The sequence below is a fragment of the Acomys minous genome (assembly GCF_964271855.1).
Source record: "Acomys minous genome assembly, chromosome: 4".
Taxonomy (NCBI): domain Eukaryota; kingdom Metazoa; phylum Chordata; class Mammalia; order Rodentia; family Muridae; genus Acomys; species Acomys minous.
The window spans coordinates 131867958-132086042 of NC_140486.1; the positions used below are offsets into that span (position 1 = coordinate 131867958).

The window sequence follows — 218085 nt, forward strand, 5'->3', positions numbered from 1 at the left end:
GAGTGACATGTATAGAGGTGGGTGGGCACAGTGCTCCACATGAAGGGAGTGACGTGTATAGAGGTGGGTGGGCACAGTGCTCCACATGAAGGGAGTGACGTGTATAGAGGTGGGTGGGCACAGTGCTCCACATGAAGGGAGTGACGTGTATAGAGCTGGGTGGGCACAGTGCTCCACATGAAGGGAGTGTCGTGTATAGAGCTGGGTGGGCACAGGTGCTCCACATGAAGGGAGTGACGTGTATAGAACTGGGTGGGCACAGTGCTCCACATGAAGGGAGTGACGTGTATAGAGGTGGGTGGGCACGGGTGCTCCACATGAAGGGAGTGTCGTGTATAGAGGTGGGTGGGCACAGTGCTCCACATGAAGGGAGTGACGTGTATAGAGGTGGGTGGGCACAGGTGCTCCACATGAAGGGAGTGTCGTGTATAGAGGTGGGTGGGCACAGTGCTCCACATGAAGGGAGTGTCGTGTATAGAGCTGGGTGGGCACAGGTGCTCCACATGAAGGGAGTGACGTGTATAGAGGTGGGTGGGCACAGTGCTCCACATGAAGGGAGTGACGTGTATAGAGCTGGGTGGGCACAGTGCTCCACATGAAGGGAGTGACGTGTATAGAGGTGGGTGGGCACAGTGCTCCACATGAAGGGAGTGACGTGTATAGAGGTGGGTGGGCACAGTGCTCCACATGAAGGGAGTGACGTGTATAGAGGTGGGTGGGCACAGTGCTCCACGTGAAGGGAGTGACATGTATAGAGGTGGGTGGGCACAGTGCTCCACGTGAAGGGAGTGACATGTATAGAGGTGGGTGGGCACAGTGCTCCACATGAAGGGAGTGTCGTGTATAGAGCTGGGTGGGCACAGTGCTCCACATGAAGGGAGTGACGTGTATAGAGCTGGGTGGGCACAGTGCTCCACATGAAGGGAGTGACGTGTATAGAGGTGGGTGGGCACAGTGCTCCACGTGAAGGGAGTGACATGTATAGAGGTGGGTGGGCACAGTGCTCCACGTGAAGGGAGTGACATGTATAGAGGTGGGTGGGCACAGTGCTCCACGTGAAGGGAGTGACATGTATAGAGGTGGGTGGGCACAGTGCTCCACGTGAAGGGAGTGACATGTATAGAGGTGGGTGGGCACAGTGCTCCACGTGAAGGGAGTGACATGTATAGAGGTGGGTGGGCACAGTGCTCCACATGAAGGGAGTGACATGTATAGAGGTGGGTGGGCACAGTGCTCCACGTGAAGGGAGTGACATGTATAGAGGTGGGTGGGCACAGTGCTCCACGTGAAGGGAGTGACATGTATAGAGGTGGGTGGGCACAGTGCTCCACGTGAAGGGAGTGACATGTATAGAGGTGGGTGGGCACAGTGCTCCACATGAAGGGAGTGACATGTATAGAGGTGGGTGGGCACAGTGCTCCACATGAAGGGAGTGTCGTGTATAGAGCTGGGTGGGCACAGTGCTCCACATGAAGGGAGTGACGTGTATAGAGCTGGGTGGGCACAGTGCTCCACATGAAGGGAGTGACGTGTATAGAGCTGGGTGGGCACAGTGCTCCACATGAAGGGAGTGACATGTATAGAGGTGGGTGGGCACAGTGCTCCACATGAAGGGAGTGACGTGTATAGAGGTGGGTGGGCACAGTGCTCCACATGAAGGGAGTGACGTGTATAGAGCTGGGTGGGCACAGTGCTCCACATGAAGGGAGTGACGTGTATAGAGGTGGGTGGGCACAGTGCTCCACGTGAAGGGAGTGACATGTATAGAGGTGGGTGGGCACAGTGCTCCACGTGAAGGGAGTGACATGTATAGAGGTGGGTGGGCACAGTGCTCCACGTGAAGGGAGTGACATGTATAGAGGTGGGTGGGCACAGTGCTCCACGTGAAGGGAGTGACATGTATAGAGGTGGGTGGGCACAGTGCTCCACGTGAAGGGAGTGACATGTATAGAGGTGGGTGGGCACAGTGCTCCACATGAAGGGAGTGACGTGTATAGAGGTGGGTGGGCACAGTGCTCCACATGAAGGGAGTGACGTGTATAGAGCTGGGTGGGCACAGTGCTCCACATGAAGGGAGTGACGTGTATAGAGGTGGGTGGGCACAGTGCTCCACGTGAAGGGAGTGACATGTATAGAGGTTGGTGGGCACAGTGCTCCACGTGAAGGGAGTGACATGTATAGAGGTGGGTGGGCTCAGTGCTCCACATGAAGGGAGTGACGTGTATAGAGGTGGGTGGGCACAGTGCTCCACGTGAAGGGAGTGACATGTATAGAGGTGGGTGGGCACAGTGCTCCACGTGAAGGGAGTGACATGTATAGAGGTGGGTGGGCACAGTGCTCCACGTGAAGGGAGTGACATGTATAGAGGTGGGTGGGCACAGTGCTCCACATGAAGGGAGTGACGTGTATAGAGCTGGGTGGGCACAGTGCTCCACGTGAAGGGAGTGACATGTATAGAGGTGGGTGGGCACAGTGCTCCACATGAAGGGAGTGACGTGTATAGAGCTGGGTGGGCACAGTGCTCCACGTGAAGGGAGTGACATGTATAGAGCTGGGTGGGCACAGTGCTCCACGTGAAGGGAGTGACATGTATAGAGGTGGGTGGGCACAGTGCTCCACGTGAAGGGAGTGACGTGTATAGAGGTGGGTGGGCACAGTGCTCCACATGAAGGGAGTGTCGTGTATAGAGCTGGGTGGGCACAGTGCTCCACATGAAGGGAGTGACGTGTATAGAGGTGGGTGGGCACAGTGCTCCACGTGAAGGGAGTGACGTGTATAGAGGTGGGTGGGCACAGTGCTCCACATGAAGGGAGTGACGTGTATAGAGCTGGGTGGGCACAGGTGCTCCACATGAAGGGAGTGACGTGTATAGAGCTGGGTGGGCACAGTGCTCCACATGAAGGGAGTGACATGTATAGGGGATCAGAAAAGGAGTGGCATACCCACAGACCATGTGCAGTATCATTTCTAAGAAAAGGATTTTGTTTTGAAGGACAAAAATGGCCTTCAAAGACCTCGGGCCAGACGACCTGGGCACCTACTCTTGTGATGTAACAGACACTGACGGGATAGCATCGAGCTATCTGATAGATGAGGAAGGTGAGTCTAAATCAGGCCACCCCAAGTCTGATGGTGCTTTAGTCCCAGTCACTGTCACGTGACATTTGCTTTGGTGGGTAAAGGTTTGCCCTCTGCTTTTTCCATACAGAAATGAAGCGTCTGCTTGCCCTCAGCCAGGAGCACAAGTTCCCGAGTAAGTACCCTGCGCAGTCACAGATGTTAGCGGTTCTACCAGAGTTCGGCTTCTGCAACAGAACAACGACACCATTAAGAAGAGAAGTTTAAAGCCTTACCCCATGGCACAGTCCTTGTACTCTTAGTTACTTTGGAGGCAGAGACAGGAGAAAGGCCGGTTCACATCCTGCATGGGCTACAGAGTTCACGGCCAGACTAGAAAACTTAAGACTCCATCTTGACCTAAGAGTTTTTTAAAAAAAAAGAGCTGGAGATAGAGCAGGAGAGTCCCAAGTTCACGGTCTGGTCTGGGCTACATGGTGAAACCTGCCAAAGGGAGGAAAGGAGGGAGGGAGGAGGCATGGGAGGAGGGAGGGAGGAAAGGAGGGAGGGAGGAAAGGAGGGAGGAGGCATGGGAGGAGGGAGGGAGGAAAGGAGGGAGGGAGGAGGCATGGGAGGAGGGAGGGAGGAAAGGAGGGAGGGAGGAGGCGGGAGGAAAGGAGGGAGGGAGAGGCATGGGAGGAGGAGGGAGGAAAGGAGGGAGGGAGGAGGCATGGGAGGAGGGAGGGAGGAAAGGAGGGAGGGAGGAGGCGGGAGGAAAGGAGGGAGGGAGAGGCATGGGAGGAGGAGGGAGGAAAGGAGGGAGGGAGGAGGCATGGGAGGAGGAGGGAGGAAAGGAGGGAGGAGGCATGGGAGGAGGAGGGAGGACAGGAGGGAGGGAGGAGGCATGGGAGGAGGGAGGGAGGAAAGGAGGGAGGGAGGAGGCATGGGAGGAGGAGGGAGGAAAGGAGGGAGGGAGGAGGCATGGGAGGAGGAGGGAGGAAAGGAGGGAGGGAGGAGGCATGGGAGGAGGGAGGGAGGAAAGGAGGGAGGGAGGAGGCATGGGAGGAGGGAGGGAGGAAAGGAGGGAGGGAGGAGGCATGAGAGGAGGAGGGAGGAAAGGAGGGAGGGAGGAGGCATGGGAGGAGGGAGGGAGGAAAGGAGGGAGGGAGGAGGCATGGGAGGAGGGAGGGAGGAAAGGAGGGAGGGAGGAGGCATGGGAGGAGGGAGGGAGGAAAGGAGGGAGGGAGGAGGCATGGGAGGAGGGAGGGAGGAAAGGAGGGAGGGAGGAGGCATGGGAGGAGGGAGGGAGGAAAGGAGGGAGGGAGGAGGCATGGGAGGAGGAGGGAGGGAAGAGATGGAGGAGGCTTTGGCTATACACCACAAGCCAGGAGCCACAGAAGCACTGTCTGGAGATGACACTCCTCTTTGTCATTTTTCTCTAGAAGTGCCAAGATACTAACAGAAAACTATCCTCCAGGGGGCTGTAGTTGTAGTATGCATTTAAAGCAGGCACAGATCCCTGGATTAGATCCACAGCGCCACATAAAACCAGACATGATGGCACACACCTGTTAACCAAGCACTTAGTGCCAGAATTCAAGGTTATCCTGGGCTATATAGCAAAATAGGAAGTTAGAGGCCAGCCTGGGCTACCTGGGACCGTGTCTAAAGAGAAAGCAAACAAACAAGAAAAAGCGAAGGGGGCAGGAGGAAAGAGAAACGTTCTGGGATCAGGTTTGTATCTTCTGAACATGATCGTTTATATGTTTTAGGCAAAGCTGTAATGTTGGCACGTAATGGAAGACTCAGAGCACTAACAAAGACAACCTAAAGACAAGGTTTTATATTCTCACACTCTTGGAAAATGGGGTAAAAGGCCTCAGTTGGAAGAAGAGCCCTTTTGAACTATTTACAAGCCCTTAGACAAAGCACCTTCCGTATAAAAGATTAAGCTCCACTGCCAACACCCAGGAGAGAGACAAGCCTGAAATAACATGCCAAAGGCTCCGCAGGCCTGGGAGGCTCTCTTACCTGTCGGCCACAGCAGGGGCACCTCCAGGGGACACACTGTAGTGCTTGAGAAGGCGTATTGGAAAGTAGTAAATACACTCTCTCTTTTAAATTAAGATTCCTCAATGCTTTTATGTATTTTTCCTCTGTGACTATGGAGTTTCAGGAGCTCCCAGCCCACGGTGCTAATTTCAGCTGTGTGCTTATGCACCATAAAATTGAGAACATTATTGTTCATGATAAAGTTAATTTTGAAAGCTATATGGAAGATTGAAGGCCTCCCCGGGGCGCCCTTCGCTCTGTGGCTCTGAGTGAATCATTCCCCTTCTCCTGGGCTCTGGTTTCTTTTTCTAGGATTGGCAATTGTGGCAATTCTTAGTCCCGATAAGAGGCTGTCTCTAAGGTACCTGTTTACATCCTCTACTCAAGCCTGGTAGAAGTGGAAAAGAAGTGCCAAGCTAGTTAGTAAACACTGCTCACGTATCCAGGCAGCAGCTTCTCCACCAATATTTACATTTAGGTTAAGAGATTTCGGTGAGAGAAGCCAAGGCCGCTGCTAAGTTCGCATCACCTGGGCCTCCCCCAGTTTGCTGGCCATATGGCCTTGGAGACAGTACAGTGAAGGGAGTCGACATCTACACTGAGATGTTTCATCTCGCTTAAGCCTAAGGGCTGTAATGGTTACACCAGCTCTGACAGTGTGGTTGGCACAAAGGTGGAGCCCGAGGACGCGTTTTAAACTCCGAGTGTGAATATCGTATCCCCAACACAGGGATGTTTTACTTAGACCCTTGAAACAGCATTTTACATAGGACAGTTCACTAAAGGAACATTTCAGAGAGCTGCCAACAGGGTCAAAGTAGTGTGTCTAATTTCTCAACTCACATCCACTTCCTTTTGGTCAAAAAACACGTTAAGTCATCTTCTTGAGATTTATAAGGTTTTAAATGTCATCTTCATTGAATGTAAATTTTTAAAATGCCACTCCTTTGTTTTTTAACACAGTAAATTCTCCTCTGTAATTTTCAAAATTATTTTGAAAGCCAGTAAGCATATGCCTTCAATCTACAAATAATATGTTTGCTAGAACAAATGAACTGCCAGAGAAGGCAATTTGGAGCTGAGAAAAGGAAAAGACTAAAAGGAAAATTATAGATGTGAAAACTGAAGATAATATGGCCTGCTTTGCCATTATTAGCACTACATTGCGGGGTGGCACGTCGGCTTGTCCAAGTATAGAAGGTGTAGAGTGGCCAGCACCCTGCGTCAGGGCCCTCATTTGTAGGCATTTGCTGTTTTCCTACCCACACAAATAACACACACACAAGCCTACATCCTCAAATACAGACACACGTCTATGTGCTTCTAGCTTTCAACACTTTATATGTTGTAATTACAGGGTATTGTTAAAGCAACTGCAGGAAAAAACAGATTCCAAAACGTTAATAGCCGACACTTACAGCGCACTTACCACTCCAGGCCTTCCCCAGGGCATTTAGCTGGAGTGTGTCATTTGAGCATACATGATCCAGAAAGGGCCTGCACTGTGGTGGTTTGATTGCAGATGTCAAGACCACGAGGCCAGGGGAGCTAGTTATCAGAGCAGTTGCCCGTAGCTGGTGGAGCCCACGGGCTGCCCCTAGTGCTGTTCACGGTGGTCTGTGCTCCTCTAGACAGTGCCTTGTGACTTGGGGCAGATAGAGGACATCAAAGGCCAGTCTCTCCCTCCCTTCGAGGACCTCTGCATTGTCACTCCAAGTCACGGCACCGTGTATTAGGACCGCCACGAAGGGATCCCAAGACTTCATTAGAAGATGCTTTTTCTATTCTCAAGACTTAATTATAGTGAGGGCTAGCCTGCAGCAAGGGTTAGCCTCTGGCCTTGGCAACTGGAACAAAGAGCAGCACCGAGTCGCTGTGGGCTTAGCTCTGATGGCATGACTCTTAGCGCTCAACTTTCTCATCAGTAAACTTGGTGGGGGAGGAGAACTTACCTTCCAGTGCTGACCACTGTCCAGTGCTGACCACTGTCCACAGGATGCTAACGTGTCCCGTTGAGCTGTAGTTAATTGTCTGATAGCCGAGTGAGGCGGCACACAACATCCATGTTGACAGGTGAGGACCGTGCGGTGTAAGCAGGGGAACAACTGATCAAGGTCATGTTCAACTCCAGAGCCCATCTTCTCTCCCCCAGAACATCCTCTCGGTGCAGAACAGCCAAGAGTCCCTTCCATTCTGAGGCAGAACAAGTCTGCAAACAATTTTACGGAGCGGGTAGGGGGGGAAGGCAAAGAAAGGCATCCCTGACGCTTGGCTAAAATAGTTTTAAACTAGCAGATTTTGGGGCTAGACAGTGCCCATCCTGGGCCATCTGAGAACTTTTCTCAGTTTCCCTTGTGATTTCCCTTGAATATCCTTGACTAAAGCTGCAGTAGAGTCACAGAGGTTAACCCGAAGAGCCCTGTAGATAACTCCATCTTCCTTATGTTGACAGTTGAGACAGCTATGATTCAAAGGGGATGACAGCCTCTCTGTCCCTTAGTCTGAGGTCCACCGATAACATGCCCATTGCCTCTGGGTCATGTAGAAAAGCACGGGCCTACATGGCTCTTGGTATTGACTCTTGTTTTTGCTTGTTAGAATGTCTGTATCAATAGTGTTGTTAACCAGTATGATGACTTACTATGTCTATTTTTTCCCCCTAGCTGTCCCAACCAAGTCAGAGTTGGCAGTTGAAATTCTGGAGAAAGGTCAGGTCCGGTTTTGGATGCAGGCTGAGAAATTGTCTGGTAACGCCAAAGTCAACTACATATTTAATGAGAAGGAAATTTTTGAAGGGCCGGTAGGTTTTACATTTGTTGTTGTAGTTGTTTTCAATTAAAATATTTATTTTTAACATTTAATACTTAGTTTTAATCCATGGCATGATATGTACCCCATTTCTATCCCTCCCTCCCCCTCAATTCCTCCCATGCCCTCCTGCTCCCTTGCAAATTCATGACCTCGTATCACCACCTGCTGAGTGCATTTAGTGTGGCTCGTATGGATGTGTGTGTAGGCATGGCCACCTGGGATTGGATAACCGCCCAGGGTGCTCATCCTAGGAAAAGACTGAAGCCCCCGCTCTTGGCAACATTAAATGCCTGCAGCGCTCGCTTAGGAATGAGGCGCTGTGAGATCTCTCCCATTGCATTGGTCTGTGAAGACCGTGTTCAGGTGACCATATTGTTGAGATTCCAGACTTTTCATAATCAGCTCTTGTGTAAGTCATACATGCTGTACTCCTCCTTCCAGGAACAGGATCTTTAAACAACATGCTTAGTTGTCTAGAGATATTAAAATTCTGATTCTTTGGGGTTTTGTTTTTGTTTTGAGACAGGAGTTCTCTGTGTAGCCCTGGCTGTCCCGGACTCACAGCGATCCACCTGCCTCTGCCTCCCGAGTGCTGGGATTAAAGGTGTACGCCACCACGCCCGGCTTGGGGTTTGTTTTTATTACATCACAGATACTGTCTTAAAAGCGAAATGTTCTCTTCGCTGATTCCTCTGTCTTTATCTTTTCACGTTGAAGAAATACAAGATGCACATCGACCGAAACACCGGCGTGATGGAGATGTTCATGGAGAAGCTGCAGGACGAGGACGAGGGGACCTACACATTCCAGATTCAAGACGGAAGAGCCACTGGCCACTCTACTCTGGTCCTCATCGGAGACGGTGAGAAACTGAGGCACAGTCAGCGGGACGCTGGCCACTTACTTCAGAATTGCCCCTGCCTTCCAGGCATGGCTGGACTTAAGTACTTTCAAACATAAACAAGTCCGTATTACTAAGTTCTCCAACCTGGGAAGTTTCCGGGCAGCCGGGGTGGTATATATGTCTCGGTAACAAACCATGGCACTGTTTTAACGGTATGTGGTCATTACTCTAAATTACTCTAACTTTGGAAAGAAAGAAAAAACAAACGTACTATATGTGTGCCCGGCCTGTTAGTCATATGTTGTAACTCGACTGTAGATGTCAGCTGTAATAAGTGTCTATGGAAACCATTATGGTTTAAAACATAGCACTTTGCAAGCTTTGAAAAGACTAGCAGGTGTCCACGTGGCAGCCAGTATGGCTTCACCATTCCCTAGCTTTATGACCTTGGAAAAGTTACATAGTCAATAAAGTGCCAGCAGTGCAAACAGTCAGACCTGAGTTCAGATCGACAGTATCCACACACAAAGCTCACAGCAGCGCATACAGACCCCAGTGCTGGGAACACAGAGACAAGAGCCCTGGGGGCTTGCTGGCCAGCCAGTATAGACAAATCAGAGCTCTAGGCTTAGTTAAAAATCCTATTTTTTTTTTTTTTAAAGATTGGTATGTGCAGAAGTGGGCTGGAGCTGCAGCCGCAGATGGTTGTCACATGCCCAGGATGGGTGCTGGAGCCTGAACTCAGGTCCTATGCAAAAGCAGCCATGCTCTTAGCACTGAGCTAAGCTCTGTCTTTAAAACTAGGGTTAATCCCAGGGCTTGAGAAGCAGAGGCAGGCAGATCTCTGAGTTCAAGGCCAGCCTGAGCTACACCTAAGTTCCAGCACAGCCAGGGCTACATGGTGAGACCCTGTCTGGGGAAGGGGGCAGGTGGAGAACTGTTAGCAAAGATACCCGACGTCTACTTCTGGTCTATACACACATACCCACACGTACATACTCATACACACACACACACACACCACACACACACTCACACACACACACACACACACATACATACTCATATACACTCACATACTCACACATACATACACACACACACACATACATACTCATATACACTCACATACTCACACATACATACACATACATTCACACACACATACTCACACACACACACACGTACATACTCATATATAGTCACACACACACGTACACACGTACAGTACACACACACGTACATACTCATATACACACACACATACATACACACATACTCACACATACATACATATACATTCACACACACACACACGTACATACTCATATACACACACACTCACATACACATACACACACATTTTACATACGTGCATTCTCTCACTCTCTCACATAGTAACACACACATACACACAGATAAACGTGCACACACTCACACACATTCACACAGATACACACTCCCACTTTCACATATACACTCACATATATACAAAGACACTGTTACTTAGTTTCAAAGGTTATCTCTTTACCTATTAAAATCAGAACAACTTGGGTCATCACAAATAACAAGTATCATAATAATAAAAGTAGGTCACTTAGTAGAGTGGCTGTCATGTGCATTTGTGCTGCTCAACTCAATCTCACTCTTCCTTGTTTTTCAATTTCTAGTTTATAAGAAGCTACAGAAAGAAGCTGAATTCCAGCGACAAGAATGGATCAGGAAACAAGGTAAAAAATAGGCATTTTTTTGTATAAAATATTCCAAAGTTACTTCCATAGCAAATTTAAATAAACAGCATTTCGTATTTTGTAAAAAAAAATTTTAAATAGTTATTATTAAATATGTAGGCATTGAAATATTTTAAAACTAAATCCCTAACTTTAAGAAAATCTGACCTGAAACATAAATCGCCCCAGGACTTAAGGGCGAGCTATGATCTTGCATTTGCCAGTAATTAAAAGACTGCTCATGTCGTTACAACCTCACAGGCCCACACTTTGCTGAGTATTTGAGCTGGGAAGTGACTGGCGAATGTAACGTGCTACTGAAATGCAAGGTAAGAGGTGGACGCACTTCAGTATTTTATCCAGGAGAAACAAAGATAAAACTGAATGCGGAAACAAGGATCAACTTTCCCACTTCCTCTGTTTAATCCAAACTGATAAGCAACAGACACGGCCTTTCTGTTGAATGTTATGCAACTTCAGTCAGTAAGAAACAGAGTGAGGGCTGGAGAGGTGGCTCAGTGGTTAAGAGCGCCGCCTGATCTTCCAGAGGTCCTGAGTTCAATTCCCAGCAACCACATGGTGGCTCACAACCATCAATAATGTAATCTGATACCCTCTTCTGCAGATAAAGCACTCATATGCAATAAATAAAATAAATAAATCTTAAAAAAAAAAAAAGAAGAAGAAACAGAGTGAAACAACGTGACAATAAGAGGAAAGGTTGCTCCTGTGGTCACCGCTGAGGTCCAGGACAGCAGCGCTTCAAGCTGCAGCTAAAAGGTCCCTTCTCCAAAATGACTGGATCTGAAGTGCTGGGGCACAGGGTGGATTTTGTTTTGAATAATTACGCCTGTATAGTGAGATATCTGAGAGAACCCAAATCCACATGTAAAATTCATTTATGTCTCACGAATACTTTACAGACATAGCCTGAAGGCATTTTATGCACTGTTTTGAATAATTTTGCACACTCAGCAAGGTTTGTGTGTGGAACATTCCTCTTGCAGTGCCATGGTGATGCTCAGAAAGCTGCGGGTTGTGGCGCACTGAGCCCGGACTTTGCTCTAGGGATGCCAACTTCTGTCAATCTCAGAACGGCACACACTGCTTCTGTGTTGGGCTAAGTCTGCATCTTAAGCGGATAGCTATTCCTGACTCACCCTGGCCACTGTCCTGTCAGGTGAACGTCTCTGAACCACGAGACTTTCATGGAAACACGGCTGTGACCGGCCCGGGCAAGCCTTGTATCATAGCTCTTTACTGCTGTGCGATGTATTCCATGGGGCACGTGAGCTGAGTGTTCACATTCACAAGACTCCTGTGAGCTGCTTGGCTCACTCCCAAGGATTGAGGATGGGCCCCGGCGTGCCCACAGAACACCACTGGACACTGTCCTTCTGCAGGAGTCCCACATGGACAGGCATTCCCTCTGCCACCCCTGGATGACAGCCCAGGAGACAAGGCCCAGCTAGGGCAGGAGCTGAAGGCGCTCTGGCTTCAAGAAACCTCAAAGAGACGAGGCTGCACACATGGGCCAGTGGATAAGTGCACTGACTGAGGTGGGCATGGTGGTCCACGCCTTTGTCCTAGCGCTCAGAGACAGAGGGGTCTGTAGGAGTTCTAGGCCAGGTAAGGCTATATAGTGAGGCCCTGATTTTTTTTTAAAGGAGCTGCTGTTACAAATTTTTTAAAAAGTCCCAACTGATTGATTTTACCAATAAAGACTCAGGAGCTAGACATTGGGATAAAAAACCTAATAGTTCAGAGAGGAAGAGAAAGACCTGGCTGACCTTCCTACTCAGCTCAGGTCCCAGAAGGAAAAGCCAAAAGTTCCTCCTTCTCCTCCTCCATGCAGTCTTAAACATCCTCTCTTAGCATCCCTCCTTTCTATTTAATCACCGTCAGCTGGTTTCCTGCTCCACCTCTTGATTTACGGTTAACTTAATTTAATCCTGTTAACAGAAAACTTTTGGATTAAAGGTGTGTGCTAGGGCTGAGCCACCCTACAACTAGAAACAGGTTTTTACAGTTCACAGTCTCGGGCTTCACAGTGGGATCAAATATCCTGCAGCAGCAAGGAGCAGCGGCTGCTCCCCTATAGGACCTGGGTTCAGCTCCTAGCACCCCTGTGCAGCTCACAACTGTCCGTAACTCAGGGACAGGGGACCCAACATCCTCTCCTGGGCTCTGTGAACACCAGGCACACATGTGATACACATGTATGCTCTCAACACAGACACACACACACACACACACAAATCATTTTCACGAGGCTGCAATCCCAGAGCACTTCCAGTCCAGGTGCAACCTTCTATTTTATCAATGTCACCTAGTAGCACAATAGATATCTATGGTTCAGAAACCTTCAATACACTTTTCTTTACTGACCTCACTATTATTAACAGTATTGCCTCTTATGTTCACTTGCTAAATGAACTTTTTTGGTGTGCATATGCGTGTGCGTGTGTATGTGTGTCTGTGAGTTTTGCAGGGCCTTGCACTCTACCACTGAGCTATATCATCAACCCAGCTGAAATTCAACATAGTAAAACATGAATACCTTTGTTTATAATGAGCACACCAGTTACTTTTCTGTAGCTGTGGTAAAACACCATGGCCAAGGCAATTTATAGAAGGAAGTATTTAATTGAGCTGATGGTTCCGTGGCGTTAGAGTCCACAGTGGAAGAGCAAAGGCATGGAGACAGGAACAGCTGGCATGGCATGAGCTCAAAGCCCGCCCCCTCCCCATGACACACCTCCTCCAACATGGCCACACCTCCTAATCTTTTCCAAACAACTCCACCAACTGGGGACCAAGTATTCAAATACATGAGCTTCTGGAGGCCGTCCTGTTCAAACCACCAGAGGAAACGTGTGTCCATGTTTGTCTTACAGTCATAGATCCTCTTGCCAGATGCTCAGTGGGGTCTGCAGGGGTGTTGATTTGCTTTCTTGATGTGTATGAAGCCTTTATTCTTTCATACAATTTTAACTATCAAGGAATATGTGGATATATTCCTTTTGTGAAAAATAGTTCAAATGTCATAGAAAAAGCTGAGGATCCCTTTAAGTATATGTGGTGGATTTATCCATCTGAGATTTATATATATGGTGTAAGGGTTGGGCTCTAAGTGCATCTTCTCAATTATTAAACATTACTTCCTTTATACATATATTTGTAATCTTTGTCTCTTTTATTGAATTTTTAGGTGTAGATTGGAGTTTACTTATCCTAGTCACTCTGATGGAAGACGATTTTGATGCAGTAGGAATTACCTTTATTTGGTTTTGATATCTTTATTTAAGCATTTGTGTTAGTATATATGAAATCTTTTCTTTCCATGTCTACACAAGAACTTTGGAATGGAGACAGGGCCTCACATGATAACCAGGCTGCATTCAAACTCCTGGGCTCAAGCTACTCTCTGATCTCAGTGGGAGTATTGAACTGTGCCGCCCTGATCCAGTGGTTTTTTTTAAGTTGGAAAGTCTTTATTTGATATGCCTTGATTTAATGGGCACACAGTACTTTTCCTTGGCACTAATTTTAAGCTGGTTTTGAAATAATTTAGTATTTCACAAGCTGGCCTGATTACTGATCTCTCTGTTCCTTTGGGAGTGAGGCTGGCAATAGGACAATTTCCTCTCTGTTTCAGTTGGTACAGTACAATCCATGCGGAAAGCAGTTCCTCTACCCAGTGCGACATTTCTGTGTTTGTCATGGAAATCAGACGTTAAGAAACAGAGATGCAATTGGTTTGGGTTTATTCACTAGTGTTCAGCTTATTGTAACCCTTTCTCTAGCAAAATAGTTTGGGACTGATTTACTCATGTCGGTGTCTTCTGACTCCAAAGTCAATGTTTTTTCTTTCATTAAGAACCGCTTACATTCACAAAAAAAATAACATCTGTTTCTTTATTTCAAGGAAGGTAATTATGATTCTTCCCCCAGGTGGCAAATATTAAAAAAGAAACTCACATTGTGTGGTACAAAGACGAGCGGGAGATATCAGTGGATGAGAAACATGACTTCAAGGACGGCATTTGTACCCTGCTCATCACAGAGGTGGGTGGCTACAGACATGACATGACTTCAAGGGTGGCATTTGTACCCTGCTCATCACAGAGGTGGGTGGCTACAGGCATGAAAGCTGCTGCCTCTGTGTTGCAATCTCTCAGTAGAGACTAGATTGATTAGTCATTCCATGCCCAAAGGAGTCACAAGAGCTAACCTCTAACTGCTATAGGAACACACTTTGAATCACAACAATGGGACAGAGAGACAAGTGGATCCCTGGGGCTCTGTGGCCAGCTAGTCTGGGGCCTAGTAAGAGACTCTGCCTTAAAACACAAGGCTGGGGCTGGAGAGATGGCTTAGTGGTTAAGAGAGAGGACCAGAGTTTCCAGCACTCACATAGTGGCTCACGACTGTCCATAGCTCCAGTCCTAGGGGACCCAGTGTCCTGTCCTGTTCTCAACTATGATAGTTTGGGACTGATTTCTTTAGAAATCTGTGTCACTGTCCGCAGTTACTGCATGCGTATGGTGTAGAGACATATGTGCAGCCAGAACACTCAAACACATAAAATAAAAGTAAAAAGTTAAAACAAGGTAGATAGCCAAGGTTGATCTCTGGCCTCCACATACATGGTACATGCATGTTCATGTATACCCACACAATATACACTCATACACACATGCATGCACAAACACACAGAGACACAACACACGCACAAATGCAACAACCAGATTTGAGCTATGATAAACTGTGACATCATTGTCTCCTCAGTTCTCCAAGAAAGATGCTGGGTTCTATGAAGTTATCCTGAAAGACGACCGAGGAAAAGATAAGAGCAGATTGAAACTTGTGGACGAAGGTGAACCTGCTAACTTCTGCAGTCTCTCTCAGGGGCTCTGCAGCTGCCAGGGTTGATGCCCCAGGCTGGGTTGTGTCCACCGACTTTGTTTAACTGAAATCCCAGCAGATCAAACTACTGTTCTTTTTCAAAAACATTTTCCCTTTTGACTTCCTAGAAATCAAAAGTATATTTTTGATCCTTGGAGAATTTATAGCCCACAGGCCACTAGAGGTCTGTTTCCAATTTAGGTTATTTTTGTTTCAATTCTACAAAAATGTTCTAGGACCAAAACCTTCTGTAAGGAGCATGCTAAAAAAAAAAAAAAGGCCCATTGTTAAGAGTGGCAAGAAAGATTTATGTATGAAGTTTGAAGCTCTGCCGGTTTTAGCAGAGCAAAGCAGCCATTTCCATTTTTTTTTTCAGAGACTCACTCAGGATAAATATATCATGGTAACCCAAAGCTTCTTATAGCCCTGCCCCCAAACCCCCAGTTTTCCTCCTCAACACAGCAGGACTGCAGCCAGCCAGCCAACAGAAGCTGGAAGGATTGCCTTCTGGCTCTCAGTAGAGGTGGGGCTAACAGAGACTGGTAATCCATTATGCACAGAGGGCACCGATAAGAAAGCTCCCGAATTCCAAAGTAAGGCTTCCTGGGACTTAAGAAGGAAGAACATTTTAAAGCCTCCTGCAAAAGTCACTGCATCCTTTTCTAGCATGTATGCACAATATTAATTACAAACCATTTGAGAAAAACGTAGATCAAAACGAGAAATCTTTTAAAAACCTTATGAAAATCGAGTTATCTCACCAGCACCCCCACCCCCAAGAAAACCCCACTAATTATCAGTGGGGCAACAACTTTACCTTCTGTCGAATGGCTGTCACCAGCTTGACATTTGACATTATATGGAATACACTCATGCTAAAATTTTGGCTCTGGCCCTCTGTCTACAGCCTTCCAAGAATTGATGACTGAAGTTTGCAGGAAGATAGGTAAGTGGCCGTTTCCTCACCACAGCGAGTGTTTCAGTGTGCTCCTTCCAGGATGAACTTACAGGTGCGTGAGCTGTGCTGTCTTTTTCCTCAGCACTGTCCGCTACAGACCTGAAAATCCAGAGCACAGCAGAGGGCATCCGGCTCTACTCCTTTGTCACTTACTACCTGGATGATTTGAAAGTTAACTGGTCCCACAAGTAAGTAGATGCAAACCGACTTGCTAGGTAGACATTTCCCCAGTGGGGTTAGACGAAAATCCCACCCCCTTCAAGTAAGCGTCCTCTCATTCTCAGGGGGGAGCACAGACCGAACACTGAGGCTCCTCCCTTACATCGCGTTAGCTCTTCCCCTCAACACTAGTAATGGCTACAGTGCAGCTTTGCTTGTGATGGAGCTGTCATTCACAGACACCTTTATAATGCAGCCTCCACATGAGATGGCCATATACGGGCCACCTGTGTTCTGCCAAGCATCCAGAGCAGAGCCGGCAGCCCTCAAGCTCTGGGAGGTGACTCAGGTGTGGGCCGGTCAGTCTGGCTCCAGAGCTCAGATCTCATTGTAACACACCTTTGTGTGCACACCCCCCCAACATATGTACATACACACCCAACACACACACACACACCTAGCACACATATACACACTTAACACACACATACCTCCAAACTGCACGGAAAGCTTAGAATGAGTGGAAAGAGGCTAATCATAGGTACTAAAGTACAAAATATAGCAAGATGCCCGTGCTATTGTGCAGTCTAGTGACTGTGACTAGTGATAATACATTGTATGTATTTCAAAATGCTATAGAAAAGGATTTTGAAAGTTTTTAACATAAAAAAGTTATAAGCAGGCCATGTATAGTGGTCCTCACCTTTAACCCCAGCACTTGGAAGGCAGACAGATCTGTGAGTGTGAGGCCAGCCTGGTCTACAGAGTTAGTTCTCGGCCAGTCATGACTACATAAAAAAGAAACAAACAAACAAACAAAGAAACAAAGAAGGGAAAGAACTGCCTATTGATATAAACAAACACTAAGGATTGTCATGCAAATACTATTAATGCACACATATATATGTATGAAAATGTTATGATTGAATAAAAAAATGAGAACATGCCTGCTCCTGGGTTTAGCAGAAGAGAAAGTGTATTGTAGATATGAGGGGGAAACCAGCCAGAGGCATCTTGAAGTGTCTGTACTGAACCAGGCCATGAGAGGAGAGGGACGTGGGGACAGCCAGAGAGGATGAGAGAGGAAGCAGGAGCCAAGAGATGAGACCAAGGGACCACGAAGCCAAACGGCTGGATTATGTAAGGGTCAGAGGCTGGGGAGGGGAAGCCAGCCCTGGGCTGCAGAGTTCAGGGTAGTGCTGAGAGGAGCCAGGACCCTGGAACGGGTATTAGTGATGCTGAGAGAGACTGGTGGCCAGTGTCACTTGGAGGCCTAACAATGACAACATCTGGCATGGTGGCGCAGAGCTGTAATAACCATGTTTGCAAAGTTGAGACAAAAGAATTGTGAGTTCAAGGCCAGTATGGGATACATAGGAAGCTTCCAGCCAGCTGCCCAGCATAGCAAGATCTTGCCTAAAAGAAAAAAGAAAAAAGAAAAAAAAAAGTCACACACTGCTGAGGATAGTGGATTACAGGTGCATCCCTGTAATCCCAGTACTAAGGAGGCAGGAAGATTGAAAGTTTGAGGGACAGAGCACAACCTGCCTCAAAACAGCAAACAAGACCCAGCAGCAGACCCAGCACTACCCCATTAGAACATGTATCAGTATAGCTCCGTGGTAGAGCACCTGCCTAGCATACACAAGGCCCTGGGTTCAAACCTCAGCACCACAAAGAAAAAAAGGAAAAAAAAAATAAGTTGAACAGTAACCAGATCTGGGTGCACAAAGCATTCCTTAGTGTTTGCTCACGTCAGGCTGGCATGTGACAGGGCTGTTGGTGCTTCGAGTTCTAAAAGTAAGAAGTAGCAAAGTACCCACGTGGAAGGCTTTGATCCCTTTTTTCCCAGAAATGTTACAGAGAAGTAATTACAATTTAAAGTTGGCCAAATCCTAGGAAATTCCTCTGTGACACCTAGGACATTCCAGTGTATCAGTCTGAAAAATGAAGGGAGCAAAATTAGCTGGGCCATCAATCAAAGCATTGTTTCTTACAGACAAGGAGACGGCTTAGTGGGTAAAGGTACTTGGATATGAGTTCTGTCCCCAGGATGCAGGGGGAAAGAGAGAAGGACTAACAAATTGTTCTCTGAGCTCTACACATGCATTGTGGCACAACACACACACACACACTCACGTGCGCGCGCGCGTCCACACACACACAGGCATACATTTTATAATAACTAAATAGATAATTGTAGTATTTTTAAGTTATGTCCCTTGTAAAAGAATTATTTATTCAAGGGGTAGAGAGATGGCTCAGTGGTTAGGAGCACACACTGACCTTCCAGAGGACCCAAGTTCAGTTCCCAGCAACCATGTCACGTGGCTCACAGCCATTTGTAACTCCAGCTACAGAGGATCTGACACCTCTGGCTTCTGTGCGCCCCTGCGCTCCTGTGTATATAGCGCCCCAGCATAATACACATAATTAAAGTAAGTCCATGAAAACATAATTATTTTTTGCAATGAAAGCGTTGAAAACATATTTTAAGGAACTTGCTGTTGGAGTAGCAAGGTGTGCACTTGCTACAGTGCTGGCCTCTTTACAGGAGTCTCTCATGTATTTTTCTGCTGCACAAAGCTCTGAGAAGAAAACACATCTTAGCGTGGGTGTTAGCCTCTGCTTTGTCTTTATCTCCTGGGGCAAAGCCACTTAGTTCCATGAATCTCATTTTCTCATAAAAGATCAGAGCAATGCGATCCGTTCTGTCAGAAGTACCTAACATACAGAAGGCATCATTGTGCGAGCCAGCCAGAGACTAAATAAACCAAGCGAAGCAGAGATCTGCTTCCTGCCCCACTCTCTAAGAAACAGCCGCCATTTGGACTAACATCTGCAGAGTACAGATGTGTTTCTTTACCCCTGTTCTATAATTTGAATTGCTAATATATTTAAGGATATATCAACAAATACCCTTATAACATGTAGTGTTATAAGAAAACTACTAAATATTATTCATTGAAAGCTAATTTTTTTTGGTGTAAACTTTTTTTTAAGTTAATTTTAAACTTCTATTTAAGCTATAAATGTTGTACATGCTTTTTTGGAAAATACATTTGTAGATATTATAAAATGGAAAAGGTTTGTTTGTTCGTTCGTTCATTTGTTTAGTTGCTCTGGTTTTTTTCCAGACAGGGTTTCTCTGTGTAGCCTCGGCTGTCCTGTACTCACTTTGTAGAGCAGGCTGGCCTGCTTCTGCCTCCCAAGTGCTCGGATTACAGGCGTGTACCAGCTAAAATGGAAAAGTTTTGTTGTTGTTGTTTTGGTTTTTTCAAGACAGGGTTTCTCTGTGTAGCCCAGCTGTACTAGATCTCACTCTGTAAGCCAAGCTGGTCTCAGACTCAAAGATCTCTGCCTCTGCCTCCTGAGTGCTGGGATTAAAGGCATGTGCCACCCTGGCCCAGCTAGAAAGATTTAAAATATGATATTCATCAAAAGTTTTGTTAGCCCCTTTATGCACATTTAAAGTATTTTCTTCTAATTTTCTTCATATGTTATTGTTACTTTAATATATGTACATATACGGTAATTTTTATACTGCTTTTTAAATTTTTTGTTACATTTCTTTTGTCATGTGAACTTTGGGGACTCACTCTGGTTCCCAGGCTTGGCGGCCAGCACCTTCACCCCTGCACTGGGCGGCCGGCACCTTCACCCCTGCACTTTATCACTGGCCTTATACTGCATTTGAAAGCCTTCCTCACAGTCTTACAAAATCGTCATGAAGTGTGGTCGCCGTCGCCCTTGTCTGCTCTGTAACAGTCGTGTTTTTACAGCACAGGTCACACAGGCAAGGGCTGTTTCCTTCTCTTCCCCCACAGGGCCATAGCGCGTGCCTCACTGGCCTTCACAGACACTCTGCTTTTTGCTCACTTTTGACTCTACCACCAACTGCTTTGTTTACGTATGTTTTAAGTAGCTTTGGAGCAACATTACGTCTGTAGCTGTTACGCTTTTTTACTTATCCAGTTTGGCCACAGAGCATTTGTGTTAAATATGCAGCAAAATAGTATGTAGCTTGGCCCTTCGCCTTCACACATTCCCTTAATCCTAGAAATAAATGCAGGCAAAACCAAGGATGGTTAGTGCCACCGAGACGTACTGGTCTTGACATCCACACTGGGCCCCAGGCCACCGTGGTGAGGTAGTGGATAGATATTCAGGCTATTGGTTCCAGTCCCTGGAGTCCACGGTCACGCCTAGGCAGGTCTCATGCTCCCTGAAGCCCACGAAGGTCCGCGGCCTGTCACCGCGGCAGAGGCAGAGGAAAGATAGGCACGCATGGAAGGCAACGGTGATGACACGTTCTTCTCTTAACAGCGGGACTGGAATTAAGTACACAGACAGAGTCAAGAGTGGGGTCACTGTGGAGCAGATATGGCTGCAGATCAATGAACCCACCCCAAACGACAAAGGGAAATACGTAATGGAGCTCTTTGATGGCAAGACTGGACACCAGAAGACCGTGGATCTCTCTGGGCAAGGTAAACACATTCATTCAAATTCATTGCAGACAGGGCCAGAGTGAAATGAGGTTGTTACACTGTCATGTGAGGAAGCTGGTTTTGTGATGCTTGGCTGCGTGGGCCCCTTCCAGTCAGTTACTCTGAGCTCCAGTCTTTTTGGAAGGCCTGTCTTGTTGTTTTAAGTTCAGTTTGATTATATGCCATCTTATCTGAGTGACACTGTGATTCTGGTTAGATCTGGGCAGCCGAGGACCAGTGCAGGAGCTAGGCTAAATGCCTCCGATGCATTTTTATTAATAGTGACGTTGGCAAGGCAGTCTTAGTCATCAAGAATTTAGTGAGCAGACAACCCACAAAAAGCAAGATGGAGACAGCAAACGTGGAGAGAGCACGCCGTGCTGTCACAGGAAGGTTCTTAGAGGAAGTCAGTGGATTCTTGGGCACCTCCTTAAGAGCAGAGTGAGGAGCAGCTGTGCCTGGGCACCAAGAGCTGAGCATCCTCATCCAAGAAAACAGATGCTTAGACTAGGGGACTCAGTAACCTGCCGCAGCTCCAGAGAGAATTCAGGCAGTGTGAGACCAAGGGCTGATGGGAAAGGGGCTTCTCTGCCCAAAACTAGAGAGGAGCGAATGAGAAGAACCAAAGGAAATGCTGGCGGAACAGAAGGAAGCCAGAGAGCCTAAGTCTGAGGGGTCCTAGCTGTCTTAGTTATCTGCTGAAGGATTAGGGGGTTCCGGAGAAAGTGGAGAAGAAAAGAAAGTAAAAAGAGGAGCAAGTAAATGATTTGCAACAAGCAAAGATCAAAGGTGGTGCACTGAGTAAAACTTACAAAGTTAAGCAAACAAGCAAATTCCACGCGTTTCTCCCCGTCCCTGGCTATATCCGTCCCTGTCTCCTTTCTCAAAGTCACCAAAGGAGGCTAAACTCCCTCGTAGATTCACAGTTTAGACAGCAGCTTTCCAAGCATTCACTGAAGGGTGTGTGGTGTGTGGTGTGGTATGTGTGGTGTGTTTTGTGTGGTGTGTGTGTGTGTGTGTGTGTGTGTGTGTGTGTGTGTGTGTGTGTATGTGTGTTAGTATACTGTCTACATTTAAAATATGATTCTTGGCTGGGAGATGGCACCGTACGGTGAGCACTAGCTGTGGAAGTCTGATGACCGAGCTCAGTCCCCAGAGCACATACGGAAAGCTGGGTGTGGGGGTACGCACCCATAATCTCGGTACTTCTGCCCAGAGGTGAGGGTGGGAGTGGAGACAGGAGAATCATCTGGAAGCTCGAAGGCCAGCCATCCCGGAATAAGTTGATCAACAGCAGAAACAAGAGACCTCGACTCACTGAGCAGCTGGGGAGAGCAGAGCCTTAAAAGTTGTGTTCTGATCCCTCCACACAAGCAAGCCAAGGCACACTCGCAACACACACGCAGAAGTAAATCACATCTGTGTGTGTACCTGTGTGTTTCTTGAGCCACAAAGGACATGAAAGATGAGGTGGAAGGATCTCTAGCCAAAGCTGCCCTTTTTCATGAGCTCCGTCCAAGCGTCTCACCCTGAGGTCGTGGGGACAATAGCGTCTCACCCTGAGGTCGTGGGGACAATAGCGTCTCAGAACACTGTCATTCCTGTCATTCGTCTCTCTGGCTTCCACCTCTGCCCCGCTGTGCCTGGAGACACTCTGCTTCAGCGAGAGGAGCAAAAAGGAACAGAGGGGCTGGGACAGCGTGAACAAAGCCCGGTGATACATATGTATGAGATGTCATAACAAAACCCATTATTTTGTATGCTAACAAAAATGTATTTAAAAAATATGGTCTCTGGGCTCTGTTCTGCACACTGGATTTCAGGCCAGTCTTGGCATACGAAGTGATGACTGTGACACAGTGTGCTCACTTCCTGCCTGCACGGAGCAGAAAACCTAATGTGAAGGTGTTTGTACTGTCTAGCCAGGGGCTGCTCAGGGCTCATTAGTAAGAAACACTTTGTCTCCTTTTCTGTTCAGGATGTGTAGACAACACACCTATATTTGAAAGACATCCACATTGTTTCCTGAGTGGCACTAATACCGTTTTTTGTTTAAGGTTGAAGGCTCCTTGCTTAGGTGAATATTTCGTACGTCTATGTAGAAAGTCCTTAAGTAAGGACTTGTTGACAGTGCAGTGTGATACCACAGGCCATCTCATGGGAAGGTGGCCAGTGTCCTAACCGTGTGACTTTAACCAGCCCTGTGTGGCTTCAATTCTGACTGATAAAATTTTAACTTTCTTTTTTTTTTTCTCTCTTTTCTTTAAAAGCATTTGATGAAGCCTTTGCTGAATTCCAGAGGTTAAAGTAAGTTCCCGCTCCTGGCAAGAGTCACTTCTACTCAGTTACTTTCCTGGAACCCTGTGCACCACATGTCTATCTGAGTATCTGAAAGAGCCTTTTGTTTCCGCAAGCGTCGGAAAAGCCCACTTGACACTGTTAGCTGAGCTGCCAAACATCTCTGCCTGCTGTCCTCCCCTCCTTTGTGTATTAAATGCAGTCTAATTTTGTCACAGCTCTTCATGTTACTCAGAGCAGATTTATAATTAAGAGCAGCTTTCCAATCCTGCACTGAGGCCTGCCCGTGTGTGTGTCTGTGTCAGTGTATCTGTGTGTGTCTGTGTGTGTGTGTCTGTATGTCTGTGTGTGTGAGTGTGTCCGTGTGTGTCTGTGTGTGTGTGTGTGCGCCTGTGTGTGTGTGTGCGCGCCTGTGTGTGTCTGTGTCAGTGTATCTGTGTGTGTCTGTGTGTGTGTGTCTGTATGTCTGTGTGTGTGAGTGTGTCCATGTGTGTCTGTGTGTATGTGGGGCGAGGGGGTACTTGAAGTGATACTAATTCAACTTTTCTTTGTCTTTCTCAACCACAGACAAGCTGCCATTGCTGAAAAAAGTAAGTAAATGCCTTCACACTTAGCACAGAGGCAAATCAATGTCAAATGTCATTTATAGGCATATCTACTGATGATAATGGATTCCTTTCTTGCGGGGCTTGGTCACATAACCCTTAACCCAAGCACTTGGGAAGCAGAGGCAGACAGATCTCTTTGAGTTCTAGACCAGCTTGGTATATATAGGGAGCGGCAGGACATCCAAGGCTACAAAGTGAGACCCTGTCTCAAAAAAGAAAAATGGATTTTTCCCTTCTTTATTTTATAAATTGTAGATGGCCTATACATATTTTCACTTTAGTCTTATGTCTGTGGGAAGGTCCCAGTTATGACATCTGGCTCTTGCCCTCTGCAGACATCCTAAGAAATCACTTGGTTGTAAATCAAATGATCAGTGTTCATCACTTGTAGGTACAACGTTTCAGAAGAAACTTAGACACAACGAACAGAAAAGGAGTCTGAACACTGTCTTTTTGGGTTAAATTTGTAGAGACAAGGTTCAAAAGTCACACACTGAATAAAACAGGACATAGAATGTGAGCCTGGCTGGCAACCACAGTGTCTTTGCCAGAGAGGAGGCCTTGGGGTGTGTTAGAAGGGCCTGTTCATCAAGTGCTCAGTCAGTCACACCCAGAGCATGCATGCATCTCGGCCGACAGCACCGACCCTAGATTTCAGCACGTCTCTCATACCTAATACCAGCCTAATACCAGGGACCAAGAGAGGACGCTATCTAAGGAGAGCCTTGCAGGGAGCCCACGACTGCACAAGTCTTGGGAGCTCTTGGCCACAGCCCTCCTATCGTGCAGCTGGGGCTCCTCATAGGCAAACCGTGAAGAGGCCATGCCCAACTCAGAGCCTGGGCATTAAGATTTGTTCTGCTTCCTTGGGCTTCGACCTGCTGAGGTACCCATAGGCTAGAGCTGGACGTAGCCATGAAAATCATACAGCAGGCCTTTACGTGACTACGTCGTCCAAGCTGTTGCTTTACACACAGCTCTGCTGTTTTACACATAGCTCTGGGCAACTGTGCCTGTGCAATATGTAAGTAAAGAAGAATTAAAGTCAGGAGAGACTGAGTCACTTTCTCATGTTGCATGTTGAAGTCAGTGTGAGGTAACCATCATGACAGGAGGAAATAGCTTGGGAGGTCTGTGTCATGAGTGGCTTTGAGGCCATGATCATCGGCCCTCCCCACTGCAGTGATTAACCAGGAACTCCTGTGCTTGCAGATCGGGCCCGGGTATTGGGCGGTCTCCCCGATGTTGTCACCATTCAGGAAGGCAAGGTAAGTATGAGGTGCCTCCACATGGGGAGCGGGTCCCAAGGCCCCACACTGCGGCCCGACCATCTCTGTCTTATTCCTGTGTCTGCACTTGACCAGAATAGCCAGACACAAGGCACAAAGCACGGCATTCCAGTCGTGATGCCCAATCAGCCCAGCATCGGGAGAGAAGTTTGTCCTGTGATTCCGTATTTTGGCCATTATGAAAATGAACGTGGAAACATTAGCTCTTACCCTATAATAGAAGAAAGAAAGAAATGATGCCAGCACACTGGAAGGTGTCTGTGACACTGAGCATCTCATGGTTACTGGGAAATATACTGCCTCCAGGGAAAAATGTTGGGCTCCATCTCCGACGAAAACCAGCCTTTCCATTTGGTGTTGAAATGGTGTTTCCTATGCTGTGTGGTGGTGGTGCTCACCTTTAATCCCAGCACTTGGGAGGCAGAAGCAGTGGGATCTCTGTGAGTTCCAGTCCAGCCTGGTCTTACAGAGTGAGTTCCAGGACAGCCAAGCGTCACCAAGAAACCCTGTTTCAAAAAACAAAGAAAAGAAAAAAAGAAAGGATGGAAGGAAAAAAGAGAGAGAAAGAAAAGAAAGAGAGATTTCCTGGCTTTTTGTACTCCAAGAGGCAATGAGTGTGATATCTGACCTGTAAGCCAGGCAGAGTGGTACCTGCCTGCAATCTAAGAACTCAGCAGGGGATCTAGAGGTCAAGGCCACCTTTGGGCACACAGCCAGATCCCATATCATGAAAAACAACTTTAATCTAGAGAGACCTGTAGTAGAATAACACCTTTTCCTACCTGAAGGGGCAGTGACTGTCTGCAGTGGTGGGCGTGGGAGGGTGACTGTGCAGAACTTGGGTCGCAAAGCCAGGCTGTGGTCTCCATCAGCGCAGTGCTGTGTAGGTGGGAACTGCAAGGCTGTGGACTCCATCAGCGCAGTGCTGTGTAGGTGGGAACTGCAAGGCTGTGGACTCCATCAGCGCAGTGCTGTGTAGGTGGGAACTACAAGGCTGTGGACTCCATCAGCGCAGTGCTGTGTAGGTGGGAACTACAAGGCTGTGGTCTCCATCAGCGCAGTGCTGTGTAGGTGGGAACTACAAGGCTGTGGTCTCCATCAGCACAGTGCTGTGTAGGTGGGAACTACAAGGCTGTAGTCTCCATCAGCGCAGTGCTGTGTAGGTGGGAACTGCAAGGCTGTGGACTCCATCAGCGCAGTGCTGTGTAGGTGGGAACTACAAGGCTGTGGACTCCATCAGCACAGTGCTGTGTAGGTGGGAACTACAAGGCTGTGGACTCCATCAGCACAGTGCTGTGTAGGTGGGAACTACAAGGCTGTGGTCTCCATCAGCGCAGTGCTGTGTAGGTGGGAACTGCAAGGCTATAGTCTCCATCAGCGCAGTGCTGTGTAGGTGGGAACTACAAGGCTGTGGACTCCATCAGCACAGTGCTGTGTAGGTGGGAACTGCAAGGCTATAGTCTCCATCAGCGCAGTGCTGTGTAGGTGGGAACTACAAGGCTGTGGACTCCATCAGCACAGTGCTGTGTAGGTGGGAACTACAAGGCTGTGGTCTCCATCAGCGCAGTGCTGTGTAGGTGGGAACTACAAGGCTGTGGACTCCATCAGCACAGTGCTGTGTAGGTGGGAACTGCAAGGCTATAGTCTCCATCAGCGCAGTGCTGTGTAGGTGGGAACTACAAGGCTGTGGACTCCATCAGCACAGTGCTGTGTAGGTGGGAACTACAAGGCTATAGTCTCCATCAGCACAGTGCTGTGTAGGTGGGAACTACAAGGCTGTGGACTCCATCAGCGCAGTGCTGTGTAGGTGGGAACTACAAGGCTATAGTCTCCATCAGCGCAGTGCTGTGTAGGTGGGAACTGCCATCATCAACTTTAAGCTGAACCTTTGAGACCAGCGTCTGTCCTTTAACTGTCTTCTCCACTGTCCTCGCTCAGTGATGTTGGATCCCCTGGGCAGTGGTGACAATTAAGAGAGAGGTGTGTGGCAGTACTTGAATCCACAGCTGAGGTCTACAGGATGGAAGCTAGTTCTCCACAGTGCTCGCACTGTCTGGGATTTCTGTTTGACTTAGTTACATTTTATCCCAAGTAGTCTCCGATTGCCAAACTCATAAACCTGGTCTCTTCAGACACATTTAGTGACAATGATTTGACTCATTTAAAACTGTTAGATGCACGTGTTCACTTACTGGAGGACATGCTACGGCATGTATGTGGAAGTCAGCACAACCTGCAGCTATCAGTTCTTCTTCCACAGTACAGAAGGGAGGGGGCTGAACTTGGGTCGCCCAGTTTGGCAGCAAGCATCTTTACCTAGTGAGTGTGTACTTTTCTTTCTGAAGTATACGCATAGAGTAATTTACTAAAAATGCTCATTTAAACTGATATGGCAGCATATGCTTATAAGCCCAGCACTTGGGAGTCACAAGTAAGATCACAGGTCAAGCCTGAGCTACATACACATCCTGCCTCAAACCTGTGCCAAATGATGAGATGTAAGCAGGTTTTGTAATTTACCCAACTGTACTCCCACAGAGGAGGTGACAACTTAGATCTACTGGGAAGGTATTTTAAAGAACATGCCTTTCTTAGTGATGCCAGCTTAGTCCCCAGTCAGGAGTACACAGTTCAGCACCACTGGCTGTGTGTAGTGTGTAAAAGACACATTGAGTATAACACACCTACCTGAACTGCGGTGGTAAGTGACACACGACAAAAACACAGAATGGCAGATGCAGGCAAAGATGTGGGGAAACTGAGCTACTTATACATTGTTGGTGAGATGGAAGCCAAAACTATGCCAACTGTTAGCAAAAAAAAAGGCTTGGCAATTCCTAGGGAGAAAAATGATTCATATATTTATCGTGCAGCCCAGCGACTAAATCCTGGACATTTATCCCAGAGACTTGGAAAGCTTGTGTTGTGTTCACAGTAATTCTGTCCGTGAAGGCCCCACACTGAAGACAGTACATGTGGCCTTAGGGACACACACATATACTGCCGCCCTAGTCAGCAGCAAAGGGCCAAGAGGCTGGCTCAACAGCATGGGTGCGTCTGCAAGGAATTATGTGGACACAGAGAAGCAGCCTAGAACGTCCGCCTACTGTAGGTTGTGTTGATAAAACAAGCTTGAAGTGACAGTGTTCTATAAATAGAAAAACAAGTAGCAGTTGCAGGAGACCGAGAACAGAGTTGATGATTAAATGCCATGACGTGGACCCCAGTCCCAACGGCTACGGCTACGCTATGACTCCCACACATAAGGCACAGGAATCACAGCCGCAGAGGGGCGAATGACAGGAAGAGCCAGGGGATCAGGGAGTTTGCTGTGAGACTGCCTCCTATGACACCAGACGCTGCACCTATAAAATCTCACCAGCATGACCCCCAAAATGTGAGCTGAGCAAGGAGCATGCCAAAGTGGATGGAGGAAAGCCAAGAGGCCTCAGCCCTACACAGGCAGCTAAGAAATGCTGAGACCAAAAAAGAGTCTTCCCCGGGGAAGAGAAAACCAGCTGGTTGTGTAATACTAAATGATCAGCCCTGAAGAAACTCACATACAAGGAGCATTATATAGACCGAGCAGGCAGTGTTCAGGAATGTGTGTGTGTGTACACACACATATACACAACAACAACAACAGTTAATGAAGAAAGTGGCCATGAATTTGAAAGGGAACAAGGAGAAGTATACAGGAGGGTTTGGAAGGAGGAATGGGAACAGGGAAATGATGAAACTACAATTTCAAAAATAAAAGATACATTTTTAAAGAAAAACACAGGGCTGGGACGTTGGGGCGGGTCGTGCATCTTTGAAAGGACAGCACAGGGGAGCCTGTGATGATGGAAATGGCCCTGTTGCCTGTGGTGGTTAAGTATGAAACACAACACTGAGTAGAAGGATCTTAAACACAGTCGCAAGCCTCTACAGTCCCCTCTCACAGGGGCACGTGCACCTTACGTTCTTAGTGAGGCAAAGCAAAAATGGCAGCCTTTGGGCTGAGCACCTCTGTGCCAGCACAGGTTGGATGGGGTCCTGGGAGCTAAAGGAAACGAGGAAAATGGAGTGAGAAGATCAGTTAAAGCGTGTAGGGCAGCTGCCGCGCTCCACGCCTGGGCTCTGTGATGCAGATGAAACGCTTACGTGGGCAGGTGGCGCGTGTGCCATGAGGTTTCTCTGCTGACTCAGCCCTTTGAGCCGCATCGCAGCAAAGGGCTCCTGGGTGTTTGTGGAGGAGAAAGGGGAGATGGAGAAAGTCAGGGAAGCTCCTCAGTGTGCATTTTAGAGTCCCAAAGCCCGGCCCTTAAGATGCCACTCACACATGACGTCAGAGTGTGACCACAGGCACAGACACAGCTGCTTAAGACCCAGCCTGGGCTCCTCCTAATTACCTCGGCTATGAAGCTGGGTCATATTTAACTGACTTACCACCTTCCTCCCCACCTCCCCATAACCTGTCTTGCAGGCTCTTAATCTCACTTGCAATGTGTGGGGTGACCCGACCCCCGAGGTGTCCTGGCTGAAAAACGAGAAGCCACTGGCCTCGGATGACCACTGCAGCCTCAGGTTTGAGGCCGGGAAGACCGCCTTCTTCACCATCTCGGGCGTGAGCACCGCAGACTCTGGCAAGTACGGGCTGGTGGTAAAGAACAAGTATGGCTCGGAGACCAGCGACTTCACTGTCAGCGTGTTCATCCCGGAGGAGGAGGCGAGGAAGGGCACCTCGGAGCCTCCAAAGGGCAACCAGAAGTCCAAGTGAGTGGAGGCTGGGGAGCTGCGAGGAGGAGAGCCGGGGCCAGAGGGCCATGCTGCTGTTGTGAAAATGGTTGCAGATGAGGAAGTCCTCCTGGTGTCTCCTGTTTTGTGCTGGCTCAAGAGGGAGTTGTCACATCTCTTACTCATGTAGAAGAGGCACCAACGAATGACACTGCAAGGGTTTTTAATCTACAGTTTATATAGTGAAAAGCTTTTGGAAATGATTTCAAGGAAGAAGGCAGGGAATGTTGGAGGCATGTTGAGTGAGAGCAGCAGTGGGCAGAGTCTGAAGCGCATGCAGTCTTAGCTGTTAGTTCCTTAGGGACTGTGTCCACACCAGGCCTCTGTTAAGGCCATGAGTGTCATTGGCCACTGTTACTGCGATGATGGTGCGTTTCTGTTGGCAGCCTTGTGATATGGCCTCCCCCAGGGTGAATAAACAGTCTCCTACTTTCTTCTCGCCCCTCGTGTCTGTCTGACCCTCCCTATGTTGGGCCTTCCCACCTCTTCCTTGACATTACTGTAGCTTCTGGTTTACACCCTTAGGGCAAAAGTGGTACCTTCTGGAAATGCTCAGATAAGACATCTGGGGACGCCCAGGGCTCAGAGTTTGAGTCACGCTGACACTGCATATCCGAACACTTAGCTACATTCTGTCACTAAGATGGAGTAGTCATTGTTTGAAGTGTGCCAACTGTTTATGACAAGGTGCCGTAATGCTGAAGAGGTCTCCTTATTTCTCCTGCCAAAGGTGGGTATCTTAGTCCACTTAATGCTGCTGTGACAGAACACCAGAAACAGAGTAACTTATAATGAAAAGAGACTAATTCTTTGAGGTTCTAGAGGCCCCAAAGTTCAAGATCAAAAGGCTGGCATCTGCAAGGATCGGGGCCAGAATCCTGTTCAGGACTTTTTTTTTTTCTCTCTGCCCTGTGTGATTCCAGAAGGGTGAGCAAAAGAGTAACCTCTCAGAGGGGAGGTTGGGTACAAGCCTTTTGTCTGGAACCTTCTCCAGAGCCAGCTAAAGCCTTCTGCGGCACACACTAACTGCTTCTGTCCCCGCTGTTATAGTCCAGCGCCTGTTGGAGAGCCGGCTTCTCTCTCAGCACTGTCAGAGATGAGTTCTAGTTGTGAGTACTGGAGCGCTCCACTGATACCAAGAACAGAGCCGCCACTCCCCTATGCTGCAGACATGGCTCCTGTGTGAGTAGAGCCCAGACCAGGGCTGAAGTCAGCTCTCATCTGTCTATTGGTCCTTCGCCGTCCAGCTAAGTGTTGCAGTGCTGAACACAGGCAGGAGCAGGGCGCTGAGTTCCCCTGTAACCTGGAGCTTGGTTCATGAAGAGGGGTTGCCACCTGACTCTGATTCCCACTTCCACAGGGATCCCCATCATGAGGCCCTCACCAAAGCTGAGCCAGTGGGAATGCCTGATCCTTGCTGTTCCACTTCTAAACTAAATAAGCTTCGTTTCTTTGCAAAGCTGGCAGGCTTCAAGTACTTCAGGAAAGAAAAATACACACTCTAGCATAGTAAATAAATACACTGGAAACCAACTGAATCCCAAGTGGACCCCGATGAAGGTGGCTGTCCACATGTAGTCTCAGCACAAAGGCTACCCGAGGGCGCGCAGACGCAGAAGGCATGGGTCACTGAATGCATACCTGCCAGGGAGCCTGAGAGAAGAGTCCAGCAGTGGCAGCCCCTCATGCTGAGAGCTGCTCATAAGGGCTCCTGAGGCCTCCACAGAACCTGCCACAGAACCTGAGAGCCAGCAGCAAAGTCCCAGTGTTGGGGGGACAGCAGCTGTGTGGAAGCTGGGCCCAGCACCCCGCCCTGTGACCTACCCAGGCTTGAGAAGGTGTGTTGAATCACACGCGCGCATGCACGCACACTCACACACAATTGAGATAGCACCTTCAGATTTCTAAAATGGTATGAGAGCATGAAGCCAACGTGCACTCCCACCAGGAGCCCCACCGTGTGGAGAAGGACCTAACGGGACAGTGCAGCAAGGAGAGAGGATGCTTACACTCAGGGCTGTGTAAGCTGAGACCAAGAGCTGTTCCAGCCATTATGATAACCAAACCGTACTGGCCACACAGAATCCAGTATCCTTTTCTAAACAGAAAAACACAACAAAATCACAGACACATTGATATAGCGATTCTGAATCTGTGAGTCTGTGACCTGCCATAGGCGGGCTGTTGACAGAGTCATATTGGAACATAGTAAACATAGTCTCTTTTATAAAAGTAACATATAATATGGGCAAGTGACAAATTCTAAAACACTTGAAAGTGCATTCTTACATGTTTTCTTCTATTTAAAAGTTTAGTCATTGAAAAAAATTAGCTTTAGGACTACTTTTTTTGTTTTGTTTTGTTTTGTTTTTTAAAGACAGGGTTTCTCTGTGTAGCCTAGGCCTTGTGGACCAGGCTGGCCTCTAACTCACAGTGATCCACCTGCCTCTGCCTCCCGAGTGTGGGATTAAAGGCATGTGCCACCATGCCCGACTAGGACTACTTTTTAATAATATTAAAATCCTCTTTAATTTACTAAATTAAATTTATCAATATATATTTTTTTCTATTTTAATCATTGCTGTTATCTGGCTTAAACAACATTCCCAAGAAGTTAACCTTAATTGCCTACTTAAGTATGTACATACAGGACATTTGTGTTTCTTATATGGTCTCATGTTGTATATGAACATAGCTGTAAGATGAACACTCTAAGTTAGCATCAGAAATCGAAGCTGTTACTAGGATTAATGATCTAAAATAGTCCAAGTGCATAAAAATAAAATATAAAGACTGGGAAGATGGCTAAGTCAGTACCGTACTTCCCACACAAGCCTGAAGCCCAGAATTGGATCCCTAGCACCCTATAGAAAGCCAGGCACAGACAGACACGGTGGTGCATGGCTTTAATCCCAGCACTGGGGAGACAGAGGCCACACCATCCCCAGGCCTCTCTGGCTAGCCAGCCTAGACAACCCCAAAAAATGAAGTAAATGGCTCATCAGGAAGGTCACCTGAGGTTGACCAATTCCCCCCCCACACACACACACCACATATGCACATGCACACATACAATACTCACATACACACACACATGCACACACACATATACTCACCCATATGCACGCACACACATACACACACTACACAGGCTCTATAAAGCCACCGCACTAGGTTTATATAGATAGAGGCCTCACAGCAGGGACTGGGGTCAGTACTAACCCCGGAACATGAGATATGAACTCAGTTGTTCAGGGTGGGCTATGCAGAGGCAACTTAGACAAACAAAAGTGGGAGCAGTAAAAATATCACCAATGGACATGGAAGCTGTATACGCTTGCCATCTGCCTGGACACTGTTCTGAGGAATAAAAAGAAACAGTCTCTTCAAGTATAGGGTCCACATTTACAGCATGGCATGGTGTCAGAGTCCCAAGCCAAGAGCACCCATAAAAATGGAGTGATGTCTGGAGTCCAGAGAAACTAATGTAAAGCTACACCACAAGGGACTTCCGTGGCTACCCACAACGGGTTACTGTTAGGATTGCTCTCTCATGAACAGCTAAAAAACCCGGCTAAGTATAAAGCAGACACTATCGGCAGCCTGGGCTAGCACACACACAGGACTGTGGCTCCTAGGGGTTCTGAGAATGAGCTCGAGCAGCAGCTGTGACTTTGGCTGCTTGCTCGGATGCAGAGCTCAGGCTGCAGCTCAGCCTCACTGAGCCAAAGAGAGGAGGATGAGAGTTCAAAGAGGTTGCTGTGTCTAGAAGCCAGGAAGCTTCTTAGCAAGAAGAATTGCACAGAGGCCAGAGAGCAGAAGTGCAGCAGGTGGCCTGGATTAGTTCTGGAAGGAGCCAAGGGGGGGCTCAGACACACAGTTCTTGACGATCGATCACTCAGGATGAAAATAGTTCTCAGAGCCACCAGCTCAAATAAAAAGTGTGGTGCATGGCGCCTTGGGCAGGCTTCTCAGAAGTTTCTCACTTGAAGCCTGGAAGCAAATGGCCCTAGACTGCAAGACGCTGCAGGCAGACGGGGAGACGGCGCAGTGGGGACGCGCACTTGCTCTGAGAACATAAGGAAACGGCCCGGAACCCTCAGCATCCACATAAGAATGCAGCAATGGTTTAAAGTGTCGTTGATCCAGGCGAGCTCACTGGCCATCTTAGCCAAAATGGTGACCTCTGGTTCCACGAGAGGCCTGTCTCAGTGAAATAAGGTAGGGAGAGACAGCCCACATGTTTGTTTTTTTTCTGGCCTCTGTATGTGTGCATACAGGCACACACAGACATCACACACAGAGGAATATGTGTATGCACACATAACACATACACACGCCCACACAGACACACATGTAAGCAAGCCTAAAAAGGATACAATTTCTATAAGGAGTGGAACTGTATGTCATTCTGACATACAGTTGCATAACATGCAACACACTTCAAACAAACACAGTATTGAGCAGGGTAACAGTCACCATAGCAAGTATCCAATCTAAATTTAGCAGGCTTGTATTCCGGGAGTGTTGCTTCTAGGACAGCACTAGCCTCACACGGGCACTAGATTCAGTTCCCAGTAGCTAAAATAAGAAGATGATGGTAGATACATAGATAGATAGATAGATAGATAGATAGATAGATAGATAGATGATAGATAGATGATAGATAGATAGATAGATAGATAGATGATTGATAGATGATTGATAGATAGATGAGAGATAGATAAAGTGACATAAATACTATGCCTAAAAAGAAGTAGGAAGGCTATAGCTGATGACTAAAAGAAAAATAGTCCTAAAAATAAGTCCAGAAATGACACGAGTATGGAGCATAGCATGTTAAATATGTAAATAAGTAACTTAAAGCAGTCACAAAGACAGTCCGGGCTCCAGCTGGCAGCACAGGCCTGGAGTACCAGCTACGAGGGAGGCTGTGGCAGGAGACTCTTAAGTTCCAGGTCTGCCTGGGCAATCTTGTAAGACATTGTGTCAAAACGAAAAATAAGGGACCTAAGAACATAGCTCATTCATATATTACTTGTGTAGAGCACTGTAAGCTAAATTCAGTCCTCAGTACTGTAAAAAGAATAGCTTCCATGTGTACAAGGAGCCAGAGTGAAAATGTATACATTAAGAACGACATGGGAGACTACCAAAATATGGTGAATTGGCAAAGCAAAAATATGCATAAAGAAAAATCTCTAAAGTAGTCAGAAACCCACGAGTTACACCTCAGAGGAACACAAGTAGGTTGTCATGAGCCTTTGCTTGATAGGCTGTCGAAACCAGGGGGCTGGATAGAGAGCTTTAAAAATGGCTCAGTGGTGAAGGAGAGATAAACCTTCGGAATGGTCTTATGAGAGAACAGGTGAGGTTAATCCACTAGAAGACCAACTACCTTGTGCGGGAACTTGATTGTTGCCAGCTGAAAAGATCCCGTGAACAGACTCTGGGAGGAGATATATAAATGAGCCTAAAACTGGAGGCGGGGCCTTTGGAGACTTGGGATAGATTTGGCTGTTCATTGCTCCACTCCGAGATGCTCCTAGAGAGAACCACTCCAGGGAAGGCTTCGGGGCTCCGGGCTCCTGCTGAGGTTCCAGGTTCTGGTTACTCCAGGTTCCAGCAGAAGAAATTCTACTGATTACACCAGGAGAATTGTTCCTTGGAACTGATATCCTTATGGTTTTGTTATTCTTTAATCCTCTTTTCCTATTGTTTCAGTTAGTCGGGTTATAAGGGACGTACACTTGGTTAATAAGTTCATAATAAACTATATTGGTTAAGAAAACTGAGCCTACACAGTGTTTATTGTTTATACAGAAAGAGACTTTTGCACAGGTAATGGTTAACCAATTATAAAGTGTATTTGAAAATTAAACATTTCACAAGCAAAAGTTTTAGAAAGTATCTTTAAAATTTGTGGGGGGAAAAGTCTAGAAAAGACAAAGTTGTTGATAAGGAGGAACAGAGCTGAAAGATGATCAGGAAAGTCTCAGTCAAGGGTTGCCCCTAGTATCTGAGGAGAGACACAGATTATATTGTGAAAAGAACATGGAAGATTTTCAATATCACCAATGCCATAAGCATCAGTAAAATGGACTTTCTCTGACAAACCAAAGCCGAGAACATTACCACCCACAAATCTGCGCAGCAGGAAATGTTAAAGGAATATCCCAGACAGAGACAGATGACACCAGGTGGGGGTTCAGGCCCATGAAGCAGAAGTTATAAAAGTATAAGCACATGGCTCACAGGGAAACCATTTTCTCTTCCTTTGCTCCTGGTGCACCTCATCTGTCCAGCATCAAGTACCAGCGAACAACTTTACCAACCTATTGTCAGCGCCATGCTTCCCCCGCGTCCGCAACAGCCCCATCAAGGGGGTCACACGGAGGAAGGCGTGGCCTGACAGCTTCACTACCTCTCTACCTGAACCCTGGGGAAGCCAAATTCTTCCTTAGGGAGGGCAACTTCGGTGGCTGCTACAGAGCTTGATTGTGGTGACCCAGGAGAAGAGGATGATGCCCAGACTGGAAAGATAGTCTGGCTGGGGATTGCAGAGTGAGAAGAGACCGGCTCAGGAGGCCTCGCCTACCTATATGCGAGAGCAAATGGATGGATGATTTTGCAGCTGCAAAGAGGCCATTTAGAGAAGGAGGGAGTGTGTGAAATGCAACACAATAGCAAAAATATTGTTTACTAGAAGCTCAGACTAAGAAGTTATGCTTTTAGGGGCTGGAGAGATGGCTCAGTGCTTAAGGACTGGAGTTTGGCTCTCCAGGACTCACATAAATGCTGTGCGGCTACCGCTGCCTGCCTGTGATTGCATCTTCAGAAGCCAGGGCCAAGGAAGACCCAAAACAAGCTGGCTAGAGCATGTGCACATGCACCTACACACGTGTGCCTACACACATGAGAACATGCATGTACATATGAAAACGTAAAAAAGTAATTTATAGTCATGCGAAGTGAAAGCAATGGAGGACGGATGGTGTTTACATGGCAACTGAGGTTGAGGTCCAAGAACGAACAAACGAGAAAACGTGAATTAGGACACCAGGAACTCCGAACTCTAATACTGCGCATCCCTAAATCAAAGCGCCTCACCCTTGTGGTGCATGCCTGTTCATGAAATCTGCATAACAACAGCAAGTGGTTTTGCTTTGTTTCATTTGGTTTGGTTTGGCTTACAACAGTAACTGTGTTGAAAGTAAGTTCCGGGCTGGAGAGATGGCTCAGTGGTTGAGTGCTGCCTGCTCTTCCAGAGGTCCTGAGTTCAATTCCCAGCAACTACGTGGTGGCTCACAGCCATCTATAATGGGATCTGGTGCCCTTTTCTGCAGATTAAAGCACTCATATACAATAAGTAAGTAAGTGAATAAATAAATAAATCTTTGAAAAAAAAGAAAGAAACAAACAAAGAAGGAAAGTTCCCCAAACCGTGAGTCTGAAATCTTCTCTCCTGCTTTGGCGGCTGTCATAACTGCATGGCGCTTTCAGACCACACAGCACTGTTAGCAGCAGAACTGTGTGTTCTGGTCACTTTTAAGCATCCACTGTTAGGAACTGAAGAAGAGATCTTTGGCTTTCTAGTGACACTGACTCACACTCTGACTCTGGGTCTGCATTGTGACTCACAGCAAGGCTTTTAAAATCACATCAGTTCTATGGACGGCCACCCGACACACAAGGACCATCACGGCTTCAGGCACGTGCAATTTTGACTTGGAGCTCAGTGCTTCAGAGATAAAGTCACATAAGAGAAATTTTTAGTTATTGAAATCACTTCCAGTAAATCAAGATATATATATGCCCTGAAATCTCAGTCTCTAAAACGTATGTGCAAGCTTCCAAAATCACCCCTCTTATTATCATTAACACTGAAATAATTTCTAACACCTTAAAAAAAACCATAATCATAGGCTAGTGCCAGAAAGGGGTGTTCTTCATTTGCTGACACGTATGCTGTCGGTACCCAGGAATCATAGGCTCCATGGTGTGTGTGTGTGTGTGTGTGTGTGTGTGTGTGTGTGTGTGGTGCAGGCACATGTGTGAGGATCACTGGGGCTGTGCTGTCACTTCCTACCTTGTCCCTTTGAAACAGGGTCTCATTGAGGCCAGCAAGCCCCAGTGATCCTCCGGTCACTGCCTTCCCTACCCCACAACAGCCGTGCTTGGCCTTTTAACTGAGTTCCGGGGACTCAAACTCAGGGCCTTGTGGTTCTGCAGCCTTGGTTCCTACCCACTGCCCACCTCTGAGGGCAGATACTTGCATTTTGAGGAAAAGTAGAGGACTAAATTGTTAAAGGTTTGAAAAGACTCAGGGTGTCTCTGCATAGTAAAACATTGTTTTTTTCTGGTGTGTGCCAGACCCTAGATTTGGGCCCCAGCAGCACAAAAAGGAACCAGCTCTGGAGCTAAGAAGACTTGCTGTGCCTAAGCTGGAAATAAAGGTTCCATGTCACTGGGACAAACATAACTCAAGGATTTCCTCCCAGAAACCAGCTGTGTCCCTTGTATTGTTCTGTGTCCTTTATCTGATGGCTCTGGGGCTAATATTGGCTATCTAAACAGTGTTCAGGACCCGCTCACTGAAAGCCCTGTATGCCAGCTACAGGTCATGCGTGCAGCACACACATGTAGAACATGCATGTAGCACATGGGTGCAGCACATGCATGCAGCCCTTTCACGCCCCACTGCGCTCCACAGCTCCACACCAGGCCTGGAAAGCATCCGTGCTCACTGCCACCTGCTGATGCAGGCATGTGACACTCCTCTACTTCCTACCCTGTACAGCTCCGTTCACCAGAAGGTACCATGAGAAAGGTCCCTTCACACACCCCTAACAAGGACCTCAAGCCAAGAGGAGGGCTCGTTATCTTATTGTATGGTAGATAAACCTGCCTAGGGAGAAGCGGAGTGACTGCTGGGAACACGGGAAGCAGCAAAGCTGAAATCCTTCTCTTCAGAGGCTGCCAGTTTCTGAGGGATGAAAATAAAGATGAGACAGTGGAGCTCTGATCTCCTCCAAGCTGAAGAAGAAAGCAGTTACCTCGGTGCCGTGTTACCATGGTAAGGAATCACGTCTTCTTCATTTGCTCATACATTCAGGGTTTACGGAGTTCATAGTGCGGGCCAACCCCGTTCTTCACAGAGCCTCAGCATCACAGCCAGGCCTATGTCCAAGTGGAAAGTTACTAATGACTTTAACCTCTGCACATGCTGCTGAAAGTCAAGGAAGTGCCCTGGGGTAAAGAACTGTTTTTCTCCAGTGTGTCAGGACAGAGTTCCTGAGTTTCCAGCACTAGGAAGTGATGAAAGGAGTGAGAAAAGACAGAACATAGCCGTGGCCTGCTCACATAGACATCATGCCTATGGAAGAACTAGACTGCTGCACTTAAGCGTTTTTTTATATTAGAATACTTCTTAATTTCATATTTCTTGAGGCTCATTACAGTTTGCCAAGGCCACATCATGGTCACTAGCATATTTAAAAGCTTGTTGAAGCACTTTAAAAGCTATGTTTTAATAACAGTTATGCCTTTAAATATGTGTCCAAAGTCAGAGACGCTGTAAGCAAAGGCCTAATGATAAACAGCTTCGTCTGGAGGAATAGAAGCATTTTATGGTGGTGGCTCACCGTTACGAGCCCTACTGCTTTTCCAAAGGACTCAAGTTCACTTCTCAACACCCATGTCAAGAGGCTCACAGGTACCTGGAACAGGATCTGACACCCTCTCTGGCCTTTGAAGGCACCTGCACACAAATGTGCCCACCCCCATTAAAAATAAAACTAATGAAATAATTTAAAAATACGATCATGCAAAGCGTCACTTTAGCCTGTGAGGAGCATTGCTGGGCACCTGGTAGGATCTGAGTGGGCACCACGCAAGCAACATGTATGAAGGAGGAGCAGCGGCACCACGCAAGCAACATGTATGAAGGAGGAGCAGCGAGGTCACCATGCAAGCAACATGTATGAAGGAGGAGCAGCGAGGTCACCACGCAAGCAACATGTATGAAGGAGGAGCAGCGGCACCACGCAAGCAACATGTATGAAGGAGGAGCAGCGAGGTCACCACGCAAGCAACATGTATGAAGGAGGAGCAGCGGCACCACGCAAGCAACATGTATGAAGGAGGAGCAGCGGCACCACGCAAGCAACATGTATGAAGGAGGAGCAGCGGCACCACGCAAGCAACATGTATGAAGGAGGAGCAGCGGCACCACGCAAGCAACATGTATGAAGGAGGAGCAGCGGCACCACGCAAGCAACATGTATGAAGGAGGAGCAGCGAGGTCACCACGCAAGCAACATGTATGAAGGAGGAGCAGCGGCACCACGCAAGCAACATGTATGAAGGAGGAGCAGCGAGGTCACCACGCAAGCAACATGTATGAAGGAGGAGCAGCGAGGTCACCACGCAAGCAACATGTATGAAGGAGGAGCAGCGGCACCACGCAAGCAACATGTATGAAGGAGGAGCAGCGGCACCACGCAAGCAACATGTATGAAGAAGGAGCAGCGAGGTCACCACGCAAGCAACATGTATGAAGGAGGAGCAGCGGCACCACGCAAGCAACATGTATGAAGGAGGAGCAGCGAGGTCACCACGCAAGCAACATGTATGAAGGAGGAGCAGCGGCACCACGCAAGCAACATGTATGAAGGAGGAGCAGCGGCACCACGCAAGCAACATGTATGAAGAAGGAGCAGCGAGGTCACCAGGGCAGCCGGGGCACAGAGCCAGTCTACCCACTCTGCTTTGTTAAGTCAAAACCAAAAACAGAAAAGAGCATCACCCAAAGCCCGGTTACCCAGTAAATGACCAGACCACTGTTAAGAAATCATTTAAAGCAAAGTAAGACAAAGAGCTAGAAGGTAAGCAAACAAAACCCAGCCGTTAGTTAAACGGTTACCATGGTGCTGTGTTGTAGAGGCGCGACTACGCATTATTACTTCTGTATTGTTTACTCTGTAGAGCCGTGCTTTCTGTTATATAAAGATAGTATATGGATTTCATTGCATAGTGCTTCATTATAATGCTATATTTTAGCTGTCCGCTACAGAGCTATAAGTAAGTTAAATTAGGGGGTCTTGAACTTTTAACATATTGCATAACAAAACATTTGAAACGGATTCTCACGTCTGCAGTAGCCACAGCTGCAGGAATGCACTGTGTCCCTTGTCGACACAGGAACTTGGTTGTAAACACATCATTCAGAACAAGAGTCGCACTCCGGGAGCTCCCTTTAAGTGAAATGGGGATGGGGATCTGAACGCATTTGCTTCCATTGCCTTTAAGACACTTTATGTAGGAGCCAGCGAGATGGTGCAGAGGGTGAAAGTGCTTTGGTATGTGCTGCGTGACAGACTTCCTGGGGGACATGCAACACACAGACCTACTCACCCTAGATACGGAAGCCACGGCAGATCAAAGTACAGAGACCATCAAAGCACAACTTGGTGAGCCAGTGAGTTTTACTGACTACTTATAAGAGCGTGGGTGAAGGAGTCACTTACAGGAGGAGAAGTGCATCATCACCAAAGCCCACCCCAGCATGGTGACATCTCACAGAGCCAGGAACCTGGAGCCCACTGCACAGCCTGCAGGCAGCTCAACAGGTTGCAGAGTGTCCACTCCAGGTGCCTCGCCCAGGCAGCTCAGCTGGTCTCTGCTTCTTTCAGGAAGCTGCTTTGAAGTTCAGTTTGTCTGAGCTGTGGCCACTCAGCTAGTGTACAGCTTTTTAGCTGGCAGTGAATCTGATGGGTTTCAGGGACTTCCTGAGGATACTTTAAGCTGATTGCCTTTCTGTTTAAAAAGCTTCCCTGCAGAAGGGGGATGTTTTACTTTAGGAGGAAACTGGTACTCGGGAGCCCATGAACGTAACAACCTAATTTTCGTCCCCAACAATCTGACGTCCACCCCCAGAACACATGTAAAAGTGGAAGGAGAGAACTGATTCTACAAACTTGTCCTCTGACTTCCACACACCCACCTTGGTGCATACATAATAATAATAAAGTTTTAGGTAAATACTTTCTATAGGGCTGGAGAAGTAGGTAGCGATGGTTAAGAGCACTTATTCTTTTAAAGAGGGCCCACGTTTGCCTCCCAGCACCCACACGGCAGTTCACAACGGCCTATACTCTAGTTCCGGGAGATCTGATGCCCAAGAGCCCCTGCATGCAGGCAGTGCACGTAAATTCATGCAAGCAAACACACATAGCGTAAATAAATTGAGCAATAAGTACACCTTCATAAAAAAAAAAAAGCACTTTATGTAGTGATCAGTGAGTCACTGGAATCAGGCATAATCCTTACCCATTTTGCATGTGCTGTGGATGTTTGTGCACAGGCTTCAGAGTGCAGAGTGTCACTCGCTCTCTTCCTGGAGTGTCCATCTAACCTATGGAAAGGTCCAGAACCCTCACACTTCCTCGGCCCTCAGAGAGGCTTCCCAAACCTTTACCTGAAGAAGCCAGGAAAAGTCACACTTTAAATTAGTCAATTATTGGCCCGAGATTTTTGGGGAACATGTGAATACTCAAGTCTAGGGATAATGGATAAGCCACCAGTTTTGCTGTTGTGCCAGTCACTTATCCTTCAAAAATTATTGACTGAGCACAAACTATGAGGATACAAAGGCACATGGAAACTCGCCCTCAGGCGCGTATTAAGCACTCAACAACGAGCAGGCTTTGAATCGTGATTGGAACCACGTGTGGATAACGAAGACAGATGAATCTTCTCAGGGGTGGGAGGACACTGCTACTGCCTTTGGTGAGGTAAGGATGTAGGAAACGGTAGAATCCCAGGGTTGAGCAAGGGCTCTGAGGGGTGGGGGTGGGGTGGGGGGCGGGGAGTGGATGCAGTCTCACCAAGCTTTCATAGTGGGTGAAACCAAACTTTGAAACCAAAAGGATAAGTGGTACTATTAGAAACCACTCAGCACCGTGAACGTGTCCCCAGAGTGGACAGGTGTACGAGGCATGTGGCTTAATAGATACCTCCAGAAAAAGTTGTCCCACAGAAATGCCTCTCTCTTTATTGTGGGATGAATTTGTTTACTTCAAAACTCGTATGTTTAAGGCCCAACCCCTAGGACCTCAGAACATGGCAGTGTTTTGAGATTAAGTTCTTTAAAGAAATAAAGTAGAAGAGAGACCACTGGGTGGCTGGGGAGATGCCCGAGGGTTGGCTGTGGTTGGCACTATTGCAGAGGCTCGCAGGTCAGGCTGTGGCCCACAGCCACCTCAGAGTGTAGCTGTGGTGTGATGTGATGGCTCCGGCCTCCTAGGGCCCCTGCACATGCAAATCCGCGTGAGACGGATCTCTATAAAGGCCAAGGGACCACCTCATCTGTAAGGCAGAAACTAGACCATTCTGACTGGACAAACAAGCAGCTCTAAGACCGCCTGCTTCCCTGGAAGTCTGTCTACACAGCCCAAGGAATGCAGGGCAGAGAGAAAAAACAAATGCTGAGGGAAACTCAGAAACCACCCAGGAAATGATGTCTCACGAGGAAGCGTCCCAGAGGAGATTCTTGTGAAAGGTCAATCAATGGAATGATAGAAAATAATCTTAAGGCCCTTGTGTTTAAGGATGGGGAGAGCAAAGAAATGGAGCCTGTGAGCAGGAACCAGTTGCTATGGAAACAAGCAAATGGATTTGGAAGGAACATCAAAGATATATTTATTGAAATGGAAGAAAAACTTAATAGAGAGTTGACCAGAAGACCAATTAGGGAATTAGAACATAAAATTGAAGGAAATAGCCCATGAATCAGATTATATGTATAAAAAAGCAAACCAGAGATGATCATTTGAGAGACCTGGAGTCTAAAATGAGACATATCAGGAGTTTGGGAGATGGCTCAGAGGTTAACAGCACTGGCCATTCTTCCAGAGGAAGAGTAATCAGTTCCCAGCACCCACATGGCAGCTCACAGCTGTCTGTAACTCCAGTTCCAGGGGATCTGATGCCCTCTTGGGACCTTCTCAGGCGCAAGGCACACACGTTCATGCATGCAAAACACCCATATACATAAAATTTAAAAATCAATAAATCTTTAAGTGTCACATATTGGCCTGGGTGTACTGGCACATGTCTTTGATCTCAACACTCAGGAAACAGAGGCAGGTGGATTTCTATAAGTTGAAGGCCAGCCTGGTCTACACAGCAAGTTCCAGACCAGTCAAGGCCATATAGAGAGACCTTGTCTCCAAAAATTCAGTAATAATTAATAGCAATAATGAGACCTATCAACATAAACCTAACCAGAGTTTCAGAGAAGTGAGAAAGAAGCATATTATATTTTATGTTTGAATTTTTAAAAATCAGCATGTATCAGGTGCCATTATGAGTTTAATGTTTTTATATTTTCACACATGCGTAGTCTGGATTTCTGATTTCTTTATTTTTATTTTCATTATTTTATTTTATTTTTATTTTTTGGTTTTTCGAGACAGGGTTTCCCTGCATAGCCTTGGCTGTCCTGGACTTGCTTTGTAAACCAGGCTGTTTGTGTGTGTTTGTGTGTAAAGTGTCGGATTCCCTGGAGCTGGCGTTACAGACCGTACAGCTTAGCTCGTAGGTTTTTATGTTGGCTTTGTTTCCGTCAGCTCCCACTGCCTCATGGGAAGAAGGGATTTCAATTGAGAAAATGCCTACTGTGAGATTGACCTGCGCGAAAGTCTGTGGGGCGTTTTCCTAACTAATGATTGACGTGAAGAGCCCAGCCCACCGTGGGCGGCGCTGCCTCTGGGAAAGGGGTCGGGGAAGAGTAAGAAAGCAGGACCAGCAGCTGTGAACTCTCTCTGGGCAGCAGCGGTCCGCCATGGCCTCTGCTTTCAGCTTCTGCCTTCCGGTTTCCACCTTGAGTGGCAGCCTTGGCGTGACCTGTAAGTCAAATAAACCCTTTCCTCCCTGGGTTGGTCATGGTCTTTATCACAGGTGGTTGTGAGCCACCTGGCATGGGTGCTGGGAACTAAGCAGGGCCTCTGGAGAAGCGTGCAATGCTCATTCTGTCAAAATGTGTTTTCTTTGGTTCCCTCCCCGTCTGCCCAAGGCTTCTTCCTCCCTCGCGTCCTTAAGCCCTCCTGCTCCTCTTCTTCATCGTCACCTGTTACCGTCTCTTGGTCTCCTTCCTAGATTTTTAGACTCTATCTACATCACATCTGTTTATATACACACAAACATCATTATCGGGTGGGGAAGGGGTTGTCTATTCAAAAACTTGATTCCAATCAAGAGCTGAATAATGAAGGAGGAAAACATGGGTGCCGTGATTGTCGCCGTGGGGGTCGCGACCCCCTTGGAGTTGAACCGCCCTCTCACGGGAGTCACGTGTCAGTACCCTCTATGTCACATATTCACACCACAATTCACAACACTAGCAAATTCACAGCTATGAAGTAGCAGTGAAAATGATTTATGGTGGGGGTCACCACAATAATAAAGGGTCGCAGCGTCAGGAAGGCTGAGAACCACTGTATTAGCACCACGTGTGGGGATACGGTCGACGTGAGAGTACGCCAACAGCTCTTCCTCTTGGCTAATTCCTTACCAGTCACAGCGTCAGTGGGCCAAGAGAGAACACCTCTGTTCTGGGTGCTTAGTGGAGACTAATAGATTGAAAAGTAATTTAAATAAAAGAAATAAGAGAGAATTTTGCATCAAAATTCAGGTGAGAATTGATGACAATTGCTAGCAGTAGACATGGAGAAAAATAGAAAAACCTGAGATACAATTTGAGGTTAAAGATACGTTAATTCAGGGCTGAGGAGATAATTCGGTCGGGAAAGTACTAACAGTGCACACATGAGAGCCTGAGTTTGGTCCATAAAACCCACATGAAAAAATGCCAGGCATAGTAGCACGCACCGGTGATCCTCGAGCTGCGGGGGTGGATTCCGAGGCCAGCAAGCCTAAATACTTGATAAAATCCAGGCTGGCGAGGAATCAAGAAGACAGTGTAGCCAGCTCCTGAGGACCATCGCTCGAGGCTGTCCTCCGGCCTCCACGTGCTCGCTCGCACACTAGTGGGGCACACGCTCACAGACTTAGTGATGCGTTGGGTACAGGGATGAGGGGAAGTGGGAAGAGCAGCGGGAGCTTCAAGCCTTTTGCTCTGCTCACTGGTGGGAAGGTGGCTCTGCGTGAGACAGAAAGAAAAATGGAGGGGAAGCAATCTACGGGATGGAGGAACCCAAAGCGTTCTAAGTTGAGTGTGTTGAGTTCAAGGTGCTTATTAGATGTGTGGATGAGACGGGCTGTGCTTTAGGAGAGAGAGCAGAAGGCAAGGAGCTGCGCAGCCCTTGTTGACCCTGGCGTGAGATGTAATCCCAGTGCTTTGGAGGCAGAAAGAGGAGGGACACGGTTTGAGGCCAGCCGTGGTGAGACCGTGCCTCACACTGTCCTTAAAGTCGTCAAGGGCCCGATAAAGTGGCTCAGTGGGCAAGGGAGCTTGCCGACATTCCTGGCGACCTGAGTTCAGTTCTCGGAGCCCACATGGTGGAAAGAGAGAACTGACTGTCCTTCCGCCTCCGTACGTGTACTATGGTACACGCTTGCCTCCCTACGGCACACAGCTGGCTAGTTAATTAGTGTAAAAATATCACTGGAATACAGATGCTTCTGAGAGTCGCAGGCTCTTAAGAGAAGGCCATGTTTAGAGAGAAGGAAGCAAGCGGAGAGCCTTACCACACACGGCCACTCACAGTTCTAGAAGAGGAGGATGCCAAAGCTCCTGAAACAACCAGGATGAAGGAGGAAGGCCAGGAAGTGACCCCACCCTACCCCCAAACACAGTGAGAAGGAAGCTGTCCTTGAAATTGTAGTTGTTGCAGCAGCCGGGGGCGGGGGAGAGGCATGTAACTAGGGGAAAATGGTCATGAGACCAAAGCCCTGGACAGTCAGGAAACGGTGACAGTCAGAGGGCAGGTGCTTGGGCAGGGGCCCCGGCCTTCTACCTCTCTGTGGCAGAGAGGCAGGTCGTTAAGGGCAAGATAAAGAGGATGCGTCTAACTGCATTTTTTTTTCAGATAGGATTGTCTATGTAGCTCAGCCTGGCATCTAACTCAAGCAGGCTGGCCTTGAACTCCAAACCCTCCAGACCCGGCCGCCTGATTCCTGAGATTATAGGCATGTGCCACTTGGCATTTTCTTAAGGAATCACGATGCTAAGCCATCAGCCTAAGGGGACGCATCAGGAAGAGACAGGGGGCTTGCTTTTAGGCATTGAAAAGAGGCAAGGGTTCGGCATACAGAGAGTGAAGACGCAGCAAGGTTGCCAGGGCGTGCAGGGCTCATTTGCAGTTCTGTGGCCTGTGTTTCAGATGAGGCTTCTCAGCAGAGCTGGGCAGTAGTCCGCACAACTGGGGAAGCATGCAGTTGCCCAAGTGTTACCATGATGAGGATGGATGCTGGCAGGTGAGTACGTAGGGGAAGAATGGGGAGGCTGAACAAGGGGAGGACTACGAGGAAATAGTGTCGGGCCTCAGAGCCTCAGGCTGGGTGTGTTACGTGTGTCATTGCTGCAGAGTGCCTGGCAAAAGCAACGTAAGGAAAGACCTGCTCACTGTGGCTTACAGTTCTAGGGGACACAGTCCATCGTGCAGGAGGACATGGCAGCAGGAGCAGGAAGTAGCTGGCCACTGCAGCCATGGTCAGGAAGCACAGCCAGGAAGTCTGTGCTCAGCTCACTTTCTCCCTTTTATTCAGCTCGGGAAGCTAGCACACCGATCACTTACAGTGAATCTTCTCACTTCTGCCTGGTCTAGTTATACCCCACCCCACCCCACCAATCCTCGCCCTGGGTAGCATAGAGAGAAAGAAATGATGTTGGGTGAACCTGAATGTCTGATGGCATAGAAACGTTTGAATTTTTTACCTGTGGGTGTGTAGGCCAGAGGATAGCATCCTGATCATGAGAGTGTGGAATGCCTGGATTCGAAATTTCAGAGACGTACCACTCCCTAACCTCTACATACATATCTGCAGAGTAGGTGACAATCTATAGGATGACGCTGGCCATGGTGGCACACTCCTGAAATCCTAACCCTTGGGAGGCAGGAGGATCGTTGCAAGCCTGAGGCCAGCCTCATCTACATAGTGGGGTCCAGACCAGGCAGGACTGCAAAAGCACAACTCGGCCTAGAAAACAACAACAACAACAACAACAACAACAACAACAACAACAACAACAACAACCGTTTATAGGAAGAGATTCAGAAACGGCAAGAAAGGAGCCAGCAAGATGTCTCCTTGGGTACAGGTGCTTGCTGCCTAAATGTGATAACCTGAGCCCCTTCCTCAGAACCCATATCAATGTGGAAGCAGAAAAATGACTCCTGCAAGGTCCCCCCCTACAACAACAATAATAATGCCTAAAAACTTGTTTTTTAAATGATGAGAATGGGGCATCACCACACCCCAAAGATACCCCACACTTCTGCATGGTTGGCTGCAATCACATGGCCTCACCAGCTACTTCTTCTCTATTAAAATCTGTATATGAAACAATGGGTGGCAAGCCTGTGATCGCAGCACCGGAGCGCTGGAGGCAGGCAGTTCTCTGTGAGTTCAAGGCCAGCCTAGCTTACATAGTTCTAGGCCATCGAGCACTACATAGTGGGACCTTGTCTCAGAAAGAAGAAAAAGGAAAAGAAAGAAATGAAAAAATAAAAACAAAAACAAAAACAAAAAACCCAAGACTGTATGAAACACCAGTTTTAGTTTTCCAAAAGAAAAACATGATTTTGTTTGAACCAAACACATGTGGATGGCTAACGGTTGCTCACAAATTTTAACTGTTTTACTTGCTCTGCCTTTGTCTCAACTACTCTGGCACACAGCCCTTGGAATGAAGCAAATTTATCTATTCCTGTTGAACTAGGGTATTAGACTCTTCACTCCCTTAGGAAACAGATCCAAATATGTATAATTGCTCTTTAAACTAAGCCTCCTGGTAGAAGAAAACACATTTTGTAAAAGGGAATAAAAAGAAATGTGTATCAAAAAAATATTTACGGCTCTTAGACACAGAAGTTCTGCATTAAACACTTTAGCCTAATGCAGCAGAAGATGTTTTAATAAGTATATTCATCACAATTTTATTGACACCACCACTACAGAAAAGGCTATTGTGATACTAAAAAAATAGGTTAGTGGGAACACACAAACAACCCCTTAATGGCTCACTAAGGAGGTGCTACTCAGCCCTTCAATACTGACAGAGATCTTACAGATTTACTGTCTAGTTAAAGGTGACCTTGACCTGCCTGGGACATCCCGGTGCATACATTGTAGAGGCGTGCCGCCACTCCTGTCTCCTTTGCTTTGTTTTTCATTCGGAAGCACATAAATAAATGCAGAGGAAAAAAGATGAAAGGGGAGAGTGCATATGCATCTGTGATCATTGTAGAATGGAGTTATGGGAGATCTTGCTTTTTAGTTCACTGTGGCCCTTTGTGCTTTACTGTGTTGGGGTTTTGTTTTAAAATGTGGACTGTAACCCTGAGAGTCCAGAAGCATAGTCAGGAAGGCTGTGTGTTTAAGGACCACTGCCCTGAGTATGCAGAGCCATCAAGGAAAATACCCAATTTGGTTCTGTTTCCTATCTGTGCAAATGTATCAACCAGTCTCCAAATTCTACCGTAATTCTTCATGAAGCTGAGCAAGAACCAACACCCAAGTTCTGATCCCCAAGTCATGGAAAAATACAAAGAAAGGGCTCACATCTGTAACCCAGTGCTGCGGGGGACGGAGATCCTGGAGGCCTGCTGGGCATCCCGGTAGCTAAGTCAGCAAGTCCCCAGTTCAGTAAGAGATCCTGCCTCAGAAAAGGTAAGGTAGAAAACCATAGAGGAAGACAGGGACCTGGAAGTCTGCAGAGGCGTCCCCAGTGACCTGCGGGGACACAGTGCAAGCAGGAACTCCGCCTCAACCCACCCGGTCTAGAGCATACACAAGCGGGTTCTGAGTTCCCGTGAGCCACCCTGAAGCTCCCGCACAGCCCAGAGACTATGGCAAGCGGACTCCGACCACAACGACTACTTCTAGTCTCCCCCACATCTCTTCTATGAGTCTGCCTCTCCCGGCCTCTGCACACTAAAGCCTTGCTACCCTCCCAGCGCTCCAGTTCAAGGTAGCTTCATCCTATTATGGTGGGTGACAGAGTGCAGTGTCCCCCCCATCTCTGTGGACAGTGTGCTAAGACACCTCCTCCCCTCTCCCCAACAATGGAACCCTGAAGCCTCGCTAGTATAGTCTCCTGTGAGAACCATATAGACATGACTCTATGTGTTGTTTCCTGTACGTACAGACCCATGACGAGGTTGAAGTTACGGGGTAGACACACTAAGGAGTGACAACAGTAGCCACTAATAAAATAGAAAGGGGAAAAATGACAATACAGTAGGATTAAAAATCACTTAAAACTTACAAATTGTTTGTGTCTAGAATTTTCCTTCTAGTACGTTTGGAACTCAGTTGACCACCTGTTACTAAAACCTTGCAAAGTGAAATCGGGATAAAGGGGGGGACCAGTGGCATTTGATACAAAGTACCCTGACAGTGCCTGCTGGCGGGTAATAGACAGGGCAGAGCAGAGAGGTCACCTAGGCTGGGCTGTGGGGTCAGCTGAGGAGACACTGTGCAGAGACTTCCTCTTGGCCTATTTCCTGTAAGAGTGCTGTTTTTCTGTGCTTTGTTTGCTTATTTTATCAGGTTTATTTGAGCCTTCCGCTTTGCATCTGGCTTTGCATCCTGTAGAAAGCAGACTTTCGGTTCCTTAGTTGGGACCATCACGTGACTGGTAGATGTCTGGCTTTTCAGCTGTCCATGCATCAGGCAGCACCTGCATATAGAACCTGCCTTCCGCTTCCTTTTCGCTCCGTCCTCCGGCTGGGCTTCGCCGTGCAATCCGTTCTGTCATTTTCTAGTTCCCTGAGCAGCCTCCGTGCAGTAGCTGATTAGCCTCTGTTCCTCCCACCCTTGCTGGGCCTTGTAACGAACACCCTTAAAGGCATGCCAGCACCCTGCAGCCCAGGGCCACCTGGCCTGACATTTTCCTACCTGTCTGCTCAGAGACTGAACACCCTTCCAGGAGGCCTACTGTAGCCCGTTTATATCTTGACCACATTCCACAGGATAGGGTCAGACAGCAGTGAACATTTACCTTAGCCCTGCTGTGTCCAACCTCAGGCAGTCGGTGGGTGGCCCATCTGCACAGTTCACCCATTCAGCAAGCAGAAACTAGACCAGACCTGCCGCTAATCCTCAAGCCTTTGAAATCTGTTACTCTGGAATTTATTGACTCCATTTCCACAACAGAGGCCTTGTTGAGGGCCTAGTTTTGGAGCATGAGCAGCCCCTAGGCAAATCCGCTAGTGCGGCAAGGCAGCCAAGACAGATGCGTCCGCCTCAGAGCCACAGGCACACCGCAGGGCTCATCCACAAGAAAAAACAGGGACACAGTCTCCCTTCGCGCCTATGCGGGGGTTCCAGCTTGCAAATGGGGAGTTAGCACAGAACACAGTTTATAGAGTGGTTCCCCAGGCTGGACCAGAGATCCGGACCCAGATCTCCCGACTGTGACAGGATGTGACCCACGGACCTCTTGCATCAGACAGTCCTGTGTTATTGAACATTGCAGTGTATGGCTGGAGAGATGGCTCAGAGGTTAAGAGCACTGCCTGCTCTTCCAGAGGTCCTGAGTTCAATTCCCAGCAACCACATGGTGGCTCACAGCCATCTATAATGTGGTGTGATGCCCCCTTCTGCCCCGCAGGTGTATGTGCAGGCAGAGCACTGTATACATAATAATGAATAAATATTTTTTACAAACCAAAAAATCATTGCAATGTAGGCAGAAACTTACGCACATCACAGAGCTGAGCCCATCCTGTGAGTCTTGCTACACACCATCAAAAGCAACCATTTTATTACTGTGGAATCAGACGCGTTTTTAATGCTTTCTAGTGCAGACAGCATTGTTTGTGCAGTGCTGATTGAGTGTGAGTGAACAAGGACATAGGAAGCAGAGCTGATGGTCCCGAGGGAAGCTGGGGTGTCTCTGCACTCCACACAGCTGTTTCCCAGCTGTACTACGGTACCGGGCCTCCTAAAGCCTGGGGCTTTCTCTGTGGGTACAAAGGAGCAGACAAAGGCTGTAGATGTAGCTCAGTGATCGCACGCTTGCCTCAAATGCATAAGGTCCTGCGCTGGAGCATACTCATTCGTACACACAAACATCATACCCCAACCACACCACACACATATATACACACCGTACACACAAACAGCACATAATACACACATCATGTACATATACACATACCATATATATACACACACTCTACATATGCCATACAGCATATACACTATACACACAATACACATATAGACAGCATACATACCACACACACATATATACACATATGACACATATACATACACCAAACACATAGACACACCACACACACATACACATATATACACCATGCAATACACACATCACACACACACATATACACACACACACCAAACAATACATACATCATACACACATATATGCAGCATATACACCACACACACATACACATATACACACCATGCAATACATACATCACACACACATATACACCACACAGTACATACATCATACACACATACACACACATATACACCATACACACACACACTCACACACAGATGCACACCACAAGCCAGCAAGTGAGCGTGAGCACAGGGATTGGTATAAACATATGTGTGGATTACATGGAGTAGAGGGAGTGACAGCTCTCTCCAGCCTTGGGAAGCCTCGGATGCCCATGACCCTCACCCGACTTTCAGACAGTGCCATCGCCTGCTAAGAGAGAAAGCTTTGCCCCCCAAAGACACTGAAAGTGGGAGGGATGACACAGAAGACAAGACAGTCTTGTTCTTGAGCAGACTTTTCATGGTCCCATGGAGACAGATGGCTGCTATCTATAAAATATGTTTTCAAGGCCTATTTCTTTTCCTTCATTTTGACTTGTTGTGACAAGTGGAGTTAAGTTTTAGGCAAATAAATACACTGGATCATAATTTACCCTTAGTATTGGGATAATTAAAGCAGCGAATTTCTCCATTCATTTTATGTAAGAAGCATCTCTCTGACATGAGTTTTACTTGTCTTTCTGGGCTGCTTTTTAAAATTGAGACATAGTATTTGTACCTCATCTGATAACTCACTGTGTAGTTTACCCTGTATACTGTGCCGTATGCATGATATGCAGGTGTCACAGTCACAGCTTCTACTAAAGGTAAAGCCAGAGTGGGCTCCAGAGCAGTTCACAGTGCAGGGCAGTTGTTTTACTCACTTTATTTTGCAGTCTTTATTTTTATTTTGTGTTTATGTGGTGGTGTGGGGTGTATGTGGGGTGTATATGGTGTGTGTGTGTGTGTGTGTGTGTGTGTGTGTGTGTGTGTGGTGTTTGCGTGTGCACATATATGCGGGTATGTGTGGAGGCCAGGGCTTGATATCAAATGTCCTTCTCGGTCATTCTCCACACTACTTTTTTTTTTTTTAGATTTATTTATTTATTATGTATATAGCGCTCTGCCTGCTTGTACCCCTGCAGGCCAGAAGAGGGCACCAGATCTCATTATAGATGGTTGTGAGCCACCACGTGGTTGCTGGGAATTGAACTCAGGACCTCTGGAAGAGCAGTCAGTGCTCTTAACCGCTGAGCCATCTCTCCAGCCCCCACACTACATTTTTAAAAAGACATATCTCACTGATTATTTTTGAAAGAGGTCTGTCTCTCACTGGGCCTTGCAGACTATGCTGGGCTGGCCAAGTAGCAAGCTCCAAGGAGTCACCTGTCTCCCCCTGCCCAGACCTGGGGTGACAGAAGTGTGCTGCCACACCCAGCTTTGTGTACAGTGCTAAATGCAGGCACATTACCAGTTGAGCCATCTCCCCTGATCCACAAAAACACACGTTTTATTTTAGCAAAGGGTCTAATGCTGAAACCCAGAATCCCAAAGGGACCCCATCCTAGAGGAGCAGGCTACTTCAGGATTCTTGTGATGCACATCACCCAGGCAAGCAAAAAAATCAACAAAAGATTGAGAAAAAGTTGTGAAATTCAAGAGCAAGTAGCAAGAGAGGTTATGTGGAAATATGGTTGTATGTTTATATATACATCTGTATGTGTGTGTGTGACATATAGAAAATAGTGGCAGGTTTCAGACAGCGAAAGTCAGGAGCAAGAAGGGAATAAATTGACTGTTCAGAACTGTTTCTCTAGGGGTGATAAGCATATGCTGACCTGATTGGCCCCTTTGGCTTTTTTATTTACACAAAGCAGGAATCAATACTAAGCTGTGCGATCTTACTAGTTAGCTTTTGGCAGCACAAATCTAGGTTTTGTTGTTTGTTTTAATTTAAGTTTGAAAAGCAAAGAGGGTTTTGGTTGGTTGGTTTGGTTTTGGTTTTGTGTGTGTGTGTGTGTGTGTGTGTGTCTGTGTGTGTGTGTGTGTGTGTGTGTATCTTTCTCTCTTTCTTTCTTCCTTCCTTCTTTCCTTTCTTTCTTGTTTATTTATTTATTAGTTTTGTAGGCAGGGTCCTAGAACCTGTTGGCCTAGAACCTGTGCTGCCTCCTGCCTCTGCCTCCCAAGTGCTCACTTTACAAGCTTGAGCTGCCATACCCACCTAGCTTGCTTCTTACAGAAGTATATTGTGAGATGTTAAATACAGAATTCAGACCCCCAGAACCAGATAGTGCCGGGTAGATGCGGTGGTCCACCGGCAGTGTCAGAGACCAGGACCCTGGCTAGCCAGACTAGTGGAGTTGGTGGTCTCAGGGGTGAGGTCAGAGCCCCTGCCTCGATCCATGAAATGGAAATCAGTGAAGACACAGGCGTGCACACACGTGCACATGCATAGGAATTCAAGTAAACATGAACACACACCAAAACCAAGAAAGATGGATGTCTTTTGCAAGTTACTGCACATATATAAAGTTTTCCTTCACCTTCCAGTATCCGCTCAGGGTTTCAGGTCTCTTGTGTCCAGGGAAGACCTTACTCTACGCGTTCCAGAGGGGAAGCTCGCAGGACCTCGTCCCACACTTTAGCACTCTGCTGGCTACAGAGTGTGTGTTGGTGAGCCAGGTGTGTCAACAGGAAGAAGGAAGATTTCACAACTTGGAAAGCCCTTCTGCTCCATTCCCAACCGGCTCTGCGTGGTTAGCTGGGTAATTTGAACGACTCATACCACATGCTCAGTGGCCGTTGTCCGCATCGGCATGTGTCAGAAGGAAACAAACCCGGTGACTTAACTAGAGGCACGTAAAGGTTAATGAGTGAGTGAAAAATAACCAGAAATATAACCTTATTTACATCACAGACTAAAACATGAGAAATATTTATCTTACAAATAAGTATTTTTAGATTGGGTTAGTTGCATTCCTAAAAATCTCCATACTGTATATTATTATAACTATCATCTAATTTTATCCCTAGCATAATTATAAATCAAAATAAAAATTTTTTATATGTGCCCAAATTCCATTTTCAGTTTTTTTTTTAATTTAGGAAAATATTCTCAAGCATCTCTTTCATTTAATTGGGAACTTATAGAGTAATTGCCACTATTTACATTTAATTAAATTGCGTAGTTCCGGGCTCAGAGGTTAGGCGCATGTACTTCTTTTGTAGAAGTCCTGAGCTCACCAGAACCCACATCGATGGCTCACAACCCCTGACACTCAAACTCCTTGGATCCGAGGCCTCTGGCCTCCCCCAGCACTGTACTCAGCATGCGCACACCCACAGGGAGATTTACAATAATAAAGATAAATCTTTTTTAAAAACTGCATATTCTATCCTATCCTGTCACATTCTCTTTCTTCCTTTTAGGGGCTTCTATTAACTCCATTCCCATATTTTTAAAAAATGTATTAACATACAATATTGTTTTAAAATTAATCATATTATGAGTATTACCGGCTAGCAATCAATTTAGACATAGACACTTGTTATATTTTGAAATAGCCTTAGTTAACCTGGAGCAGGGCAGATATTAATCTTCTAAATTACCTCCCATAGTGGGGCAGGCATGGGGTCCCTGTCTCAATCTCACGCCATCTGCTTCCAATAACTTCTATCAAGCTACGTCCATCCATAATCCCAAGTGCTTGCTAATGTTCTTCATCTGGGCCTGATTCTCCATCCACGCCAGCCATGTGCTCCTCCATCTAACCCATGGCGGCCTCCTCTCTCCCCTTCAGGTCTCTCCTTCCTACTCATGGCGGTCTTTCTTCTTCCTCTCTCGGGACTCTCTCTGCTTCTTTCTCCTTCCTCTTCATCTTCCCAGAATCCCTCCCTCTCCCCGAAGCCAGGGACTCTTAGCCACACCTCTATCTCCTTTGCCCTGCCCAGGTGGGATGGCTCTTTATTAATTAAAAAGTGGGTCACAGTAATTAGCATCAAAATGCATCAGGCCATCCCCCAACAATACAAAGTCTTAGGTATCAATACATCATTTTCAAACATATTTTGTTTTAGTTGCTTCTTTTCCCCCTTCACTGACCCCATCTCACAGCCGCCACCTCTATCCTCCCCTCATCTTTTTCTGCTTCCATGCTGTTTGTATTCTTTTGCCGTCCTCCGCCCCAACTCCCTGCCTCTTCCTTAGCACCTCTTATTTTATTTTATTAATTTATCTTGTGTGATTTGGTGCTTTCCTGTATGTCTGTTCTCGGGAACATGCATGCCTGGCTCTCCATGAGGCTAAAGAGAGTGGAACGGAGGAGTTAGGGACGGTGGAGCTGGCGTGTGGCTGCTGGGACAGCACTACGGACCCGTGTCTCCAGCTTTCCTGTGTCCCTTTTCACCGCTTCTTGGTCTCCTTTAGTTCTTTAGGCTCCACCTACATCTGTATACGTGGAGGGATATGGGGATTTTTATCCTTCAAGTTTTGTAATTTTGTTCTTCCTTACAGACTAGTAAAACACCATTTGTAAACGGTCCACGTTTTTATTATCCATTCACCAGTCGGTGAGCATCCCAGCTGGGTGCATTCCCTGGTCACTGTGAGCGGGGAAGTGGTGGGTGCACCAGTATCTTGGTGACAGAACGCGGACCCACTGTGACAGTGCGTGCCCTGGGGGGGGGCTATGGGGGTCCCAGGGCAGCTTTCTTTCGACAGTTCCCACCTCTGTAACAGATACACTCCCCTCAAGAGATGTCCACTGGAAATTCCCCCATCACCTCTACCACAGCAATTATTCCTGTGAGTACTAACCCATCTCCTCCAGGCCTCCGGAGTGACGTAAGGCTGAGCAAGTCAGCTTTCCTTCTGCATACGTGAGCACACACCCCGGTCAGAACAGGCACAGGAGCTCCTCTCATTTGTGTCCTGTGATTGCTGTAAACAGTGACTCACAGCCACCAGCCATGGCAGACTAAAGGCCCAACATGATTGATGACATGAGGCTAGCTTAAGCGAAGGACCGCCGCTGCGTATTGATCTGCCTTGCTGTTTTATGGCTGATTTCAATGAAATGAGACAAGAAAAGCTATAATTAACAGTGCCCACAATTTAGAAAACAGTGTTGTCATTGGCAGTTGCTTTAAATTAAATACTGTATGTGTTTTAGGAAGATGCTCTTCACCTCAGGTGATACTGTTACCATGTTCCTGAACAATGTTTGAGATACAAAAGAAAAAGTTTTTTTTTTTCTTCAAGACAGGGTTTCTCTGTGTATCCTTGGCTGTCCTGGACTCTCTCTGTAGACCAGGCTGGCCTTGAACTCACAATGATCCGCCTGCCTCTGCCTCCCCGAGTGCTGGGATTAAAGGTGTGCACCACTGCCCCCGGGAAAAGAAATCTTTAAAAATGGAACCTATTTTTAAAAATCTGTCTTGAATCTTTTTTATAATACCTGAGGCCTCTGGCAACAAGCTACTGATTTATTCTGTATAACTGACATAGATGTTTAGCACAGAAGTGAAAGTACACTGAGATTTCTAGGTTTTGGGTTACTGAACTAGTAAGCGTTCACTGAGTAAATGTCAGCCAGTGCACTGGGTACTGGGGGTACAGCGGGAGAGAGAAACAAGGTCTGCTTTAAGGACTTTGGCAGCCTGGCAGGAGAAACAGACAAGTGTGCAGGAGCAGTGGCTACAGGGTGACACAAACTTGAGGATGAGATGGAGCCTTGTGAGGGCCAGGCTCCAGGCACAGGCAACCTGGACGCTGATCGTAAAGCGCCACATGCAGAATTGGGAAGGTCATTCAGATCTGAGTAAGGACCTCGGAGGGCTTCTCTTAGCCCTAGGCTTGTCAGGTACCCATAGGAAGAGGGTGGAGACTGGTGTGTGTGTGTGTGTGTGTACAACATGTGTGTATGTGTGTGTGTGTAGGTATGTGTGGTATATGGGTGTATATGTGTGTGTATATGTGTGTGTGTGGTGTGTGCATGTAGTTTATGTGTGTATGCATGTGTGGTGTATTGTGTATGTGGTATATGTGTGTAGTATGTGTGACACATGTGTGTGGGTATGTGTGGTGTATGTGGCTATGGTATATGTGTATGTGGTGTATGCATGTGTGTGTGTGTGTGTGTGTGTGTGTGTGTGTAAGTAGTTACCCTCCGTGTCTGACAACATTCTAGAAGTATAGTGGGTATTTTTGGCAGAGCCAGTGGCAGGAAGGGACAGACACTTAGAGTCACATTGTCATTATCCCTAAACTAGTAACAGAGCTGTACACAACTGAAGAACACACTTTGGTCCTTGAGAAAGTTGCAAATACGTTATGTAAAGCAGCCATGTATACAGAGAGAGAATTGAAATTGAAACGTCAGGTAGGCTCGGTAACAACTGGACGGTGCTCACAATGTGGTTCTAGAAGTTCCAGAGTATGACCCAGTAATCGAAATTGCGATTTTAGGTTTTGGTGTGCATGCCTGGCTCGTAACAAGGTCATTTATCCCAAGTGCCTTCAGGTCTCATTTGTAGCATGGAATGACACTATTTTTCATGTTTGTACTTGAGTATAACACAGAGGTGAGGTGACAAGCCACTCTGAAGCCAGCCAACAGCATCTGTCTTCTCAGGCTCTCTCTTACCTCCAAACCTAAAAGAGGAACAACATAGACTTTCCCCCAGGGGGCTAAGAATGGACACCGGAAGTGACGCTGCCCAGCGTGAGGAGCGTTTCAGGCATGTGCGCACGTGTTTGTGTGGGACCTAAGTTTAGACTCCAGTTTGAGAACAAACTGAGGGGCCCTTCCTCTGCAAAGTCCACATCCTCCTTGAGTCTCTTGTGCAACCATCCCACAGAAGAGGCTTTCTTTTGGTTTCCTCTGTTTCTGGACTGTGGATCACACAGAGCTGAGCTCCCTGGCACCAGGTCACAGAGACATTCCAGAGAGTTCTGCAAACACTGAAGACGCATGAAGTACTGGAAAGAAGGTGGTTATTGGATTAGTGATACTTTCAGCCTTGAGGAGAGGTCCTTCTCCTCTGTTCCCCAAATCTGAAGATTTTTTTTTCTTGTTTGCAGGCAGCCACCCTAAGCTTTCTTGTCCTGTCCTCCTTGCCCCGCCCTCCCCAGTTTGTACTTTTCCTTTCTAGGGGAGAACAAAGCCCGAGGATCTTGTGAGCTGTGTCTTGAAGGGGAGGGTACCCAAGGTGAGCAGGACGTGTTGTTGCCGGAGAGGAGCTGGGGACAGCTGTTCAACAAGGACATACTTGAGATGTCCCTGCCCAGCCATCCTCTTTCCTTCTTTCTACACTCTTTGAGACAAGTCTTGACTAGTTCTCTGCCTGGACGTTGATGCTAACTAAACCGGCTGATTCTCTGTTGCTAACCAACAGCGTGGGCCACCCCAGGGCTCACGAGTGGTCTCTTTTTCTCACCAAAGTCTGTGGATGGTGAACAATTAGCTAACCAGCTCAGGGCGTGCCCATAGACCCACCAACCAGTTAATGCTCACGCCGCGCTGTAAGGGGGCTGCGTATTTATCTATGAACTCTGGGGAATATTAACTTAAGACTCTCCTAGCAAGAAAGGACAAAGTCAACAGAGTAGAGGCCGTCTGCCCTCCTCTGTCTGGAGCCATCTGCCTAACATTGATAAAGCATTTAGAGAAATATAAGGCAGAGAGGAGAAACATGGGTGAGAGCCTTCCTAAGACAGAAGAGGGGAGGGCGAGATAGGAGGAAGATGAGGAGGACCACTCAGCTGCCCCGGGGGGGGGGGGGGGTGAGATAGGAGGAAGATGAGGAGGACCACTCAGCTGCCCAAGTGGAATCACTTCCCTAAAACAAGTGCCCCCCCCCCCAGCTCTGCGGAGGAAGAGAGGGGGCTCTTGGAGCTCCTTAGGACAAATTTAAGAGACCGGATGTCCATCTTCTCACAGCACATTCTTAAAAACAGTTTGCAGCAGTCCAGGCATTCCATTCAAACTAGGAACTGTTTTGCAAAGAAGTGAAGTGGTTGGCTGTTGATGCAGGCAGCCTGGAGGAGCAGGGCAGTTAAGACTCACACGTCAGAGTTTTCTAGGCCAGCCTCAGAATCATGGCCGCACTGCGGCTGGACCCTTGGCAGCCTCAACACTCACTGAGGGCAGATTCCTTCTGAGATGAGCACCATTGAAAGCTGCGGTCCCTCTTGGCTGATACAATGATCTTGCCATTCATTGTTGGATTGCGTAAGCACAAACATTTACTGTCAAGGAGCAGAAAAACTGCACAGTGCCTCTTGCGAACAAGTTTTAGTTTCTATTAACCAAGACTAAGTTGATAATTTATTTGAAAAAAAATCGGATTTCTAATTGTTTTTCCAGTGATCATTATATTCATTTCCCACCCCCTCATCTCTGGGCTTTGGACATTCTGTCAACCCTCTGCCCTGAGACACTCCAGTCCTGGGTACCTTTTTGAATGATGCTGTTGAGGGTGTTAATTGATGTGAGCAACCTATGCAGGAAACACATTTGTAATCTTTCTATATTGTCATAGTTTATTGAATAACAATAACTTCTTCTTTTTTGCCTTAATTCACTATCTTAATCCACGTTTCTATTGATGTGATATAGCACTGCGACCAAAAGTAACGTGAGGAGGAAAGGTTTTATTACAGCACTGAACTCTGAGGTCACAGTTTATCATCAGAGGAAGTCAGGACAGGAACTGAAGGCAGAAACCTGCGGGCAAGAAGGAAGCGGAGGCCGTGCAGGGACACTGCTTACTAATGTGCTTTCCATGGCTTGCTTGTCCTGCTTTCTGATAGCTGCCAAGACCACCTGCCTAGGGCATAGCATCAGCCGCATCAATCGCTAAGTAAGAAGATTCTTTCTTCTAATATATGTCCAGGTTTATGTCAAGTTGACAAAAAGCAACCAGCACATTCACCAAGAACTCCTGACTTCACTGGGCTGTTCGTAGCTATTGGCAAGCACGGGTTCTTTCGTTCAGCCGTAGTTGATAGAGGTGTATCAGGGGCACACTCACCCACACATATGGCAACAGAGCGGCCACAGATGTTTCGTTTGCATTTACATGGCACTTGGTGGGAGTGGCTTCTTTATCTCTGTTCTTCCTTGTTCCTGCCTGTTTGTACTTCTTCCTTTATCTTTTCCACTCTCAGCTAAAACAAACTCTGGGTATCACATGAGTTGCATCTTGGAGGGGGAGCGTGTGTGGGTGGAGAGGAAGAAGGGGAGGCCGGCTGGGAGGCAGGGATTGGGCCAGTCAGGAAGCCTGAAGAGCCACAGACACAGACTGCCCGGCACAAGGTTGTGAAGTCCAGGCAGCAGGCAGTGTGAAGTGGGCTAAATGTCTTGTGCGGGAGAAACTACACTGAGCTGGAGCCAGGAACTGAGGCAGAGGTCCTTAGCTGTGGCAGTCTTCCTGGGCAAGACTTACGATGAGGGACATGGGTCAGTATGCTGCCATAACCCAGCTTCATAGTCCTAGGTGGAGGAGTTACATCGGGTATCCTCCATAAACTCTCAGCCCTGGCTTCTGTGGTACGATTTTGATAGGCGTCGTCAGAAGTTTATCGGCAATAATCTCTGATGTACACACATGAGTTATCTGTCTGAGCCCAATGGTCTGTTCTGGGCAGATAGTGGCTGGTTACTTGCAGAGTCACAATGAGGTGCTGAGGCAGGATGACTCAGCATTTACACCCAAAATGGGGTCACCCAGGGCAAAGGGGGCAGCCTGAAAGACACTGTCCCATCTGTGCAGTGCCTTAGAACAAGGCCCACACTGGTTGCCACAGCTCTGATGCCCGCCCTTCTTATATGGAATTGCTAGCACATATTTTTTTTTTTCTCTAAACTGGCTAGTTGAAAACTGTGGGAGGCAGTGGGTACTCCAAATAGCTAATGGATTTTCTGAGAGATCCGAATCGGGCCTTCCATAGATAGATCTGTCCACTGGGTAGGGCGATCGTCCTTACTGCGGGTGATGGCACAGGTTGCCCCAGACACGCCCCCAAGGGATTCAGCCAGACATGACAATCTACAGGGATTTCAACCCCAGCAGTGGTTCCAACACATTGGTCTCTGAGGCCTCCAAATTTAAAAGCTGCTGGAAGATGCCAGTGAGAGTAGGAAAGCTCATGAAATAACTAGACTGGTCGATGTCCTCAGGACAAAGAATTATAGCCACAATTCCAGAAGAAAGCAGACAAGCCAAGGTCTCATCCCAGCAGTTGGCAGCTGAGGCAGGAGGATCATGAGTTCCAGGCTCCGAATATAGTGGCTTCAGGGCCAGCCTGGGACACATAGGAAACCCTACCTCAAAAATAAATAAGTAGGATGGGAGAGATGGCTCAGTGGTTAGGAGCATCTGCTGCTCTTCCGGAGGACCTGGGTTCAAGTCCCAGAATGGACACAGTGGGCTGGAATCCCCTGAACCTCCAGTTCCAGGGGATCTAACCCTCTTCTGACCTCCATGAGTGTTGGGCGCACACATGATGCACGGACATATATTGTGGCAAAACAGTCCTACATGTAAAATAAAATAATATTTAAATAAAATGAAAGAAAGCTAAGGAAGCTGAAGACACAGCGCAGAGGTGAAGCACTGGCCTGAGGTGCCTGATGCCGTGGGGTTCTAGTCTCAGAGAACGGAAAGGAAAAGCAGAGACCTACGTGGGAACGCTCTAGAGATAGGCAGCGTAAATTACGATGGCCCGCTCAAAGAGCTTCTGTGCTTCTGCTATTTCTTTTTTGGCTGTTTGGCCCATTTTACCTAATTCTTTCCTTACCATTTAGAAGGGATTCTCACAAAACAAGGTGTTTAAAACCCTGCTAAAAAGGAGCCATTCCTTACAAGGTGTTAGGGAAATTCTTAAATATACTAATTTTTTGTCTTGAAGGTGATACTTACCAAAGTTTATAAGTACACAATAACTTGAAAAAAAAAAAACAACCACAGAGATGTATTGATTCCATTAAGTTTCCTGTCTTTCAATTATCTTAAATTTTATTGTGAAATAAAGATGCAATACTACACAGTCTCAGCAAAAGCACATGACAAGTACAAAGGATACTCCACATGCCCCTCAGATTGCAACAACCTCCCTGTTTCTCAGGCAGTCTTTTCCTGAAGTTAATTAATTAACAACCGTTTCTTTGTTTTTCGAAGCAAGGTCTCAAGTAGCCCAGACTGACCTCAAATTCCCAGTTAGCTGAGGCTGGTTTTGAACTCTTCTGGATCCTCTGGGCACTATGTTGTTCATCTCCTTGTTCTTCTTTCTAGTGTTTACTGCCTTTGCTTTTATCCTTAAACAATGTATCACTGATGGAGCTGGCAGAATGAACTGTTGCTGCTCTTTGAAGCCTCTTTGCTCAAGATTGTACTCTCCAGATTCACCCATGCTGATGGAGTGCTTGGCTGTGTGGTGACACAGCAACCAGTGTCTCACTGGACCGGGTTGCTCCTTGCTCCTTGCAATTATGCCAAAGTCTTCAGTATTCCTATGTGTGTCTGTGCATGCTTGAATGCAGTAATTCCACAAGGGGAAGAATCTAGCTCTGGACTAGCTTGTGAATGTGGACTGCCATGCAGTGGGAGATTTGGTTTCTTTAAAAAACACAGTTACGTTATGTGAATATGTTTTTGTTTTAATCCCACGTGTGGGGCCCGGGCTGCTTTAGATTGTCCACAGCAGCAGACTGTTTGCCTCATGTGGGCTCTGAGAGGGGCGTGATCTTTGCCAGCTGCAGATAGTTTAGTTCTGGTGACTCTGAGAGGGAATAAATTCCAGAGAGGATTGGGGGTTCAGAAGAGAGAAGGCTGCTGCTCCCCGCTGCTGCTCCTGGTTGATGTCATCGCAGTTTGATAAGAAGAAGAAGAAGAAGAAGAAGAAGAAGAAGAAGAAGAAGAAGAAGAAGAAGAAGAAGAAGAAGAAGAAGAAGAAGAAGAAGAAGAAGTTAGAGATATCCTGAAACAAAGATTGGACTTGCCCCCAGGAGCCTAAGGACTCTAGCCAACAGGAAGTAGCTAAGAGACTTACATCCCCCTACCCATTAACCTTCTTTCTCTCCTACCTGGTGTTGGGGTGATGAAAGGGATAAGGTTGGAAAGGAGGTAGAGGTATTAAAAAACCCCGATAAAGTGGATTTAAGAAGTGCATCTACACTGCCAACTTTCTATCTATAAAATGCCAAACTGTTTTCTAAAATTATTACAATGTGACCGGGAGCCAGTGGTCTCTGGGATTTGGTTGGCCACATCATTATCTTCCCATTCGATATTTGACTTTTATCCTGCTGATGGGCATGTAGTAGTGTTTTATTACATTTTTATTTTGTTGTTTTTTTTTTTTTTCCTGATTGCTAACAATCTCAGGCATGATGGCAGAGCAAAGGCATGGCGGCAGGAACAGCTAAGAACTCACCTCTGGATCTGTAAGTGCAGGCAGAGAGCACACTGGGAGTGATGCTGGTCTTCTGCAATCAGGAATCCTACCCCTAGGGACACACTTCCTCAAACAAGGCTAACACGCACCTACGGATCCTTCCCAAGCAGCTTTACTGACTGGCAGCTGTAGGCTTTGACGTTTTAAAACCTACTTTATTTTGGTTCCTTAATGCCTCTGCCTCCCTTTCAACCCACCAACCCTAAGTAGGAGAGAAAGCAGGTTAGTAGCACAGGGGATACAGACCTTGTCGGATTCAGTTACTTGAGGGGGGGGGGTTCCACTCTTTGGTATCAGGATTCCAGCAATCCAGACAGACAGCAAACAGCAAACAAACACAATAATAATAATAACCCACCTCCTTGTGTGTTTGTGTGTAATAACCCACCTCCTTGTGTGTCTGTGTGTAATAACCCACCTCCTTGTGTGTCTGTGTGTAATAACCCACCTCATTGTGTGTCTGTGTGTAGCAACCCACCTCCTTGTGTGTCTGTGTGTAATAACCCACCTCCTGTGTGTCTGTGTGTAATAACCCACCTCCTTGTGTACCTGTGTGTAATAACCCACCTCATTGTGTGTCTGTGTGTAGCAACCCACCTCCTTGTGTGTCTGTGTGTAATAACCCACCTCCTGTGTGTCTGTGTGTAATAACCCACCTCCTTGTGTACCTGTGTGTAATAACCCACCTCATTGTGTGTCTGTGTGTAGCAACCCACCTCCTTGTGTGTCTGTGTGTAATAACCCACCTCCTTGTGTACCTGTGTGTAGCAACCCACCTCTTTGTGTGTCTGTGTGTAATAACCCATCTCTTTGTGTGTCTGTGTGTAGCAACCCACCTCCTTGTGTGTCTGTGTGTAATAACCCACTTCCTGTGTACCTGTGTGTAGCAACCCACCTCATTGTGTGTCTGTGTGTAATAACCCACCTCCTTGTGTGTCTGTGTGTAATAACCCACCTCCTTGTGTGTCTGTGTGTAATAACCCACCTCCTTGTGTACCTGTGTGTAATAACCCACCTCCTTGTGTATCTGTGTATAATAACCCACCTCCTTGTGTGTCTGTGTGTAGCAACCCACCTCCTTGTGTGTCTGTGTGTAAAAACCCACCTCCTCGTGTGTCTGTGTGTAATAACCCACCTCCTTGTGTGTCTGTGTGTAATAACCCACCTCCTTGTGTGTCTGTGTGTAGCAACCCACCTCCTTGTGTGTCTGTGTGTAATAACCCACCTCCTTGTGTGTCTGTGTGTAATAACCCACCTCCTTGTGTGTCTGTGTGTAGCAACCGACCTCCTGTATGTCTGTGTGTAATAACCCACCTCCTTGTGTGTCTGTGTGTAATAACCCACCTCCTGTGTGTCTGTGTGTAATAACCCACCACCTGTGTACCTATGTGTAGCAACCCACCTCCTTGTGTGTCTCTGTGTAATAACCCACCTCCTTGTGTGTCTGTGTATAATAACCCACCTCCTTGTGTGTCTGTGTGTAGCAACCCACCTCCTTGTGTGTCTGTGTGTAAAAACCCACCTCTTTGTTCAGCTGAGTGCAATAACCCTGCCTCCATGTTAATTGTATATAATAAACGGGCTGTGCTTCCTGGGTGCTACCATTTTTCCCACTGAGAGCTCAGATCACTCAAATGCAGATCTGTCTGTCTTTGTCTTTTCTTCATTCCCTTGATACCCCAAGAAGGTCTTCTGGCACAGGGGCCATGCAATAACCTTGTATTTTTGCTTTTCAAGGGAGAGGTTGTCTGGACACCTAGACAAAGAGAATTCTAGAAAGATAAGTCATTCCTTGGTGTTCATCTGGAGCTTATTGATTTCCTAGTATGTACCAAGGAAGAGGAATTACCTCTAGGAGGTCAGCTATGAGCCCAAGTGGGGGGAGGAGGAAGTAACTGGTTGGGGGAATGCATGAGAAGCCACTGAGAGACGGTGGTGGGACAGGTTAGGAAATGTTCTCACTCTACCTGGAAGCCCATCCTGATCTCTCCAGGCCTGCAGGCTGGGTAGACACAGGGGTTACAGAGCAGGTGAAGTGCACCTGGGAGCTGGGAGTGGGGAGGGAGGCCGCCAGGGATGGGTGGAGCTGGGTCGCAGAGGGAGCTCCCAGAAGGATGACCTCGGCTGACAGCAATTAATTACCTATCTAAAGTTGCTCATAGACAAGATTATGGATGCTCCTAAGACAAAGAAACTAAACATCTCACTGAAAAGCCAGTTTTCTTGATTTAATTACACTTCTTATAAATGTATTAAAATGTCATGGTACGTCACCTAAAAATTTACATTACTGTGAATCAATTAAAAATGAAGTATATCTTTCCAAAAAAATGCGGCTTTCAGAGTCATGGACTCCCCAGGCCAATCTTCAGCATCACTAGTTACACGCTGTGGGCGCTGACTTGAGTCACTTCTGTCTCTGTCTCTGTTGAATATAATTACGAAAAGAGCCGGGCGTACAGTGATGGCACAGGAAATCCAGGCTGTCATTTGATCTGGGGAATGCCAAAGCCAGGAAGAGCAAAGCTAAAGTTTCATTCCCCACCCTGCCCTCTAAGGGGCCAGGCAGGAGGGCCTAGGATCTTCCCCCTCTAAGTCCAGAGAAAGCTCCCTCCTTCCGGATTTCCTGAAAGATACATTGTTTTCCCTCTTGACTTGGGTTCTTGGATGATTTTAGAGTTTGGGAAACAAAAGGCAGGCAGGAAACATGGTGCAGACAACTTCTGCCCGGCAGAGTTCCCCAAGACCAGTGGCATGCCTGCCCAAGACGTCTTGTAAAGAGCAAAGTGCAAGGAGAAATATGGAAGTTAATGTTTGAAAAGTAATCACATTGCAGGACTGGCTGAAGCAGGTAGAACAGATGAACAGGAGAGAAAATCGGGACAAAAGGGAGCATTGTGGGTGTGCTCCTAGGGGAATCGACTTTTTACTGAAGGCAAAGGATGGGCAGGCCTGCCAGTCAGGTGCGCTGGCTCTTTCGCCTTGCTTGGCTTTCAGAAGGATGAGGAGATTTCCTGAAACATGGGCGGGGGCACACATGGGGCAACTGAAGAGGACATGACACGTGGCTGTTGCCATTCTCCAGAGAACTTTAGACGGTAGAAATGCCACAGGGTGGACATGTGATGGGAGTGACAGAATTGTGACTCTTAGGCTAACAAAGATGACTAAATTGGGTGGCAGTGCCCTCAGCTGGGATGTGAGATTCTGGACCAGGGTCAAGGAGGAGTGCAGAAGATGGGCTTTGCTCTGGAGACGGTGCACAAGCACACAGATCTCAGAGGCGGTTCAGCTGATGAGAGCAGGAGGGCGCTTCAAGGGAACCGTGCTCAAGAGAGTCTTATGAGAGGCAGGTCCCAAAGGGAGGCCACCATGTTTGCCAGCGAGAGGGGCCTGGGTGGAGGAGAGATAGGCTATCTGGGGCTAGCTGGGGCTGGCTGGGGCTATCTAGGGCTAGCTGGGGCTGGAAATGCAGCCTCCGCGTGAGACTCAAGCTTGAATGGGTGTTGCCTAAGCTAGAAAAAAAGCGAAATGGCTGAAAAACATCCTTAAAGATCTCACAGCTTGTTAGATCCTTCTAAGATTTACTGAGCTTAAATATGGAAAAAAAAAAAAAGACAAATTAACCTCACGTGGAAGATGGCTGACATACATTAGATATTCAATTAGAATGAAACTCACCTTTGAGGGAAGTAAACTTAAAGTCTGAGGTAGCTCTGGCACAGTGGTGTTTACACGCATTTTGAAGTTAACTCTTTGAGGTCACAAACTCACATATGGGACACAGGTAAGTTTAGGAGCACAATTAGGGTAAGGAAGAGTTCACTGGACACAGGCTTGGAGAAGAGGCCCACTTTGTTGTTGCTAACTTTGTTACTTACTGATCAGGAGCCAGGTTTTATTTGACACAAAAAACTAGCTGTTAATACTAGCTGAAATAAAAGTTCAGACTTATATTGAAAACTGTGGCCTATTAATATTCAAAACATCCATTTTCCAAGATTTAAATTGAGGGACCACTGTAAAATATCATGCAAGACATTGTCATTTTGATTTTCTTGATATACTGACTCTTTCTTTCTTTCTTTCATCACCCAACAGCAGTGAGTTCAGGTACTACTAGAAACATTCTAATAATAGCTTAGCAAAGCATGCACATCCCACTTCTTAATCGTGAAGAATGTTATTTGGGCAAATAAGAAACAGACACCAAGTAAATGGAGACAGCTTTGCCAATAAATAAGAATATGCTGATCTGTGGCTTGTGATGGGAGGCTGCCAGTAGCCAACAAGTCCTGAAAGTACACGGAGAGACATCTGTTCCTAAACAAAACATCCAAACAGCACAAAACTCAAGAGCCAAAACGTCTTGTACCCAAAAGATCCTAAGACACATCCAGACTAGAAGAGGACGAGCTGGTGGGGAGGGGTTCCTGGCCACCGAGCGGGAAGATGCTAGGGTCAGAAGGTGAGGAGCAGCCTGGCAGAGGCGCAGATGGTAGTTGGGTGTGCCCCAACTTCATAGGTATCAGGTGCAGGAAGTCAAGGGACAGTCAACAGATACTTAATTAGTTCCTACTCTGTCTCAGCGGTACTGTAAACCAGGCAGCCACCGGAGAATGAGGAAAATACTAGAAACATGAACCAACCCTTCTGAGTAAGGTGTCAAACCCCAGAGGGGGCGGTGCCAGAGGAAGGGTGGGTTGTCTAGGGCTTCCTGGATGATGTAAGGAAGGAAGCTTGAGGGTAAGTTCCCTCCCAAGGTAGGAGGTATTGAAACTAGCCCGAGAGAAACAGGAAAAGTCAAGAGGGAGAACGAAAGGATAGAAAACAAACAGCGAGTCCTACAGTCCAGGCTGTAAGCTACCGGGTCCTCTGTGGGAGTCCCGGTGCACTGACTTGGAAACCAAACCCAAGACGTGGAGGTATCTCCACAGTGGTGTTAGGATACCTCGAACATTTATGGCAAAGTTTCAATCTTAAAAAAGAAAAAAACAAAAAACAAACAAAAAAATTCTTTCACTGGTCAATCAGATGAAAAGCCTCACTGAAGGGAAAATTCCCTGTAGGCTTGGGCATCTGGCTGTCGGGTCTTAGTTACTACTGAGGCAACCGGGCTGGATTCCACACCGTGGTACTTGTCTGGGGGGAAGGAAATGGTTGCCTGTGCAGAGAACTGGTTTCCTGGGTCCCAGTGCACCTATGCTCATCACGCTGGGTCCAGGGGTGGGGGTGGGGGTGTCCATCCATCTCCGAGAGAGTTTGTATAAATGTTCAACGGCCCTGAGACTACTGCACGGATGTCCACGCTCGCTGTGCGCACGGAGAAAACAGCAGGCGTTTAGAAGTGATGCCATAGGCTTCCAACTGCTTGCAACGAAACGACCCGGCTCCAGAAAAGCAAGACAAAAATGCAGCAGACGCCACTGACATTTGCACCCCGGCAGCCTCGTTTCTCAACGTTACACCTTTAAGTCGGGGGTAAGGGGTGGTGTTCTGAGCTCTGAAGGGGAAATAAGCAAAGATTCAGGGCTCCGCAACCATCAGGGGAAGGTGTCGCGTGCGCTCTCGTTTGCACGGGCGTGACGTCTTCACATCACCGCGCAGCGGGGCCGCCCTGCGCTCCGCGGGGTTGCCATGGGGACCGGAGGGAAACTTTTTTTTCCCCAAGCGCTTTCCGGAGTCTGGTGCCTGCGGCGAGCCGCTCCCTCCCGGTGGAGCCCGGGGGGCCCGCGGCGCGCGGCCGGCCGGCGTGGGAGGAGCTCGCGCGTCACGTGGCCGAGGCGGGGCGGGGCGTGCGCGCAGCCCACCGCCAGCCTGGCCGCCGCCACCGCCGCCGCCGCGTCCCATTCATGAGGCCCCGCGGGCTCGGCTGCGGCCCGCGGCTCCGGACGGACGCGGCGGACCCGCCCCCTGCTCGCCCGCTGCTCGCCGCAGCCCGCCGAGTGAGGTCCGCGCGCGGGGAGCGCAGGTGAGCGCGCCGGAGGTTCTCGGGGATGCGTCCCGGCTCGCGGCCTCGCCTCGCGTGGGCCACGTAAGCCGCCTGATGGGGACCCCTCCACCCCACCCCCAGTCTCAGTGGCCGTCCTCGGGCCCCAGCGCGGCGCGGCCGGGGGATGGCCGCCGTGGCAGCGGCCGCGGTCGTCTCTCCTCCCTCCCCCTCTCCCCCGCTCCCCAACCCCCGGGCCTGGGGGAGGGGACGCCGAGCGGCGCGCGCGGTCGCGGCCATCCCCCGGCCGGGGCTAGCTGGCTGGCTGGAGAGGTGCTGTTATTGCCTCGGGGCCGTTGGCTTGCCCGCCGCCGCCGCCGCCGCCGCCGCCGCCGCCTCCTGCAAGGCCGTGGACCGAGTTGAGATGTGAGCAAGCCCGCTGGCTGCGGGCGACCCTCGGGGCCCTGGAAGGTCCTGGATAGTGTGGGAGCCGGAGCTCCACGGCCCAGTTTTGAACGCCGAGGATCGTCCCCAGCGTAAAGGGAATTATTTTCATTCAAATATTTAGGATGGCGTTTCCGCAGGCATAATTATGCAGGACGAGGCTAGGGGAGGTCGCCCTCGCTTTCAGAAAGTACTGGAACGCTTGGAGAGCGGGGGGGGGGGGGGATTGGTTAGTGAACAAGCGGCCACGCATATTTTTAATGCACCTTTGAGACTTAAAAAAAAAAAATTAAATTAAAAATTGAAACCGACTCCCTTGCTCCGCCGCTAAAGCTCATTTGCCAAGTGGTAACTAGTTAAGTTGATACTGAACCTTGCCTCGCTAACTTATAATATTTTGTTAATACGTGGTCAGTTTTGAAATCTATTTTAGGATTATTTGGTCTGATGTTGATTTCTTTTCACTGCCTTAAGACTGAAAAGAGGAGCAGGTGATGCTGGACTGGGTTAGCAGTACAGCTGGCCACCAGGTGTAGGAGGAGACAGGTGTATGTAAGCCCTTGCTGGGCTGCCCTGCCCAGCGTGCAAGCTCGGTTTGCCTGGGGCAGCCACCCACACCAGACCCAACAAAGAATATAAAAGAACAAAGCTACGTGAGTGTCAGGCACTGTGGGTGGCTTCTTCCTTGCAGTATAAGTGTGTCCTCGCTTATGTTTTTTTTTTTAACCGGACCCAAGGATCTTCGCCTTGGAGTAGTAAATAGTAGGGCAGAGCTGCGGAACGCTAGAAATGAAACGGCCGGTTCTCCTTCCGTGTTTGACCCAAGAGGCTCTAGAAATGGGAGCGCGTGAAAGACCCTTGAGCGCCAAGGACAGTTAAGAAGCAGGTAAAAGGGTGGCCGGGGGGGGGGGGGGGGGGGGGGGTTTGTGTGCTTGCTCTCATCTCTTGGCGTTGGGGATGTTGGCTTACTGACTGGACCATTCCCTGCGCCGGGCACAGCCTCCCTGCAGGCAAGACTCCAGTAGCTATGCGTTACCAAGCACACAGGCTGGCTTTTAGAAGAGGCTTTGGTGGGGGCTGGTTGAGTGGCTGTGGGAAGCAGGAAGCAGTTCGTCCTTGTAGGTCACTGGGAGCCAGTGGATCTTCTTAGAGCATCAAAATTTTAAGAGTATTTATTATTTACTTATTTAGCGTGGATAATCTTGGTACTACCGCAGATCAGGGGTGGTCAAAGATAGTTAGGCCAGTGAACATTTCGGTGGACATTTTATAGTGTTTAAATATTAATACTCAACTTAAGTATAGTATGGGCCACTGTGTGAGCAGTTACTCTCTCTCTGTACGGTGTGCGTAATACACTTGAGAAATGCACCACTGAGCCGCAGTCATTCTGGCCGGGAGGTGGACTGGGCCGCTGCTTAGGTGCCCAGCAGCCCGTGGGCAGGTTCTTAATCCAAGCCGAGTCTTTGCGTTTTCTCATTTAAACCCTTCAGGCCTGTCACTGTGTGTGTGTGTGTGTGTGTGTGTGTGTGTGTGTTTCGGGGGCACTGTAGGACATGTACCTGCTCTGTCAGTTGGAAGACAGTGTTGTAGGAGTTTGTTTGGAACTTTGCTTTTAGCTGTCTAAATGCCTTCATTGATAAGTGAGTTAGTACTTGGCAGCTTCGACTCAGGGTCTCAGGACCCATCAGTTGGCTTTCATGGCATAACAGCTCATAGCTTTGTAGTCAGGGCTGCAGTTGGCCGAGATCTATATAAGACATGTCTCTTTAAGAGCTTGAAGATAACAGCCTGGGGTGGTAACAGTCCGGTCATGTCTTGATAATAAGTTTTTGTTGTTGTTGTTGAGACAGTGTCATATAGATAGCTCAGGCCTTGAACTCACTATGCCTTGTGTGCCACCACAGTTGGTTTAGGAGGCTCTGGGACCTGAAGCCAGCCAGGGCTTTGTGCATACTAGTAGAGTACTTTACCAACTGGTCCCAAGCCCGTTTTAATAAAGTCTCTTAATAATTTGTCTTATTCGCTCTGCTAACAGTTAACCATTTTGGGGCTCTTCCTCCCCTACCATTGCTGTCCGTGAATGTGTGCACTTGTGTGCATGTAAACAAGGAAGGAAGTCATGCGTCCTTCTCTGGAGGCCGAGTGTTAAGTTACTTTGGTAAGCCAGCAAGTCTGACCCCATTTTTTCCGCAGTGCTAGGGAGCAGGTGTGTGAAACACCAGTGGTGCTGGGATCTGAACCCGGGTCTTCACGGTTGGCGAGTAAACATCTATAGCCACCGGGCCACCTCTCCAGCCACAGCAGCGTACTTTAATGTAAAATACTGTACAGTTTTGCTCACTCTTGAGGACCATGCGATATCAGTAGGGACCCCGAGCTGTCGCTAGCAACCTGTGTGTGGTGGCGGTGTGCCCATGCCAGCCTGCCATCCTCACCTTCACCCTGTTGTTTAGTTACGGTAGAAAGCTTGAGCTGATGCTCGCCTCCTATGAGTTTCCACAGCCTGGAAGGACATGAGAGGAAGAAACAAAGAAAAGAAAAAAGAAAAATGCAAATCCAGTCTGCATGATACATAAGCTCCAATTTGTCAGGATGTCTAGCATAAAAAGAAATGATGGGTTTCCGCAGTGTTACCGGAGGTCAGCATCTGGACCAGCTGCTTCCAGGTTCTTGGAGTCTTGTCCAAGGAATTGGAAATGACGCACAAGAGAAGTAAAGCAGCAAGAAGGTATATTAAGAGCAAAGCCACAAGACTCCCTGTGCTTTGTCCAGTGTTTGGCTGTGAAGTGGGGGAGGGATAGAAGGGCCTGGAGGTGACGGGAGCTCCGCAAGACCACCAGAGCCAGCTAACCAGGGCCCAGAGGGGCTTGTGGAGACTGAAGCACCAACCACGGACCGTGAATAGCCTGAGCCTACACCCCCTACACAGATGTGGATGATGGGCAACTCAGACTCCCTGTGGGCCCCCAGTAAGGGGAATATGGGCTGACTCTGACATGGACTCTGTTGCCTGCTTTTCAGTCACTCCCCCATGGCGGGACTGCCTTGCCAGGCCACAGGGAAGAGGATGAACTCAGCCCTGATGTGACTTAATGAGCTGGGATGGTGGGGGGAGTGGGAGGCCCCCCTCTTCTATGGAATGGGGGGAGGGGGGGGAGGTATGACTGGGAGGAGAGGAGGGAGAGGCCACTATCAAAATATAAAGTGACTAAATAAATTAATTTTTTTTAAAGAGAGAGAGAAAAAAAAAGCCTATGGCAGTTGCCCCAGTTGTAATCCCAGCACTTTGGGATCTTGAGGCAGAAGGAGTTTGCCAGTTCCAGGTCAGCCAGCCTGGGCTTCGTAGTGAGACCTCATCTCACCAGCCTTCCCAACCAAGCATGTGTTAGGAGGTGAGCTGTGCTCCACTGAGGCACATAGCATGTGATGTGACTTAGACAGCATCAACTTCCAATTGGATTCATTCATTGACTACAGTTGAGTCTTTAAAAAAACAAAACAAAACAAGTTTTTACATTTACTAATTTGTGTACCTGTGGAGCCAGTGTTGTTCTGCCACGTGGGTTCTAGGGATCCAACTCAGGTTGTCAAACTCGCTGCCTGCTGTGCCGCCTCACAGGCCTTAGAGCTTGGAGAGCCTTTGGATATTAACTTTCTGTGGTTTTTACTGGTAGAATTCTAACTCGTGTAGCTTATCAAAGCAGTTGCTTTGTCAGCTTTCCCCACCTCCATCTTACCTCCGTGCAAAGCCAAGGTAGTATTTGACTGCTGATCCCTTTAGAATTCTTTTTGGCTTATCTGGGTCACAGTTGAGAAAGGTGGTGTGCTCCAGCAACACGAGATTTTAAAGATCTATTTACAGGATGGCAGTTTTCTTACTCTTTGAGCTCAGAGTTGTGTAACTTGGCGCTGTACTTACTGTGGTGACACACACTTTCAGTGTGAACTGTCCAGTGTAGGTCCTGTATCTTTGGTGGGGGGACACTGGCTTCCAGAGGAGCGGACCTAGTGGGGTTTGGCAGCCAGTGGATTGCTTTTTTCTCCCGGCCTTTATCCAGTTTCTCAGCAAGTCCTTCATCTGTAGTTAATTTTACTAGCTGTAACTGAACACTACATTTCACCTGACTGCCTGATTCCGTGCCTTCATTGGCTTCTTGTTCCAATTCTGTTAGCTTCGTGCGTGGCTTGGTAGTAGTAGGTTTTGTCTCGGCTCCTCCCTTGTGTCACAGAAGCACAGATGAGATGCTGCGTGGTGGCTTACACATCCCGGTATCGTCAGCTCTCGCTGTCCTGTTCTGGAACATACAGTGAGTCAGCCTTCCTTTCCGTGTTCTCTGGGTTTTTGGTTTTTCCTCTGCACTGATCCCACCTCCCTGTCGACTAACTTCCCCCTCACATGTGGCGGCGTGTTACTTGGTGTTACTCTGTGCTTCTTGGGGATTTCTCTGGAGTCAGCTGTGGATTCCTTGTAGTAGTTAGTCATTGTTAGGGTGAATTACATGGACTTCTTAAACTTTTGGACATTCCATGTAGGCGAAGCCCCTTTGCCTCTGTTCTCTGTAGGTGCTGAACTAAAGGGGGAAAGTACGGATCCAGGTCCTGGGAAGCGAGTCCTCGGGGAACAGCCAAGTCCAGTGAGGAAGTAGGACCTGAGGACTGGCGGCAAGTTGGCCTGACACCTGTGCAGTAGGTGTAGCGCGAGAGGTCCTGTCAGGTGCACATACTTCTGAAAGGAGACGAGGAGACCTTAGAGGTAGATGTACACTGCAGTGTTAGCAGGGAGCAGAGGCCTGATCACTCATTGCATGGGGTATTTTTAAGGCTTGGAGTGTCTTCTCATTGTTTTTGGAGTAATAGTTGAAATTTAAGTAGCGTTTAGTGAGGCCTAAAGAGACAAGAGTTGTGAAGTTCAAGAAACATGATTAAAGACAAGTATTTCACTGAGAAGATTGTAGGTTTGTTTATCTCCATGGTTACAGCCGTTGTCTTTGTTAGAGGAGGAGGGAAAGCATCCTTCAGAAGTGCCAAGACGGTCCAGGGAGAGAGGTAGGTATGTGGCAGCGGGAGTTTAGTGTGGTTGAGCTTTTGCTTTTATATTCTGCAGTGCAATGGAACGAATAGCTGACACACGATTACTCATTTACATCACTGTCTTTAAATCTACAGTGCAGAGCTGGGCGTGGTGGCGCACACCTTTAAACCCAGGCAGAGGCAGGTGGATCGCTGTGAGTTCAAGGCCAGCCTGGTCTACAAAGCAAGTCCAGGACAGGCAAGGCTACACAGAGAAACCCTGTCTTGAAAAACCAAAAACCAAAAAACAAAACAAAACAAAAATTAAATCTACAGTGCAGTGGTTTCTTTTTTGGGAGTTACTTAATGCTGCGCAGACTGGCCTTGGACCCCTGGTCTTCCTACCTCATCTCCCAGGAGCGGCTCCCTGCCTCCTCACTAAATTAACTTTTAGTAACACGTTACCAGGTTTTAAACAAAGCTCATTGATTAGGATTGAAATGGACAGTTATCTGATTATTTGATCACATGATTTTTGAACTGTTATCCACCGTGTCAGTAGTTATATGAATTTGAAGCTTGACTTGGTTCCTTGAATTGTGCTATGATATTTTCGCCAGTGTAAAAGAATCTGTAAAGTTGTGGTCTTTATGAAAACAAGTGCTTTCTGTTAGAGGCTCTAAGTCTGGAAGGTTTACAGTGATCTGCCTGCATGTACACCTGCAGGCCAGAGAGGGCACCAGATCTTATTGTAGGTGGTTGTGAGCCACCATGTGGTTGCTGGGAATTGAACTCAGGACCTCAGGAAGAGCAGCCAGTGCTCTTAACCTCTGAGTCATCTCTCGAGCCCCTAAGAAACTGTTCTTAATGTCAGCGTTTATAAGCTGGTAATAGGGTGCACCTGCTGTGAAGCCTTGGGTTTCTATGAAGCATTTATGTGTGCAAGGCCAGTTGAGCCAGGGAGAGAAAACCAGCTGAGGAGATAATGGCACTGAAGAGGTCCCACCACACCTGCCAGGTGCCTGGAACATTCTTCAGCTAATGTTCCTAGCTGTCCTGTCACTAGACTGAGACTGGGTCAGATGACATGTTTAAAAGCTATTTTTCAAGTATGGAAGATGGTGTGTGTCCCAGTTGAAAAGGAGAAAATTGTTGTTGGCCTGTTGAGACCCACTTGCTGCCTGGAAGGATTTCCTTTGGTAATTTTGATGTTCTTGATTTAAGAGTACGCACCAGATCAGATCCCCTGTTCTGTGGGACTGTACTCTGCAGAAAGGATATTAAACTGTCAGCATTGGATGGAGTACCTGGCCCTTTCTGTGTTGAGAATCTCTGTTCCATCACAGTGGTACCCAGTGGGAACCTCAATACAACAGAGTGTATAAACCCTTTTTCAACAGGTTTGTCCTTTAACGTGCTTTCTTCTCCGTATCGTTTGACTAGCTCAGTACTGTCTGTGCAGATAAGGTCCCTGTGATGAGGGAGCTTTATGTAATAGAATAAGTGAATGACCTGAGAGTCTTCCATTAAAAAGAAATAAATTCAGAAATATGAATACACTTAAAATGTATTAGCATATATTAATTGTGCAAAATAACTGATTTCATTGTGGCATTTTCTCATGCATAATTTTGGTATGTGGTTGACTTCGTTGTCTCTCTGCAGACCTGCCTGCCTGCCTGTCTTCTGGTCTTAGATGAGGGTATGAGTTAAGCACACCTACCTAGAGGTGGTGAGGCCAGGCTGCAGGGTAAGGCCTCCAGCTGGACTTGATGCCAGGTTGAGTCACAAGGCAAAGGGAGACTCAGTGTTACTCTGTTCTGAGCAGCCTGTGTGCTGCTGGGAATGCACTAGTCATCTCAGACATCAGGGAGGGTTTTCTAGAATGGAATTGTTAGGTGATTGAAAGTGAGAGGCAAAGACATATCTTGGAGAAAGCTACTCTGTTTATATCTTTAATGTACAAATGTTTAATTGAAGGATTTTTTTATATTCTAAAGAAATCATTTTTCTGTGCTTGCATTGATTCTTCCCTTTCTAGTGCTAGCGTGAACAGTTTTGTTGCTAACAGTTGATAAAGTCACAAATTAACATTTTTGTGTAAATCTTATTCATCTTAATAAAAATTGTGAAATAATTGAAATGATCTTTTTTCTGTGTATTGAAAAATACCAGCAACCCTGTGTGACATTTAATCATCAGGGTGATACAGCCCAGGGAGCAGCATGACAGTTCAGGATTGCCTGCGGTGGCGTGGCCTGTGGGCATCTGTGGGGACTGCCCTGAAGTGGACTCCCGTTCCCTGGCTCGAGGCTGTGAACGGTGGGAAAATGGATATCTCCCTGGTGTCCACTGCTTATGTTTCCAGGACTAAACACTGTTCAGAGCTAAGCATGTGCAGCAATTCCCGTTTTTCACTGCACATCTTCTCTCTGTGGTGAGCAGTGGCATCCTGGCTTTCATTTCTGGACCCAAGTCATGAATCCAGGCTCACATGGTCGGTCAGCAGCGTCCGTCTTGTCCTGAGTGTCGCGCGGCTCTCTTCTGCGCTTTGTCTCCCCGTCCTGTTCTGTGCTCATCATTTCTCTCCACTTTTGAACTTGTGACTTTTGTTAGCTAGTTTCTAAAAGTAAGCCGTTTTGTGTTTTTCTTCTCTGCTCCTGATTCTCCTGCTCCTTTATCTTTTTTTTTTTTTTTTTTTTTTTTTTTTTTTGTTATTTGTTTTTTTGAGATAGGATTTCCCTGTGTAGCCTTGGCTGCCCTGGACTCGCTTTGTAGACCAGGGTGTCCTCGAACTCAGAGAGATCCACCTGCCTCTGTCTCCCAAGTTGCTGAGATTACAGGCGTGCGCCACCATGCCTGGTTTACTTTATCTCTTTTTAAAAAGTGTTTCCTAACTTTATCTCTTCTTTTTTAAGTGCTTTGGTTTATGATTTGTGTCTGTGTGCTCAGACTAGACATGGCTAGGAACAAACTGGAACACTGGCAAGTACCCGCCTCATCGCAGCCCTGGTTGTTCCTCCCAGCTGATTAGGGAGCAGATATGTTACCAGAGCCTGCAGGCCAGAGGACATGGCAGAGAATCCAGGTGCCTGTTGCGCTCTTAGGCTTCTCCCTGCGCGGAGAACCACCCGTGCCCTTGCCCGTGGGAAGCTGAAGGCGTGGCTGGTGGGCGCTGGGTTCTCCCTGCTTGATAGTCCTGTCTGTGTGGGTTCCTGAGCTTTGGCATTTTTTCTATTTTGATTGCCCATGGTCTAAGATGACCATGGTCTAAGATGAGCTAAGATGAAGGCTGCGTGCAAGGGTTTGTGTTGTGCTGTATTATCTTTCTTTTTTGTGTGTATCCATTCCAAATTTCTTGTTTACGAGGATCCCTTTTATATTGGAGTAGGGCCCCTTTGGGGAGGGAGCTGATCTCTATGTAGGTAGCCCTTGCTGTCCTGAAACCCCGAGATCTGCCTGCCTCCGCCTGCCCAGCACCGAGATGACTGCTTTGGAGGCCACACTCCAACCCCTGATAGCGCCGGGGAGGCTAGGTAAGTCCTTGTGTGGGTGTAGCAGGGTGTCTAGTTATAGGCATTTTAAAGGTGTCTTTAGATGCTGTCTTCACAGAATAACAGAAAGAAAGCTCTTAGGAAATAATTTTGAGATAATAATGATAATTCTAGAGAGTTTTGTTCAGTCTTGTGTAACTGGTAACATTTCTGCTAATTCTTGGGTGTTTAATAGTTTGGCATGCTTCACTCTTGCTTTCTAAAGTAATTCAAGGTTGGCAAAAATGAACATAGCAGTGAGGCCTGGTGAAACAGCTGGTCTTGTCTCTTTTACAGGATAGTCATGTGACCATAGTCAGCCCATACCAGTGCCTCCCTGGGGCCTTGATACTGCATTTCCAGATAGCCGCTGTCCTGGAGCCCTTCTTAAAGTTTTCTTACTCTGGTCTTTCCAGTACCTATACCTACAGCAGCTGCTGGCCCCTCCCCCACTTCCCTTTTCTGTCTATCCTAATCTAAGATCTGATTTGCTTCCCTTCTATTAGCATAAAAGCACAGTGATTACAGCTGGCTGGTCAGCCAGGCTCTCTGGGCTCACTGCTTGCTCTACTCCACAGAGGAGAAGCCTCAAGTCTCCACATCCTGCTGCTTCACTGACTGGTACTCTTGGACCTGCTGCTCCCTTGTTGAAATCACTTTGACAACTCCCTCTGCAGTTCCATCTGGAGTGAGGGGTAGCGGACTCTCTCTTGGAAGCGGAGGGTGGGGGTGGGGGGTGGGGAGTGTATGTTCTGAGAACTAAAGGCAGAAGAAAGTGGAGGTATTTAGAAAAAGAAATGAATAAGTATAAAAGGTTTGCTTCTGTGCTATCAAACAGGCAAACTGGTGATGTTATCTGTGCCTTTAAAAAAGTTACTGTGCTTCTACCAGTCATGGGAGATAGTCTCCTACCTGTAGGAGTCACTAAGTGATGACCGATGCTGTGTATGAAGCCATCTTTTAACTTAGAGCGACACACATCTAGATTTTATCACGGCTCATTTTGAGGTGACTGGCAAGTGACCGTGCCTTACGATGCTGTCTCAAAGGGACGGCTGTAGCTTTGACCTCAATAGTGTTCCTTTGCATTTGAGTTAGGGTTAAAGAAATACAAGCCTCCAAAAGTGAAGTGTACATATTTATGAAGTGTTGCTGCTGACACCTGCTATGCAAAGGTTTGCAGTTAGCTTTGGAGTTTAGAGCAGGCACAGAGATTGGTGGCTGAGGGAAGGTCTTTGGAGGACCACGTCAGACTTGAGGGCGCTGTTCTGTCTGAGATATAGATGTAAATATGTATATGGGGAGAGTATACTGCCCTAGCGTGCGGGAAAATGCCAGTTTTTTCTGCATTTTCTCTGTAAACCTCAGCTGTACACCAAATTACTTCAGGTTCTTAGTGTTGCCCTTCATTGTATGTGTAGTGTAAGGAAACTGTTGGTACCACTAATGTGAATGTAGCTGTGAAGGACAGAGATTAAGAACACAACCAAAGGTACAAGGACTGCTGTGGAGTGTGTGTGTGTGTGTGTGTGTGTGTGTGTGTGTGTGTGTGTGTCTATATGTCTCTGTATGTGTGTGTGTCTCTGTCTGTCTCTGTCTGTATGTCTGTGTGTCTGTGTGTGTGTGTGTCTCTGTCTGTCTCTGTATGTCTCTGTGTGTGTGTGTGTCTGTCTGTCTATATGTCTCTGTATGTCTGTGTGTGTGTCTCTGTCTGTCTCTGTATGTCTGTGTGTGTGTGTGTGTCTCTGTCTGTCTCTGTCTGTATGTCTCTGTGTGTCTGTGTGTGTGTCTCTGTCTGTCTCTGTCTGTATGTTTGTGTGTCTCTGTGTGTGTCTCTGTGTGTGTGTCTGTGTGTATCTGTGTCTGTATGTCTCTGTATGTGTATGTATGTGTGTGTGTGTGTGTGTCTGTCTATATGTCTCTGTATGTCTGTGTGTGTGTCTCTGTCTGTCTCTGTATGTGTGTGTGTTTGTGTGTCTCTGTGTGTGTGTCTGTATGTCTGTGTGTGTGTGTGTGTGTGTATGTGTGAAGCCTAGTGCCTTGGGCATGCTAGGTAAACACTCAGCTCCTTCTTTTCCCATGTTATCAGCAATATTTACATTTAAATTATATTGTTACACTGCAGAACACCTCTCCCACTAAATTATTCTCTTAATGTTGGTGGTGGAGTATTTTCTATCCTTCAAGGTAGATTAAGATTTTAGAAATTGCTAAAAAGTTATTCACTGCAATATCTGCTAAATCATACATGGAAGAGAAAGGAATTAATCTTTTGGTTTATAAATTTGGTGACTATATAAGTATTGACACCAGTTTTTATCCTGTGTAGCACCTAAATTAAGTTGAAAGAGCACTTTTAGGCGTGAGCTGGCTCAGGGGGTTAGCGTGTTCACTGCGGTTAGGTTCACAAGCACTTGTAGCTCTAGAGCAAGGGGTTTAGCGTATTCAGTGCTGTTAGGTTCACAAGCACTTGTAGCTCTAGAGCAAGGGGTTAGCGTGTTCACTGCGGTTAGGTTCACAAGCACTTGTAGCTCTAGAGCAAGGGGTTTAGCGTGTTCAGTGCTGTTAGGTTCACAAGCACTTGTAGCTCTAGAGCAAGGGGTTAGCGTGTTCAGTGCTGTTAGGTTCACAAGCACTTGTAGCTCTAGAGCAAGGGGTTTAGCGTGTTCACAGTGCTGTTAGGTTCACAGGCACTTGTAGCTCTAGAGCAAGGGGTTAGCGTGTTCACTGCGGTTAGGTTCACAAGCACTTGTAGCTCTAGAGCAAGGGGTTTAGCGTGTTCAGTGCTGTTAGGTTCACAGGCACTTGTAGCTCTAGAGCAAGGGGTTTAGCATGTTCAGTGCGGTTAGGTTCACAGGCACTTGTAGCTCTAGAGCAAGGGGTTTAGCGTGTTCACTGTGGTTAGGTTCACAGGCACTTGTAGCTCTAGAGCAAGGGGTTAGCGTGTTCACTGCGTTCACAAGCACTTGTAGCTCTAGAGCAAGGGGTTAGCGTGTTCACTGCGGTTAGGTTCACAGGCACTTGTAGCTCTAGAGCAAGGGGTTTAGCGTGTTCACTGCGGTTAGGTTCACAGGCACTTGTAGCTCTAGAGCAAGGGGTTTAGCGTGTTCACTGCGGTTAGGTTCACAGGCACTTGTAGCTCTAGAGCAAGGGGTTTAGTGTGTTCACTGCGGTTAGGTTCACAAGCACTTGTAGCTCTAGAGCAAGGGGTTTAGCGTGTTCACTGTGGTTAGGTTCACAAGCACTTGTAGCTCTAGAGCAAGGGGTTAGCGTGTTCACTGCGTTCACAAGCACTTGTAGCTCTAGAGCAAGGGGTTAGCGTGTTCACTGCGGTTAGGTTCACAGGCACTTGTAGCTCTAGAGCAAGGGGTTTAGCGTGTTCACTGCGGTTAGGTTCACAAGCACTTGTAGCTCTAGAGCAAGGGGTTAGCGTGTTCACTGCGTTCACAAGCACTTGTAGCTCTAGAGCAGTCCGTGCCTGTGGCCTGCACAGCACCGTCCTCACGTACACACCCCACATACACATGCTTTAAAAATAATCAAAAGAATATTTTAGAACTAAAGAATTCCTTCAGTAGAAAAGAGCAGATAATGTGCCGGTTGGTGATGGTTAGTTATCACAGCCTGCATGACTCACACGGCTGAGTGTGATCACAGGGTGTTGTGTGACAAGGCAGAAAGGAGCACCTGGGCGGGTGCCTCGCCTGTGGGAGCGCAGGCCTGGAGAGCTCCGGCTGCAGTCTCGTGTAGTTGTAGGGCTCTTTTCAGCCACTTCAGTCCCTCTCTGTCTATTTGTGGCTGAAATGTGACCTGTCCTGTTGTACAGTGAAGAGTGGGGTTCAGTGGGTTGAGCCCTTTGCAGTGGGAAGATGATTTGTAAAGCAGTGACAATTAGCGTTTGTTGTTTGTGTGCCTCCTGTGTCCCTCTGAGTGGTGAGCCCCCTCTGCAGGGGTCCTGAGCGCTGACTGTGCGAGGGTTGGTATGGGTTGGCCTTTGTCCTTCTCACAGCTTCTAGGTACAGCGCATGGAATCCTGAGCACAGTCCTGCCTGACAGGTGTGTCTGCCCATGCCTCTACAGAGGAGCCGTAATGAAGCTCAGGTCAAGCTGAGACTGAGAAAGGTGCATGGCAAGTGGGAGAGCTGTGACATAAAGTTGTCTACATGCCTGCTGGCCCACGGCCAGCATTTCTGCGGGCCTCGTCAGACAAATGTCATTTGCCTAGTTGTGTTCCTGGGTCGGGCATGATGGCAGGCAGCTGTGAACCCAGCCCTGGGAACACAGGCAGGCACAGCATGAGCTTGAGGCCAGCCTCGGCTGCTAGTGACTTCTGCCCGGGGCTGATGATGAGAGCCCGGCTCAAAGCTGACCAACCAACAAAACAGAACTAAATGAAAGGGGCGGGGAGATTCCCGTCCAGGGCAGTTCTGCTCCTAGAGACTTTCAAAAGCCACCAGGATTTTTTTGTTGGTGTCACACTTTAGGAGAGGGTGCTGCTGACATCTAGTGGTTGGAGGCCAGGGATACTGAATGTCCTTTTATTCCCTAAAGAATTATCTGACCCCAAAAGTTGCTATGGCTGGAAAACCCAGACTTAAACTATTAAAAGCTATAAGCCAATCAACACTTTTTTGGGCTGCTGACCCTGCCCCTACCCCATGGTGTCCTGTCCTTCGTCAGCTGTCCCAGGGTTAGGGTTAGGACAGTGTGACCTGACTGATGCTAACCACCAATTCTCTTGGATAAATTGATTATGTGTTTAAACACTTTTGTAGATGTCTGAGAAGATGCAAACAGTGTTTCAGATGTCGTGATGAAGGAAGACTAATTAATAAAACAACAGTTTTCTTTAACTCCACTAGGTTCCAGAATGGTAGACACAGAGAGACTAGGGTTTATTACTAAGCTGTAGATGCTATGCTGGGCAGATTCTACGCTACTCTAATCTTACTGCCCTTAAAACCCAATAAAAGCCAATCACTTGCCAATCTGATGACTCCCAGGTGGCTCCTGCTCCATCAGTCTGTCCTCCTGCCGTGTGCTCTCGCCTGCTCTCATCCTCATGCTGCCTTCAGCCCCAAGCCCGGGAACCTAACATACCGCCTCCCTCTCCTGCCCAGTCACAGGCTTCCGCATTTTGTTAGCCAGTCTGGGATAACTGGAGACCATTTCTTTCATGGGCGCAGGAGATGGTTCAAGTTTCCTAACAGTGCCCATGGCAGGGCAGCAACCAGATCTCAGGGCACTGAGACCAGCATCTAAAAACATTCCCTCCTCCAACATTCTGATTTTTTTAGCACCTTCTAGGGACCTGGGGTTAGAGGCAATAGCGTGGTGCGTGACCTGCATGGGAAATGGTTGATTAGTAAATGTGTTTCCATATCCATATCTTTGAGAGAGAGGTTTGCATGTGTGCACATCTTGTGCTACTTTTAAGAACTGTTGTCATATATGCAAATCATATATTCCATTTATAGAGACTCTTAATAAGATATAACAGGTCTTGAAGAAATAGAATGAAGTGTGACACTTGTTCTGTTTCAGTGCAGTGCTTCCTTAGAAGAGGCACATTATTTTAAAGTCGGAGCTTGTAGATGTCTTTTGCTTGCGTGATCCTTTTTGCCCACATTGATGTGGTAACTTTACATCTTACCTGCCTTTCACCTTGGAGAATTGCAAAGCTACCTAAGTGCGTTGTGTGGGGCTCTGCCTTCAGGAAAATACGTAATTATCCATGCTGTCTGGATTTTATTCGCCTTCATATGTATAATTATTGTCTGTTGTATGTAAAATTGAATATTAAAGCAAAGCAATGGCTCCTCAAGGCAGGGAAATTCAAGGTTTCAGGGTAGCCTGGGGCTGTACTGGTAATACCTTGTATTAAGGGGAAAAATATGAGTACTGATGCTACAATTTTTTTCTCTTATACATCTTACTGATTTTTGGTGGGTTCCCCCCCCCCCAAGTGTTGCAAAGCCTTCTGTATCTCAGACAAGTACTCTACTGTACTTTAAGACAAACTTTCAATTGAAACAGATTCACCTTCTGAAAAAAATAGTTTCAGAATTCTGATTGTTTTCTTTTAATTGAAGTGTCAGTGATTATACAAATTATTACATGGTATCAGACTTAACATAGTGTTACAGTTTTCAAACACGCTGGGCATGGCAGTGCACACCCATAGCACCAGTATGTCGAGGTGGAGGCAGGAGGATCAGAAGGCTTGGAACCCTTTCTCAGCAAACCAAAAACAGAACACTATACAAGTAAATATCTTTCTGCCACGTCTTCTGCTAGTCATTTCCTTGACTGCATGGGAAAAGATGAAATGGGAGGCAGTGATAATGACAGACACTTGGAGGGCGAGCGCCCTGGAAGCTTAAAAAAGAAAGTAACCAAAAAATTAGGGTTGCCAGGTAGGTCCTCTTGGCCCATTTCAGGTGACTGTGTTGCCGTGAAGGAGCAGTGTCTCCTGCAGCACACGTCTCTGTGGGTCCAGGGCAGAGCAGCTGCTGGTTGAAGGCAGCAGCTTTCAGCCAAGCTTTCTATCCTAGGCCTCGACGGCAGCGGTAGGCAGCCTCCTCACTGATAGTGCACGTCACGTTTATCAGTTGTGTCCTTGACACATTTGTCTTTTGCGTTCTTAGTGTGTTTATTGTTTAAATGAACTTTATATCTGAAAGAATTATTACACTTTCCCCCCCCCAAAAAAAAAACCCCACAAACCTGAAAGATAATAAGGGAATTTCCAGTTTCTGAGTTCTTAGTCAACACTACAGCTGCGACCCGTTTCCATAGGCGGAAGAAGGCGGCAGGAAGGAGAGCACCTGCTACCCGCTAGTGAGGAGTCACAGGAACAAAATAGTCAGTTACCGGGTTTCTAGGAAGTCTAGAGAATCTCGAGGTGCAGATGCCGTGGGGAACCATTCAGAGAAGGGCCAAGTCCTCTCAGGAGTCCACGGGTGACGAGCTGCCTGACACCTCCATGAGCTGCCACAGATTTTCTTTTTTTTCCTGTTTTTGGTCATAGGGGAGTAAACTGTGTCTCCTCCTGCTGTGGCCTCAGCTGTTGTTTCTAGAAAATGAGTTATCTCTGAAGATGGCAAAGTCAGCACATTTTTAAATCTTGACAGAGAGACTTGTATCTTAACATTTTTTCTGTTCTTTAGCCAGATCTGACTGTGGTCCAGGCGGCCTGTAACTGTAGGTGCCTCAGTCTCCCGAATGCCGCCGTCTCCCCTGCTCCTGCGACACTTTTGTCTGTGAAATAGGGTGACACAGCCCACTTAGTATGTCATTCCTGTCTGTGCAAACTGGGGGGGGGGAGTAAAGGACATTGAAACAGAAAGTTTTATATAGTTAAATAAGCCGTGTATCTCAGAAAGAGCCAAGGACACCCCCACATACCCTGCACCCTCACATACACCCACCCCATACATACCCCACAACTACCCGTACCCCCACGTATACCCCACCCCCATGCATACACACAACTCCCCACACCCATACACACCTACCCACAACTCCCCACACCGCCATGTACACACCTCACACCCACAACCCCCATGTACACCCCACCCCACATATACCCCTCATCTGTTCCTTGACCCACATATACCCCCCCACACCCATACACACACCCACAATTCCCCAAACCCCCACATACACCCCACACCCATGCACACACCCACAACTCCCCACCCCCCACACCTCACACCCACACTCACAACTCCCACACCCCACATACACCCCCCACACCTCACACCCACACTCACAACTCCCACACCCCACATATACCCCCCACCTCACCCCCACACCCCCACATACACCCTGCCCCACATACACCCCCCACACCTCACACCCCCACCCACACTCACAACTCCCACACCCCACATACACCCCCCACACCTCACACCCACACCCACAACTCCTACACCCCACATATACCCCCCCACCTCACCCCCACACCCCCACATACACCCTGCCCCACATACACCCCCCACCCCATACATACATACCCACAACTCCCCATATACACCTCACCTCCATACACACATCCACAGCTCCCCACACTCCCCCACGTATATCTCGACCCACATACACCCCCCACGCGCACACCCACACTCACACCTTACGCACACACCCCACCATACAGCCCGCTCCCCTCCCTTTTGCTTGGGCTGGGCCAGGGTTTTTCTCACTTCTTTTGGCTTCATTTTATAGTAGTGTTGGCCAGAAACCATAGCAGAGACCATCGTTCCGACCCTTGGTTGGGCGCCCAGCTCTCCCCTCCTGAAAGGCAGGCGTGCTGGCTTCTGTGGCCGGGCAGGGGCAGGGGAAGTGGGCGTGTTTCAGAGGGATGCTTGCTTCAGGATTTTAAACTGAGGTGTGGTCATCCAGTTTTCTTAGGATAGTCCAAACCACAGAAGGAATATAGTCCATTAATACTTCAATTTGATAGAGTAAAAATATTGAGCAATCACTTTTTTAAAAGCAGTATACATCAAAGCCAAATGCAAATGTGCTTTGTTTTGGTTTTGCCAGACTGAGGATTAAACCCAGGGCCTCATCATGCCTACAGCTGAGCTACTGCCTCAACCGAGTGTGTGACTTTTATATATAGAGGAGGAGTCTTGAAAGAAGTTGTTTTTCTTTGGGAAAGTCACCATAATAGTCCTCCAGGTATGTAGTTGCTTGGGCATGAATCTACTACCTTCTCATATGAAATTTACCTTGAAACTATAGAGTTATTAGAGTGAAGAGACAGTGTGTCACTTTGTAATTCACGCTGGTCTTAAGTTTGCAACATTCCTTCCTCAGCCATGCGTTTGGCTTTACATTGTCAAATTCTTCGTAATTGCCACTTAAAAATATTTCGTAATTTTTTTTTAACTAGTCAAAATGCAATAGTCTCAATTTCCTTGCTAATACAAAAGAAATTTGTTGTTGTTCCTCATTGAGAACACTGAAGGGAGTTCATTTATTTTTGTGTTATTGAATTGAAAAGAAGAATAGCTTGTAGCCTGAAATAACATCTCTTGAGTCAACGTGACACAGTTTTTACCTGATATTTGATCATTTGAAGTTTTAAATAAATCTTTATTGTTGCTTAAGCGCTCCACAGAGCAGGTGTGCCGTGTGTCTTTAATACCAGCACTGGGGAGGCAAGCAACTTGAGGGTCTCTGAGAGGTCAAGGCTAGCCTGATCTACACAGAGAGTTCCAGGACAGCCAGAGCTACACAGTGAGAGCCAGTCTTTAAGAAAAGAAAAGAGGGGTAGCCACGGAAGAGACCTGTCACCCTTGAAGAGTGGCAGAGGCAGTCTTCCGGGCACCAAAGAGGAAAAGAGGAGTGCGTGAGAGTTACAAGTTGCCGCTGCTGACCTCCCTTCCGTTAGGGTTATGGTCACAGGAAGGAATTCCAAGTACTCGAAGCTGAAGTGATTAGTAATACTGAGGTGGCTGAGGACAGGGAAAGGTTGCTTTGGAAAAGTCATTCTGTCAAGAAGCCATCTGCACAGGAGCGGCCTGGCCATGGCACACTCCATCTACCACGCAAGCTGTCCTGTCAGCACTGAGGGCTCAGAGAGGAGGAGCTGTGTGATGTCCGGGAGGAGGACGTGGCCCCAGATGAAAAGTTTCTGCAGAGAGAGAGATGGGTGTGCAGCAGAAACCCGTTCAGAATCTTTGAATATCTGCACCTTGGTCTAGGAGAGCGTTCTTCCTGGTTGTGCTCTGGAATGTTTTAAGCGCTTACTTTGAGAAGGAGCCTTTAACGGTAGTGACGCTCTGGCAAGCCTTCACGCCAGCCCACCCTCAGGACTGCCTGCGTGGTCTCCCATTACTTCCAAAAGCTGAGGCCCTCCATTTTACCATGCAAGCTGTCCTGTCATCACTGAGGGCTTCCTCTACAGGGTTTCCAGCTGGAAGTCACTGGCCACCTTGAGCAGAGTCTCAGGGAACACCTCTAAGGAGCTGATACGGTATTATTAGATTGAGCCCTCTACCATGGCTGACAAAGACATGGAGACCCCAGAATGCATGAATAGGGAGGACTCAAGGTGAGGCGGTGAGTCTCAGCTCAGAGTCCACAGCTCACCAGCAGCTGAGGCATCGCTCTGCCCCAAGGAGCATTGGCACATTAGGGATCATAGGATCATGTTCTGTAGCTTTAGATGGAAAATCTACTTCTGTAGCTTAGCTCGTCCAAGGACTTCAGTCAATAAACCCACATGATTGAAAATCCATTGATAGTCTGGAAGCCTTGAAATACAGAGTGACTGATGCATTCTCAGTGAACTTATTGTTTGGCAGGTTTGTGTGCTGAGCACAAAATTATAAAGTATTAGCTATCAAAAATGCATCCTAGAGAGACCCACTTGCCACTGTGGAGCGCTGGCAGGCTGAAGACACCCAGAGCCCCCCTCCCCCCGGGGCCTGTCCACTACGGGCGCCACTACAGTGGACTAAGAGATGGGAGAGAAAGAAGCGGAGCGTTAGGAAGACAGGTGGAACTGGAGACTCCATGGTGGTGAGGAACAGCCTGATGTGAGCAGCCTGCGCTGCCAGCGAAGGCCACGGTGAGGTCCAGCCTGCGCTGCCGCTGAGAGCCGTGGCTGAGTCTGTGTCTTGTTTCTTGAAGTTAGATGAAATTGAAAAGTCTTGGAGAGAGACTTTATTTCTGACACTCTTTCCATCACTGAGACAGCTTTCTTGAGGGTTCACCTCCCTCCTGAACCAGCTCCTGCCTGTTGTGGTTGCAGGCGTGCATGCACTACCACATCCTGCCTCCCCACGCCCCTGAAGAGCCAACATAACACCATTTTCCTATGGTCTCAGCACTCAGGAGGCTGAGATGGTAGGATTGCTTGATCCCAGCATGGGTAAAATAGGGAGACCTGCTCCCAGGGGTGGTTAAAACAGCAGCAGCAGCATCAAAAAATCTAGTAAAAGTGCTATGCAAAAGTAAAAAAGTTTCTCAGGATTCAACTATTTGTATTCAAAACAAGAAAACAAAACACCCCAATTCATTTACCCCAAGCTGCCCTCGAGAGCTCCCTCAGCGCACCTGAGGGTGACAGGGGCCTCCTGGTCCCCTCGCTGACTCCCTCAGCACACCTGAGGTTGACAGGGGCCTCCTGGTCCCCTTGCTAGCTCCCTCAGCACACCCGAGGGTGACAGGGGCCTCCTGGTCCCCTTGCTAGCTCCCTCAGCGCACCCGAGGGTGACAGGGGCCTCCTGGTCCCCTTCCCTTCACCTTCTGGGTGTTGAGACTATGGCATGCACCGTTGCCCCTGCTTTATTTGACTGCTTGTTAGGGTGCGAACCCAGGGCTTCCGGAAGGTTAGGTAAGCACTCCTACTAAACTCTGCTGCTTTCACAGCCCATGGGACTGCTCACCTGAACAGAAAAGGTTGATGCTTTTCTTTGAAAACTACGGGGCAGATTCAGAATCGCTGGCTGTGGTTTTACTGTGAATCGGACATGATGGGAGGTGTCACTGGGTCAGCTGTCGGAGGAAGGTGCAGGTGTGTGCCCTGTGGTGACAGCGCAGGTGTGTGCCCTGTGGTGACTATGCAGGTGTGTGCCCTGTGGTGACAGCGCAGGTGTGTGCCCTGTGGTGACTACGCAGGTGTGTGCCCTGTGGTGACGGCGCAGGTGTGTGCCCTGTGGTAACAGCGCAGGTGTGTGCCCTGTGGTGACTACACAGGCGTGTGCCCTGTGGTAACAGCGCAGGCGTGTGCCCTGTGGTGACGGCGCAGGTGTTCATATGAGATCATCTCTGATGGGTCCAGGGTACGTGCGCCTTTGCAAGCAGGTACTTTTGTGAGTTATTCATCACAACAGTGACATAGTCCAAGGATAGGCAGGAAACCCATGGCTGGTCTGTTATGTAAGAGGCCTTTTGAGGTGACCCTTGTCCACAGTTGGTTAAACTCTAACTGTCCTGCTGAGTCGCTACGCTTTCGTTGTTGTGCCTTCAGCTCTGGGTCTTGTCGGCTGCTTTCTCGCTGCCCCAGCACATTCTCTGGGTCTCAGCTTGGCAAAAGGAAAACACGAAACCAAAGAGCAGGAGAAACTGAGCGGGGAGTCCTGGTCTGTGCCCAGTGCCGACCTCTCTCTGGGCCTTGGTTCCTCACAGTAAATAGATGTTTTCTGTTCTCTACCTCCCGCCTAGGTACAGCCTCCCCCGCCTGTCTTCTTGCCTCTGACTTTCCGTCCTCTCAGGTAATTTCTGCTTAGTCCCGGTTCTGTTTTCTCCCATTCTTTTCTCTTGGCCTCTGATGTCTTCCTCACCTGAGTGAAGGTGTAATCCCCTTCTGATGCCAGGGGCTCAGAGCTGTGCAGGTCATGGAGGAAGAGCCTGGAATTTAAACTCTTCCATTCTCTTGTGAAGGGAGGAAGTTGTGTGTGGGATGTGTAATTAAATGGCAACTGTGTGGGTGCTTTGTTCATCTGCCCCCTGACAGCAACTGCGAATGACCTGAATATGACGGGTTTTCCCATTCAGTGTTTGTGAGGTTGGTTTTTTACATTGTCTTTTAGGGGTAGATGCCACATTCACGTGGCAAGGCCAAGGGACAGTCTACAGCAGTCACTTCTCCACTTGACCGTGTGTGTTCTGGGCATGGTGAGTGCCTGTACCCGCTGAGGCGCCTCCATCGCTCAGCAGTTCTCACACGAGTCTTTTGTAGTTAGCATTTCCGTCCCCTCTTGGTCAAAGTATTTGTCTCTGTGAAGTGTCGAGGTAAAAGGAAAGGTTTAATAATGTGAAGCTTATTAAATGTAAGATGATCTGCCAGTTGACAGCATGAACACTTGCGTAGAGTGATTAAGATCCTGTTATCTTCAGTTCTCATTAGGAAGAGACTTTGCCTCTCAAGATTATCTTTTGGCCCTGAAAACAGTGGCGTGCGGCAGCAGGGGTTGAGTGTGCGATGTGCGTGCAATTTCCCCTGTCAGTCATGTCATAAAGTAGAGGGCTGGAGAGACAGCTGAGTCAGAGGGCGCCTGCTGGTCTGTCTGAGGTGCTAGCACTGTGGAGGCCTGAAGCTACAGCATCCCTGGGGCTGGCAGACCAGTTCTAAGTGTAGTGAGAGACCCTGACTCAAGGAAATAAGAGCAGCATAGTGAAACAGGACACATGACTTAGTCTGCGTTTGCATGTGTGCACAGGTGTACACATCCAAGCATGTGTACCTGTACCATACTTTAATATACACAAGATGTAGGGGAAAAAAATCCCCCAGATCAGCCTGTATTTAATTCAGAATATAGACTATCATTTCAACATCCACATCACAGCTTCTTTACCTTTTTTCATACCAAGTCTTCCAAACCCAGTGGCCGTCTTCACTCACGGCTTACAGCCTGTAGTACTAACCTGCTTGCACGTGCAGTAGGCACATGGTGGCTGGAGGCTGTGGAGCCTTACAAAGTGGCTCTAATACGTGTTTTAACTTATAAATCAAGTATAGTTTACATGTGTCTCGCCCGTGTGTGTGATGTGTCTCAGGGCTTTAGAAGAGTCTGAGGCCGCTCTGTAATGCTGTCCTGGGAGCTGGCAAGGAAACAGTAGGCGTTGCGTGTTGCTTTGTCACACTCTTCAAGTCTAGTTTTGGTCTTTGTAGAGCTCTGAGCCAGGGCGTGGCCCAGATTTTTGAGAAAGACTGGGTCATGCCAGTTTAATGAAGTGAAAATACTTCGTAGTTGGACTGTGGCAGCAGTGATGCCATGTAAGCGTGTATCAGTCATGTCCTTTACTTGTGACATGAGTTTCCCTCCCGTGCGTAGCTGCTGTTATGTCTGCAAATGAAGATGTGACGGCTTAAGGACTCGTTAACTCAGTCCCTGTTGCGTGTGCTCGGAGCTGTGCTTGGCCGTCTTGTGATTGGGCAGGACTCAGTACCTATCAGTGTAAACATATGGCAGCCTGCCCATGCCCTGGCTTATCTTCTTTGGAGAGACGGGGCTGAGGCGTTGGGAGCAAATCTCATTGGTAAAGTTGTGTGTGCATTGCTTTTTTTTTTTTTAAAGACCTGTTTGCTTTCAGTTTTCACTATGTCCCTGTCTGTGGCAGTCAGCTCTTGGTTGTCCGCAGAATAACTTTCTGTTCGTTGGTGCCTTCACCTCTGTAGAGTCATGCTTAATAAGCTTCTTCAGTTTTAAGATGTTTTACCTAGAAGATAACAGTGAGGATGAGGAGAAGGTTGAGGGAAGCTCACTGAGCAACCCTGCAGGTGTTTACCGTGGCAAGGCCCCTCCTGGCATTCTGGTGAGTTCTCTTCATCCACGCCTCCCTCTCCTTGCTTGAGGAGCAGTCTGCGTGGCTGAGAAGGAACGGCACCCACTAAGTAACAGTGGTGAGCGCCCCTTGTTTGGAAAGGTATTGTTGTGGCACCTTTCTAATTGCAGAGTGTTATGTAGAACAAAATGTTCTTTCTTTACTTACGATGCCTGCACTTGTCCTTGCCTTTCTGCTGTCTACCTGTTGGTTACTTAATAACCAATAAATGTCTTCCTTTAAGCCGAGAGCTTGTCTAGGACTAGATTTCAGAGTAATGTGTTGAGTTCTGTTCTTGCATCTTAGCGTGGTTGTTGAGGGGTTGGAAGTCACTTAAGTTTTATGGTTTTTATTGTCCTGACCAAATCTTCTGAAAGGCTAAGCTAATATTTTGAAACTGGTATTTTGTTTGGGTATGTTATACAAAAAAAATGACTGTAGGCTTTCCCTTTTAGGACTATAAACAAACAAAAATATGCTTGAAATGTCGGGGGTGGGCTGTCTGAATTTTTAAAATTTAGTTTTTTCTTGCTAGAAAGTACAAAGTAGAACATAGCTTCTTCTAAGTTTGAGTTCTAAAATTCTGCTTTAAAAAAGCAGTCAGGTGACATAATAATAATATCATTTGACTCTGCTTGGGGAACCTTAGAAAAATAATGTGTTTAAATACTACTTTAATTATTTGTCTTTGTCTTTGTTTGTTTTGGGTCTTGGTATGTTGCTCACGCTGGTTGTTCTGTAGGCCGGCCTTGAACTTACAGCCCTCCTGTTCCGTAGGCCGCCCTTGAACTTATAACCCTCCTGTTCCGTAGGCCGCCCTTGAACTTATAACCCTCCTGTTCCATAGGCCGCCCTTGAACTTACACCCCTCCCGTTGCAGCGCTCCTGAGTGTTGGGATAACAGCCTTACACTAAGCCCGGCTTAAATGCTTATTTTAAAGTGAGGTAGAAGCTAAATAATTTTACATTCAGATATTCTGGAGTTCCACATGAAAGTGCTGATGTTGTGTCTTCTCACTGAATTTAAATTACATTGGTTACTTTTTTTTTTTTTAAAGCAAAGTAAGGTTGAATATTTTATGAAAGTCAGCATGAAGTCAGCAACAACCAAAAACAAACAAACAAACAAACAAAACAAAACAAAAAAACCCAGAATGTTATTTCTGAAACCTGTTAACCTAGTTGATTTTAGTTTTAAAGGTATAAGAATACTTATGTTGCCTTGAAAGTTTTGCCATATATGGTGTGATACTTGTTCCTGGGTCAGGGGTCACTGTGTCCATATGCAGACTTTTCAGTTACTAGGAACAGTGGTGCTTGAATAGGAATATAAGTCAGGTGCTTCTGTGGGAGGCGATTTTATTTTGAAGTCTCTGTTGTAATATAAAGGGTATGTGCGTGTGCATTTGTGCATGTTTGTCTTAAAGGTCAGAGGAGATATTTCTGAACCACTTAGCAGCAGCACATGCAGACTAGACCACCTCTTTCCGTTCTTTGAGGTCTTGCTGCTGGTGTTTTCAAAGGGAAGGCAAAGATGTTTGCTGAGACTGCGCTTTCTTAACGGCTCCTCTGCGTCACTGGTGGTCCCTGAGTCATGACCTCACCCAGCAGAGTGTTCTGAGTGCCCAGTGGCTGGCATGCCAGATGTGAGATCTGCTTCATAAGCTCTAATGATTATCTAGGAGTTTGACTTTTGAACGAACATGGGTGTGTGCATGAAAGAACCCTGGGTGTTACACTAACCAGAGCCTTAGGTGCTGAGTCAGACAGAAGGATAGTAAGGCAAGAAGAGGCCTCGCTTTTCCTGGCTACTAAATTTGCTAAATGGGTTTGGAGTTGCATTTTTAAAGTGAGGTCTTCGCTCCACTCTCTGCAGCTGGTGCCACGGTGAGCTGAGGCTCCGTGGCTTTTCTCCTCCACTTTGGTCCCTTGTGTTTGAGGAGGAGTGCTGGGTGTTGGCTTGCATCTGAGAGAGGGCTCTAGAATACCTACACAAAGTATGCTTTGATAGGACCTCAGGCTGCTGGGTTGGTCTTGAAGGAATTGGACACAGCTCTTTAAAGGGTCTAAAGTTAAATTTTCACCCTGCATTTGTTTTATACCATTTGTGTATTCTAACCCAGTTTTACTGCATTACAAAAGCCACCCAGTTCTGGAAAAGAAAACTATAGAGTTGCCTTCTAGATGTTGCTTTTACCTAATTGAAACGGCAAGTTTTGTTATTTTTCATTGTTTCATATCTTATTGTAGAACTTTTTTTTCTTCCTCGAACCCTATTTTGTATTGCAGAGAGGCTATCTAAATTTCTTACGTAAGCCATAGTCCTGCCAATGTTGGCTCTGTGATGACATCACCCTTGTCCTTGTCGCTGCTGGTTGGCCATCTTAGCTCACCCAGCAGTCTGTTTGGTGTGAGCATCTCCAAGTACGATGGCTCCTAGGCTAAAGAGAGAGAAGTGGAAGGGTAGGGAGTTCGAGGCCAGCCTGGGCTAAAGGTAAAACGGTCTCAAAATGAAAAACAGAGAGAAAGAAAAAAACAATCCCCCTAAAGTGAACCTGGTGAGCCCGAAGAGAGGGTTGTGTAATCACAAGCACAAAGTGACCTGCAAACAAGCGGCTCTCATCAAAGGCGTGAGGGCTGGGATTGCAGAGGTCACCTGGCGTCCTGTATTCTTACGTGCTAACAGCACAGTGCCGTAGCTGTTACAGACCAGACCAATTCTCAGGCATGATTGAAATTATATTGGAAAAAATGCCTTCAAGGCCAATGATACAGAAAAAAAGCATCAAGTGTCACCTTCGACTTTGGGACTTGATGATAGCTTGCCTCTGGTCATCAACTTGAAATAAACTGACATTTGGTATACTGGTCCTGGACACTCTTGGGGGGGGGGGTCTCTGGTGTGCAGCCAAGGCCAGAACACAGAACATGGATCCCTGATAAGCCCTGCTGCACTTTCCTCCCATATAGGGACTTACCAAACAGATGGAAGCAGTAGGGTTTTAGTGTGCATCTTACACACACACACACACACTTTTTCTATTTCAGAATTCTTCTCTCTGGTTGCCATGTGTCCTCAGTTAATCTCTTTCACCTAAACAAATGACAAACTTAGAATGTCACTAAAACCAAATTTATTTTAATTGAAAGTGTGGTTTTCCTTCTGAAGCAGATTCTGTTCTATCAGACTTACTGACAAGGAAGTCCTTGGCCTCGAGCTGTTGAGACTGTCACTGTACTTGGGGCCTGCAGTGTGAATAGCTGTTTTCCTTGTAGAAGTGCCGTGATGCCCTTTAGGCCCAGTGTAATCGGTGTGGCTAATGCCACCTGAGCTTTACCCAGTTACCATCAGATGCACGGAAAGACCTTCAGCCCAGAGAACTGACTCAGTGGTACCGTTTCTCAGTGTCACCTTCACTTAGCTGTAGTATTTGACTAAGGCTCTTTTTAAGGGGATGGGATAAGGCAGGAAAACAGAAGGAAGGAAGATGAATGAGGCTTAACATACCTTTCCCTGGCCCCACAATCTACATGAGTGTTAGCCTCATTTATAGTCAGAGTACGGCCTGGTACAGTCTAATATTCATATAGGTTGTTGGTCCAGGAGACTGTTGACTCTGAATGAGTCCTATTAATTCTTGAGTTAGAGGTTAGTGCATAAATAGAAAGAACGTCCAGTAGAGAGGGGTGTATCCAAGGAAATTGCATATTGTGCCACCAGAGTATTTGCAAACCATCCTGAGGTAGATGGTATGATTTCCATAACAAGTTACTAAAATTGGGTACTTTATGTGGAAGCCAAAAGATCAGACTTCTGTGTTTATTTTAGAGATCTTATAGTTATTAATGGTCACCACCAAATGTGAGTTAGTTGTACAATTATCATGATGCAGTTGACTGTTTAAAATTGGGACGAGGGGGTGAGAACTTGCCCCTTACAGCATATATTTCTGACCATAACATTATTTCAAAGTCTACTGGTAATAAAAGCTTGTCTTATGCTAGCATGCGGAGAATCATCATGGCCTTGGGGCTTTTTGTTTTTTTAGGGTTTTTTTGTTTTTGTTTTTGTTTGTTTGTTTTTGTGTGTGTGGTGTAGGGGATAGTTCAAGACAGGGTTTCTCTGTATAGCCCTGACTGTCCTGGAACTCACTTGATGTAGACCAGGCTGGCCTTGAACTCAAAGAGATCCTCCTGCTTCTGCCTCCCTAGTTCTGGAACTGAAGGTGTGCACCACCACAGCCCATTCCTGGCCTTCTAAAGCCTTTTGAAATTTCTTCATGTACATATATCTCTGAAAGTTCCTAGATAAAGTAAGAAGACAATGGCGTGCCAGGAGATTGAGTGGGCCACTTCTGAGTAGCCTCTTGATTTGAGGAAGGAGGCCTGTCCTCTCCGGGCCCTGGTTGTCATACCTGACACAGACCATAGCGTGTGCCCTGTCTGATGCTGAGGGCTAAATACTCATTTGGAAAGGTGAAGTTAAAGTCCCTTGGGTCACATGTGGAGTCAGGGCTATCTGTGAGTAAATAAAGTAGATCTGTGCTTTGACCATCAGTGCACATCTCACTGTAAAACAGGAGATTTCTTTTAACAATAACTCCCCTGAGCACATTGAGGAAGTCTTAAAAATAATAGCTGCAAAAACAGATTTTCACAACTACATCTAAGCAGTACAATTCCCATTCCTATGTGTTTAACCAAATAAAATATTATACACAAATATTTGTGTTAGCTTTGCCTTGTAATTGTTCAGAATGAAGAACCCCAGGGTGAAAGGATAAATTAGAATACATTTGTACCACAGAATAGTACAAACTCCCAGCTGAGCGTGGTGCTGCTCACCTTTAATCCCAGCACTCACGACACAGAGGCAGGGGGATCTCGGTTGTGAGTTCTAGGCCCACCTGGTCTACATAGTAACCCTGACTACATAGTGAGATCCTGTCTCTAAAAACAAACCAATGAAACAAAATCCCATAACAACAACAAAAACGAAAACAAAACAAACCACTACTAATACATATCACACTCTTAGAGAAAAATCTTAGATTCATTGTGATGAATGAAGGAAGTCACTGTATATTACATGATTCTGTTTGTACACTCAGGAGAAGACAACACTATGGACAGAAAACACGTGAGGGAGCTGGAGGCGCAGCACACAGGGCAGTGGAGGACTTGGAGGAGGGGCAGTCCGATTGTTCTGTGCCTTGATTGCTATGCTGATACACGTGCTTACTTAAAATGCACACACCCAAGCACCCATATAATACCTGACGCCTCTCCTGGCCTCCATGCAGACACACATACACAAATACATACAGACATCTTTTCTTAAAGCACAGAGAACTATACACTGTGAAAGAATGAATGTTAACGTATGTAAAGTCTATTTTGAATAGTCCAAAGTACAGCTATTTGAAATCTTAAAATTGTCTTTCAGAACAAAATCAATATAAACATTTAGCTGAAGATTTTTCCTATGCAGATAATCACTCCATAGGTTGACTTAATAATAGTTTGATAGCTTTTGAAATCTTAAAACATTACATTTCCTGGTAATTTACATCTTACTTACATTTCCTCCTGTTTATCTGTCACCTGTTAGGTCTCCTTTGCACACCTCATGCAGTGAGCATGACGGCTGGGCATTCTGAACTACATTGTTGGGGCTTCATTATCAGACATTGTTCTACAGATGGAAATGAGAAAAATGGGTGACAACATAGGGACAGAGTTTAATTGTATGGTGCTATGACGGCATAAACAGGTCTGGTCATGTCCGTGTTGTGGGGGGGGGGTTGATAACCCCTCTCCTATACTGCTTGCCATGTCCGTGTTGTGGGGTGATAACCCTCCCGTATGTTGCTTGCCATGTCCGTGTTGTGGGGTGATAACCCTCTCCTATGCTGCTTGCCATGCTAGAATCTGCTCATTATTTTGAAATCTAAAGATATGTTCAAGAATAAGCATGTAGTTTCTTTCTGCTCTATTCCAAATTTGGTTACTAAAGAAACTACTCTGGTACACTGATGAGTGTTAAAACTGTAGCCCTTAGCATTTTTGAAGCTGTACTCTATGGATTTAAAGTAAGTAAAAATAGGGCTGGCTCCCCGAATTACAGTGATTTCATCACTCATAAAACACTCCCTGAAGTTGGCCTTTTATTTCTAATTCAGCCATTGCATTGTGTTCTTTTAAACTCTTATTTCTTTTTCTGGGGAGATGGCTCAGTGTGTAAAACACTTGTCTTGCAAGTATGAGGACCCAGGTTTGGACTTTACTCAACCTACATAAACCGACATAAGCACACATGTTTGTAATCCGAGGACTCTTAGGGCGAGATGAGAGGCAGAAACAGAAGTGCATGGACCTGCCAGCCTGACATGAACAGCAGCAGTGGGAAACTGCCTTAAATTAGGTAGAAGATAAGGAGTGAGACCTCTGGCCACTAGGTATGTGCACTCCTGTACTCACAAACACACGAGTTTCATTTGTCATAAAATGTTGAGGTCAGCCCCACTGAGGTTTCAGTGGGACACTGAACTCCAGAGTAAGCCTCAGAGGGCAGGACTGCAGCTGTCACAAGCACAGTCAGGAGTTTCTGAGCCTGATGTTGGTCAGAACCGTAACTGACCTTCGAGGCCCACTGCAGCTCAGTAGGGGCCTGATCAGGAGCGCGTAACTCTCAGCTGCTCAGGCTTGATTCTTCTGCAGATGGTCCAACAACCACCCTGAGAAACAGACCCAGGGAAAAAAGTCCTTGCTTCCTTCCCTAGGGTGGAGCTAGGAGGAGTTGATGTCTTCAGGGCTCCCCGCAGCTCATCTCTTCCTGGGAGGAGCATTTGGTGTCTCAGACACCAGATCAAAGATTTTAAAGGTCCCCTGTGATAAAGGCACAGAACAGCTGAACGTGTCATTAGAGTTAGTTTTTTGACAGATTAGTTGCAGGTGTAGCAGAGGCCCTTAGCTTTCACGTGAGACTGTAATTCCGTAATGGGCTTATCTTCATAACTAGTTAATAAGACCTTTTGTAATTGAAACAAACTTCCATTTTAGAAAATGGTAAATGTTTTGATCATGTATAGTAATAATGTTCTTTAAACCAAACCGTAACAGGAAGTTCCTTGCCACATCTGCTCTTTCCTGTTCATCATTCAGCGATGCTCACTGCATCCAGCCCTGTGGAGGTCACTGAGCGATGCTCACTGCATCCAGCCCTGTGGAGGTCCCTGAGCGATGCTCACTGCGTCCAGCCCTGTTGAGGTCACTGAGCGATGCTCACTGCATCCAGCCCTGTGGAGGTCCCTGAGCGATGCTCACTGCATCCAGCCCTGTGGAGGTCCCTGAGCGATGCTCACTGCGTCCAGCCCTGTGGAGGTCCCTGAGCGATGCTCACTGCGTCCAGCCCTGTGGAGGTCCCTGAGCGATGCTCACTGCATCCAGCCCTGTGGAGGTCCCTGAGCGATGCTCACTGCGTCCAGCCCTGTGGAGGTCCCTAAGCGATGCTCACTGCATCCAGCCCTGTGGAGGTCCCTGAGCGATGCTCACTGCATCCAGCCCTGTGGGGGTGCTGCTTCTTTGCTTAGTGTCTGCCCCAGCCAGCCTCAGCTCTGACAGGCTGCAGTTCCCGCCACCTTAGAGCTAGTCCATCTTCTGACTTTGTGTTAAGGCAGGGCCTCATGCTGTGTCTCCCAGGAATGACCTGGAATTCCTATCTTACTGCTGCTCCCTCCAGAATTCTGAGGTTGTAGGTGTGTGCCTGGCTCCTGGCTCCTGGCTCCTGCTTCTCTCCCCTGGAACATCCTCTCTGTGTGATCTGCTGGCATCATCCAGGTAACATCTTGCACCCATGGGATGCACTTGCCCTGGAGCTGAGGTTGTGTCAGCTCATGTGTGCCCTTCAGTCTTCCATTGCTTGACCACATACTGCGCTGTTGTGTCTGCCCAGAATTACCTGCCAGGGTCCCTGCCCCCCATGTGACCCCTCAGACTTATTTCCACACCTAGAGCAAGTATTTTTTGCATCCTGAACCTTTCTTGACTCTCCCAAATAGATATTTTTTTCTCTTCTGTGGTCTTCTTAAAAGTCAGTAAAGGGCCGGGTAGTGGTGGTGCGTGCCTTTAGTCCCAGTATTTGGGAGGCAGACGTAAGTGGGTCTCTGAGTTCAAGAACTGCAGAGTGAGTTCCAGCACAGCCAGGGCTACACAGGGGAACCCTGTCTAGAAAAACCAAAACAACAACAACAACAAAACCTAAAACAAAGTCAGTAAAGGGACTGGCAGTGTGGCTCAGTGGCAGAGCACTTAAACATTGAATGCTTGATTGCTAGGGTTTTTTGTTTGTTTGGTTTGGGTTTTTGTTTTTGTTTGTCTTCTGAGTTTTTTTGTTTTGTTTCGAGACAGTTTCTCTATGTAGCCCTGGCTGTCCTGGGATTCACTCTATAGGCCAGGCCGGCCTGGAACACACAAAGATCGGCCTGTCTCTGCTTTCCTGAGTGCTGGGATTAAAGGCTTGAGGCTCCACTGCCCAGAGGTTGCTAGGTTTGAACCCACCACCATTAAAGGGAAATATGACCATTACAATAGCATTATCCCAGTACGCACTGTAAGCGGAGATGGCATTTGTCTTGTTCTCTTGGTGGATCAAGGCCGTTTGTGTGTGTGTGTGTATCTGTGCGCTCGTGAGTGCGGGGCGTCTCTTTGAATCTCAAGGACTTGGTAAGAAGGAGGCTCTCAGGTTTTAACTGTGAAAAGTTAGCATTCGCCAGCAACAGGCAGGTAGAGCCGATATTTGTTTACTGACTACAAATCTCATTATGTGTGTCTTAAAGGAATTGCAGTTGCTACACATGGGTGTTTCAGAGTTAAACATGCAGGGTTTACTAGAAGCACTTGTCCTGGGTAAGGCTTCTACAAACTTCCTTTTCATTGTGGCAGAAATGTTTGTCTTGAACTTTTTGTTCAGGAAGTTGCTGGAAGACACTGGGTTTAACTTACAGATGCTGTGCACAGTGAGTAAGTGTTTCCTGTAGCAAAAGAGAGGCGCACTCAGTCACACTGTGCTGCACAGCAGAAGGAGAGGGCCTGGGAGCTCGTGAGGGTCAGGAGCGCTGGCTTCTACATATGCAGCCAAGTGTGTGTGTTGTGCAATCTTGATTCCAGGAGAGTAAATGACTTGGACATCTGTTCTGTGGTAGCCCGTGGGGTACGTGGGGTGGGGGTGGGGTGGGCTTGGATCGTCCTTGTGCTGTTCCTGTTTCTTGTTTTATAAAATAACCAACATTGGAAAAACAAACTGGCACTTGTTGTGAGGGAGAAATGACTTGGAGGCAGCTCCTCCCAGGAAGCCAGGCTCGCTCTTTCTGTCTGTCTGTCCTCTGTGGGGCTGCACTCCTTTCTATCCAGCTTGTCACTTCCTCCTCCTCTGCTGTCCTCACCACAGTGGCTGGGACACTAGACATTTTATGAAGCACTTTCACTCAGTCAGTCCACACAAGCTGTAGGAAGGTCCTCGGCTGACTCCGGCCAGTCCTGGAGAGGCCACATTGGAGCTGCAGCAGTTGTTGCTCTGGGCACCGCTGCCTCTTGCTCCCTTTCACCCTCATTGTTCATAAAGTATTCGTATCTCTATTGTCCTGGGATTGTTGGAGAAGAATGTCAGGATTTAGCACATAGTAAGTTTAGCCCTTAGGAACAGCGCACTCGGGACCCTGGGTTGAGGTAGAATTCACAGTTGTGAAATGCAGACAATGTGTGTTTGTCTCATAAAATAAATGAGTGATGCTGGCTTTGCAGCCCTGTGTTGTGTTTCTTACACTTAGAGCTGTGAGCCTAGCCTTTAAGGGCTGAGCCATCTCTCTAGCCCCGTGTTGTATTTCTGAAGGCCATGTGAGGTGTGCTGATGAAGTTGTTTAAAAAGTACACTCTCGAGGAGTCCTGAAAGTGTAAGGTCGGGAGTGCAGACAGAAGCTCGGTATGTCCCTAGGCAAGGGTCCTGGTGTCCGTGTCCTGGAGTAGCTAGAAGACCTCTTCACTCTGAGCATGTTTGTCACATCTGTGAGCAGAAGGTTAAGACAGAATAAAGCAATCTCTCCCTGTCCCTGCTGACCATGGTGATGCTCTCAGGCAGTTCCCTCACCGGGGGCTGTTTCCAGCGGGAGTATCGGTAGCCACGGCAGCCTGGGACCAACTGGCAGCACTCAGAGTAGGGATGGCAGCTTTGGGCGAATTATAATCTCATGTTTTTGTGGCCAAGTAAAATGAAATAAAACGTTACAGTTAAATTGCTGAAAACAGATCATCCACACTGAGAAATCTGGGAATTTGAGTACAGCTTGTATTGTGTTCCTCCGGCCAATGTGAAGCTTAGAGATGCTTCCAGGAACACGGGCTCTGACTTAGACTTGCCTGACTGTCCTCCTTGCCACTTGTGCTGTTGGCCTTGGCTGCTTCCGAGCCTCTGTTCTCTTATCTAAATAGGAATAATATAGCCCTGATCGCGCATATTCGTGAGAGAGGTGAGGTAAGACCAGTGACGACCGAGCTCCTGAGGTGAAGATGCATGACAGCCACGCTGTGCCGGTGGGAGGGATGCAGCTGGCCACTGTCAGTGGCGTGCAGAGGCAGCTCCCAACTCAGGATACACTTGGAGCATTTCAGAAGGCATGCATTTTTGTACTAAGCTTGTTTCATTGGCTAGATCCTGTCTTGGGTAACTCTGTTCTTTATTTAAGGATAATGGAACATACCTCAAGACAAATTTGATAGCTTCTGTAGAATGCGCACCTGAGCTTTCTTATAGTATGTTGCTTATAAACACCTGTTTTGTTTCATGGATGCTAAGCCATCTTTAAGTTATATTGAACTTAACAAGTACAATTTATTCTCCGTATCAGTTACTTTCCTGCTGTGGTGGTAAGACACCATGACCAAGGCAGCTGCAAGAACGGAGAGTTTATTTGGGCTCCCAGTTCCGGGCCCATCGCTGCTGGGAGATGCCAACACACAAGCACAAAGCAGAGAGCGTAAACCACAGCGAGTAAGCGAGGCGGTGAGCTCGCAGAGCTCTGTCCACACGAGCTGCTCACACACCGCCACCACAGGAGGCTCTGGGAGGCCGTGCCCGTCCAGCTCCCCACACTCTGTTCACTAGGATTTGCACTCCTCTATTTAAAATATTTGATTAAAAGATCTGGCGGTGACCACTCTTGTATTTCCTGCGTGAAGAACTGTTGAACCCGTTGGGTTCTGTGTTGAAGGGCCATTTGCACTCTAGTCTTAAAGTCACTGACAGAGCGCTGATTGCTTCCCTTTCTAGGTTAGTAGTCAGTATCTCACTTTCATGGGAGCACCTCAGATTTAATCCGGCCCCGAGGCGGGAATCTAGACCCAAGCAGAAGCAGGAAGGTGTGTAGTGTGTGTAGTGTAACTGTCTCTGCGCTGTCCGTTTTGTCGTAAAAGTAAAAACAGACCTAAGTTGGTCTTGACATGAGTAAGGGTCACACCCCAGAGTAATAATGAGAGGTGGTTGTCACTGCATAGAAAGCTCCCTGAGGTGCAGTTGTGTCATTGGAGGATGGTGGTATTTAGTGTGACTTCGTGTGTGCCATAAAAAATAGAGTTGTTTGGAGAAGTAGTCTCTGTAGCTCTTAATTTTAGAGCTGAAGAGCTGTGTGACATATTTAAGAAGACATTTAGGATGGCTACAATTTAAAAAATCATGGATGGTATCTGACCTAAATGAATGTGGATTAATCAAAAGACATTTATTTCTAACAACTCTGGTGGCTTGAAGTCTGAGGCAGTGAGAGGGAGAGAGAGAAGGGAGGAGAAAGTGTGAGTCTTGCTGTGTCCTCACATGGCAGGGTAAAGAGAATTCTGCTTCTTGTCTTTACATGTAAGGACACCAGTGAGAGTGGGACATTCTGTTCACTCTCATGACCTCAATAACCCTGATTACCTCCAAATCTCCATCTCCAGATACCTTCCCTGTAGAGGTTAGGGCTTCCGTGTACACATAAGCATCCACGAGGTAAGTCGCCCAGTACATGTGAAGGTTCAGTTTCTCGATCTTAAAGTCCTGGAAGGCCAGGCAGGGTGGTACGCACCTTCGATCCCAGCACTCTGGAGGCAGAGGCAGGTTGGTGACTGTGAGTTTAAGGTGGTGTAGTGTGCATAGTGAGTCCCACCTAGGACAGCCCAGACCATGCTGTGAAATACTGTCTCAAAATGAAGTCTAAGTTGGGTGAGTGAGCTCTGTGAAAGTCACAGCTGCTAGAGTCGCTGTGTAGGCAGCAAGCTGTTCCTGGCCATTTCTGGGGTTTAGTACATGTTAAAGTCTGGGCCTCCATATATTTCTGTTTTCATAGCCTACAAAATATAAACCCAGTGGCTTCATATCTGCCAAGAGAAAGCAAATGTCTTGACAGCCTGTATTTTTCTACATTTAGCAACTAGCTTTTACACAATAGACTTTCGTGTATAGTAGCGTTCTCTTAACCACAGTAATTAAAATCATCCTGAATAGATGTTGTTAGACTTAATTATGGATTGCAAGCTCTAGTTGATGTAAGCTTGTTGTTCATGGCTGAATGTAGATGTTTAAAAGTGGCCATGCTCAGTTTCTTTCTTAAAGGTCTACACTGTTAGGGTCTTGTACAACCTGAAACACCCTTTCGGCGTCAGACCAAGCAGCGTGCTGTGACCGTGTGCGACTAGAGGGCAGAGAGCATGCAGAGCATGCTGGGGTGGAGAAACGTTTCCTGGCAAAAGGTGGTGCACAGAGCTACCTCCAAGTGAAAGTGACCTCAGTTCTAGCTTTGGGGACAATCGTAACGTAAAACTGTTGTAAGCCGTGACTTCAGACGTGGAAACAAAGGCCTGCATTTCCTTCCCTCTGACTGAGACCAGGACTGTTCGATGCCGAAGTCAGACCCTCGCGGGGCAGAGCAGTACATGAAAAGATGTTGAGCATTGCTAGCTACTAAAGAGATGCAAATCTTTGTATATTGCCATAGCTAAAGTAAATAGTAACGCCATATTGTGTGACGATGCCAGAGAATGTCACCTTGTGCGCAGGCTGGCCGGAGCGTAGCATGGGAGAGCAGTTATGGGCGCTGTGTGACTCCTGTAAGCAGCTGCGCCTACAGTTTGTTTGCATTCCGTGTACTTCTAATACGTGAAAATCCACGTTCACACATCCTGTATGTGGCTTTATCTGACTAGAGACTGCAGTTACTTGTCCTTTAACAAGTACAGAGGTTGTTTGTTTATTTTTTGATGTAAGTCGATACCATGAAGTACTATGCAACAATAAAATAGAATGCATTATTGATACGGCCATCTGGTTAAGTCTCCAGGAAAATATGAGGGCAAGAAGGTGGCCCCGAAGGCCACATGCTTTACTGCGCTGTTTCTGTGACTTCCTTCCTGAAATGGCAGTCACTTCAGAAACAGCCTACTAACGGTTGCCCAGGACTGGGCAGGAGAGTGCAAGAGAGATCTGTGTGTGGCTTTGTGGGGCAGCAGGGTCCTTGTGCTGACGGCCCACCCCATCCTAGGCCAGGTCTCTCTGTAGCCCTGGCTATCCTGAACTCACTCTGTAGAGCAGGCTGGCTTCAAACTCAGAGCCTCCTGAGTGGTGGAATTAAGGGCGTGCACCACCACTGCCTGGCGTGCTCTGGCTCTTACCTGAGCTGCTGTTGACATCCTGGTTGTGGTGTTTTTGCTGGTGCATCCCAAGTCCAGGACACTGAGGCAAGAGGACAGCCAGCCATGTTTTTCCTTAGAGCTCTGCAGATCTACACTGATCTCACAGTAGAAAATTGGTTTGTTAATTAATTTGTTATTTTGTGTCTTGGAGGTAAGATTTCATGTATTCTGGGCTGTTCTTGGACTCCTGATCCAGAAGTACTAATTTTAAAAATACAATGAGTGGGCTGGAGAGATGGCTCAGTGGTTAAGAGCGCCACCTGCCCTTCAAGGGGTCCTGAGTTCAATTCCCAGCAGCCACATGGTGGCTCACAAACCATCTATAATGTGATCTGATGCCCTCTTCTGCAGTTAAAGCACTCATATACAATAAATGAATAAATATTTTTTAAAAATACAATGAGCCACGCCTGGTGACAGAGGCAAGTGGATCTCTGTGAGTCATCCTCATAGTGACAAATTCCAGGCCAACCAGGACTAATAGTGAGACCATCTAAGAGAGAAAGAAAGGAAGGGGGTGGGGGTGGGAGAGAGAGTGCGAGCACGCTCGTGCCCGAGGTATGAGGTGGTTCCTGAGCACTCTCGGGGAGCTGTCCTCCTGGCTAGACACAGCGTGACGCCTCTTAGCTTGTTTATGCATCTAGCTTGCTGAGTGATAGTTCATTTGATCGTTTATTCAGTCATTCAATAAATAATTATTGTCAGAGATAGTGTCACACACTTGTAATACCGGCATTTGAGAGGCTAATAGTGGATGGTCTGAGTTCTAGGCCAGCCAGGCCTACAAAGTGAGTCCTTGGAGAGAGAGATCAGCTAGGTGTGGTTGCACAGCCTGGATTCCCGCCGTTCATAAGGCAGGGATGAGCAGCCTAGTCTACCTCTTGAATTTCAGGCAACCAGGACTTACACAGTGAGACCCTGTTTCAAAAAAATAAACATTTCAAAGTTTAGGGATTTGATATGTGCTTGATATTTGATATGGCCTTGCTGTCAAAGCCAAATCAACTATCCTAAAACCAAAGCTACCCATTTATAATTGTTTCATAATTATAAAGGACCCCTCATTAGGAGAGCATAGTAAATTTGGTTACTGGTGTACATTGCTCAAAGACAGCCCTTTGGTATGTGTAGTTTGAAACCTTGGTTACCTAAATACCCAGAGGTATGACCAGAGGTACGTGCCTGAGGCTGCTCAGCAGCTAGGCCCTGGTTACAGTCGTTTCTTCGTCTCTGCGTAGACTGTTGAGTAGATTCTGTGCTGCCCTAGGCACTGCCATCTCTGGAGGGTAGGCTGGCTTATGTACAGATGGAAACTGGCAGGGCCCCTCTATTCTCTCAGAGGCTCAGCACTTTGTCTCTGTTCCACCTAGGACTCACCTGACAACACAGAATGTCTCTCTAGAACTTGGCAGAGATGGAACTTTGAGTTTAGGGCAACCAAGGGTTGTTTAGAGATGCCACTGTGCGCACAGTGAATAATATGCGTTACTCCTCAAGTCCGGTAAACGCTGACTTCTGGACTAGCCTGGAACTGGAGGGATTCTCTGATCCAGCATCAAGGGGAAGCACTGTCCATGGATTTTGCTTTGACATAACCATAAGGTGTCTGCTAAGTGATGGTGTGTTCCACTGCTGCAGCGGGGGCTGGCAGCTACGGGACTCGGGTTTGTTTTGGTGTGGTTTGGGTTTTTCAGTGGAAGAATGGGGGTAGGAGGAAAAGCCAGATTGGGGTGCACCTCCCCGCCTTTGAATTGCGGAGTTCTGGTGATCCTGACTTGAGGAGTGAGCTGAAGTTGTGGAACAAAACCCCCCTTTATGCTCTGGGCATTGTGGGGCACAGGCATGTGTCCTCCTGGATTGTATTGAGGTGCTGAAGTGGTTTCCCTGGAACCTAATATGAACACGTGCTAGGCCGGGAGCAGCTCACCAGTTTGTTAGACGCAGCATGTGTCTGAACTTTTAACATTTCAACTGTCAGTTGTACCCCTTTCTTTGAGAAGGTGAACCTCTAGTTTCTCCTGGTGGTGATCCGCTGGACCTTTGCTGCTTGGCTGCCATGGTCGGAGCGGACGCAGTGGGTTCCAGGCCACCTTGGCAGCGGTGTAGCTGTGGGGATCAGGCTTCTGTAGTTGACACCCTGAGCTTTGGTGGAGGGAGATGGAGTCAGTGCAGGCTGTGACGACAGTCGGCCCCGCCCTGGGGTGTGAGAGGAAGTGGGACGTGCGCAGCCTCCCAGCCTGAGACGCTGTCCTTGTGCAGAGCCGTGTGAGCATAGCGGCAGCAGCAGGAGGGAATGGGCGCCCGGGAGAGTATGTTCAGGCAAAACTCTTTGTTTTTTTGTCATTGTTATTAGTTGTCAAATTCAGTGCTGACATCACATTTTTTTTCTTACAGTCTCAAACCATGAATTATGTGGGGCAGCTGGCCGGGCAGGTGCTTGTCACCGTAAAGGAGCTCTACAAGGGCATTAACCAGGCCACCTTGTCCGGGTGCATCGACGTTGTCGTGGTGCGGCAGCAGGATGGCACCTATCAGTGCTCACCTTTCCACGTGCGCTTTGGGAAGCTCGGAGTCCTGAGATCCAAGGAGAAAGTGGTAAGTATGTTGTACAGCCTGTGTTCACATGGAAACGGGGATTGACGCCCCTGCCGCTCCACCTGCCCACTGTTACTCTGTTCTTCTGTCTTAACTTGCATGCTACTGAAGACAGTGGTAAGAAGCCAGATTTTAGGTACTGCTTTGGAAGTGGCTTCTAAACTTAAAGACATTACAGGAAGCTTCTCAACGAAAACGAAAATGAAATTATGAAGATAACCCTACATTGTTGAACCCCAAAACAAAACTGAAGATAATTTATAAACGAGGAAGTTGGTCTTATTTCGAAAAATAAATGTTTCCTTTACTTAATACAGAACTTTAAAAGAGTGTAGGGCCAGCAAGATGGATCGGTGAGTAAGGCTGTCGCCATCAACCCTGATGACCCAAGCTTAAGGCCTGAGACCCACATGTGCCACAGGAGAACACATTCAGAAGTTACCCGCTGACCTCCACATGTGCCCTGTGGCTCATGTGCGTGCTTGGAAAACTTAACAAACAGGCTGTCTAGAAATAAAACAATACAGCTGGAGGTGCTTGCCTAGCCTGCACAAGGCCTGCCTAAGCACTGGGGCAGCAGAGGCGGCAGGCCCAGGAGATCGGGGCCATCCTCGGCCACAGCTTGAGACCTACGAGAACCTTTAGGCTTAGAGTTTTCTAAACCTACTTTACTTAGGGTTCTTAAATGTTTCTGCCTCCCTTCTACCCACTGGCCAGAGACAGAGGAGGAAGGAGGCTGGTAGGAGAAGGGCCGGTGACCTGTTTAGAGTAGCTCCATGGCCAGTTCCACCTGCGTTGTCAGGATACTCACAGTGCAGTAGCAAACACCACACAGCCACGTGAACCAGTCATAGTGGCACAGTATAGCAGAAATAGCAAGGCTCTTCCCAGTTGGCAGGCATCAGTGGAAGCAGCCAGAATTAGCCGGAATACCACAAGAGTTCTCTGGTGCATCTCTCTCTGTGAAGTGAAGACCAGTGAAGCACTGCACACGGCAATGCAAAAGTGTCGTCTCACTGTCTGTGGGGTTCTGTTAATAATCCTTTTAAACATCATGCACGCTCTCATGTGTTTGCCTTCAGCAGAACATCATGTGCCCTCTCACAGGTCTGTTTTCCACTAACAAAGGTCGTGAGACTTTCTTCAGTGGTGGAAAAACACTCCCCAGCCCATATTTGGGACCAAAAAAACCCCAAAACTTTTACTACAAGAACCTGTTATAGATAGATAGATAGATACATACATACATACATACATACATTCATACATACATAGGTAACTGTTATACTGATTATGAATAAGTAGACTAAGCTCATGTAATCAAGTGTAGATTATATTTGTTTAAAAGAAATTAATTCCCCAATTGAATATTTATATTTTTCCTCTTTTGCTTTTACTGGCAGGGGAGTATTATTTGGGTTTTTTTTTTTTTAAACTATCTTTTCCCTCAAGTATTGGGCAACAGGAAAGTTTTTGAAGTGTGTGTGTGGTGAGTTTTAAAATGTATTTGGCAAATTTTCGCTCCCCTTCTTGCTGGCCCAGGTGGAGGTGTGTGTGTGAAGCACTGACAGGTGTTATTGCTGGCCCAGGTGGAGGTGTGTGTGTGTAGCACTAATAGGTGTTATTGCTGGCCCAGGTGGAGGTGTGTGTGTGTAGCACTAACAGGTGTTATTGCTGGCCCAGGTGGAGGTGTGTGTGTGTGAAGCACTAACAGGTGTTATTGCTGGCCCAGGTGGAGGTGTGTGTGTGTAGCACTAACAGGTGTTATTGCTGGTCCAGGTGGAAGTGTGTGTGTGTGTAGCACTAACAGGTGTTACTGCTGGCCCAGGTGGAGGTGTGTGTGAAGCACTAACAGGTGTTATTGCTGGCCCAGGTGGAGGTGTGTGTGTGTAGCACTGACAGGTGTTATTGCTGGCCCAGGTGGAGGTGTGTGTGTGTAGCACTAACAGGTATTATTGCTGGCCCAGGTGGAGGTGTGTGTGTGTAGCACTAACAAGTGTTATTGCTGGCCCAGGTGGAGGTGTGTGTGTGTAGCACTAACAAATATTATTGCTGGCCCAGGTGGAGGTGTGTGTGTGAAGCACTAACAGGTGTTATTGCTGGCCCAGGTGGAGGTGTGTGTGTGTAGCACTAACAGGTGTTACTGCTGGCCCAGGTGGAGGTGTGTGTGTGAAGCACTAACAGGTGTTACTGCTGGCCCAGGTGGAGGTGTGTGTGTGAAGCACTAACAGGTATTATTGCTGGCCCAGGTGGAGGTGTGTGTGTGAAGCACTGACAGGTGTTACTGCTGGCCCAGGTGGAGGTGTGTGTGTGAAGCACTAACAAGTGTTATTGCTGGCCCAGGTGGAGGTGTGTGTGTGTAGCACTGACAGGTGTTACTGCTGGCCCAGGTGGAGGTGTGTGTGTGTAGCACTAACAGGTGTTATTGCTGGCCCAGGTGGAGGTGTGTGTGTGTAGCACTAACAGGTGTTATTGCTGGCCCAGGTGGAGGTGTGTGTGTGTAGCACTGACAGGTGTTACTGCTGGCCCAGGTGGAGGTGTGTGTGTGTAGCACTGACAAGTGTTATTGCTGGCCCAGGTGGAGGTGTGTGTGTGTAGCACTGACAGGTGTTACTGCTGGCCCAGGTGGAGGTGTGTGTGTGTAGCACTAACAGGTGTTATTGCTGGCCCAGGTGGAGGTGTGTGTGTGTAGCACTGACAGGTGTTACTGCTGGCCCAGGTGGAGGTGTGTGTGTGTAGCACTAACAGGTGTTATTGCTGGCCCAGGTGGAGGTGTGTGTGTGTAGCACTAACAGGTGTTATTGCTGGCCCAGGTGGAGGTGTGTGTGTGTAGCACTGACAGGTGTTACTGCTGGCCCAGGTGGAGGTGTGTGTGTGTGTGAAGCACTGACAGGTGTTATTGCTGGCCCAGGTGGAGGTGTGTGTGTGTGTGTAGCACTAACAGGTGTTATTGCTGGCCCAGGTGGAGGTGTGTGTGTGTAGCACTGACAGGTGTTACTGCTGGCCCAGGTGGAGGTGTGTGTGTGTAGCACTGACAGGTGTTATTGCTGGCCCAGGTGGAGGTGTGTGTGTGTGTGTGTAGCACTGACAGGTGTTATTGCTGGCCCAGGTGGAGGTGTGTGTGTGTGTGAAGCACTGACAGGTGTTACTGCTGGCCCAGGTGGAGGTGTGTGTGTGTAGCACTAACAGGTGTTATTGCTGGCCCAGGTGGAGGTGTGTGTGTGTAGCACTGACAGGTGTTACTGCTGGCCCAGGTGGAGGTGTGTGTGTGTAGCACTGACAGGTGTTACTGCTGGCCCAGGTGGAGGTGTGTGTGTGTAGCACTGACAGGTGTTACTGCTGGCCCAGGTGGAGGTGTGTGTGTGTAGCACTGACAGGTGTTACTGCTGGCCCAGGTGGAGGTGTGTGTGTGTAGCACTGACAGGTGTTATTGAAGGGTGAGGCGTCTGCTGATGGTTGTCGGATACTCATTTCCCTCTGCTTAAGTGCAGGGTTTTTTGAAAGTGAAAGAAAATGGTTTTCTCAAAACTGGACTTTTTTTTTTCTGTCTGAAAAAACACCTTTTTGGGGTGTTACAAAAATCATTTTCCAAAGTTGCCTTTGCTTGACCACCCTTCAGAAAGCAAAGCAACTACAGTCAGCTTCCACTCTAGGGCAGTGTGGTCCAAGCATGGTTAGTGCCTTTGATGCTAGTATCCTTTCTATTTATTGTAGTGACACCGTTAATGTTTTCAGAATGGAGTGGTTTCGAGGGGATTCAAGCCATGTGTACCCTGAAGTTTCTGTCTGTAAAATTTCTTTGGGGTTCTTCCCAGCAGGTTCTCCCACCCCATCACACCCCACTGTTCCCTGGAGCCAGGTTTCTGATTGGCAGGTTGGCTCTGCCTTTGGCCTTTCAGATGGAGCTGCAGTAGGTGCATGCAAGCAGGAGTCCTCCCTCAGTGGGGAGGGCCCTGCCTGTCCGTTCTCTGCAGGCTTTGTAATCGGGGATTTGATTTCCTTACCGGGTTACACAACCCTTAAATACCCAGTCAAAGTTAAATAAAGCCTTGTGAAAATCCTAGTACTTTTAGGAGCATAATACGCAGGGCACAAGAAAAGAAAAAAAATTCTTCTTTCCTGTTTCCTTCCCTCATATCCTAGAATCTCAGGAGGTATATTTGGGGAGAAATTTGTCCTATGAGTCACCAAAACACAGCTTTCTTATGACAGTAGCACTTAAGCCATGTCCACCTGAAAATACACTGGTAGTTTACATTAACTTCTTGTCTCAAGTCTTTTTGGATTAGGGTGAGCTATTCATCAGTTTTTAAACTGACTAAATTTCCAGATGTGGTGACACCTGAGAAACAGACCTGAAATCCTAACTCCCTTAAAGCTACTGCTTAGAGAGACAGACAGCTGTGCATGATGAACAACAGTGTGTGACACAGAACCCTGGTCCCCAGGAGCTCAGGAGGAACAGTGTGACACAGAACCCTGGTCCCCAGGAGCTCAGGAGGAACAGTGTGTGACACAGAACCCTGGTCCCCAGGAGCTCAGGATGAACAGTGTGTGACACAGAACCCTGGTCCCCAGGAGCTCAGGATGAACAGTGTGTGTCACAGAACCCTGGTCCCCAGGAGCTCAGGAGGAACAGTGTGTGACACAGAACCCTGGTCCCCAAGAGCTCAGGATGAACAGTGTGTGTCACAGAACCCTGGTCCTCAGGACCTCAGGATGTCCTCAGTATGGGTGATGAAAGCGGACAAGCTCATGAAGCCCAGGTCTGGGACACCCACTTCAGCCAGTGCTGGCTGAGGAAAGTTTCTCGATGCTGCCAGGGTGTAGGTTTCCCACCTTAGAGCTCTGCCTCTGGTGAACAATTCAGCGTCTTGCTCGTGCCAGGCAGCGGAGTGGACCTGAGTGTCGTTCCCAGAACCCATGTGTGTGGTGTGCATGGCAGCATGTCCTTGCTGTGTCAACTCTGGGGAGACAGACAAACAACACTCCCTGGGGCTTTCTGCCCAGACAGCTACCCTAATGAGGCAATCCCCAGTCCCAGTGAGAGACCTAGTCTCAGAAAGGTGAACAGTGTCCAAGGACTTAAAACATGAGGTTGATTTCTGACTTCCATGCACACACGTGTACATACGCACCCTCACATATACAAAGATGTACATATATATACATACATGCACATGCACAAGTTAGATGTGTTTATGGCTGTATGCCCACCAGGCTTCATTCTATGGCCAGGCACCTGCAGAGTTGGCGGAATGCCAGTGACTGACAGCATCTGCTCTTGCACAGTGACCTGGGTTAGAAACACTAGCAGGGATTGTGCCCACAGCCCACACAGGGCTAATGAAACATTTGAATGTCTGAGCTCCACAGGACAGCCCCAGCTTACAGAGTACAGAGATGTTCCTCCCATTTCACAGTATTTGGCAGGTTAGGCTGGGCATGGTTTTCAGCCCATAACCACCACACTTGATAAATCAAGAGCAGCGTAGGCTACATAGCAGGACCTTGCCCGAGGTTCTCCCTTTTGTGTGGGGGGGTGTGGGGGGGGTGTGTGGGTGTGTGTGGGGTGTGTGTGTGTGTGTGTGTGTGTGTGTGTGTCTGTGGGGATAATAACAGTGTTTCTCTGGGGCTATAGCTCTAGAAACCTAGTGCCCAGTTTGGACTGAACCCAGGGTTAGGTGTAGGTCAGCCTAATGAACCGCTTCCTTTTGCTAAGCCGTGCTTGTCTTCTCAGATTGATATAGAAATCAACGGCAGCGCAGTGGATCTTCACATGAAGCTGGGCGATAATGGAGAAGCCTTCTTTGTGGAGGAGACTGAAGAGGATTATGTAAGTCCCCAGAGTCCTGTGCGCGTTGTGTCGCGCTGCCAGGGCATGTGCAGCTGGCCTGCTCTGTCCACGACTGTGTCAGTGACTCCTGCTGGTAAACCAGCTTTCACCATATGTTAAACTTTACTTCCCCAAAATAGCTCCCACAGCTCTCAGGGTGCAGAGAACACCCAGGGAGCCCTTGTAGGACCGAGGGGCGCCCCTGCGTCCTGTCCATTACAGCTTATGGCTTGACCTGAATTTCGTCATTCTGCCTTGAGGCATGTCTCTTTAGACTACAAGTGAGTGTGTACATATGTGACCTTTACATTTAGAAGACATGTTTACAGGGCCAGAGAGTAGCTCATTGGGTGAAGGCACATTCCGCATAGGCCTGGCTAACCCCAGTTGGGTACCTAGAGCCACATAAAAATGGAAGGAGAGAATTGTACAAAGTTGTCTGCTGATGCCAAACTGATGCCATGACACCAAACCCCCTACACACAGACACACACACACACACACACACACACACACACACACACACACACACACACACACACACACACACCAACAATAATAAAGTTTTAAAGAATGACTCCTTTGTTGGTTAGGAGTATTATACCCATGACCTTAAGAGCTATTAAATTGTGATGTCAAGAGATTTAAATGAATTAGCCTCTGTATTTTTATGTGTTAGTGTACATAATCTGCACAAGTCCCTGGTCCTTGTGCTCAGGCACGTGTGACCTACTTGGAACAAGAACAAACAGTTATTTATACAGCCAGTGTGGCTCTTAAAATCTGTAGAAGCATTATTACATCTTTTTCGATGTGAAGTTAAGTCTGAAGCACAAACAAGAAGCCTCACATTATCGGGACACAGGGCCTTTAGCTTTGAAGGTGAGCTGCTAATTTGATGCTGTGATTTCAACAAGAAAACAGTGGCACCAAGAATGACCATTTTTTGCTTGGAGAAGAGCGCTATGCAGCTGCTGCTCTGTGACCCCTCGCCCCACTCTTGTTCTCCTGAGCAGACACCATGCTGGGGTGTCCCAGCCTCATCTGCATTTGTATGGCCTGCACAAAATTGCTCCTCCCCAGAAACACAGGCAAAGAGCAGAGTGAAGCATAGTTAATGTTAGCTGGCACAAGCATAAACTATTTTTGATGTGTTTCTGACAATCAAGCAAAGCCCCTGTCACTGACTGTCATCATACAGCCCTGTCACTGACTGTCATCATACAGCCCTGTCACTGACTGTCATCATACAGCCCTGTCACTGACTGTGATCATACAACCCTGTCACTGATGTCATCATACAGCCCTGTCACTGACTGTCAGCATATAGCCCTGTCACTGACTGTCATCATACAGCCCTGTCACTGACTGTCAGCATACAGCCCTGTCACTGACTGTGATCATACAGCCCTGTCACTGACTGTCAGCATACAGCCCTGTCACTGACTGTCATCATACAGCCCTGTCACTGACTGTCATCATACAGCCCTGTCACTGACTGTCATCATACAGCCCTGTCACTGACTGTCAGCATACAGCCCTGTCACTGACTGTCATCATACAGCCCTGTCACTGACTGTCATCATACAGCCCTGTCACTGACTGTCAGCATATAGCCCCTGTCACTGACTGTCAGCATACAGCCCCGTCACTGACTGTCATCATACAGCCCTGTCACTGATATCAGCATACAGCCCTGTCACTGACTGTCAGCATACAGCCCTGTCACTGACTGTCAGCATACAGCCCTGTCACTGACTGTCAGCATACAGCCCTGTCACTGACTGTCAGCATACAGCCCTGTCACTGACTGTCATCATACAGCCCTGTCACTGACTGTCAGCATATAGCCCTGTCACTGACTGTCATCATACAGCCCTGTCACTGACTGTCATCATACAGCCCTGTCACTGATGTCAGCATACAGCCCTGTCACTGACTGTCATCATACAGCCCTGTCACTGACTGTCAGCATATAGCCCCTGTCACTGACTGTCATCATACAGCCCTGTCACTGACTGTCAGCATATAGCCCTGTCACTGACTGTCATCATACAGCCCTGTCACTGACTGTCATCATACAGCCCTGTCACTGGTCGTCGTCATATGAACCAGCCGACCTGGGTTATTGACCATCCTTGGCCTGGTTGCAGATATCGCCCCCATTTCTTAATAGCTTTAGCAAGGGAGACAATTTTGTAACACTTTTTCTGTTTCTTAGATGACTAAAGTGACCAGATTTCTCTGCACTATCATAATTTCTCAGACAACCAGAGCTACATGGTGGGCTCCTGTTTCAAAAAAGCACTACCAACAGTAGAACAATAAAATTTAAACATGTCCTAAACCGTCCAACAAACATTAGAATTACTATTCTATGACACTACTATGAATAAAATAATAGTAAAATAAAGACCTGCTTTGAAAGGGGATTAAAAGTGAACAAATCCCCATTAGAGATACTATTTATTGAGTTTTTGTATCTTTGACTTTTTCTCACATTCTGTCAACAACATTCCTTCTCAGTCAGAAATTCTTAAACAACCCCTTTTTAACAGTTGCCATGGTGTGGATTTGCTGGTTTACCTCACCATAGTTGTATTGGTAGGTGTCTTAACTAGGCTTTTAATGCTGTCATCAACACCATGAATTTATCTCACCTTACAGCTTACTTCATGAAGGCACGGCAGGGTAGGAACCTGGGGCAGAAACTTAAGCAGAGGCCATGGAGGTCGCTGCTTACTAGCTTGCTCCTCACGGCTTGCTTTCCTAGACCACCCAAGACCACCTGGCCTCAGTGGGCTGGGCCCCCCCCCCGTCATTGTTAAGGAAAGAAATCCCCCAAAGGGCCATGTGACCCCTCAGCTCGATTTCCTTCACCCGAGATACTGCAGTCTAACAACCCAGCCAGTGTAGACCTGCAGGTCCTTCCCGCCTCATACAAACACTCCTGGTAAAACTAGAAGATGCTGCCAAAGACCCAGGCAACTTGATTATAAAAGAACCCGTTAGAAGGAACCCTGCAAGTCAGGAGGTCAGCCTCATCTGGGTGAAGGAACCCCTGCAAGTCAGGAGGTCAGCCTCATCTGGGTGAAGGAACCCTACAAGTCAGGAGGTCAGCCTCATGTGGGTGAAGGAACCCTGCAAGTCAGGAGGTCAGCCTCATCTGGGTGCCTTAGGAGGGGCATTCAGACGATGGGAAATAAAACCTGCATCTTCAGGGGGCTTACCAAATCCAAGTTCAAAAATTTAGTGGGTTCGAGTTATAGAAACTCACATGTTTTTTTAAACTATTTTCTAAGAAGATGACTATTTTAAGTTAGGGAGATAATTTATGCATATCATGCCTGCCTTTCCTTTCTTCTGATTATACAAAAGATTGAAATTGAAACAAATGGCCGAGAAGGTCACTAGATGTAATTTATTCAGTATTAAGTGGAAACTTTAATTATTTGAAATATTGGACCTCCTTTTCTTTTTTCGAATTCCTGGAAGGATGTTTGGAATGACATTGAGTGACCTCGTTCATTGTAGGGCGTCACGTCTATAACTGTTGCTTTCCTCACCCTCCATGTGCTTGGCCACTTAGCGCTAAGGCCTCCTGGTTCCTCCTCCACTCAGCTGTCCGCTGCCCTTGTTGGATGTGGCCTTAGCATCGGTCTACACAGGGTTCGTCAGCCCTTGTCGCACTCAGCGTGCTGCTGCCTTTGAGCGTGTCTGCGTGGGGGGCTGCGCTGAGTTGCCGAGCAACTGCAAATGTGCTCCCTTACACACTGAAGTGAGCCCACACTTAGCTATAGGGACTGTGCCTTCCCACCCCTGTGACAAGTTGTGCACTGAGGAGCTAATTATTGCTTTGACAACTGTCCAGTTTGTAATGGACAACTTTTCTTCTGTTCTTTAAGGAAAAACTACCTGCCTATCTTGCCACCTCACCAATTCCTACTGAAGACCAGTTCTTTCAAGATCTCGACACCCCTTTGGTGAAGTCAAGTGGAGATGAAAGGCTGTCTCAGAATTCAGACATTTCGCACACTTTGGAAACAGAGACCGTTTTCACTCCAAGCTCTGTGAAAAAGAAGAAGCGAAGGAGAAAGAAGTACAAACAGGACAGTAGGAAGGAGGAGCACGCAGCTTCTCCTGTGGCAGAAGATATATTCGGTGTGGGTGTGAGCTCCGATGATGAGAAGGGAGCCCAGACAGCAAGGTAAGGCTCTTTCTGCAGGTGCCAGCTAGCCATGCCCTGAGCTGAGTGCGCAGGAGAGCGCAGGGCTGCTCGGGGCTGCTGCTGTTCCTGAGGGTAGCCAGGGGAGTCTGACCCCCCCCCAACCCCCACTGTTGACTGTGGGACTGACTGGGGGAAGCATCACACCTCCCCTTCCTCTTAGACCTTTGGGTATGCTACTGAAATGTTCGTTGGAGCAGGCTGGTGGTCTGCGTCTTTTCATTGTCAGCTCAGATTTGCTTGAGGTGAACAGATTCAAGTGAGAACATCATATTCTGGTTGTGTAGCTTTCCAGCCTTTGCCTCTTCCCTCCCACCTCCTCCTCCCTTCCCACCTTCCCTGTCCTCCCACCTTCCCTGTCCTTCCCACCTTCCCTGTCTCTCCCACCTTCCCTGTCCTCCCACCTTCCCTGTCCCTCCCACCTTCCCTGTCCCTCCCACCTTCCCTGTCCCTCCCACCTTCCCTGTCCCTCCCACCTTCCCTGTCCTCCCACCTTCCCTGTCCTCCCACCTTCCCTGTCCCTCCCACCTTCCCTGTCCTCCCACCTTCCCTGTCCTCCCACCTTCCCTGTCCTTCCCACCTTCCCTGTCCTCCCACCTTCCCTGTCCCTCCCACCTTCCCTGTCCCTCCCACCTTCCCTGTCCCTCCCACCTTCCCTGTCCCTCCCACCTTCCCTGTCCCTCCCACCTCCTCCTGCCTTCCCACCTTCCCTGTCCCTCCCACCTTCCCTGTCCTCCCACCTTCCCTGTCCCTCCCACCTTCCCTGTCCTCCCACCTTCCCTGTCCCTCCCACCTTCCCTGTCCCTCCCACCTTCCCTGTCCTCCCACCTTCCCTGTCCTTCCCACCTTCCCTGTCCTCCCACCTTCCCTGTCCTCCCACCTTCCCTGTCCCTCCCACCTTCCCTGTCCTCCCACCTTCCCTGTCCTTCCCACCTTCCCTGTCCTCCCACCTTCCCTGTCCTTCCCACCTTCCCTGTCCCTCCCACCTTCCCTGTCCTCCCACCTTCCCTGTCCTCCCACCTTCCCTGTCCTCCCACCTTCCCTGTCCCTCCCACCTTCCCTGTCCTCCCACCTTCCCTGTCCCTCCCACCTTCCCTGTCCCTCCCACCTTCCCTGTCCCTCCCACCTTCCCTGTCCCTCCCACCTTCCCTGTCCCTCCCACCTCCTCCTGCCTTCCCACCTTCCCTGTCTCTCCCACCTTCCCTGTCCCTCCCACCTTCCCTGTCCTCCCACCTTCCCTGTCCTTCCCACCTTCCCTGTCCCTCCCACCTCCTCCTGCCTTCCCACCTCCTCCTGCCTTCCCACCTTCCCTGTCCCTCCCACCTTCCCTGTCCCTCCCACCTTCCCTGTCCCTCCCACCTTCCCTGTCCCTCCCACCTTCCCTGTCCCTCCCACCTTCCCTGTCCCTCCCACCTTCCCTGTCCCTCCCACCTTCCCTGTCCCTCCCACCTCCTCCTGCCTTCCCACCTTCCCTGTCCCTCCCACCTTCCCTGTCCTCCCACCTTCCCTGTCCCTCCCACCTTCCCTGTCCTCCCACCTTCCCTGTCCCTCCCACCTTCCCTGTCCCTCCCACCTTCCCTGTCCTCCCACCTTCCCTGTCCTTCCCACCTTCCCTGTCCTCCCACCTTCCCTGTCCTCCCACCTTCCCTGTCCCTCCCACCTTCCCTGTCCTCCCACCTTCCCTGTCCTTCCCACCTTCCCTGTCCTCCCACCTTCCCTGTCCTTCCCACCTTCCCTGTCCCTCCCACCTTCCCTGTCCTCCCACCTTCCCTGTCCTCCCACCTTCCCTGTCCTCCCACCTTCCCTGTCCCTCCCACCTTCCCTGTCCTCCCACCTTCCCTGTCCCTCCCACCTTCCCTGTCCCTCCCACCTTCCCTGTCCCTCCCACCTTCCCTGTCCCTCCCACCTTCCCTGTCCCTCCCACCTCCTCCTGCCTTCCCACCTTCCCTGTCTCTCCCACCTTCCCTGTCCCTCCCACCTTCCCTGTCCTCCCACCTTCCCTGTCCTTCCCACCTTCCCTGTCCCTCCCACCTCCTCCTGCCTTCCCACCTCCTCCTGCCTTCCCACCTTCCCTGTCCCTCCCACCTTCCCTGTCCCTCCCACCTTCCCTGTCCCTCCCACCTTCCCTGTCCCTCCCACCTTCCCTGTCCCTCCCACCTTCCCTGTCCCTCCCACCTCCTCCTGCCTTCCCACCTTCCCTGTCTCTCCCACCTTCCCTGTCCCTCCCACCTTCCCTGTCCTCCCACCTTCCCTGTCCTTCCCACCTTCCCTGTCCCTCCCACCTCCTCCTGCCTTCCCACCTCCTCCTGCCTTCCCACCTTCCCTGTCCTCCCACCTTCCCTGTCCCTCCCACCTTCCCTGTCCTCCCACCTTCCCTGTCCTCCCACCTTCCCTGTCCCTCCCACCTTCCCTGTCCTCCCACCTTCCCTGTCCTCCCACCTTCCCTGTCCTCCCACCTTCCCTGTCCCTCCCACCTTCCCTGTCCTTCCCACCTTCCCTGTCCCTCCCACCTTCCCTGTCCCTCCCACCTTCCCTGTCCTCCCACCTTCCCTGTCCTCCCACCTTCCCTGTCCCTCCCACCTTCCCTGTCCTTCCCACCTTCCCTGTCCTCCCACCTTCCCTGTCCCTCCCACCTTCCCTGTCCTTCCCACCTTCCCTGTCCCTCCCACCTTCCCTGTCCTCCCACCTTCCCTGTCCCTCCCACCTTCCCTGTCTCTCCCACCTTCCCTGTCCTCCCACCTTCCCTGTCTCTCCCACCTTCCCTGTCCCTCCCACCTTCCCTGTCCTTCCCACCTTCCCTGTCCCTCCCACCTTCCCTGTCCTCCCACCTTCCCTGTCCCTCCCACCTTCCCTGTCCTCCCACCTTCCCTGTCCTCCCACCTTCCCTGTCCCTCCCACCTTCCCTGTCCCTCCCACCTTCCCTGTCCCTCCCACCTTCCCTGTCCTCCCACCTTCCCTGTCCTCCCACCTTCCCTGTCCCTCCCACCTTCCCTGTCCCTCCCACCTTCCCTGTCCCTCCCACCTTCCCTGTCCTCCCACCTTCCCTGTCCCTCCCACCTTCCCTGTCCTCCCACCTTCCCTGTCCCTCCCACCTTCCCTGTCCCTCCCACCTTCCCTGTCCCTCCCACCTTCCCTGTCCCTCCCACCTTCCCTGTCCCTCCCACCTTCCCTGTCCTCCCACCTTCCCTGTCCCTCCCACCTTCCCTGTCCTCCCACCTTCCCTGTCCCTCCCACCTTCCCTGTCCCTCCCACCTTCCCTGTCCCTCCCACCTTCCCTGTCCCTCCCACCTTCCCTGTCCCTCCCACCTTCCCTGTCCCTCCCACCTTCCCTGTCCCTCCCACCTTCCCTGTCCCTCCCACCTTCCCTGTCCCTCCCACCTTCCCTGTCCCTCCCACCTTCCCTGTCCCTCCCACCTTCCCTGTCCCTCCCACCTTCCCTGTCCCTCCCACCTTCCCTGTCCTCCCACCTTCCCTGTCCCTCCCACCTTCCCTGTCCCTCCCACCTTCCCTGTCCCTCCCACCTTCCCTGTCCCTCCCACCTTCCCTGTCCCTCCCACCTTCCCTGTCCCTCCCACCTTCCCTGTCCCTCCCACCTTCCCTGTCCCTCCCACCTTCCCTGTCCCTCCCACCTTCCCTGTCCCTCCCACCTTCCCTGTCCCTCCCACCTTCCCTGTCCCTCCCACCTTCCCTGTCCCTCCCACCTTCCCTGTCCCTCCCACCTTCCCTGTCCCTCCCACCTTCCCTGTCCCTCCCACCTTCCCTGTCCCTCCCACCTTCCCTGTCCCTCCCACCTTCCCTGTCCCTCCCACCTTCCCTGTCCCTCCCACCTTCCCTGTCCCTCCCACCTCCTCCTCCCTTCCCACCTTCCCTGTCCCTCCCACCTTCCCTGTCCCTCCCACCTTCCCTGTCCCTCCCACCTCCTCCTCCCTTCCCACCTTCCCTGTCCTCCCACCTTCCCTGTCCTCCCACCTTCCCTGTCCTCCCACCTTCCCTGTCCTCCCACCTTCCCTGTCCTCCCACCTTCCCTGTCCCTCCCACCTGTTTTCTTTCTCTTCTTTCCTTTGCTGCTCTCTCTTCCTTCCAGAGTCTCTTTGCAGAGCACAGGTTAGCCTCAAATCCTCCCGCTTCCAGCTCCTGAGTCCTGCATTGTGCGGATCAGTATGCCTGAAAACCATGCTTAGAGTCTTGGATTTGGTATCGGACCTTTTCCTGAGGACCTGGGAGTTTTGTTTTGAGCTTATGAGCAAAATACCCTATTAAGTTAAAGACTTTCATTTTTTTAAGTGGAAGTTTTTGATTACCCCTTATATACCAGTTAATAAAAATACCAAACCTATGCCACTTCTCAAGTCAACACTGTCCAAAATGTCAAGGTAGCAGTTTAAGGCAGAGTGTATAGTTTTTCTCACTTACGACAGAATCTTCTTCCAGCTGTTTGACGCCGTGGTCATCCACAACACTGAAAGGGTATCAGCAAGTGTGTCAGGTTCTCTCGCTCCTAGTTCTTAGACAGAGGCTGCTGCCTGCAGGTGGCCCGCAGGTGGCCCGCAGGTCTTTACTGAGTGGGGAAGGAATGGGAGCAGTGCTGGCCCCTGTGGGTATTTCAGCTCAGCGGCTGGAAGGACAGGACACGCGGTGTCTGGAGAAGTTGTGAAGTATTTCTGCCCATCCAAGAAGGGAGATTTTCTAGCTACAGAAACTATGCAGGATAAACTGTGGCTTTGATGTAACTTATTTATTAAGGCAAATTAAATGGTATGGTTCTGATTTGCATTCAGTACATTACTGGAACTTGAGTGTTGTATAAGAAGCTCCTAACCCTGCAGTACAGCTGGACCTGGTGACACACATCTGCAGTCCCAGCACTTGGGGAGGCAGAGGCAGATGGATCGCTGTGAGTTCAAGGCCAGCCTGGTCTACAAAGTGAGTCCAGGACAGCCAAGGCTACACAAGAGAAACCCTGACTCTAACAAAAACAAACAAACAGACAAACAAAAACCAAAAACCAAACCAAAGTGACAACAAAAGTGTACAGTGTGGTGCTTTGTGCTTTTCAGAGGTTTTCAGCAATTTCCATATGCTTTGCCTTATAAGCCTCATTGACTGAGTAGTAGACAGGACACATGATAAATTCTCTAAACATAAAAACCTAGGCCATAGGTTTCTTACTTTGGACTTTTAACACCTTCAGTTTGGAAGGAATGAGTGAGTGGCATCCAGTGAGTAACTCTGTGCTAAGCAGGTAGACAGCCATATTGGCAACGTCACCTTAGTGGGGAGGACAGGTTGAGCCCAATATTGATGGGTGCCAGGCAGCATTAGCATTCTGCTGTGAAGCCATATCCCCAGCCTATCAGGAATTCTTAATCACATCTCTTTTCTGTCCTGTTACATACCTGCTAACTACAGCAGTATATGGTGGGTGGCTTGTGTCAATAGCCCCTTGTTCGTATTAGCCTTTTAAAAAGCTCTTACTGATCATGTGGCTTTTTGTTGACTAAGAGTCTTGTCAGCTGACGTGTTTATTTCTGCCTTACTGGTCTTTGCTGTTTTCCCCTTTCCTAGAGGATCTTCAAATGCTTCCTTAAAGGAAGATGACTATAAGGAACCTCCACTGTTCCGCTCTGGGGATCACTACCCCTTGTCTGATGGAGATTGGTCCCCATTAGAATCGTGAGTATCTGTGATATTTTTGTTTTCTTAAGGGAAGGAAGAGGCACATACCAGCAGCTCTTAAGTTATTTGATAGTCATAACTCTTTCCATTTGTGTAATAGCAAGCTTTAGGTAAAATTTAACGTGAATATGAACTGTTTTCAACAACCATTTTGTTCCTAAATTTAATCTTATCCTAATGGTGTTTGCCTGTTGTAAATCTGGATAATCAGCATAGAATTTGTCCTACTCAATATTAAATTCTAGTTCTTTATTATTTAATTAGTGTCAGTTAAATGGTTCAGTGAGAGCCTGTGCTCGTACTGTTTCACTCTGTGATCCAACTTTCAGATTTTAAATGATTTTTGAGTTTACGCATTTTATGTGTAAAGATGTTGCATTTGCATGTATGTCTATGCACTGTTTGTGTGCCTGGTGCCACAGAACCAGAAGAGGGAGTCGGCTCCCCTAGGATGTTAGGGTTATAGGTAGCAGCTAGCTGTGAGCTGTCCCGCGTTACTGGGAGTTGATTCCAGGCCTCCAGTTCTTTACCACTGGCCCATCCTCCCGCCCCACAGTAACTGATTATTAGGCTACCTTCCGGTGTGTTTTCTGTCTTATAAAATTGCCTGAGAAACAAACAAACGATGTGCACCATGACGGGTCTCCGGAACGCCTGGAACGAACGTCCTTAACAACCACAGCTGGCATTTTACCTCACTAAAGAGCTCCAGGGCATCGAGTGGCGGATGCTCTGTTCAGTGGCGTGGGTCCGCCTGCAGCTGGCACAGTCAGACTTCCTGCTCTTTTCTCTGCTCTTTGAGTCTCTGCAAGACTGAAGCCTTGTTCCCTTTGCTTGCAGTGCTTACCCCCAGGCCGCGGGCCCTAAGAGTGATTCAGAGCTGGAGGTGAAGCCGGCTGAGAGCCTGCTCAGATCTGAGTCTCACATGGAGTGGACGTGGGGCGGCTTCCCGGAGTCTACCAAGGTAGTGGGGCTCTTTGGAAAGACGTTAAACACCAGCCAAGGGTCTCTCTATTAAGTGAAGGAAGCAGTTTCTTTTTGAGTTCACAGTATAATGGTGGCATTGCCCTCTTGTGGTTGAAAAAGTAAATAAAAATTAATATTTTCATAACATTCCACTGTACATTTACTTATAACTGAAGGAATGCAGTATATTTTGTGTTTCTATCTAACAAATAATGCTGATTACAAATAAATACAGAAAAGATGTAAAGATACCTAAAGGAAACTAGAGTTTCCACACTGAAATCTGGCTAGGGCCAGGCTGGGGCACAGCTCGAGTGGTAAAGACTTGCCCACCGTGCTGAAGATGCTGCGTCCCCTCCCTGCATCCCGGCAGGAGGAGGTACACAAAACTTTTCAGCTGCTCACACCGAAAGAGTAATATATTAGAAGTTGCATGCATTTCTTGAAAGGAAATCACTTAGGTCCTCTTTTGGATTCAGTCTTGTTAAAACAGAAGTGTACTTGGTTGTTTTAAGCTGCTGTAAGGCGCACTGGAGTCTTGTTGGTAGAACAGTGTTGCATGGATACTGTAAGCTCTTTCCCTCGAGATGAACATCCTCTGCCTTGGATTCTGCCTTAGCCTGTCTGTACCCTTTTCTTCAGTGTTTGACGTGGCCTGCTTGATGCGCAATACAGCTAGTGAATGCTACCATATAAATAAGATAAACCATAACAAATACATTTGACGTTAAATTTTAAACAATTCACCTTTGCAGGTCAGCAAAAGAGAAAGATATGACTATCCAAGGACAGCTACAATTACACCGTCAGAAACCACTCACTTCAGGGTGATTCCCAGTGAAGACAGCCTGCTGAGCGAGGTGGAGAAGGGTGCCGCTGTGGAAGAGACTGTCTGCACGATAGTGAAGCCCAAGCCTAGAGCCCTGTGCAAGCAGCCGAGTGGCGTAGCCGCTGCTGGGCCTTGCGACCCGCCTCTGGAGGGTCCTCAGAGTTCACCCATGTTAGATGCAGACCCTGCTCCCTGCCCATCCTCAGCAGAGGCTCCCACAGAACCCAGACCAGCTGCTAAAGTGGACTCACCAACAAAGAAGAAAGGTAACCGTTGACGTGTGTTCCATGTGGTAGCTACTGCTGTATCTGTGCTCTCCAGCCAGAAGCTGCCCCGCACCTCTCCATGTGGCTTCTCTTGCTCTCTAATCCCATCAGAACAAGACTTTAAGCTTTGTTACCATTGGTCCTTACGTCAGAAGTGAATGAGTGAGCTCAGCCAGTTGATAAGTACAGGGCCAGTGCCCTTGTCAACATGAGGGAATCGTGTGTAGTCGCCACGTGTGCCAGGTATCTGTGCTGTGCTCTTTAACTAGGGTCCTACCAGGAGTCATGTGCTGTCTTGAATTATTAAGTAAGAATGTTAGTGAATGAAATACTAAATGACCTTTTGCTTAAATAAAAGTGAAAATGGAACAGAGGAAAAAAAAGTGTTTTCTCAGACATCTGCTTAGCTGAAGCAAAGTTAAATCTTTCGTAGGTTTAAAAACAGATGTACTAGGGGCTGGAGAGACGGATCAATGGTTAAGAGCACTGACTGCTCTTCCAGAGGACCCTGGTTCAAGTCCCAGCAACCACATGGCAGCTCATAACTGTCTGGTCTATAACTCAAAGTCCAGTGGATCCAACCCTCTCCCACAGACATACCTTTGCCAAAACATCAAATATACATAAAAATAAATAAAATATAAAAAATATTTTTAAGTGTCCACTAATTATTAGTGCCCTTTTCACTAATTTTCCTCTTAAACTGGTGTGGAGAATGAGGAGTACAGCCCCTGTCGTCACCACCTTCAGATCAGGCTTGGTGCTAACTGACAAACAGTTACCCAGTGAGAGCCAGAAACTTCACACTCTGAACTCTGGATCGGAGCCGCTGTCAGAGGAAGTAAAACCTTCCCGAAAGCTTAGTACTTGCTACACTTTGAAGTAGGGGGAAAGGACCACCAAACATCCTACATCACAAACTGATACAACCGATAAGTTCTGTAAGATAAGAGTGTGGCTGTCGACGGTGTTGGGCCAAATCTGCCATCTTGCTGATGGTGGCTCTCCGCAGGGTCTGTTCTCGGGACTGCGAGTGGCCTGGCCAGCTCTGGCACGGTACGTGCTGTGCTTCTGATGTGGGACGCTGCAGGATGTGTAGGAGCTGGTTCACGATGGCTTTATTCTTGCCACCCCAAAACTTCATGATGAAAGTTTTATACATACTGTGGTACATCACTTCATAGCAAGGATATTGTCTGAGAAGGATATTATTAGCAATTTACTAATGAGTGAGCATCATAGTGTATGTTTTTATACAGTTTAAATCAACTGGCCTGGCCTCCCGTTTGCAATCAGGAGATTCGGGGAACAGGAAATGCCATTGCCAGTATGGGATGGCACACTGACAGATTTCAGTAGGTAGATGGGAGTATGCCCTAAAATGATGATAGATAATCTATAATTAAGTCGCTTTTTCAAGTATATCCTGTACATGATTGGATGTGCTGTGAGAACACAGGGCTAGCAGGACGGTAGGTGTGTTTACTCCCCATCGTTGTGAACACCCACGTTACTCGAAGATGCCACAGTAGCTACGGTTTCATGTGGTGGTAGAGAGCTGCATTATAGTGTTTGGGGACCACCACTGTATATGCATCCTCTGACGTGTCATTATGTGGTGCAGTGCACAGCCGTGTCTCCTGGCCGTCTCTTGACTCACAGACGCGAGGCATGCTGTGACATTGAGATTTCACGCTGAAGTTCCCCGGGCCATGCAGACACACAGAGAGAAAGGGACTCACGGCAGAGCGAGGACACGTACACGGGAGCAAGCATGCTAGAGCCCGGTCCTGGGCCTTGGTTTTAGGCAAACAGTGGTTCGTCCTGTTTAGAAAACTATTTTATGGCAGAATTGTAAGTAGAGAATAAATCCTTACCTCTGGTATGTTTTTCTTTTAATAACAGGTGTTCACAAAAGAAGTCAGCACCAGGGACCTGATGACATTTACCTCGATGATTTAAAGGCTCTCGAGCCTGAAGTGGCCGCTCTCTACTTCCCAAAAAGGTAGTGTGAGCTTGTGCGCTGAGGAGTGGACAGCTTGAGATAACTGCAGTTGTTCCGTCTGAGCAGGAGGAACAGAGTGGTTGTCTTCTGGCTGGCTGCTTATGCTTCTGGGTTAGAACGCTCATAGATGGCGTGTTGTTTTGACTGTAGTGTCTTGTTTATGAAAACACTTGGTACAATAAGCAGAGACTAGTGAAACCTGCATGAAAGGATTTAGAATTTCATTCCCCCCCATCCTGTGCATGCACATGTGTTTACATGCGTATGTGCATGTGTGCATGCATGCACACATGCGTGCATATGCGTGTACTGTGCCCATGCTATAGTAGTGTACACTTGTAGGGGTCAGCGGGCAGTGGAGTCCGTGCGCTCTTTCCTCTGTGGGGGACCCACGATCAGCCTCAGGCTGTCGAGCGCTCACAGCGAGCACTCTTACCGGCTGAGAAGCCGTCCTGCAGCTCTAGTTTAGTACTGCTTACAGCCCTTGACGGAATGTGCCCGAGGACATTCTTTTGGTGTTTGTTTTATTTAATTGTGTGCTTTAAAATAATACAATTCAGTTTGCAAACATTTTACAGAGAATTTCCTTCACTCCTTTGAAGAGTGTGAAGCCACTTCTGAACTTGAGCCTTGCAAGGCGCCATTCCAGGGCCCTGTGTCCTAGAGGGATTACTACCTAATACACTGGCTGTACAGCGCAATTTATTTTCTTCTCAGAAAGCATGACTTGAATCTACTGAGCCTTATACACAAATTATATTCTTTTAAATAAGTTTTTGGGGAAGCATACTTTATTTTTACTTGGAATGGAAAAATTAGGTTGACATAAATATACTTCAGTTTTTAACAGGTATTTTTGGGGAGGCTCTTAAAGTCCCTTCCTGACTCTATATACCCTACATTATCTTAAGACACCTGTGTACTTCATTGAAGTAATGGGCTTTTAAAGATGGAAAATTTGAAATTGTTCCAAGGTTTAAGGGTAGGAAAAATCAAAATATAATCTCCTAGAATTAGACTTTCTCTTGTATTTCTCAGACCTTTTGCTTTACTTTCATACTAGATTTTTTAAAAATATCCCTATTAAGAAATAGGGAGCAAAGCCTAGTGGCGCACACCTTTAATCCCAGCTCTCAGGAAGCAGAAGCAGGTGGCACTCTTGAGTCTGAGGTTAACCTGGTCTACATAGCGAGTTTCAGGATAGCCAGACAGAGCTATAAAATAGAGAAGCCTGGTCTTTAAAAGCCAAGAAGAAAGGGGGCGGGGAGGAGGAAGAGTCACTAATGCAAAGAAGCCCCACTGTCCTTGGCTGTAGGTCACTGGTTAAGATCGCTGTGTGTTAGCCACATTAGCATAAGGACTGACTACTGGGACGTGTCACAAGTGTGCTCCGTTGTGATTGCCACAGTTAATACAGCTAAACTTTCACACGTCTCATCATTCCTGTGGATTTGGCAATGTGCTGGGTCAGATGTCATTACTGGTTGAATGACACCAGCTGTTGCAACTGATAAAGCTCAGTGCCTCGCTCTTCGGGACAGCGGTCCAGAACCGGTGTGGGTGGGAGGCCCCACAGGAGCAGAGAGCGGAGAGGCAGGGCCTGGGTGGGGGTGTGCAGAATTTGTCAAGTGGCTGCAGAAGACTCCGTGTGTGCCCAGTAAAGACGATGCAGGCGCTAGAGAGCACACGAGCTCTTCTGGTCGTACCAGGTGTGGGTGTTGCCTCCTTGCCCCTCCCTGCATAGCTTTGCTGTGCTACCATGTCTCAGAGGGCTTGGCTTTCTAACCATTTTTAATGAAGAGACGATTTCTCCATCAGTTTCATGTCAGGTTTTGGAAGCGTGCAATACTATTCAGAGAAAAATTTCCCAAACCTAAAACTATGTCTGCGTGTCAATACGCTCTTGTGCCTAATACGCAACTTCTAGTTTTTTTTTCCAGACGTTTGTGTTAATTTCATCAGATGTGCCATGTTTTGTTTTGCTTTAATAAAACTTTTAAACCTCTCCCTTCAGTCAGGCGTGGTGGTGCATGCCTTTAATCCCAGCACTTGGGAGGCAGAGGCAGGCAGATCACTATGAGCTCAAGGCCAGCTGGACTACAAAGTGAGTCCAGGACAGCCAAGGCTACACAAAGACCGTGTCTCGAAAAACCAAAAAATAATAATAATTAATTAATAGTAGTAGTAGTAGTAGTAGTAATAATAAAAATAATAATTCTGCCTTCTCGCATAGGGATGTGAGTTAGTGGCTGAGTGCCTGCCTAGCACACATGAGGATCCTGAGTTCAGTCCCCAGTACTAAAAATAAATTTCCCAGCCTCTAGGAAAAATCTGAACATCTCAAATACTATACCACTACCCAAAAGTTAAAGTAGTTAACGCTTGTGACACGAAATGCAGTGTGCCATGATGTTATTTCACATTTAGGGTCCACTACAAAAGCTTTCCACATGCTCTGTGCCTCCTGTAGAAAGATAGGGTCAGTAAGGTCCAGTCCTCAGGGCTGCGGAGGCGGTCTGCGTTCTTCTCAATGGCCTCACCTCCTGAGTGCTTTTCTCTCAAGTAATTCCCGCTTTTTAGATTAGTTTAGTTTTAGAGAGTATTAAGATGAATTTAGAAAAGCCTTGGAGTTGGCAGGGCGTTGTTTTAAGAACACAGCCCTGGACCCAGTAATTTCTGCAGGCTGTGTGTGCTACGGCGTCCGTTTTCCTGGAATGCAGGATCAAAGGGCTTCCAAATGGCAGATTTTTCTTAACTATCTATTATTTCATTGTGACAATTTAAGTAAGTGCTTATAACTCCACTACTCCTTTACCCCAGCATGAAGGCCCCAGTTGATATTTTAGAATTCAGAGTCTCACGAATGTCACTTAAGATCTGGTTTTCAAAGATTACTGTAGAAAGCTGTAGGGCCAGGTCACTGGGAAGGTGCTGGGGGGTAAGAGTGCTTATAGTTAAACCATAGGAACCCAAGTTCAAGTCCCCAGCACCCACATCAAAAAAAAAAAAAAAAAAAAAAGAAGGAAGGAAAGTAAAAAGGCATGGCCGCCTCCCGTGCCTCTAACTCCAGCCTGGCCCAGGTGGCAAGCCTGCAGTTGAGGGAGGCACCTGTTGTAAGGCAGGAAGAACCCAACTGACACTCGGCTCTGGCTTTTCATATGTGTTTGCTGTCCCACACTTAGATGCGTGTGTCTGTACTCATATGCCCCAGAAGCTGGATTTGATTTTCTAGCTGTTCCTCCTAGGGGATAAGCTGTTCGATTTGAGGCCCTAGAAGACCATATACTTAGCCAAAAGTTTAAGGGTCGTGTGACAGAACACATAGTTGTTTCTGCTTTCTTCCCTCTGCTGCAGTGACACAGATCCGGGTTCCAGGCAGTGGCCTGAGACCGACACGTTCTCCGGCTCTCAGTCCCCACAGTCTGTGGGAAGCGCAGCTGCGGACAGTGGCACCGAGTGCCTCTCAGACTCAGCCATGGACTTGCCTGATGTCACGCTCTCCCTCTGTGGAGGCCTCAGTGAGAACGGAGAGATTTCTAAAGGTAAGTGCACAGCTATGCCTGCTCATCACTTGGTTTAAAATCTGTCCTTGTGCACAGACCTCTAGTCAGTAAATTACCGACATGAGGGTGGGGTGGGGTGCCCAGCTGCCGTCCTGACAAACAGTGTGAGTTGGGCCATGACGCTGTGGGACAGCGGCTGTCCACTGAGTAGACCGTGTCCTTACCGTCTGTCCCCTGTTCTCCCAGCTGTTGCCCACTCTTCCTGTAGTTAAGATTGCTGCGGAGCCTCGTGCTTCCGCCGTAAGTAGCGGACCTGCCTGAGCTGCTCCTAACCCCTCCTTACTGTAGCTTAAATGACACTGGACCAAGTTGCCTAGATCAGCCTACATAGTCCAGGCAGATCTGGGTCCCTCAGTTTTCATGCCTCTGGCAACTTTTATTCATTTAAAAATTAAACTTTTCCTCAGTTTGGCCACTGGCCTGTAATACCTTTCTAACAGGTAAGATTTCCTCCGTGACTAGCACCATCGCTTCAGCAGCGTCCTCGCGTCCTCTCCCTTCAGAGAGCAGAGATGTGAGAAAGGACTAGGAGAGCAGAGCTCCGGGACTGTCTCAGCATGGCAGCAGGGGCGCAGGGCGTTAGGAAGGACAGGTGCGGGGCGTTAGGAAGGACAGGCGCGGGGCGTTAGGAAGGACAGGCGCGGGGTGTAAGGAAGGACAGGCGCGGGGTGTAAGGAAGGACAGGCGCGGGGTGTAAGGAAGGACAGGCGCGGGGCGTTAGGAAGGACAGGCGCGGGGCGTTAGGAAGGACAGGCGCGGGGCGTTAGGAAGGACAGGCGCGGGGCGTTAGGAAGGACAGGCGCGGGGTGTAAGGAAGGACAGGCGCGGGGCGTTAGGAAGGACAGGCGCGGGGCGTTAGGAAGGACAGGCGCGGGGTGTAAGGAAGGACAGGCGCGGGGCGTTAGGAAGGACAGGCGCGGGGCGTTAGGAAGGACAGGCGCGGGGTGTAAGGAAGGACAGGCGCGGGGCGTTAGGAAGGACAGGCGCGGGGCGTTAGGAAGGACAGGCGCGGGGCGTTAGGAAGGACAGGCGCGGGGCGTTAGGAAGGACAGGTGCGGGGCGTTAGGAAGGACAGGCGCGGGGCGTTAGGAAGGACAGGCGCGGGGCGTTAGGAAGGACAGGCGCGGGGTGTTAGGAAGGACAGGCGCGGGGCGTTAGGAAGGACAGGCGCGGGGCGTTAGGAAGGACAGGCGCGGGGCGTTAGGAAGGACAGGCGCGGGGCGTTAGGAAGGACAGGCGCGGGGCGTTAGGAAGGACAGGCGCGGGGTGTAAGGAAGGACAGGCGCGGGGCGTTAGGAAGGACAGGCGCGGGGTGTAAGGAAGGACAGGCGCGGGGTGTAAGGAAGGACAGGCGCGGGGTGTAAGGAAGGACAGGCGCGGGGCGTTAGGAAGGACAGGTGCGGGGCGTTAGGAAGGACAGGCGCGGGGCGTTAGGAAGGACAGGCGCGGGGCGTTAGGAAGGACAGGCGCGGGGTGTAAGGAAGGACAGGCGCGGGGCGTTAGGAAGGACAGGTGCGGGGCGTTAGGAAGGACAGGCGCGGGGTGTTAGGAAGGACAGGCGCGGGGCGTTAGGAAGGACAGGCGCGGGGTGTAAGGAAGGACAGGCGCGGGGCGTTAGGAAGGACAGGTGCGGGGCGTTAGGAAGGACAGGCGCGGGGTGTTAGGAACGACAGGCGCGGGGCGTTAGGAACGACAGGCGCGGGGCGTTAGGAAGGACAGGCGCGGGGTGTAAGGAAGGACAGGCGCGGGGTGTTAGGAAGGACAGGCGCGGGGTGTTAGGAAGGACAGGCGCGGGGCGTTAGGAAGGACAGGCGCGGGGCGTTAGGAACGACAGGCGCGGGGTGTTAGGAAGGACAGGCGCGGGGTGTTAGGAAGGACAGGCGCGGGGTGTAAGGAAGGACAGGCGCGGGGCGTAAGGAAGGACAGGCGCGGGGCGTTAGGAAGGACAGGCGCGGGGTGTAAGGAAGGACAGGCGCGGGGCGTTAGGAAGGACAGGCGCGGGGCGTAAGGAAGGACAGGCGCGGGGCGTTAGGAAGGACAGGCGCGGGGTGTAAGGAAGGACAGGCGCGGGGCGTTAGGAAGGACAGGCGCGGGGTGTAAGGAAGGACAGGCGCGGGGCGTTAGGAAGGACAGGCGCGGGGTGTAAGGAAGGACAGGCGCGGGGCGTTAGGAAGGACAGGCGCGGGGTGTAAGGAAGGACAGGCGCGGGGTGTAAGGAAGGACAGGCGCGGGGCGTTAGGAAGGACAGGCGCGGGGTGTAAGGAAGGACAGGCGCGGGGCGTTAGGAAGGACAGGCGCGGGGTGTAAGGAAGGACAGGCGCGGGGCGTTAGGAAGGACAGGCGCGGGGTGTAAGGAAGGACAGGCGCGGGGTGTAAGGAAGGACAGGCGCGGGGCGTTAGGAAGGACAGGCGCGGGGCGTTAGGAAGGACAGGCGCGGGGCGTTAGGAAGGACAGGCGCGGGGTGTTAGGAACGACAGGCGCGGGGCGTTAGGAAGGACAGGCGCGGGGTGTTAGGAAGGACAGGCGCGGGGTGTAAGGAAGGACAGGCGCGGGGCGTTAGGAACGACAGGCGCGGGGCGTTAGGAACGACAGGCGCGGGGTGTTAGGAAGGACAGGCGCGGGGTGTAAGGAAGGACAGGCGCGGGGTGTTAGGAAGGACAGGCGCGGGGTGTTAGGAAGGACAGGCGCGGGGCGTTAGGAAGGACAGGCGCGGGGCGTTAGGAACGACAGGCGCGGGGTGTTAGGAAGGACAGGCGCGGGGTGTTAGGAAGGACAGGCGCGGGGTGTAAGGAAGGACAGGCGCGGGGCGTTAGGAAGGACAGGCGCGGGGCGTTAGGAAGGACAGGCGCGGGGTGTTAGGAACGACAGGCGCGGGGCGTTAGGAAGGACAGGCGCGGGGCGTTAGGAAGGACAGGCGCGGGGTGTAAGGAAGGACAGGCGCGGGGTGTAAGGAAGGACAGGCGCGGGGTGTAAGGAAGGACAGGCGCGGGGTGTAAGGAAGGACAGGCGCGGGGCGTTAGGAAGGACAGGCGCGGGGTGTTAGGAAGGACAGGCGCGGGGCGTTAGGAACGACAGGCGCGGGGCGTTAGGAAGGACAGGCGCGGGGCGTTAGGAAGGACAGGCGCGGGGCGTTAGGAAGGACAGGCGCGGGGCGTTAGGAAGGACAGGCGCGGGGTGTAAGGAAGGACAGGCGCGGGGCGTTAGGAAGGACAGGCGCGGGGTGTAAGGAAGGACAGGCGCGGGGTGTTAGGAAGGACAGGCGCGGGGTGTAAGGAAGGACAGGCGCGGGGCGTTAGGAAGGACAGGCGCGGGGTGTAAGGAAGGACAGGCGCGGGGTGTTAGGAAGGACAGGCGCGGGGTGTTAGGAAGGACAGGCGCGGGGTGTAAGGAAGGACAGGCGCGGGGCGTTAGGAAGGACAGGCGCGGGGTGTAAGGAAGGACAGGCGCGGGGTGTAAGGAAGGACAGGCGCGGGGCGTTAGGAAGGACAGGCGCGGGGTGTAAGGAAGGACAGGCGCGGGGTGTAAGGAAGGACAGGCGCGGGGCGTTAGGAAGGACAGGCGCGGGATGTAAGGAAGGACAGGCGCGGGGTGTAAGGAAGGACAGGCGCGGGGTGTTAGGAAGGACAGGCGCGGGGTGTAAGGAAGGACAGGCGCGGGGTGTAAGGAAGGACAGGCGCGGGGTGTAAGGAAGGACAGGCGCGGGGTGTAAGGAAGGACAGGCGCGGGGTGTAAGGAAGGACAGGCGCGGGGCGTTAGGAAGGACAGGCGCGGGGCGTTAGGAAGGACAGGCGCGGGGTGTAAGGAAGGACAGGCGCGGGGTGTAAGGAAGGACAGGTGCGGGGTGTAAGGAAGGACAGGCGCGGGGTGTAAGGAAGGACAGGCGCGGGGTGTAAGGAAGGACAGGCGCGGGGTGTAAGGAAGGACAGGCGCGGGGTGTTAGGAAGGACAGGCGCGGGGTGTAAGGAAGGACAGGCGCGGGGCGTTAGGAAGGACAGGCGCGGGGTGTAAGGAAGGACAGGCGCGGGGTGTAAGGAAGGACAGGCGCGGGGTGTAAGGAAGGACAGGCGCGGGGTGTAAGGAAGGACAGGCGCGGGGTGTAAGGAAGGACAGGCGCGGGGTGTAAGGAAGGACAGGCGCGGGGTGTTAGGAAGGACAGGCGCGGGGTGTAAGGAAGGACAGGCGCGGGGTGTTAGGAAGGACAGGCGCGGGGTGTTAGGAAGGACAGGCGCGGGGCGTTAGGAAGGACAGGCGCGGGGTGTTAGGAAGGACAGGCGCGGGGTGTTAGGAAGGACAGGCGCGGGGTGTTAGGAAGGACAGGCGCGGGGTGTTAGGAAGGACAGGCGCGGGGTGTTAGGAAGGACAGGCGCGGGGTGTAAGGAAGGACAGGCGCGGGGCGTTAGGAAGGACAGGCGCGGGGTGTTAGGAAGGACAGGCGCGGGGCGTTAGGAAGGACAGGCGCGGGGTGTAAGGAAGGACAGGCGCGGGGTGTAAGGAAGGACAGGCGCGGGGTGTAAGGAAGGACAGGCGCGGGGTGTAAGGAAGGACAGGCGCGGGGTGTAAGGAAGGACAGGCGCGGGGTGTAAGGAAGGACAGGCGCGGGGTGTAAGGAAGGACAGGCGCGGGGTGTAAGGAAGGACAGGCGCGGGGTGTTAGGAAGGACAGGCGCGGGGTGTAAGGAAGGACAGGCGCGGGGCGTTAGGAAGGACAGGCGCGGGGCGTTAGGAAGGACAGGCGCGGGGCGTAAGGAAGGACAGGCGCGGGGCGTTAGGAAGGACAGGCGCGGGGCGTTAGGAAGGACAGGCGCGGGGCGTTAGGAAGGACAGGCGCGGGGTGTTAGGAAGGACAGGCGCGGGGCGTTAGGAAGGACAGGCGCGGGGCGTTAGGAAGGACAGGCGCGGGGTGTTAGGAAGGACAGGCGCGGGGCGTTAGGAAGGACAGGCGCGGGGCGTTAGGAAGGACAGGCGCGGGGTGTTAGGAAGGACAGGCGCGGGGTGTTAGGAAGGACAGGCGCGGGGCGTTAGGAAGGACAGGCGCGGGGTGTAAGGAAGGACAGGCGCGGGGTGTAAGGAAGGACAGGCGCGGGGTGTAAGGAAGGACAGGCGCGGGGTGTAAGGAAGGACAGGCGCGGGGTGTAAGGAAGGACAGGCGCGGGGTGTAAGGAAGGACAGGCGCGGGGTGTAAGGAAGGACAGGCGCGGGGTGTAAGGAAGGACAGGCGCGGGGTGTTAGGAAGGACAGGCGCGGGGTGTAAGGAAGGACAGGCGCGGGGCGTTAGGAAGGACAGGCGCGGGGCGTTAGGAAGGACAGGCGCGGGGCGTTAGGAAGGACAGGCGCGGGGTGTTAGGAAGGACAGGCGCGGGGTGTTAGGAAGGACAGGCGCGGGGCGTTAGGAAGGACAGGCGCGGGGCGTTAGGAAGGACAGGCGCGGGGTGTAAGGAAGGACAGGCGCGGGGCGTTAGGAAGGACAGGCGCGGGGCGTTAGGAAGGACAGGCGCGGGGCGTTAGGAAGGACAGGCGCGGGGTGTAAGGAAGGACAGGCGCGGGGCGTTAGGAAGGACAGGCGCGGGGCGTTAGGAAGGACAGGCGCGGGGCGTTAGGAAGGACAGGCGCGGGGCGTTAGGAAGGACAGGCGCGGGGTGTTAGGAAGGACAGGCGCGGGGCGTTAGGAAGGACAGGCGCGGGGCGTTAGGAAGGACAGGCGCGGGGCGTTAGGAAGGACAGGCGCGGGGCGTTAGGAACGACAGGCGCGGGGCGTTAGGAAGGACAGGCGCGGGGCGTTAGGAACGACAGGCGCGGGGCGTTAGGAAGGACAGGCGCGGGGTGTAAGGAAGGACAGGCGCGGGGTGTAAGGAACGACAGGCGCGGGGCGTTAGGAAGGACAGGCGCGGGGCGTTAGGAAGGACAGGCGCGGGGTGTAAGGAAGGACAGGCGCGGGGTGTAAGGAACGACAGGCGCGGGGTGTTAGGAAGGACAGGCGCGGGGTGTAAGGAAGGACAGGCGCGGGGCGTTAGGAACGACAGGCGCGGGGCGTTAGGAAGGACAGGCGCGGGGTGTAAGGAAGGACAGGCGCGGGGCGTTAGGAAGGACAGGCGCGGGGCGTTAGGAAGGACAGGCGCGGGGCGTTAGGAAGGACAGGCGCGGGGTGTTAGGAAGGACAGGCGCGGGGCGTTAGGAAGGACAGGCGCGGGGTGTAAGGAAGGACAGGCGCGGGGTGTAAGGAAGGACAGGCGCGGGGTGTAAGGAAGGACAGGCGCGGGGTGTAAGGAAGGACAGGCGCGGGGTGTAAGGAAGGACAGGCGCGGGGTGTTAGGAAGGACAGGCGCGGGGCGTTAGGAAGGACAGGCGCGGGGTGTTAGGAAAGAAGGGGTGCAAGGGTGTTTCAAAAGGGGCGCAGGGGTCTTAAAAAAAGAAAGGGTGGTACAAAAGAAAGGGGTTGGGGTTTTAAGTTTTACTTTGGTTTGGGGTTTTGTTTGTTCAAGTCCTATAAATATTCAAGCGTCTTTTGATAAATATGGAAAGCATAGCTTTTTCAGAAGCCTTTTCTAGGCCCCCAAGCCCTTGAGCACCATGCACCGTGACCATCCTGCAGGCTCTGTGCATGCAGAGCGCACTGACCGCGCTGCCTGTCACTTGCTTTACAGAGAAGTTCCTAGAGCACATCATCACGTACCACGAGTTTGCAGAGAACCCTGGCCTTATCGACAACCCAAACCTCGTGATTCGGATCTATAACCGGTGAGCGCCCTTGGGTCCCTGCTAGGCGCTCTGCAGTGCTTACCTGTCACTGTGGTCCTCAACTGCAAAATCTGCATCCTGAAAACAGTGATCCCTGTCACTGAAGCTTCAGCTCATTTCCCCCGAGTCGCTGAAACACTGTTTTTCTGTTTCATAGATTTTTCTCAGCTTAGAGAAGTTTGGTTTAAAGCAAATCTTCAAAATTTTAGTTACTTATCTCTTCATTGGAAAGAATCAGCAATTTGATGCCTTATTTTTCCACTTTTCCTCTAGTCTTTCAACCCTCCTTCTGTCTCTGTCTTCCCTCCCAGCCCTGCTTTGCTTCTGACACCTCTGTGTAATGGTTTTGCACAATTTTTTGTTTCTCATAGTTACTACAACTGGGCTTTGGCTGCTCCCATGATCCTTAGCTTGCAAGTATTCCAGAAGAGTCTACCTAAGGTGAGCGATGTGCATTTGCAACCACCTTCAGGGTCTCTGTAACCTACAACAGTCAGAAGGCTTATGCTCTGTGCCACTTGGTGCTAGGCAAGGTTTTGAGTTTAATATTTTATATCAAGGTCCAAACTGCTGTATTCGCCTACTGCAACCTAGGTAGTTTACCTGGCCTGCCACTTTTACTCATTTTTGTCAAGTATTTATACCAATTTCTGACGTTGTGTAAAAATTTAGAGACACAAACTAAGAATGCTCAGTGATAGGACGCTTTCCTAAATGTGTGGAGTCTGAGGTCAATCCCCAGTAACACAAGAGAAAGGGAAGTGGTAGGTTACTAAATCAGTTAAAAATGGAATCAGGGAATTAAATACCTACTTCCCAGGGTGGGAAGCAGCAAGGTGTGGGTGGTGTGGTCACAGAAAGGTGACATCAGCGCAGCTGGCATGCCTGTTATATAGAACTGCCCACCAATAAGACATTTGCTTATTCAGCTTTGTGTCATAAAGGACCAAGTGTTCCAGATAAGAGATGAGCCTTACTGTCTGTCCGCTCGCAGACCCCTCAGGTCCGTGGGTCTCACAAAGCTGCTTGGAGTCTGTCATTTCAAAGGAGTGCATGCCTTTCCTTCTGAGCCACTGACAGCACTAGGCGGGTTCGGGAGGTGTGTGTAGCATCACCCATTTTACAGGAAGGCACTGTCACACAGCACAGTGGTAGTGAGGAGTGGGTGGTTTACAGCCACTCGATTATGTTGACCTGTCTGACTGTTTGTAGGCCACAGTTGAGTCCTGGGTTAAAGACAAGATGCCAAAGAAATCTGGCCGATGGTGGTTTTGGCGTAAGAGAGAAAGCATGACCAAACAGGTAATGAATCTGGCTTATTTTAAAAACAACTCTTTCTGCCACTCATACGAAGGTAGGCTGGCTGACAGCCTGGCAGTGACTGACCGCGGTCAGCAGCTCTGAGGCGTCACCACACGCAATGAACATGCTTCAGCTGCCAGGGTTTAGGAAGGCTGGGGGAAGCCTGTAAGCAGTGAGGGTGCCCTGTGGACTCCAGAGCTGTCTTCTTTTTCCCTCCTGTGCTATCTCTCAGGTGTGAGCAAATCTATATGCAAACACGTAGAACATCCCTCGGGTGTCAGCAAATCTACATGCAAACACGCAGAACATCCCTCAGGTGTGAGAAAATCTACATGCAAACAAGCAGAACATCCCTCAGGTGTGAGAAAATCTACATGCAAACACGCAGAACATCCCTCAGGTGTGAGAAAATCTATATGCAAACACGCAGAACATCCTTCAGGTGTGAGCAAATCTACATGCAAACACACAGAACATCCCTTATAGCAAAGCAGGGGAGAGCACGTTTGTCCAGAGACCCACACTCAATGAGTCTTCATTTTCAGAGCCTTCTAAAGACGAGGGTTCTGGGAGTTTTACCTGTTGTTTTTCAGATAACAGACAAGTGTGTCCTGCTTCACCAGAGTCATGATTATGTCAGTGTGGTCTCTGGCTGCCTTTCTCCCTTCTGCAGGTCCCAGCAGGAAGAGTTCAGGTGTCTCTACCAGAGACCTGGCATTGGGCTGGCTATATTTTGTGGTTTAATATACTACTCTTAAAGTTTCCTGCTAGCTCCTCAAGGGCAGAGTTTCTCTATGTAGGCCTGGCTGTCCTGGAACTTACTATATAGACCAAGCTGGCCTTGAACTCAGAGATACACCTGCCTCTGCCTCCCAGGATGCTGGGTTTAAAGGCGGTGCTGCCGCTGCCTGGCTTGACAGTAGCTTTTTATAAGCAGGGTATGATTTCCACCCTTTGGCTTCAAGTAGAAAAAGTCTGAAGTTTTCCATCATGGGTTGAAGTTTTTGTTTTCTGTTGAGGACTACAGCTGAATCTTGAGAAAACATTGTGCACTGGTGTTATCCTGCTTCTTTCTAGTTGCCAGAGACGAAGGAGGGAAAATCTGAGGTCCCCTCAACAAATGACCTGCCTTCCAGTGTTGAGGAGCCAGCCAGTGCCAGGTGGGTTTCCTGTCCTTTCTCCTCGCTCACAGCAGTTGGGCAGTTCCTGCTTGGCTGTTAGGACAGGTCTGCTGACGTTGTAGCTGGAAACACCTTTTCCCTGTAGAGAGACCTGATGTTCAGACGCTTGTCAGTGTCTCTGGGCAGAGAAGAGCTGCCTTGCCCACTTTACAGAACAAAATGCAGACATCAACTCCCCTAACTGCTGTGCCCATCACAGAGCCAGGTTGCTAGGAAAGGCAGAACTTGGGGAAGGGATCCTGGACATAGTCAGGACTGTTGTCCTGGTACCTCTGCTTTTCAGGAGGACAGAGGGGACATGGCAAAGCTTGGTGGGGGTGGGGGTGGGGTGCTGTCCTCTCCCCGTTCTCATCCATGCCCACCCAGCAGTTCCAAACTAGGAGTTTATCTTCTATCTCTTTCTCTTTTAAAAGGAGTGTAAAGTGAATTTACCCATTTTAGCCATATTCCCTGCCCTGTCCAGTGAGTGCCGTGGGGTCTGCCTGCTCCTTTTGCTAATGATATTTTACAAGGTGCAGATAAGGAAGTAACTGCCTGCCGCTTAGCAGGGGAGGAAGATGGTGGTCTCCGAAGTGTGCGATGCCCGTGCTTATGGCATAAGTAACTAGATACGTGGTGGTGGAAACAACTCTTGCCATCCTAGAAAGGGTTAATGGTGTGGTGATTTGCTTTGTTTTTTGAGACTAGGTCTTCCTATATAGCCCAGGCTTGAACAGATTATGGATGTATGGTGCTTGTTTATTTTCTTGTTCTTAATGATAAAAGCCCTCATCAGTCAAATACCCTGCCTCTTTGTAACTAGTTTGATGTTGGATAGGCCTCCAGAAGATGACACTTCCAGTGATGAGGGGTCACAGGAGCTGGAGGAAACAGTCAGGGTTGACACCGTCTCCATGGAGACCCTGAGCCACTGTAGCACAGCTTCATATAAGAAGTCTCTCCGACTCTCCTCGGACCAGATCGTGAGTAACGTGCAGCAGAGCTGTGCTTTATAGATGCCCCTCTCTAGGACAGCAGCACCCTCGGCCCTGGTGAGCAGTCAGGACTCCTCAGAGAGCCTGTGGCGGGTCTTTCCCACCGCTGCCACCTCCTCAGTGTCTGACGTGAGCCGGGGAGTGGCATCACAGAGCTAGCAGGTTGCTCTGTGAGTCCCGCTTGGCACTCAGCGCAGGACCACACGCTGCCTCCTGGGGTGAGCATTCGGCTATGGCCAGGCCAGTGACCAGTGATTTCAGGTGGAAGATAGGTTTTGTTTTGTGCAGGGCATCAGGAAATACATGGAATTGGAAAACAGTACTCAGGCAGCATGGCTTCTGTAACCATGTGACACGCTTGAGTTTGAGGTGGACGACATGCTCACACCATGAAACCACATGCCCTGAGTTTTGTTGTAAAACCTTTAACTCCGTTCCAAGGTATGTGTTCTCAGCTTCCTGTAATACTGTTCTTGTTATAAAAGGCGAAACTGAAGCTCCATGACGGCCCCAATGACGTCGTGTTCAGCATCACAACCCAGTACCAGGGGACCTGCCGCTGCGCGGGAACCATTTACCTGTGGGACTGGAACGACAAGGTCATCATCTCTGACATCGATGGAACGATAACCAAGTACGCTTGAGCCTCCCGGGGGACAGGGATGCTGTGGGCCGCAGAGGCAGGCCTCCCGGGGGGGGGGGGGGGCAGGGATGCTTGTGGGCTGGGGAGGCGGGCCTCCTGGGGGACAGGGATGCTTGTGGGCTGGGGAGGCAGGCCTCCGGGGGACAGGGATGCTTGTGGGCCGGGGAGGCGGGCCTCCTGGGGGGGCAGGGATGCTGTGGGCCGGGGAGGCGGGCGGTCCTCGTAGCAGTGAGAGCAGCCCATGGCTGAGGAGGTGGCAGAAGCACCACACCAAGGAATTTCAAAGGTAGCCTGGAAAGATTTGGCTATTTGGTCTCCAAATTCTAGTGTTCAAAGAAAACAAACTGTTAAGTTTGTAGGGGTGAGGAAACAAAAGATGTGCCATTATCTCTGAAAATAAATCATAGGCTTTCCTATAAAACCCCATTCGGAGCACCTCGGGGTATATTATTGCAGAACTGCCTTGCAGCTGCACAGAATCAGAATGAAACCAGCTTGATCACATTGTCCCAGCTTGGTTGTCACATTGTCCTCGCTTGGTCACATTGTCCCAGCTTGGTTGTCACATTGTCCCCGCTTGGTCACATTGTCCCAGCTTGGTTGTCACATTGTCCCCGCTTGGTCACATTGTCCCAGCTTGCACCCTCACTTAGTTCTCCTTGGCAGCCAGCATGGGAACTGTTTGGCTTTATGTGTTAAATTTCTGGTATCTGTATTTCTACCCTCGTCCCAGGTCCGATGCTTTGGGACAGATTCTCCCACAACTGGGCAAAGACTGGACTCACCAGGGAATAGCTAAACTCTACCATTCTATCAATGAGTAAGTTCCCTCCCATGTGCCCTTTGCCTCAGTTTTGCTTTGACCAAGAACTAGAGAAAAATAAATTGTCCATCTGTATACATTGTGTGTTTACAGCCTGGATGTTTTTCCTTCCCTGTTTTCCAAAAGGTGTGCTTGGCGTCCTACTAACACGTCTCAACTGCCTTAGCTCAGGGTTCCTTATGCAGTCAGAACTGTAGTTATTTTTAGCTAGAATTTATCAAGAGAGCTGATTTTCATACCTTGGTTTACTTACTGGGTAGATAGCATAGGCTTGCATAGAAAACAGTTCCTTAAGGGAAAACTAGCTATCCTTTTTGGCATCCTAGCACGACTGTCCCACTGATCTGGAGATGCACAGTGCCATCTTCAGCATGAGTCAACAGTATCACAATAACGAAAATCAGAATATGTCTGTTGCTTGGGTGTAATTTTACTCCCTGCCCTTCAGAATGGTGTATGTCCTACAATGTGTCCTTTAAAATAAGACCGCTTGGATAGTTACTTCACAACAAATACCATAAAGATAGTCCAGTTTTGTCCTGAACTAGGTGCAGTATGTATTCTGTCAGTGCTTTGCAGTTTAACGTAATTTATTTTTGCATATGCCTCTCTTTTTTTCCATGGTGTCTAACCCTAACTGGTTTCTTCTCAGTTAAGTAATTTGATTTTCGAAGTAAATGAGAGGAATTTGATTTAGATCTGATAAAAGAAAAAAAAGTCTTTTCTTTATCCAGCAGATGTAGCTCACCAGGTTGTATGCACATCTGTTCGTGTTTTTAGGAATGGTTACAAGTTTCTGTACTGCTCGGCTCGGGCCATTGGCATGGCCGACATGACCCGAGGATATCTTCACTGGGTCAACGACAAGGGCACGATCTTGCCCCGAGGCCCGCTGATGCTGTCTCCCAGCAGCCTGTTCTCTGCCTTCCACAGGTATCTTTCCAGTGGGTATGCTGGGTTCCTCCTGTGGGGGTGGGGCGGGGGATGAGCTCAGGGCCCAGTGGAGTGTGTGGAGAGAGCTCTGACAGGGCCCCCCAGGCTGTGGCGTGCTCAGGGTCGATGCGGTAAGTGTTGTCACTCAAATACCCTGTCATGAGACTGACTAGGAAGAAGGCTGACAATGTGCAAGCATTGAGGCTACTGTTGCCTGTGAACATGAACAGGTTTCTGAGAACAGACTCCAGTATAAGCTGCCATTTTGATTTTGATGATTTTATCTTTTCTTCTTTAGGGAAGTGATAGAAAAGAAACCAGAGAAGTTCAAAATTGAGTGTCTGAATGATATTAAGAACTTGTTTGCCCCGTCCAAGCAGCCCTTCTATGCTGCCTTCGGAAACCGTCCCAACGTAAGTGTGTCTGGAGTGTGTGCTGGATTCTGTGTGAGCGAGGTTCAAGGGGGGGTGCACTTTAGGGCAGGCACAGCCATGCCGTAGTTCTCAAGCCAGGTCCTAAGCAGAGTCAAATGGCTGTTGTGCCAGTGGGGTTACCCTGCACCCCAGAACTGGAGGGAGCCTCGAGCCTTGCACATTCAAGGCCCTGTTGTCCACCATCCAGCCTCGTCATCTCAAACCTTTGTGCCCTTTTAAAACTAGATTTTAAAACTATTTTATGTGTCTGAGTGCCTTGCCTGTGTGTGTGTGTGTGTGTGTGTGTATGTGTGTACATGTGTATACACACTACATGGTGCATGCCTGTTGTCTGGAAGCCAGAAGAAGCATCAGGTGTCCTGGAACTGCAGTTAGGCTAGACTTGAGACACCATATGGGTATTAGAAATGGAACCCAGGTCCTTCTGCAGGAGCATCACGTGCTTCTAACAATGCGCCATCTCTCCAGTCCTTTTTGAACTTTATTTGTTGAGACAAGATTTCCGTGAGCTGCCCAGGCTGCTGTTGACCTCGTTCTGCAGCACTGGGAGCCTCTGAGCTTTGACATCTTGCCTTGGCTGCCCGAGGTTCATGCTAGAGGCCAGGCTTACTCAAATTCCCTAGCACTTGGGGAAGTCCTTCAGTTCCCTGTTGGCCCCGAGGTGGTAGACAGAAGAGTGCTCCCTCCGCCCCCCAGTTTGAAGATTTGCTCTGCCTTAACTCTCACTCAGCGGCTCTCAGCTGCGACCCTTTAAATACAGTTCCTCATGTTGTGGTGACCCCAACTGTAGATTATTTTCATTGCTACTTCATAGCTGTAATTCTGATACTGTTGTGAATCACATGTCAATACCTTGATCTGCAGGGTATCGTCTTATATATGACCCCTGTGAAAGGATCGCTTGACTCCCAAAGGCGTCAGGACCCACAGCTTGAGAACCACTGTTGCCAGTGGTTCTGAGCCAGGCCCCTGAGTCCAGCATGAGCCCTCGCTCTTCCTTGCTGGTCCTCACCCTGCCTTTTGTACTGCATCCAGGGTGGGGTGTGTCTGTATCTTGGGCACACTAAAGGTGTTGCTGCCATCTCCTGACTCCCTGTGCACTCTGGTTTGTCTAAAGACTTCCACTCCTGAGTTGATGCAGTGGCTCTGGCTTACGGGGAACCAGCTAAGCTTTCGTTTCTTTTGCAGGATGTCTACGCTTACACACAAGTCGGCGTTCCGGACTGTAGGATATTCACTGTGAATCCAAAGGGTGAATTAATACAGGAAAGGACCAAAGGAAACAAGTCATCGTAAGTGCGCTCAGGATGCAGCCACATCCTGCAGCTGAGGACAAATAAGAACCAAGACACGCCCTGTTGTGGGTGGGTGGTCTGCCTTCTGGTACTCAGGAGAGGGTGGGAACCTCACAGCTCTGGGGTGGGACAGTGTCCCAAAGGTATCTGAGGCTCTGGAGCCCAGAAACCTCACGGTTCTGAGAGGAGGCTTCCTCAACAGAGGTGTTGCAGTTCTGAGGCAGGAAAGATGCCGGGTTTTCTTAGAGCAGTCGGCTGAGGCAGGAATGTCACCAAAAACAGCTCTGCTGAGGAGCCGCCATTTTGTCTGTTTCCACAGCCCCAGGGCTGGAAGGAGGACTGGCAGAGAGTCACTTAAAAAAAAAAAATAGCGGCCCAATGCTCATGGGCTAGACACATTAGCTCTTGGGGGTGGTGATACAGTGGGCCGAAGGACAAGGGTGGGGCTCCCCACAGCTTGGGGAAGGTACCCTGTCACAGGGCTGGGGGAGGGTGGCAGTGGGTAGCTGAAGCAGCAGGCTACCACAGCTGGGGGAGGGATTGCCACAGCTTTGGGGCTTTGATCTAGCGACTCTAGGGGAGTCTGGGGGAGGCTCAGCCTGGGGAGCAAAGCTAAGCCTCTTCGTGCTTTTCCCTGTGGACAGCAGCTTAAGGACTCTGTTTATGATGTGTGTGGAAGGCAGCCTGGCCCCTGTGGTGGGCAGCCCCTTTCAGACTACATGGCAGCTTAACAGCCCATGGTCTTGTGTGATGGCAGTTGTGACGTCACCGCTGTGTCTCTTCCCCAACCCCTTCCAGGTACCACAGGCTGAGTGAGCTGGTGGAGCACGTGTTCCCGCTCCTCAGCAAGGAGCAGAGCTCGGCCTTTCCCTGCCCGGAGTTCAGCTCCTTTTGCTACTGGAGAGAGCCCATCCCTGCCGTGGACCTGGACGACCTGGCGTGAACAGGGCCTGCGTGGCAGGTGGGGGCACTGTCACTCGCCTCCCCGCAGGGAGAGTCACAGGACCTCTTACAGACGAAGACCCAGGGTCTGGCAGTCAGGAACCTGCTCTCCACCACAGGCACAGGGTCCCTGAAGCTGGCACTGCCGCCCTCCTTCAGCTCCCAGGCCACCACTGAGCACCTGGACAGAGGAATAAGGGGGCTCAGCCCTAGTTAGGCACCTGTGCTCACAATGTGTGGGTCCACACGTGCTTCCTGTGGAGCTGTGAGCTGGGCGCTGCTCAACTGCATAATTTAAAAAGGAAGAAATCAGAAACTGAAAACGACTGGACCAGCACATTATTGCACAAAGTAAAGAGGCAAAATTTCCACTGGCCAGGTGAGATCGTTTCTCTCTATAACCAGGGCTTTCTCCAGAGGTCCAGTTAGCGTTGCTGGCTGTGTGTACTGTCCTCCTCGGGACACCTCCGCTCTGGGACACTGAGTAGGACAGCGGCACCAGCGTGGGCGTTTGGAGGGAATGCACCTGCATCCTCATTGCCTCGCCTGTCCCTGTGCACAGTGAGAAAGAAGCCTTTCCAATTACCGTCCTGATCGAGACGGAAGGACAGAGGCATACTTTATGTCTAGAGCAGTAGTGAGGAGCTGGCATAAAGCACAGACAAGGCGGCGCCACCCTCATAGACATTTAGAAACGCAGTTGCACTGGGTCCTGGAAGCAGCCCTGACCTCTGACAGCGGCACCTCCTGAGCTGGCACTTCGGGTAGGCATTTCAGGACAGGATTGCTGAAATTCTGGGCTTCAGCTCTGCCAAGGAAAAAGCCTTCGGCTAGTGGCGTTGAACAGCCGTTTGGATTCCAGCCATGTAATGCAGTCCAGAGGCACGGAGGGGGTCATGATGTGCCTGCCGAGGGCCAGTGTCTCCGCAGCAGCCGCAGCCCATCACTCTGACTCATGCAGCTGACAGTGCAGATGAGGCCTCGTGCAGATGCAGGTACCCCTGCACTTCCTTGGCAGCATCGTACACTGGTGTAGCTGAGCGCTCTTGTCAAGTGTTGGGACACATGACACCAGGGAGAACTGTGCCCTCACTCTCCAGAACTTGTGAGGAGCTGGGTGGACAGTCATTGCGGCACCAACATGAGGAACCTGCTGGAGGAAGGCGTGCACACACCTGCCCTGGGAAGATGGAAGCGGAGGCTTCTGAGCAGAAGGAGCTGCAGTTAGAGATGGCCTGGCTTCCATCTCGGCATGCCCCTGCGGTTGGATGACCAGCCTTACCATGTTTTAGTTTGCCTCAACCAGAATAACCCTCAGGTAGAGTTGGTTGAAAAGGGTGGTTATTTTCCAGATTGGAGAGTTGGGGGTCCCTGCCTCATTTAGTATTGCAGTTGAATGCAGAGACCATGGTAACAATTCTGAATAAAAGAAAAGGACCCTTGAAAACATCGTTCTCAGTGGCACACCTGGAGGCACAGGCTCCCAGGGCAGGGGCAGCACAGGCCACACAGTGCTGGTGTCCCATGAGGGGTTCACGCCTCCTTCAGAGCTGTTGCATTAGGCAGTAGTAGGGAAACGGAGTTGTGTTTATGTGAAGTCAGATGCTGCCAAAGCCACTGCGTGGCACCCAGTGATGCAGCGCCCTCCGCATGGGGTGAGCAAGGAGGGTTGTGTGCACTTAACCTGAGCTTAGCAGGATCTCTGTGGTACAGAAAACTTACCATGCTTCCTCCTCAGAGCACTTCTGTTGTCCTTTAGGGAGGTTTTTGCCTAGGTGGTCGGTTTCCTTTTCCTGACACTTTTCTTTGGACACGTGGGCCTGTACTGAGGGGGGCTGACCCTTCTGCCCCAGTGTCCATTAGCCCTACACTTGTCACTGCAGAGTGGTCAGTGGGTATTTAGGCTAATGAATGTAACTCTTCTTCCTTATTTAAAGGAGTCTTCTTGCTAAATGTAGATGATTACCATTACTGTAGTGCTATGAAGTATTAGGTTTGTGCTGAAAATCCATTGCCATTTGTTACAAATGACATTTGTTCTTTCTGTGAAAGAGAGATGCCCTCAAGTGTGTTTGCACACAGACCCTTAGATGGCTGGTTGCAGTATCACCCCTGCTTCAGCAACAAGGGACACTACCGGCAGAGTGGCCACTAAGTCGTTCTGCCAGTTGCCGCATCAGTGAAATACCCCCTTCTGTCTTTCCAGTTCAGTGTAATGTAGTGTTTGCTTTGATGTGGGTGGTTGAACCTTGCACTGCTGTGGAGTTGACGGCTGTGTAGGATGTACACGTGGGCCTAGCGCATGCACACGTAGTCCTGGGATCAGTACTGCATTTCCTGTGGTCTCACCCATCTGCATAGTCAGCTGGAAATAAAAATGTGCTGGAGTGACGACCCAGAACAAATGCTGCTAAGAATCGTAGACCAGAAAGGACCAGAGCCGAGCAGGAGGGAAGACCCTGAGAGCCCAGCATCCGTGAGAGAAGAAACGGTTAAGGCAACATGTTTATCCTAAGCTCTGGGAAACCTTGTTTCTGTGTCTGAAAGCATGCTGGGATTTATGTAAAACCAGGCAAAGTAAGTGCTCCTTCCAGGTGAAAACTTGTGTTTTTGACCTGAAGGAAAGTTTTCCCTGTTAACCAGTGTGGATTGTTAGCAGTGTCACCGAGCAGCTCTAAGTAACTGGAAACATGTGTGCATCCCTGCAGTGACGGGGAGACGTCTTCAGGTGAATGGCTCATACTCTGGTGCAGTGTTTGATGTTCACAACAAAATGTTACAATAATAAATTAACAAACTGCGTGCATTGGGCTCCTTCCTTCGGGGGACATTTGACTGTGGTGGTTAGTGCTGGGTATGTGTGACCTGCTGTCCAGGAGAAATGAAGCTCCATCCACAGGAACTCGAGTCTCTGCCTTGGTGGGCTCTGCCGAGAAGCGACTCACCCGTACAGCCTTTGTCTTAGAGTCTGGTTACCACACCAGCCTTTCAGAGTCTTCTGTGAAGGGCCAGGCGTGGTGGTGGCGCACACCTTTAATCCCAACACTTGGGAGGCAGAGGCAGCCGGGTCACTGTGAGTTCGAGGCCTGCCTGGTCGACAGAGTGAGTCCAGGACAGCCAAGGCTAACACAGAGACCCTGTCTCGGAAAAACAAACAAACAAACAAACAAAACCAAACCAGAGTCTTCTGTGAGTCCTTCTCAGCCTCTAATACTCCACCTGGGTTTTAAGCCCTTCCTGGGGTATGTGGCAGCTAACAGTCCTGATGTGTCCTTCAGTAGCAGAGTGGCTGTTTGAAATTAGTCCATGTAACGATAATTAGTCCACCAACCAGTCCAGCTGGTCAGTTATTGGGGGATCGAGGGGGGTCGCAACCTGTACATAAAGACATGGGCGGGAGAGAGACAGTAGCTCAAGCGAACAATTGCTTGTCAAGAGCTCGTTTATTAAAGGTAAGGGCAGGCTTTTTAAAACCTGCTTTAGGGCGGGCGGGGTACGCAAGGGAGTAGTGGAAAAGTACAAAATCTTCTGGGTTGAGCCCCGGGAACATTTGCAAGGGGAGGGGTCTTCCAGGTGAGACAAAGCAGGATGTCTCTGTGAATATCTTAGGATCAGATCGCTGTCTTCTCAGGACTAAGCCGGATGCCTTGCATACCTAATGAGTGGCCCAGCAGGATGTTTGCTGCAAATACTGAATGGGTGGGAGTCGGCCTCAGGCCTTTTGGTCCCTGGCATCTTCACCCCTTTTGTTTACTTTGGCCTGAGGGAGACCTTACAGCCCAGCGAATGACCTTTAGGAGGTCATCAGTCATTGTTACAGGATGGCGGTATATTTAAGAATCACTAATGTCCAATGTTTCAGGACAACAGTTATTCTGGACCGGCCAAATTCCCAAGGAGAGGGGGCCTCGCGATGGCCTGAGCCTGCTAGAGGATCGATGCTCAATCTTACCACGCCTATGGTCTGTCCTCCCACCAAGGACCGACCGACGTCTGATAACCGAGACTTATTCGATCGCTCCGTCTCTGACTTACCAGGCACTATCGCGGGTCAGGTCAAGGTGGGCTCAGGCCAAAAGATATAGGGGAGGGCTTGCACAGGTTTACCAAAGGCACCGAGGGCACAACCAGGCTCACCATCCAGCATTCTGCATCCTCGGGAACTGCAAAGGCCGCCCATAGGAACTGCAAAGGCCGCCCGTAGTTAACCGACTGAGGCGTAGGTGAAATCTCCTGGATGGAAATAGAAGTCTCATTTGAGTCCTCAGTCTCCAGGCTGCGGTAGTGAACCTGGATATTCTTGGTGGCAGCTTCAACCTGACTTTTAACAAACCCTGTAAGACGGTTTAAAGTCCATGGGCCAAAGGATAATAGAAGGAGAACACCAACGAGGGGCCCGAGCAGGGTGAGGAGAAGGGTAGTAAGCCAGGGGGAGGCAAGGTTAGGGTTGGGGAAATTCCCCCTTTCAGAAAATTTAAAAATGAGTCGGGGTCATGAATAGTAAAACGGGGAAGAAGAATAACAAGGACACACCAGTCTTTGGAGGAAAGGAAGGTAGGGGCATAGACGATCGAGGTTAAACCAGAGGAACAAGCAAAATGGGTGTTATTTGGCGCGAGAATGTAGGGGAGGGAGAGGTCGGGAATGACAGTCTGGGCGCGAACGTCGCTGAGGGGAAGAGGTTGGGGGAGGGAGCATATGGGGACCCAGGAGGCAAGTACCTATGCCGGAAACAGGCTGGAGGGTAATGCGATTGTCGGGAGCTAAGCCGGTGAGGGTGGGGTAACATTAGTAAAGAGCAAGGTGGAAAGAAGAGCAATACCCTCGTAAAAGGGCGGGGAGGGGGAGAAACACATCCAACATTCAGGAAATGACAAGGAGGAGTCATTCTTTTTTTTTTTTTTTTTTTTTTTTTTTTTTTTTTAAGGCCCATATGGAGGCATTTGTCAACTGGGGAATGACATCAGCCGAAATGGGGGGGGGGGCCCAGGGGGAGCTGTTATGCTTGATCCCAACCCCACATCATGTAGGTGATGTGACAAGTGTCCCAGCATCCCTCAGATCGCTGGGCAGCAGACACACACCCTGTAATGAAAACATTGTGTTTGCTGCTTTCCTCTGATGAGAGGCTGGCTGACAGAGACCTCGGGTCTTTGGTGTGTAGTCCTAGAAAGGGTCTAGTTATAGAGAAAATGGGCTTTTCCTCCAGATGGTTTTAAGTGCTGAGAGAGACGACCAGGCATCACTGTGTGAGTGCAGAGGACCCCGTTTGGCAGCCCTCACCCCTGCATGTGCACCCGCATGTGTGCGCAAGGAAAGCATAGAAGTGTGTGTGTAGAAAGTGGTGGTGTCCAGACAAAGCGGTTCTTGAGACCCATAGCATAGGCCTGGACTAGAGGTGTCCACTTCCCTGTCATGCTGCAGATAACGTGTGGGGAACAAGAACAGTCGTCCTGGGAAGGCTGGCGCGTGCTGTGGAAATGATTTAAAATACACCTAGAGCATCCCTCACGCCTCCCATGCCGCGGCCGTCGTTCACGTGGTGCCATTTGGTGGTGGTACCTATCAGCAAAATGTTTTACTAAGTACTGCCTTTTTCTCAGTAACCAACAGCTCCTTGACTTCAGAAGTTGTACCCTGAACGTGGTGGCCCTGTTCTACGTGCCAGTCACCCCTGCTTCTTGGGAGGACTGCTTGAGACCAAACAGGGTGACGTAACAAGACCCTGTGTCAAACTTTGTAAAAGTCATCAAAAACCTTTAGCCTGAGTAAGTACTTAAACTCAGTTTATCCCTCTGACTTATGGGCACATGACACGAGTGATGTGGCAACTCAGTGGGCGGGCTCCCCAGACAAACCCTGCCTCTCCAATTGAAGAAAAGGTCAGGTGCTCCCTCTAAGCCTCTAAGCCTGCCTCCTGCAGTGAGCAGCACGCTGCTATGGTGGTTGAGCCTGCTGGACAGAGAGCTGAGTGCACCTTCCCAGCACCTTCCCTAAAAGTGGGGGTGCAGTAGCCGTGCAGTGTGAGGGGCTCCCTCCAGCCACTGAGCACTAGCACTGAGTCAGGAGGTGCAGTGGCTGTGCAGTGTGAGGTGCTCCCTCAGCCGCTGAGTGCTGGCACTGAGTCAGGTCTTCCAAGAAGGCTGAGGGGAAAGGGTAGGAGCATGTGCGTGAGCCAGTTGGGTTTTCCTAAAAGAATGCTGCTTTGGGTTTTTCCGTGTCATTTCTAGGGCAGGCAAGGGTACTCTGACTTCTGTAGCAAGCTGTAGAAACAGGGTGAACTCTTAAAATGTGTGGTCCATGGCCGTCCTTCCAGATATCCAGTGATTTTTTTTTTCAGCCCTTGAATCCCAACTTATTTTTAATGCCTTAGCCTCTTCTGCCAACTATGTTAAGAGCAAAACAAGTGTATTGAAAGTGGTTTCCCTGTCTGCACCTTTCTACTAGGGACCTGTGAGAGTTGCCTACCGGGTGTGCCTGACCAGGTTTTTCCCCAAACCTCATTAGCTAAAAGCCTCCCTGAGCTAAGTGTGCCGTGTGCCTATAGCTTTGTGGGGCTGCTGGCAAAGGGTTATTGTGTGAGGCCTCGTAGACCCAAATAGGCTTGTCTTCTCAGATGATCTCAGTTTCCAGTCAGCCATCCGTTTTATATTGGGCCTCTTGTTGCTTAGGAACCAGAGTTCATAGTGCTGCTGTCTGCCAGTGAGCTACGCAGGGAGCAATGGGAAGTCAGGCTCATTAGCCTGAAACTAACCACTTCCCATAACAGCCCCTCTCCAGCTACAGGACCGTGGTAGGCCCTGGCCTTGAAGGATGTCTTTTCAAAGCCTAAACGGCCACAGCCTGGGACCTGGCACGTATGGGACTAATTTATACAGCCATAAAAAGTGCTCCAGTTTGTTTTTCCCCCCAATAACTCCGTAGATCGCTGGGTACAGAAGAGGAACAGTGATTTAGACATCTTTATTGATGCTCCCTGTCTTTGCACTTATATCGTACACGTCATTTAAGGAGCCCAAGTTTCATAAATAATGTCTGTTGCATCCCTCTCGGTAGCAGGGCCCAGGTGAGCAGAGATGAGTCCCAGACCGTAACGGCCACATCAGTGTCTAGAGCCATCTCTGTGCAGCGTAGAGAGGCACATCCACTACATGTTCTCCAGCCGCGCCGGGCTCAGCCCGTGTGGGAGCAGCAGGAGCCTCCACAGGTAGCACCAAGTAGGCCCCACCCAGGAGGCTGGAGGAGTGGCAGCAGAGGAGAAGCCAGCTTCCAGCTGAGGGGACTTAGAGTGACAGAAAAACGGGCCACATTAGCCACATGTCACTTCCGTGGCAGTCTCTACAGTGAGGTGAGGCCTTTATCCTGGGAGCAGGTGGAGTGTGCACAGCAGACTAGACCAGTGCTTCAGTTACATGAACAACACATTAAAGCTTTGGAGTTTTTACAGCCTAGAGGTGGGAAAGGAAAGGATACAAGAACATGCCACTAAAGGTGGAATACATTTCGTCAAAGTCCGTGTGAGCCAATCTGCCCCCGGTCACCACCACATTGACCCCATCTCCTGCCTTCAAGTGCACAATGAGGTGGAAGGCGCCTGGGCCCCCACAGGTGTGCACAGCCCCAGGGGGATGGTGGTACTCCAGGGACTCTCTCCTATACCCTGCTGTGTGCAGCTGGGCAACACTGGCGTTGGAAACAGACAGGACAGCTTCCACGTAGGCATCCCTCTCAGGGGTGAGGGTGGCTGTGATCAGGTAGCGCCCATCGTATGGTGCCGTAAAGAGCCCTAGGAAGAGGCAGGCAGACAGGTGAGCCGATGTGGTGCCTTTACCGCCCATGCCCTGGGCTGTAGGCGAACTTGGACCCATCCCACACAAGCCCACTTCACGGTGCCTTTAATGGCTCCTGGGTTTTAGCACCCCATGCCCTAGAGAGGTCAGGATGGTTAGAAGGCAGACTGTGCCACCTGCCCCATCTGCTTTTCCAGGGCCTGGTGCATTCTACCACTGCACATGAGCAGCCGCACTGTGGCCCCGTGCTGCAGACTCACTTCATAGCCCTAGGCTGGGCTTGGAACATCCAAAAAGTAAGAGTCCCAGCACCCTAGGACTCTCCAGCTGTTGTTGCCCAAACACACATCAGGCTAGGAAACAACCCAGCCGTGGTGGGACAGGCAGCCAGTTTGACCAACTTCCCTGTTCTGCCATGTGCATGGCGTGTGCGCCCTGCATACATGGGACAGGACCCAGCCCCGCTATGTTGAAAGCTACCTTCCTAAGTTCCAAATGTCTCTTGGGGATTTTCTCATTGAGTATACCCAAAAGATGGTTCCTGAGACAGCTGATAAAAACAAGGCCGACAATGAACTGTCCATGCTAACCCCCTCATCTAGAAGACTTGGCTCTTAGGAGTAGGTGGTAGTCACTTGGGGCCAGAAGGCCTGCTACCCTCTAACCACAGTGCCCACATGAGCTGAGAGGCAAAGAAAGTGGGTAGAGATGGACCATTCACAGCCTCCGTCGCAGGAGGGGGAAAGCATCAGGCCTTTACACCTAACCGTAAACCAGATGGCACCATGAAACTAGGGTCTAGAAACTAAAAATCTACCCATCTAAGAGTCTGGCCTTGAAGTCTGCCTGGGTCCACCCTGCCTTCGGGTATGCTTACTATTTAAATAGTACCCTGTTTCTAGTTCCTGTATTTCTTCAAGAGGTCCCTGACTGAGGACAGAGCAGACCCAGTGTTCTGGGCCAAGCTTAGCTCAAGATGCCTTGGAACTTCCTTGGTAGTACCAACCTGCTCACGAGACTAGTTCTAGGAATGAGAAAATAGTGACCGTTGGCTTATGAAGATCACCGGCCTCTGAGTAGACAAGTGGTCCCCTACAAACCAACACAGCCTGGAGGGGAGCCGTCACCTCATTCTCAACCAGAATCAACCCCCAGCTCTGGCACAAAACCTCTAAGCATAGATTGGGAGCCAAGTTTGGCGGTCTGTCTGCGATACCTGGATTCTTTCTGTAAGGTCTGCCAGGGACTTGGGTGGAACTGCCGTATCAGGACCAGTGTGACTTGGCCAGACAGTAAGCAGGCAGGAATTGTAGAAAGAGTGGCTAAAAATTACCAGGGAGGTCCTCAAGACCCTCCCCCTCCCTGTGGAGGCCATGTTCATAGCCACGTGGAGAACAGTAGCTGCTAACGGCAAGGAGAGCGGCAAGGCTGGAGCTCCACCTGCTTCCGAGGGTTGCCCCGCGGTCCAGACAGGACTGCCCTGAGTGGCCAGTGATGGGCCTAGGAGGAAGTGGATGCTTCTGCGTGGTAGGAAAGACCATGCAGCACTATCAGGTGATGGCCAAGGGACAGGTATGAGACAGTACAAGCTGGAGAAGGGGAAGCTTGCTGTCCTGTCACAGCTCGTAGCAGGTCTCCAGGGTTCCCTGGAACAGACACTCTCCGGGGTCCACTGTTTAAGTTGCCTCTGTGTGAGGCCCCACACTCCAGGCTCAGTCCCTATTGGAGGGAACACATCCCCTCACTTTTCTGGGGGGGGGGGCTTATCATAAAACAAGATTCTGAAGGGAGTCTTAGCCTCTGAGGATTCATGGGTAAAGCATGCTTGATGACAACCAGGGGCATGGCTGGAGGAGAGGTGGCTGCGGAGTGCCAGCTCATGGCCATCAAAAACAAGCCCCGTTTTAACAACCACTAAAGTTAGAGCAGCAGTGTGTGGTGCCACCTGTGCTACCCTCCTGCACATGAAGCCCAAGAGCTCTAGGCTTGGTGACAACCCCCTGCCAGCTTATGTCCTCCACAGCCTCTGAGGGCCAGCGCAGCACGGGAGCTGGACAAAGCCGAGTTGCATTTGGGGTACTCACCAGTGTTGGGGTTGTATACGTCCCCGTCATTCACCAGCACCTTATTAAAGAGGACGACGCCTCCGTCACTGGGAAAAGGCTTCTGGGTAAGACCAGCTGAAAAGGACACCGGGGCAGGCGGCGGCACCCCTAAGGCAGAGAGAGGCAAGAGTGTGGGCTGGCCTGTCTCCTGGGAGGCTAATGAACACTGGGGGAAGCCACGCCTCCTGCGTAAGGTCCAGAGACTCCTTGTCAGACCAAGGCCTTGTACAGAGCACCTGGGGGATGGATACGCATGGTGCATATGAGAGCCTCGAAGGGGTGGTGTAGAGTGTGTGCCCAGGAACGAAGCTGAGCCTGAGGAGGACTGAAAGGTGAGATGGGCTGCTGCTGGGTGCATAGAGAGATCATCTTGGGAGCCACTTGCTCATCAGGACCACACAGGGCACAGCCCACCCAGTGCTCCCCTCTCAGCCTCCCTAGCGGCTCAGTCCACAGCGGCCAGGACCACGGGGCTGCTGGGTGTGGAAGGGCTGGGCTCCAGGCACTCAACCATGCCAGCAGCCCCAGGGGAGGAGGCAGGAAGTAAACAGGAAAGACCACTAAGGAGAGCAGCTGTGAGCAAGGCTCTGAGGAGACATACCTGGGGTGGCTACAGGAGGTGATCTGGGGTAGCCTGGAAACGAGAGAATGGACGTCAAATCCTGAACGGGTATTTTCAGTACTCTTTCTCCCTTCTGCGATAGCTGTGGGTCCCTGGTTCGGTTCTGTCAGCATCACTGCTCTCATTCATCACCAGCCATATTGCTCTGATAGCTACATGAACTCTTAACACCCTCTGGAAGCTACCTTTCTGACCTTTGTCCCCTAAAGGTGGAACTCAGGACTCACATGCCCATGTGTGCATGCACACGCACATGTACACGTACCAGCAGGCACAGGCTAGGGCAGCCTGCCATTCCCGTGCTTTCTGCAGGACAGACCTACCTGGGGCACCTGCATAGCCTTCCGAGCTGGGAACGGGCCCCTGCCCTGTCTGTCCGTCCACTCCCTGGGGCAGGCCCCTTCCGGACATGCCCACTCTGCCCGGAGGCCCAGCCTCCCCAGTCTCCATGCTGACCCCACTGGAGCCAGGCAGGAAGGGGAGGCCTGGGCGGCCAGGCCAGGCAGGCAGAGGCGGTGGCTGGAGGGGCCTCTGGGGCAGCACTGGCCGCTGGCCTATCTGTGGTGGTCTGGCAGGGTCTTCTGGCAGTGGGGTCAGTCGGGGTGGCTCAGGGGAGGCCGCCTCTGAGGGTCTGCTGGACTCCAGTGGGGCCTTCCCAGATGGTGCCTGGGTTGCTTCTGAGGGCGGCTCTGCTATCAGTGAGAGAGAAAAAAACAGGGTTAAAATGTCTCTAGGCTTCCAGTGAAAGTCTTCCATGACCTTTGATCAGTGACCTCAATCGATAACCTACAAGGCTGTGCCTGTGTAGCTGAGGCACTGTCCCCAACAGGATGTAAAGAGTACCAGAGCTGCCGGGTGTGGTGGCGCACGCCTTTAATCCCAGCACTCGGGAGGCAAAGGCAGGCAGATTGCTGTGAGTTCGAGGCCAGCCTAGTCTACAAAGCAAGTCTAGGACAGCCAAGGCTACGGAGGGAAACCCTGTCTCAAAAAACAAACAAGGGGTTGGAGAGGTGGCTCAGAGGTTAAGAGCACCGACTGCTCTTCTAGAGGTCCTGAGTTCAATTCCCAGCAACCACATGGTGGCTCACAACCATCTATAATGAGATCTGGTGCCCTCTTCTGGTGTGCAGGTGTACATGTAGGCAGAATACTGTATACATAATAAATAAATCTTTAAAAAAACAAACAAGATTACCAGAGCTTGGAACAACTTGCCTGGCATCTTCTGAAGGAACTACAGCCAAGCTGCCTCAGATCACCTAGGGAAAGCTGGGAGGACAGCGGGGCTCCTTGGTGTAGATGGTGACACCCCAAAACAGCATGATTTTGGCTCCAGCACCCCATGTCCTTTCAATGCATGCTCACGTCATAGAAGAGTCACATTATCACAAGGATCTAATGCCACTGCAGGCTCTAAGGCAAGCTAGCCTCAGTGTCAGGCTGGTGGCCTCGCTGTTGGCGTGTGAAGGGCTGCTGAAGACACCTCGGCCACCCCTACAGTTGGCACTGACGCTGAGTGAGCAGCACCCCCGCTTGCCCACACTTCCAGATCACCAGTGGGGGCACTTCGCAAGAGCGGAACCTCCTGCTGCATGCGTCTTTACCCGTCTGAGGTGGCCACCACAATGACACAGCCAAGAACTGCCACCCCCTTCCTTCCTCTAAGTACATTCCTGGAACCAGCATTCCAGCAAGCCTTCGCTGTGTACTCACAATACATCTGAAAACCTGCCGGAGGCTGATGCCTGACGTGCCAGGGCCCAGAGCTGGACAGTTGAAATGAGGCACCATCAGCCACTATATTCTGGCCCACTGTAGAGTTGCTTTCAAGTTCTATAAACTATGTATTGTAGATCAAAGATATGCTTCCCTTCCAACCAAGAACAGGTGGCTAGAATACCCTCCAAAATTAATGGGAGAACAAGCTCTGCAGAAAATGGTTGTGGTAATCACCATTTCAGCTCTCCTGGGTAGTCCATTCACAGGTGCGGGCAGTAAGCCGGCGTGATGGTCTGACTGTCCTGCCATCCCTCGGGAGCCTGAGGCAGGAGATCACAAGTTCTGTGCCAACCTCCACTATTGAAACCTTCCAGAAAAAAAAAAAACTGTCACGAGCATTTTTTCTTAAAAGCTACAAGGGCATGTGTCCCACGGAAACAAGGAGGAAACCATGAAAAAGCACTGAGGGTCTTAAACAGGACAAAGGTTGAAGGTTGTCCTAGGATAAAAGTGAGGACGGGAGACGTAGATGGAAAGCCTGGACCAGGAAGCAGCAGTTCCAGAAGAAAATCTGAGTCTATTTTATAATAGAGAAATGATGTGCTGAGGGACTGTCGGAAGCCCACAGCCCGTTTCCTCACATACATACTCTATTTTCACTTTTCCTACACGTGATGTTCACGGATGTGTGTTCTGTAGGCCTGAAGTACACGAGGCCAGAGGTTGATGTCATTGAACTGTCCTCAGTGGCCCCTGGCTATTCACTGAGGCAGGGTCTCAGTCAGACTTAGAGCTCAGTCTCACTGGCTAGCTCGCCCCGGGGAGCGGGAGATGCCCTGGCTGAGGCTGAGCCTGTAAGCCACTTCTCCACACCTACCTGCACCTACATGAGTTCTAGGACTTCTGAGCCTTCTCCCCAACCCCTTGTAAATACGAACTATTTTTTTTCCTGAAAAGGCAAGAGCCAATCACGCGCACGTGTGTGTGTGTGTGTGTGTGTGTGTGTACGCACGTACACATCACTGACATACATGCAGGTAAACTACCCATTCACACACAAGAACTTTTTTTTTAAAGGAAGGTGGAAAGTGACAAAGATGTTTGGACTTGACCTCTAATCTCCACACATGTGTATAAATCATATACACACAAAAACTTTACAGCAAGGGAGAAGGGGAAGAGGGATTAGAAGATGTCGTGAAATATTTTCGACAATTCACATACACTAATTAAAAATCCACTAGTTAAAAAGCCACTATTTTCTACTGCCCATAAAACTAAACTGCATCTCCTCTGCTCTCCGGTTCCTGCCTCCATAGCGAGTGCCAAGCTCTCACCCGAGCTCCCGAAGTTGGTGCCTTTGCTGCACCCACGCCTGCAGTCTGTTCCAAACACCAGCTCCACTGTGAAGCCTTCTGGGATCTGCCCAGTAGGGCTTGAGCCATCTTGTTTCAGAAGCAATTTGGGCCCCTTTTGATTTTTGTCTGTCTTCCATCCACAGCTGGGTGGACACGCTCACCTTCCCTGATCTTCAGGACTTGGCTTAGGGCCTACTTGTACATGACACCAAGACAGAGGCTCTAAAAGTATGATGTTGCTACCGTCCAGCCAGGTCACTGGGAACCCTAATTCTGCCCTCCAAATCACTGCCAGTCTAGGGTTCTACTTGGACAGTTTGGGTACACAGGACCATGGTAACTCTTTTTAATTCAATTCCTTCAACACCAGGCTTATCATAATGTAAAATCTTGTTTGAGTAAAGAATTTCCAAGGGGAAGGCAGAGCTCCAGGGATGAGCAGAGCTGCATGCTGGGAGACTGCCAGCCAGCTCAAAGCCAGACAACAGGGAAAAGGCTGGGTGTGATTCAGCTTGGGGCCCACCCAGTGTCACATGTTTCCACAGATAATTATTACCAAGTCCTAACAAAGGCCGGGCAGCACTCTGTTCAACCCAGAGAGAGCAAGCTCCCCTGAGTGCACACACATCTCAGTCAGAAAGTGAGGTCCTCTTGCACCTGGAGAATGAGTGCGTAGCTGCCAACAGGAGCACCAGGAGGGGAGAGGAAGAGGAAGGTCCACTCCCTGGGTGGCCCTGCCCTGTCCTCCAAAGCTCTGATTAAGTTTCATGGGGCAGCTCATGCCTATAATCTCTGCACTTAGGAAACTGAGACAGGAGGATTACTATGAATTTGAGGCCAATATGGGCCATATAGTGAGCTCCACACCAGCCAGGATTACAGAGCAGGACTATCTCAAAATAAGGGAGGGCTAATTAAAAGGCAGGGTCGCCTCTACTAAGACAAGGCTCCTGAGGAGGCTGAAGTGCCACGATGGCTGTCTTCAGCTGAGCTGACACCCTCCATCCATCCACGGGAGTCAGGCTTCTGTCTGCTGCCTCGGTACGCTGGGGGTGAAGGGGCTGAGCTGGTGGCAAGAGTCATAGGAGGCGTCAGTTATGTGCCTGGCTGCTGGGGAATGTCTAGTCACAGAAAGACTACAAGAAGGGAACCCGCCCTGTTACTGTTAGGGTTTGCCTCCCAGGGTCCCAGGTCTCACTGTGGGGAGCCAGCAAACCCTCCTTAGTTCCCAGCTCAGACTCTGCAGCGTCCCCTCCTGTCATCCCGGCCGAATTAGACACCTGCCACAGCACACGTCATGGATGTCAAGACTTGTGGTAATGTCCTCTTTCCCTGTGTCTAGCTCATGAACTGAAAATTTAAACAGGACTAAATGGGGAGACGATGGCCTTCAGTAAGATGCCTGCTGTGCAAGTCTAAGGACCTGAGTTCAGATCCCAGCACCCGCTCTTGCAGAAAGCGAGGTTCAGGGGCACACACACACACATAGAGGCAGAGACAGCTGGGTCCCTGGAGCTGTTGGCAAGTTGAGGAATTGAATTTCAGGCTCGGTGAGAGACACTGCCTCGAAAGGGAGCCCTTGAAAAGACCCAAATCAGTGTCCAGCACCTATGTTAGGTGGCTCGCAAGCACCTGCAACCGCAGCGCCAGAAGCCTGATGCTTCTAGTGTCTGGGGGCATCTGCGCTATACCCACTGACATGATTCTTAAAGATAAATCAGGTGTGCTGGCACGCGCCTTTAATCCCAGCACTTGGGAGGCAGAGGTAGGCCGGTCTACAACAGTCTAGGACAACTAGGGCTGTTACACAGAGAAACTCTGTCTCAAAAAAACCTAAAAAAAATAAATAAAAATTAACAGTTAAAAAGGTGGAAAGTGACTGAGGAAAACACAAAGCTTGACCTCTGACCTGCTGTGCATGCTGTGGTGTGCGCTCTCCCCTCCCTCTCCATCATTTTAATAATTAAAATTTAAATATAAAATGTAAAGTAAGTCCATCAAACTGTGACTCTACAAAAATGCTAAGTGATAAACTTGCGATGCTCCCACAAGCAACAGGGCCTGAGGCCTGGGGAAAGCCTCTACCATGACAGCCAGCAGCAAGAGAAGGGTTGGTGCTCAGAGACATGGGCCCCTGAGCTGCAGAGTTAGCCCAGTTACTGTCCCTCCTTGCAGGAAGGTGGAGGGGTGACAGCAAGACAGGGAGCCTGGCCATGAAGTGGCAGCTGGTGAGCAAGTGAAAGGCCCCTCAGACCTCACAGGCTACTATCACACGATCTCAACCGGTCTCTTGATTGCATGGGAGGAAGAAAGCCCACTCTGACCGTGCCACTCTCTTGGGTTTCCGGTTTGTGTTAGATGGAAAGAAATATCCCGAGTTCTGTCACAGAGGACGGACACTGAAGGGACTCTCAGTGACAGAGGCCCTGTGGCCACTCCAGTAGAAGAAAAGTCAGACACGAAGACAGCGAAACCCATGGACCAGAACTGAAGGGCAAAACGTGTTCGAGGATCTAATTTCTGCTTGGTCCAAACCAGTGAAAACAGGAATCCGGGAACAGCTGTTTCACGTGTGTTACTCTCTGCAGCAACATCAGAATTAAAGCCCTTTGCACTACTCAATCCCACAGCAGCAAGGAGCGGGTGAGGAGGGGAGGGCGGGGCCAGCCTCCCTTGAAGTTTGTAAAAGATCAATTCATGGTTAATCCTAACTTTTACATGAGTGAGCTGTGAAGGGAGACACATCAATGACTGACACTGGCTGTGGGTGTGGCTCCGTGGCACAGGCTTGCTGGGCCCACTCAAGGCTTCAGGTTCTACCCATGTACAACAAAGAGGCTAAAAATAGCAAAAATCTGGAACACCACAGAGCCCGTAAGGGGCCTCACTCACATGGCTGACCTTGGGTTTAGTGCTGTGGTGTTAAAGTTGGGAATTTATCTGCCCCACCCCACTCTGGCCGCCCCTTGCCCCGTGTGGCTCTGCCTGCCCTGCCACTGTGAGGTGACTTTCTTTCCACTTCTAGGACCAATCAGGAAGTGGCTTTTTATTTTGACAAACAGTTCCCAGGGCTCACTTAGCCCCTGCTGAATGGATCCCCCGGGTCACCATGTCTTAGAAACTTACACAGAGCCCACACATGTGCCTATGTGGCAGCTGTTCTAGAACACCTCTGCTCAAATGTGAAATTTGGTTAACATTATTACTGTTTAAATTGTGTATGCGTGTGTGTACTCGTGGTTGTGTGTGCCTGTGTTTGTGTGCACATGTGTGCATGTGAATAGAGGGGTCCCTGAAAAGACCAGAGGTGTAGGATCCCCCTTAGAGCCGGAGTCACAGGAGGCTATGGGATCCCGGCCCCCACACCCCCCCATGTAGGTTCTGGGAACTGAACTCCATCCTCTGTAAGAGCCAAGCATGTTCTTGATTGCTGAGCCATCGCTCCAGACCCAAAATTCAAATTTTGATGAATAAAAGCTGCTACCTACAGCAACTAGGGTGTAATAAAAACCAGATGCCCCGGGGAAGAGCCACCCATGCGTTTTGACTGCCTGGCATTTCATTTATGTGAGTTCACGGAATTCTGATAGTCCATTGCTGTACCTTGGACCTAAGCTGCCACCAAAATCAGTAGGTTTCAAGCTCATGGCCGAAGCCTTCAAGACACTCCTGGCAGGCTACCAGCCGCAGCCAGACTTTATGGCTCAGCACTTCACCAGTCTGTGCGTTTCCACTGCTACGGCTTACTGTAGAGAACTTGATAAAAATAGGATTCTTAAGTCTGTGGTGTAACAGAATTCCAGAGGAGGGATTCCCTGGGGACAAGAGCAGGAGCCACCAACTGAGAACCACACCCAACACCGCAGGATGTTGAAAAGCTGTCTGTGCTTGTAACTAGGCAGAGCTGTCTCTTCTTGGAACCATGACAAAAGACGTCTCTGACCACAGCAACATCTCCCCTCCCCTGTCACGAGTTAGAGAAGTGCTAGCTCCCGTGAGACTCGGCTCGAGCTCAGGCAGGGGGTGGACCATCCTGCAGCCCAGGCTCGGGGCTCTGTGTCCTCAGTGTATCAGTATCTCAAGTGTCATCTCCGTGGTCCAGCCCTCCCTGACCAGCTAAAACAAACCTTCGCCTCCCATTATCTGCCTGCCGTGTTTCCTCAAGGCACTAAAGTCAGCTCTCCACTAGCACGGTGGTTCCCCGTTTCCTCCAGAGTGCCAGATCCGTGACGGCTGGGACAGGACATAGCTAAGGAGAGATCTGCCAAGTAAACTACTGAATCAGGTGTGGCAGTACTGTGACCTAGGAACTCAGGAGGTTGTGGTAGGCCGATTATCATGAGCTGAAGGCCAGAGTAGGATCCAGGGAAGAGACTGAATGAATGAAGCATGAATTAATGCATGGAAACGTAAGGAGTCAGGAGAGCTGCAGTCGAGAGTAATGAGCCCTGCAACCCCAGGGTTGGTGACCCCAGAATCTCAAGACAGAGTCCGGTCTAAATAATAATAGTAATTATTATTATAATTATATAGTTGTTAATCTTTCAGAAATTGTGTATCCATATATATGTGTGTGTGTGTATATTTGTATATGTCCATATGTGTGTATATACACACTTATACACATGTATATGTCCATATATGTGTATGTGTGCATACATGAACATAGTGTTTGCATATAACCCTACTTAAGCCCCAGGTAAGAGCACATGCCTTGATGGGCTACAGGGAAGACCCCAACTGAGGCCAGCTGGGTAGCTCAGCCCACTCCATGGAGCCTTCCAAGAGCATGACCTGTGAGCAGGGAGAGCATCCCTGGCTGCAGCCAGCCTATACTTTAAGCCTAACCCCTCCCCTGGGCTGCCTCTCACCACTGCAACTCTATGCCTCCCAACATGACAACCGAGTTAACCATTCACAGGCTGGCTTGCTAGGGTAGAATGAACACGGCAGAAGTGACTCGGAGCTGACTCTGGTCCCCATCTGTGAGAGACTTCAGCTCTGCTTTCCCTCTGTAAGCTGGCTACCATGTTGTAAGTTAGACCATGGACACACAGGGAGAGGGCAACGTGGAGGATCGCCAAGACTCCAGGCCTGTGGCCCATATGGACCCAAAGCTTCCTGCTGAGCACAGAACACAGCCAAGTGGGTAAGTGACTCAGGCTGACATTACACAGAGAGCCTAGCCCCGTGCAAGCTCCTGACCCAGGACCACCACCGAGATGGGGGTAGGAGATTACAGAGCAAGAAATAACACCCTCTCACACCAAACTCTTCCCCTAGATGCCTCCTCTTCCTGCATTTTGATTTCCACCCACTTCTCAGTTACCTGTACACATTCTTCTAGAAGTTTCTCTCATCCTCTCACCTCACTACTTACTCTGACATCTTTCTCAATTAGACTTAACATAGTCAATTGCCTATGGTTGGGGGCTCAGCACTATGGCTTCTTCCTTTGAGAAGCCCTCGGGCTGAGGCCAGGGAACAGCCAATTCCTGTGACCTCTTTGTCTGGCTCCCTGCCAGACTTTATTTTATTCCTATTTGCCACACACTAAGCCACCACTACGTACAAGGGGCGCACTGAGAGGTCGTGAGTTGAGAGCCAGATCTCTGCACAGCCCACACCCCACTGTACTTTAACACCCACTCCTTCACTGAGGACAGACTGCACTCTCTCCGTAGACCTGAGGATGCTTTGTGGGGAAGGATGCACCTGTGGTCTCTGCGCCCCTCACAGAGCCTCACACACAGTCAGTGCTCAGCAGATCTTCTGTTGTCTTGGTTGGTTGATATGTGACTTCACTCCAAGGTTTCAGGTCCCCTGAGCCTAGGGGCTCTGGAGGTCAGGGGACACTTATTTTTGGCTCCTCTCAATTACAAGCTCCCAAGCCCACCCAGTCTGCATTCACACAGCAAGACCCCAATCTGAAGGGCGGTGCAAGAAAACCACATCGTCTCCAGAGCTACCCTTCTCCAGATCCGCATAAAAGAGCCTTCGAATGGACACAGATTCCCACGTTGTCCGGCAATGCCAATTAACTGGAGACATCTGGCTGCATCTGTTACTGTAATGCAGAGTCCAGACAGCATCTCGACCACAAGAGACAATTGCCCTGTGAACTCGGGACTCGTGACTTTAACTCTACATTCCAGAGATACAGGGGCTTGAGAGAGCTGAGGTGGGGGCTGCATGCTGCAGACAGCTAAGCCAGCTCACAGCCCTGCCTGGCCCTGGTGACTCTTTATCTACAAAATGCGCACCATGCTCCAGGACAGAGTCCAGCGCATATGCACACGGCTGCCATGAACTCTCCTCACACCTCAAGAGGTGCCAAGACCTGGCCTTGGCCCTCCAGAGCTCCTCCTCAGTGGGGGCCTAGTCAGAAATTAGCACAGGTTCTTGGAAGCCAGGAAGGCTCAGCTGTGTAGCACAGCCCTTTGTCACTCAGAGTGAGCAAGGCCTGAGGGGAGGACAAGAGAAGGGAAAGTAAATGAAAGGGGAGATTGAGAAATGGCTTTCTTGGACCACACAAGTTTTCAGGGGCCCTGGAAGTCTGCATTCCACTCTGGGAGACACACACAGCTGAGGGCTGTGTGGCATCGCGGTGGCCCCATCCCATCTCCACCTGCCAGCTACGGAACAGCGCACATTTCCCTCTCTAAACTTTGCCATCCACGTGGGGTAGCTGTGTGTGTGTGTGCTGGCCCTAAAGGGGTTGGGCCATGCTGGTACACAGAAGGTGTTCTATTAGCATGTGCCGGCTAATTTTATGTCAACTTGACACAAGCTTGTCATCTGGGAGGAGCAAACTTCAATTAAGAAAATGCCTCTGCCGTTTACAGCAAGCCCACAGCCAATATCAACTAAAACGGAGAGACGCTCGAAGTAATTTCACTAAAATCAGAAGCTGTCCACTCTTTCCATACCTATTCAATGTGGTACTTGAAGTCTCAAATAGATCAATAAGACTATTGATCTTAATAGGTTTATTATAGTCTTAAATAGATCAGTAAGACTATAAGAGCAATAGTCAATAAGATGGAAACCAAGGGGATATAAACTGGAAAGAAAAAAGTCAAAGTATTGCTACTCACAGATGATATGATAGTTTTCATAGGTGACCCCAAAAATTCCACCAGAGAACTCCTACAGCTGATACACACGTTCAGCAAAGTAGCTGGATCCAAGATTAACTCACACAAATCAGTGGCCCTCCTGCATGCAAATGACAGGCAGAATGAGAAACCAGGCCACCACCACCTCTCATAATAGCCTCAAGTGATATGAAATATCTTGGGGTAACTCTAACCAAGCCAGTGAAAGACTCATATGATGAAGACTTTGAAGAAAGGGACTGAAGGAGACAGCAGAATACGCAAAGATCTCCTGCACTCGTGTATTAGTAGGATTAACATAGTAAAATGGCCATCCCACCAAAAGCAAGTTACAGATTCAATGCAATCCCCATCAAAATTCCTACACAATTCTTCACAGATCTTGGAAGGCCACAGGAAACACAAAACACCTAGGATAGCTAAAACAATCCTCAACAGTAAAAGAACCGCTGGAGGTATCACCCACTCCCGATCTCAGGCTATGCTACAAAGCCGCCGTTCCAAAAACAGCGTGGCGTTGGCACAGAAACAGAGACACTGTTCAGCTGAATTGAAGATCCAGACAGGAACTCACACAGCTTTGGACACCTTGTTTTTTATAAAGAGGCCAGAAATACACACTGTTAAAAAAAACAAAAAACAAAAAGACAGCATCTTCAATAAATGGTGCTGTTTAAGCTGCATGGCCACGTGTAGAAGAATGCACACAGATCCAGAGCCATCGCCCTGGAGGACACCAGGCCAGCAAGGCCCTGTAATGACTGAGCAACGCTCATATGAACTCAGAGACTGAAGCGGCAACCACAGGGCCTACGCAGGCCTGCACCAGGCCCTCTGCATACACACTGTACCTTTCAGTTCACTATTTTGTTAGGAACCCTGAATGGGTGAGCGGGTGGGTCTCTTGGTTCTTGTGCCTTCTCTTGGGGCTCTTATTTTTCTGTTGTTGGTGTGCCTTGTCCAACTTCAATATGATGGCTTTTGCTTTATCATATTGGATTTTATTTTGTTGTTACCTCTTAGAAGCCTGTTCTTTTCTAATGAGAGACAGAAAGCGCGTGGATCCAGATGGGAAGGGAGGGACTGAGAGGAATAGAGGGAGGGGAAACTGTATTTAGATTATATGCTGTGAGAAAAATAATCTGCTTAATAATGAGGGAATTGATGCCTCCATTAAGATCGAGTTGTGGGCAGACCTGTAGCCACTTTTTAAATTAGTTATGGGGGGCAGCCCAGGCCATTGTGGGTGGAGCCATCCCTGGGCTGGTGGTCCTGGGTTCTTAAGAAAGAAAGTCATGAGGAGCAAGACAGTGAGCAGCACCCTCCATGGCCTCTGCATCTGCTCCTGCCTCCAGGTTCCTGCCCTCCTTCGATGATGAGCAGTGATATAAAGTGTGAGCCAAATCGTCCCTCCCCGAGTTGCTCCTGTCACAGCCATAGTCACCCTGACTAAGTCAGCCTCTCTCCTCTTGTACCCAATTAGAAAGGGCCGACCTATTCCTGGGGCTGTGGAAAAATGAAGATCAGACGAGGGCACCTTTACCCTTTAAGATTTACAGCAAAACTAACACTCATGGAATATGTTCCTCATAACTCTCAAGAGACTCTCGCTGCCTACGAGCCTCAACACTTGCTGTGTGTCTGTGTTGCAGTAAGCACGGCTCCTAGCACTATGGCTGAGCTTCCTAGGTCACCTGCCCCCCAACTGCTTCCAGCCGCTGTCCTGTCTGTATCTAGGTACATAATACGGTGTCACCCTATGTGTGCCATGGCTGAACTGAATTTTGGGGGATGGAAATGATGGTGACAAAGATGATAACAGCACAAACTGTGATGCTGGGATAGAAGGAAGCGGGTTAGCATGAGGGGATTCTCCCAGCTCAGGCTAGGGCAACACACGCTGCCCCAAGCCCCTTACCCACGCCCAGTATGTAGCACACATCACCAGCTCTTTGCCCTCTGTCTGTGCTGAATTAGATTTTCCTTTTGCTATGTGTTGCAAACTTTTATAAGGCACAGGTCATGTGCTCGAATGCTGTCATGAAATTATATTATCTTAGAAGTTCCCAGTGTGTGTGTGCGGGTGCACGTGTCTGCATGTGTGCATGTGTGCATGCAAGTGTGAGCAGTGCATGCATATGGGTGCATGTGAGTGTGTGTGTGCGTGTGCATGTGTCTGCATGTGTGCATGTGTGCATGCAAGTGTGAGCAGTGCATGCATATGGGTGCATGTGAGTGTGTGTGTGCGCATTTTTTTTTTGAGACAGGGTCTCATGTAATCTATGTTGGCCTTGAACTTCTGATCTTCCTGCCTTCTCCTCCCAAGTTCTAAGATTATAAGCATGAGCTGCCACATGTCCCTCGACCTGGTGCTGGAACTGAACTCAAACTTGATGCACAGAGGCAAGCAACTCTACCAGCTAAGCTACAATCCCAGCCTGGTCTATATCCCCGCCATTGGCTTATTGCTCCTGATTCAAGAACTGTCACTGATCCATGAATCATATTCAGGGAGGCACTAATGAAGCTAATTCCAAAACCATCCAAACTGCGGCTCAGCCACATGCTGCAAACACATACGATGAAATGAGGCCGACAATCCACTTACTTGCTGATGGCTGAAATTTGACCAGATCTTGCAAGTCTGTAGAAATCTGGAAAACGTGGCTGTAGAACTGCTGTACGGAGTTCTTGAGGCCAGAGATGTCTCTGGAATGTGACCTGAGCGTCCCGTTCATCTGGCGGACGCAGGTCCACAAGCTGCCCACGTGCTTGCCCAGCCCCTCCTTGATCCTCTGCAGTGCCCCCGAGATGGCATCCAGCCTGCTGCAGGTCTGCTCCAGTTGGGCCACCCTGCCCTCCACCGCAGACACCCCACTCTGGACACCGTGAGCGCTCTCCTTGCACGTGTCCAGCTCAGCCAGCACTTGGTCCTGCAGCCTCTGCCAGCGCTCCTCCAGCTGGCTGCAGCATGGAGCCGCAGCCCCCACTGTCCTCTCCTGCTCCCCTGTCTTAGTAAATCCACTTGCCTCGGCACTGTCACCTGCTCTGCTGTCACTTACTCCATTCTGCAAACAAGCGCCCTTGCACTCTGAGTGATTTAGTTGAGAACGAAGGGCGCTGAGGTCCTCTCGGAGTTCCTGGATGCCGCGGCCTGCTTCTTGGAACTGCCTCTGCATCGTATCGTTGAGGGACTCCAGAAGGCTGAGGCTGACATGTGTGAGGTCCTCGCCACTAGGCAGTGCTCCATCGATTCCATGAGGCAAGCTCTGCAGGCAGATGTCCTCGACCACTTGTACTTTGTCTCTCAGCTGGCTCAACTCCATCAGGACCTGTTCGTTCCCTGCCCCTGGCTGCCGTGGCAAGGCTGGGCCTGCAGGTGTCAGCTCCACGTCGGAGCTGTTGTCCACGTGCAGGACAACCCCCAGACGGTCTTCCAGGGAGTGGATTTTCTGATCGAGAAGCTTCCTCAAGTCATCCGCCTCACCGCGTATGGCCCCCCGAAGGGTCTCCTCGATGTAAAAGCAGTGCTCTTCCGCGTTCTTCTCCGTCACGTTGATCCTCGCATCCAGCTCGCTCCATCTCGCGTCGAAGTCTGCATCTGGCTCTGGAACGGAGAGACGGTCAAACTCGTTGTCCAGCCGCCCATTCAGCATCCTGGTGGCCTCAGCAACTCTCTCAATTTTTTGGTCTAGTGCCTTGATCTGTTGGCCAAAATCACCACCACCGTTCCGCTGACCGTTGCAGCAGCTTGGTTGGGCTGACGGGTCCGGCAGCTGGGCTCGAAGGTCGGCGATGTCTTTTTTCAGGCTCGCCTCTTTCTCTCCGATCAGCTCTATCACCCCCAGGTAGCTGCCCCCATAGTCGTCGCACTGCTGCTGGAGGCCCACCAGCTTGTACTCACACGTGTTCTTCAGGTCGGCCAGCTTCAGGTCCATGCCTTCCATGAGCTCCTCCCGTAGGGCGTCTATCTTGCTATCCACGTATGCCTGGTGCAGCTCGTTGGTCGTCATGGTGACCGTGGGGCCCTGGGCAGCCTCCTGCAGCTGCCTGAGCTGCCCTTCGTAGCCTTTCACCTTCCCATCCAGCTCTTCCAGCTTGTCACTCTTGGTCTTCAGTGTGTCTCTGACTTCGGCCAACTCAGACTTGATGTCCTTCATGCCGCCGGATTCCTTGCTGCTGAGGACTCCGGGAGGCTGGCTCGGCTCTGCATCTCCCGCGCCGAAGGCTCCGTCAGGGGTTGGCTGCGGGTGCAGGTGGCCAAGCCAGGAGGCTGGCCCCTTGCTGCCGTCTTCCTGGATGGTGTGTCTGAGGTTCTCCTTCAGTCCTGCCACGGAGGACTGGAGGTCCAGCACCATCCTGGTGAGCCGGACAACCTTCTCCTCTAGCACCTGGACTTTCGTCTGCTGAGGTTCCTGAGGACCCCGCTTTGGATCCGCTACCTGACCTGGTTCTGCTGTGTCCGTTGGTGATGAAGTTTCCTTAGGCTTCGAGACTCGGCTTGGGTCAGTATCTGAAAGGAAGAAAGAGTTGGACATGAGTGATCGTTTCTACAAGGTGCCTGCAGAAGATGCTGAAGCCTTCTGTGGCAGCCCCGCCGGCTGACTGCAGGAGGTTCTGTGGGAGAGGACGGGTTTGGGGTCAACCAAACCTCTGTGCTCTTCTGGCTCTGCCATTTACGATTTGTGCTCAAGTCAAGTAACTTGCGTGAGCTACACCGCTCTCCTCTATTAAGAAGATGGACACCCCTGCCAGGCCTGTTGAGAGTGTGCACATGAAGTGAGGTAATCAGTGATGTCTCTCACACTGACGTCATCACATCCTATTATTTACGTGCCACATGAACACGCCATTCCCAAGGAACTGTAGATGTCCCACCAGCTGACTGCTGGCTACAGAGTGCCACAACGCTCTTTAGAGAGATCAGACTTCTGAGCCATGACATCCCATACTTGAGGTTGTCCTCAAAATACCTCCAGAAATGTTCTTTGACTTGGCTTAGTATTCTCTTCCCTTTCTTGTTTTTGTTGTTGTTGTTTGTTTGTTTGCTTGTTTGTTTTTTGAGCAGGGTCTCTCTGTGTAGCCTTGGCTGTCCTGGACTCTCTTTGTAGACCAGGCTGGCCTCAGACTCACAGCGATCCACCTGCCTCTGCCTCTGCCTCTGCCTCTGCTGGGATTAAAGGCGTGCGCCACCACGCCCAGCTTCTTCCTTTTTTGGTAAGACCCCACTAACATGACACAATAAAGGGGAGGGAAAAGGAACACCCCAAAGCATATACAATTGGAATCAAATGTTTTTAGACTGGGTAACAGCAGTCTCAAACCCCACAGAAAACTGAGCAATGTCTTAATAATTCTGAGGAAAAATTATGCGCCTACACATGCCTGTGCACACACACCGCACACACACACAACTACATGTATGCAAAACAAAGTTCACATCCTGCATAATCTTTTCATGAATGCACTGGAAGGGCTGGGGGTGCAGCTCAGTGGCAGACTGCTCACCTGTCAAGCACAGGGGTGCAGCTCAGTGGCAGACTGCTCACCTGTCAAGCACAGGGGATGCAGCCCAGTGGCAGACTGCTCACCTGTCAAGCACAGGGGATGCAGCCCAGTGGCAGACTGCGCACCTGTCAAGCACAGGGGATGCAGCCCAGTGGCAGACTGCGCACCTGTCAAGCACAGGGGATGCAGCCCAGTGGCAGACTGCTCACCTGTCAAGCACAGGGGTGCAGCTCAGTGGCAGACTGCTCACCTGTCAAGCACAGGGGTGCAGCTCAGTGGCAGACTGCTCACCTGTCAAGCACAGGGGTGCAGCTCAGTGGCAGACTGCGCACCTGTCAAGCACAGGGGTGCAGCTCAGTGGCAGACTGCTCACCTGTCAAGCACAGAACCCTAGGTTTTAGTTCCAGAATGTCATGAACCAGGCTTGGTGGCTCACACCTGCAAACACTTGGGTGGTAGACACAGCAGGGCAGAAGTTCAAGGCTGTTCCTAGCTACATAGCGAGCCTGGGCTGTGTGAGACCTTATCTCAAAGGGATAAAAGAAAGAAAAGACAAGACAGCAATGGGGGGGCTGAGTTCAAGCCAGATGAAGGAGCGGACTGAGGAAACAGATTCCAACTAAGAGAGGAAGGTTAAGACCCCAGGGTGATGGACAGAGCTTGACGGGTTACAGGTATACGAGAAGATTCCTGGGGGATCTCTTTAAGCAAATGCTGCCACTGTGCCCGGACATGACAGGGCGACATAGAGGTAACAGATGAGTTTGGATTGAAATAGGGATAAAAGCGTTGAAGACCAAACAAAGGGAAAATGCATACAATTCCCAACTTTAAGGAATTCATAGAGCACTGCAGGGCTCGGCTATAAAATTCTACTTAGTCACTACATTCTACACAGCAAATACTGATCATGCATAAAAATTGTATAACTGGAAAACACTGCTGTCCAGTGGACAAAGGGAGTTACGCCTTCACTCTCCGTAATGACAATAGATCAGGAGGTCAATTCCTAGACTCAGCTACTACTCAAATGAGCTGGAGGCGTGGCTGAAGGGTAGAGCACCAGCCTACCACTAACAAGGCCCTGGGTTCAATCCCCAGCACAGGAAGAAAAGCAAAAAATGTTGACAGTAACTGACCTTTGAGGCAGAAAGTGAAGAAGTTCATTGCTGTCCTCCCACTGGTCCTCATAAGACATTCATTTCCGATATTACACATATGCTTAAACTTTGATAAAGTAAAATTTGCCCCTAAAAAATTCTTTGGGGTTCAACAGACCCCTGCTTCACATATCTCACAGAGTGTCACCTGACACTATGTCTTGCAATGACTGCCCAACGCTTTACCTTGTATGAGTTGGGAACTGTGTTCTCCTCATGTTGTAATTACCCCAAATAGCTTTCAAGATAAAAAAGATCAATAAGGGATGGAGAGACGGCTCATTTAATGGTGGTCAGCAGTCCATAGTTAAGAGCTATATCAAATCATTGCCTTATATATGTTAAGCACATCCAATGTCTAAAAATTTACTATTTTAAAGTAAAAAAATATATGTAATTTCCTGTGGTTTACAAACACCAACTTATATGCATTGCTTTGGTAATAAAACTTATTTAACCACTTAATTTTCAAAAATATATTGACACATTACTAGTTTAAAAACTTAAAGCACCTCATGGGAAAATAAAAAACCAACAACAGTTTAACATCGAATTTCACAGAAAAAAGTTGGCCTGCATTTGTTTGAAATTAAAAAGAAGGGGAAATAAAGTTGATACAAGGGCAAAATAGTAAGAAAAGAAGTTAGGGACAGAAGTGCATCCTTGTTATCCTTAAGAGGGTCAGAGACACATGAGAATTCTGACTTTGGGCTCAGCTTTGCAAACAGCTCATCCGGACAGAAAAGGATCACCTCTATTTATTTTTATTTTACTTAATCACTGATGTATTCATTTGTTGAGACAAGATCCCACTATGTTGCCCAGGCTGGGCTCAGATTCTCAGTGTGGTCCTCCTGCCTCTGCCTGCCAGATGTGCACCACCAACTCCTGGCTGATCTGCATACGTTCAAGAGAGAATCTCAACTCCTTGGAATTCAGCTACATGAATAAAGGAACTGATTGACAAGTGGCTCCAATGACGCAACTTACTTGCAAGGAAGTGTGTGTCACGCAACTATGTCTGCCCCTTCAAATAGGGTTTCCACCGCATGAGTACTCAGTCGAACGTCGTGGACCCTACCATTTGCAGCGCACCAGGAACAAAACAGGTCCACCAGTGAGACATTACCTGTGGCTTTCTTTAGGTTGTTTCTTGGCCGCGCAGGTGGGGGCCGAGGGTTCTTCATGGGGTCTTTGGGACTCTCTTGGCAGTCTGCTCCTCTAAAGCCGGGGCAGCACCTCCATTCCAACTGTGTCACTATCTTGTACCTGGTGACAAATCTGGGTCTGAAGTTTACCCGGTACCTGGAGTCAGAGAGGACAGCGTCTCACCTTAGTGACCACTAGTACCAGCATCTCCAGCCCTCCCTCCCACGCTGGACCTTGTTAGCTATGATGTGCAATGTCCTGCCCAGGCTCTGCTTTAAATACTTTGTTCCTAAAATGGCGGCTCTGTTTTGTGAGGTTCTGGAGGCCTTAGGTGGGGCCTAGCTGGAGCAGGTGAGCTCTTGGAAGCACGGTACCCCTGCTGACTTCTCTTCCTGCCTAACATGTGTACAGCACCCTTCGTCACGTGCTCTCCCTGTTCGACAGTGAGGATCCACGCAGCCATGGACTGGACCTCTCGACCCACGAGTCAAAACAGGACCTTCAGCCTGTAAGTTGTTTCCACCAAGCACTCAATTTGCCGCCCTCCTTGTTCTTTGTTGTTTTATTTTAGTTTGGTGGGTAGTTGTTTGTTTTCAACAGGGTCTTTCTATGTAGGCAAAACTGACACCCAACCAACCATCCTGTCGAGCCAGCCTCTGGAGTGCTGAGATTACTACAAATGTGCCATCAGGCCTGGTGTTCCCCTCTCTTAGATCTAGGGGGCAATCCGTCCCACAACATCTATTCAATGTGGGCAGATTTCAAAACGAGTTTTCACTTCACCAGCAATTTCCCTCCTGCAACCCACAGCTCTTCAGGGGTCTCTCGGTGCAAACCAGGGCTATTTTGCATTGTGTTTCAGGGAACCTCCCTGAAGTCCTACTCCCCATAAACGCCCACAGCCACCTCCCTCCCTGTGAGGCTTTGGCAGTGGCACTCACACCTCTTTATAAAAGTGGACAAAAATTGGACGCTGCTGCCATTTAGATGAATGTACCATGTGACAAGGGATTGATCATCCCTCGGTAGAATCTCTAGGGGGTGGGCCTTAGTGGGAGGAAGTTAGGTGGTTGGGGGTGTGCCCTTGAGGGGGATATTGAAATCTTAGCCCTGCCCACCCCTCTTTCACAGGCCCCACCATGCTTGGCTGCTGCTTAACTCAGGCCCCAAAGCAACAGGACCAGCCAAGGACTGACGCCGTTCCTGCCTGAAAGCCCCGTTCACAGCTCATGCATCAGGAGTGACAGTGTAACTCAGGGGTAGAGCCCTTGCCTAACATGGATGTGACATTTGAAATAAATAAATGAATGAACAAATTAACAAAGTGTGTGTCTCTTGACACAATAGATCTTTCCAGGTAACCGTAAAATCCTCTGGACCCACTGCTGGACCTAGGACACTGACGAGCCAGCAGCTCAGGCACACACGCGGGCCAAAGACAGGGGGCTCAGCTAGACCTCTGCTCACAGCCGGACAAAAGCCCAACCACACAGGCCAGCCGTCCTACGCTCTGCCCGACTCCCAGTGTCTGGCCTAGAGCCATCTTCCCTTGATCCTCCTCACTTTCTCATCGTCCACACTAGCGCTAGCAGCTGGCCTTCTCTACGAGCCAATTTCCAGAGAGAAACAGGCTTTGCATCGCTTCCTCGGGGTTGCTGTGGGGCTCTGTCAGCAAAGCAGCTCCAAGTTAAGTTCCAGCTTTGGAGTTGTGCGCTCAACGTTATATTCCTGGGAAAATCACAAATTACTGCAGAGAGTAGTCTTGCACCCTCCCCAAAGGGCAAAAGCAGATCACTGAGCCCTCCACGAAGCCCCCACACACACACACACCGTGGGATTCCTGGAAAGCTCCAGCTCAGCTGACCCCCTTCCCTGGGCAGCCGTTCTTAACTCCAGTCAGAACCACCCAAGGAATGTGAACAAATGCCCGCGCCTCAGAGATGCTCCTTTTAAAGGGCCTGAGGTGGGTGTTGGGTGCACACATTTCGAGGCGCTCCTGAGAAAAATCTTTCCAGAGACAATGAAGAGGAAGCCCAGTAAGTGAAAGGAAAAGCAAAGGCGATCACGAGGAGTGGGAGAGCTCTGAGCAGGCAAAGGCTCTCTGGCAGCTCTTCAGTGTCGTTGGTGGGGAAGGTGAGATGGCTGCACTTGACACTGAGCCGGATGTGAGCTTCAACTCGGAGAACCACGTGGTGGAGAAGAAGCAACTCTTTTTCTGACATTCACATGTACACACGCACAGACTTGGACACACACATGTGAATATACACATACATACTCACTATAAACAGATACACACTTTTACACACTCACACAGATAGACATACATTCGCACTCTCATACACATTCACATTTTCACACACAGACACATACACTCTCACACACATTCACACAAAGACGCACATACTTATACATATTCACTCACACATGTAATTTTTTTCACACATGTAATTTTAAACATTAAAAAATAATCACATTGGCCCTACTACTCAATTTTATCCCCTTGTCACAAGCAAGAAAACAGAACTGAGAGGTAAGATGAGTCACTCAAGTTCATTCTCAAGTGGTTGCGACAGAAACTTCCGGGTCCTCCTGCACCACACACCCCCTCCCTGCATGCAGCCACAGCCAGCACTCTGGCAGTTTCCGTCAGCTCCCCGCAGCATCCCACCTGGAGATGCCTCAGCCCTGAAACCTGAGGAAGTATCTGACCTCCCCACAGAGCAGGCTTTAGTCCAGCCTTGGGCTCCCTCCCAGCCCCACCACAGAGTCCCTGCACACAGAGGGACAATCGCCCTGCACACTTTGCATACAAGCAGCGTGTCACGTTGGAGGAATGTGTAACCTCAGAAAAACTCTGCTCCTCGGAGCATTAAATGGAATGTGAAAATGTGTTTGCGTATGAGTCTGCCAGCACATGACAGCCTGCAGGAAACCTTCCGCTAAGGCTGCATCCTTGACGAAAAGCCTGTGGTGGGCAGCCTCCTACGCTCCCCACTGGAGCCACCCTTTCAGCCCTGAGCCAGGAGCTCGTCACTGTGGGGAACGACCCTCTCTCCCAACTGTAAGGAAGGGTGTAGCTGCCGCCAGCTCACAACCACATAGCCAAGTCTCCCGAGTTCCCACCCTGCTCTGACTGCACGATCCACGCCCACCTGGCCCCAACCGGCCATTCGGCCATTCGCAGGGGTCTGGTGGTGACCGCATGTTTCAAGGCGAGTGGAGGAAGAGAAACATCACCCCGCTGGCAGCAACAGCTGGGAAAGGTCAGGCAGCCACCTTCAGACACAGGAAAGGTCAGAGGAATTTCTCCCTACACTAAGTGAGGTTGGGCCTTGCTAGAGGCTCCCCAGGTCTGCGTGGGGGGCCTTCAGGGGCACACCACAGGATCAGTCAAGTCCCAGAAACCCCAGCTGAGATGGGTTCCCACTAACATCATACAAGTCTAAGGGCTGCAGAGGTTGGGAGGAGGAGCCACTACAATTGCCAGGAGCCCTAATCACACAGGGTACTGCAGAAAAAAGAAAGAAAGAAAAAAGCCTACCACAAAGTTTTACAAACTTTCAAGGTGTGGCTTAGTGACATGACGGAGCACTTGCTGGTTTGAAGGCCCTTACAAAAGTACTCATGGCCTTTACTTAATGTACGTTTCAGAGCTCCCCACGCAGATATGAAGTGTAACAGGCTCCATTTCCTCCTTCGGGGAACCCACCCACCTCCTTGGTTTTGTGTCCCCAAGCGCCTGGCCTGTGCTTACCATGGGAGGGGCTCGCTAGCTGCTGACTGAGACACTTCGCTGATGTCCCCAGTGTAGAGCAGCCACACCAAGGAAACAGACAGGGGACACTCAAGGCAGAAGAGTGCAAGGCTGCTGGGCTGACTCAGAGACTCTCAGTCAGGACCATGTCAGCGCCCTGTTTGTGTGGAGAAGCCCTGCCTACATCTGAGGCCAACAACCATCCTTTCAGTTAGAGAGTCTGCAGATTCACACCACCAGCACCCCAGCCCACATGGGGTACATGTTTGGTGCTGTGCACTTGAGGGTTGGTGCAAACGCATAGTGGCCGGCAGCCACCACTGCAGTGTCTTATTGGCAGTTTCACTACCCGAAAAGTCCCTGACTACCTATCCTTCCTCCCCCTCCTCCCCCGAGGGCCTCTGGTCTTCGCTTTCTCCCCCATTTCACCACAATGTCTCATAGCTGTAACCACGGGGTTCTGGACTTCTCAGTCTGGCTTCCTTTGCTATGAGGGGCATTTCTAGTTCCCCCTGGCTTCATAGATTTACATATAATAGGCAGGCAGTCTACCACTGAGCTACGTCCCAGCCTGAGAGCTTTTTTTATTATTATTTTATTTTTATCTACATTGGTGCTCTGCCTCCATGTGTGTCTGTGTGAGAGTGTCAGGTCCCCTGGAACTGGAATTACAGAAGTTGTGAACTGCCATGTGGGTGCTGGGATTTGAACCTGGCTCCTTTGGAAGAGCAGCAGCCAGTGCCTTTAACTGCTGAGCCATCTCACCGAAGAATGACCCAGAGCTGTGCTGTCCGAGGTGCCTACTAGCCACACAAGCTATTTAAGATTACCTTAAATAAAATTAAACATTTAATTCCAACAGCCACATTTCAAGTATGTAGCAGCACAATGTTACCACAGAAAACCTCACTGGACAGAGCTTGCTGCAGAGGATAAGTGAGATCACATGAGAAGCCGCAGGGCCTCATCTGCTAGGCCTTGATTTCTGACCCCTTTTAAACCATCCTTTCTGAGACCAGAAGACTGCGAGCAGACAGTGTGCACAACTCTCCACATGGAGCTCAGACAGACAGCTTCCCCAAGAGGCCATGGGCTGCTGCTGTCAAGGGGCCATCCGCACGGAACCAACAGCCGAGGCTCCTGCCCTGCATTTGACATTTACCTATATTCTATTTACTAAACCTTGGCACAGACCCAAGTCTCAGCACCCCTGTGGGGACATACTTCCGCCTGAGACTTTTTCCAGAGAGAACACTTTCTAGTAAATTCTTTCCCTTCCGTTCGCCAGCCTGCCACAACCTGCAGCCAACTTTTCTGGCTTAACTTGGTTATGTGCGGCGCTGATGGCTGGTGTGAACCTGGGAGGACGAAGGAAAGCACCACAAAGGATGACTCATCCCAGAGCATCCTAGGAAATAAGCGTGTGTACCGGCATGGCATCCTAGGAAATAAGCGTGTGTACCGGCATGGCATCCTAGGAAATAAGCGTGTGTACCGGCATGGCATCCTAGGAAATAAGCGTGTGTACCGGCATGCCACTTTCCCCCATTGACCTCAACTCAAATTCCCCATGGAGCCGAGCATGACTCAGTTCTCCAGCTCCCAGCTCCCAGTGCTAGGATCTCAAAGATTCACCACCAGCAGCACCACGCCTGCCTGCATGTGGTGCTGGGGAATCGAACTCAGATATCTGTGCACGCTAAGTAAACACTACCACCTGAGCCGAGTCCCAGCCAGCAGTTCTTTTTTTTTTTTCCAAAATAAAATTGTACTTTAAAAACATATGACATAAAATTCAGCATCTTAACATTTACTCGTGTATTTATTAGTCCTGCGGACTCAAACCCAGAGCATCGTGTAGCCAGCAAAAAGCTCCACCTCAGAGCCCGCCTAGCCCATCATAACCATCCTTACACCATCGGGTCTGTGGGTCTGAGGGCGGTGTCCACCTCCAAGCCCTGTAACCAATGGACCCTCGCCGTTACGTAGCCCTGGTGGTCACTTGCCGGGGTGTAGCTCAGTGGTAGACTGCCTGCCCTACTATGTAGCTCAGTGGTAGACTGCCTGCCTCCTATGTGTTCAGTGGCTCTCGGGGCCTCACACAGCCGTTCTCAACACACTTATCTCTGTCTGGCTCCCCACCCTGGTGGTTCTTTTCCCTGTTTCAGGGTGTGTCCGAATTTCCTTCCCTTTTTCAAGCAATTCACTTTTACAAGCTTGGTCTCCTTTTAACACTGACAAGACAATAGACTGATTTTTCTAGGAGCCACTGACATGTTTTTTCTTACTTTTGTGGGTGTTTGTTTTGTTTTGTTTTGTTTTTGTCTGAGAATGAATAAATAAACGAGTGTTTTCTGTTTATTGACCCTCTACCAAAAGCAAACACAGTCAGGCAGCAAAGGCCATAAAGCTGGAAGTGATTTCAGTGCTGAAATTTTAGAATTTCAAAACACTTTCCATTTGAATCTCGTGTTCGCCTAAAAGTCAAAATGGTCATCTTTACACCCTGGTCCTCTCCAACGATGGTCTATGTGACATAGGAGATGGACTTTCATCTCTGGGTCCCTCCCACGGCTCCATTCCAAGTCAGGGTCTCCCTAACAGCTTAGAGCACAAACTCGAAATCAAAACTTTCATCTTTTTCTGCTACATTGCACGTCTTTAATTGGATCGCTGCACGAAGAACTTAACATGGAAGCAAAGAAATGTAAAATATGTCACTTGGCTCCTTAGAAAAATTCACCTGAACATTAAAAAGCCAGAATGCTTAGGCCACAATATTTTTTAAAATAAAATATATATATAATGAATCTAAATGTCAGGTTAATGAGCCTTGATTAAAGTCAGATTACAAGAAACTTTTGTGTGTGTTTCAAAGTAACAGACCCTAGATCAAAGCAATTGCGATCAGAGTGAAAAATATTCTTCTAGAAAGGCCGTCTGGTTCCGGGTACAAGGGTACGGTAGCTGGGGAAAACATGATTACAAACTTTTCTATTTCCTCTTGAATTAATTTCCTTATGCACTTTGCGGGGGGGGGGGGGGGGCGCAAGTTAGGTTTCCAAACTCAAAATCCTTCTCACCGCTCAGCATTTTGCCCTGATCCTACAGAATAATGAGTCGTTTTCTCCATAATTTATAATTACCCTGGAAAACAGAAACAATCTTCATTCCTAAAGAAAGGATTAAAGAAAACTTCCGTGGCTCAGTGTTGAGGCGTCCCTCGGCCAGCAGCAGATGATAATGGGGCTTACATCTCTGGATTTGCTCAGACAGGAACTACTACTGAAGATGAGGTTATGTGCGCTGGCAGCATCCCGCCCCTGAACTGTCGCTTAGGGCTGCATTCCAAGGAGGCACATCCTTAGCTGTGAGAAAATCATCCTCAAATCACAACTCTGGGCATTGGGAAAGAGAAGGGATTCTGAGACTGAGCCAGTGCACATGCTTTTTAAACTAAGAGCTCCCTGTGAGGAGGCTGTCCCTGTTGCGGGCTGCTCCCCCAATCTCCCCACTTCTGCTCCCCACGTCTCATACCTCTGTCCTGTTTCCTGGCGGTGGAATCACAGAGAATCCAGCTCCAAGTCACTCCCTAATGAACTCACCCTGTGTTCCCACAGCGTGGACCATGAGAACATCTGCCGGCCTGAGCCAGGAGGCTCATCACAGACCAGCTTCCCGTGGTCTGTGTGCCCGGCCTTTCTGCTCAGAGCCACTGAAGAAGTATTTAATTTTTAGGTGTGTGTGTGTGTGTGTGTGTGTGTGTGTGTGTGTGTGTGTGTGGTGTGTGTGTGTGCGCGTGTGTGAGTGTGTGTGCGCGTGTGTGAATTCATATATACTACAATGTATATATGTGGGTCAACGAACAACCTGCACAAGTCAGTTCTCTCTTTCCATCATGTAGAGGGGTCCTGGCACCGAACTCTTTCTGCCAATCTTGGTGGCAGGTGCCTTTGCCCACTGAGTCATCTTGCCGGCCTAGGAAGTCTATTTCGATGATCCAGTTTCTTTTTAAAGTGCAGGAATTGTTCTACAAAAATCACCATAATTCCAAAGTTATCTTTCACTCGACTCAGATATTCGTGAGTTTGCGCTGTCTGTCCCGCCCATCTCAATGTTCTCACCCCCGTAAGTGCACCCCCCCTTCCATGTCCCCAGAACACTCTGGGGTTGGGGATACTATACAAGATTTGGCTGCACCAGCCCACCGCTAATCAATTCCAGGCCTTTCTGTGAAGTCTCTGGACTGTGGCAAGCCTTTCAGCCACACCCGTAGAGTGGTGGCAATCACTCAGAGACACATAAATCTAGACACTGGAGAAGACGTTTCTCTGTGGATGTTAGGAGGTTCTTCGGTTGTGCCAATTTATTCTCACTTTAAAATCATCATCACCATCATCTAAGAAATGAAAACACTTGTGTTTGTCTTCCAAGCTGTGACCACATTGGGAGAAAGGATAAAAATACTAGAGCTAGGAAGTTTGGCACATCCTACAGCCTAGGAGTCCATAAACAACACAGCGGGGTGAAGCGGTCTCATCTCTCTGCGGAAGATGCTGCCAAAGCCCTGACCTCCACAGCAGGTTCTAAACCGATAACAAGCATGGGGGCGGGGGGCGGGGAGCACTGCTTGGCAAGATGAAAAGAGTTTCTGGGGCTGGGGAGACAGCTGACTCAGTGAAGTACTTGACACACACACACACACACACACGTGACAGACCTGAGCTCAGATCTCCAGCACTCACACAAAAACCTGCTGTGGTAGCACTTGGTGCTAGGAGACTGGGGCTTGCTGACCAGTCTACCAATCAGGTTCAATGAAGAGCCCTATATTTAAAAAAAAAAAGGTGGAAAACAATTGAAAAATAATTCCTACTATTCACCTTTGGTGTGTATGTATAGCCATGGGTATGTCCATACATGGGCACGTGCATGCGCACAACACACACACACACACACACACACACACACACACACGAGTAAAAAGAATAACTGTATTAGCTCTTAGTGGGAGGGAGACCAGGGACGCCCCATGGAAAGATAGGAAGTAAAGAACAAGAACACTTTCCCCAAGATTTACTGCAGGGTGGTATTAAAGTGTGAAGACAGCTATGTGTTGTACATCCTCATGTTACACTCTCCAAAGCCCTCACTCGTGTGTGTACTTACAGGACTAGGTTATTAGACAGTTTTGAAGGCATGGGGACCCGTTTCTAGACAAACCCAGTGTGGTTCTGAGATCTACCACCAGAACCCAGGAGGCCCAGTGAGCCACGGAGCTGATCAAACCAACAGTATCTATTATATCTGGGAACCAAACGCCAAGTCTTATGAGAAGAAAACGGACGTTGTAATTCCATCCATCCCTTCTGGGCCTTTCCCCGAGCCACCAGCATCCCATGTGCAAACACTTTACCTGTCTGGACACCATATGCCCAGGAAACACACAAATCTGTCACCTGAAAATCAGACACTCCACCTCTTCCAACTTGAGAGGTCAGCTGCAGCAGCGCTGACCTGTGTGAAATTCCTGTACAGTGGATTTGGCATGTAAGTAAACAGGCTTGCTATAAAATCAGAACTACAGGTTCTTTCCATAATCATGAATTCAGCTGGCCACGTGACAGAGTTAAGGCCCAACTATCAACCGAAAAATAGGGAGGGCAAAGTGGTTTGCAGCCTTTCCTCCGTTTCATAGCTGCTTCTGCTTGTCTCACTTGGTTTACTGGGTATGAACCTCTGAAGGGCAGGAGAAGGGCCCTTGTTCGATGCCCGCAGCCCTAGCTTGGGGATCAGACGTAGGCCTGGCAGTTTGTTTAATGGAATGGAGTAGCTCGGCCCCTCCGAGCTCCCTGCGGACTCCCAGTGGCGCATGCCACCCATGCAATCCTAATTTCCCACTTCCAAGGCTGCGGACGTGAGGTGTGCCCTCAGACCCCATCGCGGCTTTATGTGTAGTTCTGCCTCTGCTATGTGTGTAGCTCCTCAGCTATTCCTCAGAAAATCAGGAGTCACCTTCTGATCAATGCAAGTGGCCCTCTGCGCTGTAGCTCGTGGTAATTCTTCAGCTACGGTACGACTGCGTACAAGTGGCACTGTCTTCACAATGGAAAGAAATAAAATGTTGACGAAAAGTTATCAGCTACTGGTACAAAGCACAACACTAGTAAAGCTCAGAGGAATTATGCTCAATAAAAGAAGCCAGGTTAAAGAAAGGCTGTATTCCATGTGGTACTATTTATAGAAATTTCTAGAACGTTCCAAACTGAGCTATAATAATAATATAAAAAAGCAGATATTGGCAGCTTCCATTGACGACTTGTTGGCAAGGGTGGATGGAGGGACTAAAAACGGTGTTTGAGAAGATTCCAAGATGGCTCCACCCACAGTGGGCTGGCCCCTTCCCTACCAATCACTAAGAAAATGCCTTACAGGTTTGCCTACAAACTGATGGTATGGAGGCAGTTTCTCTGTGGAGTCCCCCTCCTCTCCAATGACTCTAGTTTGTATCCAGTTGACATAAAACTAGCCAGACAGCTGCCCTGCTGCCAGCTCAACACACACACAGAGACTGTGAAGCCACAGACTTCCCCTTTCTTGTTCATCCCAAGATGTTAACATCAATATCACAATAAAAACACTTTTACAAGCTTGAAAAGGCCCACAGTCTTTATAAATTCAAACACTTTAAAAAGTCAATTTAAGAAAAAAAAATATCTAGTCTCTTTTAAAATCCAAACTCTTTTTGAGGCTAGCCTGGTCTACATAGTGAGTTCCAGGACAACCAGCACTACACAGAGAAACCTTGTTCCAAAAACAAAACAAACAAAACAAAACTCCAAAATCTTGTAAAACTCTGAAATCTTTTTAAAAGTGCAAAATATCTCAATTGTGGGCTCTTTAAAATAAAATATATATATATATATTAACTTCAAGAGGGAAGAACCAGCACACAGTCACAATCTGAATAAAGCAAAGCCAAAACCCCTACTGTGTCATTAACCTCAGTGACCAATGTCTGGGATCCACTCACAGTCTTGCACCCTCCACAGTGCGCAGTTTGTCCCCTAGGCTCTGGCAGTCTCCGCTCCATCCTGCTTCCCCTAATGCTCATCCATGGTTCTGGCATCTCTAAATTCCTGGCGTCCCTTACTGCAACTGGGCTGTACTTTTCACCAACAGCCTCTCCTGGGCTGTCTCCAGGGACAACCCTGCCACACAGCACCAAGCCTCCACTGCCCTCCATGACACGCTCCTCACTTCCAAATCAGGACCACCTGGGTGACTCTTACACTACCAAGCTCAGCTGCCAGCACTAAGTAATACCTTGGCCTCCTCTGGAGCATAGCTTCTGTGTGCTGACTCTGAGGAAACACTTCCCAGATTTCACCTCACTGATGCTGGTCTCTTCTTAGTCACTGCTAATTTCTCAGCTCCAGCTGACCAGCACAGGTTGGCCCAGCAAAGCAAAGATTTCACTTCACTGGTTCTGGTCTAATATTAGCCACAGCTGAGTCTTTGGCTGCAGCTGACCAGACACCACATAATATTAATTCAAAATAGCAAATGCCCCGAAGGAGTCTTTAAACTTCCCTCTAGCACGTCACAAGTCTGGCCTCCGTCGTTTGGCATTGCCCTCAACCCAATAGTCAATGGCTTTTTAGCCCAAAGTCCTCCCAAAAACACAATCAAGATTGTCACAGCAATATCCCATAATCTTGGTACCAATTTCTGCCTTAGTCAAGGTTAATATTTCTGTGATGAAACACCACGACCAAAAGCAGGTTGGGAGGAGGGACTTATTTCACTCAGAGTTCCATACAACAGTTCATCGTCCATAGTCCGTCACTGAAGGAAGTCACGGCGGGATCCGGGAGTCGGGAGCTGAGGCAGAGGCCATGAGGGGTCACGTGGGCGTGAGTGCTACTTACTGGTTTTTCTCCACCAGTTTTCTTAGCGAACACAGGGCCACCTGCCCAGGGATGGCACCACCCACAATTGGCTGGGTTCTCCCCGAATCAATCGGTAATTAAGAAAATGCTCTACAGGCTTGCCTGCAGCCTGGCCTTAGAGAGGTGTTTTCTCAATTGAGCCTCTGCCTCTCAGATGACTTTGGCTTCTGTCAAGTTGGCATAAGCCTAGACAGCGCAGTGCAGCACCTTAGTCACAATGTTGTTTTTGTGAGTATATACACAACCTGAGACAGTAAAGTCACACAACTTCAGACACATATTTGTATCAAAGCTGGTGTATTTGTGTGGTTGGTTTAAGACAGGGTCTGTCTATGTAGCTCTGGCTGTTACATAGACTAGGCTGGCCTTGAACTCACAGAAGATCTGCCCAACTCTGCCTTGCGCCACTGCAGTACCAAGTCAAGGTCGAGGGACTTCGGATTTAACACACAATAAAACAACGGGTCCTTCGTGCTAAGAGCAGCCTTTATTCAGCGTCCAAAGAGCCTTTTTATAGGCAGCAAAGCACGCATGCCACTCACAGGTGAAATCCCTCAAGAGGTGATTGAGCACACGAGGGAAAGTCCCAAGGAAGGGAGGGGTGCGTTCTCAGAGCAGTAACCATGACTAGCTGACCATCATAAGCACAGACACGGAAGCTGCTAAAAACAGGACATGCAACAGCAAGACAGACAGGCAGCCCCGTCGGGCCTGGTTCCCACACCTGACTTCTGGGATGAAAGGCATGTGCCACCACACACTATAAAGCTGGGTTTTTGTTTTGTTTTGTTTTGTTTTAAGAAAATGAATCATTTCTGCATCAAGTATTTTAGGATCTCCAGATCTGGCTGGTGGTGCAGCTCTGAGCGAAGATGTGAGGTTAGCACATATGAAGGCCCATGCTCAATCCCAGCACCAAAAAGTAAAAATAAATAAATAAAATCTCTGAGTCTGGGGAAGCAAAGTGCTCTGGCCTTGACTCACAATCTACAGAGTCTCAAGCGTGAGGTGAAGGCAGCAGCTGAGTCCTTGTCAAATGAGGAGCCAGCTTCTGTAATACATCAGGTTCCTCTCTGACAACATAGGCAATTGGTTTGCCTATTGGAAACTTAATTGGTTTTTTTTTTTTAACTCTTAAAGTATAGAATCAGGGGCTGGAGAGATGGATCGGGGTTAAGAACATTTTTTTTTTCCTTGCAGAGGATCCAGGTTCAGTCCTCAGCACCGACATGGTGGCTCACAACTGCTGTAACTCCAGTTCCAGGGGATCTGATGCCCTCTTTTGACTTCCCTGGGCACCAGGCACCCGCGTTGAGCGCATACATACATGCACATGAAACATCCATACACAGAGAAAGTAAATTAAAATAAAGTAAGTGTAGAAGTACAGTGTAGAGTACAGTCAAGACAGGACTTCAAATAATAAAGAAATACATAGGACCCTGTCTTTAAAAAAAAAAAGCAGAAAACAGCTGGGCAGTGGTGGCGCACGCCTTTAATCACAGTTCTCAGGAGGCAGAGGCAGTTGGATCTCTGTGAGTTCAAGGCCAGCCTGGTCTACAGAGTGAGTTCCAGGACAGCCAAGGCTACACAGAGAAACTCTGTCTCGAAACAAAAACAAACTAACAAAAGCAGAAAATCATCTGGTGAGATGGGTAAAGCAGTCCATCCCCAGTACTATAGAAGACATTCTATAAGCTGACCTGCACAAGAATGTTGAGGCATTCAAACCCCAACAACAAAAAGATAATACTGAGTGCCAGTCAGGATTCATAACTTCCTGGTAACGATTTTGGTGTGCGGAGTTGGTACCTCGCTGCTCAGTTCAGGGAACAAGCTACCTGTACCAGCCAGGGACTCTGGGGTTGGTCTTGAACTTGTTTTCTGCAGGGATGCAATGCAAAACGCTGTCCCTGTGGTAAGGCCACGCAATGCTGCAGTTGACGCACTGTGATGGGAAAGAGAGTGTGGCCTATGCTGACCACTGCGCTGACTCCGCATACTGCTTTCAGGAAGTCCCTCCAAGGCTGGAGACACCTGACCCACTAACCAAGCCTGGACACTGCCTCCTTTACAGGCTGGATCCAAGAGTCTGGAAGGTTCAGCATTTTAAGAAAAGCTTGCTGCTGCCTCCCTGCCAAAGCCCTTCAACCAAACACATGAGAAGACTGGACGAAGAGCCCTCCAATTCCATCACCAGGAGGGAGGGAGGGGGGAAGGGACTGGGAGGGAGGGAGGGAGGGATCTGTGGTCTGACAGGAGCCAGAGGATGGTTTTAACGGAGGCAAGCCTCCCATGAAGCACTGGGTTGCATAACCACCCCACCCTGAGCCCTGAGCTCTGTCACAATCAGCAGCTCCTTCCCTGAGATGCACAGAAACGCTTCAGCTAGAAGAAAAACAAGCAGCGTTTCCCCAACCAAGGTCTAGACGGCGTTTTTCTGCCTTTGTCACATTGTCCCTGTCTGGCAGGTGCACGGAAACAACTTCCAGCTTGAAGGAAGGTCCTAGCACCTTTTTGTTTGTTGGTTGGTTGTTGGTTTTTGTTTGTTTTGTTGTTTTGTTTTGTTTTGAGCCATGGTCTCACTATATAGTCTTGCTGGCCTGGAGCTCACTATGTACAGCAAACTGTGCTCAATCGCATAGAGACCTACCTGCCTCAGCCCCCTGTGTGCTGGGAGTAAAGGCGTGCATCTGACTGCTGAGCTAATCTCTGCAAAGAGATAACCAGTTAAGCCCACTCAAGTCCAGAGATGGGAGACTGGAAAAACACAGAGAAGCCATAGCAGATTCTCTTTCATGGAAACGACCAACTTGAGAAGGGTTTGTCCAAACTGGTTTGCTCTTAGCCAAGTGCATAATGAAATATTGTCCTGAAAGGCTGACATGGCAAAGCAAAGATTTTAAGCATATTTCCTCATCTTTTGGTATTCTTAGGTGGAAAAAAAATAATAACTGCTGAGTCCCTCCAAATGACACACCCCAGAGAGTTTGCCTTCCACAGCGTTTTTGGTCGGGGAATTAAACTTATCTGAACCCACCCACGACTTCTTAAAATAAGAAAGGGACAGACAAAAGCTAGTGGCAAGTTTAATTTTAATCATTTCGTCATTTTCCTCCAATGTGAACTGCTGTCACATTGAGAACTCCGGTGACTCCCTTGATCCGTCCCAGTAAAATTGCTCTTTGTAAAGACACCATTAGATTGGTGTTCGATATTAACTTTAACCTGAGAATATTGATTCATAAAAGGACCAAAGCAGTTAACTCCGAGTCCCAAGGGTGGGTGGGTGGAGTGACATCATGTGACCAGCAGTAAATCAGGACACTGACAGACTGGAAGCAATCAGCCTATTGGCAGTTCATCAGCCTAAGGTTTAAAAGTCCCCGTGGCAGGAGGGCGTGCCTGTTACACTCTTCTACCTACTGCGTTATTCGCACTCAGCAAGCATGAGCATATCCTAATTTCCTCCATATGTGGGAGGCTCCTGAAGGATTCTGGGGGCGTGTGTCAAGGGGGTATAGCTTACGTATGTGTAGCGCATCCCGGATCTAATCCCCAGCACCAAAAACCAAGACAACAGGCCAAACAAAATCCAAGCAAAGAAGCAGCGTTTCAGCGGCGGAAGGGCCGTTCGCAGTGCTAGTCAACCGCATCAACATCCGGCTCTGTTGATCTGACAGTTTTTCCGCAGGCTGCACAAGCCACAGCAAACACCTGTGGAGGCCGGAGCCCTTGCTGCGGTGCACTCCGTGGTGGGCCTCACCGCGGGCTCTGTGCCCAGCACCTCGGAAGGTTCAAACACTTTTTAAAAGCTGGTCTTCAGCACATCCTTTCTTATTATCTCAGGTCACCGGGTTATTTACTCTCTTCAGCTCTCCAACCTTCCTCAAACAAGTCAGCAAGACCTTCGGCTACCGAGGCTTAAGGACGCGCAAAACCAGGGCGAGCCCACCAGGCTTTTGGGCTCACACCCTTGCAACAGTGGGGTTTTTAAGAGTCCTCTTGGCCAGACCGGCTGCCTTGGCTTGGCCTCCTTGCCACAGCTCTGCCTTTTAGGCCTGAAAAGCATGTGCCTTGCGTGCCTGGTGACGCCCCTGTCTCACAGCGCGGTGATAAGGGTGGTATCTGAGAGCTCGGGCCAACTACCAAACCGCCTCTCTCCGCAGCTCATACATGCTGCCACCCCACTGGCAGGACTGAAGCCGCGGGGAGCCTGGCCTGGGCGGCCTATCACAGCTTCCTACAGGCCAGCTGCCCACACCCACACCACCTGCCCTTTTCTACTACCTCAGAATTTTAACTCAAACACCACGTGCTAATGCAGATGGGACAGATCAACGGAGAAAGAAAAGCTCATTAATGGAATAAAACACACTTTAACAAGAAGTGGTGAGAGTAGCATGGAAGAATGGGGAAATAGAAGGATCCAGAGGGTCCTGGAAACCTACAAGAAGAACTTTATGACAGCCGTATCTGGGTCCTGGGGTCCTCCTCAAACTAAGGCACCAGGAAAATATAGGCAGTAAACTTCGGACCCCTACGCAGACCTAGCCGACGAACAGAATATTCTCCACCGTTGAGTGGAGAGTGAGATCTGACTCTCACACGAGCTCTGGTACCCCTTTTCTGACCACGTCCCCTGGATGGGGAGGCCTGGTGGCACTCAGAGGAAGGATAGTAAGTTATCAAGAAGAGACTTGATACCCTAAGAGCATATATAGGGGGAGGAGGTCTCCTCCAGTCACAGACATAGGGGAGGGGAGTAAGGGAGGAAGTGGAAGGGAGGGAGGAATAGGAGGATACAAAGGAAGGGCTAACAATTTAGATGTAATATGAATAAATTAATAAAAAAAAAACAAGAAGTGACTATTTTCTTGTTTTTGTCTTTTAAGACCATGGCTACTGTTTAAATTTTATTAAATTACATTACATTAAATTATATTAAAAAGGAAAGTTAGAAAGGGAAACACAAAAGTTTTGGAGGTTTGTTTTATTGTGAAGCCAGGGATTGAATGCAGGGCCTTACGCAGGAAAGTTATTTTCCTGAGACCCCAGTCTCTGTCCTACCCACTCGGAGCTGGAGGGTGAGAGGCCACCAAAATCTCCACAGCAGCCATGTGACCTTCAGAGTAAATGGTTGGTCTCTCCAACGCCCTGGCAGGTGTTCCTCTGACACTAGCTCAACCCTCTGCAGGTGACTTGTCCCTTTAGTGCTAAGGAGCGAGGCTCCAAACAGCCAGCCCTGTGCAAAATGCCTGTTTAAAAGGTAAAAGGAGCCCCGTAGTGGTGGCGCACACCTTTAATCCCAGCACTCGAGAGGCAGAGGCAGGCGGATTGCTGTGAGTTCAAGGCCACCCTGGTCTACAAAGCGAGTCCAGGACAGCCAAGGATACATAGAGAAACCTTGTCTTGAAAAACAAAACAAAACAAAACAAAACAAAAAAAGTGAAAGTAGAGGAAATAGCCCTCTGAACCGGATGGGATTGTGTTCCTGGAGCCATCTATGTGGGGAATTGTCTGGGTTTTTGTTTTAGCCTTAAGCATCCTGTATTTGGGAGGGGAAGAAAAAACCAACCAAAACCAAACTATTTTTCCTGGCGAGGACCGGTCCTTAACAGACAACTTTCTTTCCAACTGTATGACCATCTGTTCCCCCTTGGAATCTGAAGATTAGAAGTGTCTTGGAACTTGACCCAGAACCAGCACCTGCTGCAGACTCCTGGTCTGCATTTTCCCTCAGCAGCCACAGCCACAGGCTCTAAGTGTGTGTGCACTCCACCCGGATCCCTCTCGGGACTTGTCATTTTTACTTTTTTTTTTTTTTTTTTTTTTTTTTTTTTTTTTTTGTTAATAGGGCTGGGGATGCAGTCAGTTGTAGAAGGCTCTGAGATCAGTCCTTAGCAGGGGAGGGGACGGGAGGGGAATGGAGGGGAACAGAGGGGACGGGAGAGGAGGAGAGGGGAGGGGAGGGGAGGGGAGGGGAGGGGAGGGGAGGAGGGGAGAGCACTAATACAGAAATAAAGAAACAGCAGATAGAAGGCTGAGTAAAGTCAGACAGACATGGAGCACTGCAGACAGAGGCCCAGGGCCTGAGAGAACGAGCAAGTGTCTTCCCCAAGACTGGCTGGGTCTTTACTCCCGAGGCCGCCCCTTCTCACAAAGTTCTCCACAGCAGCCAGGAGCCCCAACCCACCATCATCCCGACTGTCACAGGAACAAAGGCTGTTCTCTCTCTCTCTCTTCCTCCTGGCAGCATTCTTGGCTGTGGCCTTACAGAACAGATGGTGACAACGGAGAACAGATACCGTGGCCCCGGTGCTCGGGAGGAGGCCCAGGGAAGAGGCCAGCCTAGGATATAAGGCCAGCCTGGGATACAAACCAAACAGCAGCAAAACAAGAAGCAAGGGCCAGAGAGATGGCTCAGTGGTTAACAGCACTTGCTGCTCTTGCCAAGGACCCAGGTCCAGTTCCCAGCACCCACTTGGCAGCTCATGACCCATCCATAACTCAAGTTCCCGGGGAGTCCACTGCCCTCTTCTGGCACTCTGAGCACTAGGCGTGTGGGTGGTGCACATGCACACTTGTATGCAAAACACCCACACACATAAAAAAAATAACTCTTAAACAGAGACTGAGTGTCAGAACACTCAGCAGTCACATGAGCATCTGTGGATTGGTTCTTGGATTCCAGGTTTTAGAAATGCTGTAGGGCTGCTTGGGACCCTCAGTTATGTAATGATGCTTGCCAGCAAGCCTGAAGACCCCAGTTCAACCCCCAGCACTCACACAAAGGTAGACCTGAGAGAACCACTTCCTGTGATGATTCTCTGACCCTGACCCTGACCCTCAGGAGGTAACAAATGGATTAAGTCTTACCTTTCAGCCCATGCAACACAGTGAGGCCTCATCTCAAAAATAGTTAAGTGGGCTGGACAGGGTGGGGCTCACCTGCTGCCCACCCTGGGGAGGCTGAGGCAGGAGAATTGAGAGTTCAAGGCCAAGATAGGAGTATAGAGAGAGACACTGTCTCAAAGCACCAAAAATAAGACAACACCAGACACACACACACACACACACACACACACACACACACACAAGTCTCATGCTAAGAGAAAGAAGCTAGTGTCAGAAGGTTCCATTTGTACCCCTCCTCCTGGGCAGGCAGAGAAGACAGCGGGTTCGTTAGCAGGGGATGGGTACAGGAACTGTCTCATTTCAGTTACACAGCTGTATTCATTTGCCATAGCACATGGATGGGAGTGCTCTGCAAGGTGACTGCTACCATATGCGAATTACACTTTAACTAAAGGGCAAAGGGCAAGGAAACCAGAGGGAAAAGATTCCATGTTATACAAGGCAGCCAGAAGGGGAAATGCAGGAGTGCGTGCTGATGACCCAGTCTCCCGATGGCGTGGGAGAACAGGGGACTCCCATCCGTAGGAGCCTGAGCCCTGAGTCGGGAGTCGGGAGGCAAAGCAAACGCAGACTGCTTGCATCTGAGCTCCTTGGACATCCTGGCCATGGACAGGCTGCCTCCAGATGCCACAAGTGCTAACAGCTGTTGGTCCAGCAGGAGGGTCTGGACTATCTAGAACCACTGCCATCAACATGATTACCTGGAGGTCCAGGCCAGCCTGGTCTATGTAGTCAATCTCAGGCTACATAGCAAACCTTGCTTCAACCCACCCCCAAAAAACCCAAACAAACAAAAAACCCCACAGTTATCACTGAGTATGCTGGTGCATGCCTTTAATCTCAGCCCCTCAGGAAACAGACACAGGCAGATATCTGAGTTTGAGGCTAGTCAGGATTACATAATAGGACCCTGTCTCTAAATAAATAAATAAATAAAAATAAACAAATAATCCCAGAAACACAAATGTATATGCATGTACACATGCATGTGTGTTCATTGTGTGTGCACATGTGTGCAGGTGTTTATGGAGGCAGAGATGTCAGGTGTCTGGCTCCCACACTCCGCAAGGTTGCTCACTGAACCTGGAGCTCCGTGGTTTCAAGCAGAAGTAGCTACTGCTCCACAGCTCTGCGATGGCTTGGCACTCACTGTTCCAGCTATTTACACGGGTGGTAGGGATTCAAGCTCACGTGCTCAAGCTTGCATAGCAAGCACCCTTCACCCACTGAGCCATCTCTGCACCACCCCCCTCAAGTTTTATTTTTAATGAAAATTTTATCTCCAAATTGTCATAGTAAGAATAAAGATTATAGACAGCCACAACATATAGTTCTTCTCTAAAGCGAATGGAATTGACTTGGCTGACAATTCATGGACTGTGAATTCTAAATCTAAATACAGACTAAGGTAGGTTGTCAGTTCTGAACCTCTGTGACGCCCAAAGACCCTGTATCCGCCTTTTCCTCATATGTTAAAAAGAGAATGCTTCTGGGGCTGGAAAGATGGCTCAGCAGTTAAGAGCACTGACTGCTCCTCCAAAGGACCTGGGTTCAATTCCCAGCACCCACATGGCAGCTCACAACTGTCTATGACTCCAAGATCTTACATCCTCACACAGACATACACGCAGGCAAAACACCAATGCACACAAAATAAAAATAAATAAATTAAAAGAGGTGGGGCTCCTCTGTTTCTGCAAGTTTGTACAGCTTTCTTTTTGCCTCCCAGGAACTCTGCCTCCCTGCTGTGGCTCCCCAAAGCAGCCTGGGTGGGACTCAGTGACCAACTCCTCCCTGCAGCCTGTTCCCTGCCCCCTGAAGTGTCTCAGCCTGCCCTGAGACTGGCCAGCAGCAGGACGGCCCACCACTGTCCATTCTGTGCAGCACCGACAATGTGCACGAAGACAAACAGCTTATTCTTGGTGGAAACAATCCCTGCTGTCACGTGTTCCCAACAGCCTTTTATCCGCATCAGCCTCCTAAGATGGGACGTCCACACAAACTCAAAGGACTTCCTGATCACAATTGGATGAATACAGTGTGTTTGCAGAATCCGTACACTAACAAATCATTTCTCTCCTGGTTTTTTGGTTTTGTTTCTGTTTTTTTAAGATGCTGGAATCCTTATAAGCAAAAGGATGGCCGTTTGTCTTCAAGGGCCATTCTATTCTGAGATCTACCTAGTGAGTCCATGGGTCTGACCTGAGAAGAAGAGGCTTGTTTTAAAGCAACCCAAGGGGTTTAGCTTAGAAAGCCACCATGCTGAAGAGGACAGTGGGGACAAAACTCACCTATTCCACAGCACCAACCAGTCAAACCTCTCACTTAATCTTTCATTTAAAACACTGTGGAATCTTTATGTGCCCCAGAACATACAATATGGATCTAATTAGGTTCAGCTGCCTTATGTTAGTAATAAGAGAGAGAGAGAGAGAGAGAGAGAGAGAGAGAGAGAGAGAGAGAGAGAGAAAGGGGGTGGGGTGGGGGCTTTGTTCATCCTCTCCTGTGGCCCAGGGAATCACATACTCCCAAATTTTGCTCATCTTCAAAGGTTCACTCTTAAATAGCCCAGAGTAGCTGGCAGCTGCGCAGCCCTCAAACTTTGTAGAGGGTCTGGAAGAGATTTCCACAAGAGCTGGGGCCCAGCGTTCCAACTCACCCACCCCATTTGGCCCTCGTGCTCCCCAACTTACACCAGAGCTGAAGGACAGGGCATCTGGTTCCAGGGGCAGTTGTACTGAGCCTGAATAAAACTCTCGCTTCCTTCCTGCACTGTGCAGCTCACGTTCTTATTCACGATGAAGGCGCACCAGTTTCTGGGGTAGAAAGAGAAGAGCTGGGTAAACTTGGAGATCAATATGGGGGAGGGGGCGACGAGCTGACCCAACAAGTTGACCTCAGGTCAGCCGCACCAAAGGCAGGAGCTTGCCAAAGCCGACACGCCAGTGTGCCTCTTGTGTCTTTGGAACACCAAAGAAGAGCCCTACACCCTGAGGTCTCCAAAACGTGTTGTGGGGTGGGGGTGGGGGGCGCGGGAGGAATCGGCGGCAGACGGCATAGTTCTGCCAGACCCTACCCCATTGCCCGGTCCGCTTCAGGATGCTTGAGGCGCCTGGTGAGGACCACATGGTCAATCAGGGATGGTAACGCCCCAAAAGCCCGTGGGGTTCTCTCTGTTGTCTACTGTCGCCATTGGCAGGGCAGCTCCGGGGCCGCAACTGGACTCAAAGGGGTCTGTAAGGACCCAGGACTCTAGGGCCGGGGGACAAGCAGAAGCAGCGCGCACTTACTTGTTCCTGGCGCTGGGCCGCGCGTGGTACCCAGCCTGCGAGCTCCCGTGGCACAGTCCCGCGCCGCCCAGGGCCAGCAGGGCTAGGAGGGCCGGCGCCCAGCGGCACGGCGCACAGGGTCGGGGAGGGGTCGCCTGCCACATGGTGCGCCCCACAAGGATGCAGGCTGCGGGGCTGGGGGACCGGGTAACGGGCTTGGGCGCTCGGAGGCCCCTCTGGCTCCTCGCCCCCACGCCTCTGCACTGGCCGCTCCTCAGTCCCTCAATGACGCACAGGTCCCCCCGGGTGCCGCCCTCTTTATTTCACTTCCCTCTCCGAAACGTGACCCTTCCCTTCAACACTTCTCGGCCCTTCGCCTCTCGGCAGGGGGTTCGGGGGAAAGAGCCAAAGGGTTAGGAACCGGGGTCTCGGTTACAGAATTTCCAATTACTCATTCCTTTGGTCTCTTCCCTGGCGGCGGCAGCTCCGCCTTTCACCTTCCAAGCAGCGCGCCCCTAGCCCCTCCGGAAGTGCAGTAAGCGTCGGACAGTCCCCACCTCGATCCCCCGGGCCTCCCTCCGGCAAGGAGCGGGGGACCGCTCCAACAGTTAGTTCCCCCAGGGGACCTAGGCAGGAGGGCTTGACTTGATTTCTTCCTCTGAGGCCACACCGCCGTCTCTGCAACAACCTTTAATGACTTGGGAGAAAGTTGAGCGCGCACCGGCTCTTCCTGGCGCAGCCAGTGCGCGTCCTGAGCTGAAGAGCCGGCTGCAGCTCAACAGTGGGGCGCCACAGCAGCAAACTGCCATAGGCTGGCTATTAAAGTGTTTGAGAGGCGACGTCCTGCTCGGACGTTTGTCCTTTGGTCAGTACTAATGGCAGATGGTTCGGTCGGTAAAATGCTGTGCAAACGTGAAGACATGAGTTTGGATACCCAGGCACCCACATAAAAAGTTAGGCAAGGTGTCACAAACTTGATTGCTCAGTATTAATGGAGGTGGGGACTGGAGAATCCCTGGGGGCTGCAGGTTCGCTGAGAGACCCTATCTGAGGGGGGGGAGAGAGAGAGAGAGAGAGAGAGAGAGAGAGAGAGAGAGAGAGAGAGAGAGAGAGAGAGAGAGAGAGAGAATATCACACACACACACACACACACACACACACACACACACACACACACGCAGGCAAACATTTTTAAAGGCCATTTATTATACTAGTGTTTAGTGTCTAGTTTCTGAACAATTTAGACACTTCTCATGCCTCCCTTCCCCCTTCCGTCTTCCCTCCCTTCCTCCCTTTTTTCTATCCTTCCCTCCTCTCTCTCTCTTTTATGTTTTCTGCCTATTCAAAAGTTACAGGAGTCTCTGCCAACATTCATTTATTTATTTATTTACTTTACATCCTGGCTTAGCCCCACCCCTCCTCACCTCACAGTCCCGTGCTCCCTCCCTCTCTCCTTACCCCTCCCTTATTCCTCAGAAAAGCAGGCGCCCCCTCCCATCCACCCCAGCTTCATCAAGTCACATCAGCGCTGAGCCTGTCCTCTTCCCCTGTGGCCTGGCAAGGCAGTCCCACCAGGAGGAAGTAACTGAAAAGCTGGCAAGAGAATATATGTCAGAGAGCGCTCCCCCTACCCTCTCTACCCTGCCAATTTCATTTTAGCATGAAGTAACCCCATGGAAGACTGTGAGATAAAATCAGCCACAGCAGGGTGTGCTGTCCACTTGGGAAGCAGGTGGCTCCCCTCAGAGACTAGCCTAGGCCACAGACAGCACAACAATGGTACAGAGGGGGTAGAGGGAGATTAGAGGCTCCTCCTAGGAGCCCTAGTTGTCAGGCTACCTAGGCTCACTGCAGAACCTGTGAGCTAACGGACACGGTGGTTGGAGGAACAGGGGAGCTTGCCTATGTTTTGAGGAAACTAAACGAAGCCACTGGTTGTTTTGTTTCTAATATGCTTTGCTTTGATGGTTTTGTTGGGTCTTTTGATTTGCAAATTGAAGAAAGAAAATTCTCAAAGTAGAAAAATTATACCATGTAAGGACATACTCAGTTGATGAACCTTCAAAGTGGAAGATTATGCAAATATGCACTGAAGTCACCCCAGTCTTCAAAAGACCCACGCTGGGGGAAAAATAACAGAGATAAAAGGCTGTCCTGGGTAACCCAATCTATGCCTTCCCGATGGCTTCTATGCTGACCCGGTCCTAACCTCTGTCTTGTCCACTGAGTGTCATGGAAAGAAACTGAGGATAGAAATGGAGACCGAGTGGAGGGAAAACTAGGAGGCCACCCACAAGTCATGTCCGTCCACGACCAGCAGCCAGCAGCCTCCTTTCTTCTAAAATGTTTAAGAAGAATTAAATTTTGTTAATGTATTTAACTGTGTGTGTGCATGCACACGTGTGTCACGTATGTGCGTGCCCTGTTTGTGTGCAGAGTGCCTGCAGAGGCTGGAAGTATTGAATCCCTTGGAACTAGAGTTACAGGATATTCTTAGCAGCTGAGTGTTAGAAATAATCAAACCGGAGTCCTCATGGCGTAGCCCTGGCCTGGGACTTGCTCTGTAGACGCAGCTGCCCTTCATCTCACAGAGTCCACCTGCCTCTGCCACGCAGGCCCTGGGCTTAAAGGATTTGGCCCTGTCACCCCAACCTGTGCCAACTTCCAGCGCAGGCAATTCTTAAACTTAAAAGTGAGTTGACCTGAAGACACAAGCTGCTTTTGCTTTTGGGAGGGGGGTTGAGGGGGTGGTTTGTTTTTGAGACAGGGTTTCTCTGTGTAGCCTTGGCTGTCACTCTGTAGACCAGGCTGGCCTCGAACTCAGAGATCCGCCTGCCTCTGCCTCCCTGAGTGCTGAGATTAAAGATATGTGCCACCATGCCCAGCTGCCTTTTCTATTGAATATTAGTCATAGCAGGGAGTGTTGGAAATACAGCTATGAGGCAGAGTGCTGCCTAGCACATGTCATGCCCTATGTTCAGTGCCCAACACAGAAAAGAAAACACATCAGGAGGCCGTTCAAGACCCTGAGACTAGACCGCTTTGAGAGGGTGGACGGACCGTTCAGCCTTTGTCTCTATGAGCTCCTCATCCACAGATGCAAAAACAACCATACTTTAAAAATCCCTGAAAAGGAGAAATTGGGCCTGCATTAAATATTTCTATTGTAATTGTTCCCTAAACAACACAGCACAGCAACACAGCATCCTATGTGATATTTACATTGTAAATCATAAATAGATTACAATGTGGCTCCTGAGTAAATCTGGAGCGGGTTGAAGCTTATGGAAACTTGTATTTGGGTTATATGCAAATGCTATGCAAATGTTATGCCACTTTACATAAGGATCTTGAGCACTCGGAGATTTTAGCAGCCACAAGGGTCATAGAAGCAATCCCAAGACCCCCAAGGAACAACTACATTTAACCAGAAAAAAATGGTGCATCTCAGTAGATACATTTTACAGTAGAGACATCTGAGCACCAGTTGTAGTCTTTTTGTTTGTTTGGTTTGTTTTTTGAGGTTTAGTCTGAATTTGAAGCTCCGGCCATCTTTGAACCCGTAGCATCAGCCTCTAGCACTGGAATTTCAGTCATGGTGCCAGACTTGGCTATTCTGGGAATCTCTTCCAGCGCACTGCTGTGCATATAGTCAGTGAGTGAGCCAGTGTATCCCTCAGGCAGCCTAGACAGAGGCTCTGTACACTTGGCACAGGACTTCTCCACGGTTATAGAAGACTTGGTGCTCAGCGGCTACCGAGGGACAGTTTCCTTTCTCTTTCAGTCAGACAAGGACATGCCACAAACTCAGGAGCCAAAGGACTGTCCACAAGACACAGAGCTTTGTATAGCGTTCGGGTGGGGTTAAGAGCATTAAGAAGCAAATTGACAGGTCATTCGTTTCCAGCAGAAGCAATAACATACACAGTGGGCAGAATATTGCAAGTTTGCATTGAGGTGCTTGCTTCCAGTGACCCTCAGAGTGCTCAAAACCCAGTCTACTCTAATGGTATGATGGAGTTTCTCTTAAGGTGAAAGTGCCCCACAGCAACCTGCACTTTTGATTGGTGCAAAATTCTAAGATGAATTTTCTCTTGTAATGAGGGCTGAACTTTGGGCCTCATGCATGTGAAGCAAAAAATCTCCACCAATTGCATCCCCAGCCCTAAAAATTCAAGACGAAACAGCTTTGTAGGACCCATTCCTGCCTGGGAGTCTTGCTGGTAGAACACCTCTATGGCAGGCACGAGGGCCTAGGTTCCATCCCTAGTGCCTCAAATTAAAAAAAAAAAAATCATTCCTCAGGCTGGAGAGATGCTTAAGAGTGGTTAAGAGCACTGACTGCTCTTCCAGAGGTCCTGAGTTCAATTCCCAGCAACCACATGGTGGCTCACAACCATCTGTAGTGAGATCTGGTGCCCTCTTCTGACCTGAGGGTGTACATGCAGGCAGAGCACTAAATACATAATAATAAATAAATAAATCTTTTAAAAAAAATCATTTCTCCATTTACTTGTTGGTCAGGACACAAGGTGCTTGTCCCCCAAATCAGAAGAGGGGACAAGAAAGATTCTGTGAGCCAGAGGTTATTGAAAGCCAGAGTAAAACAGTGTCTTCTGAACGTGATAGACCCACCACACTCAGAAGCTCCCAGAAGCTGTGCGAGCTGCATGGGTCAAGGCAGTCGGCCCTGCAGCCAGCATGGAGCAGGAAGAGAGGGGTGAACCTCAGCTCTAGCTGAGAAGCTATGGGTAGGTGATGGTTCTGGGAGAAGGAGGTCAGCTTTCTTTGAGGGTGTGGTCCCTGTAGGTTGGAAACTCACACCCAAGAATATATAGGCAGCACCAATTTGAACTTGGTGGATAGGTAAATGGATGATGTATGTGGAAATATGACCAAAATACATTCTATGGAGTTCTCAAATTAGATAGATAGGTGGGTAGATAGATGATAGATAGATAGATAGATAGATGATAGATAAAGATGATATATATAGAGAGAGAGATAGATGATAGACAGACGGATAGACAATAGATACATACACAACAGATAGACAATGAGCCTCTGCCAGATCGCTGCCATCATGTACACAGGCCAGTAGCGGCCCATCAAGCTGGCTAGCATAACAAAAGAGCTGAGCAGGATGGGCCCACGGGAACAGTGCACACACCTTTAATCCCAGCACTCTGGAGGCAGAGGCAGGTGGAATTTATGGATGACACCAGCCACTCTATCACCCCAAATGCCAAAGGTCCCATTAGAGAGCAGGTGTGTTCATCCTGCTGGAGTCAGAGGCTTGAGTCTTGGCTATCCATACTCAGCCCATGGGATGACTAGCAGCTGTTAAATAAAGCGTTTGTATTTGTCTTTAAAAAATATGAAATAAGGCACTCATCAGGTCATGTTTGGGAACACTTTTGTGGACACTGAGAGCCTGCCAGACCTCCCCCAGTAAGCCGAGGCACTCAGCTTCCTGGGAGAAGTAGGTGGATAACGATTACTAAGGCAACCACAAGCTGGTATGTCCTCCATCCCATCCCAGTCACCAGAGCCTGGGTCATTTAGTAAGATGAGTTAATTTGCATATAGGGTGTGGTTAAGAGTCATAAGCTCTTGGGCTCCCAGATCTGGTTCTTTACTTTTTAGAACTTGGTTTTTGGGGTTTTTTTGTTTGTTTGTTTGTTTGTTTGTTTTGCTTTGTTTTGTTTTTGCCTGAATGTCTTAGTCTCTGTTAAGGCGTCCTTTCTGTTTCTCTGTTCTGCTTGGCTAGCGATGGGAAGAGAAGTCTTGAAGACTACACGGCAGAGAAACTTTAAAAGGTGTGGTACAGATGTGTGACCTCACATAACTTACACGGTCACCCCAGGGGAAATTAAAACCATGAGAAGGTGAAAAGAGGAAAAACATTTGGCGTATATGCAACAACGGAGTTAGCATTCAAGTATGTCATCCTTGCCTACTTTGCAGAGTGGCCTCAGGAAAACAAGGCTCTCCATCCTCGGCTCGCCTCTGCATGTGGGAGACTCACGACCAGACGACTCGGCACAGTGAGCAGCAAGTCAGGCACTGGAACACGCTTGTGACAAGGCTAAGGACTTTAACGTTTAGTGTGTGTGTGTGTGTGTGTGTGTGTGTGTGTGTGTGTGTGTGTGTAGCAACACTGATGCCAGCCATCTTTCCAAACCAGAGGTAAGAAAAGCGCACATACACTCTTCATCTGCCCCAGTGGGAGAGGACAGGATGCTCAGTTGGGAAAGTGCTTAGTGTGCAAGAGTGAGGCAGGACATGAGCTCGGATCCCCAGCCCCACACAGTGGCGCCTGCCTATCACCCCAGCCCTGGGGGAGCTGAGACAAGAGAATCCTGGCCAGCCAGTCTAGCTGACTCACTGAGCTTCAGGACCACTGAGAGACCCTGCTTCAAGAAGTGTATAGACTACTGGGTGTGGGCGCACACACCTTTAAACCAGGCACTTAGGAGGCAGAGGCAGGCAAAGCTCTGTGAGTTCAAGTCCAGCCTGGTCTACATAACGAGTACATATGGTTATATAATGAGACTCTGTAGCAAATAAATAAGATGGACAGAGATTGAGAATAGACACCTAGGCCGGGCGGTGGTGGTGCACACCTTTAATCCCAGCACTCTGGAGGCAGAGGCAGGTGGATCTCTGTGAGTTTGAGGCCAGCCTGGTTTACAAAGCGAGTCCAGGACAGTCAAGGCTACACAGAGAAACCCTGTCTCGAAAAACAAAAACAAAAACAAAAAAAAGAGAAAAGACACCTAATATTGACCTATTGACCTCTGGCTACTGCGCGCATGAGCGCGCGCGAGCGCGCACACACACACACACACACACACACACACACACACACACATGTGCACACATACATACACACACACACACACAGGGGGGGTGCCTCTTGACTTTTTTTCCATTGCTATCCAAGGAAAGCTCAGCTTACTATATTCCATATTCAAAGAAATTTATTTTCCTGGGGGATTTAATGAGCTGTTTGGGAGGATTAATAACTCCTTAAAACAAACTAAAAACTCTAGGCTATTCAATAGTAAATATCTTTTTCCTCAAAAAGGAAATTAATTACTAGTTTCATGGCCTTTACCCCTGTGTTTATTTGGCCTAAGAAAGCTGCCTGTATGCCATATGTTACATGTGAGACTCCATTGCTGTTTCTGTTTAGTTTGGTGTTTGGGTGTTTGAGGCAGGGTTATGGGGCCCACGCTGGCCTCAAACTCTCAGTATTTCTACTTCTGCCTCCTGGGTGATGGCAGTGTTCCAGCACTGGCAATGCATTGTGGTTTTAAACACATCTTTTCTATCATAAGAAATAAATGACAAAAATAGGCTTTTTAAGTTGTTTGTGAGAGTTCCAGTGGATCATTGTACTGAGGGCTTGGGCAGTAACGTCATCATACATATGGGCCACATCAAACTATATTGTAGTCACCACTTATTCATGGAATGCCCTTGACTGTTCTAGAGTAAGCAGAATGTTCCAAGAAGGCATAATGTGTTTAGTGACTATGGAATAAATCATTAAATTTTAGCAGAGCCTTGTCACTGTTCAGAATAGTATGTCATACTCATTAGCAAATAAACCCTATTATTTCAGACTGTGTAATACTAAATAGTGTGCTCTGCACTTACCTAAAAGGTTGCCAGCTACCCAGAACTGGCAAATACTGAATATTTGTGCCTAGAAGACACACAGGCTTAGGTTCCTACAAATCTCCAAGCACAGTGCTTTGTCAATCAATCAATCAATCAATCAATCAATCAATCATCAGCTCATACATACGTGACTTTATGCCTGTTTTTTACCAACAACAAAGTATGTGCGTTTTGGGTTGAAAATGAAATATCCTTTAACAAGCTCAGGTGTTCAACCACTCTGCCTCCAGTTGGTGGCGCTGTTTGGAGACATTGCAAAACCGTTGGGAGGCAGAAGTCGGTGGGTCACTGCAGGCAGCTCGCTTGCTGTTTTCTGCTTCCTACATCTGAATGTAATCCGCCCTTCCAGCCCACTGCTCCGGCTGCAGTGCTTGCCCAGCCCTGCCTCCCTCACCATGAAACTGTGAGCCAAAATAAACATGTTTTCCATCAAGTTGCTTTGGACAGAATACTTTATCTCAGCAATGAGAAAATAACTAAGGTGATCTATGTCGTTGGTTCATTAGTGATGAGAGCACAGCCAGTAACGTTTCACGTTGTGCATCTAATACACGGACTTTCGTCCACAACGAACAGCAGTCTTCTTGTGCCTGAGAACATTAGACAGCAGTCAGGACCTCACTTGGCAACCATTTTAAATGACAACACCAAACACAAAATACACAACTGAGAAAGAAAAACAATAAAACCAAGCACTATAGAAGATAGTTTTACATGCTTCATTTTGTTTCCAAAGTCCAAATTTTATGCAAAAAAAAAAAAAAAACTGCAAGGAAATGCGAAAAAGTGACTCCAAAATTTGCCGTGGAGAGCACTCACCTGCTCTGTGTGAGAGGCAATGCTTGTTGGACCCAGCTGGGAACCCTGGAAGCAGTAACGTAGACTCCCCCTCCCGGTGCAAACCTCACCGCAAAGAACCTAGGATGCTGAGAGATCCATTCGCAGCCTACCGATACATTTTGCTGAGTAGTGAAGTCCACAAGCAGAGAATCTGTAAATAGTGAAGAGTAATTATACTTCAACGAAAGTAAGAAAACAACAGGAAAACGCAACACAGTTTTGTGACTGAGAAAGGTTTGCTTAGGGGCTAGGAAAAAAAACAAAAAACAAAACCAAAACCACCAGATCTCCTTCCTTCTTACTTTGATTGACATGGTCCCCAACCAGAAGACAGAATTGTACAAATCCAAAAGGACACACGTTCTGTGACTGTATGGAGACCAAAGCACTGAGAAAAGTGGACTATTAATTAGGAAAGACTGGAGTGGGGCAAAGTTGAACTATTTGCTCTTACGTTTGGTTTTAAATTCAGCCATAATGTCCAGAATGCAGAAAAAACACTGAATGGAACTGTACACATTTAATAAATGTATGTGAGTATTTTTTTTTTATCTTTGTGGTGCTATGGGTTGAACTCAGAGCCTTGCTCATGCTAGGCAAACTTTGTCACTGATACCGTGTGTGTGTGTGTGTGTGTGTGTGTGTGTGTGTGTGTGTGTGTTGTTGTTGTTGTTGTTGTTGTTTCTCTTTGTTTTTGAGATTTTGCGGGTTTTTGTTTTGTTGTTTTGGTTTTTTGAGACAGAGTTTCTCTGTGTTAGCCTTGGCTGTCCTGGACTCGCTTTGTAGACCAGGCTAGCCTTGAACTCACAGCGATCCGCCTGCTTCGGCCTCCCAAGTGCTGGCATTAAAGGCGTGCGCCACCATGCCTGGCCCATGCTTGTTTGTAAAATATTCTTGGAAGGTTCTTTATTTTTATTTACAATGTATATGTTTTTGTCTGAAGATTATATGCCACATGTATGTGAGAGCCCAAAGAAGCCAGAAAAAGGGTGTCTGGTGCCCTGGGGCTGGCGTCACTGTCAGTTGAATGTTGCTAGGTGAGGACGCTGAGCCTTCTGGAAGGAGTGAAAAACGCTCGTCACCACTGGGCTCTCTCCAGCTCCCACGGGAATCTTTCAGTCTTCCAGACATCAGCACCTGAGCGCTGGCACGAGCCACCATGCAAGCTCTCACAAGTTTTTTGCTTGTTTGTTTTTGCTTTTTGTTTTTCAAGGCAGGGTTTCTCTGTGTTTACTTGTCTGTCCTGGACTCACTTTGTAGACCAAGCTGGCCTCAAACTCACAGCAATCCTCCTGCCTCTGCCTCCTGAGTGCTGGGATTAAAGACATGCACCACCACTCCCGGCACTCTCACATTTTTAGTAGACAAGATTAGCAAATTGAAACACACGGTGTTTAAGTAGCCAGGAAGAGAAGGGTGCAGGGCATCCGGGCGGGACTGAGTGGCTTGTGAGCCTGAGGGAGGCGTGTATGAATGAATGCCAGCATTAGAAGTCTCCATGAAGAGGTGTGGCTTGGTGGCAAGTGCTTGCCGAGCTCAGTGCTGCTCTGGAGTCACTCACTACCACTGTGAAGTGGGCTGCAAGGGCGGGGCGGGGTCGCTGGAAAGGCCTGGGGGAAGCCACTCTGTTTTTCTCCCTTATCGTAAGGCAGATAGGGTAACAGGGACCCCAAGTTGCTCCTGTTGCCTATCAGTTAACACGGTTAGTTATTTTCAGTGATTCGTTTGATCTTTAAAAGTGCCTGGGTTTTGAGAATAAATTATATGGTCATTCTAAGAGAACTGAAGTGAACTGAAATTCACACGATATTTGTTTAACACTTGTCCTTTTAGAAGCTAGAGCATCCTCTCATGCTGGTGCAAACCGTAAGATCAGGAGTCAGGAAGGCGTTGCACTTAGCAACTCTGCTGTACTCAGAGTTCTCCTGTGTCCTTACTGTCGGGTTCATTTTGAGAACTTTTGGTATTTATATTATTAACAAAAAAACAACAAAAGAGTAGGATAGTTAGGTGTGGTGGCAGCCACCTGTGATTGCAGCACTCAGAAACCTGAGGCAGGATACAAGGTTCAAGGCCAGCCTGGGCTTCATAGTAAGCCCTTGCCTCAAACAAAGATGCACATGAGATCCACTCAGTTATTTGAGACTGGCTTGTCTATTGGTTCTGTGTGGAGCTGGCTATTTGTGTGGGTTTTCCTTGGCCGGTTTGCTCAGATTGAATCAGATGACAAATAAATACTCTGAGATGTTTCATTCTCAGGAAACACACGCGGCGGCAGGGCACCGTGCTCCTCTGGGTGACCGGGCTGGGTAAGGCGCCACTGGAATCTCAGGACACTGTTGTAAGAAGACCAAGTCAACAAAAGCGTCTGTTCTAGGCACATGAAAGTGTCAGGTTGCTATTGACTGATGGGAAAAGGGAGGTGAGACCATCATTTCATATTCAGGCACCACGGAGGGTCAAAGAAGAAAGCACCCTGGTTTGTTATTATACCCTCACATCGCAAAACATAAAAACAGAGTGTTTAACCTCTCAACTATTCCGAGGTCGTGCTCGCTAAAGGGCTGTTTGGGGGCACTGTGGTGCCAGAGCTCCTGGGAGAAATACAGGGGGTTCAGACATGGTGCAGATGGCTCAATCAAGAAAGAACTCCTTGGGCTGCAACTGGGGGTTTGAACAGATATGACAGGGCTAGAGCCATGGCTTGGTGATTAAGAACACTTACCACTCTTGCAGAGGACCAGGGTTTGTTTCCCAGCACCCACATGGTGGCTCCATTGAACCGCCTCCACTTCCAGGAGATCCAATACTCTGTTCTGGCCTCCACTTCTAGGAGATCCAATACTCTGTTCTGGCCTCTGAAGGTTCCTACATACTTGGCGCATGTCAACTCATGCAAACACACACACACACAGACACACACACAGACACAGACAGACAGACAGACAGACAGACAGACACACATACACACACACACACACACACACACACACACAGGTCCATAATTCTTAAACATTCAACTTAACAAATCCTCAGAAAAAGAAGTGAGCCTTGTAAACATCACTGACCATGCATGAGACATAACATGAGCACCCCAAGTTTCCTGTGGTCATTACCCCTAAAGTCATGCCTAACCTGCTCTCAACACGGATTACTTCTTTTGTTTTTCTTTTCCCTTTCATGTATGTATGTATGCATGTATGCATATATGTGTGTGGTGTGTACATGTGCATGTAGGCATGTTTGCATGTGTGTAAGTACACATGTGGATGAACCCTAAGATTGATGTTGGAAATCATTCTTGATCATTCTTCCAACTCATTCATTGAAGCAAGGTCCCGAAATTAAACCTAGAGATCACCAACATGGCTAGTATTCTTTTTAAAAACATTGTTATTTATGTGCATACGCGTGAGGCTGCATGAATGTGTATGTACTGTGTCCAGGTGCCCCTGGGGGCCAGAGGGCATCAGAAACCCTAAAAATTGAGTTACAGGCAGTTATGAGCCACCTGATGAGAACCAAACCCAGGTCCTCTGCAAGTGCAGCAAGTGCTCTTAACCAACGGCCTGTTGTTTCCAACCCGTGAAGTCAGTCTCTTTCTGCCTCCGCCTCTCTAAAGCTGTTGTCTCAATGTTTCTATTGCTGTGAAGAGACGCCATGAACACAGCAACTACTGTGGGACCAGGTTACAGAGGGAGGGTCAAGGGAGCTTCGATCCCAGAAACTTCTAACACAGGAAAGCAGGATTGGCTGCCTCTCCACTCCTAACCTGCCACCACAAGCCTGGGGCCCCCACCGCTGTCAGGATTCATTCCTCCTTTGACTTTATAAGGTTTATATCCCAGGAGCCTCCAGCCCTGAGTACGCAGGTGAACCATCCTCTGCTTTTCCATAGGAGGCAAGGACCTGTCACACACCAAAGGTAGGTTCCCCAGTGTTACCTTTTTTAAAGTAAACTTTTTTTCTTTTTTGGTTTTTCGAGACAGGGTTTCTCTGTGTAGCCTTGGCTGTCCTAGACTCACTTTGTAGACCAGGCTGGCCTCGAACTCACAGTGATTCCCCTGCCTCTACCTCCTGAGTGCTGGGATTAAAGGCGTGTGACACCACGCCCTAAAGTAAACTTTTAATCCCACTAGTGACAAAGGATAAGTGTTTCAGGATATTTGATCATATTTAAACTCTGAGATTGTGTTGTTTACTGGAAAACCCCTTTTCTAGCTGTTGTGTGGCTCAGTGTAAACCTTTAATCCAAGAGCTTTCTGCTTGAATACTGTAAACAGGATTAAACAGTCAACCATAGGTCAAAACGGTGGAGCAAGCAATCAGTTGACAGGGTGTGAACATGGGAAAAAAATAGAGAGTTAGAGGAAGCCAGGACAGACAGAGAGATGCACAGGAGGTAGAAGGGAGGGGCATTCAGTTAACGGGGAAGGAGCATTCCTCTTTTGGGCACATTGGCTGAGGAGGAAGGTCAGCTGGGTAATCTCTCTGCCTTTCTTAGCTATCAGGCTTTCACCCCCAGCATCTGGCTTTTGCGTCTTTATATGTAAAATTGAACATTTGAGATTTTGCTAAAAATATTTGGCGCCCCAATGCCTGGCATAGCCATATGAACAGAGAAACCATGCCAGCTGAGAACAAAGTGAGAAGTCGTCAACTTTGGTAAGTCATCTGGAAGTCCTCAAGGCGAGGGTTATGATGGGAAACATCATAATAAAAGAAGTCAGAACCCCCCTGTACAGTGCGACTTTAGACGGCTTGAAAATAGAAGCAGAAAATGAAAAGACAAATGATTTAACTGAGATTGACATCGTGGTGGCTATAACTGCTATTATTCTGGCATTTCACATTTTATCCTTGATAACTGTGGTGGGTTTTTGTGCCAAATATGAAAAGTGGATTGATAAGAGACAAGCCTTAGAAAGACTAACACATGAAAACAAAAAAAGGTATGCAGTCACAGACAGAGGAATTTAGACAAGAACCTCCCGCAACACGGCGTGAGGAAACTGAAGAGGGGCGCCCCAAGGTTGTTGAAAAATCAACCTTAGTTTATCGGCTTATTATACCAGCAGACCATAGGCACCCCAAGGTTATGGAGAAGTTAAATGGAATCCTATACAAATGTTAGATTTGGGGAAATTTAAGGAAGCAAGCACTTCATACATTATGCATTCACCTATGTGAAGCAGATGTTAAGTTCAAGGGGAAGTTCCAAGACTAGAAAGATTTGGCACCAGAAATCTTGGTCCTGGTCCTAAGTTACAGTGGTGGACACAGTGGAAAAAGGAAGCTAAGGCCCCTGAACAATGAAATAGGGCAAGAGGTATCAATATTTCCAAGGATCCATTGCTAGGTGAAGGTCAATAGGCTGAGTTACAAAAGCATCTTAAATTTGATAATCACACCTTGGTGCTATGCCATTTAGCAGCTTTAAAAGCTTAGGACAAGGCTGAAGAATCAGGAAAGAGGGCTGAGTCATTTGCTAAATTTATACAAGGCCCACAAGGTGCCTTCACTGAGTTTTTGCAAAGACTGACTTCTGCTGTGAATAGAATAGTATCAGATTCAGAAGTCAGACAAATATTAATTGAATCTTTGGCTTTTGAAAATGCTAACTCAGAAGGCAAAAGGTGAGGCCTGGGCCTGGCAGGGCTTTTGAAACCCTGAAGGCCCACTCCCCATGACACACCTCTCCTAACCAGGCCACACCTCTAATCCTTCCCAAACAGTTCTACTAACTGGTTGCTAAGCATTCAAACATACAAGCCTGTGGGCACAACTGCCATTCAGACCATCATGCCCGCAGAGCTAAAGTCAGCAAAGGACAAGTGAAACAGATTGGTACCCTGGCCCCTCTCCTTTCCTGAGGGAGTCACTGGGACCTGGTTGGCCGTGACAAGCTCTGACTTCCAGGACTTTCCCTCCAGGTCCTAGTGATGGGCCTACAGCCCCTTCCTTGAGGGCAGGGAATGACCCTCAAAGAAGAACTGAACCCATAGGCCTCCCCCTAGAGGAGAGAGAGGTGGTCTCGGGCATCCCACTGGGAGCAGTAAGGGATGAGGCAGGCCAGAGAAGCTCTCCAAAGCTGAATCTTAGTTCTGAGACAGTTTACTACAACCCAAGAACTGGTCAGTGGCAAAAGGTTTTGAAGGATTAGGAGTTAGCTAGGTGAATTTGCCAGAATGTATGAGACAGGAGAAAAGAGGTTTTTCCTGTTTGGTTCTGCAGCAGCAAGCTCCCTCGATACCTCTCTAGCCCTCTCCCTAGCTCAGGTTCCCTTGAATGTCCTCCAGGAAGCAGGGACACCAACACACCCCAATACACAGCCTGACACAGGCTGACCTCAAACTCAGATGGCTGTGAGCCTGAGAGACTGTTGTCAAATATCCCAATATTTCAAAGAAAGCCTCTAATTAAGATTTTGATGGGCAGTCTCCTAGATGTTAAAATATTGGTGGCAATGCAGATTATAAGGAGGAGGAGGAAGAAGAAGACAAGAAGAAGAAGAAGAAGAAGAAGAAGAAGAAGAAGAAGAAGAAGACGACAACCTGCCAAAAATAGAGTACCTATTTCAAAAGAAAACAAAAACAGCAGCAAAAAGAAACAAAATGAGTGCAGCTGAGCTGTTGGCACATGCCTTTAGCCCTATAACCCAGGAGGTTGGGCAGAAGAATCTCTGAGTTTGAGGTCAGCCTGGTCTTGGGTTTTGCTGCTGGGATAAACACCATGACAAAAAGCAACCAGGGGAGGAAGGGGTTTAATTTGATTAATCCAGGGTGGGAACCTGGAGGCAGCACTGGGGCAGAGACCATCGAGGAGAGGAACATGGCTCACTGGCTTGCTCCCCGTGGCTTACTCAGCTACCTCTCTTATGTAGGCCAGGGCCATCTGCTCCATCCCACTCCAGAGGTGCTGCGCACAGCGAGCTGGGTCCCACAGACACAGGCGGGGGCGCTGTGCACAGGGAGCTGGGGTCCACAGACACAGGCAAGGGGCGCTGCGCACAGCGAGCTGGGGCCTACACGGCCAGAGGCCTGTCTGAGGGAGGAAGTTGCTCAATTGAGGTTCTTCTTCTCAAGTAACTATAATCAGAACACCCTATTCCCATTAAAAAAAAAAAAAGAGTGTTACCTAAGGTAGAAAATACCTTAATATAGTGACAAAACCGTTAATCAAATTCATGAAAGGCTGGCCTTGTATTCAGAGATCTGCCTGCGTCTGCCTCCTGAGTGCTGGCTGAAAAAAACAACAATTTTTACAAATGCAGTCTTTCTTACTGTATTTTCTAAGCCGATCTGAATTCAGCGGACTGCTGAGTAGAGGGGCTGAGGGTATATGCTGCAAGGTTAATTTTGGGGTTGGGGGAGTTAAGTCAGCTTGTTGGCCACCACCCCAGCAGGTTAAGCAGTAGTAATTTAAATTTCCTTTCTAAAATATGAAACGAATAGAAACCACTATAACAGCTGGGTGTGGGGTGCATATCTTTAATCCCAACACTAGGGAGGCAGAGGGAGAAGGATGTCTGTGAGTTTGTGGCCAGCCTGGTCTACAAAGTGAGTTCTAGGACAGCCAGGGCTACCCAGAGAAACCGTGCCTTGAAAAATCAAACCAAATACAACCCACTCACTATAATACAAAAACATTGTGAAATATTGTGCCTATCGGTATTTAAATGTATTTTTTCTGTTATATACTTATGATTTTGTTATTATAGCCAATATAAAAGTGACAGGTGTATTTCTAGTACTTTTGTTATTACAGTATTCTCTCATACAATAGGAGGTATGCTTGAGTTTGTCACTTTTGGTTACGCAGCTCACACATGTGTACCAATGATGTAAAGCCACTGTCCTTTGGTATCACCATGACAAACAACATCAGAGATGATGTGCAGTTCCTGCCTTGGTGTAGGAAGTGTAAAGCCTTGACTTCAATAGTACCAATGCACTCAACACATCCACACAAGGAATACAGGACTCTCGGCTTTCTTCAGCAACATTTTTATACTCAAAAGTACAAGCTAGCCAAACCTAAGGTTTCTGGAAACTGTTACCTTTGGGTAGGTTAAAAGCAGCCTGCTGGCCTGGCGTGGTCATCCACACCTTTAATCCCCTTAGAGGCAGAGGTAGGCAGATGTCTGTGAGTTCAAAGCTAGCCTGGTCTACAAAGCAGAGTCCAGGACAGCCAGGACTGTTACACAGAGAAACCTTTTCTTGAAAAACCTAAAGGGGAGAAAAAGCAGCCTGCTGAAATCTCTTTACATAAACAGGAGGAACAAGAAGTCAGCATCGGCGCTGGTGGTTCACGCCTTTAATCCCAGCATTTGGGAGGCAGAGGCAGGTAGATTGCTATGAGTTCAACGCCAGCCTGGTCTACAAAGTAAGCCCAGGACAGCCAAGGCTACACAGAGAAACCCTGTCCCCAAAAGAAAACAAAAAACAAAAACAACAGCAATAGCAGCAACAACAACAAAAAACCCCAAAACAAAAACAAACAAAAAAAACCATGAAAAAAGGGAAAAAAAAGTAAATATCTGCATTTTGGCATTTGTGGTAACATACTTCCTCTCACTTTTTATATTTGCCTTTTGCCCACTGCACTGCTGTGTTGTGCGCACTGCACAAAGCCATGGGTGAACGGACAGCACCGAATACTCTCGGTTCCGAAAGCTTCCCTGGCACAGAGTACAGAAGGCGGTTTCTGGGTCTTCATTTACAACCTCGGAATCATTTATTTCGCCAGCATGAAGAGAGCATTCAAATTAAGGTGTTTGTTTCTTGAGACAGGGTCTTCCTATGTAGCTCTGACAGGCCTGGAAGTCACTGTGCAGACCAGGCTGTCCTCAAACTCCCAGAGATCTGCCTGCCTCTGTCGCCTAAGCGCTAGGATCAAAGCTGCACACTGCCACAGGCAGCCTCTGCACTGTCTTCCCTGTGGTCAGTGGCACAGATCCATTGGAGGGAAGGGCTTTTGTCGTCACCTGCTAGCTTTCTGGAAGCGCTTACTTGTTCCTGAAGGATTACCATTTGTGCTTTACTGACAACTTTTCCTCATTGCCTTTATTTGCTTCCTCCACTGTCTTTTTTTCAGGTTTTTGCTTTTCTTACTACTCTGGCCATCTATAACTGGGAGAGGCAAATCAAGTTAAAGATTCATGAACCAAGGAGTCAGTCCTGCACTGATCACATCTGCCACCAAAGATAAAACTTGTTCTTTTTCACTTCATCTTAGTTTTCAGTAGAATCACCAGATGTTCTAATTTCTTTATTCACTGTGTTCTGTTCTCATCGCACCTAGTAAGTAGGGAGTTAGCTACTGTCTGGTTGCTAGTAGTCTGCTTTCTGACAGAGCTAAGAGCTCTCTCTAGGCATCAGTTTCCCTTTTGGACTCTTGGTTCTCATTAAGAAACTAGCTCAGGGCTAAAGTGAGCGAGCCTGGAGGCGCCAGGTTTACTACTGAAGGGTTTGAGTGTTGAATTGATGGCTCTATTTCACAATTGTTCTGGACATTTTCAAGTCCTCTGGTAATTCATCACTGACGTGTGAGGAATTCTGCACAACATTTATTGCCCAAATTACCACGTCCTTTCACAGTGACCTGGGACTCAGGGGACTTTCTTTAGCCATGCTTTCCTTCCTTCTCTTGCTAACTTTCACTCCTTTTCCGCCCCCTGGTTTTTCTGAGACAAGGTTTCTCTGTGTAGCCTTGGCTGTCCTAGACTCACTTTGTAGACCAGGCTGGCCTTGAACCCACAGTGATCGGCCTGCCTCTGCCTCCCGAGGGCTGGGATTAAAAGCGTGCGCCACCATACCCAGCCTTTTTATTTTCAAGTTCGATGCATCTATTTTTCTCTTCTGCTTCTTCCTTGGAGTTTTCACTCAATATTGTCCCTATTACAGTCTTGGCAAACACTCGCTCAATATTCACTAAGCCCTTGTCCAATGCCCTTGCTCCAACCCTGTGTGTCTGCACACAGGACTTAAGGTTCAGAGACTCCTCAGAAGGGGTGGTTCTCCTTTCCTCTCTGCCATGTGGACACTTCATGGATTGCTTATT

General features: G+C 48.9%; 3 protein-coding genes and 3 long non-coding RNA genes across 15 annotated transcripts in view; 3 read left to right on the forward strand and 3 right to left on the reverse strand.

Moving 5' to 3' along the window:
* MYOM1 (myomesin 1) overlaps positions 1–30417 on the forward strand; it is a 114673-nt gene extending 84256 nt beyond the window's left edge. For 2 of the 3 annotated variants that reach the window (XM_084779907.1, XM_084779908.1), the window contains 15 exons: positions 2993–3099; positions 3209–3253; positions 7773–7909; positions 8638–8782; positions 10435–10494; positions 10756–10823; positions 14449–14562; positions 15286–15373; positions 16310–16348; positions 16443–16548; positions 20846–21009; positions 23280–23316; positions 23875–23897; positions 25128–25183; positions 29673–30417. In XM_084779907.1, coding sequence (XP_084636033.1) covers positions 2993–3099; positions 3209–3253; positions 7773–7909; positions 8638–8782; positions 10435–10494; positions 10756–10823; positions 14449–14562; positions 15286–15373; positions 16310–16348; positions 16443–16548; positions 20846–21009; positions 23280–23316; positions 23875–23897; positions 25128–25183; positions 29673–29966 — 1483 coding nt within the window. In that variant the 3' untranslated portion in view covers positions 29967–30417. Of the gene's footprint in view, positions 1–2992; positions 3100–3208; positions 3254–7772; positions 7910–8637; positions 8783–10434; positions 10495–10755; positions 10824–14448; positions 14625–15285; positions 15374–16309; positions 16349–16442; positions 16549–20845; positions 21010–23279; positions 23317–23874; positions 23898–25127; positions 25184–29672 lie in introns of those variants that run through there. The other variant, XR_014778843.1, reaches the window with a different exon arrangement.
* On the reverse strand, positions 3222–39979 carry LOC311596452. Of its 2 annotated transcripts, none has more exons than XR_014778845.1 (3): positions 39040–39979; positions 7062–7140; positions 3222–3305 (listed from the first exon to the last, which is right to left on the reverse strand). It is a non-coding gene; the product is annotated as an uncharacterized lncRNA (long non-coding RNA). The 2 variants fall into 2 exon arrangements; XR_014778846.1 differs by lacking the exons at positions 3222–3305; positions 7062–7140 and adding exons at positions 26972–27156; positions 29351–29425.
* Positions 25196–26180, reverse strand: LOC311596453. Its single transcript, XR_014778847.1, has 3 exons — positions 25987–26180; positions 25603–25710; positions 25196–25415 (listed from the first exon to the last, which is right to left on the reverse strand). It is a non-coding gene; the product is annotated as an uncharacterized lncRNA (long non-coding RNA).
* Positions 39980–42591: 2612 nt separating the features above from the next.
* LOC311596899 lies at positions 42592–48189 on the forward strand. Its single transcript, XR_014779025.1, has 2 exons — positions 42592–42777; positions 47533–48189. It is a non-coding gene; the product is annotated as an uncharacterized lncRNA (long non-coding RNA).
* Positions 48190–70732: 22543 nt separating this feature from the next.
* LPIN2 (lipin 2) lies at positions 70733–151869 on the forward strand. Of its 6 annotated transcripts, none has more exons than XM_084780808.1 (21): positions 70763–70899; positions 88392–88529; positions 110241–110441; positions 116182–116277; positions 120183–120484; positions 126068–126175; positions 127019–127142; positions 127900–128239; positions 130145–130244; positions 133599–133786; positions 140449–140542; positions 140914–140983; positions 141755–141844; positions 142922–143004; positions 143843–143987; positions 144485–144633; positions 145376–145462; positions 146246–146398; positions 146697–146811; positions 148021–148124; positions 148926–151869. In XM_084780808.1, the coding sequence occupies exons 3-21, from the start codon at positions 110250–110252 to the stop codon at positions 149068–149070; spliced, it is 2685 nt and encodes an 894-aa protein (XP_084636934.1). In that variant the 5' UTR covers positions 70763–70899; positions 88392–88529; positions 110241–110249; the 3' UTR covers positions 149071–151869. The 6 variants fall into 6 exon arrangements, with proteins under 6 accessions (XP_084636937.1, XP_084636934.1, XP_084636933.1 ...); XM_084780807.1 differs by lacking the exon at positions 70763–70899 and adding an exon at positions 71602–72187; XM_084780811.1 differs by lacking the exon at positions 88392–88529 and having other exon boundaries at positions 70733–70899.
* A 4115-nt stretch (positions 151870–155984) lies between these two features.
* Positions 155985–200160, reverse strand: EMILIN2 (elastin microfibril interfacer 2). Of its 2 annotated transcripts, none has more exons than XM_084780273.1 (8): positions 199516–200160; positions 198919–199041; positions 177579–177754; positions 172390–174294; positions 159910–160275; positions 159566–159598; positions 158944–159072; positions 155985–156855 (listed from the first exon to the last, which is right to left on the reverse strand). In XM_084780273.1, the coding sequence occupies exons 1-8, from the start codon at positions 199656–199658 to the stop codon at positions 156518–156520; spliced, it is 3213 nt and encodes a 1070-aa protein (XP_084636399.1). In that variant the 5' UTR covers positions 199659–200160; the 3' UTR covers positions 155985–156517. The 2 variants fall into 2 exon arrangements, with proteins under 2 accessions (XP_084636399.1, XP_084636398.1); XM_084780272.1 differs by having other exon boundaries at positions 159910–160278; positions 199516–200159.
* Between the last annotated feature and the right edge of the window lie 17925 nt (positions 200161–218085).

What these genes read in the sequence shown, in the direction of transcription:
- LPIN2 (XM_084780806.1), top strand. Translation starts at nt 94,017, where the DNA reads ATGTTTTACCTAGAAGATAACAGTGAGGATGAGGAGAAGGTTGAGGGA. An exon ending in GCTTCCCGGAGTCTACCAAG is followed by an intron (nt 127,143 to 127,899) that starts GTAGTGGGGCTC and finishes TCACCTTTGCAG; the next exon opens with GTCAGCAAAAGAGAAAGATA. An exon ending in GAACGGAGAGATTTCTAAAG is followed by an intron (nt 133,787 to 140,448) that starts GTAAGTGCACAG and finishes CTTGCTTTACAG; the next exon opens with AGAAGTTCCTAGAGCACATC.
- EMILIN2 (XM_084780272.1), bottom strand. Translation starts at nt 199,658, where the DNA reads ATGTGGCAGGCGACCCCTCCCCGACCCTGTGCGCCGTGCCGCTGGGCG. An exon ending in CAAATTTCAGCCATCAGCAA is followed by an intron (nt 160,279 to 172,389) that starts GTAAGTGGATTG and finishes TCTCACTGATAG; the next exon opens with CAGAGCCGCCCTCAGAAGCA. An exon ending in ACCTCCTGTAGCCACCCCAG is followed by an intron (nt 159,073 to 159,565) that starts GTATGTCTCCTC and finishes TCTCTGCCTTAG; the next exon opens with GGGTGCCGCCGCCTGCCCCG.